General features: G+C 46.4%; 1 protein-coding gene and 1 long non-coding RNA gene across 17 annotated transcripts; one reads left to right on the forward strand and one right to left on the reverse strand.

The window, feature by feature from the left end:
- The first annotated feature begins 42,173 nt into the window (after positions 1 to 42,173).
- Positions 42,174 to 156,340, forward strand: LOC140909795 (uncharacterized). Of its 2 annotated transcripts, none has more exons than XR_012158353.2 (4): positions 42,174 to 42,251; positions 43,745 to 43,862; positions 98,160 to 98,624; positions 156,184 to 156,340. It is a non-coding gene; the product is annotated as an uncharacterized LOC140909795 (long non-coding RNA). The 2 variants fall into 2 exon arrangements; XR_012158354.2 differs by having other exon boundaries at positions 42,174 to 42,247.
- On the reverse strand, positions 117,063 to 160,092 carry BCL2L11 (BCL2 like 11). Of its 15 annotated transcripts, none has more exons than XM_073339916.2 (4): positions 159,990 to 160,092; positions 156,923 to 157,363; positions 136,422 to 136,534; positions 117,063 to 118,439 (listed from the first exon to the last, which is right to left on the reverse strand). In XM_073339916.2, the coding sequence occupies exons 2-4, from the start codon at positions 157,347 to 157,349 to the stop codon at positions 118,353 to 118,355; spliced, it is 627 nt and encodes a 208-aa protein (XP_073196017.1). In that variant the 5' UTR covers positions 157,350 to 157,363; positions 159,990 to 160,092; the 3' UTR covers positions 117,063 to 118,352. The 15 variants fall into 15 exon arrangements, 14 of the variants coding, with proteins under 14 accessions (XP_073196017.1, XP_073196019.1, XP_073196026.2 ...); XM_073339918.2 differs by lacking the exon at positions 159,990 to 160,092 and adding an exon at positions 158,017 to 158,168; XM_073339925.2 differs by lacking the exon at positions 159,990 to 160,092 and having other exon boundaries at positions 156,938 to 157,027; positions 157,217 to 158,168.
- Between the last annotated feature and the right edge of the window lie 77,253 nt (positions 160,093 to 237,345).

Raw genomic sequence — 237,345 nt, forward strand, 5'->3', positions numbered from 1 at the left:
CTGGCCTTTGTGCAGGAGGCACTGGATGAAATCCTATGGCCTGTGCTGTACAGGTCAGATTAGAGGGTCACAATGATCTTCTCTGCCTTAAAATCTATGATTCATACAATCTGCTGTTCCAGAAAGCAGACAGTCTACCCTGCCGGGCCTCCGCTAGCCGGAAGAGAAAGCATTAACTTGACTTCTTTCCCACCCCAGAAGCGTGTGATTGATAAACACATACTTCTTCAAGGGTTAGCTCTAACCAGAGCCTGAATATACAGGGAAGCTGACAGAATGAGGTTTCTCATCTCACTGCCTGGCCGAGCTCCCTTGTGAACGGAGAAGAGGATAAACCCCAGACAATCCATTAGTGGCACTGTTGTACACAATCTACTCCTAGATCACCTAGAAGTGCCCGAAACATCAGTAGAGAGGAACAAGCACTTAAAAAAAACAAACAAAAAACCAACTGAAACAGAGTGAGCAATGGCACCAAGAAAACATTAGCCTTTCTGATCTTCGTTTGAAGTTGCCATTAAGTGCCAAAGGAAAGTCACGTACAATACAGGGGCTAGAATCACAGTCACTTTTGGGTTCCACTGATGCTGTAGGGTTTTCTTTAGCCAGGCCCCACGATTGCCTCTGCTGTTATGTTTGTTTTCCTCAAGTGCTTTTGCATTATCAGCCTGCTCTTGATTTCAGGGGATTAGCCCTGGTACAAGTCCATGGTACCAAAACAATGTGGTGGTTCGGGGTTATATTTATACAGCTTTTGCTTTGATTCTCTTCCTGTGTAAACCATGTTATAAGCAATACAATTTTACATAGCAGTAACCATATGCAATTTGATTTGACCTTTACTTTTAAATCTTCATTAAAACTGAACATAAATACATGGGCAGTAAATTAAGGCAGCAATGATCGTTTTAGGCCCCAGTCTTGCAGTGTAATGCCTGGGGAAATGCCTGCACCTGCAAAAAGCCCCATGGGTCTCTCTCTCTGTGCAGGCAAAGGACTCTGGCTGCAGATATCAGGTTGCAGGATTGGTTGGTTGTAGAGTTGACTGACAAGCACTGAAGTTGATGGGCTAAGCACATATCAGCTGGTATTACTGACAGCAAGGAATTTTACAATATAATGAGGGTACAGAAAGAGTGTCATTGTTCAGGGGCATTTAATACATTGGTCGAGCTTACATCATATGATCCACTTTTTGGGGGGGTTGGCGGGGGGGGGGGGAGGAATACAGCCATGGGTTTCCGATTCACCACATTGTCTAGCGCAATTTTATTTTGCTGTGTTCAAAACAGAATCTACACAGCTCTTTGAAACAGCATTCAGAGAAATAATTGATTTAATGCATCAGTCCAAGTATTTGGTTGCCCTCCTCTCTGTTATTGTTTTACCTACAATTGTCTGAAGCAATGTCCTACTGTTTCACAGACATGTCTGTCCCAAAGACAGTTTAGTAATCTGCTGTCCAGCTGCATATTCTGTTGTCCTGTTCCATTTACATTAGCCTCAGGATTACTGACTTTCTAGCCTCCCATAATTTGTTCCCTATGGCTAATTCTATGTGATCCATCTTGTTGCAGAATTCCATTTGTCATCCATGTCTGTTTGCTTAAATGTTGTTTAGGTAGAGAGATGCAGAGGGAATGTAGAAAACCTTTCTAAATCAAGACAAGCCAAGCTGGTCTGATAAAGCCTTTTTTCAGTGGGGTTTCATCTGGAGATAAGTGTAGGTAATGTGTGAAGCTGACAAGCACAATAAGCCCTTTTAAATGTCAGCTGCATCACACACACCATAAATGACTTCTCTCATAATAACCCAAACTCTTTTTTTTAAATATATATTTTATGTAAATACATTTTGTAAAACCACAAGATGTTTCTCTCAGTTTTGTTTTCAGCTATCTTTGATGAAGAGATTGTTGGCTTAGGTGTAGGATGCCAGTTACAAATTGAGTTCAACGAAACATTTCTGTGTTGAAGGAAAGCTATAGTGTGACACACATAAAGGGGGCATAGTTGACATTCGGAACCATTGTTGACATCCTGAGATCAGAGGGGAAATTATTTGACTTGTGCTGCCAAAATCTTATATTATTATCCAGCACTTACGATCAGTTTTACTAGCGAGTGTGGGTGCATAAAAACACACACACACACCGCAGCATAATTTCAAGATTCTTATGAATTTTATCACTCATTTCATGACTAAATCACCAGAATGTATACAAACCTGTGTCCTATCGTTACTGTATTATTGTTTTAGATTAATTTTGTATAAGACAAAATTTTGAAAACTTTGTGAAACTCCTATTATGATTTTCCAGGTGGGTTTCATTTTCAGGACAGCTGTTCTATATTATTGGTTGCAGAATTAATCTGTCACGAGGTTACTTGTGTACGGACTATCAGAGCACTTGCATGTTTGCAGACAGGAATATGTCTCAACGCATCTCTAGAAACTGTTTATACTTGAAAGATGTATTCTCTGAAAAAGTGAAAGATCAAAGTTAGATAAGCACACATAAGGCAGTTTTCCCTTAAAATATTTTCTCTAATGTTAACACTCAAATACAGTTTATATAGGATTTTGCTGCTGTATATTTGCACATTTTAGACGTCCATTCTAGTGTGCTACAGAGTAACTTGTTGCCTCGTAATGATCTAAATTGGTGTATGTCTAAAAATGTCCAATATTCTAGTCTTTTCAAATGTGGTGAGATATGTGTTAAAAGTAAAGTGCTCTTTTATGTGTACCTTACTTTAAGTCAGTGTCATGTTTCACTGTTTCCACATGACTCAAATCAAAATGATTTCCTAAATCTTGCGAGTGGGCTTTTCAAGTAAGTGGCAAATATTAGTATCATATATAGTATGTGTAATCATGCACCGTATCAATGGATGAGTCAAAATTTGAGTTTAGAATAATTCTATACATTTCACTAGCTATTTAAAACTCTGGTCTTACAACAGTCACCTAAAGAGAATGTTAATTAGAGAGAAATATACAATGCAATGTTAGAGGAATTTAAAAATATCAAATAAGAATTAACTTTGATTTTAATATTGTTCAGCTCACTGTTTTCAGTGTTTTTAAACAACAACCTTTCCTGGTCAGTTTTTTCTTTTATTTGACTGTGTCCTGAGTTATTTTAGATTAACAAACTGAAACGTTGGTTCACTACTGCTCTAAATGAAATGACTTTACAAGAAGTATAAAAACAAACATACTGTGGTGGGTTTCATTGAACAGTAAATTTTGGTGGTTTTTTTTTTAACTGGTAGAGGGGAAAAATAAGTTTCAAATTAAACTGGTTTTTGTAGTCCACAGGAAGTGGAGAGGGTATTGGAAGAACTGATCTCTGAAAATTTTAGAAAACAAAACAAAACACTTGATAACTATTATACTGCTAGATTTCATTGGAGGAGCGGGTAGGGAAAAAGACAGTACCAAGCATTTCATACTAAGTTTTCTATGGGAAAAATACTGAAGAACAGTGTTAATTTTTAACTGTAGTGGTTAGGGATATAACCTAGTCCGTTCCAAATTCAAAAGTGAGCAACTGTGCCGAGTTCTGAATGAAAGAAAATTACCCTGAATGCTGTAAAACAGTCTTGGTTGTTTTTGGGTAACTGTCTGTCCATTTTTAGAAACCGTTTGAACTTTTCAGCAACATTTTAATTTGATTCACACTGCAACAGTATTGTCAGGAAAGGGAGCTTTACTGAATGGTTTCAGAATGTGTCATTGCTCCTTGATTCAATCTGAGACAAAGTGTGTGTGTGGGAGATATTAATATTTAAAAAGTCTGAGAAGACTTGTTACTATTTCAGATATCGCCTAGTCTGGAATTAAGCTTCTCTCTTTATTGCAGTGCTGAACGGACTTGTTATTTTCCAGCTGTAAAGCTTCTGGGTTCCAAATGGTTATTTGGTTTTATTTCAATCTGGGTGCATATATTAAGCTAGCAAAATGAAAAAATTGCACCATATCAGTTTCTGTGGGTTAACAACAATTTAATTTAGTTTCTACAGTTAAACTACATTGCAAACATACTGTAAAAGTTAATGTTTGACTTGAATTAGTTTCATTTTGTTCCTATATACCATGATTCTGTGGTATTAGCTTGCTATTTGGTTTCAATATTAATATTCAATATGCACTGTGTTAGTGTTATTTATTTTCAGTGGTAAATAACTGCTTAACTGATTTCATTCATGCGGCAAAATGATAGTATTGGTAATACAGTTTGAATAACAGCTAGTGAAAATCACGTGTAAGCATCCAAAAAATCCTATTTAGATAACAGCAGGTTTGACTTCTATCAGAATGAAAATGGGGAGATGCTGAAATAAAATCAATATGCTGAAGAAGATAATTGATAAACGCTAGAGTTTGAAGGCTCATCTGAATTTAGATTGACACTAGCCAATCTTCGCTCTGTTGTGTGTCCTTTTGTAAAGTTCAGTAAAGTGCTTCCATCCTGGATTAAATTTACAGTTTTTCTCACTGTAGTGGCTTTTCTCTCAAACTGTAACTGATACTGTTGCAAGCAGTTCTGGAACAAGATGTCTGCCTAAAGCATTGGCCACAATTGCAGATGATACTGATAACAAAAGCCAACAACGTGAAATATGAAGAAAAACAACATGTTCAAGGCTGCAAGACCACTAAATATCTTTTTTGTGTGTTTTTTCCTAGTTCTGTATTGATGGAATAAAAACACATGAAAAGAAAATGTCTATTTATCAGATGTTTTTTGATTAACCATTTCATTTTAGAAATGTTTTAGATTACCTCACTGAAAGCAAATGCTACTTATACCTACATGTTACAAAAATAATTAAAAGGCTCCATGTTTAATATAGTGGAATACTATGTTAAGACCAACAAGCTGTCCTTAAAACAAAATGCACCTTCCTACTCCTCCTAGTTTATGATTTCTGAAGCAGTAGTATTCAGGCAGCAAACATTTGGCTTTAGATTTTTTTATTACATTTACAAGAAATAATGTACTTGCAAAGTGTAGCATCTGTTCTGTATTAATGTGCCCATGACTACATTCTGCCTGCATGTGGGTCTTTGTTGAACCTGACAGTAAACAGTGGTTGAAAAACAAGCATTGTAAAAATCTTCATGTCACATTTAAATCAATGTTTCTATAGTAGAGAAGGTGTAGGGGAAAGCCTAACATGAATCATTATTAAGATTCAGGGCAATTTTTCTTCTAAGACATGCCAAGCAATGGGAGTACATTATTCCCAGCTAGGTATTCATTTAACTTATCTTCTGAGAGCAAAGAGGAGAAGAATATTTGCACCTGTTGGAATATGGGGCTCTTTGTTCCAATCAATCAGGTTTAGAACAGAAATTCGGATGAGGTTTTTGTTTTTGTTCTACTTATTTAATCTTTGTTTTTATAAATAAATACAAATAACTCAAACTGAAACTTGATGGCTTTGGTGATAATAAAAGAGCAGCCCCGGGGAAATTTTCTTCATTAACATGTTCTTTCACAACCCACACTCAGTTTCGGTAGGAAAATTTGTTTAACCTTTGCAGCAGAAGCAGCAAATACCCTTTGAAGTCCAAACTTATTAAAAACTTGGTTCACATTTTGAACATGATTCTGAATTGCAGGATTTGGTTCTATTTTAAGGTTTGTGTGCAGACAGGCAAACCCTATCACTTCTTTGTACAGAATAGAGCCATTTAAAATGCCAAATGGCCCTTAGATATATTAGCGATGTTGTAAGAGAATCAGTCTGCTGGTTTTTTTGTTTTTTTTTTTATAATGTAGTTGTTCAACATTTTATGAAGGACACACAGGTTGCTGGGGGTTGTTTGTAAGGAACCAAGGCTGCAGGGACAGGTACTGTCCAAAATTTGTCATATGGGAGCAAATTTGACTTAGTCTTAGATATTCACAACCTTATTTTGTTTAGCTTCTGGTTTATTAGGTTTTTGTTATTGTTGTTCCTTGTGTCTGGCTATAGCTAAACCTTCCTGCAGGAACTTAAGTCAAGCAACCAAATGCAATCAGCTAAAGCAGCTGAACTTGGGGAAGTCAAACAGAAGAGCTGTGTGAGACTCTAAAATATTACATTTGGTTCTGAAGTATTGTGGTGATGGGCACTCAAGTAATAGCTAAGCTGAATGGGCAGATGTTAGCACACTCCCTTGTATATCTTTGGGGACGGTGGAGGAGGAAAATACATGCACAACTGTGGTTTCTGTGGCAGTGGAGAGGGTAAATACCCGGCTGGCTCTTGTCTGGGCAGGTTCAGTGTTTGTTGACCGGTGTGTGTCTGTGGAGCACACCTGACCATTCTGGAAAAAACCCTTTCTTTCTTTCTTTCTTTCTTTCTTTCTTTCTTTCTTTCTTTCTTTCTTTCTTTCTTTCTTTCTTTCTTTCTTTCTTTCTTTCTTTCTTTCTTTCTTTCTTTCTTTCTTTCTTTCTTCTTTTTGTTTCCCATGTGACAGCCAGAGCTGTGTTCTCCTACCCAAAGGCTTTTTTTTAATTCTCAAGTGATTTCATAGCTGAATCATACACTTCCTTCTTAAATTGCTATCCACGGGCTCTAGGAAGGCAGAAAATAAAAAGAATAAGGGGAAAATACTCCTTTTTGTGCACAATGAATCTGTATGATCACAGGGTGAAGTACAATGTACTGGCTTTTAGTATTTGCAGCTTACTTCCTGTATGAGGTTAGTTTGTTTATCATAAAAAACCTATTTTTAAACCTATTTCTGCCAATAAGTAATTTGAATGTCAATGTAAGTTGCCTAATGATGTTTCACTGCGGACGAAGGTTCTGCAGATATTTCTACATGAAATATACATCCTGCATCATACTCGGGGGAGGGGGAACTGCAGCAATTGCCCTTGCTAATATCTGGCTGTTTTTTGTTCTGCTAATGTCAGCTTCTCTCAGGGATCACCTCTGCACAGGGGTCCAAGCAAAGGGGGCTCCTTAACCTTGAGCCTGACCACCCTCCACCACAGCCGTGAGCCAGAGCTCCCTGCAGATTGTCCTCTCAAGGGCCCTTTGGGGATCCTGAGGACACGGGGAGCAACAGGGCTTCCATGAGCACAGTGACAGGAACCATCCATAGGTGTGACTCTTGCTCCCTTTGATCCCTCCAGGTTCACCCTGGTGAATTGGCCTGCAGAGCCGTGGGGTTAGCGACTTCGCTTCTTCCCCTCGGCCTGCCCCGGCTCAGCCTCCAGCCCCCTGTGATGCCCCTTCCACACAGAACATCATGTGGGGTCCCGAGGCTGGGGCGGGGTGGGCAAGGGAGACCGCACACGCCCCGCCTTAGCCAGGCAGAGCTCTGGGGCTGTGTTTCTGCCTCTGGTGGGGGGAAGTTGGCAGCATCGTCTCCAAAAGAAAAGCCCCACCCACTCAGTGGCCTAGCCAGACCCTGGCGCCCTTCCTGAGTGTAACCCAGCCAGTTCTCACGGGTGTGACTCAGGGAAATGGTCGGCAAGGCCTTTCTGGTCCTCGCCCGCTGCCCCGGCATTGCTGCTGCGGCTGTTCTGGGTTCCCAAGGGGCCATGCAGCCCCTAGCACCCCGAGGAGGGATTTGCTCCTCCCAGCTTGAAGCAGCAGGGCAGAGGTGTGGCTGCAGGTGGGACAATTGGGCCTGCAGCATCTTTACAGCCGGGGCGTGAGGCTGAGCTGGCTGCTATAACCCCCTGCTGACATGATAGCAAGGTCCCTGGGGTGCTTGCCCACGTTGGCTTGTTGTGCCCTGACTTGCTGACCTCCCCTCTGCCATGGCCCTTGGCAGTTGGGGCTGTTCTCTGTGGGCCAGGCTTCCAGGCCGAAGCCTGGTTTGGGTTTGAGCCACGTGGGCCAGGCCATACGGGCCCCTCCTATTCCCACCCCACTGGCAGAGCTCACCAAGTGCCCTGCTGCTGATCCTCTGCCCCTCTTGGATAGGGCATCCCCAACCTCCAGTGCCAGCATCGGGATTTCCGGCTGTCTTTCCAACTGCTCCGGGCTCTTGAGGGATGGAGAGGCTTGTCTCTTCCCTCAGCTTGTCCCCTTGTCACCTGGGGGTCAGGGCCGGTCCCTTCACACCTGCCCCACATCCAGGTCTCCCTGCAGTGCTGGCCTCCCTCCTGAGCAGGGGGCGAGTGTGGCTGTGGGGGGCCATGCTGGGAAGGTGACAGGAGCCGGGGGGACGGGGAGAAGGGAATTATGGAGCCAAGCAGTGCCCTGATGGGCAAGATGCATGATAGAGACAGGCAGCTAGGGTGGGGCACGATGACCTGGCTGGCTACCTTCCCACAGCCAGGGATTGCAGAACAGGGCAGGCCCTGACTGCCCTGTGAACAGCCAGGAGTGGGCCCTGTAAAAATTTCTATGCACCCCCTGCACCCTTCTCCCACCTTCCTCCACACAAGCCTGGGCTCCAGGCAAATCAGTCTCACTTCCCAGTGGCCAGTGCAAGTTTCTTCCTGCGAAAACATTTCCATCCTGTCTGAGTCTCCCCAGCTGCACCCTGCAAGACGGCAACTGCATAGACTAGTCGAGCCCTCAAGCCTGGGGGCAGCTGCCCTGGTGCACAGATGCTCAGCAGCAAGGCATGACCGTGGTCATCTGACTGCTCTGGCTTGCCCTACAGCTCAGTGTCCTGTTAGGCAGCAGCGTGGCCTGTTGGGCTCTGCCATTGGCCGGCTGGGTGATTTGGGGCAAGTCACTTCACCACTTGGTGCCTCAGTTTCCCCATCTGGAAAATGGAGAATATGACACTTCCCTCTTTTTTGTAAAGTGCTCTGAGATCTGCTGATGCACCATGCTAGAGAGACCTAGGGATTATTATTTGACACATGCCATTGGAGCCTGGGATCAGGGACGTGTCACTTAAGAGGGGTACAGCAGCTCTGTGCCATACCAAACAACTCATACCTCACATCGAAAGAGGTAAGCCAAGGGATGAGACCACGGAGCCCCTGGGGTAGGTCAGCTCGGCCTCTGGCCCCGGGACTAGAAGGGCCACAGGCAGTGAGAAGAAGGGGAGAGATGCAGAGATCCTTGTCGCGGCTACAGTGAAAGGTAGAAATAAGTGTTAATGTGACCCTGCTGTTTCCCATTTCTGTTGGAAATGCCTCCACTGTGAGAGCCGCGCCAGGCCCCGGTTGAGCGTGTTTGTCTGTCCATCTTTGCAGCGGCCACACATCTGAGCAGGTTACTGCCAGGAGGTGCAAGAGCCTGAGACGATCTCTTGTTCAGACTGGGTCCCATGCAGTGGGTCTGGATATGTGGTGCAGTGGGTTAAATGCTGCTTTTTGCCCAGTCTCCTGCTGGAGTTGTGTTTGTCTCAGTAGGGGTGTGGTTGTGAGCCTAAGTGAAACTCTGCTTAGAGTAAGAAGCAGCTCGCAGAGTGGCACTTTCATATGGCAGCCAAAAGAATCCTTCATATGTGCCCTGTAACTATTCCCTCCTTGTCTGTCTTGTAAGATGATTCCAACAGGATATTCTGTACTCATGTGTTGTCATTACTGCTCACTCGGTGCAGCAAGAGTGATTCTCAAAGCTGATTGATGTCCAGTTTCATATCGCTGCTGTTCTGGGAATTGTCAGTCCCACATGGGAATTTTCTGTTGGCCATTTTTCCTCCTTCCCTCACCAAGAACTTGTTTTAATATATAGCTAACTGTGTGGTGTTAACTAAGTTGGATTCATTCCAGTAGCTGGATAGAAATCAGGCTTATAAAATGGGGTTGCTTCTCTCGGGTAGGTTAGACATATAGCTAAGATTTTTAAAATTTTTGTGTCTAAAGTTAAGACTCCACAATTCTTTCTTAGACTCCTAAATCTGTTTTCCTTTGTGTACCAGGCAGACTGGTTCATTGCTATCTCTCTAATACAGAGATGGTGGTCAGTATCTTTTATCTGTGTTCTTTGTTTCAGAGTTTCTGGAAGGTGAAACAGGAAGCTGAATGAAGTAGATGATCCAAAATAACTCCAGGGCCTCAATCCCATCTTGAGCTCCTGGTAATTTAAATCAGGAACATCTACACACTCAGATTGGAAAAGGGGGTTCCAGGGACTTGCGCTAACTATACAGTGGATATTTGCAGCACTGGGACATGAATGTGATACTTTGGACATTTCTTATCTTTATTGGCTCAAGTGCTCTGGTCAAAAATGTCCTATATCTCCTGCTAAATCACATGATTTAACTATGTACTGTACAAAAACACTGACAATCTTTGGTACAGAGGTGACCTAAATAATTTAAACACTTCTTGGAAAAAACTAGGGATTATTTAACAGGAATAGCAACAACATTGCAATGTGAATGGGGAGATGTGGTTACCATTAATAACCATAATACAGTTTAGAGGCTGTAATCTATGTAAATAACTTGGGTCATCTCTGGATACAATGCATCATCTTGGAAGGGACTGCAATGATATGTCACTGTGCGTAATGGACAAACTGGGCAAACGGGGGGAAGGGGGAAGCATTTAGAGACAGGTATTTGCAATGCGCTTCCAATGTAGGTACAGTAGAAATACTTTCCTGTGAAGAACCAGAATAAACATAGTAAACCCCAAATGAACTATCGTGCATACTTTCATTCCTTGTCATGTTGTTGTTGTTGTAACAGAGTGATAAGAATGGGGGTTAATGTGGATTGCAGACAGGGCATTACTGGAGAGAACTGTAACAAAGGTCTGTCAGAGAAAATGCCCTGAAAATATCTACACAGGCTTGCAATTCTCCTTCTGTACCAAGATAAGGGGACAAACAGAAATAAAAAGGACAGTGTTTTGCTGAAGCAACAACCCCAGTTGTGGTGTATTTTACTGTCCTGTGTATGACACCAGTTGGAATTTTTGAGTTGTAGAATTTAGATTGTCAGTTTATGTTGGTGTCTAACTTTTTTAAAGTCTAATGTGGAAGTTTTATTTTGCTGGTAAGCTGCTTGGAGCACATCTTGCTCTGGGTTCATCAAATCAGTGCTCAGTAAAGAGCAAGAAGTTAGGTGGAGGGGACGTATATGACCTCGAGCAATTATTGAAGTGCACAAGAAAGTCTTATTACCCAATGCTGTGTTTAAACTCAGGAAACACTAAAGATTTTCTTCCACGTTCTGAAAAGTGCACATCGTTACATAGAGAAGGGAGTGGTTCTGCCGGCAATGTCCTCTCCCTGTGATCTCAGCATCCTGATGGGCATCTGAGGCCTGGTCTACACTATAGAGACTTTTGGTGTGTGTGTGTGGGTATGTGTGTATGCATATAGACACATGCACAGATAGGCAGGGCTGGTAATGTGGCTTACTAAAGTTGCCCAACACTTCCAAATAGAAGACATTTTCACTTGCTTATAACTTTGCTGGATTTTAGCTGCTTGGATTGAAAGTTTCCATGCTAGGTGTCTGCTTGCAAGCTGAATATTTTTGGAAACGAGTTATCATGGAATCATAGAATATCAGGGTTGGAAGGGACCCCAGAAGGTCATCTAGTCCAACCCCCTGCTCGAAGCAGGACCAATTCCCAGTTAAATCATCCCAGCCAGGGCTTTGTCAAGCCTGCTTTAAAAACCTCCAAGGAAGGAGATTCTACCACCTCCCTAGGTAACGCATTCCAGTGTTTCACCACCCTCATAGTGAAAAAGTTTTTCCTAATATTCAATCTAAACCTCCCCCACTGCAACTTGAGACCATTACTCCTCGTTCTGTCATCTGCTACCATTGAGAACAGTCTAGAGCCATCCTCTCTGGAACCCCCTTTCAGGTAGTTGAAAGCAGCTATCAAATCCCCCCTCATTCTTCTCTTCTGCAGACTAAACAATCCCAGCTCCCTCAGCCTCTCCTCATAACTCATGTGTTCTAGACCCCTAATCATTTTTGTTGCCCTTCGCTGGACTCTCTCCAATTTATCCACATCCTTCTTGTAGCGTGGGGCCCAAAACTGGACACAGTACTCCAGATGAGGCCTCACCAATGTCGAATAGAGGGGAACGATCACGTCCCTCGATCTGCTCGCTATGCCCCTACTTATACATCCCAAAATGCCATTGGCCTTCTTGGCAACAAGGGCACACTGCTGACTCATATCCAGCTTCTCGTCCACTGTCACCCCTAGGTCCTTTTCTGCAGAACTGCTGCCTAGCCATTCGGCCCTTAGTCTGTAGCAGTGCATTGGATTCTTCCGTCCTAAGTGCAGGACCCTGCACTTATCCTTATTGAACCTCATCAGATTTCTTTTGGCCCAATCCTCCAGTTTGTCTAGGTCCTTCTGTATCTTATCCCTCCCCTCCAGCGTATCTACCACTCCTCCCAGTTTAGTATCATCCGCAAATTTGCTGAGAGTGCAATCCACACCATCCTCCAGATCATTTATGAAGATATTGAACAAAACCGGCCCCAGGACTGACCCCTGGGGCACTCCACTTGACACCGGCTGCCAACTAGACATGGAGCCATTGATCACTACCCGTTGAGCCCGACAATCTAGCCAGCTTTCTACCCACCTTATAGTGCATTCATCCAGCCCATACTTCCTTAACTTGCTGACAAGAATACGGTGGGAGACCGTGTCAAAAGCTTTGCTAAAGTCAAGAAACAATACATCCACTGCTTTCCCTTCATCCACAGAACCAGTAATCTCATCATAAAAGGCGATTAGATTAGTCAGGCATGACCTTCCCTTGGTGAATCCATGCTGGCTGTTCCTGATCACTTTCCTCTCATGCAAGTGCTTCAGGATTGATTCTTTGAGGACCTGCTCCATGATTTTTCCAGGGACTGAGGTGAGGCTGACTGGCCTGTAGTTCCCAGGATCCTCCTTCTTCCCTTTTTTAAAGATTGGCACTACATTAGCCTTTTTCCAGTCATCCGGGACTTCCCCCGTTCGCCACGAGTTTTCAAAGATAATGGCCAATGGCTCTGCAATCACAGCCGCCAATTCCTTCAGCACTCTCGGATGCAACTCGTCCGGCCCTATGGACTTGTGCACATCCAGCTTTTCTAAATAGTCCCTAACCACCTCTATCTCCACAGAGGGCTGGCCATCTCTTCCCCATTTTGTGATGCCCAGCGCAGCAGTCTGGGAGCTGACCTTGTTAGTGAAGACAGAGGCAAAAAAAGCATTGAGTACATTAGCTTTTTCCACATCCTCTGTCACTAGGTTGCCTCCCTCATTCAGTAAGGGGCCCACACTTTCCTTGGTTTTCTTCTTGTTGCCAACATACCTGAAGAAGCCCTTCTTGTTACTCTTGACATCTCTTGCTAGCTGCAGCTCCAGGTGCGATTTGGCCCTCCTGATAACATTCCTACATGCCCGAGCAATATTTTTATACTCTTCCCTGCCATTGCTGGGAATGAGGCTAGGGAAAAACAGTGTCTTGCTCATGTTAAAAAAAATTCTGGCCACCTTCTCTTGGAACAGCTCTGTCACCCCATGCTTCGGGGTAGGGACTTGAAATTTGGCAGGGGACGGGGTGGCCTTTTATGGCAGGGATGTGACCTTGGCCATTTCTGAAAATCTGCTCAAGCTTGGCCAAGTTGAAAGCTTTGGAAAAATCAGTCTGCCCACACTTGCTAGAGACTTGCTGGAGCATACCAGCTAAAATCTCCAAAGAGCCCATCCTCTCAGCGTGCTCCAGCCGCTCACAGCTCTGAATGCTGACCAAACTTGGAATGAATGCACCATCCCCACAGAAAACAGCCTCCTTCACTGCTCAAAACTGACTGCTCCCGAGAGCATCCTCTATGCTGTGCACCGAATAAGGCGGAGTCCTGTGGAGAAAATAGTCTGTGATCATATCATTAGAGGCTGTATCATGAGGCACATGCACAAGGGGGATTTAAGGCAACATTCACTCTGGTGTTTCCTAATTTGAGAGCTTGAATTTGTCACCTTAGTAACGTGTGGTGTGCATACGGACTCATGCAAACTTTTAAAAGAAAAATTAATACAGGGTGAGATTTTTCAAAGGCACTAAAGTGATTTAGGAGCAGAAATATCATTGAATTTCAGGGAGATTTATGGTCCTGAGTCACTTAGGCCCAGATCCTCAAAAGTATTTGGGTGCCTTTTAGATGCTTTTGCAAATGCTGGCTATCTCCCACCGGCCCATGAGCCACCATTACTTAGCTGATTTCTTATCCGCATCCTGCAAAGTTGGGGTTTTGTTTAGCTTTAGATCTCTCTTGGTGCCCAGTGGTAAAGACGTAAGAGTACAGGTTCCATCCTTTCTGGGGAAAGGGTCTTGGCTGTGGAAGCGTGTGTTGAAAGCGCAAGGACTGCATTGCAAGGGATGTGCGATGCAGGGGTGTGATAGGATTGTACTCTGTGGGCCACATCCTTGCACCTGGTCTCTGGGGGCTCTGGAGGGAGAGGGGGAAAAGGTGACTTTGGATTCCCATTCCTCTCCCTGGATCTTGGCCATTGAGGGCTGGTCAAGTCCATAGCATGAAGCAGAGCAGCTCCAGGCTTGGTCTACATTACGCTGGCTGCCCACAGCCCCCAAAGAAGGGATGGTGTAGACACCACTACAGTGACCCTGAGGCTTATTCCATGGCAGGAGATCCTCCACCAGTCATCGGAGCCGAGTTTATGGCTGCTTTGTGCTGCTGCAATGGCGCATCGTGGCGTTAGCAGGGCAGGGGCCTGACTAATCTCTTCACATTAATGCCATCCACGTATGCAGGAGGTCAGACTAGATGGTCACAAGAACCTGGAGGGAACTCTGTAGCTGGGGAGCGCTCCCACAGCACCCAAGCGGCAGGCTGAACAAGTGAGTGCAGGCATTGGAGCCAGGGCCCAGACATGTGCTGGAGGGGGCCAAGTTGTGCCTGGAGCTGGCGACCAGTGTCATGTGTCGATTGACTTTTTGCGAGCCGGAAGATTCTGGCCATATTTTCAACTCAGCTGATGGCATTCTGCACCCTTCTGTTCCTCCCTAACACTCCAGTTGGATGCAGCAGTCTTCCGTTCCTGCCCTAACCGGCTGGGTAGCTTTTGCTGTGTGCTGTGTTTCACCCCAGAGCTGGGTGCATTTCTGAGCTGAATTGAAGTGATCCCTGAAAACCAGTCTGCAAAGCTCTTTGAGATGAATGTCTTTTTATCAAAACGAGGTATTCTGTTGTTAGCTCATCCCAGCAGAGTAGTGGCCATGCTCTGATTGGCTTCAACAGAAATGTCAAACAGGTAGCTTCTGAGCCATCACATGTAAAAACTGGTGTGAGCAAGGTGAGAATGAGGCTATCCTGTGGTCTGCCACTTGACAGACAGGAATCATGGACTTGGCTCTGATATCTGTTGTTATTGGATGTGATTTCAAAGAGCTGCAACCCTGACATTTCTCAGAAGTGTGTAGGTACAGTTGATCAGCCTGTGGTGGCTTAATCCAGCCCCTAGAAAGGCTACAGATTGAGCTATCTTTCATTTTGAGTCACGAGCCTGCAAAGTGTCTGAAGCCCATGCTCTTGTCACTTGCTTATGTTTGTTGTTGTTGTGTATGTGGTTGTGGATTTCCCAGGGAGTGTTTGAATTGGGGTTAAAAAAATTTATCCTCCGATGGAGACATCAGATAGCAGGTTTCAGTCGAGAAAATAATGGTTATTGGCTATAAATTACAAACCCCAGTGTGGGATCAGTGACCGATTTACCACTGCAGTCCAGGGGCCCAGGAGGGAATAGACTAGGTCTCAGGTGAGCTGCGTTCTGTGTAGTTGTTTTTCTTATCCCTGAAATGTTCTGGGACATGAAATATTCGTTTAACCCTAACATTTTGTTGATAACATTACTCTGAAATGTTACATTAGAAGTGTTCTACTTGTTCCAAAATCTACTTGTACAGCCCCAAAAGACCACATGTGCACATACAAAATGACTGTAAATAGACAATAAAAAAAACTTTGGGTTTTTTTCTATTTCCTCAAAACTCACTTCTCAGAAGAGAGTTTCATTTACCATAAATTGTTTACCAGTAAAGTTAAAACCTCAGGAAAAGAATAACATCAAATATTTACAAAAGTTGATTTGATTGAACTGAACTTGCTGTTGAAGGTTTACAGGTACCGAGTCTGAAGAGCGTTAGTACATTATATTTATACAGTTAAATTATTAAATGTTTGTTCTCACCACAGGCTAAACTGTTGAAATTTTTTCCTATTTGCTGTTCCCCATTTTTCCATCCCATTCCCACTTCCCTTTAAAGAAAATGTTTGACTCATTAAGCCCAGTTAGAGCTGAGCTGGTTTCTAGGACACACCAACTGGCCATTGTGGTTAAAACATGTTGTTTACATATGGTTCCCACATGAGCTGTCCATGTCCAGGAACACCACAGGCGGTACTGCATTAGAAACAGGTTTCCCGGGACCTTTAAATTCCGTGCTTTTACATTGTGTGAGCTGTGATCTCGGTGAGGCCTTAGGTTTCTCTACTGAGGTGATATGTAACAGTGCCTCGAAACTCATTCAGGTGCCCTTTTGACATCCATCCCCGCATGGCACAGTTCTTGCTGCAGATAAGTGGCACGTTTAAAAGGCGGTGAGTGCCCCAAATGTCATCATGCTTTGAGAGCAGCTCATCCCCTGCATTTGTGTGTATACAGAAGACTTCATGGGTGAGGCTGCCTTGGGCACTGTGGAAAATTCTACCCCAAATAACTAACTGGGCAGAGCTCGGTGGTTTCCTAAGTTAATTTTTCACCTCCAAAGACTTGGTTGCAGTTGGATCGAGTTGGAGTGAGTTGACTGGAACCCTCTGCAGTTCCTGATCGATTCTTCCCATCAAACTCAGCCCCAACCTGTTTGGCATGATTAGCACAGTCTGCTTAAGAAAGGGCCAGGACTAAACATCAATCCCAGGGCTGTTTCTGAAGGCAGGTGTGTTATCAGAGCCGTGTGCACAGCTCAGGACTGCAGCATTGCCGGCTGTGCTCACGGATTCATTCACCACTCTCCAGAGTACCAAGCTGACGCAAAGGCCTTTGAATTCTGACTGCTGAGTGCAGGCATTGGGCTTCCTCTCTGAGCAGAAAGGAGGGCAAGACAGACTGCATGCTGCTGATGGACCCCATGTACCAGGTCTCCACCAGTGATCACTGGATACACACTTAATAGCAAGTCCCTTGTCCTGATCACTTAGTCGTTGCGCTGCGTTTGTCTGGACACAGGCACCGGTGTAAATCAGGAGTAGATTCGCTGCCACCACTCGAGTTACACCTTTTCTGCACAGGTGCAAGTCAGACCGGAGAGGCCAAGTGTGCAGGGGTGCTTGGCACTCAAAGCAGGCCTCGCTCTGCCCCTGCACTGTGGTTAGTCATTTATGCCAGGGCCAAGGAGATGTAAGCCTGGCAAATCAGAGCTGTTTACCAGGGCAAGGCATTTGTTCAGCCCGCTCGCTCTGTGCCTTTGTCCCTTCTCCTGCATCCTTGCTAGTCGTGGGGGCTCCGCAGCCCTCAGTCTGTGTCTGCACCCGAGCCCTGCACCATTGTCCAGTTGAGCCGGATTAAATACAAACCGTTCAGTGCATCCACGCTGGTTGTCGCCTGCTCTTATCTGGCCCCACATCCCCACCGTATCTGAGCACCCGACAGTCATTACTGTATTTACCCTCACATGGATAAGGGCACTGCCTTGCATCCCCATTGGACAGGTGGGGGACTGAGGCAGAGACAGTGACTGTCTGAAGGTCAGTGGTAGAGCAGGTGGAAGTGAACCCAGGTCTCCTGAATCCTAAGCCAGTGCTGTAGTCACTGGGCTACCCTTCCTGTCCAGCCCGACTCGGTTTAAGAACCTGCATGCACCGGAGTAGCGTTCTAAACCATTTCGGGAGCTGGCAGAAGCAGTGTGTTGTTGGAGGTTTTGCAACATCGTCATGCACCTTGGATAGTAGGGGGGAGAAGTTAGCTGAACCCTCACCCAAGGCACTAAACCAGTCCCCGCTGAAACTGCTTAGACTGAGCCACCTTTCAGACTTCCCGAAAGCCTCATCTGCTCCAGCCACTTCTTGAAGTTCTTGTCAGCTGGCTGTAGCACGTTGATGTGCAGAGAACTGGTTTACAAACGTTCTCGAGCGTTAAATCAGTCTGCAGAACCATACATGCATCCAACATAGGCCAGGCTTCCATGCAATCCCATCGCCTTCAGTGGCTGAGTGGAACCGAATTAACAATAACAGTGATGCACAAGGAGGAGCGGACGGTAGCTGCCTCTCTCTGAGCCATGTTGCCTCTGCTGTATGAATGGTGGGGGGGAAGCAATAAAAATGTTTCTTGCTTCACTGAAGTCAGTCGATAAGGCTGGAGCAGAGCTGTTAATCAGAAGGTGGCGTCTCTTTTCCAAATGGAACCGTCCTCTAGATCATGTTGGTCCAAGGTTTTAAATCAGATCGAGCAGTGGCTTTCAAACTTTTTAGGCCATGTACCCATTTCCAAATAATGTAGTCTACCACGTACCCCCATCTGAGATAGGATCACAATATACCTATGAAAACAGGGAAGCAGAAGGTCTGTAAGGGATAACATGATGCGTTTTCTGCCATTACAGGATTTTTCTTGTGTACCCCCTGATGAGAGCATGCATATCCATATTTAAAACCACTGAAAATACTCCAGGTGGTCGGCATTTCCTTTAATCCTGTTAGTGGGAGGGGAGAGCAGATAAGTATGAACTTACCAGCCAAGGAAACTGATTTTGGTGGTTTGTCCGCTATTTGCCGATGGGCACGTTCTTTTGAGGAGGAGGAAGAGAGTGCCTTCTTCCTCTGGAGCTCAGCAGTTGCGAGCACGAAGGCTTTACATGACATTGGCAAGTGGGATCAGATGAGCAGGCTGGTGCCGCAATGAAATTTGGGATTTCCACAAAGAGGGTGATAAATGACTGTGACGTTGCACTCCATATGTTTTATGGAAATATGCGAATGAGTGTGAATATGATGTAACTGGAATATGCTTCATGAAAAAGGTCTCTTGTAAGCTTATAAAAGCTTAAAATCTACTGAGTGTGTTCATCCTATTTATGTGTGTATCATTCTTGTATCTAAAACTAGAAATGTGAAGTATAACTCTAAAGTCCTATTTTAATTATGCAAAATGTGGGCCATTAATGATGGTTTAGAATCTTGATGGCTCCCACTGACTAGGACAACTGATTGTAAATGGCTGTGTTTACTTGTAAGCCTTCCTGTGTTTGTGTGACTCAGGCTGGGAAGAATGGAGGCTTGATGTCTCACAGGACATGTGACCATGTCACCTGGTACTGGACTCCGTCTTAAACCTGGTGCTTTTCCATTTAGAAGGCGGGGTGGGGACCCAGAGAGACAAAAGATTCCTGCCTTGTGCCAAAGCTAGAAAAGGGGGTGGAGCAGGACAAAGGGAGCTGCCAGTCATGAGAAATCCCCTAGTTACCACCTGAGCTGGAACTAACAAGGACTGTACTGGGGAAAGGATTGGGCCCAGATTAGGAAGGAGTCTAGTCTGTGAAAGAAGATTATTGGAACATCTATGAAGGCGAGATATTACCTGCAATCAGTTTCTTAATGTATTCAGCTTAGACTTGCGTGTTTTTGTTTTATTTTGCTTGGTAACTTACTTTGTTCTGTCTGTTATTACTTGAAACCACTTAGATCCTACTTTTTATACTTAATAAAATCACTTTTGTTTGTTAATTAACCCAGAGTAAGTGATTAATACCTGGGGGAGAACACAGCTGTGCATATCTCTCTATCAGTGTTATAGAGGGCGGACAATTTATGATTTTACTCTGCATAAGCTTTATACAGAATAAAACATTTATTTGGGGTTTGGATCCCATTGGGAGCTGGGCATCTGAGTGCTGAAGACAGGAGTACTTGCTGAGCTGTTTTCAGTTTGGTCTGCAGCTTTGGGGGCGTGGACCACACCTGGGTCTATGTTGCAGCAAGCTAGTGTGTCTGGCTCAACAAGGCAGGGTTCTGGAGTCCCAAGCTGGTAGGGAAAACTGGCTCTGAGGTAGTTTCAGCACGTCAGGTGACAGTCCCCAGGGTGTCTCTGTGACAGAGCCTGTCACAGCTGGGTTTGTCAGGAACTGTCCAGGACTGCTTTTTCTCATTCGGGGCCTGATTGTGAACCCCACTGGGGAGCAGACCCGTTGAAATCACTAAGACTAAGTACATGCTTAAGTGCTTTGCTGAATAGGGACGGGATTACTTACCCACTTAAAATTAAGCATGTGCTTATGTGCTTTGTTGAATCAGGACCTTGTTAACCCTCCTTTTATGGCTCTTAGAGCATGCTGATCAGTGACATGTCAATAATTGTGCTACAGACAGATCTGTGCCCATTTTGCATTTTTTTTTAACTGGCTTCAGTAAAAGTTTACAGTTATAGCTGACCATTAAAAATGGTTCACAAGAGAAAAATTAGCGGCTTTATCACTTTGGGTTGACATAGTGTTTTTGAAATGGGAAAATCTTTTTCCTCCTAAAAGCTCCCATCCACTGTTGAGTAAACAGCCATAAATCTATGACAGTCAGCCCAGCTATACTTACTCAAATTGCCGACTGCTGCAATTTCAGCTTCAAACTTTAATACCCTAGACACGACTTACTTGGTATGCAAGGCGTGGGTCTGATTAATGATGTCGACTTGCCAACCTCACTATTCAACAACTTTTATTTTTCTGGTTCTGTAAACACCTAAGCAAATTTCACCATTAAATATACAAGGCAACTGAGTAAAATGGAAAGGATGTTGCAGATACACCAGAGTCTGACTGGCCTAAGCTAGTCGGCTGCAAGCAAAGCAAACTATTGCTATTTGTTTAGTTTTGTGTAGCTCCAAAACATTCTACAGTTAATTCAGGCATAGGAGGGCCATGTGGTTATTTGGTTAACCATCTACAGTATTGTCTCTTTCACAGATGGAACGTTGCACTTAGATATATCTGTATTATTGGAAACTGTGGGCTTGGTTATTGCTGCATTTCATCACTCTCACTCAAGTGTACATCTCAACTGCTGACATGTCGTCATTTACTATCGCAGATCTCCCTCACCAGTCTGTCTCTGCCCAAGTCCCCATTTCAGCCCGTCTGTCTGACCTCACTTCCTGCATGAACAGTGGTCAAATCAAGACCAAAACAGGTCCTCTGGAATCTTCCCCACTTCCCTGTTCTGTTACTGTTCACAAACCCTCCATCTTCGCAGCCCCTCAGCCCCGTCACCTGGGATCAGCTTTGATTTCTCTCTCTCCTTTGTTGCTCATATGAAGCTACCTCCCAATCTTGCTGCATGTTCCTCAACAATATTTCCAAAAGTTTCCCTTTTCTTTGTGCTCAGACAGCTAGAGTACTCAGGAGGATCCTATTTAACCCTCAAGACATCATGTCTGAGCACCTCACAATCACACATGCTGGTTTATCCTCACAACACTTACACGAGGTATTATTCTCCTTTTGCAGATAGAGAAACTGAGGCAAAGGGAAGATGACGTGATTTGCCTAAGGCCGTATAGGAAGTCTGTGGCTGAGTTGGGAATTCAATGCAGGTTTCCTGCATCCTATTCCAATGTTCTAGCCACTAGACTATCCTTCCCATCAGGCCTTTTCTGAGTCCTAAGTAAATAGGACCCAGTAAGAATCATTCCAGGGGGGAGTGAATTTTACACCTTCCTGGAAGAGGCTTTTTTCCTCTAGGGAAAGTGTTCCTCGCTATTAGAGACATGCATTTTTCATGTGAATATTAGTAACCTAAAGGATCACAGATTTATAGTTGTTGCAAGAGGCATGTCCATAACAGGAACCAGCTTGTTTGTTTATTAGCTATACAGCAACTGTAAATTACCAACAACAATGCAATAACTGAACCGTAAGCATACTGCATACGAGTTATCTGGAAGCAGATATGGGTCAGAGAGTGAATTTGGTATGTGCTCTGTATTTTTATCTTTCTGCCATGCCAAACTAGTTTTGCTAATCTCCAGCATATGTTACAGTTGTAAAAGGCTCATCCACTGTGCACAGAGCTGTAATACAAGGTATTAAAACAGCACTAAATTTTGATCCGTCATCAATGGTGAAGCCAGATCTTAAACATGATTTGCAAAAGGCAGTTGCTGTGCACATCTGGTGATGTACGGCACCTTTGTTGGTCTTGTAACCCGCCAGCACAAAGATTTCCAGGCAGGATGAATGGGGATTTTTCCAACATGAAGTCGTGCTCACCAGGGACTCCAATGAGGCTAGTAAACTCATGATCACGTGGAACCTAAACAAGATTTGAACCCAACTGGCCAGCAGGGGAAAGAAACAACCCTAGTGTGCCACGTAGTCCCACCTTTTGCATTTACTCCCAAGATTTTCTTTCCATTCATTCATTGAAGCAGCTCATCTTAAAATATGAGCACAATTGCAATCTGAGCTCAGACAGTGATACGGACTGTACGGTAACACGTCCAAGCACTGCACACTCATAGCTAAGACTGAGCTCCACTTCCATGCTAACCCCCTTTCCAAGTTATTCTAATGTGCTCTACTGCATCTTTTTGGCTAAGGTTTTCCATGCTTTGTCCCCATCTAAAGGTGAATTTTTTTGTTCTAGAAAAGCTTGACCAAGTCACTCTTGGAGTCGCTGAGTGATTCAAGGCTGGTTTTCCTCGTGGGGTCGTGTCAGACAACTAGTGCTCAGATTAACTCAAAAGAAACGAAGACCATGGGTCAGAGTCTGCTGTGGCTGAGTTCCGCTCTACCGAGCAGGGCAGTTAGTGCTCCCCTCACACTCTCTGCCCAGCTATTCCTGGTCGTGTGTACGTTAGAGCCACCAAAGGGCTGATCTAAACTACGCCGGCTGGCAGATAGTGCCTCAGATCTCTCCCCTTCCTGGGATGGTCCCCTCAAAATGTGTGCTGTTTGAGTTTTATGAGGGTGTTTTTCCATTATAATAGTATCCTGTGTATAGATATCCACTTGTTCTATTCTTTTTATTCTCTACAGGATCTTAATCTGCCCTCATCATTGTAGTATCTGAGCACCTGCCGGTTGTGTAGTAAGCGACATGACTAACACCTATCATGTATGGTTTCTTCTCTCTCATAGCCTCTCCCCAGGGGAGAATTCTGTGTAGTGCTGTGTTTTGCTTGGGTAGGGCTTTGGCGTGTGTGTGTCTTTGAATGTCCAGGCTCTGCTGAGTCTGTCTTAGTGAAGGTCATCTTGCCCATGGAGCGGAAGGGGGTGAGATTTGGGATGGTCTGTCATTCCCATGGGAGATCATTCCACTCTCAGGGGCTGGCCCCCGCGGGCCGCGCTGCCTCCTGAACAGATGAACTTTACCCAAAGGGTAGAAAGTTCCATGGAGCCAGAGGAGTGGAGCTGTGAAGCCCGCTTCTCATCCCCAGGCTGCAGGCCAGGGGCGCATGCATGCGCTCTCAGTGGTAGTCCCTGTGCCTTTCAAAACTATGTGCGTGCTCCCTCCCAGACCCACAGGCTCCCCCTCTCCCGTCCCTTTGAGACTGTTGCCTGTGTTCAGAGCAGAACTCTCTGCATAGACAGTGGGTGCCATTAGGAGTGTTCACTGTTTGCTTTGGATGGCTAAATAACCATATTCCCTAGCTACTACTCCTGTATGTACTTTTACCTCCCAAGGGAATATTATTAAGTTCGGGAAGGCAGCAGAAAAGATTTTATGGGTGACTACTGGACAAGCACACCCAGAACGTTGGCTTTGCCAGAGCCCCGTTTGTGACATTTCTCCCCCACAGCTGGAAGGCCATCCCAAGTATCCACTGCAAGCATTCCCCTTTGCTTCAGAGTCTCTCCTCTCCCCCCGCCGCGCCCCCCCACTCCCCCCCGCATGGCCAGCATGAAGACAGTGACTGTTTGAACTGCCGAGGTTTGTGTGCGCGTGTGAATGCGTTTCATGGGATGAAGTGACTTCTGTAGGAAAGAATGAGTCAACGTTATGAAAATAAAAACCAGCAAGCCTTGCAGAAGCGAGTTCAGTGGTGTGCGTAACACTTTCACCTGCTGTCTTGCACGGTTCCAGACGCTCACTCTCTTCTGGGCTTTCTCCTGTGACGCGCTCGCTGCAGTATCAGTAGCTTGTGTGCTTCTAAGGGTCAGCAACTTGAGGTGGGACAGCTGGGCCGATCAGCAGCACGCAGGTTAGCTCTACGTGCTGCCATTGTTACTGTTTACTATTTGTATTGCCATAGCACCTGGGAACCCCAGGCCTGGATCAGCTGGGTGCTGTACAGACCCAGCACAAAGAGATGGCCCCAGGTAAGATGCTGCCGACTTCCGTTCCAGTCCTGATTTAACCAGGGACGGTGGAGTCGCAGAGCTGAGCGTGGCTTTGAGAAGGGGGAATGTCTGAGTAGTTCAGCAATAATCTGTCCATCAGCGGTCAGAGTCCTATGCAAATGGACAGTAAAGCCACAGCCAAGGCATCTTTATCCACAAAGCAGGCTGCAGACTTTACCGAAAATAAAAACTCAAGCCTTTTGCATGTCAGATGAAGTTGCAGCATCTGGGACTGTGGCATTTACTTAGTAAACCATAGTGACAGTTTCATATCACAGCTCGGGCGGGTCAAAAAGGGCCTCAGGGAAGCTCCCCACAACCCGGCTGACAAGAGCCGCAGAAAGTGCTGTGAGGAAAGGCCAGGAAGGATATTTTGAGGGATAGCTGCTGGGGAGCTACCTGGATGCACTACGCTCGCTGTGCCTGGGTCCAGAGAGAACCTGCCTCCCCTCAGTGTTCTGGGCTCATCTAATCCCAATGCAATAGGTTCACTTCTCACCTTTGGAAGCTGGGCAGCTTCAAATCCGCAGGCATTGGTACTTCCCTGGCTGCTCTCACCAGAAAACAGGTGGCCGCTGGGCGTTGCTCCCATAAAACCAAAAGCTCCCCCTCTGCTTTCTGGGCCGAGTGTCTCAGAGCCTGGAGAGGAATTCCTGTGTAGCTGCCCTGGGCCTGGATCCTGGCATAGCAGGTATGCTCTGACCCCATCAGTTCAAGAGGGATGCGATGCGAATGGACTCCCAACTAGGCAGCATGGAGTGTGGGATCCTCTCCCACGGTTCGGTGCAAGGTTTGACCGCTGACTTGGGTGCTGGAGTCACTGCTCTTCCCCTCACTGGGTTTAAACCTCCAGAGAAGTTCTTGAAGACACAACTGAGCAACCCAAAGCAATTCATGCTCCAGTTCCACACCCACCAGGCCTCTGAGCCAGGCTCCTTGTAGCTGAGAGGTTCTACTGAATTCGGAGTACCTGCTGGGCCCTCAGCAAGAGGTCTCAGCTAAGATCGCAAGACTTAGATATCATGGGGGCACCAGCTGTGCTCAAGAGGCTCAGGGCTGGCAGTGTGCACATTGGCACCTGATTGGCCTTCCCTGGGGTTATGCCAGCTCTGGCTCTACAAAAGAAGGTAGTTTTCCTTTTTCTGCTGCATTCTCTCTCTCTCTTCGCATACTGGAATTCTGGAGCTTCAAAGAGATTGGGAATTTACTCTCCACCCTGTACTCCAGAGTTCTCTACCCAGATAAAGCACCGCCATGCTATGGCAGGCAGGGTGCAACAGACGTGCAGCCTACAAGTCAGCAGGAACCCTAGAACAGGACAGCAGCAGAGTTTATAATCCGTCTTGGTGCTCATGCAAACATTAAGACATTACGGCCAACATTTTCAAGGGTCCCCTCATTTTGGATGCGCAGCTTGGAACACCCTGGCCTGAGTTCCGAGAGACCAAGCACCCACGGAGTGGGCTCCCAGACATCCAGGCACTGGGTTTCCATCCAGACTGTCCAGAAACCTCCCCATTATAGTCCCGACTCTCTCAAGTGGATCACTGGAAAACCAAACATTCTAGAAGAGAGTCGAAGGTAGAGATTCAAAAGACTGCTATCCTTGCCGTGGGTACCAACCATGATGACTGCACTTTGCCTTTCCCCTTCCCCTTCACCGGCTACTTGTCTTTTTTTAGATTGTGGGTCTTTCTGTCAGGGCCTGTCTTTTCCTGTTCATGGTAGATAGTACCTAGGGCACTGCAGGTGCTAACTACAAGACGAATAAATGCATAAAAGGCATGATTGGGTGACTTGGAGTTTGGGAGACTTAACAAAATAGCATGTGTGTTTCGTTTTGCTGCAATAAGTGTTCAGTCTGCTATCAAAGGTAAAGAAGACCTGCCGTGTTGTAAGGACCAGTGTGTGGTTTCTGGTTCATGGGCTTCTATTCTGCATTTATTTTAAACTTTTTTCCCCCCATGAAAACACAAATTATGTTTAAAAGTCACCTGAAGTGTAGATCAAAACAAGCTGTGAGCCCCACCCTCTCAGCAGAGCGTAGATTGCCTTTCAGTCTCAAACTCAAGTTTCTCTGCCTCCAATTTAACTTTTGAAAAGATCATCTTTTCCTGACTACATGTTGTTTTATGCCTTGGCAGGAAATCCTAATACTCATAGAAGGAGGACTTCATGGATTTAAAACCCTGGCGTTTCTCCACAGCGACGTGGGCTAGAATCCAAATTGGGTCAAAATGCCAAAAAACATTCCCCGTATTTGCCCGAGATTCACCGTCTTCTGGCCTGACTTCTTAAAATGGAGACACTCTGGAAAGAACACCGTTTGAATCAGTCATTCCTAACCCATTTGGCAGCTCCAGGAATCAAATTACAGTCCCTCGAGTTCAATGAGATTAACATGCCAGCCCACTAATTTTCCTCCAAAGAGCCGTGGAATGAATATAATACAGCACGACAATGCATCAGCACCGATGTTACGACTGAAGTGGATTAGCAGGGCTTTCAGAAACTACCTTGCTCAGTTCTGTCTGGGATCAGCAGAAATGATTAAAACACTCAGATTAATCATTTTTATTAACTGGAGTGGAGGTGCGGGGTATAGGAGAAGAAGTGTTTAAAACTTCATTTTGCAATGAGACAAATTGGAGTTCTGCTGGCGGAATTGTCCTTGGGGCAGCATGATGTCATTCAGTTCACAAAATAAAATGCTAAATGAATGGCCACAGGCTGCATGCACTTTATCATCACATCACATGCAATAGGCCTCGTTGTTCCAAACCTTTTAGTGATGTGGAGGTGACTGATACGGCAGATCATTATTTGGTGGGGCGAGTGGAGGGTTGTATTTTGGGGGAAGTGATCTCTCTTTTTTTTTTTCTGGCCTCCCAGCTGGAAAAGGATGCTGTTGGGTTCACTGAGCCTGAAGCAATGACCAAGCATGTGTGCGCTCCGGGGATTCCACTCTGCCACCACGGGCCTCGCTCTGGTTATGCTGCACTTCTATTTCCTCTCTTTGGTGTCAGCAAATCTGATCCACACTCGGATTAGCGCAGGTGAAAGGCACCAGAGGAACTGAATTGGAGACCATATCCTGCAAAGGATTGTGGGATAGGGTGGTGGCGAGAACTTGTGCTGGGTGGGGGAGTGCTGGGGCTGTTGTTTAGGGTGGTGGTGGCTGCTGGGTTAGGGGATGCTGATTGGGGGTGTGGGATGGTCTTGTGGTTGAAGCACTGTACTCGGGCTCAGGAAATCTCAATTGTTTTTAGCTGTGCCGTACATTTCTTGGGTGACCTTGGGCAAATCCCTTAGTCTCTCTGTGTCTCAGATCTGTGACCATCTGTACCCCCATATTTACCCTTTCACAAGATTATGATAAAATTTTGTACCAAGTGTGCCTTGTGAGGTATCATTTGAAAAGACACATTTTACAGGGACAATAATGATCAGCAATTTATATGTGTGGCAACATTGCATGTAAAGTTATAGGATTCCTCTGTTTGGTATTACTAGGCACCTTCCAAGTCTGGGGGGAGCAGCCACAAACAAGTTCCCCAGAGACAAAAGCCAATGCCTCAGCCAAGTGTCAGCAAAATCAAAGGGACCATCACCTGGCCACTTTTGGACAGGAAAGATGATGTGGGTGAAAATCTACATCTTGACAAAGAAATAGTGGGGGGTTCCCATTCACTCGGACTTTCTGTCTCCTGAACCTCAGCTGCAGATGATTCTCAAAGAAGCGAAAGAGCTATAAGAAAGGGGAGCAGCAGATGCCCCAGATTATTCTTCCTTCCTATGTACTCACGGCATTGACAGCACTTGAAGAACCAAGGGACCAGCTTTGGATCAGGGATCCTGACTGAAAGATTTGGCCAGTAAGAGAGCTGGTGAGAGAGAACTTTGCTTTGAATTCACTCTAGGCATTACTTGTGACTTACTTTCATTTTCTTGTAACCAGTTCTGACTTTTATGCCTCATTACTTGTAATCACTTTAAATCTATCGTTCTGTTGTTAATAAACTTGTTTTATCTAGACCCGTGTGTTTGGATTGAAGTATTTGGGAAGCTCCATTTGGGAACACAGAATTTGTACTTATCATTTTCTGTTAATAAAATGATGGACTTTATATGAGCTTGTGTTGTCCAGGAATGTGCTGGGCAGTACAAGGCACACGTGTCTGGGGGAAAGTCTGAGACTGGGAATTTGCTGGTGTTTCCCTGAAGTGTAATTCAGGGGTGGCTGACTGTTGCACCCCTGCAGTATAACTGGGAGTGATTTATGTGCTGGAGGCTGGGTGCAGGTGGGCCAGGAGTGGCTGCTCTCACAGGGAAGCAGTGGAAAAGGCACCCCAGGCTGGAGGAGTGAAGGGACATGGCTGTCCATCGGTCCAGATTGTGACATTACCCAGGATACAATCTTCCACCTGTAAAATGGGCATGATCATCCCTCCCGGCTTCAAACGAACCTGCAGTCTGGATCACAGGCGGTGACATGGGTGTGATCTTTGGTAACCCTGACCCGAGCCCTGCGTGGGCCAAGCTCTGCAGAAACACACTGCAGCCTCTGAGCCAGCGCCTCTGGGAGAGACCCCTTCATCACAGGGGCCAGAGATGGGCAGCATAACCCTGGAGGCATAAACAACTCCCTGGATTGGAGAGACGGGGGCTGGGGGCTGCTGCAGGGAGCATGGAGACCATGGAGCATGGAGGGGAGGGTGGGGGAGAAGGCCGTACTTTCCCTCCCCAGCCCTGGCACCTGCTGGATCCTGGAGACCATGCGTCTCGGCAGGAGTTTTTGGTTTTCCAGGCAGCAAAGTGATGCCCCCCTGCGCTAATGTCCCCTCTAGACGGGAGCAGCATGGGCAGTGCCGGGGAAAATTCTCACACATCTCGGTGCCCTGGTGGAGATGGGTCACCTCGAGGGGTGACAGGGACTCCTCTCAGCCTTTCCCTCTCTGCTTAGCCTGCTGCCAGGGGTGCCAATGGACTGGTGGGGGTGGGGAAGGACCCGGAAAGTGGTTAAAAGATGGGTTGAGGTCTTTCAGAGACCAGACGTGTTTCACCGGAGCCTGAGGGAGTGAAGTGAAATTCAGTTGGACTTGGGGGCTTATCTCCCTTAGGCTCCTGCGAGATCCCAGCCCCATCTACTGTCCATCTTCTCTGAGGCTGTAGGATCACAGACATTGTTCTACCTTTCTGTTCCAGCTGTGGTTTCAGACACCACAGACAGACTCAAATAGCCAAACAGCAGCATTTCCAAAGGACAGAACTTCTTTGTCTTGAGATCTTTGTTGTTGGTATGTGAGTCTGTGAAATTAGAAATCAAACAGGAAACAGACAGCTACGTTGATGTCCATGGCAAAATGCCCTTGCACTTCAGTGTGGCCAGGACTTTAGCCTGCTAGCCACTAGTGCCCAGCGAGGCCTTTGAGGACTTGTGATCAGCAAAGCCCTCCTTAGAACGAGATTAGATGTAAAGTGAGCTGAGAGCTTTGCAGTCATAATGTGTTACCTTGCGGGCTTTGTCAATCAGTGCGTGGAACAGAGGGTCTCCTTTTCATTTAGCTTCCTTCTCTGTACCTGATTGTTCCCTTGTCCCAATCTTCCCTGGGTCACGACCTCGCCACATTTTGGGTGAACTGGTGGACCTAGTGTAGAACCAAAATTTGAAGCCTGCCACAGTATTCCCCAGAATCAGGGCCAATAGTTCGAGGGATTTGGTTCTGTTCAGAAAGTCACAGATGAATCATCTGTGTGAATAAATTCATTTTCCCATTCAGTGATTCCGTATGTTTGAGCTAAAGACTGCTGAGTTGCCAGGCGTTACGTGAACAGGTAAATAATTTTTAAAAGGTACCAATCCTGAGAATAGGAGGACTTGTGGCACCTTGGAGACTAACCAATTTATTTGAGCATAAGCTTCAAATGCATCCGATGAAGTGAGCTGTAGCTCACGAAAGCTTATGCTCAAATAAATTTGTTAGTCTCTAAGGTGCCACAAGTCCTCCTGTTCTTTTTGCGGATACAGACTAACATGGCTGCTACTCTGAAACCAATCCTGAGAATGTTAAGCTTCCTGTAGAATGGCCTGTGAGAATGAGAAGGTGTTCCTGTTGCAAAAAAGGAGTGAAGAGAGGCTTTTTGAGGGGGGAGAACACTGCATCTGGTACGTTTTTTAATCACAGAGCTTTGATATTATGGGGTTGGAGTTTGGCGTGGCAGGAGACCAGCGGCAGACAAGAGCTGGCTCTTTGCTTCCCTCATCTTTTTGGATAGCCTTTTTGAGCCAATTTAAACTCCCCTCATCCTCTCCTTTGCCTGACCTGTCTTTGTCTTGATGTCTTTCCTAGTAACTTAGAGTCTAAACATGCAGTGGTGTTTTTGTGAGTTGTCAGGCTCCCACTACGCTGTGCGATTTCACTCTTTTGGGTTGGCTTAAATATTGCAGTTCTTACTGAACTTACAGTAAGTGTGTTGTAGCCCGAGATATTTATGATTGGCACTTTCATAGACACACAAGCATGCACCGTGCTTAGGACCAGTATGTGCAAAGAGCAAAGCAAATGCTTTTCAGAAATAGTGGATTTCAAGGTGCTGCAGGTTTTGGCATTCACACAGACGCTGTCAGGGCAAAGCTGGTGGTTTCTGGCAACTGGGCAGGGGGAAGTTGGGGTTTCTGGTACTGCTAGGAGACAGGGTTTGGCTTGGTGGGGATAGACATTAGCTAGAAGCTTCTGTTGAAATCCTCAGTGGTGCAGAAGTTAACAGTAGCAATGTTTAAAAGTGACTGTTAAATTGTCTGTTAAGTTACATGGGGCGCTCTGCATCTTACAGACTGTGTTAGGCTGTCGGTTGCACTGGGTTCAGGTTTCCAAGTTTTTCTTCACAGTCCTCTGGGACAGAGTGAGAGAGAGTTTTTTTCCTTGGCTTCAGGAGCACAATTCTGCTGTCTGGGGTGTGTTTGGAGACCAGTCCCCTGGCTGCAGAACTGAAGGGCTTTGGGTATAGCCTAGGTGGGTTTCTAGAGGAAATGTGTTATCTGCCAACAAGTGGCCAGGCACCGTATGTATTCAATTAGTTGGGACCCTATCCAAAAACTGGAACTGGACTGTGTGAGTGCTGCTGAGATCCAATATGGGACCCTTGTGGACCATAAATGGCAGTCCTAGGCAGATGGGCTAACACTTATTCCCTGCATGGACAGGCAAATTATATCGTCATGGCTCCTTCCCTGTTCAACTTCGAATGCTTCCTATGCAGCTGGCAGCAGGCCTGTTAGACAAGCCAAGAGGGAGCCCCCCCCCCCGCCCCCGAGCAGAGCTAGTAGGAGCTCTGTGAACTTTGGCCCAGATCCTCAGAGGTATTTAGGGGATCAGTGGGGGTGAGGTACCTAAATATAGGGTCTGGGCCTTTTCCTCCTTTGGAAAGTCTCCTTTAGCCTACTGAACACTGCATGGATGCCTTTAGAATAGCAATGATCATCTACTCTTAATACTTCTGTAACTTCTGTTCTATCATGTAAGATTTCTGCTCTGTATTTGGGGGAAAACAGATGATGCAGTCTCATCATATGGTGATAACACTCCTTCCATTCTGTTAGTACCTCCAGAGAATGTTAAAGGTCAGGGACCGAAGTCAGCTATTTTCAAATCAGCAGGTCTGGATACTGGCATCCAAAGAGTTTTTAAAGAGCTGGCCAAGGAGCTTGCTGGACCGTTAATGTTGCTTTTCAATAAGTCATGGTGCAATGGGGAAGTTCCAAAATACTGGGGAAAAGCCAATGCTGTGTCAATGTTTTACAAGGGTAAATGGGATGACTCGGGTAATTATAGGCCTTTCAGCCTGACATCAATCCCAGGCAAGATAATGGAGCAGCTAATACAGGACTTGATTAATAAAGAACTAAAGGAGAATAATGTAATTAATGCAGAGCATCATGGATTTATGAAAAACAGATCTTGTCAAATTAACTTGATTTTTTTGTGATGAGATTACAAGTTTGGTTGATAAAGATAACAGTATTGGCATAATATACTTAGACTTTTGTAAGGCATTTGACTTGATACAACATGACATTTTGATTAAAAAGACTAGAGCAATATAAAATTAATATGGCCCACTTTAAAGGACTAGAAACTGATTAACTGATAGGCCTCAAAACATAATATGCAGTGTTGTTGTAACCATGTTGGTCCCAGGTCTCAAAATGTAATTGTGTTGTTACTGAGTGGGCATGTTTCCAGTGGAGTCCTGCAAGCATTGGTTCTTGGTCCTATGCTACTTAACGTTTTTATCAATGCCCTGGAAGGAAACCTAAAATCATCTCTGATAAAGTTTCCAGAGGATACAAAAATTGGGGAGTGGTAAATAATGAAGAGGAGGACCGGTCACACATCACTGTGAATCAGGATTACTTGGGAAAGTGAGTGAAAGCAAACAATATGTGTTTTAATATAGCTAAATGTAAATGTACATATCTGGGAACAAAGAATGTAGCCATGCTTACAGGATGGAGGGGCTTTATCCTGGGAAGCAGTGACTCTGAAAAAAAATTTGGGGGTCATGGTAGATAATCAGCTGAACGTGAGCTCCCAATGTGATGCTGTGGCCAAACAGACTAATGCAATCCTGGGATGCATAAATGGGAATCTTGAATAGGAGTAAAGAAATTATTTTACCTCTGTATTTGGCACTGGTGTGACTGCTGCTGGGATCCTGTGTCCTGTTCTGGTGGGCACAATTCAAGAAGGGTGTTGATAAATTGGAGAGGGGTCAGAGAAGAGCCATGAGAACAATTAAAGAATTAGGAAACATGCTTTATTATAATGACAGACTCAAAAAGCTCAATCTATTTAGTTTGAGAAGGTTAAGGGGTGATTATAGTCTAGAAGTATCTATGTGGGGAACATATATTTAATAATGGGCTCTTCAGTGCAGTAGAGAAAGATCTAACACGATCCAATGGCTGGAAGCTGAAGCTGGACAAATTCAGACAGGAAACAGGTGAGAATAATTCACCATTGGAACAATTTACCAAGGGCCGCGGTGGATTCTCCATCACTGACCATCTTAAAATCAAGATTTAGATATTTCTCTAAAATACCTGCTCTCGGGATTGCTTTGGGGCAGGTCTCTGGCCTGTGCTGTACAGGAGGTCAGACTAGGTGATCACAATGGTCCCTTCTGGCCTGGGAATCTATGAATCTATTTGAATTTGTTTAGTTATGACCGTCCCCAACCTTTTCCATATATACCTTAGATTCAGAATAAAATGCAGCATTAAAGCCACTCTGTGATGCCTTGAACTCTAATGTTGAGTGGATGTTTCCTGCAGCCCATAGAGCTGGGTGTGGTATCCCAAAGTCATTCAGACGAATTCATTGGGCTAGAGTCTACCACTGTTACTCCTGGTGAATTGTACCTTATGGTGGGAGGAGTCTCACTGAAATCCACCGGCTGCTCGGAAATTCAGATGCTGCAGAGTGAGGGAGAGTGACCATAACTTTTATCATTATTAGGGCAGTCCTTACTGGACTATTGGATAGAATTTCTAGAGCTGACAGGAAGTGGTTTTCCCCCCAAAAATTGTTTTGACACTTTGTTTTGTTTTGTTTTGTTTTTTCCAAATTGTGGGCTTTTCCTGTCAAAATACTGAAAAATCCGCAAACCAAAAATGTTTTTCAGAAACTGAGAAGGGCAAAATTTCCGTCAAAAATGTTTGGGGAGTTTGGCCAAAAATCTTCAGTTTTCAGTGGCTGTGAACTGCAAAATTTTCTGTTGTTGACTTTTTTGAGGGAAAAACTATAAATTGAAAACTGACATTTCCTGCAGCAGTATTCATTTTGCCAAAATCCATGTTCCACTGGAACATGTTTTAATGGACAAATTTTGACCAGCACTAATCTCTTCCCACTTTTACAAGGCCTAGCATTGTTGGTAAGTTACATCCTAATTCCTGGTCATCAGCACCTAACTACAATAATTTTAAAACACACTAAAATGTGCACGTTATCTTGGAACCTGCAAGTCAAGCTGGAGACATCACACATTTTGTTGCAACATGAAAAGAAAACACAAAGTTGATGGGTATTTTTAAATTTTAATTGTTTAAGTACTCCATTCTCTTTTAAACATTAAAAGGACAAATCTGAGTCATGAAAAATGTCATAACAGCTTCACATCCAGCTGTAGCTTTGGGCAGTGTCTAAACAGCCTACTTCGCATGACAGCCTACTTCGCATGACCAGGATACTTTCTGCTGAGTAAGATCAAACTGTTTGTATTCTCTGAGAGTTGGAACTCTGAAGTGGCTAGATCTGCGTAAGCTGAATAAACTTAGAGTGCTCCTCCCCTTAGCCACGGGCTATCCTCTTGAGATGAACCATGTGTTCCGATGACTGAAAATAATAGGGATCCCATTTATATCCAGAGGAAAAACGTTGCGTTATACTATTTCAGTGACTGCAAGGTAGAGCCAGTTACAGGGTAGGCAGAAAACTTTTAATAGAGTACTAAGCTAGGTGTCTTCTGGCACATTGCCCAGGGAGTTCTGGTTAGCATCAGTAAGTCTGCTGTATCCTAACTTGACTTGTTTCACAACATTTTACAAGGTCGTGGGGTGTGTCAGCAGCAGTCTGGGTTCTCACGGCCGGGATCAGTCGGGGCCTGGAAATGGACTCTTGGGCCTGGTGTGTGAAAACGCAGGAGGAAGGGGAACTTTTCTGCTGTGTGTGGTCAGAGAAAAGGGCCACTTTGGGACTCTGTATAGGAGTGCCAAGTGGGCGGAAGGTGGCTAGAAGCCCCGTTAGCCCTGGCCCTGCTGATCAGCCCCAGCACGGTAGTGGAGCACCCTTATAGTCCCCTTGCTCTCCTGTGCTAGCCAGGTGCTCGGGGGAGACTTTGCTGCGCCCTTGCACATGGAGAAACTACTAATGAGCACAGCTAAGGGAGTTTGCTTTGGAGCAGCTAAACACGTTCCCTTGCTGCAGTGGCGAAGAACGGCACTTCCTGAAAGGGGCTGCCAAATCCGAACAAGCTGGGCCGTTCAGACCTTGTGTTCAGACAGCCCCTCGGGGCAGCAGTTTCTCTGGATTAGAACCTGCAGCCGAGCACTTGCTTTTGTTCCCTGGGTGTGCATTTGGCTGTGCTCTGCACAGGTGCAGCTCTGCCTGGAGTCCATGAATAGGAGGCCAGGGAATGAAGACAGACACCTGACTGTGAGCCCAGGTCTAGCCCATAGCTTTGGTCATCCAGGCTTTGGGAGATGCCCGTTTGCTGCGATTCATCCCAACAGAGAGATCTACCAGCGACGCAGGCTCTGAAACGCCAGGGACCCTCAAATCTTCAACCTGGTGCAGCCACTGACCCGCTGTTGTTGCTCCTGGCGTGCTCCAGTAGCAGCTGGGGGCCCCGAGTGGGACCAGGGCTGCATGGCGCCAGGCTCTGTACAAACAGAGGCCCTGAGTGTTATCCGCCTGTGTGGACCAGCAGGCTGTGTGCAAGGAGCCTCCCTGCCCTGGAGCAGCCTGCCCACGGGTGGATCACAGGAGCAGTCCCTTTACTTGCTCATCCGCGCAGGGCTTTGTGCGAGTCGCGCCGTCCCTGTGCAGAAGAGCCGACAAGCAGAGCCAACAACGAATGTGTGAGCAAGCCGGGGGAGGCACGCTGCTTGCCAGTACCCTTTGATGGAGGAGAGACTCGACCCCAGTTCAAGGATTCTCCGTTTGCCAGCCAGTCCCACTTGGGAAGAGAACTGTACAGGCCACTGCCTTGTTTCAGGGCAGCTGAATTATCTCAAGCTGGGGGTCTTGTCCGAGTACCTCTTCGGCTGGCTGAGAAGCAATTTCCTCAGCTTCCATTTCCTGGGCCTCAGATGCAGCTGTAACCCTGGCTTTTCTCTGTTCGGGGCCATGCCTCTTCCTGCGCTGGCCACGGGTTAGGCAGCCCACCCCCTGTGGAAAGGGACTGCTGTCTGGTAGGTGCTCCCCAGCCCTCCAGGAATGGGGCAGGCTGTGTCCATGGGGATCCTCTCCCCATTTCCCCGGATTCCAGCTGGCTTGACGCCCCTCTATGCACACTGCTGACCTAGGCTCTGTCTCCACAACTACAGAGTGTGGATTCATCCAGGCAGCCAGATCAAACCCTTGTTCAAAAAGATTTCTTGACCTATATTTATTCAACTTCCGGTCTGTCTCCCCCTGCTGGGAGGGAGATTAACCAACCATTGGGAGTTGGAAACAAAGGTCCGTTGCTAGAATTCAGTGCCAGCTTCCCCAGAGCCAATTATTAAATCAAGGCCAAACCAAAATCAGCATGATACTTTGTGAAACTCGATCTATTTTCTCCCTTTACTGTAGTGAATTATGCCAAATTCCACTCTGCTCTCATCTGTGGTCTGTTTATGTAGCTCTGTTTGTTTTGGTTTTTTGCTTGTTTTGCTTACTGTACGTTCAATATATCCTGCCATGGTGCTGGTCATAGCGTCTCTTATTAACCCCAGTGGAGGGTGGATGACAGGCAATGTAAACAGTACGCCGCACTGGCTATGTCCTGTACAGCCGTGGGAGTGGCAGTGTGGAAAATGCCAGTGTTGTAAGGGTTAAGGAATGAGGCACTGGCCATGAGAACGTGCTCAGACTGCAAATGGGCATGAAGCATTTGAAAACTGCCCTTCTTAATGACCTCAAACCTTTGTGTAAATATTTGGCCTGTTTAAAAAAAGGGAAGGAGTCGAATGTGTAAAGTCTGAGCTCTAGAGGAGGGAAATATCCATTCTTGGTGCCCATTTCACTGATTGCAGCGTCCCATAAATCTACCAAGGAGACGGCCAAGTCGAGGCTATTAATGGAATCAGCAGAAGTCCGGAGGGAAATGCAGCCCAGAACCAGCCCAAGAAACTGTCACGAAGGGAGGGAGATTGACATGGAGTGGATCAGAGTCCTCTCATTGCTTTGAAAGGAACTTAGAGGACCGCTGGGGGCAGGGAGCTGTAATCCTGGGGACTTTCCCTGGGCTTGCTGGGGAGTTTCAGATTGACCCTGACGGAGAGCAGAACATCACCGCTTGTTGTTCTACAGAGTGCTGGGTGGGGCTGATGCTGCCACAGAGTGAACCAAGTTAGCTAAGGCACGACCATCAAGTCAATAACCAGAAGAAAAGATTTACTGTATCAGATCAGGCCTTTGTCCTTCTGGACTCCCAATGCTGTGTGCCCCCCGAGAGGACCATGGGAAAAGAAACCTAATCTCTTCAGACACTATTGCAAGCTCTTCGGGGCAGGGGCTGTTTATCACATGTTTGTACAGCACCCTACACAATGGGGCTGGATCTGGTTTGAAGCTACCGCCCTTTTAATGGTAAATACTAATAATGCTGTAATTGTGGACATGATGGGGGAAGTGGAAGAGGGTGAGATGTTCCTTTTTGATTGAGAAGGAGATTTTGTTATCCTCCTTGTTGTCAGAGCTTGCACAGCTAGACCTGTCATTAGTGGGCATGAAGTAATGTGGTCCTTCTCTAATCCTGTCTGCAGCGTGTGTCCAGTCATCGCCAGCAGCAATGAATTCCACAGGGTTATTCTACTCTGGGTAAAGTGTTTCCTTTATACTGGCCTGATTTTTACTGCTCTTTAATTTCATCAAGTTGCATGTTTTTCATATTTAGGGACAGGACAAAAAGGGAATGAACTGATCAATTGTCATTCTACCCTTTATTGTTTGGAGTCCCTTCATCGTGTCTTTCTCCAGTTCTCCTTTTTATGTTAAATAATCCTAGCTTTTTTCATCTCTCCTCATATACGTAATTCCCAACACACTTCTGATGATCCTTGTTGCCCTTCACTAGGCTATTTCAGTGTCAGCAACAGCTTTCTTAACCTCAGATAATCAAATCTGGACCCAGATAAGTGAGAAGCCATCTTCAATGTACAATATGTCACTATCCTAGTTTATGTATTATATTTTACCTTTTTTCCCCTAATGCACTTGAGCATTGTGTTTGTGTTAGTAACTACTGAAATCTGTCCACAAGGACTCAAGTCTTTTTCCCAAAAAGCTCTCAATTTGCAGGATCCATCTGGAATAGGAAATCTTAGACTCTAGTATTTCAGCCAATATATTTCACCTTCTGTTTATCCAAGTTAAATGTCACCTGCTACTGTCCGTTCCCCTGGTGTCTCCAAATCCACTCATGATGGACAGCCAAAAATGGAGGCATTCCAAATTAGAAGTCATTTTAAAAGGTCTTTCTTTGTATTTGTTTTATTGGGAAGCACTGGGTCTATTTTTGCAGCTAGGCACAATATAAAGCAAATGCTTTAATGCAAGTTACGGATAATCATTAACAGTTATTACTACTCTGGTTGGCACTACTTAGACCTGGCCTGGAGACCCATTTGCAGGTCTGCAGTAGAGTCCAGAGATGGAGAAGTTCACCAAACCATGGAAGAAGTTGCAAAGCAAAAGTTGTGCAGAAAGATTGTGTGCTAGATGCTCCATCAGCCTGTGGCTTTCTGACAGGCTGGTGCAATCAGTCAGTCTTCTCCCCCAGGGAAGACCTCAGTGTGGGGAGTTTCCTGGATGATGCAGATTTGAGAGTGTTGGCTTTATGACACACCCTTGCCCCATGACAGCCCTAAGCAAGGGAGAGAACAGGTGGGTGAAGTCATATCTTTTCTTGCACCAATGTCTCGCCAACAGAAGTCGGTCCAATAAAAGGTATGACCTCACCCACCTTTTCTCTCTAATACTCTGGGACCATGACGGCTACAATGACTTAGCATTGGATGCATTTTTGGGGTGTGGCCAAGGGGGAAGGTGGCATGGAGATAGCCCTGCTGTGCTCTGGGTATTAGGGCCATTGGCAGTGGAACAAAAGGCTGCTCTAGCTTATCCAGTGGCTAGCAGCCCTGTCCCCACTCTCCAGGCCTGCAGTGAGCAATGAAAATGAGAACTGGGCCCTCAGAGCTCAACATGTTGAGTGCAGAAAAAGGAACACAGCAAGGAGACACCGTAACTGCCAATCAGTACAGAAGGGGCTGTTACCGAGAGAACAGGGACCAGGTAGTCTTATTAGTCAACAAAAGCAGAATCAGAAGGAAAAAAGGACCTAAAATTTCAGCATCAAACCTTTAGGATTAGAGATATGGGGGAAATCCTCCTAGTCATTAGATGAGTGAGTTGATGGAGGAGGCTGTGAAGTTGACGGGCACCATCTATCAGGGATGGCATCAGGATAAGGAAATCGATTGTGGCACGGGTGCTGGGCGATGGGAAAGGTGACCCGGCAGAGCTTCCTTTCAGCACTAAGGACTGCACGCCTGAAAGACTGTGTTTCCCTAACATGGTAGAACTCTGGCAAATGACCGCTCAGGAGCTTGGAGGCCAGAGTTCCCAAGACACCGAGTTACTTACTGCCTTTTCCAAACAGTGCCTGTGTGAGTGGGCTCTCCGGCATTTTATCTCTCAAAAGTTTTCCTACAAAGAAATTTAGGACATGGCATTTCATGTATTAATGAGAGTACTGGGGAGTGACTTAAAATTTGCTTGCATAGTTGGCTTGAAAACATACAATCACCTTAGCAAGTTAATGTAAAAAAAGGGGAATTAAAAATATCCCCGAATGAAAGTACAAGCTACACCATATTTGCTTTGATCCACAAATCCAGCTATAATGAAACTGTCATTTGCTATTGTTTTCTACTGTGCAGCTTGTTAAATTAGGGACATTTTTGATTTAATACAAAGGTGAATATCCCCAGAAGGGTGTAGTGGGAAATGAAAAACCGACTGACAATGTCAGATTTCCTAAGGGGGCTTGTCAATGCCAATTTTAGCTGATGCTCTCTGATGGCACATTTTTAATACTGCTGCTTCCTATTGTGCTGCCTTATTGTCCAGTGCCAAGTTCGGTGTGTGAATGCCAAAGCGAACGTTTGTGCATAATTGGGGGGAAATCAATGCACGCTGGAAGAGGAAAATCTTGGAACACGAACGCACACACACAGCTGATCCCAACCACATTGTGGTGGCAACACCAAACTGGGCTTCTTGGAACCTTTTCTTTGCTCATTCTTAATGGCTGGGGAGAGGTAGGTCTGGCTATTGCTTGTAATTACATAGTAATGCAGGAGTTAAATGCTGGGGGGAAGATGTTCGAACATCTTGAGTTTGTTTGCCACTAATCTTGCAATGCTGGGTTCTTTCTTAATCCTCAACAAATGTTGTCCCCTTGACGACATATGTGGTAAAAAGTTATGATTGTGTGTGGAAAGAGCATTTAGAAAGGGGCTTACTTTTTCCATAGCTAAACACATTGTTATCCTCCAAATTGTAATCTTATCATATTTAAGTTGTTCCACATAAGTAGACCTATGTATATTTTCAGTAGTTTCAGCTGAAACCTGTTAAGAACAGATGTGCATATGATTCCATGGCAATGATCCCTTACAATGTATTTTTCCATGAACAAACATATTATTTGCTCCTTAGGGGGAAAGAGAAGAAGAAAGGAATGGAGCCTTCATTAAGGGGAATATTAAATTGGGTGGCTGGGCTTGTTACAAGCAGTGTTTATAAATAATTTTCAAACCGCCCTTAAAGGACATGAAGCATTTTGAACACAAAAGGGCTCTCTGTAGTGGACCTAGATAAGGCAGGGACAGGATTTGGGATACTTGCTTCCGCCTCTAGAGTGGCGCGACATTCCGATTGGACGCTTCTGGATACGCCAGTCTAGAACTGTGGGGCCAGTTGTTCCAATCAGGTGATGAGCAGGCCGAAGCGTCAGTCGGATTGCACCAAGGCAGAAGGGCTCTTGGTCCCACCTCGGCTCTCCTGTTCTCCCCAGTTCTCGCTCACAATAGGTCACAGAGTTAGCCAGGATGGGAGCATTCCAAAGTGAACCACACTGAAAATAAACCCAAAGAGAGGGTGGAGAGAATCTGTCTCTAGCAGGAGGCTTCTTCAGCCCAGTGCTGGGCAGTTCTTGTCTCTCTGTCCCTCAGGACTCCAGACTTTGGAGTGAGGCCATCTCTGATGCCTCCCACTCCCTTCCCTTTGCTTAATTTGGACTCTCCCCTAATAGAGCAGCCCATAGTGCTGACAGACCAGCTCTGAGCTCAACCAAAACCCACAGGAGAGATGGGAGCCCAGATCTTCTAAGGTATTTAGGCAACTAACTCAGTGGTGTAGTGGGTTGGACTTAGGTGTAAAATTTTCAAAGGCTGCTAAGGCCCATTTTCACTTTTGAAAATAGGGTTAGGTCCTAGGGTCAAATTTACAAAGTTCTTTAGGCCCCTAAAAGATGCAGATAGGTGCCTAGTGGGAATTCCAAAAGCACCTGAGTGAGTTAGCTGCCCGGATCACCGCGGAGGTACTTGAGGCTGACCACGTGCAGTGTCTCCTCGCAATCGTGGGGATGACACATCCTTGGCAGTCTCTCAGGATTCTCTGGCCATTGTGACAAGCCTTAAACCCTTGTCGTGGATTGACTACTTTAGTCTCATTAGTGTTGGGGCACGTCTACCCTTGGGGTTCTGGGCCTTGTTTTGAGGGTCTGCTCTCAACGGCTGATGCTCCGCGGGGTTGGTATGTTCCTGTCGTGAGGGGTTTGTACTGAAGCCAATCAGCTACAACAATCTGGTCAATTCTCCTTGTAGCTGCAATGGCCAAACATTTCTCTTCCACTGAAAATAACCAATGAAACCTTGCAGAAGGACCATTCTGGAGTCCCCCTCTGTCATAAATATAAAGGGAAGGGTAACCCCACCTTTCCTGTATACAGAACTATAAAATCCCTCCTGGCCAGAGGCAAAACCCTTGCACCTGTAAAGGGTTAAGAAGCTAAGATAACCTCACTGGCACCTGACTAAAATGACCAATGAGGAGACAAGATACTTTCAAAGCTGGAGTGGGTGGGGGGGGGAACAAAGGGTCTGTCTGTCTGTGTGATGCTTTTGCCGGGAACAGATCAGGAATGCAGCTCAGAACTCCTGTAAAAAGTTAGTAAGTAATCTAGCTAGAAATGCATTAGATTTCTTTTGTTTAATGGCTGGTAAAATAGCTGTGCTGAATGGAATCTACATCCCTGTTTTTGTGTCTTTTTGTAACTTAAGGTTTTGCCTAGAGGGGTTCTCTATGTTTTGAATCTGATTACCCTGTAAGGTATTTACCATCTTGATTTTACAGAGGTGATTCTTTTACTTTTTCTTTAATTAAAAGTCTTCTTTTAAGAACCTGATTGCTTTTTCACTGTTCTTAAGATCCAAGTGTTTGGGTCTGTGTTCACCTATGCAAATTGGAGAGGATTTTTATCAAGCCTTCCCCAGGAAAGGGGGTGTAGGGCTTGGGGGGATATTTCGGGGGGGGAAGACCTCTCCAAGTGGGCTCTTTCCCTGTTCTTTGTTTAATACGCTTGGTGGTGGCAGCATAGGGTTCAAGGACAAGGCAAAGTTTGTACCTTGAGGAAGTTTTTAACCTAAGCTGGTAAGAATAAGCTTAGGGGGTCTTTCATGCAGGTCCCCACCTCTGTACCTTAGAGTTCAGAGTGGGGAAGGAACCTTGACACCCTTGAAGGCTACTGGAACCAGGAAATCTCCAGAAGGCCCTGAGGAAAATTATTGGGAAAAGCCTTTCTCAAAAGAAGCTGGCAGTCCACACTCCTGAGGGCTTAGTGGGCTTTTATTATGCACTTTTCTCTCCAGCCTTCGCTAGCGTGGCCCTTGAACTCTCCTTGATGGCTTTGCCTCAGAGGTCACCTTGGTTCTCAGATGACCTGCAGTAAATGAAGCTGGAGCTGTCAGACGGATTGGGTTGTCTGCATATTTAATGAATTTAAAAACTTCATTTTTAAAATGTAATGGAGCTGCTGCGTGGTCCCTGGGAAGAAGCCGAATCCAGGGTGTTTGCTGGAGAACTGACGTCTGGAATGGCAAGCAGTACATGGGCCCTTGTGCTCAGCCTGCCTAAAGTACAGATCTCTCTGCCATGCCACCTATCACAAGTGTTCTTAGGGCGCCAGTCTCACTCCAATTTCCTTTTTTACTGTGCTGGTTCATTGGGAGGAACGCGGCACAGCAGGTTGCCTCATCTTAAAATGGGAATAATGGTGCTCGCCCTCCTTTGCAGAGTGTAGCAATCCAAGTGTAGAAGTAGAGTCGTATTAGTCACCGTGACATTGGAGTCACCTGACCGGGACTCGAGCCCTGAGTTCTATTCCTGACTCTGCTCTGCTGGGTGGACTTGGGAAAGTCTCTTCCTCTCTCTCTGCTTCCCTTCGCATCCTGTGTCTGACTTGTCGATCTAGACTGTGAGCTCCTCAGGGGAGGGCTGATCTCTCCTTATGGGTTTGTATCTGGTCTCAGGTGAGACCTCTCAGCACTATTGAAGACTGATCGAACGTCTAGGTTCCACTGCACAGAGTTACAGCATCCAGCCCCTTTAAAAGTGAACACATGATTCAAAACCAGATTTTTCACTCCAGGCCTTTTCTTTTTCAGCTTGTCCAGATGAGAGACAGCCACATTGCGTTCTGTTGCATCATACAGTGCAAGCCGTGGGCTCACCAGCATAATGATTACTTTCCCACTGCCCAGACACTGCTGAGATTCAGAAGAGGTATGTGTCTAAAAATATCACAGTGTGATGAATGTACAAAGAGACCACCTTAGGTGTTTTCCTCTTTCAAAAACACAATTGAGCCAGATTCTCAGCTGCTGGAAGTCTGAGTACATCATATAACATGGGGAAAAAACGTTAATTTATCATATGGACACTCCTATATTCTGCAGACATGATTTTAAATTTGGAAACTGCTCAGAAAAATAGGATTTGGGTTTTATTTTGGGTGTATTCTGCCGAGCAAAGCCATTTTCCTTGCCCAGATTTACGAGAGGCCCAGAACCAGCTCCTGTCCTTCACCCCTGCATGTTTGCAGAGAAACCTGTCCAGTGCCTGCATGTGGAGGGAGAGTAGATCTAATGCTGTGTTTGCTATAATGTAGGTATGATGCTGACGAATAGCGCTTGAGCTCATAAACATACCTGGGGCTGATCTTAGGAATTTGTCCCCCCAAAAAGCTTATTGACTTCAACTCAAATGGAATTTTGGTTGCATGAGCAATACAGATGGTTTAAGCTGGGATGTGAGCTAGATCAAACTAGGGGAGCATATTGAGTCAGTCCAAAACTATTCATGACCACTGGGTGTTTTCCTTACTCTTAAGGAGAGCACAAGGCTGTCGGAGTGGCTGCACTGGGTCTGTGTATGTACAACGCAATCTCCTGGGCAAAGCCCTTCTAACATAGGGCAGAGGGAACTTGAATTTGGTCTCCAAGTCAGTCTAGGCACTGGAATGTCATAGTCTGGAAGTAGCTAGTTTAAGCTGGGGCTCACTGGAAAAGGCTAGTAGAAAATTGGTTTCACTGTACTTTGGAAAAAGAAATAAAGCAAACATTTGCATACAAATCAGCTGTAAAATTAGTTGGCGGGGAGGAGGGGGCTATAAAATGGATTGCAGTTATTAGATGAAACTCCTTTAATACCCCAAGGAGACAGGGATCCTCTATCGAGTTAGGCAAGGCATCAAAATCTATTTCTCCTTTTTAAACCCTTTTTGTTCCTGTGTGACCCTCCTATAACAAAGTACTTTCTATAGCAAAACATACTTGGGCAGCACATTTCCTAATAAATGCTGCAGTCACCAATTGGCTCATTCATTTCTGGGGTAGTCGATGCAGATCACTGCACAGTGACAAATGTTGCATCAAGCTGCTTGTGTCTAAATGTGTATTGCAATCAGAGGTAGGCACTTGGGTGCTTGAGAGGGTGAATCACTAAATGTTCTTCATAACATCCTTCCCTTCCCCACCCACCTGGTCGCCTTGCTCTCCACACAGACTTTAAAGTGGGGCTTCTTGAAGTGCATGTGATCGCCTCTTGAAAACTGATGTGCACTGACTGCTCGTTTACTTTTGAACTCGGAGGTGCCCGATGTTTTGATAAATTGGTGGTTTGTGTTTTACAATCTTATCCTGTGTGTGTGTGTGTTTTGATTCTCACAATAGAGAGGATGCCTGTGGCTTGATGCAAATGAGCATCAAAGTTCCTTTATCAGGACTGCTGCAGAGAAGAGCAAATTGACGAAGCTTGGTTGCAAAGAGAGGAATGGGGAGTTGGAGGAGGCCTGGAGCCTGGCCGGAGGCTTCAGACCCCATGCACTGAAATTTGACTTTCTGGTTTGTGGTGTTTGTGTTTTGTGATTTTTTTTTTCATTGTTTCTTTTAAAGCAAATGAGGGTTTTCCCCCTCCCCTGTAGAAATAAAAATTGTGTTGTTTTTTTTTAAAAAGTGGTTTTCCTTGAATTGTATTAAAAAAAATATTGCTCCCCTCTGATGCCTGATATCGTCAATAACGAATCCTTATAAATTCTGGGTAGGTTTATAGAATTTTATACAAACCAGTTGCCAGCTGGTTGCTTAGGTGGGCGTTTTAGCCAAAGGCTGAGACTCTCACTCCTGCCTAAAATGAATGGGACTCTGGCACCCAAAGCTCATAAGCAGCTTTGAAAATCCCAATTCAAAGCACAACAAATTAAAACTATGTCAAAAGGCTCCCAAATGCCAGGAAATTCAGCATTAGGGTTAGTGGGGTGGAATGTCACATGTCTGCTCCTTCCTAAGTGTGACTTAATTTTCTTTCAATGTCTGTCCATGAATGAATACAAATCAATATTTTAATACAAACTCCTGTTTTGAAATGCTCCTGCAGAGGCTTGCCAAAGGGGAGCAGAGGCCAGATGTGGCTCTTCATTTGCCTTGGACGTGGCTCAGCCATGTCGCTAAAATGTTTACATTCCATGGGCCTGTGCACAACAGCCAGCGTGCCCCACTGCAGCAGCTGTGTGCCGTGCCCAGCTTCTGTGTGCACCTGGTGTTTGTGGGAGTGAGGTCACTGAGCAGAGACCATGACCGAGTGCAATCCAGCGAGTGTTATGGGCCAGATCCTCAGCTAGTGGAAATCAGGATCAATCCCACGCTCTTCAATGGAGCTGTGTGGGTTCCCACCAGCTGGGGATACACTCAGTAAATGGGCTGTAGCTACCTCCCCGCCTCCCCTCTGTTCTTAGTGTAAGAGCTGTTAACGTCTCCCATTGCTGCTGACTTTCTGCCTTGACACTCCTTGCGCTGAAGGCGCCCTGCCAGAAGCTGGGCTCCCTTTCAGAGGCTGGCAGGTATCCTGCTTTCTTGGCCGTGTTTCCAGAGCTGTCTAGCTAAGGGCAGTGCTCTGTCAGCATCCCTGGGAAGCTGCTGGGCTGTGTGACACGGTGGGCGCCATCCAGTTTATCCACCACTTCCCTGGAGATGGTTGAGGGCCCTGCTGGGCAGCCACCAGCCTCTCCACAGAATGCCGCTCGGAATGGGCTCTGCGGAGGGAGGGTGGTCGTGGGGCTGGGACGCTGGGCTAGGAACCCTGGTGACTTTGGTCCAGTTCTCTGCTCTGGGTGGGCCTGGGGATGTCACTTAGGGCGAGATCCACAAAGGGAAAGACTAATAAGGGCGAGTCTGCACTGCAGACGCCTTGCTGGCACAGCCTGCTCGTGCAGGGGCAGTGGAAGCTGGCATGGCTACACCACCTCCCTGGGTGACATCAGCTGTGCCAAGAGGGGCGCTTGCATGGTTGTGTCTACACAGCAGATCTGCTGGCGTAGTTGTGTTGGCCGGGGCGTGGGTGAGGGGGGAGGGGAGGGGAGTCATGCTCCTAAGCAGCACAATGGAAGCTTTGTAGTGTGGACTGATCGTAGGCTCGGTGCTTCAATGCCTAACTTCTTAGGCACCTGGTGCCCACTGGAATCTGCAGCCGCAGGTTGGGCCCAGGCTCCCTGGATGATGCACGGGGAGCGGGATCCACAGAAGCCAGCCTGCTGAGCAGGGAGCTGCCTGAGTGAGGCAGTGGGGGAAGCTGAGGAGTGGGATGGGGTCTAATCCCTGACCCTCAAAGATGGGGGAGGTACTGGCCTCTGCTTGGGATTCACAGCCATGAGCCCTCTCCTGGAGTCAGGTCCCTCAGCCTGGGAGCCCCAGGTTCAAATCCCACCTGATGCTAAACAGGGACTTGAACCCAGGTCTCCCGCAACCTGCAGGAGTGCTCTAGCCCTGGAGCTGTTGGATGAAAGGGCACCGCCACCTCCTCTTGTGCAGGGCCCGACCCAGCAGGTGTGCTCTGAGACAGCCTCCTAAATTGGGCCCTGCACACAAGACAGGCAGGGAAAGCACTGAGTCTGAGCATCCCACCAGGGCTTAGGCATGAGCTGGGTGCTGGGCATCAGGATGGAGGCCACCAACAGACATTTAGGTGCCAAGGGGACTTTATCAGTGGGACTGTAAGCACGTAGGGCATTTGGGCACCTGCAGGGCCAGGTAGCAGCTGGGTGGGAGGTTAGGTGCATAAATCCCCTTGTGAATCTAGCCCTTTCTCTCTCTCTGCCTCAGTTACCCATCTGTAGGATGAGATAAGAGCAAGGTCTCTGAAGGTAAATACCCGGAGGAGTTGGGCGGTGCTCAGACACTGCCGTTGTTGGAGCCAGAGAAGTCAGTGGATGGTGGGCATGTGATGATTGCAGCTTCTTAGGCTGTGCTCTGGCTTTGTGCACGTAACGAGAACACCCTGGGAACTGCTCGGTCGGGGAAGGAGGCTTTATACAGACAGTGGAGCAGATGTGGTTGTAGACAGCATGGGGCAGCCCCCCTGGCCAGTAAGTCTGCTCCAGAAGCACAGCACAGTCCCAAAGCTGGCTGGAGCAGGACTGCTTGTGAGAGGAAACCTTGAGTGGCATACGCTGCTGCACCGGCTCCAACATCACTTCCCCAGTCCCCTAGCTACACTTTGGAAAAAGGCCCCCAGGGCCACTGGCAGCCAGCAGAACATAGAGCGTCCCTGAGGCTGCTCTAATTGACATTCAGGGACTGGCCCAGGAGTGTAGCAGGTTTGGGGAAGTGAGAGTGGATGTATTGGCATCTTCTATCTACCTTTGCACCCTTTTCCCCCCACTGCTGCTGAGCTGCCCCAAGCTTAGATTCCAAGGCCAGAAGGACCATTGTCATCTTCTAGTCTGACCTCCTGTATCGCACAGGCCAGAGACCTGTCCCCAAATAATTCCTGGTGCAGAGCTTATGGAAACACGTCCAATTTTGGTTTTAAAATGGTCAGTGATGGAGAATCCACAATGACCTTTGATAAACTGTTCCAATGGGTAATTACTCTCACTGTTAAAAATGTATGCCTCATTTCCAGTCTGGATTTGTCTAGCTTCAACTTCCAGCCATTGGATCTTTTTCTGCTAGACTGAAGAGCCAATTCTTAAATATTTCCCTCATGTATGTATTCTACACTGTAATCAAGCCACCTCTTAACTCTTCTCCTTCTGACACTAAATAAATGGAGTCTACCACTCTGAGGCAGGTTTTCCAGTCCTTTCATCATTCTCGCGGCTCTTCTCTGAACCCTCCCCTATTTATCAGCATCCTTCTTGAACTGGGAGCACCAGAATTGGACACTGTGTTCTAAGCAGTGGTCACAGCAATGCCAAATACAGAGGTCAAATAACCTCTCTCCTCCTACTTGAGTTCCCCCATTTATACATCCAAGGATCACATTACCCTTTTAGCCATGGCATCACACAGGGAGCTCATGTTCAGCTGATTACCCACCATGACCCCCACGTCTTTTCCAGAGTCACTGCTGCCCCCATCCTGTAAGAATGGCCTACGTTCTTAGTTCCCAGATGTATACATTTACATTTAACCATATTAAAACACACGTTGTTTGCTTGTGCTCTGTATTAGTGACTTGTCCTCTTCATCATTTACCATTCCCCTAATTTTTGTGTCCTCTGCAAACTTTATCAGTGATGATTTTTTTTTCCAAGTCATTGATAAAAATGTTAAACAGCATAGATCCAAGAACCAATCCTAGTGGGACACCACTGGAAACAGACCCATTCAATAACGATTCCCCATCTACAATTACATTTTGAGACCTATCCGTTAGTCAGCTTTTAATCCTTTTAATGCGTGCCATGTTCGTTTTATATTGTTCTAGTTTTTAAATCAAAGTATCATGAGGTATCAAGTCAAACTCCTTACAGAAGTCTCTATATATTACATCAACACTATTCTCTTTATCAACCAAATTTGTAATCTCATTTAAAAGAAATCACATTAGTTTGACAGGATGTATTTTCTATAAGCCCTTGTTGATTGGCATTAATTATACTACCCTCCTTTAATTCTTTATTAATTGAGTGTCATTTTAGCTGCTCCATTATCTTGCCTCAGATCAATATCAGACTGACAGGCCTATAATTACCCAGATCATCCCATTTACTCTTTTCAAAAACTGGTACAACGTTAGTTTTCCTCCAGACTTTTGGAATTTCCCCAGTGTTCTGAGGAAAATCAGCATTAACTAATGGTCCAGCGAACTCTCTTCAAACTCAGCCCCCGCTCAGGGTCTGGAGCAGCATGACTGTCTGTCTCTCTCTGCTTCCACATGTGTGTATGTAACACACGTGTATCTCTAGTATGCCATACACATGCGCACTCTCTCTCTCTCACACACACACACGTATAATAGAATAATACTCTGTGCTCTTCACTCAGCAGTTCGTTATTCAGCCAATAAAAAAGCTTCCAGTGTCATGTTGCTGCAGTCCTGGGTAGTTATAATAGAGTCTGTAGTGCCTGCCAAATTGTAGATCAGCCAGTATTTTCTTGACAGCTCATTAAGCGTAATTCTTGTTTGCTGGAGCCACAACTCAGGTTTATGTGTCTCCTTTCAGAAAAAAATAAAACCCTGCTGCCTATGCCCACACTTTAACAGTGTGTTTTGTATCAGTAATGTAACTCCTAACAATGTAAATTAAATCACATGCCAAAAAAAGTGTGAGTGGGGGGGGGGAGGGCGGGGGGAATAGTACGTACAAGCTGCAAAAGTTCTTGGGCTTCTAGTGTGTCATTTTCTTCCCTCCCCGCAGTCCCATCCCAAATGAGTGCCTTCTGGCTGTCCTGTCATTGGCCAATGTGCCAAGGGGATCAGTGTTCATCTGATCCCAGCAGTGAGTCCCAGCGTAACTGTGCTTCGCCTCCTGGAAGCCGTGTTCAGGAACCCAACGTCAAACACTTCCTCTCTTTTTTTCATTTGAATGAAACTAAATTCAGGATGTTTTGTTTTCCCAATGTTGATGCTGCAGGTTGTGGGTAAGAAGTGAGGCAGCTGGGACAAACGACATCCACTGAGATATGGCCTGATTTTTAAAGGAATTTAGGCACTGACAGGTGTAGATTGGTGCCCATCTACATCTTTAGGCTTCTAAATATCTTTAATAATCTGGCTCACAGACTAAAATGATTAAATACATTAATTCAGTGAAAAATATATTTTTCTATTGTTTCTGCTTTGCAGATTTGATAACAAAAATTAAAGTCACACTTTTAAATGAAGACTCCGTTTAAATTTCAGCTCTTCTAGATTAGATGGATTTTGCTGGCTTGTTTGCTAGCTTGTTTGCTAGCTCTTGCCTGGCAGTGACTCTGTTGGGGAAGGGTCTGTCTTCACTGCATGGTTAAACTGGGCTCTTACTCAGATGCTGTCCTTAACCCAGCTCCTGTCCCCACACACAACCCTCTGGCATGAGTTTGGTGGTGCAACCGGACCCAGCTAGGGCTACAGGCTAGAGCATCTGTGAAGCTTTCACTTGGGCTGGTAGCCTGCCCACTTTGCACTGAGGACGCAGGCTAAACCATTCCAGTGTCGATGGTCTGCTGGTGCCCAGAAGAACGGACAAGTCCTCCCACAATTCACTGGGAAAGAATCCTAGAACGGCTTGGCACAAAGAACCATGGGATGTGCCCCCAAGGAGTCTCAGTGACACGCACAGCTGAGCACAGCAGCCGTGAGGACACAGGAACTTGAATGTGGCTTTGTAGTGTGGCCATTTGCACCTGGGCTAGACTAACCCGGGTGCTCGGGCCTGCTCACCTGAATTAACTCTGCGGTGAAGTCAGAGCTTTGAAAGTGACTCTGTAACAGTGGTGTCATAGTGAGTTTCATTCCACCTGCTCTGGCAGCGTCAGGGAATCTCAGAGTGGGAGTCACTTACATTTAACGCCCTTGGTGGCCCCTTTGCACTGCTAGAGAAGTGGAAAGTGGATTCAGTGTAAATGAGAACCAGGCTCAATCTTCGCTGTTCAGTTATTTCCATTAGTGTAGTTGGATGGTGAGTAATGTGATATGCTACTGTACAAGTTGGAGGGGGACAGGAGACTGAGAGGTCAGTTAAAGTGGTGAATGTGGGGCTTCATGCATGTTAAACAAGGATCCCTTAACTGGACATTATCTTGCTTTTTGTGGGAAGGTTTTCCCCTGAACTAGAAACATAGGAACTGCCCAGGGTCTCAGACCCAAAGCCAACCTAGCTCAGCGACCTGTCTCTGACAGTGCCCAGTGCCACATGCACAGAGGAAGGTGCTTGAGTCCTGCAGTAGCAGACATGGGATAATCTACCCCTCATGAGGGTCTCCTCCTGATCTCTAGTAATTAGAGACTGGTTTAAACCCTGAAGCATGATGCTTAATCTCCCTTCCAGAATTGTTATCATTAATGAGAACTCTGGATATTCTTGCTATCTTTATCCATGTCCAATCCCTTTTTGAATCTTGCTCATTCTTGACTTCCTGTGACAGTGAGTTCCACAGTCTAATTACGTATTGTGTGAAACAGTATTTCCTTTTACCAGGTTAGAATTTGCCACCCTTTATCTACTTTTTAGTCACTATTTTTACCACATTGTTTGTGTGTGTGTGTGGAATTGTAACCTAGGACTGGGGGAAGATACAAGAAGAGCTGTAATGTGATGAACTAAATGTTTCCCTGTTAACAGAAACCAGGGGAAGGGTGCAGCTTCACACAAAATGATTGCACTTCAAAATCCAGGTAGACCCCAAGCCTACTTCCATCCAAGGCAATGGAAAAACTCCCATTCAATATCTCCTGAAGGATCAAGCCCGTAGCCCCAGACTAAGGCCCCATCTCGCCACTATGTCGGAGCCACTCAGCAGCCATGCCAGAGTTTATGCCACCAGAGTGGAGCCCAGCTCCATTGTGCCCCTCCCACCATGGTACCCTTGATGTGCCCCCACCCTGCCTAAACTAGACGCTAGAGCACCACACAAAGGGCCGAATATCGATTTTTCCAAGGAATGAACCTGCAAAGAGGCCACTAACTCCCCCGCCTGGCTGAGGAAGGGGAAAGCGCTGCACTGACATACATGGACTGTAAAGGACAGAGCCAGATGGAGTCAAACCATTCTGAATCTGGCCAAATTTCACTCCTCACGCCAGCTGGGCCCTTGGTGGGGATGGGGCGTAAAAGAAAGTCCATGCACAGAAACACGCGGGATCTTCATTTTCAAATTTGTGCTGCTTGGCTCTCCAGGTAGTTTCCTTCCAAAAGACAGAAAAGGCAGGTATGATACAGCTAGCTACTAAACCCATCCTTCCAAACGCCCGTCTGACATCTGCAGAGGCGTTGTGGGGTCAGAGGTAACTCTGTTAAACCAGGGAATTTACACTGACCGAGGTCTCTAAAGTCAGCAGCACAAGAGTGTGTTTTGCAGTTGCGAGTGAAGGAGCACGTTAATGGCAGACAGCCTGTGCAGAGGGGAATCTCTTTCTCAGGATACGTGACCACATTCTGTTTTATTACAATCCCATTCCTCACAGAGAGCGGTCTCTTTGCTGGATGGGCTGGAGCCCAATGCTTGTTGCTGTCGGCCATGTTCATCCAGTACTGTGGCTGACAAAGAACAGGAGAATCTCTGAGAGGACTCAGCAGAGAAATGTAACATCTTCTGTATGTGGCATTGCCTGCTTCAGACTTTTGATGGTTGCCCCTTCTCTCTGGGCTTCCTTTTGCATCACTTTGGGGTGATGTGGAGTGGCTGGGAAGGACGCTTGGGGTGTCTTGGTTTTGTGCTAGCAGCCTGCGCTGTATTCACACACTTGCAACGTGACTCCTCTGTCAGTCATCCAAAAACTGTGCTAAACTCTTCCTGGCTGTGGGAGGGGATTGTAGCTAGAATTTCTGAAGTGGGTGGAAACCTATGAGTAGGGGGAACCCCTCTGCATTAACCTGCTTTCGTTGCTCGGTACACATGAAACCTCCTGGCAAGAGGATGGAGAACCAATGGAATAGATCAGTGAATCTCTGAGCACCGTCCCTGCCCTTGGTGGCATCTGGTCACACAGAATCCTGCTGGGCCCTTTTTGGGTGAGCTTTTATAATACCATTTTCTGCTGGTGATGCAGAAAAGCTGCAGGTTCCCTCCATTCCACTTCGTACGTTATAGGTACAACAGGTGCTTACGACGCTTATTTTGTCTGTCTTTGAACGAAGACCAATTCCGTGTTCCCGAGGCAGGATTTAATATGTAACACAGGTAGCTTTTCGGTAGGGTTTCTGCAGCTTGTGAAGGGAGTGGAGAGCTGGCCTTGTCTGCCCAAGAAAAAAGGGACTGTTCGGTTCCGTTCCGTTCCAAAGGCAACTTTTCATGAGGCACCAGAAAGCTGCGGAAGGAGGCTGCTGGTGGGGCCACCAGGCAGCACTGCCGGCATGAGTACAGAAAATGGACTACATTTCCCCACTCTGTGCAGTGACCCAAGAGGAAATCCCGGCTCTACTGACGTCAGAGGCAAAATTTCCATTGACTTCAGAGCAACCACCATTTTCCACCCCCCCACACACACACTTCGTGAAAGGAGGGGCAGGTAAGGAACATGTCCTGCCACGTTTGGGCATTTTATATAAACTATTTACTCTTCTCTTCAGTCAAACAAAACTATAACTTTCCCGAAGAACCCCAGGAAGTTGCAGGACAGATGTAATACATTCTGATAGCTCCAGGAGTCTAAAGCAGACACAGCCGTGTGTTCTGCCTACTTTTTATATTCATTTTTATTTATTTATTATCCTTTCAATTCTTTTTATTGGATATTTCAAAAAAAATACCCATACTTCTTCAAAGAGAACAATATAAAGCAGCTATATATTCGGTACACTCCACGATATGTTTATCCTAGATCTCTTAGAGTAATAAGCATGATAAATGTGTCTGCATTCTCTTCTCCTGGATAGGTCTTCGCTTCAGTTTGGATTTAGGTTATTTTCAACTAGTAATGGATTGAACCTTGAAAGTTTCAGTTTAGATTCAGCTCCGAGAAGCAGTTAAAATTGAGAAGTTTGTCCACTTTATTCATCCTTTTGTGCTGCTTCCCCACAGAGTTGCATGACCCAGCCAATCTCGAGTGTGCAGAAATCATGATGCAGGCCTTGATAATCAAGAGATTTGGCTTAAAAATCATGAGATTAAAAAATAAATAAAAGTAAAATAGATCCCAGGACTTCCAAGCTCCCAGCTCTGCTGTAGTGAGCCGGGGAGCTCTGAGAGCCTTCCCCCACCCTGGATTTCCAGGTTTCGTGTTGCTGAGCCCAGCTAGAGGTCCAGAAAAAGGAAAATCAGGGCAGACCTATTGCTGGGCATGCCCAGAGACATGTCAAGAGATTTGGACTGAATATAGCAGTTCAAGGGTCACTTCTGAAAGACAAGGCATGCTCAGTCAGGAAGAGACAGGGCTATTTCCAGTTCTGGTGTCCACAGTTCAAGAAGGGTGTTGATAAATTGGAGAAGGTTCAGAGAAGAGCCACGAGAAAGATCAAAGGATTGAAAAACATGACTTAGGGTAACAGGCTCAAGAAGCTCACTCTCTTTAGTTAAACAAAGAGAAGGGTAAGGGGTGACTTGATCAGTCTATAAGTATCTACACAGGGAACTAATATTTGATAGGGCTCTTCAGTCTAGCAGACAAAGGTCTAACAAGATCCAATGGCTAGAAGTTGAAGCTAGACAAACTCAGACTGGAGATAAGGCATACATTTTTAACAGTGAGAGTAATTAACCATTACTAATGAGGGTCATGGTAGATTCTCCATCACTGACAACTTTTAAATCAAGATTGGATGTGTTTCTAAATGATCTGCTCTGGTTCACACTGGAATTATTTTGGGGAAGTCCTATGGCCTGTATTATTTAGGAAGTCAGACTAGATGACTACAGTGGTCCTTTCTGGCCTTAGAAACTATGACCTATCAATTTCTGCATTCAGAGGGAATTGAGGATGGAGGACAGACAGTTCCAACTGAGAAATTTTGAACACCAAAATGAATGCAGCATTTTCCCCAAGACCTGTCCCTGCAACGTTACAATGGTATAAACCCAGACCCTACTGCTTATCGGACTGTCCTCATCCTCCCGTGTCTTCACACCCATGCCCCAGGCGTTCCCCTGAGCTCCCCACTGTTGGAGGTTCTGACCAGATTTTCTGGATTTTCCCCCAACAATGTGGAGATCTAGAGCCTTCTGCCATTTACATCCTGGTTAATAAGAACACTGAGTGCTAAAAACAACTGGTTTTCCCGACTTCTCTCAGGGAACTCAGAGCGCACATTTCATGGCTCAGTTTCCTTACACGTTTCAGATGTCACCAAGCTCCATCCATTTGTTTGTATTCTGGAAGCACCTCCGGGGCTCAGCCAAGATCGGGGCCCCATTGTTCTGGGCATTGTGCCATCACATTCTGAGACAGTCCCTGCACCAAAGAGCTCCCAACCCGCAGAGATGGGAGAGAGCCAAGGGGGTACTTTTACCCCCCCTTTTACACATGAGGAGAAGAACAGAGTGAAACTGACTTTGGAGTCATAAAGAGAGTCAGTGGCAAAACCACGAATTGAACCTGCTCTCCTGGGGCCCAGTCCAGCGTCTTAGCTGCAAAGTCATCCTTGCTCCTTGGACCCTCTTTGCCTCGCTCGCTTCATGGATTCTCTGTGGCTTTTCAAATTTTAATCTGAAAAGATCTTTATTCTCCCTTATGGTCGCTTCGCTGCTCCCTCCCTCTGCTATTGGGTACCTCTGCAGCTCATGCATCCGACGAAGTGGGGATTCACCCACGAAAGCTCATGCTCCCATACGTCTGTTAGTCTAAAAGGTGCCACGGGACTCTTTGCCGCTTCTGCAGCTCTGTTATTTCTACAAAGTATTTGAGGGTATAATTTGTAGGAGAGACTGTGTGTGTGGGGGGAATACACTAGCATTTTGTAATTTTTAACAAGAATGCTGAGTCTGTGCATATGAGTCTAATACTCCTAGGGGACCCAGACCCAACAGCTGGTAATGGTACCAGCTGCGATTTGAGACTCCGACGCTGTGGTATCCCATGCTTGGCCAGCCTGAGAGCCAAATGGCTAGAGCTGGTCAACATTTTTGAATGTTGCTTTTTATTGGAAAATGGTCTTTTTTTATTTTTTTTCTAAAATGATACTTTGGGCAAAAATTTTTTTTCATTGACTAAAAATGTGTGCGCTTTTTTTTCCATTTTATTTCTGCAAAATTATTAGCGAAAGCGTTATTGGAGTACTTGATAAACAGATTTTGAGAGCTCTACTGATGATGCTTTTGATTTTAAAAAAAATGGGGAAAAATGAATAAATATAAAGAGCATTTTCAATAAAACTGAACCTGGATCTGCTGAACACCGTTTTTGCAAAAATCGGCTGTGGTTTTTCATCCTGCTCTGATTATTTCCCAAAGCTCAGAGAGCTCCCCAGTCAGCCCCTTGAGGCAGGTTCTCTGCCCTCTCCTACCCCCTTTGCCCTGCTGGAGTGGTACAAAGGGAGCAGAAAGCACCTGTAATTGCTTTGCGGGGGCTTTCCCCTTTGTGTGGGAGTCTCCAGCCCTCATAGATCCGGCCTGGCCACATCTCCCTTCCTGCCGGAGTGTCAGGGACAGGGACTGGAGTGCACTGTGCTCTAGCTATGCTCATGGAGACTCTTGCTGGCTGGTGCAAATTAGAGCAGCCCCTAGGCTGTTCTAGCCAGGGTTGGGGCAGAGAATCAGGGAGCTGTAAGTGGCTGTTGGTTCTCAGCTTCTCTTGGCCCCTTTTCCTGGGCTGCCCGGAGGTGGCAGTGTGGGGCAAGGTAACCATCCTTTGCTGGCAGAGGGAGTCGCGCTGGTCTCATGCAGCTCCCAGAGCCCAGTGGGGACACAAGGGAGCAATCAGAGCCATTCTCCTCCCTCATCTGTGTGGTAGCAGGCGGCCAGCACGGGTGCTGTTGAGTAGGGAAGGAGCAGCAGCATCTTAGGATGCTGACCGTGTCCAGCAGAGCTGGGGATGCTGGGGAGAGGGGCTGGATCCAAATGCTCCACTGCGGACTCCCAGGTCATGGCACCAAGAACACGTTTCCTATTCATAATCAAGCACACCGAAGGGCCACAGTTCATAGACTTGAGGATCACAACTGGCCCTAGGCTTGGGGTTGGATACCCTTGCTCTGGGGTGTTGCTTGCTGGGAGCAAGAGGCTGGCGAAGTGGAACACGTGTGGGGACAAGACACCCAGGAGAATCTTCAACAGCAATTTCAGGAGACCTCGCCGCTTCCTTTCAGCCAAGCTCAGATACTAGTTACATTAGGGGAACGAAATCCTCATTCTGAGACATTTCAAGGTGAAAGTCTGCCCCAGAGTCACTGAAAGCAAAGCCAGAGGTGCTCCTGTGATTTCCCCAGCCTAAATCTGGAGAAGGGAGAGTAGGATGGAACCAGGACTTCCTGATTACTGCTGAGGTTATTTGGTAGGGAAACCACAGTATGAAAACAATAGGGGTTCAAGGGAAATGAGCTTCGATTCCTTGGACTAGGCAGCCAAGGTCAAGAACCCTGTGTCAAGATGCTTGTGGCTAAGTCTCGAGGGACAAGGAGAGTGGTCATGAGGCTTGCTGGGGAGCAAGGGGTCCTGTACAGAAGGATGCTCCTGATGGGAGGGTAGGAGGGGTTTCAGTGCTGGAAACCTACTTTCATCTATGGTTTTGATCTTCTCTCCCAGAGTCTTGGGAAAGGATCACTGCTAGCCCCACCCCAGCCATGGGAGACAAGCAGTGATGTCAGCTTTCATGATATAATTGAGTCTTGCAATATTGGATATTTTTCTTAAAGCCCCAGCTCCTGGAGTCATGTTATTTAATGAGTAGGGCCCTACCAAATTCACCGTCCATTTTGGTCAATTTCACAGTCATAGGGTTTTAAAAATCGTGAATTTCATGATTTCAGATATTTAAATCTGAAATATCATGGTGGTGTAACTCTAGAGAGCCTGACCCAAAAGGGTATTGGGGGGCGTTTACACGGTTATTGTAGCGGTGTCCTGGTACTGCTACCCTTACTTCCGCGCTGCTGCTGGTTCCGTGCTGCTGCTGCTGCCTTCAGAGCTGGGCTGCCGGAGAGCGGCGGCTGCTGGCCAGGAGCCCAGCTCTGAAGGCAGAGCCCCCGCCAGCAGCAACGCAGAAGTAAGGATGGGATGGGCTGGTATTGCCACCCTTCCTTCTGCGCTGCCGCTGACGGGGAGCTGCCTTCAGAGCTGGGCACCTGGCCAGCAGCTGCTGCTCTCCGGCCGCCCAGCTCTGAAGGCAGCGCAGACGTGAGGGCGGTAATGCCACAGCCCCCCCTACAATAACCTTGTGACTCCTCTGCAGCCCCTTTTGGGTTGAGACCCCCAGTTTGAGAAACGCTGGGGTCTCCCCAAGGAAATCTGTAGAGTATAGGGTAAAGGCACACAAAAGATCAGATTTCACAGGGAGAGGCCAGATTTTACGGTCCGTGACATGTTTTTCACGGCAGTGAATTTGGTAGAGCCCTACTCATGAGCATCTCTTCTTTCATTTGAAGAAGAAGGAAAAAGGTACATTTCTAGCTCTTGTGCTTGTGGAGAAATTCTGGAAAATGGCCCCTGGAAGCTCAAAACCCAGCATGCAACTAGTGTGAGCCCAGTGTTTCTTCTGGATGGGGGCCAGGCCACCTGAGTGCCTCTCCCCCTCCAGCCCCTGCACCGTGTGTGTGGTGGGGTGCGGGCCGGAGTGGGGCAGGCGCTGTTTAGCCACGGGCTGGAGCAGAGTTTTATTAATCTGGGGGCTGGAGTGTTCCTATAAATAAAGGCCCTGGTGGGGAGGGTGCTGGGTGCAGGGGGAGTCCCCTTCATTCTGCACGGAGGCCGGGGCACATGGCTTAAGAGGGATGGGGACATTTCCTCCCTCTCCCTGGGCTGGTAGCAGTGGCCTTGGCAAGGGTTCATCTCTGCTCCCTCCTCCTGCTTGGGTTGGGGTACCCGGTGCTGACAGTGCCCCATGTACTGCTTTCACCAGCGAGGGAGACGAGGGGAAGAATATTTGGCTCTCCAACCAGCCCTGCTCTTTGTGCTACTCAGCAGATTTCACGTCCAGTTTGCCTCCGGAGTCCTCCCGTTAGCTCCACTGGGAGCGAGCTTATCTTACACCATGTTATGAATTTCTTAGCCCGGCCATTAATTAGTTTGGTTTCTTAGATAATGTATTGCAGTCTGGTAATCTGAGGATTTATGGGCAGGCATGTTGACAAGCTGATGTTCGATTAATATCTGCCTGGTGTGTTGAAGGCGGAAAGTGTGATATAAATGTTCAGCATCATGCTTCTCTTAAAAAAACTAAACGAAATCTCCCCCTTACCTAATTTTCATGCATCTGATCACTGTCCCCAGAGACAAAAGATCAGAAAGGCGGCCGGTAGCTAGAAGCTGTAAAGGAAATCTCTCCCTTATAAACCTCAGCTGCTGTCTGTCATCTGAAAGGTACAACTGCCAGGTTCCAAAATCAAACCCAGACTTGTCACTCTTATTTGGCTTCTAAACTTGGAGTACTCTAAAATGGAATAGAAGTTAATTAGGAAATTAATTTTAAGGAGGGACTTTTTCTTTCCCTTTACACTGATGCTTTTTCACTTTTTTGTTTGATGTGTCCAGGTGTTGTTTTATAAAAGCAGAGCCCCACATCATGTGGTTTCACCAGATCTCTGAACATCTCAGGAGGTTCAGGGCTTCCAGCCAGCACCCTCCTGGGCCTTGAAACTGCTAACAGCTGGGTGTGTACTTAGCGGTATACCTTGAGCCCCAGCCCCTGCTTAGCACCCAGCACGGGTGTCGTCCCATTGGAGTCACAGAATCATAGGGTTAGAAGGGACTGCCAGGGTCATCCAGTCTAGCCTAGCCCCCTGCCAAGGTGGTGGAGTTGTTGTGTCTAAACCATCCAAGACAGATGGCTCCAGCCTCCTTCTGAAAACCTCCAGGGATGGAGCTTCCACAATCTCCCTAGGCAGTCTGTTCTTACAGTTAGTGTTTCCTGAGATTTAATCTAAATCTGTTTGAACCCATTGCCTCTTGTCCTGCCCTCTGTGGCAAGAGAGAACAGCTTTTCTCCATATTTTTTATGGCAGCCTTTCAAGTATTTGAAGACCATGAGCATGTCCCCCCTTAATCGCCTCTTTTCCAAACTAAACATACCCAGTGCCTTCAGCCTTTGCTCAGATGGCTTGCATTCCATCCCTTTGATCATCTGTGTCTCTCACCTCTGGATCCTTTCCAGTTTCTCTGGATCCTTTCTATACCTAGTACGCCAGCTGAGGCCTAACCGGGGCCGAGTAGGGTGGCATTGTCCCCTCCCCTGCCTTGCATGCAGTGCCTCTGTTAATGCAACCTGAAATTGCATTTGCTTTTTTAGCATTGCTTTGCTGACTCATGTGGAGGTTGTGATCCACCACAACCCCCAGATCCTTCTCAGCCGTGCTGCTGCCAAGCCCGTGATCCCCCAGTCTGCAGCTGCACAGTTGGTTTTTCTTCCCTTCGTGTAGCACCGTACATTTGTCTTTGCTGAATTTCATTTGGTCATCTATAGCCCAGTTCTCCCATTTATCAAAATCTCTCTGAAGTTTAGCTCTATCTTCCAACGTGTTAGCCTCCCCCCCGCCGCTTTGTCTCATCTGCAGACTTGATCAGGGTGCTCTCTATTCCTACATCCAGGTCATTAGAAAAGATGTTAAACAACACCGGACCCGGAACAGACCCCTGTGGCACTCCACTGGAGAGCTCCCTCCAATCCGACACCATTCCATTAATAAGGACTCTTTGGTGGTGGTGGTTTCACCCATTATGTATCAACTTAATGGCAATTCTGCCGAGCCCATATTTCTCCAGCTTACTTACCGGAATGTCATGTGGGAGTGTGTGAAAAGCCGTGCTGAAGTCCAAGTATATTATGTCCACCACATCCCCCCCCCATTCACCAAACCAGTTACCCTGTCAAAGAAGGAAATCAAGCTGGCGTGGCATGATTTGTTCTGGGTAAATCCATGCTGGCTGCTGGTGATCACCCCTCCGTCCTCCAGGGATTTGCAAAGTGAATGTTTTATACATTGCTCTAGTAACTTCCCAGCTATTGAAGCCAGGCTGGTTGGTCTGTAGTTCCCCAGCTCCTCCTTTTTCTGTTTTTTCAAGGTGGGCACTACGTTAGCCCTTCTCCAGTCTTCGGGGACCTTTCCTGTCATGGAACAAAGTCAAAGCTAAGCACGTGCTTAGCATCCGCAGCGTTGTGGTTTTGCTGAGCTGGGAGTTGGAAGGCGGATGGTCTCATCGACATAGCACTGCAGTGGAAGTCGAGATCTCACCTCTGTTCCTGGCTTAGGCTCCCTGTGTGACCTTTCTCTAGCCTGTGACTCAGTTCCCCATTTGTAGAAAGTGGATTGTACCTGACAGGATGTAGGATAGAATCATTAATGGGTTTTATCTGTTACAAAGGCACTGAGTTAACACATGTTGTGAGGTGACAGAGCTGGTGGCCATACTAACCCACAAACCAACAATGCACTTACGTACATCACTCATCTTTAAGCATGTGACACATCCCGTTGACTTCAGTGTCTGCAAGATTGGGGCCGTATGCCCCGGTCCTGCCATTGGCTCAGGTCAGGTGGCCCCTTTGTGGAATTTAGAAGAAGCCGCTTCTTCTAACCCGCCCCAAAATATATATTAAAAAATCATGGAACTAACCTGCAGGTTTGCTGCTGTCCCATTGTTCACGCTGCGGGTGTGGGGTAGCCCTTCCCCTGCTCCGTGTCTGGTCTATTTGGGGTGTCCGCTCTTCAGGCAGGGACTGTCTGCTTCTCTCTGTTTGTGCAGCCCCTAGCACGCTGGGGCCCCACTCCTGGCTGGCCCTCAGGCACTGCAATAGTAAATGATTATAAGAAGCAGAAGCCGTGCATTTTCCCATCTCTCAGTGCAGACTGGCTGCGTTCACTAGAGTAGACAGCCCAGCGCTCTTCATTTTCACTGGGGTCGATAGTCTGGCTTTCAGGCGGTTTGGCCCCAGTCATGCAAAGTGATTCAGGCTGGCAGCCCCCCACCTGTCCCTATCAGCTGGCAATACCAGGGCCTTATTCAGTCGCGCAGTGCTTCAGCAGTGAAAACACTGCAGGGGAGAGCTAAAGGCAAGCAGAACCGTTAAAAAGTCATGACAGCTTTTCAACTTAATGTATTTTAACCCTTTGTTTAAGCACACACAACTAAATTTGTGACCTCCTCCCTGACCAGGCCTCAGAAGTGCATTGTCTCTTCCAAGACCAGAAAATACCTAACACAACTGCTGAAATATCCATTATAGGACGCTGGTAACCTGTAGACTATGATGATAGCTGCACTGGAAGTTTTCTGTACATAGTGGTGTTGTAGCCCCGTTGGTCCCACGATATGAGAGTGACCCAGTGGGTGAGGTAAATATCTTTTATTGGACCAGCTTCTGTCGGTGAGCGAGACAAGCTTCTGCAGGGGCCATCACCTGTACTGTGATGGAATTAGTACTGCAGGTGTGCAGTGTGACTACCTTTGGGCCGCAGAGAGCCCCACTGGGTGTGGTGGGATTGCTTGGCTGCGTATGTGTTTACGAGTTTGGGTCTGAGGTGCAGGGAATTTTCTGCTGACGGCTCACAGCACAGCTGTACGTATTCCTTTTCTCTGCTCAGAGTGCAGCTCGAAGAAGAGGGCATAACCAGTGCTTAGGGTGGGGCCTCTTCTCACCGTGGCGAAGGAATCCTGCTCCAGAAATAAAGTTGAAGTTGACTTGCTTTCAAAACTGACAAATTTGACTTGTCAGATGCAAGTTCAACTTGTGGACAATTCACTAAAGACAGATAATCGCTATAGTAACTGCTGCATCACGTTACTTACAGACAAGCACTTTCCACCACAGACGGGGAATTTCGCTGAAAACCTTTTGCTTGTTTTATTCCTTTCCTGATTGTTTAATTGAACAGAACATGATCTGGGGACCTTTCTGTTTTTCAGACTGATTGTTAGCTGTAAAAACTGCCACCATTTACATCTGCCAAAGGGTTTTGCAAACACTAAATCGGTTCTTTTTTTTTTTAAAGACACAGATTTCTTCCACTTGTGGAGAGAGACAGTGAGCGAGCAGTAAAATTGTGAGTCGGGAGTGGCTCAGATTTATCTGCTTTCTCTCTCCTCAGCTCCCCTCCTCCCCCTCCTTTTGGTTTTTCTTCCAAGAAACCAACAGAATTATGACTTCAGGTTTTTAGGACTTTTATTTATAGAGCACCAGAAAAGTGTGCTGGGCTTTTCAGAACATATTAAAAAGCAGGGTTACTCCTGCTGCACTTATGGACTAACTCAGAGAAACTAGGACTGTGGCAGGATTGTGCAAATGTAGCGTCTCCATGGGTGTGAGGGAGAACTGTCATTTTCTTTTCTTTTTTTCATACTTTTTTTTTTTTAATGTTTGGCTTGAACATTGCCCGGGGATACAGTGAAAAATTAGACATGACATAAGTGAAGAGAGTTAGAAACCCTTAGCCAGCTAAAATGTCTCAGCTCTACAGCAACTGAGCAGCTGTACAAGGGTTTATTACCCTCTGACTGGATTACGCCCAGGTAAATTCAGCAGACACTGAAATTTATAGCTGCCTTTCAGGAAAAGATAAACACACTTTCAACAATCTGGACATCAACGCTGTGGAAATTTTTGTCTCTGCTGCTTTCAGCCAGACGTAACTGTATGGCAACTTGATCTTGAATACTCTACATTACCTGGGACAGAGTTAATCTCATTGTCCCTAGTTTAATGCAATCCAAGGGCCTCAAATACCCGTCCTCTGGTTTCCCCCCTCACCTAACATAAGTAGGTAGCAGTGAGCACTTGTTCATTTTGAACGCAAGATGCAGAATCACCTCTTTGTCCTGTGTGCTAATTCATTGCATTTTGCTTTGCTAACCGACGGGCAATACAGTCTGGTGTCCCTTATCGTGCCCACCTCCTCGTATTTTGCTGCTTCGAATACTTCTTACAGAAACCTGGAAGAAAAACACCCAGCCATTTTTGCAAGTGTTGCTGGAGCACAGGGCCTGGTCCCCCTGCCCATTGACATCAGTGGGCCAGTCATGGATCAGGGCCCCCGTTGTGCTAGGCCCTGTAGGCTGGAGCCACAAAGGGGCATAGGCTCAGTGGTGCAATTCCTGCCGTCAAGCTCCCTGGTGCCGAAGGGACGCCACAGCCCCGAGTTAGGCCCAGGCCCCCATAGGGTGATTTAGGCACCTACATATGGGATCTGCAGAAGCCAGCAAGCTGAGGAAGGCGCTGCTGGAAATGATGAGGTGGAAACGATGAGGTGAGAGGTGTGGCCAAACTCCCACCCCTCCAAGGGACTTGGGCACCTCCCTCTGACCTGGATTTAGGTGCCTACGTCTGCTCAGGATTCACCTGCTCTTGGAGTCAGGCAGCGGAGCCCTTTCATGCAGTGGTGGTTCCTTTTGTAACCTTTATCCCAGGTTGGGGCGCTCGGCTGGGACGTGGGGGACCGGGGTTTGATGTGCAGCTAGGCTCAGAACCCGCAACTCCCACTTCTCAGGGCAGTGCCCTGCCCCAGAGCTGCGATGTTTCTGTATTGAAGCAGGTTCTCTTTGGGTATTTGGGTGGCCCACTCCGTGATGCGCTCTGCTTCTGTGGCAGATTGTCCTTGTTTGGTGAAGGCGATTTTGTGTGTGTTTAAAGTGTGTCTTTGGGACTTCTCCTCAGACCATGTTCTGTGGTATCTGCAGGCCAGGCTGTAGATAATTGATTTCTTGGTGTGTCTGGGGTGGTTACTGGATCTGTGAAGGTAGGTTTGGTGATCCGTGGGTTTCTTGTGTATAGTCGTCTGTCTGGGACCCACATGGTTACAACGACTGCCCGTCCATCCATCCATCCAACCAATGATGGTGATTTCTCGTGTGTGTGTGTGTAACATATATGAAATTAGTAATAGATCTTGTGGTCAGTTTCTGACCACCCCCACACCACTTTAGCCTCAGACCATTCAGCATTATTGCCTATTGCAGGGCCCTGTTTTCTGTGTATCACCATGACATTTTTCACCATCCTGACACATTCTCTTACAAAGTGGCAGGTTTCAGAGTAACAGCCGTGTTAGTCCGTATTTGCAAAAAGAAAAGGAGTACTTGTGGCACCTTAGAGACTAACCAATTTATTTGAGCATAAGCTTTCATGAGCTACAGCTCACTTCGTCGAATGCATACTGTGGAAAGTATAGAAGATCTTTTTATACACACAAAACATGAAAAATTGGGTGTTTACCAATACAAAAGGTTTTCTCTCCCCCCACCCCACTCTCCTGCTGGTAATAGCTTATCTAAAGTGATCACTCTCCTTACAATGTGTATGATAATCAAGGTGGGCCATTTCCAGCCCAAATCCAGGGTTCAACAAGAACGTCTGAGGGGAGGGAGGGGGGTAGGAAAAAACAAGGGGAAATAGGCTTGAATAGAGGCTGGGAGTGGCTAAGTCATTATGCAAGGTAACCTAAGTTAATTGTATCCAATTTGCAAATGAATTCCAGTTCAACAGTCTCTCGCTGGAGTCTGGTTTTGAACTTTTTTTGTTGTAATATCGCAACTTTCATGTCTGTAATCGCGTGACCAGAGAGATTGAAGTGTTCTCCGACTGGTTTATGAATGTTATAATTCTTGACATCTGATTTGTGTCCATTTATGCTTTTATGTAGAGACTGTCCAGTTTGACCAATGTAAATGGCAGAGGGGCATTGCTGGCACATGATGGCATATATCACATTGGTGGATGTGCAGGTGAACGAGCCTCTGATAGTGTGGCTGATGTGATTAGGCCCTGTGATGGTGTCCCCTGAATAGATATGTGGGCACAGTTGGCAACGGGCTTTGTTGCAAGGATAGGTTCCTGGGTTAGTGGTTCTGTTGTGTGGTATGTGGTTGTTGGTGAGTATTTGCTTCAGGTTGGGGGGCTGTATGTAGGCAAGGAGTGGCCTGTCTCCCAAGATTTGTGAGAGTGTTGGGTCATCCTTCAGGATAGGTTGTAGATCCTTAATAATGCATTGGAGGGGTTTTAGTTGGGGGCTGAAGGTGACGGCTGGTGGCGTTCTGTTATTTTCTTTGTTAGGACTGTCCTGTAGTCGGTGACTTCTGGGAACTCTTCTGGCTCTATCAATCCGTTTCTTCACTTCAGCAGGTGGGTATTTGTAGTTGTAAGAATGCTTGATAGAGATCTTGTAGGTGTTTGTCTCTGTCTGAGGGGTTGGAGCAAATGCGGTTGTATCGCAGAGCTTGGCTGTAGACGATGGATCGTGTGGTGTGGTCAGGGTGAAAGCTGGAGGCATGTAGGTAGGAATAGCGGTCAGTAGGTTTCCGGTATAGGGTGGTGTTTATGTGACCATCATTTATTAGCACTGTAGTGTCCAGGAAGTGGATCTCTTGTGTGGACTGGACCAGGCTGAGGTTGATGGTGGGATGGAAATTGTTGAAATCATGGTGGAATTCCTCAAGGGCTTCTTTTCCATGGGTCCAGATGATGAAGATGTCATCAATATAGCGCAAGTAGAGTAGGGGCGTTAGGGGACGAGAGCTGAGGAAGCGTTGTTCTAAGTCAGCCATAAAAATGTTGGCATACTGTGGGGCCATGCGGGTACCCATAGCAGTGCCGCTGATCTGAAGGTATACATTGTCCCCAAATGTGAAATAGTTATGGGTAAGGACAAAGTCACAAAGTTCAGCCACCAGGTTAGCTGTGACATTATCGGGGATAGTGTTCCTGACGGCTTGTAGTCCATCTTTGTGTGGAATGTTGGTGTAGAGGGCTTCTACATCCATAGTGGCCAGGATGGTGTTATCAGGAAGATCACCGATGGATTGTAGTTTCCTCAGGAGGTCAGTGGTGTCTCGAAGGTAGCTGGCAGTGCTGGTAGCGTAGGGCCTGAGGAGGGAGTCCACATAGCCAGACAATCCTGCTGTCAGGGTGCCAATGCCTGAGATGATGGGGCGCCCAGGATTTCCAGGTTTATGGATCTTGGGTAGTAGATAGAATATCCCAGGTCGGGGTTCCAGGGATGTGTCTGTGCGGATTTGATCTTGTGCTTTTTCAGGGAGTTTCTTGAGCAAATGCTGTAGTTTCTCAGTGGGATCAGAGGGTAATGGGATCAGAGGGTAATGGCTTGTAGAAAGTGGTGTTGGAGAGCTGCCGAGCAGCCTCTTGTTCATATTCCGACCTATTCATGATGACAACAGCACCTCCTTTGTCAGCCTTTTTGATTAAGATGTCAGAGTTGTTTCTGAGGCTGTGGATGGCATTGTGTTCTGCACGGCTGAGGTTATGGGGCAAGTGATGCTGCTTTTCCACAATTTCAGCCCGTGCACGTCGGCAGAAGCACTCTATGTAGAAGTCCAGTCTGCTGTCTCAACCTTCAGGAGGAGTCCACCTAGAATCCTTCTTTTTGTAGTGTTGGTAGGGAGGTCTCTGTGGATTAGTATGTTGTTCAGAGGTATGTTGGAAATATTCCTTGAGTCGGAGACGTCGAAAATAGGATTCTAGGTCACCACAGAACTGTCTCATGTTTGTGGGGGTGGAGGGGCAGAAGGAGAGGCCCCGAGATAGGACAGCTGCTTCTGCTGGGCTAAGAGTATAATTGGATAGGTCAACAATATTGCTGGGTGGGTTGAGGGAACCATTGCTGTGGCCCCTTGTGGCATGTAGTAGTTTAGAAAGTTTAGTGTCCTTTTTCTTTTGTAGAGAAGCAAAGTGTGTGTTGTAAATGGCTTGTCTATTTTTAGTAAAGTCCAGCCACGAGGAAGTTTGTGTGGAAGGTTGGTTTTTTATGAGAGTATCCAGTTTTGAGAGCTCATTCTTTATCTTTCCCTGTTTGCTGTAGAGGATGTTGATCAGGTGATTCCGCAGTTTCTTTGAGAGCGTGTGGCACACGCTGTCAGCATAGTCTGTGTGGTGTGTAGATTGTAATGGATTTTTTACCATCTTGATTATCATACACATTGTAAGGGGAGTGATCACTTTAGATAAGCTATTACCAGCAGGAGAGTGGGGTGGGGGGAGAGAAAACCTTTTGTAGTGGTAAACACCCATTTTTTCATGCTTTGTGTGTATAAAAAGATCTTCTACACTTTCCACAGTATGCATCCGATGAAGTGAGCTGTGGCTCACGAACGCTTATGCTCAAATAAATTGGTTAGTCTCTAAGGTGCCACAAGCACTCCTTTTCTTCTTACAAAGTGGTCTCTTTCCCAGTTCTCCAGAGTTACACAGCTGTTATCCCTACAGTTCCAGGGGCCAGGTCCACAACTAAACGTCTGGAGGGAGGGACCGTCTTTTAGTCCTGTTTCCACAGCACCTAGCGTACAATGAGCTCTGGGGCTGTGACCAAGCACTGCAGTTATAAAATAATACAAACGTATAAATCAGGAAATAACCAACTGATTTTGCGCCTCTTGCAATAGGGGAAACTGTTACATAATTCAAATTTGGTAGCAAACTTATCTGGATCACACTTGGAGCTTGGAAAATCGCTGTAGTAAAAGACCCGTGGCTGGCCTGGGTCAACTGACTTGAGCTTGCAGGGCTCGGGCTGGGGGGTATAAAATTGTAGTGTAAACATATGAGCTCCGGCTCTAAGACCCTGCATGGGGGGTGGGGGGGGGAGGTCCCAGATCCTGGGCTCCAGGCTGAACCCAAACATCTACACTGCAATTTTGTAGCCCTGAGAACCCAAGTCAGCTGACCTAGGCCAGCTGTGACTGTGCTGTGGGTCTCTTATTGCAGTGTAGACATACCCTCCGTTCCTGGTTTTATAGCATTAAGTTGTTACCAAGGTTGCTCAGGAGCCAGATCTTTGTTCTTCTGATGGAAATCCAGAGTGTCTCAACGGACACAATGGAGTTGCTCTGTTTACACACCAGTAGAAACAAATGCAGAACCTGTCTCAAGCTCTTGTGTTCAGCCACCATGAGACGGACCCTCTTATGTAGCACTGAGCAAAGTGTGAGGGGGAGCTTTGCCCAGCGGAGGTAAGAGCCCATCCCACTGAGATCCCATCCATTTCAACTCCCAGTTTAGCCTCCTGTTGCTGACGGGAAATCCTCCTGCAGGCCACATGAATTTTTGCTTGGTCCTGCTCTAGCCTGTGAAGATTGTGAGGATGGCTGGTGAGAAGCAGCAGCTAGGGGATTCCTGTCCCTGATAGCATTTCTGCCCATGCTGACAAGCTGTTATCCGGGTCTGAGCCACTCTGTGCTGGTGTGTTGGGACACACTAATGTGTGGCTAAAATGCCAGTGCCTGCAAGAAAGTCAAAGCAGAGGGCTCATTCCTCTTTGGCACGTGGACCCTTTAAACCTATTGCGATGGCTGGTTCATCAGTACGTAAATTCCAAGGCTTGAAGTGACCCTTATGATTAACTCATCTGACTGTAACTGGCCAAGTGCTCCTGGGGATTTGAACCCACGACCCCCAGCAGGTGCCAACAGCCTACCTCTAATCAGCTAGTCTGACCCCCTGCATAACACAGGCCATAGAACTGCTCTGTAATAATTCTTTTAGAACAAGGGCACATGTACGCCTTATGTCTGGTCTGAATTTGTCTAGTTTCAACCTCCAGCCCCGGGATGGTGTTAGACCTTTCGCTGCTAGACTGAAGAGAGATTTATTCCTCAGATAGGTATTTTTCCCCACATTATGCACAACTAAAAGGTCTCAGAGAGAAACCAAAAGCTTCCCTTTTGTCAGCTGAGATGAGTCCCATTTGGTGCTAACAAGTCATCTCAAAACTTCAGCCCCTTCCTCTTTTATAAGCAAAAAGAAAGTATTGCCTCGGAGCTCAAAATGCTGCATGCAGGAGGCTGGAATCTGCGATGGAATCTGTCTGATGTGACGCAACTCAGACATTGAAACCTGCAGGTCCTTTTACAGCAAGACCGCTTCAGGGAAAACAGACGGGCTGGTTCGCAGGTTTTAGTCAAATTCCAGTTAATTAGGCAATGAGAGGGGAGACATTTACAGGATGTTAGCCCGGTAGGCGGAAGATGCACAGACAACTTTAATTCGGTGTTTCTTAACCTTTGAGTCCTTGACTTTGCAACTTTAATGTTCTTTTAATGAAGGTTTTGTAATGTAATTTCCTATTTATTTTTTTTTAAAAAAAACAACAACCCAGAAACTCCGTCATGTAGAACTACATTGACTGCCAACTTGGTTCTTAGCAGGGCACAGACCTTTAGGCTGCATCTACGCTTGGCGCTCGGGATGTGATTCCCAGCTCCCCTAGACATACTCATGCCCAGCAGCGGCATGGACTAGCCGCCCTGAGTACAGACCCACGGGGTACGGGTGGGTTTTTGCTCGGCACAACCAGCTTTTGCTGCTCAGTGCTGTCCATGCTGCTGCAGCTACACTATTTTTTAGCATGGTAGTTTGATGAGAGTTTACACACGTGTGTCTGTACAAGCTGGGACTCACACCCCTATCTCCAGCTGTAGAGGTCCTTAGATCCACAGCACGGCTGTCTCCCACATGAGCTAAGGAGTGACTGGGAGCAATATGTGGGCCAGCTATTAGAGGAGAATGAGACGCATTTTGCCATTGGGTTTCACGGTGGTTTGCCAATCAAAGAGAAATGTAGAAACTCAGAACTGCAGGGTTCAATTCCAGGTTCTGGAGTGAGTGGATTCAGTGGTCATAGACCCTTCTTCCTATGTGTCCCCCAGCCTCTCTTCCCTTCTCATATTGACCCCTTGTTCCTCTCTTCCCATCCAGAGCTGGTCTTAGGGGTGGGTGATCAGGGCAGGTGCCGTGGGCATCAATGTTCAGTGGTGCAATGTCCCCATTTGTTTGGTTTTTCTACGTGACTGTTTTGCTTGAAGGCTTTTTCTCGCTTGTGCCTTTTGCACTGGGGGTGGGGGAGGCGGACTGGGTGCCAAAAACGCTTTCCCTTCGGCTGCCAAAACACTCCGGCCAGCTCTGCCCACATCATCACCATAACTCATTCCTTGGCATTCGACTTCTTTCTGGGCTCCGTTTTGATGCCCAGCAACACAGCAGCTGCCAAGAGCAGCAATTGCCAGGGCCGTACCGCTCAGCCCCTACTTTCTGGTGCATGCTTCACTCTGTGGGGATGGCGTGTGCCCAGTTGGGTCACGTATAGGAGTTGTGAGGGGCTGGAGCATGCTCAATGAAGACAGAATCCATGCACAAGTCACTGCTAGACTCTTAACACGTCTCTACTGAGAATGTGCCAGCTGAGATTTTTTAGAGGATTATAATTCAGATACATTGGGCATTTTCTTCCTTAGGGCGGGAAAAGGCACATCCCTGACACCAGGGCAATCCTCTGACCAAATGTCAAGTCCCTGCTCCAAAGCCAGGAGACTCTGGAGATTCTTAGTGCAACAGCTGTAAGAATTTTTTTGTTTTAATGGGCAAAACAATGCATTGCCTCTCAACCCCATTCTCCGCAATGGTGAGCTGTTTTAGCTCACACGTTCCACAGAGGTCAGCCTGGGCAGACACCCAGCAGGGAATATTTCAGCTCAAACCGTTAAAGTTTGGCAAAGTGAGAAGCCACTAACCCCAGGGGTGTATAATGGGATGGGTCGGGACAACTTCAAGGAAAAGCGGCGCTGCCAGCTTCACCTAGACTGCAATATATACTTTAAATGTCAGCGTTTAAAAATGTGAAAAGAATCCTCCTCCATCTCGGAGAGTGGTGAAACGTGCCGTGCCATGCCATTATAGGAGCTATTATCCCTTTGCTGAGCAGCACTCTTCGGGTGTTCAGCCAGGGAAGCGTTGAATGATTAATACTCGTCAGGGCTTTATAATTAAATGGCTCATTAGCACTAGCTCCTTTCCTCACAAGTGGCTCTACATTCACTGTTCTGTGATGCTCCAATTGGAAATTTAAAATTACAAACTAGCATTAACGTTGCTTTTGTTCAAATGGGGGGTTGCCTGAATTTTGAACAGCATCAGTTTCACTTAGGATGATGAATTTCCTCGCCTCTAAACTTGACTCATTAGAACAAGGAAGCAGAAAATACTGCCTAGAACAGGACTTTGATTCTAAATCGTTGCTTCATCGCTCCGCGTCCTGTGTTGTAGACTGAGTGGAAGATGGTGCAGAGAGATAAGACTGTATTTTGTGGGGGAAGGAAAACAGAGGCAAAGCGTGCAAGTTTGTTTTGGAAAACACAGGTGGTGAAAGTAAACAGAGACAGACTCCTGACTGCTGTCTAGACAGCATGTAGCAGTTGTAGGGAATTGCTGAGAGCCCAGCTAACTTCCTTGAATGGTACCTATTCATGAACTTAACATTCGCGACCAGCATTTATCTTGTAGCTGGGCTTAAAAGAGAACAAACTGGCTTGACTAGTATGGCCGTGACCTATTCTGAACACTTTACTGAAGGGTGTGTATCCAAGCAGATGAAATCAGTGATTCTTTTCATACAACATTATCTGGGATTAACTTTTATTTCCCACTTTAGCTTGGTACCAAAAGAATTCCTGTAACAACTGTTGAATTTTATGTAAAATGTTGACCATTCTACAGAGTTTACATATTTGCCATTAATGATTTTTTAAAAAATACTTGGGGTGCATGTCTCAGAATGAAATGAAAGACTAATGGCCGTGCAATGCATGGTGAGCGGTGGGCACTGCAGAGCTGGGCTGGGAAAACAGACCAGGACACACGGAATCAGCAGAAATGCCAAAGGTCATTCATAGATTGGGATCCCACTGCCCCACATGAGTTTTTAAAACTACAAAGAGAGTAAAAAGAAGCTAAAATAATAATCCAGCTCTGACTGAAAGTACCCCTGTTTTCACACCCTACACACCATTGTAATAATCTTTGTACAGAGTATGTCTGGTGAGGTGTCATTTGAAAACTAATCACTCGCCAGTCTGTCACATCATGGTGACATGTCTGTAGCAACATGATATGTAAAGTTAAGAAATCCCCCTGTAGGAGGGTGTTAGCACGTGTCCAAAACCACACAGCCCAGCCTAGGGCAAAGGCCGTTAAACTGGCCTGTCCCAAACAGAGGCATGTGTGCTCACCTCCGTTTACATATAAGTAGAAAACTAGGGTCCTGAGACAGCAACAAATGGCAATTTGCCTGTCAGCAAACACAAGTGAGGGGAGGGGGTGGAGGGAAGAGCATGGAGCCTCCTTTACACCCCCAGACTCAATGTCGCCTTCCTCATTTCTTGACTACACTTTACTTTGAAGGTTAGCACTCAGAAGAATCCACCTCAAGGGTTCACTCAAAGGGATGGAGAACTTCAAGCTGGTGCTGTCTCTCTCTCTCACCTAACTAGACAAAGGCACCAGCATGTTTGGGCCCCTGCAGAGGTCCTGAGCAGGGAGAGGTCAGCCGCCTCCTTGCTGGCAGACTGGGGGCGAGAAAGGCCAGCTTAAACAGAGCTGGAACCCAAACTTCCTAGATTAAGTTTAGACTTTTAGATGTGTTTTCACTTTTAGTTGCTTGTAACTATTTCTGACTTTATGTCTCATTCTTGAATTCACTTAAAATCCTACCTGCTTTTGTTAATAAACTTTATTTGTAATCTGAACCAATCCAGTGCCGTGTTTAAACCAAACTGTGTGGTAACGCCAGTTAGAGTAGCCCTTTAGAGGAGCAACAGACCTTGAATATCTGTGCTGCCGAGGAGAGGGCTGGACAGTGCAGAACACAGGTTTTTGGGGAAATCTGGAACTGGGAGTGTGTTGGGGTCACCCTGCATGTAGTAACCGAGGTCGGTGGAAGCTGGTGTGTTGCTTACAGGCTGCTGTGGTCAGAGCTGCTGGATCGGGGCTGCTGCTATACGCAGACACTCAGAGTGTGACTGGCAGGCTGGTTGTGAGTGGCCCAGGTTGGGAGCTAGAGCCGCGAAGCTTTGTGAGGCCTGCAGGGTGACAGGGCAGGTGGTGACCCAACCCTTCCCTGTCTTGGATTGCACCCCACAATGTGACAGTGGCATAGTCAAAGCAGGATTTACACAAAGCTTGTTATTTTAACTGAGATTTACATTTTCAACACTGGGTGCAAGAGTTTTAAGTGATTCTCGGGTGCGAAGGCTGGGAACAGCCTGAAGAAAGGATATAGTTTTATTATTTTCTGTTTGTTTGCGTTGGGTAAGGAAAATGGAACAAAAATAAAGCATAAACCTGAGTGACAGCAAAGCAAAAGGGAGAGCTGGCTGGGCTGGAGAATGAGCGGAAAGACAAAGAACATGAACACCAAAAGAGATGAGCCAAGGAGAGGGAGGCCAAAAGGCAGCAGCAAGAAGCAACACACTGGTGGGCTATGGAGCTGAAAGAGCTGGAAGCCCAAGGCAATTAAAAGGAAAGGCTTTCTGCCTGGAGCATAATGGACAGGCAAGGCAGATTCCACCATCCCCTGGTGCTCCCTCCATCCGAGGAACACCTGCTGGGATAAGTTGTGCCCTGCAAACAAGGAAACAGACTGTACTGAAGTATACCTCATCACTTTTGAAAGGCTAAGTGAAAGACACAAAGTTCCACAGGACAGGGAAGTCCCCACAATGATCGCAAAACTCTCGCGTAAAGCTTTAAATGTATTCAATGAAATGCCGATTGAACAAGCTTCGCTACGTGCTGGATTTAAAAAGCTGCCTTGCAAAGGTTTCAGATTAAGGTGTCCATGTTGAAATGTAGAACTCTTGGCAGAAGCACTGGCCTGGCCCATAATGAGTGTGCCTATAAAACGTGTGACCCTCTGGGCAAAGGGAAAGGGGCTAAGGACTGTGACCAACGGTTTGATCTGTTCGCTTAAGTATGTTTCCGATGCACGTGTTCTGAGGGAGGTCAGAGACGGAACACGGGGTAAATCTTTACTTTCTACACAGGAAGTTGCCATCCCGGGCAATTCTGTTGTGCAAGCCCCAGTGTCTAGTGAGCGCCAGAGAGAAAGAGAGAAGCCTGGTGTCAAGGGGGGCCTGTTTTAGCCCTGGGAAGGAGGAGGGTGGCTAGGAGCCCAGGCACTCACCTCCCCAGAATCATTCCCCTCCTGAAGCAGTTGCTCTAACTAATATAAAGGCTGATTCTGTGGCAAAATCCCTTCTCACAATTTTTAGCAGAGAGGGTTTCCCTAAAAAGATTTGATCTGACCATGGGTCAGATTTCATGTTTCTGCTATTCAGTGAATTATGGAAGTTGGGGGAGGGGGTGAAACAACTAAAGGCCACCCCCAATCACCAGGAGACAAATGGTCTGGTGGCGGGTTCAAAGGAAGTCTAAAATCTATGCTGGGAGTGTATGCATATAGGGGACCCCAACGCTGGAACAAAATGTTACCCTCTTTGCTATTCGTTTGTAGAGAAGTACCCCAACAGTTGATGCCCCATTTGATCTTCTGTATTAGTTGTTCTCAAACTAGGGCTGCTGCTTGTACAGGGAAAGCCCCTGGCGGGTTGGGCTGGTTTATTTACCTGCCATGACCGCAGGTTCGGCCAATCGCAGCTCCCACTGGCTGTGGTTCACTGCTCCAGGCCAAGGGGGGCTGCGGGAAGGGCGGCCAGCATGTCCCTCAGCCCACGCCGCTTCCAGCAGCCACCCTTGGCCCGGAGCGGCGAACCGCGGGCAGTGGGAGCTGTGGTCGGCCGAACCTGCGGACGTGGCAAGTAAATAAACTGGCCCAGCCTGGCAGGGGCTTTCCCTGCACAAGCGGCGGCCCTAATTTGAGAACAATTGTTCTATATGGAAGGAAAGTGAGGAGGACCCCCTGGATCTCAGAGACTCCTGGGAAGGGAATGCTGAGGCAGCATGAGAGCCAGTAAGTGAATACGTGCAGAGGTTCAGGCGAGAGTTAAAGGACATGATGGCAATGGTTCAGACTAACTTTGGGGACCGACATACTTGAAAACACACTTCTGGAATGAGGGACTTGATGTTAGTCATAAGCCCTGTGAAAACATCCAAAATGCAGAATTCTTGGGAAGGACCTCTCGAGGTGATAGAAGAGGTGAAGGAAGATGGATATCCTGTAAGGAGGCCTCATAGTAATGCTGTCCCACAGCTGGTATACGTAAATAGCCTGAAAGCCTATCACAGCAGGGAAGCCATAGTAAACATGATCTGCTGTGTAGGAGGGGAAACTGAGGCACACCACCTCATCGATCTGATGGCTGAATGCCAGACTGACTCCATCTCTGGAAAGCATTGATATCTGCGGTGCATTAACACCAGCTGGGAAGACGAAGGTGTTGTTGGTGCTGCAAGTGCCCAAACAAGGGTTTTCTAGCAAGCCAAGGAAGGCTTACTTGCTGACTTATAAGCTCATTACTGTAGGATCACAGCCACCTCTGGCGAGGTACAAGAGCAAATTTGTACAGAAATACAAAGCATGCTGGACCTAGGAGTGATTCAAGAGTCTGACCGCTCTTCGGCATCACCTGTGGTCTTGGTTCCTAAGAAAGACAACACTGTAAGGTTTTGTGTTGATTATAGGAAACTCAGTGCTGTCACAGTGCCAGATGCTTATCATGGAATCACAGGACTGGAAGGGACCTCACCTAGTCCAGTCCCCTGCACTCATGGCAGGACTAAGTATTATCTAGACCATCCTGACAGGTGTTGGTCTAAGCTGCTCTTTAAAATCTCCAATGATGGAGATTCCACCACCTCCATCCCAAGCCTAGATGATATGCTGGATATTTTAGGCAAAGCTAAATAGCTCGGCTCTTTTGAGTTAGTTAAGGAATATTGGCAAATTCCTTTAGATGATGAAGATGCACATAAAAATCTGCTTTTATTGCTGATATGGGACTTTATACATTCAGTATGTTGCCATTTGGATTGATTAATGCAGGAACCACTTTTCAGAGGCTGGTCAGCCAAGTGTTAAATGGATTCAGGACTTTGCAAGTGCCGCCGATGATATAGAGGTGTTCAGCAATTCTTGGTCTGATCACAAGAAACACGTGAAGATTGTGTTGTCAAAGCTCAGAGGCTGATCTAACTATAAACGCCTCTAAATATAAGATTGGAGCAGCCAGAGTTCCTTATTTGGGATCCTGGGCAGGGGTGGTCAAATCTCACCTGCTCCCTTAAAGACTGAAAGCCCGTTCTGGCCAGTCCAGACTTTGAGCTGTGTACAGATGCACTAGGCGTCAGTTCAGGGGCTGTTCTCATGCAGATGGGGGAAACAACAAGAAACTGACACCCACTGAATAGAATTCTACTGTTCTAGAGGGAAACTGAGGTGTCATTGTGTGAGTGGCCAAGCCGTTATGGCTCTTTCCATCTTTCTAACAGAAAGTTCAGGTAATAACTGACCCTTCTCCCCTAGTCTGGTCACATCAAACTAAAGGCTGCAATTCCACAGTATTGCAATGGATCAGCTTACTCCCAACATCGGACATGGGAACTACTCCTATAAAGCAAAAAGAAGACATGGTGGCAGATGCCCCGTTCAGGACTGAGGGCTCTCACCTGCTGCCCTGGGTCAGCCAGCCTCCTGCGGACTTGTAAGGGGGGAGGTGTGACCGACAGCACCCCTGTTTTCACACCCTACACACCAGAGTAAAAATCTTCGTACTAACTATGCCTGGTGAGATGTCATTTGAAAACTAGTCACTCGCCGGTCAATCACATCACGGTGACATGTCTGCAGCAACATTCTGCGTCAAGTTAGGAAATCCCCCTGTAGGATGTTGCTCACACGTGTTCAAAACCACACAGCCCAGCCTTGGGCAAAGGCTGTTAAACAGGCCTGTTCTAAACAAAGGCATGTGTGTTTGTCTCAATTTCCGTATAAGTGGTAAACAAGGTCCTAAGACAGCAGGAGACAAAGCAAATCTGCATTTCAAAAAACCCACATGGGAAGAAGGAGCATGGAGCCTCCTTCGCCACCAGACTCCATGTCACCTCCTTTACTGTTTGAATGGCCTTCGCTCGGAGGGAAAACCTTCTGAAGAATCCACCTCAAAGTTTCACTGAAAGGGGGTAGAGAACCCCAAGCTCAAGCTGTGTGTGTGTGTGTGTATCTCTCTCTCTCTCTCACCTAACTAGACAAAGGCACCAGCAAGTTTGGGCCCCTGGCAGAAGTCCTGAGCAGGGAGAGGTCAGCCCCCATCTTGCTGGCAGACGGGGATGAGAAAGGCCAGTTTAAACAGAGCCTGGAACCCAAATTTCCTAGATTAAGTTTTAGATTTTTAAATGTGTATTTTCACCTTTAGTTGCTTGTAGACTTTTGTAATGTTCTCTCTCATAGTTGAATTCACTTAAAATCCTATCTGCTTTTGTTAATAAACTTGTTTTATTTGTAATCTGAACCAATCCAGTGCTGTGTTTAAACTGAACTGTGTGGTAACTCCAGTTAGAGTAGCCCACTGTTGGTATTGACCCTTTAGAGGGGTAATGGACCCTGAATATCTGAACTGCCCAGGAGAAGGCAGGACAAGTGTTCTGGGTAAAATTCAGGACTGGCAGCATGTTGGGATCACCCTGCAAGTAGTAACCAAGGCTGATGGAAGCCAGAGTGTGCTGGTGTGTTGCTGACAGGCTGCTGGGGTCAGAGCTGCTGGACCAGGTCTGTAGCTACACACAGACCCTCAGGGTGTGACCTGCATGGTGGTAGACTGGTTGGGAGTGGCCCAGGATGGGAGCTACAGCAGCAAAAGCATTGAGAGGCCATCAGGGTCACAGGGCAGCTGGTAACACAACCCCTCACTGGTCTGGATGCACCCCAGCACATGACACCTCCTCCTTTCTTTCAATTGATTTTATTTTGTAAAATTAAACTTGCGCAGGGCAGGTATTCAGCTCGTGTTACGCACACAGCAATTACTCAGCCTTCACTATGGTGCAGCTGTGGCCATGGCCCATAAGAATAAGGCCCAGAGAAACATTTCCAAAAGCACCTATGTCCCATTTTCAAAAGTGAGCCAGGTGTCTCAGGGGGGCGGGATGGGGGGGGGTATATAATGGTATTTAGAAGCCTTAAGAAGCACATAGGTGCCTACGTAACTTTTAAAATCTGGCTGCTAAGAGCTAACGTCCCACTGACTTTCAATGAGATTTAGGATCCCAAGTATCTCTGTCACTTTGAAAATGGGTCTTCGGAGCCTAAGTCATTTAGGCACATTTGAAACATTTGGCCAAAAGCTAAAAATGGACCAGTTTTAAACAAGGGCCCCATCTGACAGGTCTCACCTTACAGCCAATAAGCCAACCTGCGGGTTTGGGTGAGACTGACGCCAATGGAAACAAATCCAAATGTCTGATTTTCTGTTCAACACACTAGGCACAAATCACCACACATGCTCTATTTCCTGCAAGAGTTTGAGTGTGTCACGATGGGGACAGAGCTCCAACGTTAACTCACAAGTTGATCCATTTGTTTCCTTTCTATTCCATCCAGCAGAAGGGGTCCTTTAAAATACATAAATACACTAAACGTAACTAGACACCTTTTGGTGAGAACTTCATCATGGCACTATTGTTCTTTTAATCATCCAGTTGTACCATCTCATCTCTGTTCCAGGTCTGCACTTTTGCTTAACTTAACAAATATTTACAATGGCCACTTATCACCCCATTATATTTTCAAAGTCATATTTTAGTGATTGCCAGAGAATATTGTTCCAAACCACAATTGATATGATCAGCTATCTGTCATGTATTATTTGTGGTGAAATAAAAGCAAAGGCAGTAAGTGGGTGGGTAGGAGACTACTATGACAAGCCATGTGCGCGGTTGGTTGATATGTTCTGTGAAATACAGCCGGCTGTAAAACACTGGGAATGGCTTTGAGTGCAGGGCACACAACAGCCAGGAACATGCATGCTGGAGAGGAAAGGCTTAACCTGCCAAGACGAAAATGAGGAACACAGGCAACTGAAACAACAGAAAAATGGCTCCTGTGAGAGACATCACCAACAGAGAGAGAGAGGAGGAAATCCTAGCGATGGACTCGTTCATCTTCTAGGGCAGTTTGCTAACCCCGGTTAGTTACGGGGGTTATTTTAGCAATGTGCTTTCCCCAGAGCCCGTCCCGTTTTAACAGGATGTGGATCGATTTCAAGGCCAAGAGAGCCCATTGTGATCATCCAGTCTAGCCTCCCGCATTACACAGGCCAGACACTCACCCCGTGATTCTGTAGAGTATCCAAGGTCCCTGCTAAAGGCCAAAGGGCAATCTCATGCCTTTCTCTGTACCATTAGCACCGAGACACATGCTGTGGTCCAGCTGGACTGTGCTCATTGCTTTACTGGAAGGCTGGCCAGCAAAGGTGATTTTTGAGCCCATTTTATACTCCCCTGGGCCCAGCTGGGGCTCAAGCCCATTTCTAGCATAAATGCATAGTGTCCAAGGTCCGAGGGGACCACTGTGATCATCCAGCTGCCCTCCTGTATAGTACGGACCAGAGAACTGCCCCACAATAATTCCTAGAGAAGAGCTTTTAGAAAAACATCCAATTGCCATTTAGAAATGGCCGGTGATGGACAATCCACCATGACTCTTGGTAAATTCTTCCAGTGGCTTATTACGCTCATGTGACAAAGCTCTGTCCTTGCCTCCATGGGTCCCATGTTTCCTGGTGGATTTTGCTAGCCTCAGAGGCTCACTGTGGCCTTCCACGTAACCCTTCTTTCTCTAGAGACAAGGGTCACAGTCTACCTAGCCATTTTCATCATAAGCCAGCGAGGGAGGTGAGGAGAAGTTATCCTTCCTTGCACAGTCTCTGTTGTCTCCCAGTCTCAGTGATTAATCAGGGGGCAAAGGTGGTGGTGGTGGGGAGCCCGGGCTCACTCTCTACTCGGGGCTCCAGCCCAGGGACCCTAATAGTATCAGCTATGGTAGCTGACCTTTTAGAAACATGACACGTACAATTCGCTGGGCTACTTCCCCCACAGCAGCCCTCACTTCCTCAAGCTCCACTTCACCGTTACCTCAGGGCCTCCTTCCTTGTGCCTGATATGGGGTGTACTACTCAGCCTCTCCAACAGCGCAACTTCCTCCCACAGCTCCTGACATGCGTGCCCACCTGACTGACTGGGAGGCTTTGAACTAGTTTCAGCCAGCCCCTGATTGGCTTCAGGTGTCCCAATCAACCTAGCAGTCTCCCTGCCTTTTGAAAAGTTCTTAATTGGCCCCAGGTGTCTTAATTGACCTGGAGCAGCTTCCATTTCACTTAACCTGGTACCAGGGATTTGTTTAGCCTGGAGCTAATATATCTATCTCCCACTACTTTTCTATAGCCATCTGGCCTTGCCCCGTCGCAGCTCACCATTAAAATGCACATTTTATTTCCAGGCTGAATTGGCCTAGTTTCAACTTCCAGCCACTGGATGGTGTTAGATCTTTCTCTGCTAGACTGAAGAGCCCATTATTAAATAGTTGTTCCCCAGGTAGATACCTAGAGATTGTGATCAAGTCACCCCTTAAACATCTTTGTTAAGCTAACTAGATTAGATTGTGCACCTTCGTTTTACCATAATAAGGGTATGTCGGCACAGCCGTAGCACTTCAGTGTAGACACTACATCTGCTGACAGGAGGGGTCCTCCCATCTGTGTAGGTAATCCACCTCCCTGAGAGGAGGTAGCTAGGTCAATGGAAGAATTCTTCTGTCGACCTAGCGCTGTCTACACAGCGGGTTACATTGGTATAGCTACATCTCTCCGGGCAGTGGAATTTTCACACCACTGAGAGATGCCATTCTACCCGTGTTGGGTCTAGTGTATACCAGGCCTAAGGCAGGTTTTCTAATCCTTTAATCATTCTTGTGGCTCTTCTCTGACCTCTCTCCAGTTTATCAACATCCTTCTTGAATTGTGGGCACCAGAACTGGACACCGGATTCCACCAGCGGCTGCACCAGTGCCAAATACAGAGGTGAAATAACCTCTCTGCTACTCCTCGAGATTCCCCTGTTTACACATCCCAGGATTGCAGTAGCCCCTTTGGGTGCAGATTCGCACTGGGAGTGCATGTTTAGCTGATTATCCACCATGACCCCCAAATCTTTCCAGAGTTAAAGCTTCCCAGGATAGAGCCCCCTATCGTGTCACCTATGTTCTTTGTTTGCATTTACATTCACTTGTATTAAACACACATTGTTTGCCTGCACCCAGCTCCAGAAGCGATCCAGAGCGCTCTGTATCAGTGACCTGTCCGCGTGGTTATTCACCTCTCCCCCAATTGGTGGGTCGTCTGGAGAATTTATCAGTGAGGATTTTATGTTTTCTTCTAGGTCATTGATAAAAATGTTATCAATGGCACTGGGCCAAGAGCCGATCCCTGTGAGACCCCACTGGAACACACCCGTTCAGTGATGATTCCCCATTTACACTTGCATTGTGAGACCTACATTTAGAGCAGCCTGAGGGCTGATCAAACTTACCTTCAACTTCCTAGAGCCCCCCAGGGCTGTTCTGACCAGCGGGGATGAGCCAGGCACAGGGACACCCCCACCATGTCCTCTTTTGCCTAGCCAGGAAGTGGCATAGGACCAGTGTAGTGCCCACCAGAGTGTAGGGGGAAGAGAGCACTGGCTTGAGGTACCACTGATCAGTCCATCTGCCCTTCCGTTCTCCCGCCTGACTGTTGTAACGGGGATTTCTCCAAAGGCCAAACTTTGCACCGTGCAGAGCAGCTGGAATGTGTCATTACAGCTACCTAAGGAGCCCTGAGGTCCCATATGGAAATGGTGTCTCGACCAGCGAGCCTCTATACTCCAGCAATTGCGGCTGTCAGAACTTTTGCAGCTGGTGCACTTTGGAGCAGCTCTGAGACTACTTTAAGTTGCACTGTGGGCGAGACTGGCTCCTGACCCGGCCCAGGAATGGATCTTCTCCAAAAGTTAGGGTCTGGCCTCCAGTCTAGACTAATGGGGATTACAGGGGAGACATAACCATGCCTACGTCCCTTCAAGGAATTAACATCAAAGGAGGAAGGAATTTATTCTCGGGGGTGTAAGAATAGTAATACAAAGAGTGATGGCTTAAAACTGGAACAATTCATACTAGATATTAGCAAAAATATTCACAATGCAAGCAGGAGGCTTTGGAGTAGACTTCCTAAGGGAAGGAGCTGAGGCATAGTCATTGGAGAGATTCAAGAATATAGCTGATAAATCTAGTGGGATTAATACAGGGACGTCTAACCCAATACAGAGGGTCAGACTGGATGGCCCAAGTGATTAGGGAATTGCTGTGCTCAGCTGGGAATATATGTCAGCACGTTCTGTACAAGTTAGTGGCCGGGAGACTGCTGGGTGAAACTCTCCCTGAACTTCAGTCATTAATTAGATGTAAATTGCTTCACCGCTCTTACTTTCTGGGCAATGTATCAAGAGAACAGCAGAGCAATTCCCATTTTACTAAAATCACCTTGAAGTCTTGGAAGTGCTTATGGGAGCACGGTGTTCTTTTGCTGTGCTCTAAACCTGGGTTAATGGGGGGGGGGGGTTGGTTTTTCTATGTAGACCCCACACACACTTTTCTGCTGTTTCAGAGGCAGCGTGAGACGACTTCTCAGCATGGGGCCTGCTCCTGCTCCCCCCAGTGAAGGCGGTGGGAGTCGTTCTGCTGGCGTGGGTTTACCAGACCGTGTCCCCCTGGCTCGGTGGCGCCGGGGTAGACGGCACCCTAATGCTCACCTGTATCACGGAGCTGGGCCAGGCCTGGCGGGGACTGTTCTGCTAGCGAGTCCTGCTGTGCGGCCTCCCCACCGCCTCATCCTGCAGCGGCAGGCGACTGTAGCCAAGGCTGCTGCAGGGTCTCTGTCCCGCCCTCCTGTGTTGTGTGAGGGGTGCGGTGCTTCCGCAAGGCCCAAACCACAGCTGCACCCCCCGCCCCCGTGGAGCCCCGCAGGAGCCCGGTCCAGATACAGCCCCCTGCTCTGGCCCAGGGCAATGCTGGCCTTAGGCCAGACACTGAAATAACCTCTCGGTGCTCTGCTCCCTTAGCTCCAGCTCGGTCCCCTGATTCTTCCAGCTGCATAAACTCCACTACCTCTGAAGCATCTTGTCTGAGCACCTTAGTGAGAGCGCTGTGGGCTCCTCTTTCCTGAAGGACACACTTCCTTTAGCAGCTCCGTTCTGGGCGTCCATTCATCATGCGGGTTTCCTTCCGCGTGAGCTGTTGCAGCTGATGCGTTTACAATAAGGTAATTAGAAATGTAGCCGTCTCACCAGCCATGACCTTGCTGCAGTGCTAGGCCATGTCTACGCGACGGAGTTCTGCTGGCAGAGCGGCGCTGATGAAGCCCTCAGTGTAGACGTATTTATGCTGGCCCAACTGCCCTTATACCGGGATAAGTGCTGACACGCAACGTTGCTGGCCTGAGACGCACGCTAGAAGCTCCATGTGCAGGCGAGGCCCTGGCCTCTCACTTATGTCGTGAGGAATTCCAAGTTTCATGTTTGTTTTTCTTAATTCCAATTTTTATTTTGAGCCATGTTTCCATTTTTTTAAAACTCTTTGGGAAAAGCTTGGCGCTTGTGTTTTGTTTTCCTGTGGGTCCCTTTGCTGCTGTTGAATGGTTTCTGTTGCTCCTTTTTTTCACTAGTAGCAGATTTAAAAACCAACCAACCAAACAGAAAACCTAGAGAGATCAACTTTGCAAAAGTAATCTGTTCAAAACTGCATTTTACAAAGAAACTGAATGCATTTCCCTTTGCTTCTCTGCTCCTCCTGGTCCTGCAGGCCAGCGCTGGCAGCCACGGGACATGCAGCCATTTCATGGCAAACTTCCTCCATAGCAAAGCACCGCTTCTGCTGCAGGGACAGAGTTGGGTGCCAAGCGGGGCAATGCACTGAAGAACAGGCTTGTACGCCCCCCTGCAGCTCCAAGCACCAGCTTTCAGTCCGCGGCAGACCAGACACAATAGAGGAAGTTGAGAACGAAGGCTCCACCCATGATGAAAACGCTCTTTAGGGGCCTGGTCTAGTGAAAAGCCTGGCTTCAGTGGGTGTTAGATCAGGCCCAATAGCAGCAAAGTTGCCTATTGGGGCAGTATAATGAAAGGTAGGCGCAGTGGGGATTGAGAGGCAGTGCTAGAAAGGCAGAGGGCAAGTCCAAAGAAAACAAGGATAAGCCACAACCAGCCAGCCTTCCCCGAGACAAGGACTGTCCAGGCCATGCAACAGGCTGAGCAGGGAACTCTGCTGGGCCTCATGTTATCAGCCTTGCTTACTAACTTTGGCCAGTGTCATTCCCCATTGCGTGCCTCAGTGCCCCCAGGCACACACAGAACCATTGTTCTGTTGGCATTGGAGTTGAGTCTCCGTGGGCTGTCTGGTTCTGCTGCAGAGCCTGTGCCTGCCACTAAGAGATGGGGCTGGGGGGAAGGATCAATACAATGGGATGGAGGCACGTGTTCTTCTCCTCCCCTTTCACTGCCCCGTTCATCCGTGCAAGCAGCCACCGGTGCATGTTCCTGGGCCAGCGTGGCTCAATCAAGACAGGTGTCGAGTGAGGGGCAATTCTATTCGCTGGCTCTTCAGGGTATTGAGCGCTGCTCATCACTGGACAGGATTTATGCTGACTGCAGGTGGCCGGAAGGGGGTGTGTGTGTGCATTCCTTTAATGGGAAATGTTTCTGAAAACAAACAAAAACGGTTGGATTTTCATGGACATTTTCAGTGGAAAATTTTGACTTTTCGTTGAAAAATTTTAAGAAGGCCAAAAACTTCAGAAAACGGGGGGGGGGGGGGGGGGGAATGGCTTCTGCGTTTTCTGGTTTTCCAGTGAAATGCTGCAAATATTCAAGAAACACTTTCCACTAACACTTTTCTTTGGTTGAAAATTCCAATTTTCTGCCCCAATAAAGTCTAGATGGAAAATGTTCAAGCCACCCCAGCCCTGAGCCCATGCTGAGTTCTACAACAGAAATGGGAAACTCTTACTCAGAGCCCTTTCCCGAAAGAGCATGTTTGGAAACATCACTGAGCGCCCATTGCCTTGCTCCAAGGGAGAGAGCCCACAACTAGCTGCTGGGGGTGAGCTCAGCAAATCATCTGCTGGTCCTGGATAGACGGAGGCCATTAAAATGGCTGTACCGGTGGGTTTTAGGAGAGAGTTCTGTACCCCTTTTCCATCTCGTTTCATTCTCAAGCCTCAGCATAATCCATTTTCACTGAGAAGTGAAGTGTTGTGGGTAGTTATTTGTGGGTCAGGTTTGAAGCAGGTCATTTTTCTGTACATCTCCAGCTCACCCTGACCTGTTCGAATGCTTGTTTCAATTGTGACAAGACCTCTTCAGTTCAGAACAAGCTCACAATGCCAGCACTGAGCGAGTTCTGAGAATATATTTTTCCGTGACTCCTTTGGAAGTCTTGTCTTCGTTATGTGGCTCTCACTGTGCTGTATGAACTCTGTGTAAAGTCCCTGTCTCTCATACATGCTTGGTGACCATGTTCTCCTCAGGCTTTGTCCACGTGGGGAAATTGACTGGCATAACTATAGCAGAATAATTGTCCCCCTCCACCTGTTCTGGAATAACACCCCAGTGGGCACTCGATTCTGGATGAAAGTGACTTTGTTATTGACCCAAAGCCAGTCAATTTCCCTGTATAGACAAGCGCTGAATCCTTTTGGGTTTTCTCCAAGGACAGTCATAATGCGATCAAATGCCAGGGCTTTTCCTGCGCAGTCATGGGGTTTGCAGGATTGCCTCGGCCTATTGCTTGCGATGGTGCTAAGCTGTCAGGTTATGTTGTAATGTTCTGGCCATGTTTAATAAAGCCTGTCTCGAAAAGGCACCTAGAAACACCCCACCCCTCCAGATTTGTTCTGAATCCCTTGCTTTGAGTATTATATCAAAGTCTGGGTTTCAGAGCCAGGGCTCAAACTCAGCTGCTGCAGAGAGGAACCTATAGATCACAGCCAAGAGAGAACATGTTGGTAAATATCTTTAGGAAAATCCCTCAGCAACCACTCTCCTTCACCCCCTGAAGAAAAATCACCAGGCCCTTCTCCCACTGCAGTGAAAACCTTCACTCCATCTCTAAATAACTTTGTATCATCTGCAAATTTTGCTACCTGACTGCTCATTCCCCCGCCCCCCCCCCCCCACTTTCCAGATCATTAATAATCATATTAAACAACACAGGACCTAGTATGGAGCCATAAGGCCCCACTATGCCATGATAAACCAGAATTTAGGGACCGGATGCAGGAATCACCAGCTGAGTTTCTATGGCTAGGTTATGCAGGAGGTCAGACAAGCTGACCACAATGAATTTCTGTGCTGGGAGGAGAATAGATTATTGGGGTTAAAGCTGATCAGGAAAGTGAAAGTACCAGAAAAGCTGCAATGGAAATATTCGTATCAGTAAATCCTTCACATTCCAAACAAAGCAGTGACCCCCAACAATTTAACAGTCCTAGGATCCATTTTTCACAAATCCCTTTTTTCTGTGCTGGCTTTCTGTTTATTAGCTTAGTGCAGAATAACACAATGACCCCTCAGACCTCATGGGAATGTTACTCCAGAACACAAGCTAAGGCTGTGGGGAGAAGAGCAAAGAAATGCATAAATTATCTTGATGCTAATAATCCTCCAGTTTGCCACACCAGACTTTCCAGGCAGCTGGCTCCCCCCGCCCATGAAGGGATGCCTAACTCTCTCTCCATGTACAACACAGATCCTGCTCCGACTCACTCTACTGGGGAACCAGCCTTAAAAAAAAAACCCTTTGCGCCCAGCCAGACAAGGCAGCTCAAGATGAGCGCTCACTGGGCCCTATCCAACACCCATACCAGTCAGTGGAAATTTCCCATCGACTGGAATGAACTTCAGATCCGGCCAGAGGCTCTAAAATACTGTGTGTGAAATCCTTTCCACATTTATGCCTGTATCTGTAATTTTCACTCCATGCATCTGAAGAAATGGGGTGTTTTACCCACAAAAGCTTATGCCCAAATAAATCTGTTGAGTCCAGTGGCACCTTAAAGACTCTCATTGTTTTTGTGGATACAGACGAACACGGCTACCCCTCCAATCCTTTGCCCATTGACGTCAGTGGGGCCAGGATTTCACCCCGTGCCTTCAATCCCAGTCGCTAACTCTTCGGGTGCGTCTACACTACGATAAAAGACCCGTGGCGTGGCCACGGCTGCCCCACGGGAACTGACTCGAGCTCACAGAGGGCTCAGGCTGTAACAGCACAGTGCGGCTATTCAGGCCCTGAGACTTGGTGCTGTGGGGTTTTATGGCAGTGTAGACATCCCCTTTGTGCCCAGAGACCACAAGGCCTGGGCACTGTAGTCCTGTCGGTTCAGTGAGCAGTACCGAGCCAGCCTCTCCCCGAGGCCAGCCAGCATCACTGCAGCAGGGAGTGCACCCCAACCCAGTCGGCTGCACCCCCCTGCTCTGCTCACTGACGCGGCTGCCCCACGGCCCTGCATTCTGGGCTCAGGCCACATGGGCTCATTGGCTGACACAGCCCTGCCAACAGAGGAATATACTGACTGCTCAATCCCTGCACATTCCTAGTCATTAGCTGCTTTCGGTTTATCCCCTGAAAAATACAAGCTGCATGTTGTATTCCAGCCTTCCTCGCACGGTCCAGTCCACTGTGGTGAGAGACGAGACTAACGTCTTCATTACCATCCCCGTGCATATATATGGCGGCGTTTGAGTCTGCTATTGCCTTCAAGCTCACAGAGGGGTTCCTTTTGTTCCATTAGTACAGACTTCTGCTTTGAGCTGGACAGGTCCTAAGGTCAGGCCCCGCTACGTCTGACCCGTCTGGAGGCGTTGCTGTGTGAGTGGAGGCTAGAATGACTGAAGAAATCATAAGTGCCTTTGAAAAATGAACATTCATTTTTCCTCCTTGTCTCTGCTGCTCTTTTCCTGGGGGGGCGTTTGTACTGTACCAGGAAGGAAGTGGGCAAGTTGTGAGTCCCTTGTGCCAGGACTGACTTGTCTCTATGCTACAGGGCTCCCTGACTGACAACAGGAGGATCCCTTGCGTCTTTTCAAACAATAATATTAGCCTTCTGTTGTTTTGAAAGGCCGGGTTGTTTTCACTCTTCTCGAGTGATTTGGAAGGGTTTCGCCAGAAGGCAGCGAACCTGCAGGGAGGGAAATGCAACACAATGGTAACTCAGGCACTCTGCGGCAGACACAATGGGCAGGCAGAAATGTGACACAGGTCATCAGCTCAGGGCTGTTTATCCGGGCACCCTTGGGAGTTAAGAAGCAGGAAGAGGAGGGGTTTTTCCCCCTTTGTTTTTGAGGAAAACAAAACCCAGATTTTTTTTTTGTCTATTTTTTTGTTTTATTTGTTTGCTTCCTATAGTCCCAGCTGCAGATAAGGACACTGTTTGGCTTCTAGGTTTCTGTGGTGAAACTAACAAGGCAACCTCATTCCCTTGCACGTTTGCAGCAAATTCCTGCCATTCTCAAACTGGCTGGTCATTGTTAACATACGACTAAAGGCACAGAAATATTGAGCGTCCCAATTATCTCCTGGCACAAGTATTAAACGAGAGCGTGACGGACACAATACCAGGGACGCCGGCGCAGCATGGACAGCATAGCTTCTGAGTTCCCGGAAGGATACGTGTTAATGTGAGAGGGATATCAGTGACTTTAAATCGGTTTATCCCATTCACCCATCTGCCTTGGGACAGCTCAGCCATTGATCGGATACCAGCATGGTCTTTTGTTATTGTCAGCTGCATTTCCAGCCGCCTGCTTTGCATGCCTGGGGGGCTAGTCTGTGAGGCTACAAGAAGTGTACATGAGAGTGGGTAGCCCTGGGAATTGCTGTGACTCAGAGACCCCTCCCCTGCGTCCGCCGTACTCCTGGGGTCCGAGGAGCTATTCACTGTTCGCTTAGCAGCTATAATTCCACCGGGCCTCAACCATTGGGCCCTGGGGTCTGGGCCTGGGGAGAGGACTGTGGTAGAAAGATCATGTTTGTTTTGCAGGGCTGGCGTGTGAAGATACTCTTCCCCATCTTCCCCGTGGGGTTCTCGCCATACGAGAGAGGAAACTTGTGCTGCTCATAGGCGTTAGCATTCTGGTCGTTCCCTTTCCCCAGCCTCGCCTCCCCTTGCCAATGTTGCCACAAATAGCTTGGTGGTGGTTGTGGCCCCAGAGCACAGGCTGGGGGCCCACAGCTTCCCTGGCGGGCTGCTCAGCATCACCACGCTGCAGGGTGGCAGAGGCCAGTCAGGAGTGTTGGTGATAAGCTGCCCCAAGTCCCATCTTGCCTTGGGCACACAGGAGCCCAGCTGGCAAAGGGTCCAGGGTCAGCCGGGTGAGAGCCAGCAGTAGGCAGCAAGGCTCTTCCTGCCAACACTGGGTCTGATGTCTGCATCTGCGCTGACCCTCGGCCGTGTCCCCCGAGACCAGCTCATGGGCCCTCGGGGAGCAAGCAACATGGGGACGCACATCACAGCCAGGGCCTGATGGCCAGTTGGGAATGGGCTTCCAGACGCATCCCGTCTGAGGCGCAAGGACCATGGATGGGCCAGCCTGGCGTATGTAAGGGAGGCAGCACCACGTGAGGGTCTAACATCTGCCATGGGCCCAATGAGAGACAGCAGCCCTGCCCCCCCTCCCCTTCCCGGCTGCCGGGTCAGGGGAAGCGCAGCACCAGGAGCCCCGTTAGCGAGGCTCAGTCATGCTCCAGCATCACCTCCCCTCACAGGAGCTCGGAGCCCTTTACAAATGGAGGTGAGGTGGGGCACTGTTAGTAGCTTCGAAGCCTGAAGTCTCATAGCGAGTCCACAGCAGAGCCAGGAACAGACCCAGGAGTCCTGGCTTCCAGGGCCCTGCTCAGCCAGTCAGCCACGTCTCCCGTGATGTTCTGTTCTGAAATCAGTGGGGGCTTCCAGCGGGAGGCGGGCGAGCAGGCCGGCCTCCTGTCCCTGGCATACCTCATCAAAAGAGTGGAGACGACAATGCCAGTCGAGGCTGGGGAAGCGGGATACGTTTGCTCAGGAGCCCAGCTGGAGTGCGCAGGGACCGGGATAGGGAGAGGGGAAGGCAAGAGAAGGAGCAATGAACTCCAGGGACAAAAGGGAAGAGCAAAGGGACCATGAAGGAATGTGCGAGGAGAAGGAGGAAGCATGTGAGGAGGAGGAGGAGGAGGGACGATGAGGAAAGTCCGGCAGAGTACAAAGAGGTTTCTGGGAGCATGATCCAAGCTGGGCTGGTTCTCGGCAGTCACTGCAACCCATGTGCCCGGGCTCCCCGCCCCGTTGTGTGTTACTCCCTTGTGGGCATTTCCTGGGGGCAGTGACTGGCTGTGTCTGCTGCCTCCCGCCAGGCAGTGTGTGGCACTCGGATCTCCAGGGAGGGGGAATGCGAGAGGCAGGTTCCAAACCTCCCTGTATGTCCAGGAGCCAGGGAGGATCTGAGGCAGGTTAAAATCCCAGCGGACTGAGACCTGGAGTGGAGGCTGCAAGGACTGAGATGGGGCGAGCGAAGGCCAGGGGAGCTGGAAGAGAGAAGTACAATGAAGGACAAGAAAAGGGCAGGTGCCAGCTGTCCATTGTACTTATCTGCTCCCGGTTACCATGGTACTGAGCACCTCCCAATTGTACCGACGGGGAACTGAGGCGCTGGGAGGCTGGGAGTGACGGGCCCAAGGGCTCAGAGGATACTTGTGGTGAACAGGTCCTACCCGCTGGGCAGTCCATCCTCTCCATGGCCGAGCCCGTGAGAGAGCAGCCCAGGGACTGGGTGTGCCTGGGAACAGCAGCAGTGTGCCGACAGCCTGGCACTGAGGAGCAGCATGCCCAGGCCCTGCGTCAGAGCTGGTTGGGAAATGCAGGGATTTTTTTCCCTGTGAAAATTTTTGACAAAAACAAAAATAATTCATTTTTGCCAACATTTTGCTGCCTTTTTTTCCACAGCTTTTGGCAACGGAAAGATTAAATCTTTTCAGTTTTTGACAGCTGACGGATTCGAGGCAAGGCTGCCACCACTGCCTGCCTCAGGGACGCTTCCATTACCCACATCTGCACAGCATCTGCATGCTCTGCCTGGTCTCCCCACGTTCACAAAGGGCTGTTGTTGGGTTCTGTCTGGTTTGGGACTTGCACTCCAGAACTTCGTTCCACGTCCTCTCGCCCCAGAGAAGTTTGGCTTCATTGTGGGTTGCCCTGATTTTCAACTGGCCCATTTTAGCAGTCGGAGAGCGAGCCCCAGGCCATGTCTGGCTGCCGACTGACCTGTTGTGCTCTATGTAACAGTGCTTTCTCCCTGTTCATGCTGTTTTCACTGGCCTTGGCATAGCTATTCAATGCCGTTTCCCTCCCATTCTGCTTTCAAGAGACCTCCTTTGAGATTCTTGCTGTTCAAGAAGGAGAGTCCTGCAGAGAGAGAATCCTTAGCGAAGAGGAAATTACTTACCCTGGATTTCTGCTTCTCTGGAGATAACAGGTGAAATCCTGGCCGCATTGAAATCAACCGCAAAATCCCCATTGCCTCGCCTGGGGACAGGGCTTCATCCATCATCTTGCAGGATTTTTGCCCACCCACCATCCTGCCTCTGCTCAGAATCTGAAGAGTTCCTTTTTGTGACTGTTTTTGCTTTGTGCCTGTCTCCAGGGTGTGCGCTAATCTTGTGTTGCTAATCTTGTGTTGATCGCCCTGAATTGGCTTTTGCCTGTGGGAGCTGCGCTTCCCCCGCAGTTGAAGGAGCTTACTGATGTCAGGGGCGTGTTCCTCAGTATCTGATCCTTAGTTTTTGCAATATTTGATATTTTTCTTAAAGCCCCAGCTCCTGGAGTCAGGTGATGATGTGAGGATCTAAGCTTTTATTTAAAAGAGGATGATCCTAACCAGTGGTTATGAAGAAAAGCCTGAACACGTGGCCCGGGGCACCTTAAAAGCTCAGATCCAGAAGACAAAGAAAAAAATACCCCAAAATGTGTTTTTGTTTGGCTTTAAACCCTGAGAGTTTTTAAAAAAGACCTCATGCTTTTGAGGGCCCAGTGAATGCATGGGGTTGACAACACTGACATGTGCTAAGGGGTTAATTAAGAACCAAGGGTATAGTAAATAATTTCCCCTTTTTTCTTCCATGCAACTCATGCAGGATGCTAGAAATGTACACCTCTGTGGTCTCACCTGTGTGGCTGAATGACACTGCACGGGGAAGCCCTCCAGTTTGCCATCCTCTGGGGACCCCTTGGGTAGGTCACATCTCAACACTCAGTGCTGGGTTAGGGAAATCCACGGTCAGAGGAGGGTTTGTTTTGGTTTTTTGGTTTTAATCGTCATTTAAATATTTCACAGGACCAGTTTTGTAATCAAATGGCAGCAGGCAACAGTGGCGTTCTTCCAGAGAGCTCACACTCCCCTGTTGCTCACGTGATTTTTCCTTTGGAAAATGCCACTGATATTAAAAACAGACACCAGAGCAGGGGCGGGAGCAGCTGCAATGATTCTCGATGGACTGCACAGTTCTAGACTGCCCTGTTTAGTTGCTTGCCCATGTCCTGTACGTAATGCATTTGCCATAGTAGAAGATAGGAGAAGGGTTACATCAGCTGACAGAGTTTACACTGAACAAAGGTCTGTTTAATTTGCAGCATGGGAGATTTAAGTTAGCTGTTAGGAGAAACTTCCTAACTCTCGGGGCAGTTAAGCTCTGGAACAGGCTACTGACGGAGGCTGTGGCATCTCCATTACTGGAAGGTTTTAAGAACTGGCTGGACAAACCCGGGGCAGGGCTGGTCTGGGTTTCCTTGGTCCTGCCGCAGCGCTGGAGACGAGATGACTCTGCAGGTCTTCCTGTGATCTGAAGATGTTGCCCAGTGTCTTCTCAGGAAGGGCCGTTACCCATGTTGAACACTACCTGCCTTGCACCACAACTAGTCCCACTGAACTTCGCTCCCCAGCTGGAGTCTGGATGGGCAGAATCCGGCCCTAAATGTCTATTTTGCTCTGCAGCATGTGACCTGGACGATAGGTGCTGTCATTGCTAACCATGCCGCCCTGTTGCCATTCAGAGTCATGGAGTGAGCCCGGCCTTTACCTGACAAAAGCCGAAGATCTCAACAGTCAGGTCAACACCGTGTTGCCAACTCTTGTGATGTTGCATGAGAGTCACAATGTTTGGTGTGTTTTTTCAAGCCCCAGTTCCTGAAATCAGAGGATTGCATCCGAATCTCAGCTTTCATGGTCTTTAAAAAAGCTTCCAGCCCTTATGGTTGGGGAGAAAAGCTGGAAAACATGACCCCCTAGAGACTTAAAAATCAGAAGGCAAATACATAGAAGCCCGAATGTTTTCTATTTTAAATCTGCTCCTCATTTTAAAGCTAATCTCATTATCTGTAGGGCCTGACTCCTGGAAATGCTAGGAGGGTGATACTGCCCGTATGAATTGGACATGTGGGAGATGCTGGCTGACGGCAGCAGAGAGAGGTCCGGTATAATTAATTCCCCCGTTAGTTATTCAGTTGTTTCGCTGCGCCATTACAGTTGCGCCCAGAAGCCCTGATCAAGATTGGGGCCCCATTGTGTTGGATACAAAGGTGCCGACTTTCCAATGTGCCGGGGGGTGCTCAACCCCCGCTCTGCCCCAGGCCCCACCTCTTCCTGCCCAACTCGCCTCTTCCTGCCCCGTTCCACCACCTCCCCCAAGCGCATCTCGCCCTTGCTCCTCCCCATCCCCCCAGGGCCTCCTGCATGCCACGGAACAGCTGATCGTGGCGGGCGGGAGGTGCTGGGAGGAAGGGAGAGGCGCTGACCGGGGGGGCCGCCAGTGGGTGGGAGGTGCTGGGGGGAGGGGAGGAGCTGACCCACAGAGTCGGTGCCTATGGTTGGATACGCCACAGACACAAGGGGAGACACGTTTCTTGGCCCAGTCTGGCCACGTTTCTCCGTTGCATCGTGAGCCTCCCAACGGTGGGTGTTTTTCTTGGGTCCGCAGCCTCTGGACTCATGTGAATACGTGAGAATCTCAGCTTTCCTTTAAAAAAATAAAGGCCTTTCTGGCCCTCCTGGGTTCAGAGAGAGGCTGGAAAACGTGCACCCGAAAGACTCAGAACCAGCTGTCAAAGAAATGGTTCTTTTTAAAATCTCATGATTTTTAAGCCAGTCTCGTGATTTCTGAAGCCTGACCCATGCTGACTGAGAGTTCGGGGATGGCACGCTGCTGCCCCAAACAGCTTGTACCAGACTTCCCTGTGCCTCCAGGGCAGAGATGCCTTATGAGACAAGGCAGCCTTCCGGATAGTAATTTGATCGATACTGATATTTTCCCTGAGTTCCTCTTTCACTAGTTGCACTTGGTGATTGAGAATTCGACAACCAACAGCTTATTCATTCTCAGGCCAAAACGTACAAAAGTGGCCTCAATTTTCAGGGCCCCAACTTGAGAGAGAAAGCACCGAAAATCGGTGAGCGCTTTGCGGAGACCTGAACGAGGGGACCCTCTCAGCAGCATGTCGGCAGGGCCTGTTCTTTGGGGAGCAGCTCTCTGGACAGCCCCAGGCTCAGCCAGATGCCCGGCCGCACTTTTATAGGAAGCTGTGCAGTCTAGGCCCCACTCTCCCCGTTTCTCAATGTCACGGGCTCCCCCCTCCCCGTCTGATGTTGTTCCAGAAACCTCTGCGGGCCAGCAGCCGGCTGGCCTGACCTCACCAAGACCTGAAATGATTGCAAAGCCACAGAGAGAGACAGCCCGGGCTCCATTGTGAAACATGACTCCTCTCTTGGTGTGAAATTCTCTTTGCTAAGGATTTGACACCCCGAGCCTTTCCGGTCACGGTGGAGGGAGGCGCTCCCAGAACAGTTCTGTGGCCCTCCAAGCAGCTCAGGGGGGAGGAGACAACTTGGTTTGCTTATTTTTTTCATTGATCCAAGGCCAGAACGGCCCATTGTGATCATCTAGTCTGGCCTCTTGCATAGCCTAGGCCAGAGACCTGCCCCGCAATAATTCCTAGAGCAGAGCTTTTAGAAAACCAGCTGATCCAGATTGAAAAATCTCAGTGATTGGCTCAGGCTCAAGCCCCGATTCTGTCTACACACACATCTATCTGACTTGGGTCAGTAAGCCCTCTGGACCCGGGCCATAGGACATGGCAAAGGGAGCAGGTCTGTGCCTGAGTCCCAATGGGACTTGGATCCAAAGGATACCATTTTTCAGTGTGGACGCAGCTCAGGCCTGGCTTCCCCAGATTCGTGTCCTGAGAGCTCACCACAATCCCATGGACAAGTGTTCCTATCCTTTCTATCCCAAGATTAGCCCACTGACCCCCAGAAATGGAAGCAACCTCCTGGTTAAAATACAGCTGCTTGGCGTCTAACCCTTCCACTGTGTTCTGACCGCTGAGCGGCAAACGGAGTGAACCATCGCCTGCGTTAGTTAGGACCAGCAACAAGAAGAAGCCCTTCACCGAGTGCAGTGCCCTCTGGTCCTGGGACCACAGCCAGATTCTGGTAAATGTGTGGTGTGAGGCGGGCAAGACGCTCGGCTTCAGGCCTCCATGTTTGTTGTTGTTAATATACGACTGGGAGGAATTTCTGATTTATGACCCAAAGCAATTTTATTACAAGCCGCGGGTAGCAGCGGGTATCTGCTGATTGTGGGATGCAGGCCAATGCCTTGGCCACCACCATTGCCACATGGAATTCCACATGGAGACTGGGAAGCTCAAGCAACAGGTAAATGAGCATTTAACATTCATATTTTCCTAGTTACTTACACACTCTTACAAAGATGTGCGTGGGGGGGGGGCGCGTTAAAAGTAAGAACCATATGTTACCTTCTCTTTTCACATGCCGCAGCATTGGGAGACAAAATCAAAATCCATGCCTTGGGAGACCAAATCAATATCCAGAATATGGCCAGGGGGTTATATGTAGCCCAGAAATGTGCTGGGGGCAAAGCGGGCTGGCTGTGCAGTTCTTTGAGAGGCCGTATTGCCGTGTGCGTTTGCATGTAGCCCTTGGGTAGATGTAGTCAAAGCAGGTTGTATCGTAAACTGTAGGGAGACCATAATCTGTGTGGATGCTCATGCACCATCCTGCTGGTCCACCATGCATCCTGACCCACTCCCAGGTGCTGCTATCTGCAAACTTTCCCCACAGTAGGAACTCCAGAGAGGTAGTCACGTCTCTGGGAAGGGTCTGTTTTCTGAGCCCTCTGTACGGGACACCAGCCCACTCCACTCGCAGATGTGTTTGTCAGCTTGGAAACCTCTGTGGCGTACACGCCCAGCCTGCCAACAGTAGCTTGGACTAGAATGTCCGTTCGCCGTTCAGCAATCTCCGGGATTGTTGTCTCCTCCAGAACATGCACTGCCGGGAGGGACCGATAAACCTTAGGCAGCAAAGCACGGCACGCCCCCTCCCCACACGTACACACACTTAAATGGTCTTCCATTCGTAAGCAGATAGCATTTGTAAATTGCAGCTTCCCCTTGGGAGTGCACCCTTTTCACTCTGCATCAGTCAGTTGTGTCCACAGAGCTGCTGGGAACTGAAGCGTTCCTCTCCCTGAAGACTCTACTGGAGCTGAGCTGAACAAAGTATAATTTTTTGGCCTTGAGATTCCACAGGCACTTTTCTCTGACCATGCACTTTGTGAAGTACTAAGACAATAATGCACCGGTTCATGTCTGCTTTCAGGCCCTTCCACACTCCAGCAGGAGCCTGGGATTTCGGACCGTCATGGACTGGTCAAAGAGGAAGCATTTCTGTGAGGAACTGAGGGTGGACATCCTGGAGACGGCCAACCAGCAGAGTAAAGGGTCTCAGCCCGTGGAGAGGTGGCAGGGCTGCAGCGTGGGAGGAGAGACTTTGCAGCACGGTTTCTGGAGCAGGACGGTCACTTCAGGGACAAAGAGAGCATGCAGCAAAAAGACCTGTTTGAGTGGCTGCTTGCACTAATGGCCACAGGGCTTCTGCCCCACGCCCTGAGTGCCCTCCATGGTGCCATGTCTTGCGGGCCAGGAATGCATTGGACAATATCATGGTTGGGGGCCCATGCAGCTTGGACAGGGCAAATGTGCTCCCGACAGTCCTCCACGTGCCTTCAGCAGCTCCACGTAGGTGGTAGAAAGGAGGAGAAAGGGAGCTCGGGGACATGCAAAGGTAGGCAATTTATCTGTTTGCACTGTTTATCGTTTGTGTAATGCAATTTCTGTCATTACTGGTTTGGGTGTTGGCTGATTACTGGTGTTTTGGTGTTGGGGTGGCAGCTGGCCTGCCTGACAGTGCTTCATATTGGGTGACATTACCATGGACTGTAGCTGCTAGGCAACATGGCCACTGACTCTCGCCATTGGGCGACATAGCCTGGAGTATCATCAGTAGGCAGTACTGCCGGCCTTAGACTCAAAAACTTTTTCGCCAGGAGGGTGGTGAAGCACTAGAATGCGTTACCTAGGGAGGTGGTGGAATCTTCTTCCTTAGAAGATTTTAAGGTCAGGCTTGACAAAGTCCTGGCTGGGATGATTTAGTTGGGGATTGGTCCTGCTTTGAGCAGGGGGTTGGACTAGATGACCTCCTGAGGTCCCTTCCAACCCTGATATTCTATGATTCTACGAAAACACCCTTTGACAGACCGGATCCAGAAATTCTAAACTAGGGTCACTTTTCAGTGTGGATGCACAAGCCTGGGTTTACAAACGTTACGCTGGCGGGCTCAAGTCCCACTGACACTGGGATTACATTGTGGGGCAGACATTCCCAAAGGCTCTGATCCTGCACATGCCTGCTTAATTTGACTCACATGATCCATCTCATTTAGGCCAAGGGAAGTCCATGCAGCCTTACAGTGAAGTCTCTGAGCAAGTGGCTTCAGGATCAGGGCATGAGACAGGCAGGGCTCCCACATTTCACAGCCAAGCCATCGGGGGAGAGATTTTTTTAAGATCAGGTACATGTTACTGTGAGACAACATAGTAGCTAATAAAGTACAAATATATGACAGACCATCTCTGTGTAGTTTAACTTGGCTCTGGGCGTGGATACAGACCCAGTCACGTGCTCTGTAATACGCCGAATGACTGCCCCAGATGGCGAGCAAAGCGGGGCTGGAATCGGGGCTCAGAACAGGACGGTGTTCTACCAGGGCAAAAGGACAGAACTGGGCCATGGGTTTGTCCCATTTCGGAGGGAGTCATTCTTTACAGAAGCCTCGGTTCAACCCCAACCAGCTGAGCGGTTTGCTGCGCCTCTAAACGCGTGCGCACGCATTTTTATAATCGCAGCTGGCCTGGTTACGGACGTGATGATGATGCAGCTGCTTCAGGCTTCTCGGGGGAGGAATGCTGCCAGAGCTGGGAGGTGCTGATTCAGCAAAGCCCAAGGAGGGCAAGTGAAATTCTATCACCCTGTTTTCTCCACCAAAATGCAGCTGCTCAGAAGAGCAAACCATTTATCAGCCCGTCCACATCTGGAAACTCCATGGCAGCACGTGGAGGGGTTTTTCCTCTTCAGGGTGAACAGAGTCTAATCCCACTCTCAGATGTTCAATGGAAACTGTTTTGATTACTGATAGGGCTGGTATAATTTGCCCGTAGATTATTTATTTTATTTTTTTCTTCTTATTTTTTCCAATACATCAACTGCTACCTCACCCCTCAGCTGGGAACCCTAAGTGACTCTGGAAAAGCATGAACTGTGAGAAGACATAACAGTCAAATTATGAAAGCCACATACACTTAGATTCACCTGTTGTTGATGTCCTGAGTCATAATCCCTAGCAATTGCCTCACATACAGCATTCCTCACAGAAATTAACGAGCGGGTTGGGGGCAGTGGCGCTGTGGAGGAAGAAAGTTGGCCTGGCGGTGGCAACTCTTTCTAGTTGCTATCTGCTGGGTAGGAGTCAAGTGAGCAGAACTGTCAAGTCACTGCAGAATTGATGAGGTCACGCTGGTAGTTTCAGGTCTGGGCTGTAATGTGTGCTTGGTTTGTTTTGTGGGTTTTGCCAAGGGAAGTAAGATATTTGTCTTTTCATTTTTATATATACCAAGAATAATGGGTTTCGCCTGATCTGGTTAACACTTTCAGTTCACTCTGTTAATTACAATACTAATTCCAAGCCATTCAGAGCCCTGCAATTCTCAGTGCCTTTGTGGTCCTAAAATGACTCCTCAATGTCTCTGACTCACCAGACCCTAGACACTCCATTCGGGTATTGTGGAGGTGCGCAGCTACTGTTCTCTGCCCTGCATTCTTCCAGTCCCTTTAAACAGCACAGTGGCAGGGCGGCTCCTAACTTTGGAGCTTGGTTCATTTTTCTATTGATGCTAAATATGGCTGTAAGGAAACTCCCTTACTTTTCTTCTTGTGCCATCACGGTTGGGTCTGGGTGAAATTGGTAAGAAAATGTTCACATATTCATTTGAAATTATGCACCAGTTCACTTCATACATCAGTCTATTTCTAAGTCCTGAAGCACTTGCATGAGAGGAAAGTGATCAGGAACAGCCAGCATGGATTCACCAAGGGAAGGTCATGCCTGACTAATCTAATCACCTTTTATGATGAGATTACTGGTTCTGTGGATGAAGGGAAAGCAGTGGATGTATTGTTTCTTGACTTTAGCAAAGCTTTTGACACGGTCTCCCATAGTATTCTTGTCACCAAGTTAAGGAAGTATGGGCTGGATGAATGCACTATAAGGTGGGTAGAAAGCTGGCTAGATTGTCGGGCTCAACGGGTAGTGATCAATGGCTCCATGTCTAGTTGGCAGCCGGTATCAAGTGGAGTGCCCCAAGGGTCGGTCCTGGGGCCGGTTTTATTCAATATCTTCATAAATGATCTGGAGGATGGTGTGGATTGCACTCTCAGCAAATTTGCAGATGATACTAAACTGGGAGGAGTGGTAGATACGCTGGAGGGGAGGGATAGGATACAGAAGGACCTAGACCAATTGGAAGATTGGGCCAAAAGGAATCTGATGAGGTTCAATAAGGATAAGTGCAGGGTCCTGCACTTAGGACGGAAGAACCCAATGCACAGCTACAGACTAGGGACCGAATGGCTAGGCAGCAGTTCTGCGGAAAAGGACCTAGGGGTGACAGTGGACGAGAAGCTGGATATGAGTCAGCAGTGTGCCCTTGTTGCCAAGAAGGCCAATGGCATTTTGGGATGTATAAGTAGGGGCATAGCGAGCAGATCGAGGGACGTGATCGTTCCCCTCTATTCGACATTGGTGAGGCCTCATCTGGAGTACTGTGTCCAGTTTTGGGCCCCACACTTCAAGAAGGATGTGGATAAATTGGAGAGAGTCCAGCGAAGGGCAACAAAAATGATTAGGGGACTGGAACACATGAGTTATGAGGAGAGGCTGAGGGAGCTGGGCTTGTTTAGCCTGCAGAAGAGAAGAATGAGGGGGGATTTGATAGCTGCTTTCAACTACCTGAAAGGGGGTTCCAAAGAGGATGGCTCTAGACTGTTCTCAATGGTAGCAGATGACAGAACGAGGAGTAATGGTCTCAAGTTGCAGTGGGGGAGGTTTAGATTGGATATTAGGAAAAACTTTTTCACTAAGAGGGTGGTGAAACACTGGAATGCGTTACCTAGGGAGGTGGTAGAATCTCCTTCCTTAGAGGTTTTTAAGGTCAGGCTTGACAAAGCCCTGGCTGGGATGATTTAACTGGGAATTGGTCCTGCTTTGAGCAGGGGGTTGGACTAGATGACCTTCTGGGGTCCCTTCCAACCCTGATATTCTATGATTCTATGATTCTATGATTCTAGCTTAACCTTTCTCATGTGTGCCATTTCCTGTAGGAGCATGGGGGTCGCCATGGGTTTGGCAACATAGCCTTGTTGAGAGAAGACAGGTGAGCGTGGAGACCTACAAAACAGTTCTGGGCATTTATAATATTGTATATAAACAGACACTCACCAGGTCAGAAGCAGCCGGAGGTGTCTGGAGTCTTGTTCTGCCTGTAGAAGTGGGCCAGGGACACCAGTGTTCTTGTGGGGTTAATTTAAATTCCTACTGTTTGTGATGTTGAGTGTGATGTTACTTCCCCTTCCAGCCAGTAACCAGCTATGACTAATGTGTGTGTTTGCTGAACGACAGTATCTTGTTATTTGCAGCTTTTTCCAGCATTGAGGCGTCATGGGCTGCACGTCGCTAGCCGCGTGAATGTATTGATTTCTGTTACACAGATCCCTCTGTCTTGTTTCTTACCCAAGCTGTGTACATTTTCTTATGGCATTCTGCAGAGGGAGGAGTTCAGGTTGTCTGTCTGGGACTTCAGCGCCCATGCTGGAGTAGAGCTGATTTGCTAGAGGAATGGAGGGGAACTGTTTGTAGGTTTCTGGGGTGGTGGACGTGTGAGAAGATCATGTGTGAGTAGTTAGGTGACTTCACACAGAGTTTTGAGTTTGGCAGCATCGTCTGACAGTAACTGGTTTTCACAAAGAAGTGGGGATTTTAGTGTTTGAGTTTCCTCTTTTTTTAGTGTATGAAGAAAACACAGACTGGAATGTTTGAGGAAGGCACATTTCAAATGAATGTGTTGTATCATAAGATTAGCTGATGTGTCACAGTGAGAGGTCATCCCATTTACCTCAGAGAGACTGTCCCTCATGAGCCATTTCCTGTGGAAATGAGATGGCTGCTAACAAAGATGTCCACTGTCTCCTAATGTTTCCAAAGGAATTGAAGCCACAGGCTGCCCTCACTTAAGATGGCTGCCCTTTTGTTACAGCTTTTGCAAGTGGAAGTAAGATGGCCCATAAATGATGGCGGTCTTCCATTTTTTGCAGTGGAAATTGGGCCAGACTGTCTTCAGGAACAGTGGCCCATTCCCTGTGCTCTAAAGCTAGGGAACTGGGCAGTAAACTCTGAGGAGACAGGAGAAAACCCAGGGGGGCAGGGTGGGAAATATTAGCAAAGTACTTCTTTCCATAACTGCCCGGTGTCCCAGCAATACCCCACACCTGGCAAGGGCTATGCCCAGGTTTGTGGGGCTGCTGGTCCCTTCCAGTAAGGGTGCATATGTTTCCAAGGAGTGGGCAAGTTCTTTTACACATTGAAAATGTTACACCTCGAAAATAGCCCATTTATCTGGTCATTTGAACCCAGCCTCACTCCCTAATTTTCAACAGGTAGAGGCCAAACACAGAGGCAAAGTAAATAGTCTTGGAACTGGAGAGCATTTTGTACCGGTTCGCACAGAAAACATTTTAAATGCAGATGCAAGGCTGCTTTTCTTTACAGCGTCTCGGGCGTTTGGTCCTGCCCATGGAAATAACAACATGGCTAAACTGAGTCTGTGTCCGAGAGAGAGAGAGATTTGAGCCCCACGCACATTGTACAATGCTCCTTCGTTCAGTGCCCACTGAAGTCAATAGGAAGACACTCTGGGGTGCTTTGGATTGAACTCTAGCGATGGGATTTCCGGACATGCTACGCACTGACTGTTTGTGCTCCCCACAAAATCGATTGTAAAACTGCCATTGATTTCAGTGGGGGCAGAGTCAAGGCAAAGCTGGGAGCCTCAGCCAGTCCAATCCCGATAGGTCCCATCACGCCAGTGTTGAGAAACTAGCTTGTCTCAGGGATACAGCATCCTATACAGTCATTCTTGCCAGCAGATCAGGTGAATGTTAGTCATATTAACAAGCTTGAATTATTAAATCATCAACATCCTTGTTACTAAATTGAGGGTGGTTCCGGTATGTACCACAGAACCATTGTATAAAACTTTACTGGAAGAGTATTGTTTTGGAGTAACATTTTTAAAAGCACCTAAGTTCTATTTTCTAAAGTGGCTTAGGCACTTAGGGGCAGATTTTCAAAGGTATTTAGGCACCTCGTGGAGTTTTCAAAAGACCCGAAGCAGGAGAGGCACCTGGGTCCCACTGAATTAAACACCCGCCCTGCTTAGGTGCTTCTGTTGCTCCCACTAGGTGTCTATCCACAGTTTTAGGGGCCTAAATACTACTGAGAACCTGCCCTTGGGAGGCTAAATCACTGTAATGATACTGAGGCTCCCAAGACACTCTGGTGCTTTTGAAGATGTTACCTGATCTATACCAGTATTTTAATACCATGAAAATAAGGAACAGAGTTATTGAAAAAGTGGCATGGACTTTACAAGATAGTTCTATAGGCCAGGGCACCGTACCGATTCTTGGACAGAACGGTGCGCTTGACAGAAGGGCTGGAGGTAACATGCGGCAGAGGGGCAGCAGCTCAGAAAGGGAAAGACGTGATTTACCCTCAAAACTGTGCAAACAGAGAAAGGGGAAATTCCAGACGGGAAGTAGCATTTTTTCCTCAAAAGAAGAGGGAAGGTCCCCTCATGGAACAGTGAGTGGTTGAAAGACAGGAAACAAAGGGCAGGAATAAATGGTCAGTTTTCAGACTGGAGAGAGGTGAATACTGGTGTCCCCCAGGGCTCTGTACTGGGACCAGTCCTATTCAACATATTCATAAATGATCTGGGGAAAGGGGTAAACAGTGAGGTGGCAAAATGTGCAGATGATATAAAATTATTCCAGATAGTTAAGTCCAAAGCTGACTGCGCAGAGTTACAAAAGGATCTCACTAACCTGGGTGGTTGACTTGCAGCTGTCATTTTGTTGCCCAGTGTTGATAGATGCAAAATAATGCACATTGGAAAATGTAATCCCAACTATACAAACAAAATGATGGGTCTAAATTAGCTGTTACTGCTCAAGAAAGAGATCTTGGAGTCATTGTGGGCAGTTCTCTGAAAACATCTGGTCAGTGTGCAGCAGCAGTCAAAAAAGCAAACAATGTTAGGAACCATTAGGACAGGGACAGATAAAACAGAAAATATCCTAATACCACTGTATAAATCCATGGTATGCTCACCCCTTGAATACTGTGTGCAGATCTGCTCACCCCATCTCAGTAAATATATATTAGAACTGGAAAAGGTAAAGAGAAGGGCAACGAAAATGATTAGGGGATGGAACAGCTTCCGTATGAGGACAGATTATGATAATGGGGACTGTTCAGCTTGGAGAAGAGACGACTACGGGGGGATATGATCGAGGTCTATAAACTCACGACTGGGGTGGAGAAAGCGAATAGGGAAGTGTTATTTACCCCTTCACATAACACAAGAACCAGGGATCACCCAATGGAATTAACAGGCAGCAGGTTTAAAACAAATATAAAGAAGTATTTCTTCACACAACGCACAGCCAACCTGGGCGCTCATTGTCAGGGCCAAAACTGTAACTGGGTTCAAAAAAGAACTAGGTAAGTTCATGGAGGATAAATCCAACAATGGCTATTCGCCAAGATGGCCAGGGATTCAACCCCATGCTCCGGGTGTCCTAAGTCTCTAACTGACAGATGCTGGGACTGGACAACAGGGGATGGATCACTCGATAATTGCCTTGTTCTGTTCATTCCCTCTGGGGCACCTGGTACTGGCCACTGTCGGAAGACAGGACACTGGGCTAGACACTGGGCTAGACACTGACCCAGTATGGCTGTTCTTATGTTCATAAATGGCTGTCTTCTTTATACTGTGTTGATGGTCTGTGTAAGCAAACAGAATCTCTGCTCATTGAGGCAGGCAAAGGAAAGTCCCTGAGGTCAGAGAAGCATCGGCACTTATATTGGCAACCAAATGTAAAGGGAGGCTCAGGTCAGACGCATCGGAAGCCTCACTTGCAGAGGAGGTCCAAGTCCCTCCCACGGTGGAGCAGAATCTTTTTGATCTGAGGCTGGAGTTTCCCTTGAGAGAAGACTCCAATGAATGACAGTTACAGAAACTCTTGGGTAGGCAGAAGGGCTGTGAAGGATTCAAAGGCAAGGAGGAGCTGGGGGTGGGAGCACAGACTGCAGGTGCTCAGAGCCGGGAACAAGGCAGGTATTTTTGGTGGCAGCATTTTGAACTGATGGAAAGGGGCGAGGTTCGTGCCAGGCAGCTGCAGTAGCTGGGAGAATGGAGAGGGATTTGGGCCGAGGGGGACAGCAACTCTTAGGAGACGGGGGAGGCTCCAACATTGACCCGGGCTCTGGCGAGAGTGGGGGACAAGGCGATGAAGAAATGCGGGCTGGAGACCGCGAGCGTAGCACGTGGGAAGCCAGCAGCAGGCAGGTTTCAGCACACTGGGCTGCAGCTAGGGTGGCCCTCCCGGGCTGAGGCATTGGAGGAGCAGTGGGCAGACTTGGCAACGCTCACCGGGACAGAGAGGCAAAGGGTGGTGCGGTCGGGCAGCGTGACTGTCATACAGGTTCGAGAGGAGCCCATGCCACTGGAGGGGCCGGCTGGAAGAGGGGGCCCACAGCAGCAGGCTGGAGAGGAGCCTGGTGGGAACGGCTGGGGGCCGTGGGATCTCTGAGCAGGGAGCCATCAGACAGCGGCGAGAAGGAGAAGGCGAGGAGTGTAGGGAAGGCAGCGGGACTTCGCCAGCGTTGTAACTCCTCTGTCCTGGTCCCGGGTGGTCGTACCCATGTGCTGAATGCCGCCACATGGTCCAGATTACGCCATGCAGCCCCAGCAGCATCAGGACGCGCCGATCAGCGTTGTCCCTAAGCAGGGAGAAGGGGTCAGGAAGGGGAGTGCAAGCACACACTGACACCGGTGCTTGCTTTGAGGTCTCCTGGAGCTGAGCCCTCTGGGGTGGGGTGAGAGACCCCCAGAGCCGGGTGTGACGACGCCCCCAGGGGCTGCTCCCTCTCAGCACCACAGCACACGCCTGGGCGGCTTCTGCAACGGGGTGACCTGCCTTGAAAAGGGAAGCGTCCGTTCCATGCTCACCTCCGTGGTGACTAAAGGAACTACAATGGTGACTGTGCTGTACAGACCCCGGCCAGCGACGGAACGGTGCCCACGCCCCGGGCATGGCTACTTAGAACAGCAAAGTTCCTCAAAGGATTGCCCCGCGTCCAGATCGCTGGGCATTTCTCTCTGCACCGCAGGGCTGGCCCACTCCTCGGCTTTCCGCCAGCGTGCCCACGGCAGGCAGGTTAGCGCTCGGCACTCCGGTGAGAGCGGCGCAGCCTGTGGCCGGGAACGCTCACGTTCGCGCGGATGTCGGGGTGGTCAGGAGGGGCAGCGGCTCAGGATGGTTTTGAACAGGGCAATAACAAAACAAACTGGAAGGTTAAAGTCTTCCCCAGGCTGCCACTTCGGAAGCCTTCCACCCGGTTGTGTAACATGGGCCCTTAGTTTTTACGGACTCCCAACTTCAGAATCCACGGCCTGCAGCTGGAGCGTTGGCTGACTTGCCCTGCAAGTGCACTTGGGAGCCTGGGGTACGGACAAGGTAATTGTGTGTTATGAATACGAGGAACCGCTGGATTTTATTTCACAATTATAAGAAAGGAGCCTACGGCTGCTGGATTTGAGTTGGCTGTTGGATTCTCCCTGATAGGAGGGGCAGTTTTTGTGTTAGCAAGCTCCAGGAAGTGCTGGAAAACATCTTGTCAATTAGCTCCATTTAATAGACACATTTTAACAGTCAAGGAACTTCAAAGCAGCTCTGACCAGAACTAAACCAATGACACATGCCTGAAGCAGCTTGTAACCGGAGCTTAAATCTCAAGCGGAATGGGATAAAATGGCTTTTTCCCCCCTTGTGAGTTAAATTCTACTGTGGGTACAACAGTACAATTTTGTAGCAGTTCTGAGATGAGCCATTCCCACAAGGTGGGGGAAAAAATCACAGAATCATTTTTTGGGGCAGCCTGGGGACAGTGGAGAGAGGAAGAGGGTCCCGAGGTTCAGGCACTGGCCTGAGCCAGGTCTACACTCACAACCTTAGGTTGACCTAGCTACATCACTCAGGGGTGTGAAAAATCCACCCCCCCATGTGGCAGAGGTAAGCTGGCCTCACCCCCACTGTAGACAGCGCTAGGTGGATGGAAGAATTCTTCCATTCACTAATGACAGGTTGCAGAGTAGCAGCCGTGCTAGTCTGCATCCGAGGAAGGGAGCTGTAGCTCAGGAAAGCTTACGCTCTAATACATTTGTTAGTCTCCAAGGTGCCACAAGTCCTCCTGTTCTTTTTCCATTTACCTAGTTACGGCTCTCAGGAGGTGGATTCCCTGTGGTGACAAGAGCACCCCTCCCATCGCTGTAGCAAGCAGCTACCCCGAAGCACGACAGCAGCACAACTAGATTGAAGTGTAGATGTCACCTGGGTTCAATTCCTGCTCTGCCACAGACTTTCCGTGTGACCCTGGGCAAGTTCCTTAGTTTCTTGGTGCCTCTGCTCCCCATGTGTGACGTGAGGATACCAGCCCTGCCCTGCCTCACAGGGGTGTCGTGAGGATAAATATATTTCAGACCGTGAGGTGTTCAAATTCTGCAGTGACGGGGCCCACTAACTCGGACAGGTAGCTAGATAAGCACTGTGCTGCTATCCTAGAACGTTAATTCAGTCCAATGTATTTTCTCTCTCTGTGGTACGTCGAGGGAACCAGTTGCTGTAGTCGCTAGGTTCTGAGCATGGGGAAATAAGGGGATGAGATGGGGCCCTGTCAGTGCAGCTTAGGAATTCTGGGTGATATGAAATTTGTTGTGACAGATCCTGCAACGGCATGCAATAGCAGGGGGGCTATATTGGCTTACGTTTACATATCACTATGGGACAGGGAGAGAATTACCACAGCTCCTCCAGGAACTAAACACAGGGGGCGAGGGGTGATATGCTAGCGAGGCATCACCTCCTGGTGTGGTTTGCAGATCCTGCTCCCGAGCTGGGTTTCCCTGAGACTAGGAGAAGAAAGGACTTTTGGTATGACAGGATGAACTTGAGTTGACACAGAGCCTTCTGATCCAGCAAATGGACAGGACTGTCTGTCTGCGGGTGGAGGTCCAACCCTTGTAGAAGGGTTGGAAAGACTTTGACCAACTAGGGCCCCATAAGGTAAGGTGAGCATTTAGCACGTGTACGGGAACTCTTACTGGTGTTTGTTTTCTCTGTAATGCTTTCCCCTGAAGAAGAAGTGTGCTTGCTTAGAAAACCCTGGGTGGTAACTTCTGGCCATACACGGACCCTCGCTCTTGGAGAAAAAGCAACACTCAGGCACTGGCCTTCAAGCAGCCTGACTTGCTGGGTGTATCGCAGTGGAAGACGATGCTGTGCAGCATGAAAACCCCCAGTCAGAAGGGGGACAGATGTGGGTCCCTGCCCAAGGGAGGTGATGGCTGAGTGTCAGGAACCTTAAGTGGGTGCCCTCAAGGGACCATGGAGGGGAAATAGGGGTGCAGTTACCCTGAAAGGGTGACAAATGTATCGTGAAATTACCGGGCCTTGGAAAGCCCGGAGATGCCCCAATGCTGACTGACAGGACTGCAGCAGGCGTACACCAGGGAAGGCTTAATGGTGATGACAGTGCTTTGACCATACAAAAGTTATGTGAAAAAGTGACGGAATTCTAGGGGGAAAGCAGTTTTATCCATCCTCGTTGAGGGGAGGGTTTTTTTGGAGCAGCGGAAAGTTACCAAAGAGACAGAACAAAGGAAGCCAAGTGTTGCAAGGGGAACATATAAAGAGAGCCCTACAGGGAGAGGAACTGTGGGGCAGGAGAGAAGAAGGGAGGAAGAAGACATCCAGCGATGTAACAGCCTGCATGTGGCAAGGAATCCCAAGGGAAGGGAGACCTAGAGAAGTGCAGTGCAGGTCGGAGGTTTGGTTTTTAAATGATCCGTCCTCTTGTGTTTTGTATGACGAGGTGAGAGAAGAATTGTTAGATTCTGGGAAAAGTGTCTCTATTTAAATGCTATGTTCCTCTGGTCACCCTGAGGCGGAGTTCCAGGGGAGGGTGTGTGAGAGGACAGGGCAATCTGAACAGTCAGGACTAGGCCCAGGGGCTGAGCAGCAGGATCCGCTCTCAGGAAGGAGCGTTTGACTGCAGGTCTGCACCCCAAGATGGGGACAGTGGCTGGATGCTGCTCAGACTCCAGAGGCTTGGCTTCTCCTCCCAGCACTCCAGGGAGCACCTCATCGGATCTGTGACAAACAGCACTGGTCTCTGCTCTTTGCTTTCTGGCAGCCTGTGCTTCCTTTTATGTAAGCCTTGTGGTTCCTTTCTTGTGGGCTGGCGCTGGCAAGAGGGTGCATGTCACACTGGACACTGCAGGAGGTCACACAGCAGAGCGTTCTGATCCGAGACGCAGCATTCCACAGCGCCGGGGTCTCGCGTGGTGTGTTTCTCTTGGCCATGCCCTCGGTTAGCACAGTATCTCCAATGTCAAAGCTACCCCTGCAGTAATCGGGCTCAGCCGCTGGTGGGATTTCACAGATTAATAGGTTTTGAGTCCAGAAGGGACCATTGTAATAACCCAACTTGACCGCATAACACAGGTCATAGACCATCCCTGGATTAATTTCTGCTTTAGGTTTTAAAATTGCCTGTGATTGAGAATTCACCGCCACCAGTGGAAGAATTTACCCAGGGGTTAAAAGCGTGTGCTTTGTTTCCAGGTTGAATTTGTCTAGCTTCCACTTCCAGCCTGGGGAACTTCTTGTACCTTTGTCTGCTAGACTGAAGAGCCATCTATTATCCTCGTGTAGACACTTAGAGACCGGTCAAGTCACCCCTGAACCTTCTCTTTGATGAGCTGAATAGTTGTGATAAGGCAGGTTTTCTAACCCTTCAGTCATCCTTGTGGCTCCCCTCCCATTTATCAAAATCCCTCTTAAATTGCGGACACCCGACCTGGGCACAGAATTGCAGCAGCGGTTGCATCTGTGCCAAACGCAGAGGTAAAATCACCTCTCGCCTCCTACTCAAGAGTCCCCTGTTTATGCCTCCCCGGATCCATTTACCCTGTTTAGCCCCAGCCTTGCACTGGGAGCTCACATTCAGCTGATTCTCCACTAAGACCTCGAAGTCCTGTTCCGAATCCCTGCTTCCCAGGCTAGTGTGTCCCCCACCCTGGGGGTGTAGCTGACATTCTTTGTTCCTACATAGTCAAACACTAAGGCCCAGATCCTCTGAGGCCTCATGCACCATTGGCAGGTGGAAGGTGGAGCTTCCTGCCTGAAAGCTGGCTAGGTGGGGCTTGAGTACTGCAGTCCAAAAATCACCCACCTAGTGCTCTTGGTTCTGACCCACCCACTGGCAGGGCACCGCTAGCCAAAAACCAGAGCCCCTCGCAGAACCAATTTAGTTCAGATCAAAGTTCCCCTTTCATGGTTTTTTGCTCTCCTCGTTCAGCTGTTTCTCCCATGACTTCACTGTCCATCTCCTCCCTTCATCGGTGTCCCTTTGCAGTCTATGCTTAGGCCCGCCCTCCAGTACCTCCTTGACACATTAGCGCTGGCTGATTGCCTCTGTACAAATGACTTCCAAACCTAGCAGCTCACTCCTGCCCTCAGCCCATCAGGGCATGCTTGCTGCTCTGTCCTCTCATCCTGGATGACCCCCCTACTAAATTCTCATTTTTCTGCCATACTCCACCCCAGCCCTTCCTGTCACCCACATGCTAGCTGTTGCCAAATCCTCAGTTCTTCCTGTGCACCATCTTCCACGTCTACCCCACGAGTCCTGTTGCTGGAACCCTTTGCCGCGCCTGCATCCTCTCTGCGCCAGGGCTTCCTCACTTTACTCCTCTCCTGCCTGTTACCTACCTCCAGCCTGCCACTCTCTGACACCTGTCACTGACCACTTCACATGCCCTAGCAAGGCCAAGCTCAGCATCATCCTGTCAAGATCTTCCCTCGCACGGTTGGCTCAGGAGACTCGCAGGACCCTTATGCCCTTCAAAGGCTCCCACATAACCACTGTTTCCCTCTCCCACTTTCACACCTGAAACCCCACAGGGCACCTTCTGACATTCCTATTCCTCCCTACAGTCCCCTGTTGAAAGCCGAACACTGACTCTTCCTTTGTTATATAAAATCCTTGTCATGGTCACTTGCAGTATAAATTCAAGAGACTCTAGTACTGCCGCTCTGCAGCATGCTGGGGCCCACAGTGTTGCATCCCCATCCTTTATTCACCTTCATCCAGTAGCTAGGATCTAGTATTGCTCCTGGAGCTAAATTCAGGCTTTGGCTTGGTCAGGAGACTCCCCTGGGTGGAGCTCTGAGTCCTCGCAGATCTCAGCAGGGATCTGGGCTGTGTCTAGCTTTGCTGTACAGGCCATGCCTACCTAGGCTGCATTTGATTGTTTCCCCCAATGTATTAACTTGCAGATTTCCAAGTCTAATCTAATTCTCATTTTCTGCCCATCTTGCTCCTCACAAGAGCCCATTTGTTTTAATTTTGTCCTCCATGGCATTTACAATGCCTGTAAAATGAGTGTCATGTAAAAAAATGTTTTGGATGTACTCTAGTCCTGCCACTAGCTCCTTATGGGCCTGGTCCAAACCCCCCTGAACGATCACCCTCCCAACCAGCTCTTTAATTCCCTGCCCGTCCACGTGACATAACGAGGGAGTTTGATACTCCGTGTGCATGGGTAGAAAAGCAACCCCGAACCTGACTTGGAGAGAGACAGCGCTACTCATTCCTCAGGTGAGGTGCTCGTCCACAGTAGCAGTCGGTGTACAGAGAAGCGTGGGGGAATTCACCATGGAAACGTTTCACAAAGACATTCCAAGGGTATGGTTGAAATGTGGTATGAAAGAAGTGCGCTCTTCCAAACTCCATCCTGAATAAGGACATGGAAGATGCTTAAATTAAGCAAGGTTAAAATGCCTGGAAAAGCGAGTGGCACTTGCACGTATCAGAGACAGATAATTAACGCTGATCTACAATTCCCTACATCTTATTTCAGAAGAGCATAAAATTTTGAATTTGAGAAAAATAATACTCATCACAAATAGATGGAAGTTTTATTTATATAAAATTCATTAAGAACATAAAAGATTGCATCTTAAAAAAAGATCTGTAGCTATGTACAGCAGTATTGCACAAGTAAAGTGGCAATTACCCTGTCAAAAATTCATCAGTGCAAACCACAAGTAAGCCAGGGAAATTGCAATAAAAATGCTACATATGCTGGGTCGTATGAAACAAGTTAGTGATTAATCAGTACATGATCAGTGCTGTGTTTGTTTGTACCTGATCAGGAGCTTTACTACAGTAATGAGTGGTCTTGAAACCAGGATGCAAAAGTTTACAAATCAAAGTAGAAAGTAGTTCTATAAATAACTTGCAGGGGCTTCTTGTTTAGGAGGTAACAGCCACTTCCTGCACTATGTAAACTGAGGATAAGGTGTTTAATATCCCAAAATAGGGTTATTATTAAGTTACCAGGAAGCACAATCAAGTTATCGAACTGAAATCTACAGCATAATTTTTAATTCTGGCAGCTGGATGAAGCAATGCAGCCAGATTCAGTAGGAGCACAGGGATGGTGAAATCTGAAGGCAGTGGAGAATGAGAAGGTGGGGAATTGGCACCTTGTATAGGTCTTGAAAAAGTGATTAACTGAGACTACTGCACTTCAGTTTAATAGTATGTTTGAATAAACTGCCCTTGGCCCCTTGGGATAATAATGTTTTGCTTAGACTGATGAAGTTATTTGTAACAAATTAATGCTTTGAACTACACAGAGATTCTGGATGTGGCTTTGGTGTTTGGCCTACTTTGCACCTCCATGTCACATTTTACTTCAAATCTCTGCCTTTATGTACTGTGCTGAATCACTGAGTCCAGAAAGTTAAGAAAAGTGGCCAAAATGGGGGATTTAAATTGTGGATACAATTTTCAAAAGAGACTTTAGGCACACAGAAACCCAAGTCCCCTGGACTTTGTGACACTCTGACTTAGGTACTTCACACCCTCTTTTGAAACTGGGACTTAGGAGCCTAAGTCACTTAGGCACTTTTGAACATTTTACTCAGTAACTAAACATTATTGATTGCACTGAATTAGAAGACAGTGCTCTAAACTGATCAATCACTAATTCCATATATACCAGTAAAAATTCATTAAAAACTTTACAGAAACTTAAATAAGCAGAAAATAAATATACAACATTTCTACAAGTTACAGCATTATGGAACAGTAGAGTGCATTAATTACACAGAAAAAAGAATCTACAGTATTTACCAAGTTCAATTCTAAAAAAGACTTAGAAAAACAGTAATTTACTTTATATGCTGTACAAAACTTTACATGACATAGTAAGAAAAGAAACAAAACATTGCACACAGACATTTGGCTCAGATTATAAGAATAATATGATGCCCTAATCTAATAAATACTCAAATATTTACAATTATTGAAGGAGAAAAAGCATAATACCATATCATACAAGTTTGGTAAGAAAAATTTGAATCTGGTTTCTCCACAACCAAAGAAAATTCTTCATAAAGTAGTTTTGGCAGGGTAGAGTATGGATTATATGGAATTAAGAAATTCCTCCACTAACAACGTAGCAAAAGTATTAACTGTTTTTAATGTCATGTTGAGATTGAAGAAAAACTCAATAACCACCCACAAATCTAACCTGGGCAGAGAGGCTGCCAAGGCACAAAATCAGTTTTAAATGGTCAAAAACAATGGGATTAGTTTTAGTTATTTTTTTAAAATACATACTGTAAAAACATCTGCAGGAAACTTCTTGATAAACAAGAGTGCAGAGAAGTCCAAGTCACATGGTGCCAATATCTTGTTCTTTAATGTTCATATAATTCACAGAATTGTTTTTTAAATCATTTATTACGCTTATAGTAAGCTAGTCTGAAGCCGTGGTGGCAAACCTGTTGCACTACCAGGCTAGAGGTAAGTGTACAAAGAAAGCACCCAAGTCTCCAGGCACCGGGCCAGCAGACCCTTATGAAGAGGTGGGATGGAGAGGGAGAAAATATGTAGTCCTGATGCCAACTCTCCCAAGGGCACTATTGAAAAGAACTGAAATAAAGTGCTCCACTTGTAGAAGCGCGAATGTGCGTGCACACGCGCCAATTGTAGAAGCGTGTGTGTGTGAGTGAGTGTGAGTGAGTGTGTGCATGGGGAATTGTAAACAGAAATGTCTTTGGTGTGTTCGGAAAGGTACATATAAGTCCAAATTTCAGAACCAGCTCTACTCTGTTCATCATGACAACTAGTGGACAACGTGGCCTTCTGAGGAGGTTTCAGGACTCTTTATACCTGAAAGCATCTGATCAACTCTAACATCGTTCCAATAAGTGGCTAGGGCCCAATTCCGTGCAAAAGAGGACTGCAACCTCTAGCGTTGGAAAATCTGATTTTTGTCTAATCTGTTTAGTGGCTGTGTAACTCTGATGGGTGAGGAATGTTCAAAATGGAACAGAAGTAATACTCTCAGCCCCCTTCCATCTTATTCTCACTTCTAGCACCTGGTAGCAGTGAGAACTCGTTACTGAACATACATTTATACCCGCTCCGTTCACTACATGTAGGACCTTATGAATTCCCCACTCCCCTTTACACCTAGTACTTTGGTATGAGCCAAAGCCATGCTGTTATGGAAGTGATTATCTGCCATCAGCACTAAATTTCTGCTTGAAACTCCAGATACAATTTCAGTCACCAATATTTCTCTTAAAAAGTTAAAAAAAAAAACAAAAAAACCCACAAACCACTGCTTTGATAATTGAGGCCAACTCCTAGGACAAAGGTTTAGCCTACAGAGCTAACATGTGCTTTTATCCTCTGGATTCACTGCTCACAGGGGTGGATTAATGCAACTGGGCAACAGAGCCATGTTTAGAGGAGCCCTTCCACCTGCCCCAGAGGCACCAGTGGTCAGTGCATAGAGTACATATTATACAAATTTACTTGTCAAAACTAAAAAAAAAAAAAAAAATACAATGGCACTCAGGATATGCTGATGAACATATTGCAACATTTTGAAAGTAGAGCTACCATATTTTTCTATGGTGCTGGTGAAACCAGAAATAAAATACGGCATTTTGAAGTAGACTGTAGCAAATAGAAACAAACTGAATCAAGCAAGCTCTCTGCATCACATACAAAAGGAAGCCAGATTCTGAAGACAATTCTGAAGCCAGATTGGGGTAAATTCTGCATTAATACACCGCACCATCTGAAGGAACTGTGCGCTCCCCAAAGCACCTGTCATGCAGTTTCCCATGGTGTAAAGGTACTATAAAACCAATATTAAAATTCAGTTTAAACCTAGATCTGTGGTTACAGTGCCCACGCAACAGGCTCGGGGGCAGCATTCAATATACACACTTAAAAGTTAAAAATAAAGTTTTTCTTTCTGTGAAGTCCTCTTGGCACTTCTTGGGTCAATGAAGTTGTTACAGAATGCATCACTTTGTTATGATCTAAATACCAGAAGTTTAGAAGTCATGCAATCCATGGTATTTGTGGTTTCACAGAATGATGCCTTCTGGAATAACTTCAGCGACCCAAGAAGTGGTAAAGGGAGTTCTGTAGAAGGAAGATCTAATTAAAGAAAAAGGTAAGTTAAAACTTTGGATGCCTCCCACAACCGAGTTAGTGAGTCACTCCTGTATAGCAATCTTGATTTAACTTCATTCTGTTTTTGGTTAATCTTTAAACAAGTCACAGAATGTCTGATTTATGAATACAGTTAGTGCCCTTATAATTTTATTATTTTAAATTATGTGGAAGTTTTGCTAGAACTTTCAAAATGGCCCAACTTTTGCTTCCAATGGATATTTATTCATTCACTTGTGGGATTTTTTGAACCACCACAACCAATTCAAATATTGTACTATTGCTCTCAAGATGGATGTAACTCAACTGTTAACGTTTGTTAGTTCCTTGCATCTCTCAGAATAGGTCTTAAGTACAAAGCCAGCTCTAGCAAAAATCCAACACATTAAAAAAACAGCAGTACCAACTGGGTTTATCAACAGTCACAGTAAAATATTAAGTGAAGTTTAAAATAGTTTCTAAAGTTATGCAACCCTCCAACTTTGGGTAAGACTGCAGTGTCTCAGGAACTGTTTTACCCCACAAATATTTTATTGTTCTATTATCCCCAACCTTCAACATTCTATATTATATAATACACAAATGTATCCAGACTCATTAGATATAAATTTTTAGAAAGGCAACTTGGTATGGTTTTTGAAGCATAACACTTTCACAGTTAAGCTGCAAATTTCAGGTCATCTTTGAGATTCCTGCTGGTAGGGTGGAAGAGGTGGAAGTTTCAGGGGGAGTGCGCCAGTTGCACTTGGCTGCAGTTTAAAATCAGTCAGCAGGAAGTATGCTGTTTGTGTGACACACACACAGTTACACACACAGTTGAATTTAGGGTGATAAGTAGAGATTTGCAGGGTAATTGAAGTTCTGATGCAAATCCTTCCACCCTTCTTCAACCAGCTTCAATTCATGATTTTGCCGTTTTTCCATGAAAGGGGCTAAGAATGGAGGGAAAGCATGAATCTGACCCCTCCTTGCAGGGTGGGAGATGGGGGGGGGTAGACGACATCTGTACACAGTTATAACAAACTAAGGCAGCTCTGCAAGTTAGCTGGCTCAGTTAACTCCATTGCAGAATATATCAGATATTAGTCTACAGGTTTCCAGAAAACGGAGTATGAAAATCATTCAATAATGTTTGATCATCTTCTTTCCAAATCAGTCTTTTAAAAGTTCAAGAAAAACCAGCGTAAACACCACTCTCACATAAAGTCCTGCTTCACAAAGCTTTTATATATCCGTTTCCAAAATCCATCATGACGTGTTCACAGTGAATTCCCATTTAAAAATCCTCTGTCTTCTCATAGCAGACAAAATGAGACAGTCTATGTGCATATTTTTCACAAACACGGAGTCCTACTGCTCCTCCCAATGTATCTGGTGTCCTTTAGGAAAAGGAGGATTTGTTAGTTGCATATACAAGGTATGGAAAGGATACTACTGCTGCTTGGTTTTGCTGGATTCTGGTGACAACTGGACAATCTCAGAATGTCTCTCTCTGTATGTCTCCATTACTGCAGTCTCCAAATGAGGCGGATGATATAACGTAACAAGCGCAAAACAATTTGATGGTTTACTGCTGGATTATCCAAGAAACCCTGTAACAGAAAAGATGTTTATTTTTTCATTCCTGAAGTCTCCTTTCCAGAAGTACCTATGACCAGCTTACACACTAACCAATTGCGATGGAACATTTTGAAATTAATAGAATGATGCTGGATAATACCAACAGCAAAGAGAATAGATTTTTTTATTATTATTATTTTTTTTTTTTAAGAGGAGCAAGGTAGTCATTTGATAGGTCATTGTTTCCTTTGGTAATTCAATAAATTCTTCCCAAACCATTGTAGGGATTTCAAAAGCAAGTTAATCATGGTTTAATAGAGAACTCAAAGAGGATACTGAGGTTAACAAGGTAACTGGGTCTTTTTGTTTGAAAACTGTGGTCAGATATAGCTTCCATTTTGCTAAGTGGGATACAGTGGAACATTAACTTTGCACCTGCAGTACCTATATCAGATGAAAGGGACTCCTCCTCCTCCTCACTATTTCAGGAACACGGTAAGAATGCATACATTAATTTAGAACAGTGGTCCCCAAACTGGGGAGCACAGAGGAACATTTGGGAGGGTGGGGTGCAGCAGGGTCTGGGTCAGCCCCCAGAGGGAGAGCAACCCAGCCCTAGCTCTCGGCCCCCAACCTCGCTCCCAGCCCTGTTCCTGGTGGGGCGCAGACAGATTTCATTAAGGGTAAGGGGAACGTGACATAAGAAGTTTGGGGACCACTGACTTTAGAACCACAGCAACGATCATTATATTTAAACTTGTTACATGTTTAATACACTGACACTGAATTGATTCTAAGATTGGCTACATATAAAAAAATAACATGTAATTTATGCGATTTGGTACAGATGAAACAAAAAAATTGGGAAAAACCAACAACAAGGTATTCTCAGAGTATAATTGTGCCACAGTCCAAATAGCTGACTCTGAAAAATGTTTCAGATTCCCAACGGGTAAAATCTAGTAGCTGTAATTTAAGAAAACCAGTGATTTGGTGTAATTCACGCAAAGAAGCTAAATAAAGCTAAGGGCAATCTGTGCCAGAACTAATGAACTAGTGAACCTCCAATTGTTCTCAAGTGACCACCTGTGTAAACACTGTTTGGTCAACACTCAGGTCTATGTAACATGTAGAGACATCTAAAAACAACTCTGCTCTTTTCAGCTGAAAGGGGAAAATGTAAAATAGGGGAAAAAAATTATAAACTGCACGTTTGTTATACAGTAGAACCTCAGAGTTACGAGGAACACCTCGGGAATGGAGGTTGTTTGTAACTCTGAAATGTCTAATTCTGAACAAAACATTCTGGTTGTTCTTTCAAAAGTTTACATTGACTTAATACAGCTGAACATTGACTCAAGGCAGCTTTGAAACTTAACTATGCAGAAGAAAAATGTTCCTTTTCACCATCTCAATTTAAACAAAACAAGCACAGAAACGGTTTTCTTACCTTGTCACATTTTTTTTTTAAACTCTCTCTTTGTTTCAGTAGTTTCTGTTTAACACAGTACCGTGCTGATTTTTTTTGCATCTCTGCTGCTGCCACCTGACTGCGTACTCCTGGTTCCGAATGAGCTGCGTGGTTGACTGGCCAGTTTGTAATTCTGAGGTTCTACTGGGTTACGTTTTGACGACATTGAACTATTGGCAAGTTTTACACGTGGCAAATCGGAAAAGCAAGCAGCTGATGTGATACGAATGAAATAGCTGGCATGGAACACGAACACAAAAACACACACGCTGCCAGATTGGTTGTCTCACTTCTGTTACGTATGACCACAATTTGGAAGACATTGTTCCAGGGTGACTAAACATATAGAAAAATACAACACACAAACCAACTCTCTCAATAAAATCAGATTAATTGCTTCATTGTTAGGAACTGAAAACTGTGCTAGTGATTTCCTTATTAATAACAATCATAATATCTGCACAGGAAGTCAAAAATGCTGTGAAAGGACACAGGCGTGGCCTTTTAAAATGAAAACTTCCCCCTCTCTCTGCCTGACAGGCAGGGTAAGTAACTGTTTGGCTGGAAGCCTCTGGCCAGTTACGATCAGCACTGGTTTGCGACAGGTTAACGGTAATTATTCACACAAGGCAGTCAGCATCTCCCCAGACAGAGAAGAAACTCTGCAGCAGCTGGTGCAGTTTTCTCCAAGCTGTTACCCTGGCTCTCGAGAACTTGCCTGACATAATGGAATTGCGATAAGGCCAGGGCATTTCCTCTCTGTATCTCCGTAACAAGATGGGAGGAAAGCATTTTTCTGTATGCAATGCCTGCAGAGACACTTAACCACAACATGCGTTCTTTTACACACAGAATTGATTTTGCTCCAGTTTCAATACTGACTTGTCATAAGTTTACTGAAATAAACTTAAGGTTTTATTTTCAATTGGGTCAATAAATACAAGTCAGTTTCTTAACATCTGCTCAAAAGAAAGAGTAAGTTTCCTAGAATACAGCCTAGTGAATTGACCCCCATGGAACAGGAAGTTGAATATCTGGACTGTTAACTAGAACTAGCAAATGCCAAACAGGGCTTGTGTTTGTCTGTTATTAACAGAGGATATGTTTGAAGTTTATCTGTAAAGGAAAAATGCTTAGATCTGTGTCCTATCTTCTTATGATTTATAAAGAAGGCCGTTGGTGAAACCTGCTTAATTTGGAGAGGAAATTAGTTTTGTTCAAACTGTCCAGTTTTGTTCTTTGAGTGAAACAGGTATCAAAACTTAACCAAAAGTTTAATCTAACTATCCCACCCCAATACCATGCCTCTTAAAGTAAGGGCTGAATAAGCTTTCAATCTATTTCTGGGTCCTCAAGACATGAGCAAGACAGAGAAGACAAAACCCAATTTTTGAAGTATTTCAAAGGCAAAACAAAACATTTGCATGAAATAAAACTTTTAAACAGGCACAGACCTATTTTATTTCCTTCTCATCAGGCCACCCGTAAGGACAAGATTACATAAAGCCATCGGGATCATTCAGCCCCGGTTGTGCTGCAACAGCGGTGTCTCAGCTATGGGAGAGACCGTAGGCCTCTCTGTAGACAAGCTGAGGTAACACATTCAGGTTCATTTGGTTAGTGGTGGAGGAAAAGTTTTAGATGTAGGGATCACCCAGCACTCCCTGCCAGAGGAATTACTGGTTTTAAAAGCCAGCGTGTGGGAAGACTTAAGGAGGAAAATAAAAGCATCAAGAAGTGGGAAGCAGGCACACAGGAGGAAATAGGACTGGGTGTCTGACAGGCAACTTTATCTTTACTACAGGGTTTTGTCACCGGGGATAACTGTACTGTTGGCCTCTTCTGCCAATCCCAGTGTAAGAAAGTAAGTTCCAACACCAACAGCAGAAACATGAGACACACCCAGAATATAAGTAAATTGTAGTGGACTGCAAAATAATTAAAGTGTATCAAGTAATAAGGCTGAGTAAGACGGAAATATTGTGAGTAAAGAAAGTTATAATTCAGCCAAGGGAAATGTGTGTAAACAAAGAAGAAACACCTGCTAGCTATGACCACATCCCACAGAGAGGAGAAACAGGTGACCCTCTTCTCTTTAACCAGTTTACTTTGGACAGATGTCAACTACGGAAGCCACTACCAGTGAACTGTTTTAGGACAGAACTCACTCCAATGGCTCTCTCAGTTGGCTGACGTTGCTATAGGGTAAGGTTTCTAACATTAAACCCAAGTACGAATGGCCAAAATGCAGACATTTTACCGAAAATCTTTATCAGGGTGGGGAGATCACCCAATGCAGTTCTAACTTGAAATGACACTGGGAGAGGGAGTTCCACAGACTTAAAAGTTAGTTGGGTGCAACGGAAGGGGGGAGGGGTGTTCTGCATCTTAATCCCAAAGAAGGTAGCAGGGGCTGGAGAAGGAAGGGACCCATAGGGGGTTGGCATGTTCAAGGGAACAAGAATGATGGAGAAGAGAGACTGGTAGCAAAGGGACTGTGATGGATGGGGTGAGAGGAGGTCAGAGGCAGTAACCCAGCAGTGAAAGGGTTCAATCCCACTTACATGCATATGCACCCTATCAGCATAACCAGAATAATAATAATCCTTAGAAAATGCAGTTTTCCAAGGAGTCAATCTACCTTAATCTAACTGACATGAAATAATTAGCCAGGCAAGAGTCTGGAATTTCATTCCACTTATGCCAAAATACCCAAATGAAAACAATCCACAGGAGTTCAATCCAGGGAAGCAGGTGTGTAGGAAACAAACACAGACCTTGACAGCAAGCTGCTCCTTCAAAGACATTGTTACAACGTTTAGCTATGCATTCTGCTCAGTTTCCAGGTATGAATGATGAGGTGAACCATCTCCACATCCACCACTGGAAACAGCATTCGCAGTCACTGCTAAGCTATGGCGCTCTCTCAGATGGTCTACAAGCAATGTCTGACCTTACAGACCACATGAGCAGCAATACCTAGGCACAGGAACAGTGGCTGCTGTAAGAGGATTCCTACAGAGAGGAGTGACCTGTCATTTTTTAAAAGTTATTATGCCAATGCCTTTCATTCCTTGTTCTGTTCTTTAACATGCAGTCATTTACAGCTGGTCAAATCACAATCTATTGCTCTCCTAGGCTAAGCAAAGTAACATGCTGGCAAACAGGACATCATGCTGAAGCCGACATCATTGCAGGATTCCCAACTTTTGTTCATGAGCTCATGCAATAGAACATTTAGGGTGGCAGATATCCAGCTACTGGGGGAGGGGCTGGGGGAGAAAAGTTAACGATATAGAAGGAAAAACATCAGGAGAATGGATAGTCAGAAATTTAAGCACAGGCCTGTAGCAAAGAGGAGGCATTGGGAGGGGTTTCCTTCCTACTGGGTCAAGCAATATTAACAGCAATGAACAAGTCATACTGAAGTGAACCTGCTGGCTCATCACTGGATACTTCCTCCCACCCCAAATGAGATGGTGGAAATGGAACTAACCAGCAGAGGCCACTGTGTTATCCAGTCTAACATCAGCTACTGCAGAACTCCAAAATCCCTACAGACCAGGAAAAAGGAAGTACAATCCTGATGTCAGAAGCAATCAGACTTGGGTGGGAAGCCCCAACTTACGCAAGAGCAGGAACAGCAGGCTGGAAGCAGTGGCAAGGCCAGACAGCCTGAGAGCTGGGAATGAAAAGCTGAGACACAGACAGGGAAGCAGCACGTTGCTGACTGAGGACACAGAGCAGCAAGTTGCAAGTAGAGGCATGGGACAAATGCTCATGTGGAGTGGACAGCATAGCTGGGTCCCAGTGAGATATGGACAGGAGGACAGAACTCTGGCTGAGGAATGGTATTTAGGCCTGAGGGCCCAATTACCTTTTATATCCTTCTGTTGGACTACCCTTACGGCTTGAGTCTGTTGGGTTGATCTTTTACAGAAACTGTTGATGTCACTGTCAAACTATTAGCATATTTCTAAGGTTAAAATAATCAGGCTAAATACAGTAAGAAAGGGCAGGGGGAGGGGGCATAAGACTACTTTTAAAAAGTCCAGTCCAAGACATCGTTAAGAGATTTGTAGGAAATGCATAGACTTGACTCAGCTATGCTCTATTTTGATCCTATTCTACACTGGATGCTCATATCTGCTTTTTACTGTCACTGACTTTCCAGTGGCACCCTAAGCTCATGTGACTCAGATTGTGGGAACCCTTATGTCTTTATATCATGAGCTGTACAGGACCTAACAAAGATGAACAAAAAATGTAAGTCATAACTATCTCTTTTGAAGCAACTAGGGTTTAGTACTATCCTCTTTCCACGGAATTCTGAATTGCTTCTATCGCAAGCCATGATATAGAAAAGAGTGAGCAACATACATGACTGTATTCACCAGATCTCATCTCAGCTATAGTAATGTGAAGGGAGCAGGGCAAGGGCTTGGGGAAAGAGGCGGGGCGGGGGGGTTTGTCCCAGAACCTGCACCCCCCTAGGTGCAGCCCTGGGTGCAACTCCCAGTTGCCTTATACCAGTGGCTCTCAACCTTTCCAGATTATTGTACCCATTTCAGGAATCTGATTTGTCTTCCCAATCCCCAAGTTACACTTCACTTAAGATCTACTTGCTTATAAAATCAGACATAAAAATACAAGTGTCACTGCACACTATTACTGAAAAATTGCTGTGTCTCATATTTTACCATGTAATTATAAAATAAATCAATTGGAATATAAATATCGTACTTACATTTCAGTGCACAGCAGTGTCGAGCAGTATAAACAAAGCAGCGTCTGTATGGAATTTTAGTTTGTACTGACTTAGATAATGCTTTTTATGTAGCTTGTTGTAAAACAGGCAAATCTCTAGATGAGTTGATGTGCCCCCTGGAAGACGTATGACTAACCTCAGAGGTATGCGTACCCCTGGTTGAGAACCACTGCCTTATAGAACATGCATTCTCTCTCTCTCTCTCTCCTGGAATCAGTACACAAGAAAAAATATCACACAAGATCCCTTCATATATTTTAGCCCCGTGAGGCTCCAGTCTGTGCCTAGGGCCCCAGGCAACAGAGTAAAAGAACAATAATTTGTATTAATTTACAGCAGTATAAAAGAAGGTGCCTCTTTAGCACAGAGTACCTGACAGCAATCACAAACACACACAACCACATTTCAGCTGAAACTAACAGAACCTAACCAACAGTGCCCCCCCCCCCAAAAAAACTTATGAGAGAACTCCCTACCCCCCGCTCCCCACCTCAGTCCCATTCAGTCGATGGAGAAGCTTCCCATAACACACTGAGGCTATGTCTACACTTGCAGAGTTTTTGTGCTGTCAGTTACACCAGCGATAGGGAACCGGTAAAAAAAAAAGTGCTGGTTTGTGTGCTCACTCACTTCCACAGGCCTCAGATTGTGATCACATTCGCAGCACTTCCATCGCTGAGCCCTGGGGGCAGCTATATCACAGTGCAGCTCTCTCCTTTTTGAGGATAGGTCTTGCGATCACCGCCCCCCCCACCCGCCTTCACGCGGGGTATCCTGGGTCCCTGCACAGCCCCCTCTGCCCAAACACTGATCAGCTCAAGGAGCTCAGCTTTGCTCCAAGCAGCAGATCATTTGTTCCATGGAGCACGCATCATCACCTAGCCGGATGATACGTGAGCACTTGCCAAGAAAACAGGAAGGGGAGTTTCAAAGTTCCTGGGGCTTTACAGGGAAGGAGCGGATGTCTGTTTACCTGGAATCAGAGCAGCAGAGTTGCTGGCCAGAGTGGTCACCAAGGCACTGTGGGATATACTCCAGAGGCTAAAAGTTCTGTAAACAGGAAGAACGTGTCTTCACTTGCACATCACCGCAAAAGGATCAGCGTTAAGAACTGTACGCCTCTTTTGGAGGTGGTTTTCTGTTTGCGGTGAAACTTCTGAATTTCACCGCAAAAAGTCGTTGGCAAGTTTAGATGCTCCCATGGTTTTTGTGCAAAAATGGGACTTTTTTGCACTTTAAATGGCAAGTGTAGACATGCCCTGAAGGTCAGCACATCCAGACTGTTCTCAGACAGGGATGGGGGATGAGGTTTGGGGAGAGCAAGTTCCAATGAGAACACAAAAACTGCTTGTTTTTCACTGCAGCACATCGAACTCAAAGAAACATGGACTAGGACTCTGAACACTCACCAGAGGACTAAAACTATTAGCTAGGAGCAAAATGCCAAACACATCCCACTTGAGCCCACCCAGAGAAGTCCATGGTTTCCCAGCAGGGTTCAGTCTTCCATATGATCTTGGGTAGCGGTTCTCTGGTTGTCCTCCCACCCCGCCAGCTATGAAGTATAAAAGAATAGCTTGAAACGAAGCTATGGACAGAGGGTAAGGAGGAAACAAATGGATCACATGGTACAGTTGAAGCTCCAGCCAAGTATAACTGGCATGGCATGAAGAGCTGCTCTTTCCTTTCCCCTACATGCCTATCTACTTAGAAGGGGAACTCCTCGCTTCTCTTCCTCCCCTCAACTCTCTCTCTCCTCACAGAAAGGGGCATTCACTCTTACTGCCATTCCCCATCCAAGTAAGGCAAGACAGTGATCTCACCCACACACCCAGCACGCAACAATATGTGTGTGTGTGTGTGGGGGGGGGGGGGCGGTGTCCTGCACTTTGCTTCTCCATGCTCTGCAGCATACTGGCAGATGGCAATCACAGAGTCAGTCCCTTTTGTCCACTATACATGAACGGGCAATGTGAACAGCATTTTGCCCAACAGAAAATGCAAGGAATAAAGTTCTGAGCCACTGTGCATTGCTGCACTCACCTGTCTGACCATTTACACTTGTCTGAGTGCTATTTTTGCACTAATAGTTCACTCAGTCCCCTCTTTCTAACCTCACTACACAGCTTCATACTTTTTTCACCCTTAAGAACGTTTAATATCCCTCAATTTGCTTCTCAATTTTATACAAAATAAAAACATTCGATCATCCCTCCAAAACCATTCAATGACAAATTAAACTGCAGTCAAAATCTGTGGTATTGCCATGTCTGGTGGTGGCATTTTATTCCTCCCCCCGAAGCAACAACAAAAAAACAAACTTTTTTTTATTTGAGAGCAATATTGCAATCAGCCCTGTTCAATGGTTATTGTCAATTTCAGACCCATTTGCTAGGTTATTAGAACATATATAAAACTTTTAAATCTATAAAACATACTATGCTGGCTTTCAGATGTCAACAGAGACTGAGTTGAGCACTCTATGCATAAAACTGCATGTTTAAGTTGTAATTTCCCAGACACTCCTCCTCAAAGAAAACAAAGGGCTTAATGACTCAACCACTGAAAAACAATTACATTTCTTCCTACAGTAACAAAAAAGGCTGCAACATGCAAAACAACAACTGTGGCAATATTTAGGAGGAGATAATCCACTGATGTCAGTGCCAATAAGTTTAGAGAACCATGAGCAGACACATTCATGTGCTCCTAAAGCCCTCAATTTGATGAGACACAGCACTAATGTTTATGCAGAGTGCCCCACACACCACCTCCAAGGCTCCTACAGACCACACTTTAAATAAAGCATTATAGAAATGAAAACATGAACCAATTTTACTCATCTCCATTTTAAAATGGACCAAGAAAAATTACTAGTGACTACACTCTCACAAACCTGAAGAGCTCTGTGTAGTTTGCAAGCTTGTCTCTTTCATCAACAAAAGCTGGTCCAATGAGAGATATTACCTCACCCTTGTCTCTAAAATCCAAGGACTAGTATGGATACAATGCTGCATACACCCACACATCACATAAAAGTTTACAACAAGTGTCTTAAATTTTCTTTAATTTGTATAAAGCATTAAAGTTGGCTACTGTAAGGAGCTGAAAAGGAGGAAAACAAAACAGAAGTTTTAAAAGAAGTATCTTAAGATAGAAGCAGTATCTAGGCCTTGAAACAAAAAAGTGCATGAGAATCGACAGCTGCAGAGTTCAAACAACTAGACTAGTCTCTTCTATGCTCTGAAGACTCCTGTTCAGTGGTGAGGGTTGTTAAAATGGGAATTTTGGCCTTGCCTATACATTTTCCTTCTAGAAAGGGTTACAACACTTTGGATTCTGGGTTGCTGCTCCTCCATCGCTATAGCTGATGTCTATATCTCTTCAGTTAGCAACCCATCTTTGCTAAACAGTCAACTTCCCTTGCAGGACGCAATCTTCTAATCACAATCTAAAATGAGAACAATGCAGAAAATAGGATTTCAGGCTGCTTACAGATAAGATCAGATTGTCCTTTATGACTGGAAGCCTCAAACTAGACACCATCTAGCAATACCTAATGCCAAGGCCTGGCTAACTGGAGGCCTGGACAGAGGATCCCTGCACGACAGCACTCAAGACCCTGTCCTTGAAAGTTGGATGTGAGGAAGTTCTGACATCCACACAAGAATGGCGTATGAAGATTTGTATGCATTACCAAAAGATCATTCTCTATGAGGCAGATTTTCTCTGTGCTCAGTTGGTGTTCTCGATACAAGGAGTGACCTCTAATGCCTATGGGGCATGGGAGACCCCCCTGCATATGATTCCTTAATACATATGGAAATCTATCTAGGATGGTGGCAAACTGCCTTTTTCTGTGACCCAAAAACTCCTTGATTCTATGTAGGTATAACTTAAATCACTAGGGGAACATCAAACCCTTTCCTTATCTGATGCCAGCTAAAGACTAAAGGAAAATACACTGATTAATAATGGGGAATCAAAAACTGAGAACCCGTCAGATACTTTATCACTGTGGAAACCAGAAAGAGGTAGTGGCAGGAGAGGGCTGCCAGCTCACCTGCTCTCCATGCACAGGTAACAGCCCCTAGAAAAGCCACTTGGCTGAGAACCAAAATGAAAACACAGAGGCTAGAGGTTCCAAGTGAAAAATACAGCACTGAGGTTCCAAGGAGGGACAACCTACACAGACTTTACCAAGTCAGTTCTGCTAACCTGAAAATTCTGGTCACTAAGGGTCTCTCTACACTGCAGTAAAATACCTGTGGCTGGCCCGCGTCAGCTGACTCGGGCTTAGGCTATAAAACTGCAGTGTACACGTCCACTGCTGGGCTCTAGCCTGGGCTCTGGGACCCCAGACATCTGCACTGCAGTTTTGCAGCCCAAGCCCAAGTTAGCTGAGAAAGGCCAGCTGCAGGTGTTTAACTGCAGTGTAGAGATACCCTAAGGGGCAGAATCCTGCAACATGAGCCCTAGTATCACAGATTGCTGAAATATGCCTTCTCTGCATGCTGGGACTTTTCAGCTTGCGATTCTGTTGACAGGCAAAGGAGATGCACTTCAATCCTCCCCCAGATTGAGCAACGTGAGAGGATGGCTGTCCTGTTCAGAGACTGCTCACTATAACAGATGCCTTGGTGACCCACCAGTCCACCCGTACATCTCCTGTACAGCCTGCTACCTGCATGGCTGCTAAGTTCTAACATGCTTCTCCACCCCTTCTAAGAGAACCCTCTCCTCTCTGGCTGAAGTTCTCCCCTTTAGTTACAGATCAGAAGCCACCACACCAGAGTCAGAGACCATGTCCTTGAACTGGAACAAGGCTAAGCTTGCTGCTCAGAAGCCAAGGATCTTGATGTGGTCCTGTCTGGACCACATTTCCTGGGCATTTCTGCATAGGAGACCTGCTCCCCACCTTGAGTCTGACATCGGTGGTGATGTGACTCTTGCAAGGGCATACCTTCCAATAAGTTCCCTGGAGAGCTGCCACCACCAGGAGGACTTCTGAGAAGAACAGACACATGAAGTTCTGCTGAGTGGGGGAGAACTGAGTCAGGGAAGTTCACAGGAGAGGACAGGAGAACCTCCTGGCTTATGGCAACAGTTCTGTGAGCCAGGTCATGACTTCTGATAACTGGGTGTGCATCTCCCTGAGCCTGATGATATCCAAAAGAGCCCCCCAGATGAGCTTGCTTTTGTTTTGGTTTATCAAGTCTGTCTTGTTGAGACAGAGGAAACACTACTGCTAGAACTGCTAACAAAGCTGACCCACTCCTTAAAAGCCACAAGCTGCCAATTATCCAGGTAAAGAAGAATGGAGAGATGGTGTAATGGATAGCTGCAGGCACCACCATCATGATCTTTGAACAACCTCTCAGTGCTAGTGTTAGGCCAAAGAGAAAAATGGAACACTGAAAATGCTGAGGATCTATTGCAAATTGCAGGAATCCTTGATGAGCACTGAAGAAGTCTCCTATGGTCAAACAGCAACTGTGATGGACTAAGTGCCTTCCTGTTTTGAGTGAATGTAGATGAATTGTGCCGCTTGCGATCTAACACTAATTGTGCCCCTACTGACCATGTAGAGCCTATATACAATAAAGGAGTAAATTCCTAAAAATGTAGCTGGCATTTTGGAATGAGCTGGATTGTTTGGATCTCCAGCAAGTTGCAAAGCCCTGGTCATGGCTTTCATCCTGTTGGAAAGAGAAGGTACAAATCTACTAATCAACAGGGAAGGAAGAGAACTCCACAGAGTACCTTGCAGATGACTGGCAACACCTATTTTATCCTCTGTAGTAAATGCTCCCACATAAAAAAAAAGAAAAGAAAAGGCAGGAAATTTACTACTTGCTCTTGGAATAAATGGTCAGTTTTAAGAATGTAGAGAGGTGAATAGTGGTGTCCCCCAGGGGTCTGTACCGGAACCAGTCCTATTCAACATATTCATAAATGATCTGGAAAAAGGAGTAAACAGTGAGGTAGCAAAATCTGTGGATGATACAAAACCACTCAAGACAGTTAAGTCCCAGGCAGACTGCGAAGAGCTACAAAACGATCTCTGAAAACTGGGTGACTGGGCATCAAAATGGCTGATGAAATTCAGTGTTGATAAATGCAAAGTAATGCACATGGGAAAACAATCTCAACTATACATATAAAATGATGAGGTCTAAATTAGCTGTTACCACTCAAGAAAGATGCTGGAGTCATTGTGGATAGTTCTCTGAAAACATCCACTCAATGTGTAGTAGCAGTCAAAAAAGCAAACAGAACGTTGGGAGTCCTTAAGAAAGGGATAGATAGATAAGACAGAAAATATATTGCCTATCTAGAAATCCATGGTACGCTCACAACCTGAATACTACCATTTAATAGATTTTGGGAGGGAATGCTTTATCAATTTTTCACTCCTTTACCTTAGGATTGGTAATTTTTACAAACCTTGGATAAAAGCACATCTTAAAACTTGTGATATGACCAAACATCTCAATCTCTAAAAGCAGAGTCATCACAGCCATCTCAGTTATCACTTGCAGGTGAATGAGGAAAACAGCAGCAGATTAATTTCAGTGTTAACAAACAGAAGGAATAATTTGAACTACAAGTACTAACTGTTAATTTAGAATTTAACTAACCATTCAGGAAAGAGGCCAGAGCATTACTGTGGTCAGCTTAAGGAAAAGACATGCCCATGGCACAGCAACAGTCAAAAGAGCAAACCGACTGTTAGGATGTATAAAAAGTGGGATTGAAAATTACATAAATTATATAAATTTCCAGTACCTGCCACAACCTTTTTACTTCAATTCTGATTTTCTCTTGAACAGACTGCCTATGGGTATTAAAATGTGCTCAAGTCTATTAAAATCTTGTGACTTTACACAGATTTGAACACAAGCCCCTATAGAAGAAAACCTTTTCCAATAACCCACACAATGTACTATTCTGTTCCTTCAAAATGCAGTTAGCACATGACTGAGAATGGGTCTAGTTGAAATACCACAGGATAATTATACTATCTTTACACAGACCAATAACATCCATTACCCTCTAGAAGCCCTATGGATTAAGGAGTGTTTTATCTTTGGTGTCAGGTGACTTGTCAAACTGTTACCACGTTCAACTTATTACACAAAAAGAGATTCAGCCAGGGTGGATAAAAAAAATTAAATAAAAACCCCACTTTTAAAATCAAATTTTAGTATATTTTTCTTTGTTTGCAAACCTATTTTAAATTAAATTAGCAATTATGACAACCTATATCTTAAAATAATTAACAATCAATTAGAACATTCAAACACTACATATTTGCCACCCTCGTTTTAAAGAAACCAGTGAGCAGGTTGGTGCTAAACCAGTGTTTGTCAGACTATTTTCGTCATTTCATTCTACTCTCCTAGTTCAGTTCAAGGACTTGTGCAAAGTTGAGAAACCAACTGGGGGTTGAAAAAGCAGGAAAGCTTATTTTCCTCTTCAAATCTCTGAATAAAAACCAAGGTTCGTGAGGATAAGATCTACTAGTTCTGAAACCTCGAAGGGCACAGTAACCAGAAACTATCAGTTCCATTCACTCCCCACAGATAATACGTAGTTTAATCAGCTCGTTTCAAATGCAAAACAGGGTTTGATGAACTCACTTCCCCCGCTTACCTATGCGGCACATTTGTATTAGTTGTAACTACGTTAGCAATTTTAGAATGCAGGGGTCTGCCCAGTGTTAATTTAATTCCAATTTCCATCCAACTGCAATTTGACACAGATTATGTGTAAAAATCTAGTAAATTTTTGAACATAAATGTAAAAATTAATAACCACAATAAATATATATTAAACTATACAATTGCTTAAATAAATGCATATAGCTGTAGTATATCTCCTGGTTAGCAAAAACAAACCAGATTTAGTGTAAAGGATATATTTAGTTGCAAATCAGCATGTTTTAATGGTTACCAACGAGCATGAATCAGCCTTTCTATAGGAAAACTAATAAAAAGCACAAATGAAAAATAAGATTAATTTTAATGTTTCCCGTTTGCCAACTGAAATCCTGATTAAAACTGGTGATTTAAAATCAATCCATCTGAATTAATCAGAGCAAGAGTTTAATATAACTTTTTTCATACATATTTCTCAAAGTGGTTTACAAACGAAGCTAAGTGTTATAGTCCCCATTCTACTGATGGCGAAACAGGAACAGTCATGAAGTGTTTTCAAGAGCAGTAGCAGAGAATGAAACCCATGCGTCCTATTTCCTAGTATAGGGACCAATCCACTAGATCACACTGCCCCAGGAAGTTTGCTTAGACTAAGGGCTTGTCTCCACTTACTGGGGGATAGACGCACGGCGATCAATCCACCAGGGGGTCGATCCCGCTAAATTGACCACTGATCGCTCTCCTGCTGACTCTGGCCCTCCACCACAACGAGAAGCATAAAGTAAGTCGACAGGAGAGTTCCTCCCGTCAAACCAGCGCAGTGTAGACACCGTAATAAGTCGGCCTAAGGTACGTTGATTCCAGTTATGTTATTGACGTAGCTGGAGTTGTGTAACTTAGGTCGACTGAGCCCTGTAGTGTAGACCTGCCCTAAGACAGACATTTGCACAGCATCATTTTTAATTTCAATATCTTAGTGAATTATATATATAAACCAGTTTCTAATGGTCACAACTGTCAAAATGGAGTTTTCGAGAGACCAGGTGGGTGAGGTAATACATTTTATTGGACCAACTTCTGTGGGTGAGAGACACAGGCTTTCAAGCTTACAGAGAGCTCTTCAGGTCCTCTGTAAGCTCAAAAGCTTGTCTTTCATCAACAGAAGTTGGTCCAATAAATGATATTCCCTCACCCATCTGGTCTCTCTAATATCCCAGAACCAATATGGCTAAAACAAAATTGCATATAAAAAGGAGTTTTACATTTTCATGGTATTCAATCATTACCCATGAATCCTTCAATGTCAAAATATCTATTTCAGATATTGTTTTCCCAAATATGAACTTTTAGCTCCAGCGCTAAGAACCTGTTTCATTTGAATCCATACAGCTGGACCACTAGAAGAATCATTTTTATGTTCATTTATATTAATGCCTTCACTGTCTGTGAAAAGTTTGGCATGTACAGGAAATACAGCTTTTCTAGTTTGCAAGTTAAAAAACTCTTTACTATGTGTTTTTAACCATGAGTTAAACTTGGAAGTCCGATTCTAGCTCATTGTACAGTACAGCTTATGTCATACCATAAAAATGAATATAATGTATTTACCATGCACAATTAGGACATCAGCCTTGAGTCAACTACCTTTGAACAATATTTCTATTTAATTGTTTTGGCTAAATTTTCAAAACAGTGTTGAATTCATACTGTGGGGACCAAACAATAAGTTTTATGGGAAGCCAGAAGATAGGATGACAAACAGTGTAGCATGAATGCATCCTGTGAATGTTCTTGTTCAAGATCTGATTCTAACAACAATCAAAGGAGAAGTATTATATAATGTAGCACTATATCCAGTGAGATGTAGGAAACCTATAGTGAAAAGAAGTCAACAGCAACGACTTCAAAACACATTCCACCAGTGCATAAATCTCAAAGAAAAATGAGAGCATCAGACAACACGTCACAGAATATCACATGTAACTTCCCTTGTGCCAGGTAGAATTCTCCAGTGGGTGGATCTAGGACTTCATTAGCTCTTTTATGTAAAAATGACTTAGGGAAAGGAGGAATCTCCCTTCCCCAACAGTGATAGGATCATCCAGGAAATAAGCAAGCAAGCAAGCCTTTTCTGTCAGCTTGTTCCATTAACAAAAATAAAAGAAAAACAAATTAAAATACTTAGGAAAAGATTTTTCTTCAGATGATGTTAATGCAGCTGTAGTATATGCTGCTAAACTCAGTACCTCACACAAAGTATTAGCAACATCAGGAGAGAAATAATAGGGTACAGAGAACTAGATGACACAGAAGAGATAACAGTGAAGAGGGCCGATGGGGTCAAGAAGCAGCTTGGGAGAAGAACAGGTTGCACTGAGATTGAGACAGTTGAAAGCCCCCAAAATGAAAGTCAAGGACAAGTACTGTATGGATTCTCTTTATTAAAAAAAAAAAAAAAAAAAAAAAGAATAATCTCGTGTCACTGACTTACCATTCATGGAAGTCAGTTAAAAATCCAAGCAGTTAACGTCTCATCTCTCACTTAATCGATAGGGACCTTGGGTACTGGTGCACCTGTCTCCGCTGTTCTCAGCCTGTGGCACACAGCAGGTTAGTCTGCTGAGGGCTGTAACACTTTGGTCTAATTATGCTTGTTGGGTTTAGCATGGGGGTTACTGGGCGGTGTTAGTGACCTGTGATATACAGGTCAGCTTAATGATCTGGTGGTCCCTGCTGGCCTTAAACTTTATGATTATGACCTAGCGACACTTGTGCTTGGTGTCGTTCTCCTCTCAAAAGAGAGGAAGGACAAGTTAATGGCTAGAAATTGCATGTATAAACATGCAAGCCGTTTAGAATAAATATTGTAAAGCTGAGTCAATCACTTTTTGACTTAATTCCGTCTAAAAAACAATTGTTAGCTTAGTTTTAGGATTAATTTGTAATTTCAATTCTATCCACTTTGCCTCATATACATAAAGGCAGAATTTTACAGCATTACAATTTTATATGCTATTTTAAAAATAGTACCAGTATATTTTAAGACTGAAAAATAAGATAAGAAAAGTTTCAAAACACACTGCAGAAGGGGAGCAGAGTTGTGTGCAGGGAAGCACATGTCTGTAGAGGGTGCCTAGGTCAGAGCAGGGCTGTGCTGGGGTGCCAAGGGAGCAGTGACGAAAGTCCAAGGACTGCCACCTCAGCACTGAGGTAACCGACTGACTCAGAACTGTTCCATCTCAGTCCCTACATCTCCACTCACCACCCATGTTCCCACACCCTGGCTGTTTGCCCCACAGGCATCCCACATATGGCTGCCCACCCCTCATAAGAGCAGAGGAGGAGCAAGAATGTGCCTGGGGAATGAGGAGCAGCATTTGGGGCGACCTTGGGGGCAACTGGCTGTGAGGGGGGACAAGCAGGAGAAGTAACAAGAGATATCTTTAAATTAAATATGATGGTGCTGGATCATCCATTCAGCATCTAAAATATTTCTCCAGCCACATCACAACACAGAAACAAAAACTGTTGCATTATTTTAAAAATATGAAAAGCAATCTGTCTGAGAGATTCTCAGCCTATGGGTATGTGCATAGTTTGGGGTTTGTGGGAGCAGTGGTGTTTTAGATAAATGAGTAAAAGTAAAGCAAGAGTCACCAGAGCAAGTTTCTTAAAATGCCCAGTTTTAACTCAAACTAAATTTGCAGATTCACCTGAAAAGCCTAAACGCCTCCCTCCCCACACACAATTTTAACTCCCAGATTATAGTCTTGATCCAGCAAAGCACTTACACATGTTTGAAAGCATTTTGATGGCTCTGGGTACTTTAAATTAGGGGAAGATACACTGTATACTTCACAGAGAAGAGGCTGAATCCTAGTTTTAAGTGAAAAATTCAAAATAACCTTCACTATGGAGTCAAGACTTACCTTAAGGTAAGTATTACCCGCATATACACAAACGTGTATGTTATGCACATCTCTGTACATTTGGGAACATGAAACATTTGCAACAAGACATATTTCCAGAAGTTATAAACCTTTCCCTTTCAAAGTTTGCATGTAAGGAAACAGAAAATTAAAAAATAAATAAATAAATAAAAAAATAAAGTTACCCTTCTTGGGCAATAGGAAGCATTAAACTCATCTCCAATACGCCGCAGTTCCTGTGCAATCCATATTTCTGGCTGCATGTCTTCACGTATTGAGGGAGACTCCCACCTGGAAGCTGCATCAGAACAAAAATGAAGAGTACTTTGAAATTTCCAAAGGTTACTTGTTGAAATTAACGTACAATAGGAAAAAAAAATCTATTAAACTTACTCTGTCCAAAATTTGTGGACTCAATTTTTGTGAATGCAGTTTTTTTAACAAAAAACCTAAGAGTACAATCACTGGAAGCTGCATAAGAGAGCAAGAGAAAATTATTTACCTGCAATTCTGCTTCTCTGAAAATACCAGGTAATCAGAGTCCTCACTCTTGGGTCTTAGTTTTCTAGTATGACACAGGTGGATCTGCCATAGCTCTTATAATTTTGATCTGAGGGCAGCGGGAGTAAGGTAAAGCATGAGCCAGACTCATACTAACCTTTGCATGCCACCCACAGAGGCATAACTACTGCCCTCTAAAGTCAGTTCCTTTCCTTGAACAGAAGGTGAAGCTCACAAAATAAGAGTTACAAGGGATCTCACAAAACTGGGTGACTGGGCAACAAAATGGCAGATGAAATTCAATGTTGATAAAGGCAGAGTACTGCATAATTCCAATTATACATACAAATGATGGGGGTCATTATGGATAGTTCTCTGAAAACATCTGCTCTGTATGCAGTGGTAGTCAAAAATGCTAACAGAATGTGAGGAACCATTAGGAAAGGGATAGATACTAAGACGGAAGATATCATAATATCATCGTATATATAGGTGATATTGAGACAGGCTCACAAGCCACAAGATGTTCTTTAATGTGTTTCCTGCGGCTATTTGCAGCACAATAGATAAAACACCGTGTGATTTAATTATTAACCTAAGTTATTAACTAATCAGGATGCTTTTACTATGTTATTAACCAATTGTAGTTGATAAAATACTTGGTCAGTCATTTTGCTGTGAGAAAAAAATATATACACACACTAAATATTTCCCCTCATACTGTTTAAATACAACTATATAGTACTATAGTAAGTGAAACAACGAATTCACAGTGCTGTGGCTCTTTTGGGTAATGCTGATCACAAATATGGCTTCTGAACCACTAAGGGTCTGAGTATCACTGGTATAAATCCATGGTGCCCCCACACCTTGAATACTGCATGCAGTTCTGGTCAACCCATCTCAAAAAAGATGCATTAGAAATGAGAAAAGTACAGAGGTGGTCAATGAAAATGTTTGGGGTTAAGAAACAGCTACCATCCAAGGAGAGATTAAAAAATCTGGGACTGATGAGCTTGGAAAAGAGACGACTGCTGGGGGGGGGGGGGGGGGGGAAGAATGATAAAAGTCTATAAAATCATGAATGGTTTAGAGAAAGTGAATAAGGAAGTATATTTACCCCCTTCCCAGAACACAAGAACCAGGAGTCACCCAATGAAACAAGCAGCAGGTTTAAAACAAACATAAGGAAGCACTTCTTAAAGAAATGCAGTTAACCAGTGGAACTCACTGCCAGGGGATGTTGTAAAGGCCAAAAGTATAACTGGGTTCAACAAAGAATTAGGTAACTTCATGGATGACAAGTCCATCAATCGCTAGTAGCCAAGATGATCAGGGATCAACTCGATGTTCTGAGGCTCCTTAAACTTCGGACTGCCAGAAGCTGAGACTGGACGACAGGGGATGGCTCACTGAATAACTGGCACGTTCTGTTTGTTCCCTCCGAAGCATCTGGCACCGAACACTGTCAGAAAACAGGCTATTAGGCTACAAAGGCCATTGATCTGACCCAGTATGGCCATTTTTATGTTCTTACAGTCTTCTAGCTTCTGGCCGGCCAAGCTATAAAAAGAAGTCAGACACTATTACAGCACTGCCCACACTGATTGGTGTGAAAAACAGCAAGAAGTTGAGTGGACTTCCTAAGGGCTTTAGTCTGCCCCAAATGAAACTTTGCGCCCCACAGACCTTTTGACACTGAGTACATGGAGAAGGGCCTCATGGGGAAGGGAAAAGAAGGCACGACAGAAATGTTGGCAGGATGACAAACTTAATGGAGTGGAACTCTCAGACCACTGTGGGGAGGATTCTTCAATGATTCCACAGCACCACCTTAAACCTGGTGTAAACTGGATCGGTCACGACAGCCTGAAGCTCACTTCCGCCTGTGAGCTGAAAGGACTCCCAGCAAGAAAGCAACCTTCCATGCGAGATAATTTAGCTCACAGGAACTGAATGGCTCGAAAGAAAATTTCATCAGCTTTGTCAGGGTGACGTCATTCTCCCCTAACACTGGGGGCTGTTTAACATGAGGTTTCAAATGTCAAACACTGCCTCAACCTGACAACAAGGATCTCCTAAGCCTCTAACTGGCTTATTTTGAGAGCCTCATCTCCCACATCACTAGGCACTGGTCTCTTTTGAATCAGTTCATGACAGGCTAAAATAGCTGCCAAATGTACGTGGATGGAGCTGGCCTTTACATCAGGAGGCAGGTAAGCAGTCTCTCCATGTGTGTGGAAGGGGAAGAATAAAAAACAGGAGCTGACTTGGGCCTGAATGCACCACAAACTTCCTGCGTTTCAAATTTCAGGGCCTTCTGACAGATGGCTTCCAAGACACAAGAAGGACCCGAGCTACTTGCCTAGATATCAATGCCTACCAGAGCTCTACCCTGTCAGAAGTGCAGCTGCCAGTTTGGGAGAGAGGTGCCCTAGTTGTGAGCGATAATCAGAGGTTCTCCCTTCCTGTAAATCATGCATTACACCATATGACAATGGCACGGTTTTAAAAGAGAAACTGGTTTCCTAAAAACATGGTTAGCAACAGCCTTTTGTTTTAAAACTCAAAATATATTTAAAAAAATCCTATTATTTTGAACAGCCCAAATGTGTAAGCAATGAAGGAAGTGCACTCTCCTCCCAAACTCTGGAAGTGTGGCTCAAATCTGACAAAGGGATACTGTGAAAACAGCATCCCGGGATTGTAATTTTTAGTATTTTAATGATTCCCAATTCAAATGTGCTTTGCTTACAAGGAAAAACAAACATTTTACTTACTGATGAGTCCTCCAAATTGAAATGGAATCTCAAAATCAAGCTGGCTTCTTTCTGGCTCAGCCATAAGATAATAGTAAAAGATGGCACAGGCCAAATTTTGTTTTCTGACAGACCTGTTCAACCCTGTTTTCTGGGAGCAGAATCAAGGTGTACCAGGGCAGAATTGGCTCTGCAGTTTGTTAGCTGTTCTCTGAGTGGCGTGTGAAACAGAACAAAAACTAACTCGCTTTCCCAGAGGCTTGTAGAAACAACACAGCTATCGGTAGTATGAAGCAGCATAAACATATAGCATCACTAAAGTGATCAGAAGGAACTCAATGCATACAGAGTGACGGTCTACTGATTACGGTGCCATTTTCCCCCGTTACTTTGCTGAGTAGAACCACATTTAATTAGTTTCTCTGCCTGTTGGAGGACACCTCTACAACTTTCTCTTTTAATCCATCAAGACAACAGTTTTAGGCTTTTAGGTCAAATAGTACCGAAATGTCCAAAAATGAAGAAAAATCTCATTTTTGTCAACCTAGAAGTTAAAGTACATTGTGAGGTTTTGGGGGAGGGATGTTTATTTATATCTGGGAATATATTATTATTGCACAATCTAAAGAACGATTCCCCTTAGTTACAGAGTTTTAATTTCTTCCTTTTATCAAGCATTATAACAGAAAAAACAGATGGGGGGGTGGCATTGGCTGCTAAAAGTGTGCCAATACATAACTTTCACATTTTAAAAAAAATATATAGTTGACAGCTTCGTTACTCATTTTAAGAAACAGAATTTAAAGTGAACATAAAATCGCAATTCTGAAACAGCGAGAGAAATGATCATCTTTTAACAGACAATTTGGTGCATGCCACGTTGGAAAGCAGATCTATGCTGATTGTCACAATCTGGGTCCAGGCACCCCGGGACAGAGAACAGGTGATCTGAACCCCGAAGAATAAGCAACTGAATTAACTCATTGTATACAATATTACTGTACTATAAAAGTGCATTGAGTAAGACAGTACAAAAACTGGTGAGACACTGGTCATGAATATCACTGAGTGATGCAGTAAGGGATGTGGATAAAGAGTTGTGTGTGCTGGAAATATGTTCTTAAAATATGTTTTGGAGGCAGAGGCTAGACAAGCCTGCCTTAGACAAAGGACTGAATTTACATATCTGGGACAAGTTTTGTAAGCCATACACAATGAAAGTACATTTACATATGAGGTAACCAAAGCAATCAAGCAGTGGAAGAAACAGCTTGGTGAGCTCACCAGAGTCTGAACCCCCAGATGGTTTTCTTGGCTCCTAAGACAAAGACAATGGACTCTGGGAAACATAAGGGGAGCAAAAAGAAATTCTGGTTATCCATCACATAGGGGACAAAGGGAACAGCAACCTTTGAGTCTGTGAACATTGGATCCTCTTGCCTCCTAGAGGGCTGGAGATGCTGGTAGCTTGATGTAAGTCAAACTATTTTAGGCAAAGATAACTTGGTAGAATTAAGTTTTAGAAAGCATGTTTTGTTTTGCTTTCAACTATTTTCTGTTATCTCTGCTTAGTATAACTTAAATCTATGTTCTTTATTAATAAACTTACTCTTAGTTTTACTATAAATCATCTCAGTGCTGTGTTTTAATGTAGAGTGTGTAGCCTCACGGAGCCAGGCGAGTGTGTACACTGCCTCTTTGCAGGCAGCAAACTTAATTTCTGAGAGTGTCCAGTGAGAGGGACTGGATGCTGCACAGAGAAGTCTCTGGGGAACTCTGGAACTGGAGGTTGCTGGTGAGGCAGACAGACTGGTGTAGCAGGGCCCTGACACTGTCTAACCTCCAGCACAGCTCTCCCGTGCTGAGGCAGAGAGAGTTCTGAGTGCCTCGGGTAGAGCATCACACTGACATAAGATATATTAACTGGAAGTATACACTCAGACTCTAAGAAGCATGACAACACTTTTTTAACAGAGTACTTCACAAACTTGGCTAAAAAAATAACTAAAAGGAATCACAAGGGAATGCACATAGCTTTCAATCTCAAAATATTCAAAGGATTAGTAAGGCAGTAAAAAAGTGGGAGGAGGAGGGACAATCACCTAAGTAAGTGTCTGGCTCCGGTCTTGCTGGAAAATTGATTTTTGAGCCAAACTATTATTTGCTTGCTCAGATATACATTTTGTTTTCAAGCTACAGTAGTGACAGACTAGTGCCAATCAACCTTCATTGTGAAGGTTTTATCAGGCACAATTTTACTGAATGAAATTCAGCAGCTAACAAAATGAATAAAGTCCTCATGATATTTGATGGGAACATTTTGGAACTGGGAAAACAACTCAAAGGAGGATGTGGAGGAGAATAAAAACCAACCTAAATGAGCCCAACTGACCTAGGCAATTGTCTTCCCCAGAAGAAGTTACAACTAAACTAATGTAAAGTTTCTCAATGCTACATACAGAAAATCAACTTTTCAGCCCACCATTAAAACAAGTAGTTCAGATACCCTCGTGTTACGACGTTTTTAACCAACTACAACCACATTAAAAGAAACTGGAGTGGGAGAAAGGGGTTGGGAGGTAAGGGAAACAAAAACCAAACACACTGTTTTAGTCTAGAACCACTTTAAAAAGGGGCATTAATGGAACAATAAAAAGTTAATGGGAGAAAGAACATACGTCCCTCTGTTCCAACGTTCTCCCCTAAGAGGATGTGTTATGAGCCTTTATATAGGCTTCAAATGATAAAAGCTCAGCAATTCAAGAAATTAGTATCATGGTTAGGTGGCTGAGAGTGAAATCAATCTGAGGTTTTCAGAAAGGACTTTCTGTGGTGCTGCCAAATCACAAAATCAGAAGTGTCAAGTCATAATTAGCCATGCAAGCAGGCAGAAATAAACTCTCAACATTAATTTAACACTTGCTAGCCACCGAATAACTTTCACCATCATCACACAGGAGCAGTACTAGTCATATCATGACACACTTCAGTACTCTAAATCACAGAGTGCATCCATTGTTGGTGGGGGGGGGGAGGGGAGAAAAAGTAACCTATTCCCCAAGAAACTGGCATCCGATCATCAAAAAACAAAAACCAAAAAACCCAGACTCATGAAAATATTGTCCCCAGCTACAATATTCAGAAATTGGACATTCATCTGATCACCCACCAACAGGTAACAAAATATTCCGTTTTCTGCAAAATAAATGTTTACCTATGCAACTTTCTGAAGCTGGTATTGAGCACTTCTACTCTAAGTGCTCATGTACACAGGGGATTTTTCCAGTTATACTGATATAACTCAATAGTGTGGGCACTCTTACTCCAGGACAAGAGAGGCTTTTTTGACTTAGCAGAAACCGCTTCCAAAGCGACATAAAAAAACCCCAAGGGCAGACATCATCATACTGGAATAACAGTGCCCGCAGGGGAATTAACCAGCGTAATTTTAATTGCCAGTGTAAATTTACATAATTTTAATTCACACCCTAACTCATGCTGCTTAGCTTACCTGCTTAGATAAGCCCTAGGGCCCATACCTGCAAAGCTATTGGGTGCCTTCCTGCCATGTAAGCACTGGCCCAGGATTTGGATAACAATTCTTGTTTTCCAACAGATCTAAAGCCAACAGAGACACTTGGAGGAACATTGTTCACACTTGTATGTCTGATCTTTTTAGTGCCCTTTTTAAAAAAGAACATTCAAACTTCATGTACACAAATGCAAACAAGACAATCATTTAAGAGCTCATATGCTCCTGCTTATTCTGCATATAATTGATTCCTGACATGAAAAATCATCGCTGTGATGAAAAAGGATCAGATCAGAAAATGCCTACGACTTCAGGTGAGGAATAAGCAACAGGAGCACACCACTTACAGAAGCAGAAATTTTGTTTATTACAAAGCGTCCCTATGCAAAAGCAGACAAAAAATACACACACTATGTCTCAGGTTTTCCATAAGGCACCAGCTTCTGTTAGAAAGCACAGAACAAATATCAACGTCACATCTGTTTACAGTTTACCTTACGTTCTCCCCACAATCTACACATGCCACGTTCAGGCTCTTCTTCCTCAATCTTGGTCTTTTTGTTTTGTTTTTACGTAACACTCAGTTTCACTGCAACAGATACAGGCTATTTTCAACTCAGGGGGACCTATTAGGTAACAAACTAACATTTTATAGATATTTATTTTTGCTGTTTTTAAATAAGCACTGAGGTTAAGAAGGAACCTTAGCTGAGTGAAGAAACCACATAGGGAGGGTTTTCTTCTAACAGCCCCTTCTTCACCCCCATTAATACAGGCCACTCGTCCAGTGATGTCCAACACGTGGTCCTCACAGCTTTAAGTTGTCGTGATGAATGTGGGAATGTTGGTATGTTTAGGATTCCTATGCATGCCTCTGTTTCCCTCGGGGCTTTGCATTACTATGTACTGAGGGCTGCTCTCCACAAGGAAATTATATTCGTATAGCTTGAAAAATTAACACCCCCGAGAGACGTAGCTACACTACTGACCTAACCGCAGTGTAGATGGTGCTAGGTCAACAGAAGAATTCATCCACTGACCTAGCGATCGCCTCTCAGGGCGATGGATTACCTTCACTGATGGGGGGAGAGGGATAGCTCAGTGGTTTGAGCATTGGCCTGCTAAACCCAGGGTTGTGAGTTCAATCCTTGAGGGGGGCCATTTGGGATCTGGGGCAAAAACTGGGGATTTGTCCTGCTTTGAGCAGGGGGTTGGACTAGATGATCTCCTGAGGTCCCTTCCAACCCTGGTATTCTAGGATTCTATGGGAGAACTCCCTGTCGGCGCATGTAGCGTCTACACTTAACACACTATAGCAGCGTGTAGACATACCTGGTGTGTATCAGGAAGAGATAAGGTGTCTGACTCACAGACTGTTAATAACTTGTTTTCAACCAAGCTGAATAAAGTTGACATATCTGATTGGAGGATCCGGAAGAGACAACAGAAACCCCGATGACCAAGACATTCACACTTAGCAAACAACAGCCAAAAGGACGATTTCCCTCTACCTCTCTGTGGAGAACCAGAGCAAGTCCTGAGCTGGAGAACAAAGGGGAAAGGTGTTACATGCTGTGGCTGTGTTAAGAATGGAACTCTCAGAGGAACAGGGGAGCTCTCACATGGGACTAACACAATGAAAGGGAGACCGAGAGGAATCAAAGATGGTTGCTACAGCAGCATGCCTCATAGCCAGTCTAACCTCTGGCTTCGCCTTTGCTTCTCTATGCTAGCCTCAGCATGGTCAGGTTCTGTATGCCAGGTGACTAATAAATTATCTTGTTTTGAGAAGGCTGTGATGCTGCTGCAAACACTTACTGCGAGCATTGTACCCTGAAGGGGCAGAACAAGTCCCATGCAGGAGTCTGGATCGGCTGGACAGGCTACAAGGAGAGAAACAGGGACAGCTTTTGCCCAAACGCCCAGTTTTGGAGTCAGGGAGGCCACAGGCCTGCCCTTGTGGAATTGTGTGGTTACTTGGGGTCCAGCACAATAAAGGGGCCACTCCTAAGGGACTGGTTCCCAGGAACAGCCCAGATCTTGTGGATCTGGGACAGCTGTGCTCTTGGAGGGGGACTGTGTTAAAAAGAAAGTTTCCATTTGACTATAATTGGAAACGTGTCCCAAGTCATGCCATTTTTAAGTTTGAGCAAGAGCGCTGATTTGAAACACTATGGAGATGCAGTTAAGGGTCCCACCACTTCACCAGGAGCACACTGAGCAGCTGGTTTCCCTTCTTTGCCACAACTACTCAACAGCTCACCTGCTGGCTGACTTCTACATCACAAGGGGAAGAAGAAAGTAGCTCTGGCTGCGCTTTTCCTTCCATTAAGCTCTGAGAATCCTGCTAACAGCTCAGCTGCCTCTGCCTGAGTCCCAGCTAAAGGGAGTGCACCTAGCAAAGGATGGCTCCCTTACCCCACACAGCCACCCAGGGCAGCCCAGAAGAGGAGAAACTAAGACCCAATGGCCAGTTACCGGTTCCCAATTTTCTTCTCCAGCCCAAAGTAGGGCTGCTTTAAGTAACGCCAACTCAGTGGTCTACTAAGGGATGTACACCAGCTATGTACAGGAAGCTAGACTGTAATGTGCTCCAACCAAGGGAGATGTAGCAACTGACTATGCCAGCTTTACATTCACTGGAGACTTCCCACATATGGAGATAATCCCAGCAGGGGAACTTGGAGGGGCATGAATAGTGAAGTCGGAGCAGAACAGGGAAGAAAACATGCCACAAAGTATTGACTGTGGCTCCCTGACCTTTCTGAAATAATGTGTTTGGCCCTCAGGCTGAAGAGGTTTGACACCACTGCTCTAGTGTCTGGGAAATTAAATGAAAGTTACCGAGGAAAGGAGAGAAAAGTTTTGCCATTAACATTTTGGAAAATCTATTAAGATTCCCTTTGCTTGATGCAACATGTGCATTACAATCCCAAGCAGTCACCTTAATTTAGGACAGTGTTTAAAAACAACTGGTATAATGTAACACTACAAACAATAAATCTTATGAAACACAGCCAGTGCCTGAATGCTTAAGCTCTCAGAGTTTGCTGTCCATTTGCATTTATCAGATCCCAGGCAACAAAGCTATAAAAGTACTTCTATCAACTTGCTAACTTAACCCTTTGAAATCTCTCAGCCAGATACATGAATACTTTAAAAACACATCTTCAGTCTTGGTGACATCAGTGTTCCTGCTCTTACCTTTTGTTTGTTTGTTTGTTTTTGGTCTTGTAGCTGTGTTTGCAAACAATGAATATCAATATGAAACTAGCCTTTGTTATACATGCAATGTACAGACGAGGAAGTTCTGTTGAACCTGTAAAGATATGTGCCCTTACTTTTTAACCAAAGTGTATTTATTTCAAATTTAATAAATGAGTCAATCTGAATAGCGAGGTGCATGTACAAATACATAAACCAAAAATAGAAACCACGTCCCTATTAAAGGCATTCAAAAACGCCTATATAAAAAACTCTTCCCATCCTCCTATCAGTCCCCTACTTGTGCATATGCAGTGAATTCAGAGTTAGCCCGACCTGTGGCTCATGAAAGCAGAATCTAAAAGGCTTTTTAATCTGCTAATAAGGAGTTACCTATCCTAAGTAAGTCCTGCTTCCCAAACACATTCCCTCCACATAACAGCAGTGTTGGAGTTGCGTTCTTAGCCATGCAGCATTGGAAATTTTTTTGAAGCAACAGTTGGCAGTTCGGGCTCACCCAAGTGTGCTCAGAGACATACATTTCACAGACTGAAGGTATAAATAATTCATCCTGCATTTAACTATCCTTCAGATCATTATCTTCAGAAGCCCAATATGCAACTAGGCTCCAAAGTAGTAGGGAGTCGGAAGTGTCAGTGTGGCTGAGGGATAAGTAAACCTATAATCGGATTCCTGAAGTCTCCACTGTAGAAGACTAGTTAACAATGAGGTCCTTGGTGAAGAACCCTGCTAAATAAATAGTAAGCAAAATGGTCTACTTTACCATAACTAGTAACTAAGAGCTCTTTTCACATACAAGGCACACAACTTGAGTTTCCCAGGGTAGCTATGGACAAAGAAACAGAGTAGGGGGCCATCTGAGATGAAAGGCCAAATTAATACTGGTCAAAAAAATGCGATGTTGCCAAAAAGCACCTTGTCTTCAGAAGGGTGGAAAAGGGGGTATAAGATGAGTTAACCATTACGGTCTGCAACTCCGAAATTCTCATCTCAAAGGGCAGGTCCATGGTTCTATCTCCCAACGAGAGACTACAGTTACACAAATAGGAATGTCTCCAAAATGACAAAGACCTTCTTAGGTCTTTGGCTATGAACCTGAGACAGCCAAGGATACCTAGGCATTCCAGTGGGGCATCTCTTGGATTTCTCTCTCTCTCACGTCTTTGGGAATGCAGTAAACCACGGGATACACTGAACTGCAGCTGGACGAACGAGCAAAAACACGGGCTGTTCTCTCAAAGGGATGGCATGTGACACTATCCACTTTGGAGAAGGAGCTCACTGGGAGGAAGTGTGACAAACTAATGCAACAAGAAGGTGCTGATCTTAACATATTTAATAATTCATACCTGCAACATTTCACAGGGTACCGGGCACTATTTTCTTGGTTTAAAAAAATAGCACATATTGAAACAATTGCCCTTTAAAGTGAACGGATGATCACTGTGGCTCTATATGTACAGATATTAAAGTAAATACTACAGAATAGCCCATGACAATTCTACTTCTGGAACTCACAGGAGAGTATTGCAGGCTCAGTTCTAAGGACTGGTGCTGAGTCTTTGGAGAGACCTTTTATGACGTCTAAGGGTGAGGAGCTGTCCAAGGATCTGCTGAAGAATATGGAGCTCACAAGAGGCTGTTACTACGGAAACAGATCACCTTGGTGGAGCTGTGAATCAGTCACCAGACTTATATATGGAGAGCTTCATCTGGCATCAAGGATTATGACCAACTGGCTGCCTCTATGGTCCTGAATAGCCAGTCAGCCCAATAGCCCATTCCAGTTCTTGACAAGTGAACTGACCACGTATGAGAAAAATTCACTTCTAACTTGCTTTCCCTCCGTAAGTTCTTCAGACACCCAAACACACCCACTCTCCCACCCACTCACAGACACCCTATAAAACTAATCAAGCTTCTGCTCCTACAGCTGGGAAGGAAAAAAATCTTGTTCCTAATTTTAAGTAGTTGGGAGGTGCTCAGACCACCGACAAAAGTTGGTGCCTGTGGCACTAGAGCACACCTTGCATTGCTCAGTATACCTCTGATCAATCCTGGAGCAGATATGGTAATACAGACCATATAAGTGGACAGATACACAAATCTACCCCACAGATCCTATAGTTCTGGAACTCAGTTAAGCACTCCGCACTCTAAATTTAAAGTGCTAACTGCTTAATAATTTAACATTTAATTGCTATGAAGCTGGAGGAAATCCAATCAGATAAAGATTGTTAATTTTTATTTCAAAACCAAAGTATGAATTTTAAATGCGAAAAGCAACCTACTGTGTGCCTGAATTTTGAGTTTACAGAGTATTCCACTTTGAAATTTGCAGTGAATAAAAAATTTAATTTTTTCTAATTTTTAGTAGGGCATTTTGAATGGCTTGCCAGGCAAGAAGTTTTATCCTATACTTCTGAAAAATCTAAATATATCTACAGACAGAAAAAGCTTCACAGCAATAACTCATTCCCACGAAACATTAGGTTCTGTGCAGCAAAACTATAAAGGGAACAATAACCCATCTGTAAACAGCACATCCATAATAGATTACTGGCAGCACCGGTAACAGTGCTGTTAGGTAAGGGTTGCCTCACACGTTCCATTATGGGACCCTGTTTTCAGTTGCTTACAGTTTTGCCCATCTTTAACTGCTCAGGTTGAAGTATTTCACCCTGCATGTGCTCAGGCAGATTTCTTTTTTTAAAATAAAGTTTCAGCTAATTGGATCTGCTGTTTCCCAGAATGAGAGATTAGGGAAATATTTGTTGTTTTGCTCATGTTAAAATAATTCTTACAACTGAGAAGCTCTAGCACTTTCACACTCTGTAGGAGGGAATTTAAATTTGGTATGGGGAGAGGCTGCCTGGTGTCAGGGACATGCCTTAGGCCATCCCCATGAAATACAATCCAAATTTGGCCCAAGTTATAAGCCTCTGAAAAATCTCATGTTTACCTGCCCAGTAGAGACTTGTTAGTTGGCAGCTAAATTCTCCAAAGATTCCACCTGCACTGAGCATGCTCCAACCCCTCCCAGCTCCTACATGCCAAATGGACAGCCCAAGTGCCATCCTCACAAAGCAAGCTCCATGCCAAGGATGTAAGGGCTGACCAGGACTTTCCTGGCTGCTGGAAGCCACAGTGGCACTAGAACTAAGAGCAAGTACACCCTCTTTGAACGCTCCCCTTGCTGGTACCCAAGCAGCAAAGAGGAAGCTGCATTCACAATAAGAGGAAAAACAAGTAGCTTAAAGCATATGCTTTAACAGGACGTGAAAACTCAGAGAGCAAAAGCTGGCTCTAAGGTTTAAAGTACAGACAGACAGGATTACCTGTACCACAGCCCTGTTGAGAGTAATCTGGTCTCTGATAGCATGTCAAGACCGTAGTATCCTTAAGGAATGCCATTTCTTCAAAGAAAGTACACGGAACCATAGAGAATATAGCCCCAAAATAGTGAACATGAGAACCACCATATTGGGTCAGACTAATGGTTCATCCAGCCCACTAGCCTGTCTGCCGACAGTGGCTAGTGCCAGATGCTTCAGAGGGAATGAACTGAACAGCTGGTGACTCCTTTCATCTGAATGTGTCATTTACAAAAAAAAGATTTAATTTCACATCTGTGAAGTCCAAATAAAACCTGATTTCCCTCCGGTTCCCCCATTACCTAAACACTTTATTAAGTTTATATAATCCAAGTATTCCTTTCCCCATCCACTCCAATCTTTTATCATCTTCACAGAATTCTTTCATTGTCCTCATACAGCTAGATAAAGTCATGGCTGTATCTTCATTATTCACTCTCTGAAATATACAACCTTTTTGCATAAAACCCTTATTAACTGTACTTGTGCCATGACTTGGTTAAAGCTTGTAACCTCAGCGTCTTTTACTGCCTAAAGACCATTATAGATCTCTCATTTTAGGAATACTTTTAAAAGTTTTAAATGAAAAATCGTGTCTTGGTCTTTGTCTTACAATTTTAAGGGTTCATATTACCCTTCACATAGGTCATAATGGCAATGCTAATCATCTTAAATTTAAGGTTGCAGACATAACCCTCATAATAATTTCTTCCCTGTGAGGGGTGGGGAGTTTGAGGTCCCCTCTGCATTCCTTGCCAAGCTTCTCCATTACACACATACCCTTTAGGTCCCATAATCTCAGTTGTACTTGAGTCACTAAAAATGAATAAAGCAATACTGAGATCACCAGTTAAAGAACTTGAAGGTCTGTCCATTTGGGATAACAGGCTATCTAATCTTCTTTGACCATTCACAGCAAATCAAGGTGTGGAACATTTTAGATTGCCCTACAATACTTCCAAACATTTCTTCAATCATAACAATAGAGTAATGTGGCAGAAAACAGGGATGACTGCTGTATTAATAAACTTCAGCCTGGATACAGGCATGTGTTATACCAAACTGCACTCTTTGCAGATATGAAAAAAAAAATCTGTTTAACACAAACTAAGGGGCCTGACCTTGCTGCTATTAGATGTAACTGCAATTTTCGACCGTGCATCATAAAATTTTGTTTCATTGCTTGGGCAGTTGGCTAGGTGTTGGACTCTCAAAATGTTGAGCCCGTTCTGGCTGTAACTGGTGGAGCAGACTCAGTCTATCACTGGAACACTGTCAGTCTGTATTAGACTTGTACTCAGTGTTTGCCAATACACAGAATGTTCAACAATGAAGAAAATGTAAAGCAATATTACTTATTGAGTTATCTTCTGAATTAGTTTGCTTTGTACATCACACCCTTGATTGTAAGTTTATTACCCCCCCCCCAACAAAGATATGAACAGAAAATATAAAAGGTATGAGACGGTATCTATTACTGTCAGACATGTCTCTTTCTTATAAAATTATTGACACATTGGACTTAAAATGAAGTGCCTAAAACCACCTGGGAAATGTAGGTATCTAGCATAACCATTCACTGTGTGTCACTCACTTATATGATGCTCTGTTAGCTACCCGCAAGAACATCGCAGGGGGAGAGGGGAGGAGGGGAAGAAATCAACAGAAAAAATAACTGAAACAATGGGATGTGAACCTCACCCCTGCTCTGGTCCCTGTACACCAGGTAAAGGGACTCTGCAGGTGCTCCAGAACTGGCTGGTGGAGAATTTCCCAGGTGCATGAACTGAGGAAGATAGAAGCTATAAATTGCTTTCGGAGGACCACCAGCAAGCTCTGGCGTAGGAGGGGTGTTGGGGACAGGAGGGGACATATTAGGGATGGGAGAAGAGCCTGCACCAAGTATGGGGATTTTCAGGTGACATGCTGTGGAGCAGAACATTAGTAGCCTGTGGTGGGTACACTGAAAATTAGAGCGACTCTCAGATCTGTCCCCCTGAAAGTCATTCCAGCCTCTGCAGCAGCCCAGAGTCTAGAAAGTGTAAAGTTGGCCTTAAACCCACCTTAGCCTCACACTCTGCCTGAGTTGCAAGTTCTGCATCATGGTGGCTCTAAGAGACACATGACAGAACCTCACCCTTAAAAATATTTGAAGTAAGCCAATGGCAGGAAAAGCTTACTTTCCCTCAACTCATCTACAAACTGGGTTGGCCTAAAAATTCCTAATTTGTTTTATTGGCCTTGCTGAGGAGTAGTACGTTCTAGTGTGATTTCTGTTGTTGTTGTTCTGAGTACTTTTGTCTTGGTGGAAGAATTACATGACAAACAGCTTTATAACATAAATCCCACATTGAAATATACAGGAAAAAGGCACATCTACCCTTAAAAGTGCCCCTGAAAAATATACAGAAACTTCCAAATAAACTGCTAGGAATTATAACCTTCTCTTTCCTATTCCAGGGATCAACTTCCAAAATGCCACTGACACCAACACATACACTATAACTCACTTAAGGACAATAATGTTGGTGCTAAACACTGCAGTGAAAAATATAATTTGGGGTCAGAGTCCTCCAAGAGTTATGCATATGCTTAATTTTACTCACAGTGCGTAATCCCACTGACTTCAATGGGACTATTTGTGTATTCAACATTAAAAACACATACTTATGTTTTTGCAGGATTTGTGCCTTACAAAGTCTATGAACACTTACATAAACCTGCACTATACAATCAGGACATTTTATAACACCAAAAAGATAATTCACACAAACATTTTTCACCAAGAATTCTGATACAATTTAGTGTACCCTAAAGAACCCTGGGTACTCCTTTCAAAACCCTTACTACATACAATATATAAAACCAACACCATACATCCAACAGCATATTGCCAAAGCAACAGAGCAAAGCTAAGGTTAGGTAGGTAGGTATTCGGGGATGGTCAGCAATGAAGAATTAGCTTCCTTTTACTGCTCAGTCATTCGAACATTGTGGGGGGCTTGAGTTTGTTTTCAAAAGGAGGGGAAGTGCTATAAAGAAAGTAGTAGTATTTTCAGGCACTAGCTGGGACTCCACTTTCACCCTTAATTTTTTTTGCTTGTGAATATATACCTACCATAAACTACCCAAGGGGTGACCCACACTGCTATGGCCATTCATTGGACCCTTAACCTGCATTTCATTTCCTCTATCATAAAATCAATTTTATAAATATTATAGAGATATGAAGTTACTTTATAAAAGAAACAGTTCATAAAATTTTACATTTATAAAGTATAGCTGATTCTGGCCACTGGCCTGATAGTCAAGAATATATTCAGTTAAATTTAAGAAGGATGTTGATAATTTGGAGAGAATTCCGAGAAGAGCAATCAGAATGATTAAAGAATTAGAAAATGTGCCTTACAGGCTAAAGACTCAAGGAGGTTAATCTATGTAGCTTAACAAAGAGAAGGTTAAGAGGTGACTTAATCACAGTCTATAAGTATCTACATAGGGAACAAAAATATTTAATAGTGGGCTCTTCAGTCTAGCAGAGAAAGAAACAACATGATCCAATGGTTGGACGTTCAAGTTACACAGATTTAGACTAGAAACAAGGTGTTCTATTTTTTAACACTGAGTAATTAACCATTAGAACAATTTAGCGAGCTTCACGGTGGATTCTCCACAACTAATTTTTTTTTTTTTTTTAAATCAAGACTGGATGGGTTTCTAAAAGATTTGCTCCAGGAATTATTTTGGGGAAATTCAATGGCCTGTATTATACAGGACAGATAATCGAAACAGTCCCTTCTGGTCTTGGAATCTATTAAACTATTTTCCCCTGGGTGGATAAAAATCAATGATTTGGGGGGGTGAATAAAAAAACAGGTTTTTTTAAAAAATGTTATATAAATTATTTTGAGCTTTTCTTTTTAAATGTAAGCTTGTTTAAAATGAAATCTGAACTTAATACAAAATGTGTTAAGGCCTAAACTGATTATAATGTCTTTAAAAATTAAATAAAAAATATACTGAACATGAGCCTCTTCCAAAAACGTTGAGTTAAAGGCTGCTTTTCTATATAAAAAAAATCATGTCAAAAACTTCCAACTTTTGAGGTCAAGCTTATAAATATGGCACAAAGTAATAGTAAATAAGCAATATAGCATTCATTATTCTCCTACGTACTAAAAATTTACAATTAATAAGAATCTGAAAATATTAAGCTATGTAATGGCTTAAATATATATAGTTATAGAGTACGTGCCTAGGAAACAAAACAATGTACCAAATCTAGTGTAAAGGTTCTATTCAGTTGTAAATCAACATGTTTTAATGGCTGTATCAACCAATGAAAGTGCACCTTTCTTTAAAAGATAACTGAAGTACAAATGGAAAAGTTGATTAAATTGATGAATTAAAGTGAGGCTTTCTACTTGACGATTTAAATCATGATTTCAATATCAGACTGAAATTGCTCTGATTTAAATCAATCCACCCCGTTTTCACCTGGATTCCACTGTATTAAGTTCATCTCATTTTCAAAGTTTCATAAAAGTCAGGCATTCAAAATGTTAAGGGCTCAATTCTACAGTCCCTATATGAGTAAAATTCCTATTGAGTCCAGGGGGATTTTTGTCTTTACAAGGACTGCAGGTTCAAGCCCTTATGGCCACATTTCAGAGATTATGATCTCTTCTCTCTACAAGAAGTCTCAATACGCATTGTAAAACCAATCAGTAAGTCCTTCCATGGAAAGCACAGTCCCTGGGGTAGAATAAAATGTCTTTACAACTTCACATTTTTATTCTAGTCGTGTTTGAAAATGTCCAGGGTTCCTATTTAAATTCCCTCAGCAGTTTCTACTCAATTTCTGACAATTTAATGTTTAGGATGGTGCCCATAGTAACAATAGTATAAGAAAGATTTCAGTACAATAATTATTTACAAAGTTTTTAAAGCACATTTTACATGGGTGAAAAAAAAATTACTCTTCTGAAATTAAAGACAGGACTTGAGTTTCGTTCGTGAACACAAAAAGAATGTTGTTCACTGCTAAACTATAGCTTTACATGCGCTATAAGCAATGTTTATTTCAAGAACTCTAGTTCCTTTTGTCTAGTAATACCATGTATGCTCTCTCAGTAAGATTGTGAAACTTGCATTAAGCTGCAATTACTGCAATAATGCCAGAAAATCTTTCCTAAGGGAATAGTATAGTAAGTACTTTGCAGCTGTAACCACAACTACCAAAATGTTTTGATCACGGAAAGCTTAAGTTGGCATTTGTTATTCACCAAAAACCATTATCAATAGGAATAATTAAACCATTCTCAGGACTAGATGTTCCCCATTTCCACTGAGATTTGAACATACAGACTTTAGGATTGGTTCCTTAGAAAACTGACTCTTTTTAGCTTACTTTAACCTCTCTACCCTCATCTGTAATATAAGGAAAGTGGGACAGATGTTACAAGTTGCTTACTACAATTGTCTTTTTTTCACCTCGGGAGGTGTGGATTCAGACGTTACCTAAAGTCACAAGAATTGTTTCGTAATCTCAAACTGGTCCTTAAGACACATTTTTAAAAAAAAACAGAAACCCAAACCCAACACTCTACAGGTAAGATTTTCAAAGCTGTCCAAGACACTTAGTTACAAAACCCCCATTAATTTTGATGGGAAGCAAGCAGCTGAGTCCTCTAGTTGGCTTTGGGGAAAAAGTCTCACCCCCACATGCCTTGTCATAAGTAACAGGCAGTCAAGACCAACCCCTGCAGTGGATTAAGGAGGAGTACCACAGGATCCAAAGTAGTCCTAACAATGAGCAGTCCTTGGGACATCTTAGAGACTAACAAATTTATTTGGGCATAACCTTTTGTGGGCTAAAACCCACTTCATCAGAGGCATGGAGTGGAAAATACACTAGCGGGCACATACACAGTACATGAAACAGCTACCACTCCAAAAGTAGTCCTAGCCCCTCTTTCCTAACTAGAAGGTGGACTCTAGAAAGAAACTTTGAAAGATGAGGGGGAAGAGAGATGGTCCTCTGGACTCCTACAAAGGGATGGAAAGCTCCTCACTTAGGAGTGGAGAGAAGACTACTAGATGTGTATTTTCCCAACTTAGATAACTCAGTCTCACACCCTACCCACCTGCCTTTTACAGACTCCTGTGGCAAACATCAAATTCACTATCTGCCAGGGAAATGTTGCAGAGTGTCTCAGAAGACTCACCCAAATGGGACCATGTTCAGACATCATATTGATGGGCACTTTCCAGACAGGCATACAAAGACCCTTTAAGCTTCCCATCTCATCCATGTACGTTACAACTAAAAATCTTAAATTTTAGTCAAGTATTTCATAATTACTATGCAAGTATACAAACTATGTTAGTCAAATACTGTGGTTCACCTTACATGTATTTTTGGAAATAATTGATGTAGTAAAGTATTGTCTAAGCATGAAGCTGCAAAGTATATCAAAATAACATTTCATAAACATGTTGGAAATCAGAAAATTTAAAATATATTTTCTTCCTATTATTTTTTAAATCTGTACAGATTCCCTGCATAACGTGTGTAAAAAAAAATGCTGGTTCAGTCCAGCAAATTTCAGCCCAAGATGGATATCTACAGACAACTTTAAAACTCCAGAAAACAAGAGACAATAGAAACTGAAGAGAGTTGGTTTGTAAACATCTCTTCCTCCCAGTATTCTGATTAGCCAGATCATCAGGAAACAGCTAAGAATTTGTAGTAATGGAAACATCTCTCCAATCTTAGTGCTATATTCCAGTGTTTGCTACCAAGATTATGTTTATTATACTAAGCAATGTGGCCTCTATATTTTAGCCCCTCTCTCCATTGCAACTTGCTTAGTTGGACAGACAAATCTCCATTGTAAGGTCACAAGTTATTTCAAATAAAAAGAACTAGCCCCTTATAGACTTTGTATCAGACAAACAATCCAAAATATTTAATTTACCATAATACATTCCATGTGCTGTGAAAAATCAAAGGCAGGAGGGATACTTGGACCACTTTCCAATTCATTAGGAAATGTTCACTGGATTTAAATCTGACCCAATCAGTTTGTAAAATATAAGGCAGTTTTCAATTTTACTTTTGTTGTTTAATAGCTCAGCCCGATGTCACTGTATAATATACAGTATTTTGTTCTTATTGAAAAATTTGCTGGCTGCCTCAATATTAACATTGAGTTGTTGAAAGTAATACAATGTCCACAGGGGTATTCAGAACCTATTGAAAAACATAAACCATGAGCTAAAAGGTTTCTTACCATGATCTTGCTTACCCATTGCACTTAGATAATGATTAAAGGCTTGACAAGGGGGACTTGGAGTCTGCGTGGACTTGTCGCAACTCATAGGCGCAGGACTCCTGTCTGTGTCGAAAGAGAAATACCCACTGGAGGATCTAGACAGCAGTGAGGATCTTCTTACAAAGATGAAAAGTGGGGATCTGGTAGCAAATGGACTGGGGCTACTGGGTGGTGCAAATGGTCCCTGAGGGCTGCTGGGCGAAGAGCTCCCTGAGGGCTGCTGGGCGAAGTCCCCCTCACCTGAATGATTACCTTGATACTGTGTTTGTATAGAGGTAGGGGCCCCAGGTCTAAGATGCTGAGGCTGACTTGGCCTTTCAGTTGACTGAAACTGTCCACCTTCTCTGTTGCACTCTGAATTTAGATCAGAAGGTTGCTTTGCCATTTGGTCTTTTTTTCCTGCAAAGGAAGAGGAAGACATTATGAGAAAGCGCTCTACGTTTTATTATAATACTATAATATCTAATAAGTTTTGCAATACTTTCTCAAAGTCCTTATTTATATTGTTAGAATTCTAGTAGTATGGCATATGCTTTTCAGCATACATTCTTCTAGCTTTTTAAGTACTCACTTCCCCCCCCCCAATACAATCAACTGCTATCAGATCTATGGGTAGTTTCCTGTCCACTGTTTCCGCCCCTCCTAGGATACCTGCATCAAAAGTATAACTTGTGAGAAGTCTTTGTCCAAACAAAAGGAATTGGGTTTTAAAGTGAAATTTATCAGCCAGGCCATTGTGTTCCAGTTATGCTCCAAATCTATATGAAGTTTTGAGTCTGTTAATTTTAAAAAAAGAGCAATAAGCTCTGATTTCCCCAAGTGATTAAATAAAAGAATCGGATACTGTGCTGAAATGCAAGAGTGAGGAGTATTTGCAGTGATTGTGCAGAGCCTCCTGGCCATGTTCCCTGTTCCAGCCCCATTGTTCTATCTAATGTGCTGATCACAGCAAGTCTGGAGGAGGTTTGGCAGCAGCAATCAGTTGTAGTAAGTGCGTCACAATAGAGTTTGTAGATTGCACAGGGCTGGCTCTCGTTCACCCCCCTGCTCACCCTTTTAATGCTAACTCAACAAATCCGCCTTCCGACTCCCAACTGCGAGGGAGAGGGGAGTAGTAAAACGTCAGCTCGAACAACACGGCCACTTCCCCACCCAAACAAAGCAATAGCGGGTAGTGACAAATACCCCCAGAGAGACAGCCCCCACTCCCTGCCGGCCCCCCCAGCCCAAACCCGCAACGACAGCCCCCACTCCCTGCCGGGCCCCCCAGCCCAAACCCGCAACGACAACCCCCACTCCCTGCCGGGCCCCCCCAGCCCAAACCCGCAACCAGAGCCCCCACTCCCTGCCGGGCCCCCCCAGCCCAAACCCGCAACGACAGCCCCCACTCCCTGCCGGCCCCCCCAGCCCAATCCCGCAACGACAACCCCCACTCCCTGCCGGGCCCCCCAGCCCAAACCCGCAACGACAGCCCCCACTCCCTGCCGGGCCCCCCAGCCCAAACCCGCAACCAGAGCCCCCACTCCCTGCCGGGCCCCCCAGCCCAAACCCGCAACGACAACCCCCACTCCCTGCCGGGCCCCCCCAGCCCAAACCCGCAACGACAGCCCCCACTCCCTGCCGGGCCCCCCCAGCCCAAACCCGCAACGACAGCCCCCACTCCCTGCCGGCCCCCCCAGCCCAATCCCGCAACGACAACCCCCACTCCCTGCCGGGCCCCCCAGCCCAAACCCGCAACGACAGCCCCCACTCCCTGCCGGGCCCCCCAGCCCAAACCCGCAACCAGAGCCCCCACTCCCTGCCGGGCCCCCCAGCCCAAACCCGCAACGACAGCCCCCACTCCCTGCCGGGCCCCCCAGCCCAAACCCGCAACCAGAGCCCCCACTCCCTGCCGGGCCCCCCCAGCCCAAACCCGCAACGACAGCCCCCACTCCCTGCCGGCCCCCCCAGCCCAATCCCGCAACGACAGCCCCCACTCCCTGCCGGGCCCCCCAGCCCAAACCCGCAACGACAGCCCCCACTCCCTGCCGGGCCCCCCAGCCCAAACCCGCAACGACAGCCCCCACTCCCTGCCGGGGCCCCCCCAGCCCAAACCCGCAACGACAGCCCCCACTCCCTGCCGGGGCCCCCCCAGCCCAAACCCGCAACGACAGCCCCCACTCCCTGCCGGGGCCCCCCCAGCCCAAACCCGCAACGACAGCCCCCACTCCCTGCCGGGGCCCCCCCAGCCCAAACCCGCAACGACAGCCCCCACTCCCTGCCGGGGCCCCCCCAGCCCAAACCCGCAACGACAGCCCCCACTCCCTGCCGGACCCCCAGCCCAAACCCGCAACGACAGCCCCCACTCCCTGCCGGCCCCCCCCAGCCCAAACCCGCAACCAGAGCCCCCACTCCCTGCCGGGCCCCCCAGCCCAAACCCGCAACGACAACCCCCACTCCCTGCCGGGGCCCCCAGCCCAATCCCGCAACGACAGCCCCCACTCCCTGCCGGGCCCCCCAGCCCAAACCCGCAACGACAGCCCCCACTCCCTGCCGGGCCCCCCCCAGCCCAAACCCGCAACGACAGCCCCCACTCCCTGCCGGGGCCCCCCCAGCCCAAACCCGCAACGACAACCCCCACTCCCTGCCGGCCCCCCCAGCCCAAACCCGCAACCAGAGCCCCAGGACACAAGGTCTGCGGGGATCCAGCGCCGCACTTCCTACACCGCCGCACTCCCGACTCAGCCGCGGGTTTGTTGTTGTTGGGGGGGCGGGGGGGCCTGTACATAAGGCTGCAGACTCGCCCGGGGACAAGGCTCCGGCCCCGCACCACTTCCTGCTGCCGCGCCGACCCCGAGCCGAGCCGAGCCGAGCCGGGGCAGCCGCAGCCCCCCCGCCGGCCCTGACCCCCCCCCAGTCCCGGCCGGCCCGCGCCGGGGGACCGAGGCGGGGCCCAACAAAGGGAGGCGGGCGAGCCGGCCGGGGACGGCGGCCACACAAAGGAGCCGCGGGGGCAGCGCCGAGACCCCGGCCCCGGCCCACTCACCGTTTCGGCGCCCGCCTCCTCGCCCGAGAAACAAAACCGGACCCCCCCTCCCCGCGCCGGGGGGCCGCCCCCCGCGCCCGCCGCCGCCTCACGCGCCCTGCCCCGCGGGACCCCGGCCCTGCGCCCGCTCGGCTGCGCTCGCTGACTGCCTCTGCCGCCCGCCGGGCAGGGCGCCCCCGCCCCGCACGCAGGGCCCCGCGCGCCGGGCCGCCAATCCCCGCGCGCCGGGGGCGGCCCCGCCCCGCCCCGCGCGAGGCCACTGTTGACAAACGGCAGCCGGGCGCGCACGGGCCCTGCAGCCCGCGCGCCTCTTCCCTCAGGGGCGGGCCCCGCCGCGCCCGCGCCCAGAGACCCCCCCTCTCCCGCCCGCCCGCGGCTAACCCGCTGTGTGCAGCCCCCCCCGCGTCCAGAGACACCCCCCGCCCGGGGCTAACCCGCTGTGTGCAGCCCCCCCCCGCGCCCAGAAACCCCCCCGCCCGCGGCTAACCCGCTGTGTGCAGCCCCCCCCGCGTCCAGAGACCCCCCCGCCCGCGGCTAACCCGCTGTGTGCAGCCCCCCCGCGCCCAGAAACCCCCCCCGCCCGGGGCTAACCCCCTGTGTGCAGCCCCCCCCGCGTCCAGAGACACCCCCCGCCCGGGGCTAACCCGCTGTGTGCAGCCCCCCCCCGCCCGCGGCTAACCCGCTGTGTGCAGCCCCCCCCGCGCCCAGAGACACCCCCCGCCCGCGGCTAACCCGCTGTGTGCAGCCCCCCCCCGCGCCCAGAGACACCCCCCCCGCCCGCGGCTAACCCCTGTGTGCAGCCCCCCCCCCCGCGTCCAGAGACACCCCCCGCCCGCGGCTAACCCGCTGTGTGCAGCCCCCCCCCCGCGCCCAGAGACACCCCCCCCGCCCGCGGCTAACCCCTGTGTGCAGCCCCCCCCCGCGTCCAGAGACACCCCCCGCCCGCGGCTAACCCGCTGTGTGCAGCCCCCCCGCGCCCAGAAACCCCCCCGCCCGCGGCTAACCCGCTGTGTGCAGACCCCCCGCGCCCAGAGACACCCCCCCTGCCCGCGGCTAACCCCCTGTGTGCAGCCCCCCCCCGCCCAGAGACACCCCCCGCCCGCGGCTAACCCGCTGTGTGCAGCCCCCCCGCGCCCAGAGACACCCCCCGCCCGCGGCTAACCCCCTGTGTGCAGCCCCCCCGCGCCCAGAGACCCCCCCGCCCGCGGCTAACCCGCTGTGTGCAGCCCCCCCCGCCCAGAGACACCCCCCCCGCCCGCGGCTAACCCGCTGTGTGCAGCCCCCCCCCAGCCCAGAGACACCCCCCCCGCCCGCGGCTAACCCCTGTGTGCAGCCCCCCCCCCCGCCCAGAGACACCCCCCGCCCGCGGCTAACCCGCTGTGTGCAGCCCCCCCCCGCGCCCAGAGACCCCCCCGCCCGCGGCTAACCCCTGTGTGCAGCCCCCCCGCGCCCAGAAACCCCCCCCGCCCGGGGCTAACCCGCTGTGTGCAGCCCCCCCCCGCGCCCAGAGACCCCCCCCGCCCGCGGCTAACCCGCTGTGTGCAGCCCCCCCCGCGTCCAGAGACCCCCCCCCGCCCGCGGCTAACCCGCTGTGTGCAGCCCCCCCCGCGCCCAGAGACCCCCCCGCCCGCGGCTAACCCGCTGTGTGCAGCCCCCCCCCGCCCAGAGACACCCCCCGCCCGCGGCTAACCCCTGTGTGCAGCCCCCCCCCGCCCAGAGATCCCCCCGCCCGCGGCTAACCCCCTGTGTGCAGCCCCCCCGCGCCCAGAAACCCCCCCCCGCCCGGGGCTAACCCGCTGTGTGCAGACCCCCCCGCGTCCAGAGACACCCCCCGCCCGCGGCTAACCCGCTGTGTGCAGCCCCCCCCCCGCGCCCAGAAACCCCCCCCGCCCGGGGCTAACCCGCTGTGTGCAGCCCCCCCCCCGCCCAGAGACACCCCCCCCGCCCGCGGCTAACCCGCTGTGTGCAGCCCCCCCCTGCCCGGGGACACCCCCCACCGAGCCCCTTTTAGCAGCCCCCCCCCCCCGCCCAGAGACACCTTCACAAACCCTATGGGCAGAGTCCCCCCCGCACCACAACTGCCCGGCGCCCCACCACACACAGGCCTCCCTGCCCGCCACTGCCCAGCGCCCCCCGCCAGCGGCTGGGAGAGGACCGTGTCCACAGGAGGCGGGGATCGCTCACAGCTCCTGGGGAGGTGAGCCCCCAGAGCCCGCCCGCTCCGCAGCCAGGAGCCCGGCTCAGCCCGCATGGCGGAGCCCGGCTCCTGGGCGGCGAGCCCCCTACAGGCCAGCGGGACCCGCTGGCGCAGGGAGGCCTGGGCGCTGGACTGCCGGGGCCAGACCCGGCGCTGTGGACAGGTCGAAGCCCTCTGTGTGGACAGGCCAGATCCGGCGTGGGCCGGTACCTGTGCAGGAGTCTGGGCCGGCCCTGTGGACACGCCAGACCCCGTTGTGTGGACAGGTTAGACCATCTGCGTGGACGGGTCTGTGCCTGCTGTGTGGACAGGCCAGAGCCAGACCCCGCCCTGTGGAGGCGTTAGACCGCCTGGTGCCAGCCCTGTGGGCGGGTCAGACTGGTACCTGGGGAGGGCTCTGTGCCGGCTGTCTGGGCAATCCAGACCGGGCTGTGTGGACGGGTCAAATCGGTACCTGGGGAGGGGTCAGATCGGCACCTGGGGAGGGCTCTGTGCCGGCTGTCTGGGCAATCCAGACCCCGCCGTGTGGACGGGTCAGATCGCTGCCTGGGGAGGGCTCTGTGCCGGCTGTCTGGGCAATCCAGACCCGGCCCTGTGGACGGGTCAGATCGGTGCCTGGGGAGGGCTCTGTGCCAGCTGTCTGGGCAATCCAGACCCGGCCGTGTGGACGGGTCAGATCGCTGCCTGGGGAGGGCTCTGTGCCGGCTGTCTGGGCAATCCAGACCCCGCCGTGTGGACGGGTCAGATCGGTACCTGGGGAGGGCTCTGTGCCGGCTGTCTGGGCAATCCAGACCCCGCCGTGTGGACGGGTCAGATCGCTGCCTGGGGAGGGCTCTGTGCCGGCTGAGTGGCCAGGTCAGACCGTCCAGACTGCGCGCGTGGCAGGACCAGAGCAGTGGCGGGGGGACGCAGTGATCACAGACAGCTCGCCGCAGCGCCCGGAGAGGGCCATGCACCCCTCGCTCCCTGCGGGCTCTCTGCTTCCTTGCGCCGGGACAATCCCTTCGCCCTCTAGACGCTACAGGGCCCGCGCACACGACGCGGAGAATGCGCGCCCCGAAGAGCAGCGGCAGCCGGGGATACACCGGGCTCAAACCCGTCTGAGCAAGGGGAGGAGAAATCCTGCGCGGGACAGAGAGCTCGGCGCTGAGATTCGGCCGGCGGCGGTGCATCTCCGCTCCGGCGCGGGGCCAGCCAGGCGCTGGTGGCGAGCTCGAAACAAACGTACCGGGATGAGCCCGCTCCAGCCCCGAGGCAGCCGTGCCCTGCCCGCTCTCCGTCCTGCGCCGAGCTCGCCTGCGCTGGAGTTTCCCGCAGGAAACCATCGCCGGCGTACCGCGGTGCGAAGGCTGCACGAAGCCGCCGGGGAGCCGCCAGCCCCGCGGACGAGCTTTGGACACGGGAAAACCCAGACTGCGCCGAGCTGGGCCATGAACGCTGCGCGCCCTCCGTGACTCCGGAGTGGGTGTCAGACAACCTGCCAGAAATCGCTGTGCGCCCGGCGGGTGCGAGACACCGGAGCCGGGAGAGGGGGCGTGGGAAGGGATCCTGCGCCCCGCTCCCCGAAGTCTGCCAGAGAACAAACGGAGGCGCCCCGCTCATGCGAATCGCCGCGGCGGGCCCCGCCGTGCGCCCTGGAGGGTGCAGCTGGGCTGGACGCGACCTCCACGGCGAACCGGCCTGAGCCCGCTGGGCGCCTCCGTCCGCCTCCCCCGAGCGCGGCCGCGCTCCGCCGGGGCAATCCGCCACTCACCTGCTCGCGGACCAGCGCCAGGTGCCCGTGAAACCCCCCCGGCGAGGGGAGAGTCTCGCCGCAGCCGGGCGCCGGGCTCTTCCTCCGGGCACTGTGGAGAGAAGCGACCCGACGCAGCAACCAAGCCGAGCTCCCGCCCCTGGCCAAACCCTCGCAACGCGTCTCGTTCATCCACTAGGCTTTGTGCCTTCGACAGACACAAGAAACGGCCCTGCCCCGTCGCGATCGCCCCCGGGCTTCTAACGTGGGTACCTGGCAGGCTCCGAAACCGAGTTTTCTCACCTCCGTGGAACTGAGGGTGCTCATGCCTCCTCCCGCACGGGCTCGTGAGAGGCAGGGGGCCAAGGGGGAGCCAGGAGAAGAGAGTCCGCGGGCCGTTCGAGCCCGTATTTCGGCATCAACCCGTCTGCGACAGCAGCTCGCCTTCTGGACAGGAGACTCGCGTGTGATTTCTGTAGCACAGCCGCGCTGCAGCCACTCCTAGTTATTGGCTCGCGTGATCTGTCTAGGTTTCCTGAGCTGACTTCGTGTCTGCTCTCGAGTTAAACTCCAGCTGCCTTTCGTCTTCACGGCGCTTCCCGAAAAGGGCTAGGAGCTGACCCCACGGGGCTGACTCATTTCAGGCACCCATCAGATGCAACAGACCGAGCGGCGATCCTCCTCTGCCGGGCCAGGATCCCCTTGCAGAAGCCTCATGTGCACTGCGGTCGACGATGAATCCTTCATGGGCAAGACGAGAGCAAAGGGTCGGACGATTACGGGCTGTCCTCTCCACGCTCCTTCTGCATCAAGGCGGAGATGCCCACGTGCCTCCCGGCTCTGGCAGCCGGGGGAAAGCGGTGCGACCTGTAAACAGCTGAACTCACGCTCAAAGCGCTCTCTGCTGCGAGTCCCAGGAGCCCCGCCATTGCGTGCGAGGTGCGGCTCGTTTCTACAAGCCGAGCTACCTCCAAGTCAGTATCCTTCCTTCCGCGGATCTGGTGCCTTACTAAACCAAACACGGAGTTCTGGAGGCTCCCAAGCCGGCACGAGATGCTGTGGAGACGTGTGTTCATGGACATTTTCGCTTTGCCCATGAAATTCGCTTCTTAAATAACGTCACTGTTTTAAACTAAAACATTCAGCAATCTATATTTATTTGAGGAAACTTATCTGGGACGGGGGAAAGGATGGTAAACTGCCTAATTTTACCTTCCTTGAATATTTTGCATAACGCAGTTCTAAAAATATACATTAAAAAAACTTCAAACACTTTTATAAACAAGCTCCAAAGATATTTCAGTTTAAAGGCAAAGGAAGATCAAATCGAAAGCTTGAATACAGACTTCTATCAGCTTTCAGTCGTTACCACAATCCCTTTGTGAGTTAAGTTTGGAGTAAGTCACAATTCACTCAAACGCTTCACTTTCTAACTAGTCAGAGAGAATGGAGAGAACGGGTTGGTGGTCAGAACACACATTTCAGTACTAGTTTTAAGGTCCTTGTGGTCAGGAATCCAGGGCTTCCTATTAACGCTGCTTTCTACCTTGACAATTTCTGCAGAAATTCCCTATTTCACTTCCCAGGGATTCTTAACTTCCCCTATACAAACCTTAACAAATGCATATTATATATTTGAAAACAATGAAATATGTATGCATCTTTTTTGGAGTTATTTTCCCACAATAATGTTTTCACCGTGGACTTGAATGAGACTTAATTTTGGAGTTAGTGTTTTATGTAACAGCTCTAATATTAATAAGCTGAAAAAAGGTTCATCTTGAGGCAGTTTTTATTTAACAAGGAAAATCTTAATTTACAATACGATTTGCATGTACAATCATAATGTTATTTTGTGGTAAGCATCTCAGAAGTGCACTTTTGCAGTTGAGGACTGAAGACCACAGCTTCCTTTACAGCATAGTCCAGCCAAACCTGTTTCATGCACTACTAGCATGCAGGTAAAGTTAAATCAAAACATTTAACTAGAAAAAAATAAATGTCTAATCAAAAAGAATATGAATATGTCTTATTTTTGATGCTGTATATCTTGCTCATTGTAAAGCTAAGGCATGCAGAGTGGTGAATGTGCAAATCATTATTAAAATCTCTTTGCTTATTATCTCTAGATTTATCGCATTCAACTTTTAAAATGCCAATCACTTAATAAATCAAATGTATTAAGTGTTCAGTATTATTGCTAACATTAATCTGCTAGGCAGAGGGATACAATATGCAGGAGTTACAGATGTTGACTCCTACATGTGATTATGTACATTTTAGAAAAAAATATTTTCATTGCTTTCTCTATTTTCCCATGATTATGCTATTCATAATCACAATAAATTGTTGGGGAAGAGGGGAGAAAAAGAAGGGAAGGCTGGTACTTTGGTTAAAGCCACAAGAATGATGGTCAGGACAATTGGATGAAATCCTGCCCCATAAAAGTCAGTGGCAAAATTCCCATTGACTTCCAAGTATTTCACCCCCAAATTTTGTTCTAGGCTCTGGCACATACTTCCTGTGTGACCTTTAGTAAGTCATCATGTTTCCATAGGGCAGTGTGCAGAACAGAGATGATAGGTACTACGTCCCTGTTAATAAAGAGTTACACTTTACTTAGGGGCTGTGAAGCTTAATTTATTAATATTCGTCAGCTCCTTGTTAGAAAATGCTAAACTGACACTTTTTCTCCCCTCTTTCAAGTGTACTGTGACATATTCAACATTTCTTATGCAATCAACCACTTACTTCAAGTAAGGAGGAGTTTTGCTTGAGTGAAAGGGATTTATAATCAAACCAATTGTATACTTGAGATCACATAGCTCATCTGCACTTAGTGCCACTTTAGTGGCGCTACAAGGGGGTAAAGAGAGCAATTGAGCCTTCCAAGCACATATTCGATACTGAGCCTTGTTCTTGGCTGCAAGAGTATAACCCCTCCCCTCTCACTTATATACATCTCTCTTCATCCTCCCTGCCTGCCTGAGCGGTACCTCATTTTAGACCCTAATTTACTCCTGTCTTACACAAACCTGGTATTATGACTTTTGTTATTATAAATAACTGAATCAGAACTGCTGGCTCATGACATGAGGGGTAGATTGCAGGGGCATCTACGGTACAAATGAAAAGAGTTCTGGTACAGCTCTCTGTTGCCCCATAAAAAAGTGTTGTGTGGGGGTACCTTAAACTAGGTCACATGACTAGGCTAAAGCCATAGACTAATTAAACCACAACCTAATCCCACAGATTTCAGTGCAAGGACCATCACTCTCAAAGTTAGTGGTAGCTAAGAGACAGGAAACAAAGAGTAGGAATAAATCTCCAATGTTCATCATAACCAAAGGTTAAAAGAGGGGGGTCTCAAGGCTTTGTATTAGATACAGTGTTGATTTGTACTTTTATTAACAATTTGGAAGGGGAGGGAGATCAGTGAAGCAGCAAAATTTGCATGTGACACATCCGATGAAGAGAGCTGTAGCTCATGAAAGCTTATGCTCAAATAAATTTGTTAGTCTCCAAGGTGCCACAAGTCCTCCTTTTCTTTTTGTGAATACAGACTAACAGGGCTGCACTCTGAAACAAGTTATTTAGGTTAGTCAAGTTCAAAGGAGTCAATGAGGGAGTTCAGAAGGACCTAGCCAACCTAGATGAAGGGACAACATGATAGCAGATTACGTTCAATATTGATAATGAGAACATGATGTTAGGATGTATAAGGAACAGGATGCAGAATAATATGGACATTTTTATAATGTCCTTATATAAATCAATGGCATGCCCTCGTCTGGAATATTATGTGCAATAGTGATCACCCCATATCAAACAGGATGTTGCAGAATTAAAGAAGTTCAGAAAAACACAATAACTTTTATCTGAGAAAGGCAACAAATAAGAGGGGACTTGATAACAGTATATAAAATAGTGGTTGGTCTAGAGAAGGCAGATCAGGAGCTTCTGTTTTCCCTGTGTTGTAATACAGGAACTAGGAGACATTCAATGAAATTAAAAGGTGTCTAATTAATAAAAATAAATGACTTTTTTACATAACGTGTAATTGGACTGCGGAACTCACTGTCACAGGATGTTGTTGAGGCCAATAATTTAGCAAGATTCAAAGCAACTTTACATGGATCAAAAGACTATCCAGAGTTATAGTTAATGCTAACATATTTTATAAGGGATGAGATCTCCATGGGAGGCAGACTACCCAACTTCTTCCTACCCCTGGGTTTCTTGCACCTTCCCGAAAAATATCTGGTGCTGGCCACTGTCAGAGACATGGTAGTGGACTAGGTGGACCCTGGGTCTGATCCAGTCTGAAAGTTCCTATGTGTTTCTTCACAAAAGTTTTGTGTTATTGACTATTGAGTGTTTATGAGCAGCTTCACAGTTTAGTAACAACACAGCTATAATGCAGTATAACCTAATTAATACTCTTCAATATTTGCTATACCTGTGCTCTCAAACACAAATGTTCCCCTTACAGCCACAACACTAGGGTTTCTCCCTCACACATAGCTGTCTTGAAACTCCCTTAAGACGTGCTGAATAATGTGAGCCTTCGGAAAGTTTCTGAGCTGAGCTGCTCTTCAGCTGTACTCCTAGCCCTGGGGGCCAATATGACACTGGCACCTTGGCCAGTGTTGCCCCTAGAGCATCAGCATATGTGATTACAGTCTGTTCCACTGTTACCCTGCAAACAGAGTGAAGGGCCCACATCATATGTGCAGTACATGGCATCTGCATAGCATGCCCACCTCTGGCTGGGCTTTGCTGAACAAGCCTGCTCTAGTTTTTCACAGGGCAATGATCGGGAAGCCAAATGCTTCCTCCACCCCGTGAGTATTGTTTTTCTTTGGGATGTCCCAGGTTTGCAATATGGCTTGGTGGTACAGAGCCCTGTCTGTGTGATCATTCTGGTCTTCTCAGCACGGACTGCTGCTTCTAGCTGGGACTTCCCTCTAACTACTTACCCTCCGGGAGGGGGCAGGCAGCCCAGGAGGATTCTTCAGGGACGGGGAAATCCCTTACCTGCATGCCTGTATCGCTGAAGAGATGGTGTCCGGTGATTCGTTTCTTCCTTTACCTGCCCCTTTTCCCTGGGAGTTACGGATTTGTTCCCTCTCTTCTCTTTTCCTTATTTCCTGTGTCGTTTCGGTAGAGCTTTGATAGGCATTTTTCATTGGTTTTGTTCTTAATCCTGTTTTTTAATCTGTGCTACCCCATCCTCTCCTCCTCTCCACATCATCCCTCTTCGCTTCCCTCCCCAATTTCTTCCACCTTCTTGCTCTCCCTTCTGTGGCTGTCCCTTCTGTCTTGCTCCTTCCCTCCTGTTCCCCCACTTTTCCTCTCCCATTTTCCCTTCCGTCCCTCCCAGGTGCTTCCCCTTCTCTGTCCCCTAGGCGGACTCACATTTGGTGGGGACACCTCACTGGATCCGCTGTGCTGCATGTGTGCAAAGGGCAGGCCCTCTGCATGAAGAGAAACTGGCAGCTTAAAAGGAGCCTGGGGCCACGCCACTTTCTGCCCTCCGGCATCAGCCCAAGGGAGCATGTCATGAGTGGGGGGGGGGGGCAGGAGGCTGGCAGTTTGCCCATCCCCACTATCCCTGGGCTAGAATTGCTGCGGCCTGTATTGTCCTACAGGCTGTGTGCCATTATTAGAAAGTGCCACACCACACCCATAACCCCATCGCAGGCTGGGAACCACCACATCATTGGTTCTCCCTCAGTGCTGGAGACCGTTTACCACCAAGCGGATGCTGCTACTGTGCCTCTTGCCCACTGTGCCAATCTCTGCAAACATTCTTGTCTCATGACTGATTGCAATGTGTAGTCAGCCAGGGCCAAATTCTGCTCCCAGTTACACTGCTGGAAATATGTTTTTGTTAATCTGGATTTACACCACTGTCACAAAGTGCAAAATTTGACTCATAAGGCCCAATTTCCTTGGCCAAGAAACTCTTCCACTGAAGTAAATGGGAATTGCCTTGAGCAAGGAGTACTAATGCAACACAGAGGCAGCTGTGTTTCAGGGCTGGGTGAGCAATCCCTGTGCAATGCTGCCATGTGGCTGTTAATCAGCTGTCCCACCCGCCAGGTGGTTGCATTTCAGCCATGGGTGAGAAATCCTTCTGCAGGATGATTTTTCCCATAGATTTAAAAGCCAGAGGGGACATCAGGTTCATCTAGCCTGACCCCTGTACACCACAGGTCAGAGAATTTCATCCAGTTCCTCTGCAGTGAGCGAATAATGTGTGTTTGACGAAGGCACATCCACCCAGCAGCTGGAAGTGTGTTTCCCAGTGCGGGGAGACAGCACGTGCTAGCTCTGATTTAGCTAGTGTGCCGAATGTAGCAGTGTGGCCATCGCAGCTCAGGCTAGTCACCAGAGTCCAATGCCACCTGACCCCCTGGGCACGTACTCAGGCATCCAGAACGAGCCGCCGCCTATGCCACCACAGCCACACTGCTATTTGTAGTGTGCAAGCTCGCGCATAGCTAGCCGCACATCTGTCAGGCTACGCTGGGAAACGCTCTCAGCTGCAGCGCCGACAGACCCTCACGCAGATCTTCCAGAAAGGCAGCCAGTCTCGATCTGAAGAATTCAGGAGATGGAGAATCCACCACTTCCCTGGGTAGTTTGTGCCAGTGGCTAATCACCTTCACTCCTAAAAGAATTAAGCCTTATTTGAAATTGGAATTTGTTTGGCGTCAGTTTCCAGCCCTTCGTTCTTGTTCTGCCTGTCTCTGTGTGATGATGGTTTACGGCTCTTTATACGTTTGGATTAACAACCGACCAGTATGTCTTGCTTCATTTTTGTTTTATTTTGTTTTCCGTGTGGTTTCGGATTGCTACTCTGGGGTGCATCAGAGCATAACACTCTGATAGATTAGAGAGTCCTCCAATACCTGGTACTTCCTCTCAGTGAAGGTATTTTACACCATAACCAAGTCACCTCTTGATCCTTTTATAAATTAATTAGACTGAGCTCCATAAATCTCACAGTAGGGCATTTTTCCAGCCCTTGAGTCATTTTTGAGGCTTTTCTCCATATCCTCTCCAATTGTTTAATATCCTTTTCTTTTTTGAAGAAAATGTGTGAAGATCTTAGTTCTTCTCCAAGTTTCATTTTATTACGAAGGGAAGCATACACCCGGCAGTGATAATTATACCACAAATAGGTATATAATGATTTTTCATTACAATATTTGACACTAGTAATTATTAAAATGTAGTGCCTCTGGAATTAAAAATTACTTCAACAAATAATGTTATGAATATCAATCAAATTAATCTGAAGATTACATTTACTTCATACCAAAGAACATTTAAAAAAAAACAAAACAGCAGTAGTTGTTGAAAAAAATCAAAAAATAAATTCACAGAAGGCAGTATGAAAAGACCATGTAATGTTCAAACTATTTATTTTTTGCCTTAATTTTCTTGAGGAAAGATGCACGTAAACACTCCGAGTGCACAAGAACGCGAGAGGGAGAAGAAACAAACAATAGACGGCCTGGCCCCCACATTGGCTTTATATTGACTCCAAAGGCGCTAACACGTTCGCAGACTTCACAAGTGTATTTTGGCCTTCTATTCATATTAATAATGAGATTAGGTATTCTTGAAATTAAAAAGCACGTATCAAAACAAGCCAGTTTCCAAGAGACTCAAAGCCATTAGGGTAAATTCACTCCTGATTTACATTTCTTTCATCTGCAAATTGAGCAACATTTTCCACCAGCCCTGATCCTAGAAGGTACGGAGCATCTCCAGAGCAATGAGGCTGAATTCTCTCAACAGAAATCCAGGGTGATTGGTACTTTGCAAGATTGAACCCTTAAAGATCAGAGCCACTGTGTTGCCTCTAAAAGCACTGCCATGACAGTGCTTTTGGGTTTAACCGGTGACTCATCCCCTCCCTTCTTGGTTCCCATGAAGTCAGAAGTCCTTTCTGGTGCTAATATTGACAACTGAAAAGAGAAATGGGCATTGAACAATGGAAATGTGACAGCAATGGACTCTAGGTACACTGAGAAAATTCACGCACAGATGCCTATTCTGCATGCTGCTTTGTTTTCATGAACCCCAAGAGAGCTGGGTATTTCTGAGAACAAGCCTCCAAGGTATCAGCTACATAAGCTCTGTTCAATTTGCAGATTCCTCTTCATGTCTCCTGGGACTGTACCACTATGTTCCAGCAAACAACCCTCAGGTCAGCAAGTTTGGAGAGTGAGCCAATGGATAAAGTCAGGTATTGTCAATGAGGCAACAATAGCAGACAAACTATTTAACGTAAGAATAAAGGAACTGATGCTTCTTATGCAAAATAGGGAGTGGGAAAAAATGAAAGCTCCCTGGAAATAGCTGACTTCTAGGTCAGTTACATCAATAGGCATTTAAAAGAGAGTCATGTAGAATATACATTATATGTTTTTCTGGTTTTGGATTTAAGAATGTTTGAGGAAAGTACAATAATATACAACATTGACATTCAAAAAAAGGTGTTTTAAAATGTTAACGAGTAGAATCATAGAAATGCAGGGCAGGAAGGGATCTTGAGAAATCATTAAGTCCAGTCCTCGGACCATGTAAACCTAGACCCTCCATACCAGGTGTTTGTCCAACCCGTTTTTAAAAAACTTCCAATGATGGGGATTCCACAGCCTCCCTGGGAGATCTATCCAAAACAGAGTTTGAAAGTTTTCCGAATATCCAACCTAAATCTTTTTTGCTGCGCATTGAGCCCCTTGCTTCTTGTCCCCCTTCCAGTGCACATGCAAACAACTGATCAGTATCCATCAGCACTTTACCACATTTAAAACGGTTATCGCCCCCCGTCCACTCCTCAGACTTTTTTCTCAAGACTCTCTCCAATTTGTCAGCATCTTTCCTAAAGTCTGGTGCTCAGTACTCCAGCTGAGTCTCACCAGTGCTGAGTGGTAGTTATCTCCTGCAGCTTACATATGACACTCCTGTTAATACACCCAGAATGATATTTGGCTTTTTTGCAGCTGCAGCAAACCAGGGAATTGTCCAACAGGCTCCTGGTCCGCAGGACATGGGCCAGAGCAGGAGCTCCACTCTCATGGCCATAGGTGCAAGCAGCCTCTCAAACAGGTCCTTCTATTTGCTCTGCCTTCCCCTGGAGTGATATTCCTGCTCCAGGAACTGCACTGCCAGGATTTCCTCAAGATTTGCAGCCTCCTTCTGCCTTTCAGCTTGAGATGTTCATCCTTCCCCTTCTGGTACTGCAGCTGCTGGCTGGCCCTGTCTATGATGTTCACCATACGGTCATCGTGGACATGTTTCCTTTTTTACCACATCGTGACAGTGCGACCCCTAGCTCCCCAGACTTCTGCTGGCCCGTGGCTGGTCTGCAGAGGTAGATGGGTCCGAAAACAGAAATGAAACAGGACAATATTGTCTCAGTAATTCAGAAAATCTTCACAACATCAGCAGCAGAAGTGCCTTTGGAATCTTAAAGCCAAAAAAAATTTTTTTTTTATACTTTATGTAAGTGCACATCTGGGTATTCAGAGACCAACATTTTAGTTCCCACACGTTGCTTGGCCACCACTGAGAGTTAAGTGGTGCATAAAGCCTTCACACATGACGGTAAGGTGAAATTCACAAAATTTATTTAATGATGTATCTTTAAAAATTGCAGACCATTTTAGCCTTGTGGGGGAGCAGGAGGAGGGGAGAGGAAACTGGTTCTTGTTGTTGGGGTTTACTACTTATAGGTTCGCAACCCTTGTGGGCATTCAGCATTCTGGAGGTTCCTGAATGGCAACGGGATATTCCATTCCAAGCTACTGGAGGCAAGCCAGCCAGGTATGCTAACAAGGTTTTCAGTGACTGAGCTGCTGATGTACAAATGCAATGAGCTGGTGACCTACAGAGGACGACCCAGAAAGTACCCCCTGCCCCGAAAGGTGAGTACCCATCTGGAGTTCCTACTAGGGGAAAAGTTTATAGCTATCAGCACCTGAGACTGGGTGAAAAATCATGGGGAAATCAACAGGATGCTGTGCTAGCTTCCACATGGATTACTGCCTCCTTGTAAGCTGCTGAAAGCTGTCTGCATTCATTCAGTTACCCAGATGCAGCTCTGGCTTACTATCCAGCCTGCATAGACTACATCTGTCTATGGACTCTACACAGGCAACCCCCAGACAATATGGATTCTTACTATGGCTCACGTGGACTGCACACATAACAAATACCCTCTTGTGTCCCTCTCCCCGTCCAAGGCATCTTGCTGTAACAAACAATGGCCAAGCACCCCCCACACCCATGGTACTTTTCTGGACTGCATATAACTTCCTGGTGTATTCTGGACAATAAATGCATCACCCACACACTACATTTCCTGCCCTGCCCTGGCACAGTGTACTCTTTAAAGGTGGTTCAGTGTGCCCTGGCAGGGCCGAGTTGTATGGTGCAGCATACTGTCAGGGAAAGCAATGCCAAGCTCTTCCAAAGATGTTGAGGGGTGTTAAAAGTAACAGTGTGTTAGTATCTACTAAAAAATTAATGATAACTTCTTGTTTAACTGTTATTTGCGCTTCCCAGTCTCCCTTTTGAATTTCACATGAGGGTGGGAGACGCTGAGGCATTGGCATGATTTCCACTATTAGCAGATATACGCCACTGCCTGCAGCTTGTAATAATAATCACACTGGGTCATGAGCTGGAATTCCCTCCCATTCCTATATTAATAACAACATACATGGAGGCAGAAACTTACCAGGCTATGGAGCTAATTCTGCCTCTTCTGCTTCTGCTGGCAGTTGTCTGGCAAGCTACTCCTCCGGGGGTAGGGGGATGTCATCAAACAGCTCCTCCCAGTATGGACTAGGACATGTTCTAGATGACCTCCTGAGATCCCTTCCAACCCTGATATTCTATGATTTCTATGTTCTAGCTGTTCCGGCCCCAAAGTCTCCTCGGGGAGCAGCATGCACACCAGAGTCTCTTCACGAGCCTGACCTGGCGCCTGCTGGCTCCCCTTCAGCGCTATCTTCGATTTGGGGGTCAGAAGGTCCAGAGGAGCCGCCTTTCTAACATGCTGGGGTGGGATGCTCCCCCAGGCTCTGCCCCAGACCCTGCCCCCACTCCACCCCTTCCCCCAAGGCCCTGCTCCTGCCCTGTCTCTTCCCACCCCATTCCGCCCTCTCCCCCGAGCACGCTCCAACCTTGCTCCTGCCCCCTCCCCCTGCCCCACAGAGCCTCCTGCATGCTGTGGAACAGCTGATCCGCGGTGGGCAGGAGGCACTGAGGGGAGGAGGAGGCGCTGATCGTGGGGGCTGCTGGTGGGCGCTAAGCACTCACCATTTTTTCCGTAGGTGCTCCAGGGCTGGAACCCACACGGAGTCAGTGCCTATGAGAAGGTTGCCATCCCAGCTGACCAGACAGTCATGAACCACTGGGAGCTCCCCTATTTCTTGGTAGACATGGTCATTTCTTGCTCACCTCAACACAGATCTGCCAGAATCTGACTGCGGTCCTGTGTCCGGGTTGCAGTGCTCGGTGAAGGACTTCTGCATTAGCTATGACCACCAAGGAGGAGACGGCTCACTTTGTTTCCAGTTCAGTGGTCAGAAGAAAATGGAAGAGTTAAACGGCAAACAGCTGTTCTGAAACCAGGAGGGTTACTTCCGTTTCCTTGGAATCGATTGGCTAGTCTTGGGATAGAAAGCTACAATGGTCCAGGGAATTGTGGGATAGCATTAGTGGACTCTCAGGACCCGAGTCTGGGGACCTGAGCCTGAGCTGGGTCCACGCTGCAAAATGATAGAGTTTGGAGCCAAGTCCCAGTGGACTCAGGCTTGAACATACACCCCTGGTGGGTCCTAGGGAATGCGTCCAGAGGGCTTACTGGCTCGAGTCAAAGAGAAGGTGGGTTTGGGCTTGAACCTGAGTCTGAGGCTGGGCTTACACTGTAATGTAGACAGACCTTCCGAAACCCTGGGCCTGACCCTCTGTTGCCCTGTACCTTGTGCAGTTATTTACCCCACTGCAACGTGGGAGTCAGATGCTCCCATGCTGATCTGGTGTTGTGCTACACCCACTTTGCACTGATGTGAACGACTGCACATGGGACAAGGTAATGGAGAATCAGTCCCCTATAGCCAGTCACCCTGGCTAGAGCGGAAGTGCCGAAGGAGCTACGATAAAAAGGAAGTGAACTTAAGGAGCAACTGAAAAGAAAAGCAGGTCCCAGAATATATAAGTGATTAATCACACTTGTCTGGAGTTATACATTACATGGATTTAGTGACCAGTAAATCTTTAGCATTTACAATGCTCGATGCAGTGTTTATTTCTACAACTGATCTGTATGAATTTCCACTTAAATAATACACTGCCTTTAATTCTGAGTCAGACTTTAAAATATGATGCAACCCTCTGTTGCAAGCCATCTCCGCAGCACATTGAATAGATTATAGGTAGTAGTGAAACACAGTAATGTAAATAGGAAGAAAAGATATACAGTGTGGAAGTACTGCATTGGTATTCACTGTTAAGAACAAGAAAGGTTAATATCTTGGTTAAAAATCAAGTTGTAATCTCATCCATTCTTTTTATCTATTACCTTTATTAAAAATGGAAATAAATCAGTATGCTTTGAAGCTTTTGTTCCCCTCAGTCACAATCAAGATGAAAGTTTTCATTAGAACAAAATGGAATGCAAAGAAAGATGTCCAATGTTTAACAAACCTACAAATCCTGAATTCTTATCACCAGTTAACTACTTGCGTTTCAACACCTAACTGTGGTCTACTGTGCAAATGTTGACTTGTGCATGAAACTTGAGGACAGCACTGGCCTGTTCCCCATTTCTTGGTCTGCCATTATATCCAATTCTTACATAAGTAAATAAACATTCTTATAAAAACACAGATGTTAAACACTTTTGTCCATACCAGTAGCTTAATATGGCATATCAGAAAGGCCTGCCTAGCTAGAAAGTCAAAACACTAACTTACAGGTCTCGCTAAGCCGAGGAATTTTATATGTGTAACAAACCACGAAATAATACAAGGTGACTCCTACAACAAAGGCTTTGCTTTTGGAGAGTGATTTTGCTGGATGCTAGTTCCTGTGTGGATTACTTGCATTTGCTGTTTAGAAAAGTAAAAAAAAAAGATGATAAAAGTGGCTCACTTATAGCGAAGTTGGAAAATCATCATTCTTGTCCCTGATTTAGCAAAGCACTTAAGTACATGCTTATCTTTCTGGCACTTCCAAGCCCAGTGCGGGGCCTTTCAAACACTGGGGCCCAAGCCAGCTCAGGGGCTCAGAGCCTTTACGGAGAATGATGGTTGGAGCAAGCAGCCTACCAGTGACAACTCTTATGCCCCTGACCCATTACAACCAATAGAATTGCAGCATGCAAATTAGCTGTACAGGAAGGATGATCATCAGTTGAGGTAACTTTGACGGCCCTAGAATGGTGACAATGGCCCCAGTTAAGAATGACCTGGGCTGCTGACCTGGCCTTGCTTATATAATCATAACAGTTATATACAATTGCTGAAAACTTAGGCCTCGTCTACACTACAAAGCTAGGTCAACATAAGCCGCCTTGCATCAACCTCATTGTGCATGTGACTACGCTTAATTTTGTCTCCCACCATTATGCCAACATTGTAACACCGCCTCCCCACACAGCGTTGAGCCGTGGTTGATGTACGGAGGTTGACGCACGGTGAGTGCAGACACTGCGTTACCTGACGTGACCATAACAGTCCTCCAGCAGCTGTCTCACAATGCCCAGAACTGACTGCTCTGAGATGTCGACCTCTACAAGCAGATTGCCCAGGGGATGCAGGAGAAGGGGTACGACAGGGACCAGCAGCAGTGCCGTGTGAAAGTCAAGGAGCTGTGACAGGCATATTAGAAGTCCAGGGAGGCCAACAGGCGATCCGGTGCCGAGCCACAGACCAGCCGCTTTTACCATGAGCTGCATGCCATACTTGGTGGAGACCCCACCAGCTCCCCCCACACCAGTGAGGAGCCTGAGTCACAGGCCCCTGGCGTGAACAGTGAGGATGAGGAGCTGGTGGAGGAGGAATATAGGGGAGATGTGACCGGGGGGGGGGGTCTAGCTATGGTGTGAGCCTGGATTTGTTTGAGATTCTGCTGCAGTCCACTCAGTCAAGCACAGGCAAGCCCACTGCAGGAGAAGGAACCTCGGGTAAATGCGTAAATGTATTTCCCATTATCGGGATGTACTAATGGCTTCCACAACCAAACAGGACACAGCTATCGACTTTTCCTTAATTCCCTCGTCTGAAAAGAGGTAGCCGTAGTACAAAGAAAGGTAGCTGATTTTCATTCTCCAGTAGCTAGGCAGGGGGCCATGCAGAGAAGGTTATTTACATGCACAGGAATGTCTCCTGAGAGATCTCAATGAAACTTTCCTGGAGGCACTCTGCAATCCTCTCCCCAAGGTCTGCCTAAGGATGGTTGCCTTATTTCTTCCTCCACGATAGGACGTTTCCCCAGTCCGGTCAGTAATAGCTTCAGCAGGCACCACTGCAGTAAACAGGCTAGTGGTCCAGGTAGCTTTGGGATGCCAGCAGCAGCTGTGCTCTCTCTGCCTTTGCTACCTGCAGAAGTGAGATATCAGCTACGCTCACCACCGCCGGTGGAAAATGGTGCCAGAATTCAGTGCTGTTGCCCTATACTCATAGTTTCATACATACAACCAATATCCTCCTCATTTCTGTCACCTCTGCTAGGCCATGCTTACCATGGTTGGTGCTGTGGCTGGTGCCATGCACAAGCACTCCAGAGCTGAAGTATCAATAAGCATGTCTTGTTTAACACTTTAGGGGAGCAAGGGGAGTTCTGAATCTTAAGTTTTGCTTTCTGTTGTGACTATTCTAACAATGGTACCTTTGCATGTTTTATCTGCAGCTGCTGTCGTTGTGGCTTTGAGGGGTTCCCCCTCCACACCCGCAGAACACCTGAGCCAGATAAGGAAGAGAAAGAGAGGATTCGGAATGACGTGTTCAGTGAGATCCAGCAAGCCAATGTTGCATCGGACAGTGAGCACAGAGCCTGGAGGATGAACATTGAGGGCAGCCTGGAGAAGGAAAGAGTGGAGAAGAGAAAGGCCCGGGAGTCCCAGCAGGAAAAGGAGAGGGAGATTCACCAGGATGTAATGGGTCTTGTCAGGAAGAAAACACAGATGCTGCAGAGTCTGGTGGAACTGCAGGTTCAACCGTCCTGGGCTCGCCTCCTTCTGCAGCCCATTGAGAACTCAGTATCTGGACCTTCCTGTACCTCCCTCAACATTCTACATGGCATCAGGGGTCACTGCACTATCCGTGCCACTCGACCCCGTGGGACGTTAAAGACAATCACAGCTTCACATACACCAACCGTGACTTTCACAGGTCAGCGTATGTGTAGCTTGGACATACACCCCTGGTGGGTCCTAGGGAATGTGTCCAGAGGGCTTACTGACCCGAGTCAAACAGAAGGTGGGTTTGGGCTTGAACTGGAGTCTTGAACCTGAAATCGACATGAATGTTCTTTCCACTTGATAATACATTTAATAGAACAGAAATTAAGTTTTTAATGTATTTGCTTTTAAATTGCACAGCATTTTCTTTTCACTGATTTTGTTACAGAACAAAATTCTATTATTTGGAACAAAAAGAACAGGAGGACTTGTGGCACCTTTGAGACTAACAAATTTATTTGAGCATGAGCTTTCGTGAGCTACAGCTCACTTCATCGGATGCATGTAGATGTAGCTCATGAAAGCTCATGCTCAAATAAATTTGATAGTCTCTAAGGTGCCACACGTCCTCCTGTTCTTTTTGCGGATACAGACTAACACGGCTGCTGCTCTGAAACCTGTCATTATTTGGAACATAATTCATCTTTATTAGTTCACAGCATATGCTGCAGAGACCTAGAGTTACTGAAAGTACCCACTTATTTGTTACTGTACAGTGCGACAACTCCTAGGACCAGTGACACACACCGTGTAATAGCCATCAATGTACAGAAAGCACTGCAATATTAATAGGCACATACATCCCCAAAACAGCAGGGCCAGGTAGAGCACAGTCCACCACAACACATTTCTGTGGCTCACTGTTAAAGGGCACTCTCTGAGCCATACAGCTCTGTGCTGAGCTCTTCCAATAGCCCGTACGTCTGGATGTTCAGACTCAGCAGACAGTGCTCTGCCCCGGCAGCAAGTTTTCCCCGTTGCTTCACAGATATTATGCAGGACACAACAGGCAGCTATAACCACTGGGATGTTTTTCTCATTGAGATCCAATCTGGTGAGCAAATGGTGCCAGTGTCCCTTCAATCTACCAAAAGCACATCCAACTGTCATTCTGCACCTGCTTAGCCAGTAGCTGAATCTTTCCTTGGTGCTGTGGAGGTGACTGGCGTATAGCTTCACAAGCCAAGGGAGCAAGGGGTAGGCTTGGTCCCCGAAGATCACTCTTAACAATACAACATCACCCATGATAACCTGCCAGTGGGGAAAGAAAGTCCTGTTTGCAGCTTTCTGAACAGCCCTATGGTTCCTAAAGACGTGAGCATCATGCATCTTCCCTGACCAGCCCACACTGATGTCAGTGAAGCGTCTCTGGTGATCCACCAATGCTTTCATCACCATAGACAGCAGCCTTTTCTGATGATGTACCCTGCGGCAAGCTGGGCTGGGGCCAAAACAGGGATGTGCGTGCCATCTATTGCTCTACCGCAGTTTGGGAATCCCATAGCAGTAAATCCATCCAGTATGTGCAGCGCATTGCCAAGAGCCACAGGAGGCAATTAATGACCCTGCAGACTTGCATGACAATGGCTCCCACAGTGGATTTTCCAACTACAAAATGATTTCTGACTGACCAGAAGTATTCGAGATTTCGCCAGAGCCGGGGGAGGTGGTGGTGGCATCTGGCTCCCTCTCTCTGGCCTGGCCTGGCCAGGGAATCTCTCAGGATTAGGATGAAGAAGGTCCGGGATCCCAGGGGACAGTGGAGGTGGCAGCCGTGATGGTGAATCTCACTCATAGATTCATAAATTCTAAGCCCATAATGAACCATTGTGACCATCCAGTCTGATCTCCTGTAGAACACAGGCCAGAGACCTGCCCCCAAATAACACCAAGAGCAGAGAATTTATGAAAAGCATCCAATCTTGATTTAAAAATGGTAGGGGATGGAGAATCCACCATCACCACTGGCAAATTATTCCAATGGTTAATTAATCTCACTGTTAAATGTATGCCTTATTTCCAGTCTGAATTTGTCTAGCTTCAACTTCCAGCCATTGGATCATGTTAGACCTTTCTCTGTTCGATTAAAGAGACCCTTATTAAATATTTGTTTCCCAAGTAGGTACTTACAGACTGTAATCAAGTCATCCCTTAACCTTCTCTTTATTAAGCTAAATAGATTGAGCTCTTTGGGTCTATCACTATAAGGCAGGTTTTCTAATCCTCTGATAATTCTTGTGGCTCTTCTCTGTTCCCTCTCCAATTTATCAACATCCTTCCTGAATTGTGAACATCAGAACTGGATACAGTATTCCAGAAGTGGTCACACCAGTGCCAAATATAGAGGTAAAATGGCTTCTATTTGGGCATCTAGTGAGGTGTTCTTAAATGATTCCCAATTATCATTCACATTTTTCTGATTAAATTCTTCCTTGATGCGTGGTGTGGTTTCTATTCCAACTCTGCTTTTGACCCGGCATGACTCTGACTCCAGTTTGACGCTGGGTGTGGCTTCTGCCTCCAACTCCGGCTGTGACCTTTGGCGTGAGTCCTGACCATGACCCCAACTCTAGTCTGGGCTTTGACCATTTGGTCAGACTGTTCACCATCACTGTGGAAAGTATCCTCACTTTCCTCTGCATCTCTTGTTGGGAATGGTTCCAGGTCCTTCAGAGGAATTTTTGGCGTTCCCTTGGTGCACTTTTGCCCAGTTTATAACTATGCATTAGGGCTGCTCAGAAATGTTCCACAAATCTGTTTTTTGGGTTTGTGTCAGAGCAAAATTTAGATTTTTTTTCATCAAATAACAATGTCCAAAACCTGAAATATTTCTATTCAGATATCCACTGCAGTGCCGCATGTGATTTGTAGTTCAGTTTCATCACCCTCAGTCTTCTGTAGGTGCTAGGCTCCCAAACCAGGCTATCTATCCTAAGAACCAACTGGCTTCCCTACTATAAGAGAAGGCCGTGTTGCCTAATGGCAGATATAGTCTAGCTGGGGACCCCAGTCTACAAAGGAGACTAGGAGCGTGAGGCTTTCACAGTAGAATTCCCATGAGGCATTGCAGCAGCATTTCTACATTGAAATATTTTGGTTTTAACTGAAATCTTTCAGTTTTTTTTTTTTGCCCCAAAGTCAAACTTTTCCATGAAAAACTTTGTTTAAACACTATTTCCCCCCATTTTCATTGAAATGTAGCATGTTAAAAAAAAAAGCCCATTTTCTGACCAGCCCTACTATGTCTGAAGCTTACAATCCCTGGGTAAAGGTGGATCGACAGCACTTGGCTTTGTGACACCTCTGAAATCCATGCCTGGGTCCTGTCAAACCTTTTATGCTTCAGGAAGACACTGCTCTTCCTTGTTATCTATCTTGAGCCCAAAGATCCTGTGAAGGGTTGCTCCCCCTGTGGGGTGCCAGCTGATATACTGGGGTCTCACTGGGCCCACACATTTCACCAGCCTGGGCTCCCTCACCCTGTCCTGCTGTGCCAGGCACTCAAGCCTCCTCTATCACACACACATAGGTAGGGCTACACCCAGCTACAAAATGACACAGACACTGAGATCAGCTCTGTGTGGGAAGATTCAGTTTGGGGATTGCCCAGCACTCAAGTGCACACCCCCTCTGGAGTGTAAACCCCAAATTGTCTTGTCCTGCACAGAAAGCTGTACAGCGTAAGCTCATGAAAATCGCCCCCTCCCTCAATGTGGAGGAAGATATGCACAGCTTTTCACCCCCCAGTTATGAATTGTACAAACTGGTTTATAGAAAACAAAAACAACTTTATTAACTACAAAGAATAGATTTTAAGTGACTATAAGTGATAGATCAAAGCAGATTACCTTAGTAAATAAACAAAAATCGCAAACTGAACTTAATACATTAGATAGGTAGGATATAAATTAGCAATTTCTCACCCTGAGTGATAAACTGGCTGGCAGATTCTTAAGGCACAAGTTGCCTTGGCTTTCCCAGCTTTTCATACACAGGCTAAAGATCCTTCTAGTCTGGGGCCATAACTTCCCACAGTTCAGCCCTTGCCCCTCAGGTGTTTCCAGTTGTGTTGTTGCAGGGAGAGTGAGGTCCCCCCCCATGATGTCATTTCCCCCTTTTTATATCTTCTTCCCACTTGCTGGAAAGCTCTTTTGCTGTGACCTGGGTCAAACAGTTCCCATTGTGCAGTGCTATCTCAGAAAGGTTTGTCTTGTACACAGTTCCTAGGGTAATCCTTGTGCTTGTGTGCATCTCCTCAATAAGCCATTAACATTGTTTGGCCTTTTTACTGTTGTACCTGAAAGGCTGCTTGTGGGTGCTTTCAACCTCACATGTTTCAGTAACACATTCATAGCCAAACTTCATAACTTCACATACGCCAATAACACATACAATTCAATGAGTTATTAATGTCTATCAGATCAAGACTTTTAGAATGATACCTCACAAGACATACTTTGTATAAAACATATCCTAATTACATGACAGTGGTGAATACTGGGGTGTCAGGGTGTCACAGACCCCCCATTCAGGATTGGAGTGCCACTGTCGTGCAGGGGAAAGAAGGGCACAATTCGCAATTCCAAGAAGTCTCAAAGCTTCCCCTTGGAAAAAACCCATAAGCATTGCTCGGCATTAGCAGCTAAATCATGGTGAGCAGAGGGAAGATATGGATCTGCTGTTGGCACATCTGTAAATAAAACCTCTGCAGCATTACATGTCATATTGCAAAGGGCAAGGACACATGACAAATTCTAAAATATGTCATCAAACAACATGTCTGGCCTCATGGGTAGGCAGTTACTGTGCTGAGTGGTTTTAGCAGTGCAATCTTGGCTAGTATGACTTCTTTGCAATATAGCAGAACAGTCATGAAGTGGTGCAGAAGAAAGATTTTTAACTTGCAAGGAAAAATGTTGCATGCAGCTTAATGACAAACTTTTGACTCCATCCCTTTAAGGAAAAGTATGTGTGAGAAAGGGGCTTGCCACTAACTTGCACTGAGAGAATTAGCAATAAACCGTGCACACTTTGCAGACAAAGATGTGTCCATGGAGGTATAATTTATGTTTGGACTATGCTCGGATTCTTACTATTATTATTATTGTTTGGTTTGTGGTCGTCTCTAGAGGCCTTTGCCCCATTGTGCTAGGTGCTGTATAACACACAACAGATAGACAGTCTCTGCCCCAAACAGCTTACATTCTATGTCTGATGATTTAGCTGGAATGAGAGGCTAATGGAAAAGAGTCCTGGATTGTAAGGACATTAATTTTTCATTGATCACAGAAGTGTTTCACATAGCTTCACTGATAATATGCTTAATTGCCACTTAATCAAATATGTAAATGATATATACTGATTTATAATTCAGATGAAGCTTTCAATATACACATGTTGGGGGCCAGGAACCTTGGCCAGCCCATACATCTGCTAGAAAACCAAGACACTCTCAGAGAAGTTTAAATAAAACTCATTGTGATCTCTTGAGAATTCAATAAATTCCCTGCTAGTACTTGACACCCACTTTCCTGTCATACTCAAGCTCTAGAGGCAGCTGTTGTGCTCATTAACCAAAAACCCTCCTACTCATCGATGACAGGCTTATCGAGGCAGAGTGTACAAATTCACAGCTGATAAATGTGCTCTCTTGCTGCAAATGTAATTCTACCCTAACAGCAATGTCAGTGATATAGGCCCTAAAGGAGTCATTTCATGTGGTTACATAACTTGATTAACAACATTTGGTTCTCTGAAGCGGGGCAGCCTCACTGCCAACAAGAACTCTTCAAAAGTAACACACAGAGAATTCTTATTATTATTTTTGATGATTGCAATAGTTCCTGGGAGCCCATGTTACAGATCAGGACCTCTGGGTGCTAGGCACTGAACAGACAAGGAACAAAGACAGTTCCTGCCTCAAAAGAACTTACAATCTAGCTGTAAAATATTGTACTTAAAAAAAATTCTTATTCTTCTCCTTCATCTTTGCAGACAAGGGGAGCAGTACAGCACTCTCATTCATTTGACTTGTTCCTCCATTAAGCCCAGCCTGGTCATGTGTCTGCATATGAGGTCCCATCTCTTAGATGGTTGGCCCCTTGGTTGGACTGACCTTGATTTTCTTTGGCATCCTGTCATCTGCTTGTCTTCTGCAGTGTCCTCACCACTGTAATCTTTTTGATTGTAGCCAGTCGCATACCCTGATTTCACTTCCTACTCTCTTTCTAACTTCCTCATTTGTCTTAAAATCATCCCACTTCACACCTTCTGAAGAACTCTTATCTCGGCAGCCTCCAGTCATCTAACATCTGTTTCATGCAATGCACCTGCTTCGAGACCATAGAGTAATACAATTAGTACAAGTGTTTGATACATTTTCTGGTACCAAACAACGTTTTTATCATTTTGTCAATTTTGTCAATTTCTGTGCAACATTTGGGGTTAAGGCACATCTCATTTTAAGCTCATGCTTGATGGAACTGTCGGCACTGATCAAGCTTCCTAGGTACAAATGAGACTCTACTTGTCCCATGACTTCACTGCTTGGCATTTCAACACTTTATCTATTGTCCCTTTTCCAAGATGCAACCACTTCATCTTCTTGGCAGTTACTGTAAATCCAAGTCAAATACACCAATTTTCAAAAGTAGCAAAGAGCATGATCATTAATTTAAACGTGCCTGCCAATGGTATGATGTCATCTGCATAAGCTAAAGAGTTTAACTCAAGATTGTCCAGTGTCTCACCCTCAGGCTCATCTAGCATTCTTTAATATCTCATTTAAGAACACGATGAAAAGTGATGGTTATTCCATGCCCCCTTGTCTTACACCAAACTTTGACTGGAACCAATTGCTTAATTTTCCACCAATTCTTACAGCGCTACAGGAATCTCCATACTCAATTTTTATAATTGCAATTATCTTGTGTGGAGCTCCATATGATTTTGCTACTTTCTCCAAACCGAAGAAACAGGCTTGCTCCCAGACATGAGGAAAGGAATCCCCATTTACATAGATAGTCAGCAGGGAGATGGGAAGTCAACAACAGCAAAAAGCCTTTCTGCCTCTTGTAATAGGGTCAGTGAACTTTCGGCGGTAGAAGCAGACACGGAAGTGATTTTGGTATCCATTACTTGGGGTATTAAAGGCTCCAGAGTTCTTGAAACTGCAGAATGTTGGATCCTTCAACCATGGAGGGTTGAAGTCTCTGGGAACTGAGTTTAGGTCAGAAACCTGCCTAAGCAAAGATTATAATGTGCAGAAATTAAGTTTCAGTCTTAGAAGCATATTTTTACTTTTCTTTGCTTGTCACCCTTTCTATCTTTATTCCTTACATGTGGTATCACTTAATCCTGTCCTTTTGTCAAATAAACTTGTTTTACTTTTACTACAGACCTGTTCAGTGCTATTATTGAAATCAGAGTGTTTGTCCAATCCCAGTGAAGTGAATGAGCTGCAGTGTACTGTCTCTTTAAAGGAGCAGTGAACGTAATAATTTCTGTCAGTGTTCAGTGAGAGGGTTGGATACTGCTGCGGGACAGTTTGGGGGAAATTCAGGACCAGGAAGGTGTTGGGGTCACTTTGCAAAAAGTAAGTGGGTGGTGGAAGCCTGGGTGTGACCTGCATGCATGTCTGCTGACTGTTGGAGTCAGGGCTGGGAGATCCAGAAGCATAGCACTGAAGTCACCTAGCAGGGCAGGCAGTGACATAACCCCTTATTGGTCTGGTCTGAACTCAAAGCTCACACCAGTATGGGTTGGTGTCCATTCGGGCTCTTTTCGAGCAGTCCAATCAAATCCATGCCAATGCTCTCAAAGGCGTGTCTGCTGCTGGCTTCAGTATCAGGGGAGCCCTTGGAGTGCTCTTGGGTCCTGCCAACTGACACTCTGGGCAGGAGATGCAGTAATCCCTCACCTCTGCATAGCTGCCTGGCCAACAGAACCAGAAGGTAAGTCTCGTCAGGGGGGTTTCCCTCCCCAGGTGACCGGCACATGGAACCAAATGGCTGAGAGTTGTACCTGGACCCCATCTCTCCAATATGGGGTTTAGCCACTCTATTACAGTAAGACAGACACTCAAAACCCCTGGCAAACATCACCAAGTCTCTACCGACATTTCCCTGTGCATTTAAAATGTTCTGGATGCAGATTAAAAGCCCATGGCCTCATCCTGCTGTCTTTACTCCCATCAAAGCCAGTAGGAATTTAGCCAGAGTAAGCACTGCAGGAGAAGGTCCTACATTTCCTTCCTGTTTATTCACTTTTACCCTCTTTCCGGTGGAAACGGTAAGTGCTTGGATGAATGGACTAAAAGGTTTTCTGTGGCTGTGTGGAGCCCACGGAAGTCCCTGTGGCTCTGCCCACTGCACTAGAACAGCTAGCAGGATTGGGGCCATGTATAACTAAACTGCAATCTCCATATGTTGTGGGCAGTGTTTTCAAATGACTGTGTGAAGGTCAGCTGGGCCAGGCCTGAGGTGCGTTTGTTTCAGAGAGTCATGCTGAGGTTAGAACCGAGGGTATCAGTGCAGAAGAGGCTCTCTGACTGCTGGATGAGAATGGACTGCTGGCAGAAAAGGAAAAGGAATTCTCTCCATGGCGCTGTGGGATGCAGGGAGGATATTTGTGGACACTGCAGGGTAGCATTGTCATAAGGAGTTAACAAAAGTATTTCAGCAAAGTCTACAGAGGAATTTAAAGTTCTGATGTTTATTTGTGTCCCAGCCAAGATCAGGACCCCATTGTGCTAGATGCTGTGCACATCCAGAGGAAGAGACAGCCCCAAAATTTAAAGCAGCAACAGTTACACTATATGGGTATTTCTCAGGCTGCAGGGTGCTGCCCACATGTAGGGAATGGAGGGGTGCACAGCAGGCAGCCACATGCCTGATGGGCACTTGGCCCCAGGGGTAGGGGACAGAAGAAGAAACTGCTCACACCCTCACTGCTCCTGCTGCACCCACAAATCAGTGCTGGTCCAGCTCTTCGTCTGTCCCTGTCTCCCCTCCACATCACCACAGGGATCTATCTGTCCACACCGAACCGTGTGCAGGCTCAGGGCCTATATTGCTACATCCTGGAAATCACAGGAACGTGGATTTGTGGAAGATAGCCACTGATGGACCTATTAGACAGGATGGGCAGGAATGGTGTCCCTAGCCTCTGTTTGCCAGAAGCTGGGATTGGGTGACAGGGCATGGATCACTTGAGGATCACCTGTTCTGTTCATTCCCTTTTTTGGTACCTGCCATTGGCCACTGTCAGAGGACAGGATACTGGGCTTGATGGACCTTTGGTCTGACCTAGTATGGCTGTTCTTATGTGAAAGGGAAATGCTCCTGGATCACAGTGGGCTGAAATCAGATCGGTTTCTTTACAAAATTTGCACCATTATTTAGTTGCTTTCCCCCAGTCCTGGCAAACAATGTTGTAATGACTTTAAAATAAGCAGCACTACAGACTGAAACCTTGCAACAAATGAGTGTGAAGGGAAATCATTCACGTACACAAAACAATTTCATTTTGAAGCTTCCTGCAGTTTATAACTACCAATCTTTTCTTTAAATTATGGAATATTCCTTCAAAGTGCCTCGGTAAATTATATATTAGATTATTTTAAATTTCTTTATGATGTATTTGCTTCCATGCAGGGAACAACTTCCTATTTCCTGCTACCAGTTTTGTCTTTGTTTGCGGGGTGGAAGGGAGGGAAAGGAGAGGGGGCAGGACGGGTTGTGCGTGTGGTAACTGGAAATGTTCATTTAAATTGATTTAGAAATGGTGAGATTACATAACATGGCATGCAACATTTTCTCAAATACGACAAAAACTGCACATTTAAATATATTTACATTTTCCATTAAAAATAAAAAGGTAAGATAACCTACATCCCTCACCAGGTGTGCCTACTCTGGTATTTGTATTGCAGCAACATCTAGCAGCCCATCATGGATCAGGCCCGTTTTGAGCTAGGTGCTGTACAAACACAGAACAAAAAGACAGCCCCTTCCCCAAGGAGTTTTTAGTTCGAACTACCTTGTCTGCATAAACTTACTGTGGGTGTTTGCTGCTTACCTTGTGCTGTCTTCTCTGCATGATCTGCACATTGGATTGCAGCTATCCTGTGTTCCCCACACTCTGCTATAAACTTTATCAACTGTATGTCAGCATCAACTCTTTCCTCCTGGCTGGTAGTGTTTATTCTGCGGAGAATAGAGGAGAGAACCTGCTGTAGAGAACAGAGCTGACAAACTCAGAATGTTCAGTTTGTGGAAAATGTCTACATTTCAAAATTTGGCTTCAGTCTGATTCAGAACTAAACCGATTTTTTTCCAGATTTCCCAGGTTTGCAGGTTGCCAGCTAAAGCTGGCTCTCCCTGGCTTTTGTGACTCCTGGCTATGTGGCAGGGAGCCTGGAAGCCCCAGCATGGCTGGGCTGCCCCAGAGCCTTGGGCCCCTGACTCTCAAGCAGTCTGTATTACAGGGAGCAGGCCAGGGACTGGGCCCCAAACAGGCCTGAGAGCCAGTAGAACCCTGGGACCCTCCTTCCAGCCTGAAGCTGGCTCTCCACCCTGAGTCTCAATACCTCCCCTTGCTCCCCCTCCTATCACTCCACCTTGCAGTCGCTGAGAGCTTCTGCCCTTCTGCTTTGTGAGTGGTCACTCCAGGTGTTCTCTTGCACCTGGTGTCTGTGAACAGCTGCATCCAATAATCCTGACAGCCAGTAGCCCTCTTGTTCTGTTGTAGCAGCGTCTGCCTCTCCAGGTCTGTGAAGTCCCCCACCCACCCACTCTGCCCCAACACAACGAAGACAAGCAATTGGCTTCTAACAATAATTTCAGTTTTGTTCTTCAAATCCACTCATGGGGAAACCCAAACTGAATGCTGTGCAACAGACCAAACATGTTTTGTTTGCTTTACAATCTAAAATCCAGTGCTCTCATTTAACAAGGTTTATCACCTGAGTAAGTGTTAGCATGCTGTGGGGTCACATGGGGCCAGATTCTGCTGCCCTTACTCATACGGAGCGGCTCCTCACCCTGCGAGGCTCTCCACTGAAAATGCAGTGCCCTGAAAATGATTTCCAGCCTCCCCTGTACTAAGACAGCAATGGTCAGGTCACTAAGCAAGAAAAGTTGGTCCATGGATAAACTCTTGATTGGCTCCAGGCAATCAAAGCTTTTATTTAAATGAGGTGAGAGTGTTAATGTCCACGACCTGTCCAGGGACTGGAATCCTCTCTCCAGGAAGAGAGGCAGCCCAAAAGCAGCCATGCAACCTTCCCTATGCTGCTCCTTCCTATGGGCAAAAGGATATATTGGTCTCCATGTCCATTAGGTCGACAGAAAGGAGCCACTTTTGATGATTTTTGCCTTTTCTTGTACCTGGCAAAAGCAGCTCTACCCTGTCTGGATGGAATTTGCAAAAGCACTCAGCATTGGCCCAACTCTGCCTCCACTGATATCAACGGTACAACTACCATTCACTTCAATTGGGGTCAGTTAGCCTAGCGCTGATCGCTTTTGGAAATTCCACTCTGCTTTCTTTCAGTTCACGCTGTGCCACAATGCCTCAGTGGCGATGAGACCACAGCTGGAGTACTGTGCCCACTTCTGGTGTCCGCACTTTGAAAAGGATGTTGGAATTGGGAGAGGTTCAGAAAAGAGCTACAGGAGTGATTTAAGCTCTAGAAAGCACCTTTTATAGTGAGAGGCTAAAGTAGCTCAAGCTACATAGCTAACTGAAGGGACATTTAAGAGGTGAACTTGAACATGGTCTACAGGTTCCTACATGGGGAGAAGACAGTTGGTAACAGATGGCTCTTTAGTCTAGGTGACAAAGGAGAAAAAGATGCAATGGCTGGAGGTTTGGACTAGAAAAATTCAAGCTGTCCCATTTTTAACACTGAGGTAATTAATCATTGGAACTACTTATCTAGGGACTTGGTAAATTCTTTGTCATTGGGAGACTTTAAATCAAGATTTAAGTCTGAAAGATATTTTAGCCAACCACAAGTTATGGGTTTTATACAAGCCTCACTGGGTGAAATTCTCTAACCTGTGTTACACAGGAGGTTTATAATGGCCCCATCTGCCCCTAACATCTAAGAACATTTGTCAGTCTGTGTCACGTTTTAGTTGACTATTTAACATCCCTGATGTGGTCAGAATGGAAAAAATGTGGCTTTGGCTTGAGGCTATTGAATAAGCTCCACCCACAATGTCAAACTGTGCTCACAGTTCTGAAGGCCTTTCTGATAAAATGATCAGCAGTAAAATAGTCATACTGGCTTCTATATTATTTGGGATCAGAAGTAAGACCCCGCTGAGATGGATGGTGGTATTTTACACCTGTATTAGGCCAGGTCCAACTAAGTGCTTAAGCACAATGGGATTGCACATGTGCCTAACATTAGGCATATGCTTTGGTGTTTTGCTGGATTGGGGCCTTATCCCTCTGGTTTGTTTGTATCTACATACCAGGGAGCATTGCATCAGGTTACACTTACAAGAGGTTATCTATGCATCTGTCAGGGCGAGAAACTTCACTTGTTTTTGTAAATGAGTATTCACATTTCCCAGGGCCCAGCAAAGTAGTGGATGGTGTACCACTGATAACCAGGATAACCCTACCCCTGCTTCTACCAACAGCACATTTCGACTTGCCGGCATTAACAAAAACCCAACGACTCCCTGCCCTGGCCTTCCCAGTGTCTCCTGTCTATTCTCTGTCTCTCTTGGATTGTAAGGAATTTGGGGATGGAACTATCTGCAATGTGTCTTGTACAGCATCAGGTGCCCTAGAACTTTAAATAATAATCAGTGTCAATTACAGTACCTACTTTTCGCCATCCTTCTGCTTTGCCAATGGGTGCTCATCTGTATAACAGGTAGGGTACTTAAACGTAGGAGATTCCTGCTCAGACAGTACTACTACCACTGTCAATTTCAATATCCTGTTTGTTCATGAGAATGCAGCAGGCAGGCCGTGGGGGTGGAGGGTGGGGAAATGTGCCTTTGTCTGTGAAGAAATATAGCACCTACGCTGGTTACTGAAAGCGGTAGAAGATGTGAATGATGATTTCCCCCCTCCAATATTGCAGCCCTTGAGTTGAATCAGTAGACATGCCCAGACTATAAGGGCAGTTAAAAAAAAAGTGTTCTTTTAAAGAAAGGCCTAGTTGTCCTTGTAAGTGTCCTTTTAATAATACAAAATAGGAGCAGGGAACTGTAACCAGGTTATTTGACATTAGGACAACTTCCTGTGGCACTGGGATTCAGAGTCAACAAGAGGCTCTTTGACACAGTTACATCATCTGAATTCTCATTATGCGGTTCTCTTGTTAGTATGGCAACATCCCCATTGGACAATATTTAATATTAGTATGCATATCTGTGCAAGCGCTGGTATTCAAACAATTTCTGACTAGACAGAACTGACTAGACAAAAACACAACCCCATCGAATTCATAGACATATTTTACCAAATTCTAGCAAAATCATCTCCACAGTGATTTCCCCTTTCCTTCTTCCCTGCTTGCTTTTCTACACTCCCCCAGGCATGGGAGAGAAATGGCTGGAACAGGCATATCTTCAGGGGCTTTTCCACAGCAGGGTTTGCTATTACTCAGAGAAACGGTTCTCGACCCCCCAGAGCTGAACATGGTGCTCTCTGCAGCACACAACCACAGAGGGGAATGCCTGATCCATCAAGTGGCCACAGCATTCCTGGGTGATATTTCACATGCTCTCATTCTAGGGTGCACACAGTGATTTTAATGATATTTGGGCAAAACCAAAGAAACCTCAACACAGCTTAAGCTTAGAACTGTGTGCGAGATTTCTAGAGAGTTAAGGCAGAGGAAGGTAAGATCTTTTATCGGACCAACTTCTGTTGGTGAGAGAAACCAGCTTTAGAGCTACAGAGAGCTCTCCTTCAGGGCTGGGAAATGGACTCCGAGTGTCACAGTTAAATGCAAGATGGAACAGATTGTTTAGCATAAGTCATTTGCACATATTTTAAGGGACCATTCTAGGTGAAGTGGCCTGTTATAGGGCAAAAAAGGGGAGTCAGTGGGTTACAAATTGCTATAATAATCCATAAATCCAGTGTCTTTATTAAAACCACGATTTTTAGTGTCTATCAAAGTTATGAATTTAAGGTCCCAGGCTCGTCTTTTGAAGGTGTTGAGCAGGTTTCCTTTGAGGACAAGGCCTGAGAGGTCAGATAGAGGGTGATCGATTTGTGAAAAGTGTTCGCCCACGAGTGACAGGGTGTTTTTGTCTTTTATCACTTTCCTGTGTGAGTTCATTGGAGAGTGCAGTGATTGTCTAGTTTCACTCACACCATTGTTATTGGGAGCATTTAGTACACTGGATGAGGTACACTGCATGTTGTGATAGGCTTGTGTGGGACCCATGGATTTGAAAGGTGTGTTGTGTGGGGTGTTGATCATTGTAGCAGTGAAAATATGTCTACAGGGTTTTCATCTGTTTTTCTGGCAGGGTCTGGTGCTGCTTTAAGTTGCTGTGTCCTGGTCTTTGGGGAGCTTGCTTCTGATGATGAGCTTAGTAAGGGGTTGTTTGAAGGCCAGATTTTTGTCTGAAGAAAGTATGTACATCTGAGCTGCAAAGGCCTAAAAAAGGCCTACAAAGGAACATAATGGAAAGGTCATAATTACATTTACATTACCACGTGGGTCTGGTCCGGCTTTCAAGTGGAGCCTAAAGGCTGAGAACACAGGAGGCAAATTATAAAGCACTCCAAATGTATTATTTTTTTGAAAATCTCATGATTTTAAGGCAATCTCATGATTTTGGTGGCCCTGACTTGTGATTTTTGTACAGCTAGGGTGGTGATACTGTTAACTTTACATACAGGAGTGATCAGAAAGGGACAATTCACATGAATAAAACTGAACTTAAAGATGGTGCTGAAAATTATACTTTCACATCCTTTTCCAAGCATGAAGTTTAAATATATAAAAATGCTCTATAGAAATCATACACTTTACTATTTCGCTTTTATAACAATTTCATTCCAAGAGCAATACACTCAAAAGCTGCCTAAACTTCTTGAACTTTTTACAACTGTTAATGTTCACTTTGAAATATTGCCATGTATATAAAAACATGCAATTAAACATTTTTAAATATTCAAATCTTTGCAGAACTGTGAGGAAGGAATTATTAAAAAAAAGACTGAAATAAGATCTGGTTGTCAACAGCCAGATGCTTTTTCTATTTTCTTCTTGTAGCTCATTTTGGTTTCTGTGTGGGTGGCTCATGTGAACAGAAAGGTTATTGGGTAAATGTTTTGAGACTAAAGCAGGTTGTCCTTTAAAAACCTAAATTTAAGGCTGCATCTTACATGTATTGTCAAGGGTAAAACTTGTCTGTTTCTTACGATTGCTAGATAGTACCTGACCACGTTTTGCCTTGAAATAGCAGCAAGGAGATATTTAAGGCCCCGTTCTTAACTAAAGAGGTTATTCCCATGCAAGGGAATGAAAACTCTGCAATCTGAAGTTCTCCTGGGCGGTTGGTTTGCCGTGCCTCGCCCTCTCCCACAGTGAATGCCAAAGTCCCTCCCTTATTAGGACCTCCCAAGATTTGCAGTGTACTCAGGGGGATCTGCTGGAGGAAAGACCCCCACTGCCTCTTCACTGCCTCCCGGCCCCCAGCTCCCTGCAGTCACTGGCCCCTATCGGAATCATCATGCTCCCCCCAGCCGTGGCTGCCCCTGGAGTATTCTCAAGGGAAGGGTGGAGAGGACACCTGCAAATTGCTGAAGACTCTACCTACAGCAGTTTTCTCCTACTGGCCCCTTGGATTTTGGTGGGGAGAATATTAAGGAACATATCCAGGCCCCAACCCGTCCCGCACCCAACAAATCTGGTTTCTTGCAGTGCTTTGGTGGAAGGGCTTCTGTGGGGCCAGGACTTGGGGACATAGGGGAACATGTAACTGAGCCTAATCTTCCCACTTCCCTCCTCTCCCAGCCGTTTGCAGTACTGGAGAGGAGCCCGGAGGGTGAAAATCACTCCTGTGCAGAGGGCCAGCACAATGACTATGTCCCACTAAGCGCTGAGCGGGACGTAGGGCTTGTGCGGTCCCCCTGCAAAGGGGAGAATTTCACTCCAGCCAAAGTTTAAAAAGCACAAACTGTCAGACAGTTTCAGTGACATTTTTCTCACATCTGCAGCCTGTTTGTAATGAGTTCAGATAATCATCTGTTTAAACTTCCCATTCTCAAATCACATTCTTCCTTGGTGAATCACAGTAACTGTTCTCTTGGAACAAATCTGTTTCGACTTTGTCCTCATCTCCATTGTTGTAAACTATTTCAGCTATTAAGTTATATTTATTTTGAAGCTGCATTTCAAAGGTCATATGACTTACACCATTGAGTTTGGACCAATCCAGCACACTGCTTGTCAATAAGCAAAAAAAAAGAAGCCCTCACTGACTCTGCGGTGGATCTGAAAGCACGAGTCTCTGCTGGCTGAGTGAAAGGAACAGTCCCATTAGGATGGAGACAGTGTGTGTTTAACTTCCATTGACATTAATCTTTCATGTGCATCGAAGGCTGAACACATCCCACATGACAGCACGTCTTTATCACTATCAGCACTATAATTCTGAACTTGGTATTCCCCTGTTTATGAGTCAAAGGACCGCACTAGCTCTGTTAGCTACAGCATAGGGCATTGGGAGCTTATGTTTAGCTAGTTATCAACCATGACCCCAAGTCCTTTTCAGTCACTGCGTTCCAGGGCACAATCCCATCTGGAAAGCATGGGCTATATTCTTTGATCCTAGATGGATAACCTTGTAATTGGCTATCCTAAATGTATATTGTATAGTTGTGTCCATCTTACCAAGTGATCCAGATCTCTCAGTGACCTGTCTTCATCATTATTTGCCAGCTCACCAACCTTTCTTTCATCTGCAAACTTTATCAGCAATGATTTTATATTTTCTTTAAGGTCTTTGATATAATATTAAATAGTGATGAGCCAGAAACCAACCTGTATAAGAACCCGTTAGAAACACCCCAACTAGGTGCTAATTCAACATTAGCTAGCACATTTTGAGGCCTAACAGGTAGCCAGCTTTTAATCCATTTAAGTGGCGCTATATTGACTTTGTATAGTGCTAATATTTTGATTAGAATGTTTTGGGGAATTGTGACAGGCTGTCCACCCCACACAGAACTGAGCAAGGTGAAGGTGGCTGGGTAGGCCAATTAACTCCACAGGCTGCACCGGGAGCAGGAGACAGGGAGCAGGAGATTGATTAGGAACAGGCTCACCTGTGCAGGAACAGGCGGGGTCTATAAAGCCAAGTAGCGGGCTACAGACTGGGCTGCAGGAAGGCAAGCAGCAGTCACTCCCTGGGAAGAGGGAGAAGGGTTCTGGGAACCGGTATACCCAGAGAGAGAAGGGGAACCAGGGAGTAGGAAGCAGTCCAGGGAAGGAGCAGGGCAAGCAGAAAGAGGAAGCCCAGAACTGCTGAGCTGAGTGTCCCTGGAGTAGAGGGTTCCCACACCAGTGACTGAGGGAGTGGCACTAGGGCAGTGAATGGGCAGGCTGCCTAGGACAGCTGATGGACTGTATCCCAGAAGGGGGAATGCTGGAGGGCTATGTCATGAAGAGGACATGGTGGATCCCAGAGTGAGAGGTGCTGCAAACCAGAATCACAGTGATGGTGTGTGAACTGCAGATGGGGGCATCGGCCTCAAGAGCTAATCCCCAGAATGACCAGGAGGAGGCACTAGACCAGTGGTGAGTGGTGCAGCCCCTGACAGGTTGTGCCTTATCCAAAGCCCACTGAAGTAAACGAAGGACTCCCACTGACTTCAATAGCCTTTGCATCCAGCTGCTCCCTTGGACAACATGAGTCACAAGGATTTCTGCTTATCCTCCTTGCCATGTGGGGTGGGCTCAGCCAATGAGGGAACCAGAACAATACCATGTGACTCTTGCCCAACCTTAACCAACCAACCCAAGCAATGTGACGCCTCAAACCAAGTGAGAAGGCAGCAGATGGAGAGAGCACAGGGTAGGTTGGTCTGCCTGGGAGTGGCACTGAGTTAGGCTCTAAATTTAACTGTGAAGCATGTGGTAGACTGAGGAATTATAACCTCTATAATCATAAAACCTTTCTCCTGAACAGTTAATAGACCACAGAAAGAGTTAAACCCATCGCGACTCAGAGTTAAAACCCAGTCTGTCTATGCACGTTGGAGACCAGCTGCAGACCAACCTGGGTGGATGCTACCCAGTTGATTGCACACAGTGCAGAATGTCTGACACCAGACCTCACAGGCACATGATACACGCCTCCCCCCTGTGCCAGCAGCATATGGCCCTCAGAGCCCATGGGCAGCATCTTGAGGCCAGAGCTGCTGAACTGGAGGAGCAAAGAGGCAGAATTGTTTATAAACACAGCACATAAAGGATATTGTGGAGCAGGCCCTACCTTAAAACAGACTTCCCTGATTCTTGCATTGAGGAAGCCAGTCTCCTGCTAGATGGGGATGTAGGGGGCCTGGAGGGAACACCGTCTCAGATGGGACTCTCCTTCTAACTGCGGGGGTCAAGACTGACAATTCATCCACCACTGAGGAGGCAGTGGCTCCGGGAGATGGAATTACAGTAGGGAGGAAGAGACAGGCTGTGGTGACAGCGGATTTGATCATCAGGAGTGAGAAGAGTTGGAGAGAACCGCCTGGTGCCTTGCCTGCCAGGTGCCTAGGGGGCAGATATCACAAGCCTGCTAGACAGACTTCTGGGGAGTGCTGGAGAGGAGCCCATGGTCGTGGTACACATTGATACCAATGATGTAAGGCGATGTAGGAGAGAGGTCCTGGAAGTTAAATTCAGATGGCGAGGCAGAAGGCTTTGGTCCAGGGCCTCACTGGTCACATTCTCTGAAATGCTTCCAGTTCTGCACATATGTGCAGCGAGACAGAAGAAACTTCAGGGTCTCAATGCATGGGTGAGAAGATGGTATGAAGAAGAGTTTATTAGGCATCAGGCAACATGTGGGGGAAAGAGAAGCCCCCACAGAGGTGACAGGCTTCTCCTTAATCAAAATGGAACCAGCATGCTGGCTTGTAACTTGAAGAAGATGTTGGAGGAATATTTAACCTAAGCCCAAGGGAAAGGCAGCAGAAGCAATGGAGGAGCACACAACTCAGACAGACACCTGTTAACAATGTTGGTGATACAACAGAATCTGTGTATCCAGCTATGTATAAGATGCAAATTACAACAGAACTAGAACAAGGACATGGTAAGAGCACAGAGATAAATTCTGTTAAAAAACAAAAAACAAAACAAAAAGGATGTCAGATGAAGGAGTTAAATAAAAACAGACACTTGGTCAAGAATAAAAGTGATCAATGTCCATGTGCAAATGCAAAAAAAGTTGTTTTTTACCACAGGGGGCAGGACAAATGGCAGTGGGTTCAAACTCTAGCATAGCAGATTTAGATTAAACCTCAGGAAACACTTCCTAACTGTAAGAACAGTAGGACAGTGGAACAGACGCCTTGGGAGGTTGTGGAAGCTCCTTCCCTGGAGGTTTTCAAAAGAAGGCTGAGTCGCCATCTGTCTTGGATGGTTTAGACACAACAAATCCTGCATCTTGGCAGGGCGTTAGACTAGATGACCCTGGCGGTCCCTCCTAACCCTATGGTTCTGTGATTCTAACATACTTAGCCTTCCATAAGGCGTTTGACAATCACACAACATTTTGATTAAAAAAACTAGAATGATATAAAATTACCATGGAACACATTAAATGGATTAGAAGTTGATTAACTAATAGGTCTCAAAAAGTAATCGTAAATGGAGAATTGTCATTGAGCAGGTCTTTTTCCAGTGAGGTCCTGCAAAGATAAATTCTTGGACATATGCTATTTAACATTTTTATCAATGACCTGGAAGAAAAATAAAATCATCACTGATAAAGTTTGCAAATGACACAAAAATTGGAAGTCGTAAATAACAAAGAGAACAGGTCATTGACTAGATCCCGCGGTAAACTGGGTGCAAGTGAATAATGTACATTTTAATATGGCTAAATGTAAATGTATGCATCTAGGAGCAAAGAACCCAAGCCATACTTACAGGATGAGGGACTCTATCCTGGGAAGCAGTGACTCTGAAAAACATTTGGGGGTCATGGTGAATAATCAGCTGAACATGAGCTCCCCGTGTGACACTGTAGCCGTAAGAACTAATGTGATCTTGGAATACATAAACCGAAGAATCTCGAGTAGGAGCAGAGAGGTTATTTTACCTTTATATTTGGCACAGGTGCGACTGCTCCTGGAATACTACGTCTAGGTCTGGTGCCCACAATACAACAAGGGTGTTGATAATCTGGAGAGGGGTCAGAGAAGAGTCACGACAACGATTAAAGGATTAGAAAACCTGCTTTAGAGTGAGACTATTTATCTTAACAAAGAGAAGGTTAAGGAATGAATTGATTATAGTCCATATGTACCTACCTGGGGAACAAATATTTAACATTGGGCTCTTCAGTCTAGCAGGCAAAGGTCTAATGTGATCCAATGGCTGGAAGTTGATGCTGGACAAATTCAGACTGGAAATAAGGTGTAAATTTTTTACTGTGAGGGGTAATTAACCACTGGAACAATTTACCAGGAGGCCTGGTGGATTCTTTATCCCTGACCATTTTTAAATAAAGATTACGTGTTTTCCTAAAAGCTCTGCTCTAGGACTTATTTTGGAGAAAGTCTCTGGCCTATGCTGTACAGGATGTCAGTCTAGATGATCACAGTGGTTCTTTCTGGCCTTGGAATCTATAAACCTATGACTCTAGGATTGCACTCCCAGCCTCTGGATCAAGAAAAGAAAATTGAGTGCAAAATGTTGAGACGGGTCAAAGCAGCAGCAAAAGTCAACAAAAGGGTAATAATGGGGGACTTTAGCTACCCACCTAGAAAATGGACTAATGGCCCAACGGGGCAGAGCTGAGAGAAACAATTGCTCAAGACTTTCAATGCGTGGTTCTTGGTATGCTAGTTCTAGAACACGCAGGAGGAGAAGCTGTTCTGGACGTAGGCCACATCTACATTCGAAGCACCGTAGTGCTTCTTTTGAAGTCACTCGAAGCCGATGGGAGAGAGTTTTCATGTCTGCTTAATTACTCTACCTCCCATGAGAGGTGGTAGGTATGTCAGGGAGAGAAGTGCTCCTGCCAACATACCGTTTTGTACACCGGCGCTTAGGTCAGTGTAACGTACTTCACGCAGGGGGGTGGGTTATTCACACCCCATGGCGATGTAAGTAAGTTCTACTGTCAACAAGGTTTGAGTCTTTGGAAGTGCACAGGCACTAATTCAAGAAGTGACAGTAGTTGAGCCAGTAAGTAATAGTGACCTCAGTATAATTAGGTTCAACATCCAAAAATCAGGTAGGGTACCAAAAAGTGACACAGTGACACTAAATGTTAGAAAAGGAGAGTTAAATAAAATAAGAGATTTAATAAAAAAGGCCCAAAGTTAAAGTAAAGGAAGCTAACCACCTAGAGTAAGAAAGTCACTCTCCCTGTGCCTCAGTGCTCCCATTTGTGAAATGGGGATAAGGATACTGATTCCTTTGTAAGACATTTTGTGATCTACTGATAAAAACTGTTATGTCAGAGCTAGGTATTATTAGAAGTGACTTGGATGCTTCTTGATAAAGCATTGATAAAACAATAGACTCTCAGAAGACATGTGTACCACTTAACAAAAAGGGAACCAGGCAGGCAACGAGTAAACCAATAGAGCTAAATGACAAAGTTCAAGAGTCTATTGAGCCAAACAGAAATCCTTCAATATCTGGAAATCTGACCCTAATGAAACCAATAAACAGGGGTTTAAATAACAGCAGGCAGCAAGTAAGTGGGAATTTAGAAAGGCCAAAATGGAGTTTGAAGTGCAGCTAGCTAAAGGGTATAAAAACAAACAATAGATTCTTTAGTATGTCAGAAGCAGAACAACTGAAAAAGAATTCTTGTGTCCACTGGATCACCAGGGGTTAAAGGGAGCGAAGGACTTTGCTGAGAAGCTAAGTGATTTCTTTGCATTAGTCCTCACTGCAGAGGATGTTTGAGTTTCCTAACCCAGACCTGTTCTTTCCTGGTAACACAGACAAGGTGCTCTGAGAGACTGAAGTGACAGGAGAAGAGATGCTGGAAGAAACTGATTATCTAAAATGCAGTAAGTCACCAGGTCCAGACGGGGCATTCAAGTGTTCTGAAGAAACTCAAGTATGAAGGAGCTCAGTTGTTAGTAAAGACGCGCACACTCATTGGAAACAACCGCTGTTCCGGATGATTGCATGCTACAGATGTTGCACCTAGGGGTTACCCAGGGAATTATAGACCTGTGAGTCTTACATCTATACCTAGCAAGTGCTTGAAATGATCATTAAAATTAGAACAACACACCTGGAAGATTGTGATATCATAGGGTCTTACCAGCATGGATTCTACAAAGGAAAACTGCATCTCACTAATCACCAAGTTCTTTGAATGTGTCAATGAAGTAATGGATAAGGGAGAATGGGATGTTGTAGTTTGTTTAGACTTGCTAAAGGCCTTTGACAAGGTCCTGCACAAGAGGCTACTGAAGAAGCAAAGCAGAGAGAGGGTGGGAGGCAAAGTATTGTCCTGGGTCCAAACCTGGCTCGGAGACAGAAAGCAAAGAGTAGGATTAAATGGTCAATTGACATCATGGGAAAAGGTGATCAGCAGGGCCTCAAGGAACCACACTAGGTCCCATGTTGTTTGATATGGTTTTTTATTAATGATCTGGAAAGGGGAGGGAGCAGTGAGGTACCAAAATTTGCAGATGAGACAAAGTTATTTAGGTTAGTCAGGACCAGAGAGAACTGTGAGGAATTTCAAAAAGACCTAAAGAAGCTAGGAGAATGGGCAACATAGTGGCAAATGAAATCCAACGTTGATAAATGTGAAGTAATGCACACTGGAGCGGAAAATGTAAATCACTCACACACCATACAGTGTTCTAAGTTAACTGTATCAACTCCAGAAAGGGACCTGCATGTCATTATGGATAGCTCCATTGAGAGTTCTGTTCAACGTGTAGCTACAATCAAAAAAACAGACAAGATGTTGAGATGCATAAGAAATGAGATGGTGAATACTACAGAGATTATTCTAGTACCTTATATAAATCAATGCGGCAGCCTTACTGGTATAAAGTGTGCAGCATGGATCACCTCATCTCAAAAAGGATATTGCAGAACCAGAGGGAGCTCAGAGAAGAGCGACAAGAACGATTAGGGGTCCAGTAAACTCTCAGATGGAGAGAGATTGAAAAGATTGTTACCTGTGAAAAGAGATGAATAAGAGGGGATGTGATAAAACTGTATAACACAATGAATTCTCTAGAAAAGGTAGATGAGAAACTTCTGTTTTCCCTTTCTCATTACATAAGAACAAGGGGACATTCAATGGCGTTGAAAGGTGAGAAATTCAAACCCAATAAAAGGAAACACTTTTTCACATAACATGTAATTAGACTGTGGAACTTACTGCCACAGGAAGTCACTGGGGCCAAGAATTTAACAAGATACAAAAAGAGATTGGATGATTATATGGAAAACAAGAATATCCAGAGTTATAATGAATGATGACAAATTCTGGACGGGATAGTAAACCTCATGCTTCAGGGTTAAGCCAATCTCCAGCTATTAGAGATCAGGATGAGACCTTACTAGGGGCAAATGATCTACATCTGCTACTGCAGGGTTCTTACACCTTCCTCTGAAGCACCTGGCTCTGGTCACTATCAGAGACAGGATACGGGGCTAGATGGATCTTGGGTCTGTTCCAGTTTGGCAATTTGTATGTTCCCAACCCAACAAAAAAATAAAACCTAGTGCTGAAAACTGACCACAAACTGTCTGTAGACAGCTCTTCTAGGATGTCAGCCTTCTCCTGTTAGCCATAACATCAGCATAACCCCGGTGACAGCAGAAGGGGGAGCGGATCATTTCTGTCATGGTTAGCTGAAGTTCTGGGACCTACCATGTCATCAGTTAAAAATGACTAGGGAAGGAGGAAAGTGCTGGGCACCTGAGGGACGGCCCTGAAATACGCACAGACGGCAGTTTGTCAAGAACTCCATTCTGCAGCTTTCTGTACATCATCTGCTGGGACTGACCTGAGCCTGGCCACCACAGCTGCTCCAGAGCTTTGCCTGAGTGAGCCTTGACATGGCCATCACACTCTGAGGCCTACGTCTCTATTTCTTGTGCTAACAGCCAATTAGAAGTGTTGCCTTTGGCCACAGACTTACCTGAGTTCTTGTCAAATGAAATATAACAAGCTCGGGTTGTTCTCTAAGGGTTTTCTTCTCTCTGAACAGAGACTTACGGACCTTTTCATGTTCAGTTTGTCGAGTCAGGTTTGGCTGGGAGGCTGGAAGGAAATTACGGCTGAGCTGACTGAATGGGGAGGACAGAACTCCAGCTTTTAGAAGGGAACTTCAGAGAAGTGCATAAAGGACACCACTGTAACACTAGCAAAGGAAGGCGCTATCGCTAGAAGTCCTTGATCTCACACACACAAACACGTACACATTAAAAGCGACGGCCTGCTAAAATCTGTGGTCAGTCTGAATTTATGAGCGTCTCCCGTACACACACCCGTTTTATGTATGTAACTCAGCCATTATTTGGTTTACCACATGCCTTCTGCATAACAACTAGATCAACTGTTACATCACACTTGCAACTTTCTAATGTTTTTCCTTCTGTTGTCCCATTGAAGCTGTGAGCTTGGTTTCTCTGACCAGGGTGAATTCTCTTCCAGGGTAAGAATGCTGGCTTGAGTCTGTCACAGGGGACTGCACGTGACATTGAGCATAAGGATCTGTGTTCTAAGTCAGTAAGGGAGATATCATTAAGGGCAGGCAGCTCTGTGTGTCCACATGGCTCATTAGAATCTCAGAACCAGGTAGGAGGCAGGAGAGGGCCTGCAGGGAATATGCCTTCCAGAAAGTTTTGTGGCAGGAGAGAATAAGAAACTGTCAATTAGTGGGGAGCCTTGAGACCACGTTGCAGGGGTAAGGAAGCAGATGCCTAGCGCTCTAAGGAAAGGGTTTCATGTGTGTGTCATCGTGATACCAGCAGTGCCAGAGGGCATACAGGCATTGACTGATCAGTGTCCCGGCCATCAGACTAGCAGTCAGTTGTCCCAACCAGCACTGTTGTGGTGTATGTGTGTGTATTTACAAGCGTACCTCCACTAAGGAAAACTGTTCTAGATAGCCAGGCCGAATCAATCTAACTTCCTCAGGATTTGTGGGCCATTGCTCACATACTGTGTGGGCACAGATGGTGTCATTATGTGATGCTGACATTATGCAATGTTGAAGTATTAGATTGGGGCCTGTAACAGGGTCTGCTACTTGCTACTCAGCAGCACCTCCTCATGGCACATCTGGCGAGTTAGCTCATCACTGTCTGTTGCCTCAGTCACACGCTCTGCAGCCCCTCTTTCGCTCGTGTCCTTCGTGGCTTAGCCCTCCGGCCAAGACACATTTATCCTCCCCTGCCGGGGCCCCATCAGTGTCTCTTTCCATAAAGTCTTAGGCAGTCTCCATCTCCACTGCACTGACTGCACCACTCCCACAGTGTCTGGTCGGGGAACCTGGGCCCACCCTCTTCTGCAGGTTCCAGTCCAGGGTCCCTCACACCAGCAGTTCAGGTCTATGCTCCCTTAGACTTTACTGCTCCGACCCTGCCGTTTTTCAGTCTCCTGCGCTCTCCCTTGGATCAGGGAGTGTGACTGCAGGCTCATCTCACTGCCACCTCTTCTAGCCGCACTCCTTGGTTTTACAGAAGCTCCTGCGTGGGTGAGTGTCATTCTCAATTCGTATCATCGTCCCTTAACTGCCCAGCAGGTGCAGCCTATGGCTAATCGGCCTCTCCGGCTACTTTAACCCCATCATAGGGCCAACGACAGATAATCCTGTTCGGCTCCTCAGTCAGATATGGGTGTTGTGGCGGAGAAATCCTGCAAGCCTCAAGACGACCCATGCTGATGTCCACACAAGTCAGGCTTGTTCATTCTGAAGGCACTGACGGAGCTGAGTTACGCACTTAAAGCGAGGATTATTAGAGAAACACCTGTCAGGGAAGGTCTAGATAATACTTAGTCCTGCCTTGAGTGCAGGTGACTGGACTAGGCGACCTCTCAAGGGCCCTTCCAGTCCGACGAGTCTATGATTAAAAGTCTCTTGTACATGAATAATACAGTGGAGCCTCCAGACACATTGTTCCACCACAGGAGTAAATTCTAAGTAATCAACCTGTTAGTTTAAGAGTCTAAAAACAGCAACAGGCCCTTTCCTGCCTCGCTGTTCTTCCCCCACCCCCGCCCCGCCCCAGCAAAGGAATGGCATGTTCTTAACCCTTCAGACTCTGCCTTGGAGTTAAAACTGATCGAAAACTATTGGACGAGCTACATGGGGGTGGGGGGAATTGTAATTAAGCTAAGTTCTTGAAGACTGTATCTAATTCTAAATAGTTGCAAAGTCCTTTTGCTGGGTAACAAAAACCCAGGCACAAGTGGCCTGGTGGTCTCCGTTCTGTCCCTATCCCCCCCAATCCGCCCCCAGCCTCATTCCATCTCCATAGCCTGTCTCTGAATCCCCTCCCCAGCAGCCTGTGGCTAGCACACTTCTGCACCCCCCCCCCAGCTTCTCTCTGCCCCTAGTCCCCTCCCGTTTCCCCACAGCCTGTCTCCCTCATGCACCCCCACTCCTCATCACTCTGCTTGGCAGTCAGGCCACTCCCTCTCCTCCCTGCAACCTTGGTGCTAGCAGGAGAACACAGAGACCTTTCTCAATTCCCACGCCCAGCTCTGCTGCAGCCAGTGGCAGCCAGGAGCAGCAATAGCTGAGGAAGTCCCGCTAATGCCCTGCAGTCCTGGGCTGCCGTACGCTCAGTTGCTCGGTCAGGATGGCATGCACACGGTCTGGTTACCCGTAGGAACTGGGAGGGGCTGGAGCATGCTCCATGCAGATGGACTCTTTGGAGAATTTAGCTGCCAAACTAAAATCTCTCGACTGAGCATGTGCCAACGGAGATTTTTCAGGGGCTTATGATTTGGCTCAGTTTGGGCAGATTTTCAATGAGATGCCAAAAAGTATCTCCCTGGCACCCGAGTGACTCCAGCGTCAAATTGCAAGTCCCTGCTCCAAAGTGTGGAGGTGCTTGAGCTTCTCAGTGAAACTGTTGTCAGGGGTTTTTAAGGTGGGCAAAACAATGGATTTTCCTTAACCTCCTTAATGTCTGTGAGGGGAGGGCTCCTGCCTCATACTGGGAATGAGGGACGATCAACAGGTTATCTCAAGTGCTTATATACGAATGCACAAAGCCTTGGAAACAAGCAGGGAGAACTAGAGGTCCTGGTGATGTCAAGGAACTATGACGTGATCGGAATAACAGAGACTTGGTGGGATAACTCACATGACTGGAGTACTGTCATGGATGGTTATAAACTGTTCAGGAAGGACAGGCAGGGCAGAAAAGGTGGGGGAGTAGCACTGTATGTAAGGGAGCAGTATGACTGCTCAGAGCTCCGGTACAAAACTGCAGAAAAACCGGAGTGTCTCTGGATTAAGTTTAGAAGTGTGAGCAACAAGAGTGATGTAGTGGTGGGAGTCTGCTATAGACCACCGGACCAGGGGGATGAGGTGGATGAGGCTTTCTTCCGGCAGCTCACGGAAGCTACTAGATCGCATGCCCTGATTCTCATGGGTGACTTTAATTTTCCTGATATCTGCTGGGGGAGCAATACAGCGGTGCATAGACAATCCAGGAAGTTTTTGGAAAGCGTAGGGGACAATTTCCTGGCGCAAGTGCTAGAGGAGCCAACTAGGGGGGGCGCTTTTCTTGACCTGCTGCTCACAAACTGGGTAGAATTAGTGGGGGAAGCAAAAGTGGATGGGAATCTGGGAGGCAGTGACCATGAGTTGGTTGAGTTCAGGATCCTGACGCAGGGAAGAAAGGTAAGCAGCAGGATACGGACCCTGGACTTCAGAAAAGCAGACTTCGACTCCCTCAGGGAACGGATGGCCAGGATCCCCTGGGGGACTAACTTGAAGGGGAAAGCAGTCCAGGAGAGCTGGCTGTATTTCAAGGAATCCCTGTTGAGGTTACAGGGACAAACCATCCCAATGAGTCGAAAGAATAGTAAATATGGCAGGCGACCAGCTTGGCTTAATGGTGAAATGCTAGCGGATCTTAAACATAAAAAAGAAGCTTACAAGAAGTGGAAGGTTGGACATATGACCAGGGAAGAGTATAAAAATATTGCTCGGGCATGTAGGAATGATATCAGGAGGGCCAAATCGCACCTGGAGCTGCAGCTAGCAAGAGATGTTAAGAGTAACAAGAAGGGTTTCTTCAGGTATGTTGGCAACAAGAAGAAAGCCAAGGAAAGTGTGGGCCCCTTACTGAATGAGGGAGGCAACCTAGTGACAGAGGATGTGGAAAAAGCTAATGTACTCAATGCTTTTTTTGCCTCTGTTTTCACTAACAAGTTCAGCTCCCAGACTGCTGCGCTGGGCATCACAAAATGGGGAAGAGATGGCCAGTCCTCTGTGGAGAAAGAGGTGGTCAGGGACTATTTAGAAAAGCTGGACGTGCACAAGTCCATGGGGCCGGACGAGTTGCATCCGAGAGTGCTGAAGGAATTGGCGGCTGTGATTGCAGAGCCATTGGCCATTATCTTTGAAAACTCGTGGCAAACGGGGGAAGTCCCGGATGACTGGAAAAAGGCTAATGTAGGGCCAATCTTTAAAAAAGGGAAGAAGGAGGATCCTGGGAACTACAGGCCAGTCAGCCTCACCTCAGTCCCTGGAAAAATCATGGAGCAGGTCCTCAAAGAATCAATTCTGAAGCACTTGCATGAGAGGAAAGTGATCAGGAACAGCCAGCATGGATTCACCAAGGGAAGGTCATGCCTGACTAATCTAATCGCCTTTTATGATGAGATTACTGGTTCTGTGGATGAAGGGAAAGCAGTGAATGTATTGTTTCTTGACTTTAGCAAAGCTTTTGACATGGTCTCCCACAGTATTCTTGTCAGCAAGTTAAGGAAGTATGGGCTGGATGAATGCACTATAAGGTGGGTAGAAAGCTGGCTAGATTGTCGGGCTCAACGGGTAGTGATCAATGGCTCCATGTCTAGTTGGCAGCCGGTGTCAAGTGGAGTGCCCCAGGGGTCGGTCCTGGGGCCGGTTTTGTTCAATATCTTCATAAATGATCTGGAGGATGGTGTAGATTGCACTCTCAGCAAATTTGCAGATGATACTAAACTGGGAGGAGTGGTAGATACGCTGGAGGGGAGGGATAGGATACAGAAGGACCTAGACAAATTGGAGGATTGGGCCAAAAGAAATCTGATGAGGTTCAATAAGGATAAGTGCAGGGTCCTGAACTTAGGACGGAAGAACCCAATGCACAGCTACAGACTAGGGACCGAATGGCTAGGCAGCAGTTCTGCGGAAAAGGACCTAGGGGTGACAGTGAACGAGAAGCTGGATATGAGTCAGCAGTGTGCCCTTGTTGCCAAGAAGGCCAATGGCATTTTGGGATGTATAAGTAGGGGCATAGCGAGCAGATCGAGGGACATGATCGTTCCCCTCTATTCGACATTGGTGAGGCCTCATCTGGAGTACTGTGTCCAGTTTTGGGCCCCACGCTACAAGAAGGATGTGGATAAATTGGAGAGAGTCCAGCGAAGGGCAACAAAAATGATTAGGGGTCTAGAACACATGACTTATGAGGAGAGGCTGAGGGAGCTGGGATTGTTTAGCCTGCAGAAGAGAAGAATGAGGGGGGATTTGATAGCTGCTTTCAACTACCTGAAAGGGGGTTCCAAAGAGGATGGCTCTAGACTGTCCTCAATGGTAGCAGATGACAGAACGAGGAGTAATGGTCTCAAGTTGCAGTGGGGGAGGTTTAGATTGGATATTAGGAAAAACTTTTTCACTAAGAGGGTGGTGAAACACTGGAATGCGTTACCTAGGGAGGTGGTAGAATCTCCTTCCTTAGAGGTTTTTAAGGTCAGGCTTGACAAAGCCCTGGCTGGGATGATTTAACTGGGAATTGGTCCTGCTTCAAGCAGGGGGTTGGACTAGATGACCTTCTGGGGTCCCTTCCAACCCTGATGTTCTATGATTCTATGATATTCTATGATTCTCACTCTTAGAAACGGCTGAGCCATTTTTTTTGCTGAAACTTTCAGTAAAATTCACCCTGCGGCAGACACCCAAAATGGGAAATTTCAGCCTAAATAGTTCAAGTTTGGTGCAGGTTCATAGATTCCCAGGCCAGAAGGGACCACTGTCATCTTCTAGCCTGACCTCCTGCATAGCACAGGCCAGAGAACTGCCCCAGAGCAATTCCTGTTTGAACTACAGCAGATCTTGATTTTAAAATTGCCAGAGATGGAGAATCTACCACAACTCTTGGCAAAGGGTTCCAACGGTTAATTACATTCACTGTTTAAAATTACACCTTATTTCCAGTCTGAATTTATCTAGCTTCAACTTCCAACCATCGGATCATTTTATATCATTCTCTGGTAGACTGGAGAGACCATTGTTAAATATATGTTCCCCTGAAGGTACTTATAGACTGTGATCAAGTCACCCCTTAACCTTCTCTTTGTTAAGCTAAATTGAGCTCCTTGTGTCTATTGCTATAAGGCATGTTTTCTAATCCTTTAGTCATTCTTGTGGTTCTTCTCTGAATCCTCTCCAGTGTTTCAACATTCTTCTTGACTATGTGGACACTAGAACTGGACGCAGTATTCCAGCAACGGTCGTACAGGTGCCAAATAGGTAAAATAACTTCTGTTCCTACTTGAGATTCCCCTGCTTCTGAAACCTAGGATTGCATTAGACCTTTTGGCCACAGTATCACTCTGGGAACTCATGTTCACAACCCCTAAATCGTTTTCACAAGCCAGGCTTCCCAGGCTCATGTCCTCTGTCCTGTAAAAACACCCTTCGTGACCTTAACAGCCCCTCAGTGCAAACTGGTGAAGGGCTCACTATTCTGTAACACAAACTCCTTTCTGACAGGCCTAGCAAACTCATTATACTCAACACAATGCTTTCATTGTATTTATCTAAAGAGGGTCAAGTGAGGTATCTCATAAAAGCTTATGTCATACTGGTCCTCAGTCATTGTGAGATGTATCTACAGATATTTAAAGAGTTGTATATATGTACTGAAAAGATGTTTTAAAATCTGTACCCCAGGCAGGGTGAACAAACAGGTTCTGCTAGACAAAGGGATGTCAATTCACCTGTCTGCCTTGGGTTATATGTAAATTAGGCATTGCAAACCAACACTATGGAAGACCCATTTTTAACACGGAGTCAGCACAAGGATGTGTAGCAACCTGGAGCCAGCACACCAGGAAGGGACCCTTGGGGGTCACCCTGACTCTGGGAACACAAACAATGAGTTTGGGGCATATAAGGAGAAGCAAGGAGACATTTTGTTACCCTTCACCAATGGAGCAAAAAGGAAAACACGTTTTGCATTCATGGAAGGTGGATCCCAGCCAGGGTTGGTAACGCTGGGCATTTGCTTTAGGTGAAACACTACTTCAGACCAGGAGGTTAGCCAGTTAAAGCTAAGTTTAGAGCAGGGGTTCTCAAACTGGGGGTTGGGATGCCTCAGGGAGTCACAAGCTTATTACGTGGGGGGTCACGAGCTGTCAGCCTCCACCCCAAACCCCGCTTTGCCTCCAGCATTTACAATGGTGTTAAATAAAAAAGTGTTTTTAATTTATAAGGGGGGGTTGCATTCAGAGGATTGCTATGTGAAAGGGGTCACCGGTACAAAAGTTTGAGAATCACTGGTTTAGATTCTAAAGCCTTGTCTACACTTACCGTGGGTTCAACATGCGGCAATCGATGCATCGGTGGTCGGTTTAGTGGGTCTACAGAAGACCCACTAAATTGACTGCCGATCTCTCTCCCCTCGACTCCTGTACTCCACCTGAACGAGAAGCACAAGGGAAGTCGACGCGAGAGCATCTCTTGTTGACATAGTGTAGTGTGGACCGAGCGATAAGTATGTTGACTTCAGCTATATTATTCACGTAGCTGAAGTTGTGTAACTTAGATTGATCTCCCCCTGTAGTGTAGACAAGGCCTAAGAAATGTGTTACAGTTTTGTTTCATATGTAACTGTTTCAGTTTCCATTAGCTGAATTCACTCTCTCTTAAACCTCAGCCTTTGATAATAAACATTGGATTATTTTCACTATATTTCAGTGATGAGATGTTATAAAGGACCTGATCCTAAGTCAAGCGGTGTGTATGCTGTTCCCTTGGGGACAGCAAACCTAGTATGTTCTGTGAGTGTTCAGGGGCAGGGGCTGGATATGACAGGGGATGCTTTCAGAGGGGTTGGCTTTCACCGACTGTTAATCTGCACGGCAAATAAAGGCTAGAGCCCAGAAGAGACAGTTTGGATGACTGAGAGACTGGTGGTGTCAGGAAACTGACATCCAGGTAAGCACAAGCAAATCTTCCTCTAGCTGGAGGCAGGGGGTAACAAGGTGACTCATCATTCTGGGCACCCCATGAAAGTACCACAACCTACACCCTTTGTTCCTAGATGTACATGTTTACCTTTAGCTGTATTAGAACGCATATTGTTTGCCTGCGCCTAGCTTACAGAGCAATCTGGATATCAGTGACCTGTTCTCTTCATTATTTACCACTCCAGGTTGTGTGTCATCTGCAAACTTTATCTATAATGATTTCATGTTTTCTTCCAGGTCCTTGATAACAACCACTCCAGGTTGTGTGTCATCTGCAAACTTAATCTATAATGATTTCATGTTTTCTTCCAGGTCCTTGATAACAATGTTTAAACAAAAAGAAAAGGAGTACTTGTGGCACCTTAGAGACTAACCAATTTATTTGAGCATGAGCTTTCGTGAGCTACAGCTCACTTCATCAGATGTTTACCGTGGAAACTGCAGCAGACTTTATATACACACAGAAATCATGAAACAATACCTCCTCCCACCCCACTGTCCTGCTGGTAATAGCTTATCTAAAGTGATCAACAGGTGGGCCATTTCCAGCCCACCTGTTGATCACTTTAGATAAGCTATTACCAGCAGGACAGTGGGGTGGGAGGAGGTATTGTTTCATGATTTCTGTGTGTATATAAAGTCTGCTGCAGTTTCCACGGTAAACATCTGATGAAGTGAGCTGTAGCTCACGAAAGCTCATGCTCAAATAAATTGGTTAGTCTCTAAGGTGCCACAAGTACTCCTTTTCTTTTTGCGAATACAGACTAACACGGCTGTTCCTCTGAAACCTGTCAATGTTTAAACAGTGTAGTGTCAAGAGCCGATCCCTGCAGGACCCCACTGGAAACACACCAGCTCAATGACGACTTCCTGTTTACAATTACATTTTGATGCCTGTCAGTTACCCGGTTTTTAATCCATTTATGTGTGCCCTGTGAGTTTTGAATTGTTCTAGTTTTTTAATTAAAATATCATGTACCACCAAGTCAAATGCCTGATAGAATCCTAAACGTATTTCATCAACACTCTCACCTTCATCAGCCAAATCTGTAATCTCATCAAAAAAAGCTATCAAGTTAGTTGGACAGGGTCTATTTTCCATAATCCCGTGTTGATTGGCATGAATTGTGTTACGCGCCTTTAATTCTTTATGGAGTCCCATATCATCTCAGCTGCTCCATGATCCTGCCTGAAATCAATGATTGCCTGGGTCATCTCATTTACCCTTTTTAAATGTTGACACATCAGTTTACTTCTAGGCTTCTGGAATATGCCCAGTGTTCCAAGATTTACTGAAAATCAACATCAATGATCCAGTGAGCTCCTCAGCCAGATCTTGTAAAACCTTTTATATGCAACTGAAAACAGGCTCTTAATCATAGGAAGTGTCAGGCAACCATAACCAGAGGCATTGCTACCAGCCCTGTCTATATAACAAAGTCACAGTTCCACACTCAATGTAAAAAGCTATGTTGATGAGGATTAAAGAACTTTATCAAACCCTGTGTTGCTGGAGTTGGCCCATCACCACCTTAATCAATGACTCTCCCTAAGATGTAGGAGAGGATTATTTTCCTCAAAAATCACTAAATATATCCCAAACTTCATTTCGTGTATATGGGGGGAGAATGAGCATGACCGGGAGGCTGTGGACTCTATTGAGCTTGCTAACTTTTTGGCCCCCACTTTGCCCTGGGCCGAGCTGTGCTTGTTCCTGGAGGCTGTACGCAGCCCTGGGAGAAAAGTGCAGCTTGCTCCCGATCAGTGGTGGGATTATGATCTTATCCTCAACTCTGTGAAGGCCTTTCTTGGGGAGGGCAACGTAAGCACTGCCAGCGGGCTTGCACCTTCCTTAGTGCTCTACTCAAATACAGGGTGGAGGGGGGCTGTTGCATGGCATTGCTGATGCGGGGGATGCCACCGTCTGTTAGGATCCTCAACCTCCTCTCTAACGAAGGGAACCGTCTTTGCCTCATTGAACATCCACAGCTGTAAAGTGAGTCACTGCAGGTGCCAGATCCTCTCCTACCTTTGTTCTGTGATTTCCTGCAGGATACTCACATGGACCTGATGCTAAAGCCAGCTGGCGGCTAGCATGGGGTAACAGTGTATTTCAGTCATCTCATGACGTCATTGGGTGGGGTGCGACCCTGTTATCCCCTGACCTACTGTCAGTACCAGTATATAAACCAGGAAGCCATGATGGGGAGCTGTCTGAGCCATACCACGGACTGCCTGCTTGTCTCTGCTCCAGACCCAGCTGGTTTGTCCTTATCTTCACTATTCGATTGCTGTCTGCAACCTGGCACCCAACCCCAATCTCCTTGTAACCTGACCCTGCCTGCCTCCTCACACCCGGCTCTCAGTTGCCCTATCCTGTCTTGGACTCTCTTCTCCTGGTACCTCCCTGGGCCTGACACCCAACTCCTGCTCCAATCACTAGGTCCAATCGCCCATGTCCTGATTGTGACAGAAAGACACAGCTATGGAGCAGCTGAAGTGGGAGGTTATGGAGGTGGAGAGGTGTCAAGAATCCATCCCTCTGCAGAAAGTGTCGGGAAAAGCGGGATGAGCTCTGGGCCCTTTACAACCATCAGGCCTGGGGCACATTTCTTAGGTCACATATCCAACTCCTTCAGGGGATGGATTCTGGCTCCTGCTTCTCATAGGCTGTGGAGAAGAGGAGGAATGCCAAAAGAAATATCACCTACCTCCTGGTGGAGGATGGCAACCCCCTTGCGGATCCGGAGCACATGTGAGAAAGGGTGAGGGCTTTCTACACTGACCTCTTCTCTCAGATCCCACTGATGCCAATGCTTGTGAGGCCCTGTGGGATGGACTCCTGATGGTCAGTGCTAGCAACCAGGACCAGCTGGAGTTCCTCTCACTCTGGCTGAGTGCTTGGAAGCCCTCCATCTGATGCCCTCTAACAAATCTCCAAGCATCGACAGGCTGGCCATGGAGTTCTACTGCAAGTCCTGGGGCATCCTCGGCCCAGACCTCGCCATTTCTCTGGGCTGAGTCCCCGGGAGCAGGGTGCTCCCTTGCCATGCAGGCAGGCTGTGCTTGCTCTGCTGCCAAAAAAGGGGAGGATGGGGCTTTCACGGTGCCTTTCCCTTCAGGGGAGGGTGCTGGTTGTTAAACAGCTGGTTCTGTCCATATTCAGGCACCTGTTCAACACCCTTAATTCACCCCCAGGCACCCTGGCCAAGCTCCAGAGGAAGGTCCTGGAGTTCTTCTGGCCAGGGAAGCACTGGGTCTCTGCAGGTGTCCTGAGCCTCTCTGGAAGAAGAGCGCAGGGCCTGGTATGCATTCATAGCCTGGTCCATACTTTGTCTTCAGGCTCTGTGTAGTTTAGTGTAGACAAGACCTAGAAGAAGCTGAAGATTCATTAACTACTTTCTCAATATTACTTTCTATATAAGCAATTCCTGTTTACAACCCTGATGAGAGAATGAGCCCCACCTGAGGGGAATCGGGCAATATCCTATAAAGAGCAGAAGATGGCTGCAGGAAAGGGGAAAGGCAGGAGGCTGTAGTGAGACTGCAGAGAGTGAGAGAGGGTCCTGCAGGGAAGACTCTGCAAGCAGGGTAGGTGTTCCAGCTAGGAAGGGCTGGGAGTAGCCTGACCAAATTCGGGGAGTGGAGGCTGTACCCAGAAGTGGAGAAGTGGAGGCTGTACCCAGCGGAAGGCTGGAGGGAAGACGTTTGTGTTTAGTTCTGAACTTTAAGTTAACCAATGAAAGCTGTTGTGATTGGACTGGAAAAACCCTGTGTGGAGTTTAGGTGGGAAACAGAGGCAAGGGGCTGCATATAAGGGCACCCATTAGGCAGCCACTCCTCTACCCTGTTGTTGCCGCAGGGATGTTCTGTGATTTCCCTCTTCAGTTTCCATGCTGTGAAAATGTTTGAGAACTCCTGCCACAGGGACCAGAGGACAGAAAACAATTCTGAGCACTGCTGCTCAAAACAAAAATCACCACCTACAAGTCACGTTCACTGACTGTGACAAGGCCCTCAAACTCCAGTCACTAATAAGGCTCATATGTATGCACAACACAGAATGCTTCTCTCCCCTCACTCCACCCTCTTCTGGGTTTCTCTCCCAAAGGAGATAAACTCCTGAAAAGATGAGCACATAGCATGCTTCCTGTCTGAGGACATGACTGTACCAGTCTACCTTGGAGGAATCATAGAGTCAGACCACTAGGACTGGAAGGGACCTCGAGAGGTCACCTAGTCCAGTCCCCTGCACTGAGGCAGGACTATTATCTAGACCATCCTTAACAGGTGTTTGTCTAACCTGCTCTTAAAAAATCTCCAATAATGGAGATTCCACAACCTCCTGAGGTAATTTATTTCAGTGCTTAACCACCCTGACAGTTAGGAAATTTTTCTTAATGTCCAACCTAAGCCGTCCTTGCTGCAATTGAAGCCTATTGTTTCTTGTTCTGTCCTCAATGGTCAAGGAGAACCATTTATTTCCCTCCTCTTTATAACAACGTCTTACATACTTGAAGACTGTTGTCATGTTCCCCCTCACTCTTCTCTTCTCCAGACTGAACAAAACCATTTTTTTCCAATCTTTCCTTACATGTCAGGTTTTCTAGACCTTTAATAATTTTTGTTGCTCTCCTCTGGACTTTCTCCAATTTGTCCACATCTTTCCCAAAGCATGGTGCCCAGAAACTGGACACAATACTCCAGTTGAGGTCTTATCAGTGCTGAGTAAACTGGAAGAATTACTCCTCCTGTTTTGTTTACAACGTTCCTGCTAATACATCCCAGAATGAGGTTTGCTTTTTTTTGCAACAGTGTTACACCGTTGACTCATATTTCGTTTATGACCCACTAAACCCCCCAGAATATTAAGTTAGCTTCTGAGGATGAAGACAGCAGCTCAGTGGTAGAAGCACTAACCTTTTGTCATCTCTTGCCATCCTCACTGAGGCATGGTTCATTGTTTAAGCTGAGTTTCTACTGGCAACTTGGTCTAGCATAACTATGCCTGTTACTAAAGTCAGATGACCTGGATAGCATGCAGGCAAAATTTATCTTCCTTTACCAAAACTTTTCAGGCAAGAAGTCAGCTGTCTGCCAAGGGAGTACAATATGAGGAAATTTCATTTCAACCATCTATATCATTATCCAGTCAGTAGTTAGATAAGAAACAGATGAATATAGTTTACAAAGCTACTTAACCATTACCTTCCACAACCTATTCCCCCCCACCCCCCGAATAAACCCTGTGACAACATACTATCGTATCTCAGACTGTGGCCACTGAATCTCTCTGACAGCCACTAAATATTCAATTGTCCTAAACAACTGGGTGGTTTGCCTGTATGGCACAACTAGCCCCTGAAGCAGCACCTTCTCCACCAGGGCATATGCCAGTTGTGCATATCTGCAAGTTTCCCTTCCAGTGGGATCATCTGGCATGCAATCTCCTTCATTTCCATAGACAAAGCACCTGGTTATGGAGGGGACCTATATGCAGGAGCCTCCACAGAAGTTCATTTCCTTTACAGGAAAGGATAACTTCTACATGGCTAACTCAGACAGAGTGTTTGTGATTCTTCCCCTCAAGCTCTCACTTGCAGAGGTGTTCCATTCTAAACATGCAGGGAGAAATCTTGATCCCATTATAGTCAATAGCAGGTTTGCCATTTAAATCAACGGGGCCAGGATTTCCCCCATGTAGCCCCAAAACTGACGTTCCATTAAACTATTAAAAATTAATTGTAATATACAATTCATTGCACCAACCTACACATTCTCACAACCAACACTTCCTTTATGCTAAATCAACCCACAAAAAGCCATACTATCTGTACTTTGACTAACAAAAAGCAAGTGTTTCCCTCCTTTTAAAACCTCAAAGTCTTGGCTTCAGCTCTGTTATCTGTCACAAGATATAACATTTGATAAATATCAAAGACACTGCATATGTTCTAAAGTGTGTGTCTGCCTTCAAATTTGGCAAGATTTCTACCAACATGCACACATAAGGCATTTCAAAAACTCCAGGCTCAACGTCTATTGCCAGTAATTCTCCCCAAATGAAATATAATGTTATCATTGCAATAGAATATTAGGGGAAATATATATGTGACCTTTTACATTAAAGATAACAACTGAAAAGTCTGACAGCCAGTTAAATTTTTTACCAGAAATCAAGGGTGTGTCAGGAAATTAATGTATGTTTATCTGTCTGGCCCAGATTCTACTTTTAAATACTGGAATCCTTTGCTTTGTTTTTTGGAATGCACTCAGTTTGGAAATACATAAACTTGAAAATCAAACCCAAGTCCCATACAATACACAGGAGTTACCATATAATGCAATTGTGCCTCTGTGAAACTGGCTGCACGATTTACCCATTTTGCCAAAAGGTTCAACCGCTCGACACTTCCAGATTTTACAGGACCCCAGTCTCTGCTGTTGGAGTGCCAGAAGATACTGCCTGGATGATTCGAGCTGATGACTCTGGAGTTGAAAGTTCTAGCTCATCACAGAGTGGCCACTGGATTCCCTTGATGGAGAGCACACAGCAGTCATAGACTTTCAGTGTAATGCCAAGGGATGCTCTCTCCAGCAAGCCTCATCACAGTGCTGCCAAGAAAGCAGATGGAGCTGAAGGCACAGTGCTGCCCTCTAGAATCCTAGGGTTGTGGACAAATAGGTGTTTGAGACGTACACATCCCCCTTCGCCCCCCATCTGGCAGACTAGCAGAGCGTTCAGGGATGCTTAACTGCATTGGCCAGCTCGCGGGTGCAAGGAGCATTCCTTAGCTTGATCCATGGCTCCAGTGCTGTCCTGTCTTTCTTTGGTGGCCACAGATACTTCTCCTCCGCCCAGCCAAGGCACAGCCTCTGCAGAGGAGCTGGCCCACCCAGTCCACTTGCTAGTATACGGCACCCTCTCTGGCGCTGCTGACCACAGTCCTTAACCATCAAAGGAGACTGCCATGCAGTGGGGCTGCAGCACCATCCTCTCCAAATCACTCCACCGGCTGGATCTGCCAGGGAGGGGAAGAACAGCTAGAGAAACAAGACATAAAGACCATCTGCCTACCAGGACTGGAAAGCCGTATGCCTCCCAGAGGCTCTGAGAGTACAACGCAAGCTAGGCACACAGGCAGAGGATACTGTCACTGGACTTAGCTAGGGAGAAGTAGGGTCCCCCAAAACTCTTCACCTCTGTGAGCCCAGCTGGCCATGACCAGCCCAACACAGTGTTCCACACTCACAGTGGGACTGCACAGAAGAACAATGCTCTGTGTGAAGAAAAGCATTTGCATTCACCCCAACCAGCAGAAAAAGCACGGAAGCCCCTGCAAGGCTGTTTAGATGACTTCTGGGAGGTGACTCCTGCTTAGATTTAGCAGCTGGGACAGACCCAGTGATCCCCTTCTTAAGCCATGGAGGGGCTCATTCAATGCCTTGTCTCCTGGGAGCACTGAGGAACCTATTCCTCACAGCCAGACTTGGGAAGAGCCTGATCCCCACCCATGCGCTTCTCTCCCCTTCACACCAGCTGGGCTGGCTGGTTTTGCCTCTCAACTCCAGAGGCTGCTACAGATCCTGCCTTGCTCTGCTGCTGCTGCTTTGGCAAGAGCCTCTGCCACTGAGGGTGAGCTGCTCTCCCCAGCAGGGGAGCTGAAGGGACTGGCTGGCTTTGCTGGCCATGGCTCTAGAAATCGCCTCACCTACTGTCTTGCTCCACTGAAGCAGTGAAGTCGTCTCTCGGCCCCCCCTTAGCCTGTCGTGGCCAGGGGCCTTGTGTGTTACTCTGACCAAGGCAGTATTGAACTAGAGAAGCACTGCAAAGTGGGAAAATCCTGGATGGTGACTGGTCCTCATCCCGCCTGTCAGAGTGCTGGCACAGATCCAGCCCCAGACACAAAGTTTTATAAACTCACAACACTTGAAAAACACCTCCCTTAAAAATCACCTTTATGTAGATCTCATTCTTAGCTACCTAAATTCAGGTCTGGAAAAAAGGTTCTGCTTCTCAAACCCATTGTGACAACACCAACATTTCACTAGAGTCTATCTGCGCAGATAAAATCAGTTTAAGCCACACGTCTTAAACAGGAGGTTTTAACTGATTCACTTTTGAAACTTGACCTTTATTGTAGTGCAGCAGAGCAACACAGTTTAAGACAAATACTGTACCTTTTAACATGCAAGGGTATAAAGAAATACACAAATCTTCATGAATCATCTGAAATGCCTTAAGGATATCGCAGGAGCAAATACGAGTGTAAAAAAAAAGAAAGGAGATTGTTATCTGAAAGGAGGGCATTTTTCTGACAAGTTTAAAGATGGGAGTGCTTTAGAAACTGAGAAAACTAAACGTGTGTGTGTGTGTACACACTTCCCACAGCAGCAGTCTGATGCAACAGTACTTTTACTATACTCCATAACCAAACAAAGTCAGCTGAAATCATAGGAAAAGCACACGTTTAAAATGTCTACTTGCTGCTTTTGGATGTTCTCGTTAAAAACACCCTCCACCTAAACTTTCTGGTTAATATCCTCTTCACAGTTGAGTACAGATGTGGCTAACAGCACCTTGTGAAATACATGTTCAGCTGCAGGCCTCCACCACAAAGCACAGACACCTGCAGATGACATCACCCATTATCTAGCTGACACCAGAGGTTGATTAACATGCTGGAACAGGTGCCACAAACCCCAAAACTCTTAGAAAGCGTACGCTACCTCTCCTTAATAAAATGATTTAGACAGTTGATATTGATTCTGCAGGCCACTGTCTCCTTGACAGAATTTTAACTGTCACTATTATATTAGCAAAAAATTTAGAAAATCTCCTTACTGAGCCCTCTGGGGGTTATTTCTATGTAAAATGTGTGTGCAAATTTATATGTACATGTATGTACACAGGTGGGCCTGAGTCTTACCCACTGCTCTGGAAGTAAATTCCATTTACACCCATTTTGAGGCCCCCTTTACATTGCCAGAACTGTGTAAATGGGAACCAGACCCATAGGTGTACAGCAGAGGTAAAGATGGAGGTAGTATCTGCCTTTCTGATTCTTCTTAGCGTATGCACAAAGTGTCTCAGGTGGCACGGGACCAGGATTCTTCACTGAATTTGGTCTGCTAGTTGGATCACTAGCTTCCCCGGCCCAGGCCGGTACTGATGGGGAGTGTGATATGAATGCTGATCCATGCCCCCAGCCTCTCTGATTGAGGTGGGTGTCTGTCTTTGGTATCAGCGTACCACAACTTAGGGGTGATTTTAAAACACACACACACACACACAGAGCCACTGTTAGACTCTAGGATCTGCGCTGGCTTATTGGTCTCCAGGTGGCATTTACGGTGTTGGTTATGACCTAGAAATCCCTAAATGGCCTGGGATGGGCGTACCTGCAGGATCACCTGTTTCTCTGGGCCACAGCTATGGTCAGCAGAGGGATGTGGGCTAGATCCCCTTTCTTATCAAAGAGAAGGGATAGAAGGTCTCTGTGAGGGCTCCAGGACTCTGGGGCTTGCTGCCACCTTTGGTCTGAAATAGCCTGATTTTGATAGGTTTCAGAGTAACAGCCGTGTTAGTCTGTATTCGCAAAAAGAAAAGGAGTACTTGTGGCACCTTAGAGACTAACCAATTTATTTGAGCATGAGCTTTCGTGAGCTACAGCTCACTTCATCGGATGCATCGGATGATTTTGATGAATTTCCAGGCACGGCACTATCTATTTGATATGGTTTTAGGGGAAGGGACTATATGTTCCACATGGGGTGGAGCGTGATAAGAGTTTCTCTGTTGCTTTGATTTACTGAGGGGTTCAATTAATTTGTCACTGTTTCAGGCTGCAGGCTGGGTAAGATTTATTTATCTCTATATGATTATGTAATGCTGCTGTTGTCTATGTTAATGTGTTACCTGTAAAGAAGAATTCAGTGCTGATAAGTGCTCATTGCTATGTTGTTGTAAGTCTAATAAATTGTTAGGGTGCGTACGGCTTTTAGAATAGGCATTTTGTATTATTGCTTATCTCTAAATAATTCATACATATGGAATCCATTAGGGTGAGGAAGAAAGAGTTGATTGGCTAGCAAGACTTCGGGATGTGTAAATTTTTCACTAGTGGCGAAGCTACAAATGAGTTACACAAATGAGTTCAACTATACCTTACTTATCACAGTATACTACTATACAGACACAGTGTTACAGCAAACTACTAAAAAATGTGTAAACTTTGGCTTTGTGAAAAAAAGAGACACCTACGCACCAGGAAATCTCTCCTCACTGTGTAGGTGGTGGAGGCCCCGAGATAAGTTATCTCTAAAGGGCGACTCTGGGGATACCTAGATATCTTCACCAATGTGGATTCAGCTCACACAGAGAGATGGAAATTTTATTCTCTGCCAATTTATTTTAAAATTATTTAACAAAAAGAAATAAATATGAGACAAAAAGAATGGCCTCTCTGTTGTTCTGTTCCCAAAAAGTAGCAATTCTATCAAGCCCCACACATACTGGGACATGCAATATGCAGTTGATTTTACCCACAAGTCACTCTTGCTTCTCCAAGAACCATATTTATTGTTTTTAAAGAACAACAAACTCACATGACCCCTGCTTACCACTTAACTGTTCACGATCACCTGACTATTACTGTGCGCTCCCCCAACCCACCTGTTGTCTCTCCTTCATACTTAGACTGTATCTGTGGCAGGGGCTGTCTTTGTGTTCTGTATTTGTACGGGGCTTAGCACAACAGGGCCCTGACCCCTGATTGGGTCCTTCAGTGCAGTCATCACACACACAAACACACACACACACCCCCCCCACAGCATTAGGTTACAGCCAAATACACAAAACCAATTAGTTAAATTAAACTCCACTCTAGGCAAACCAGATAATTAGCAAATACATAATCCACACACTGGGCCAGAGTTTTAAAACATAGATGCTAAAATTGCCTCCCGCCTCCACAGTGAATAATAGGCCACAATAATGCACAGTTACTCTAAACTGCTACAATTCACTGCTGACCACCAATTAGAATTTTCTTCTACCCTTTCACTCCATTATATTGCCATTAAGAACTTCCCCATCCAACTATCTCCCATCCCTGCATCCATGCCTGAGGAAAGTGTTAGTTTCTCGATGTGTGTGGAAGGTTAACCTCTCCAGGCTCTGGCCCATCCCATGGTCAGGGCCTCATGGAGAAGGCCCTGCCTGCAAAACTCACCAGAGCTCAAGCTTGGGCTTCTCTGCTCACTTTAACCCAAGGAGTAAGGAATGAGGTGTGGGTCAATCTCTCAACTGACCTGAACCCAGTCCTTTTAGGGCCTGATCCAAAGCCAACGGAAGTCAATGAGAGTTTTTCCATTGATATGATTAGGCTTTGGATCAAGCCCTCAGGGCTTCGAAACATCACCTTGGATTCTCTTTGGAAACCAACAAGACAAGCACAGTTGCTCATAAAACACTAGTGCTCAAAACAAGAAGTTACACCTAAAAGATGCGCTGACTTTAACATGCCGTTTTGTCCAAATATTGTAGCATATAAAATTGCCCAATTTTTCCAGTGAACTTTGCATAGGGTGACCAGACAGCAAGTGTTAAAAATCAGGACTGGGGTGAGGGGTTAATAGGTGCCTATATAAGAAAAAGCCCCCAAAATTGGGACTGTCCCTATAAAATTGGGACATCTGGTCCCCCTAACTTTGCATCACAGGCACAAAACAGGCCTGTTCTCATCATTATTTACCATTGTATTCAATCTTTGTGACCTGCAAAGCTGTAAAGTTCATTAGCAATGCATGTGTATTTTCTACTAGGTCACCAATAACCAATGCCTGTGGGACCCACTTTAAACAGCCCCACTTGATGGTGACTTCCCATTAACAAAACCATTTTGAAATCTATCCATTATCTGTGCACCTTTGAAAAATGCTTTAAGATATAAAGGCAAAGTATGATTTATTAGTAGTATGATTATTAAAGTGGCATGAAAGCCTGAATTCCCCTCTCACTCCTAGGCTATGCTTTCACTTCACAGTTAACCCTGGTGACTGGCACTCAGGTCTGAGCACCGAGGTTAGCCTAGAGGGGGTGTGAACATCTCCACTGCAAAGCCCAACTGGTGTTACTGTGTCCTCACCATTTTTGCCCTGGCCCATGTGTGTTTGGGGGCATAGTCAATGGTTCCTTAGGCTGAGACATCCTAGGATTATTTCCCAGTCAATTGCAGGAGAACTTGTCTATCCTTGGGGGGAACTGTGGGAAGGCACTGGAGGACTATCAGCACATGAGTGATTTAGTCTGTGTCCTTATTGCAAAGCAGTTGGGTTCCAGTCTAATTTTAAATGGCGCCGGGGCTCTAACCCACATCCCCAGCTGGGTAAGCTAGTCCAGAGTTAAAGCACCTCCAAACTCATGTCAAAGGTTTTTCTGTAAGGACAGAAGGGCGGGTGGGCGTGAGCAAGAAAGGATTGGGCTAAAAGCTGGGGAAAAACCCAGGTTAATTGTCAGTGAAGACACCCCCCCAGATGCAGTCCCTACCAGGTAAGGATTGGTGCAGCAGTGTGTGGAAGCTTGTACTGCCACTATCTGCTCTACCTGATCTGTGTATAACAAATACAGGATCAGCATTTGGGATTGTCAAGTTGGCACCAGTTAAAAGACTTAGACCTGGATCCTGTGTGTGCTTAACATCATGCAACGTGAGCAGTCCCATTGACATCAACACTTACAACAAGATGACTATTCGCAGTGCGTAAAGTTAAGCATGTTTGTAAGTCTTGGCAGGACTGGGGTCTTTCTCAGTATTTTTACTTTTTCTTACTCAGTGGGTATATGAAGTTGTGTTATGATTGAGGCAGTATGTGCTGAGTAACCAGTATGGCAAATATACTCTGCCTGGCAGACATTTTTGGCTGGATGAGGCACAGCTGGCTTTAGCTCAATTCATATGAGAAAACTGAACTAAGAAAGAGAAAAACACTGAAGTTAATGTTTGCATTTCCACCAGCTACAAAAAGGTTTCTCCGGCTGATCTACCTCACAGTGCAACTTGGTGCAGCTGACTTGTTAACCAGATGTTTTACATCAAGTCTGAAGGCTTTCCATATGACACAGAAAGCTTAGACAACAGGCAAACCTGACTGCATTAAAGAGTAATCTGAGAGTAATTTGTCATAAAAACATCCAGAAGAGCCCCAGCTGCAGTTAGATGCTTCCTACAAATCACAGCATAGGCTTCATGGTTCTTTAAAAAAAAAAAAAAAATACTGCCTTAAGTTATCCTAAAAGTAAGGCAATAGTAATACACTGCTACTTTGTTTATAGTAGGCTGAGAACGTGTTGGCTGGATTTCCTGCACTACCAGCCAGGCCTACATTCAAATGCAAAGCCAAAACATATCACACCGCTTCCTATTGGAGGAGATTCATCTTTGTCAAGGTTTGCTATCAAGAAGCGAGTGGACATAAGTGGAGAGAGCAAACATCTTGGAAGTGGCAGAGTCTTAGTTTTAATTTCATGGAATCATAGCAACTGATAGTAAAGTAACGGTATTTCACTTCGATCCGAGAAGCAATGTGCCAAGCCAAATGATAACAACTTGCCATTCCCATTTAGATTCCATGCATTTTTCCTCTGCCTCCAAAATCTTACCTATAAAGCATTATTTGAATAAAATAACTCTGAAAGTGGCATAGGCACAAACAAGTGGTTTAAGGATGAAGTTTACCTCAAATCTTAACTCTGTTGCTTTTAAGGTGTTAAAGCTACATCCTTCATATTATTTTAGAATCCTGTGGATTTCAAAGTGAAGGTTTATTTGGCTTCTTAACAACAATTATACAGTGAAGTTTTCAAAATAAGGACATATTGATCTGAGAAATCGTTCTGGGAATCTGAATGTCAGGGTGATGAAGAGACCAGTCTTGATCATTGTATTTGCTGTTAGATAGACTGAGAGCGAGGGGGCCCAACTTACACACTCCTCCTTTTCTTCCCTTTTGAGGAATAAGATTTTTGCTACTGCCACATTGCTCATCCTATCATTCGCCGTAGGGGTGGTATTGGGTGTCTGAAGATAAATGCTTCCGGCTAAGATTTTCAAAAACGCGTAGCTATAGCTAGGCTCCCAAACACCTGTACAAATATTAGCACATGAGACTGAGGGCTGTACATGATAAATATACTAGGCTAGCCGGAAAGTCCAGAGAATAATACATGCTCCTCCATCAAGCACAACACAAAAGCTCCATACACCTCTGCTGTACAATCTGTATCTAAACTAGACACAAACATTTCCATAGCTGACAAAACTGACAACACCCTGCATGACCTTTCTTCTAAACACAAAAAGAACAGTAGCAGGCACAGAGGTGCTTTGAAAATCTGTTGTTTGCTACCCTCTTGTGGATAAATGCACAATTCAACTTTCCGTATTGGGAGATCTGTTGGCTCAGGAGACTGGTAGAGGGATGAGGCCCAGGGTCCTAGATGAAGCTTATGGTAATAGTGATTGATAGGCTTTGCCATCCCTTGGGTATTTGGTAGCCATGTGAAAGGAGCTGATGAGGCTGTCCTTGGGGAAAGCATAGAGAAAATGCCTATGCTCTATTTTATATAGAGGAATTAATTCTCCAGGATTGTCAATTTGAATTGAATGATTTCATGAGCACTAAAAGAAAAGGAGTACTTGTGGCACCTTAGAGACTAACCAATTTATTTGAGCATAAGCTTTCATGAGCTACAGCTCACTTCATCGGATTCATCTGTGTGGCATGGATTTACAGGATCTGTGCTACTCCTGGCCTTGAAACAGCCTCAATACCTGTCTCCTAGCACCCGTTTCTCACATTGAGCTCTGCCCCGAGAGTCCCACTAAAGTGGGGAGGAATAGCTTAGTGGTTTGAGCATTGGCCTGCTAAACCCAGGATTGTGAGTTCAATCCCTGAGGGGGCCATTTAGGGATCTGGGGCAAAAATTGGGGATTGGCCTTGCTTTGAGCAGGGGGTTGGACTAGATGACCTCCTGAGGTCCCTTCCAACCCTGATATCCTATGATTAAAGGAGACTCCTGCTTAGAGACTTTTATTCCCTTCAGGGATCAATTTTCAGAGTAGCAGCCGTGTTAGTCTGTATTCGCAAAAAGAAAAGGAATACTTGAGGCACCTTAGAGACTAACCAATTTATCTGAGCATAAGCTTTCGTGAGCTCCAACTCACTTCATCGGATGCATCCTTTTCTTTTCAGGGATCAATGCACTTCAGCAAGTATCTACAGCAACTCCATGCAGCCTTTTCAAAACAGAGCAGGGTTTATTAGTCAGCTGGATCACAGAGTTGGGAAAACCTCAGGTTAACATAGAGAAGCAATACACACAGGTCTTTCCCTTCCTCTGTTGTTTCCAACTGATGAGACTCAGCTTATAGCAAAAATTAGTCCCTATGTGCATAACACTACATTTTATAGCATTACATTTCATCTCATTTCTATACTCCAGTTCTTACTGCATAATATTGATCCTCCACTGTATTGACAATGCCCCCCAACTGAGTCATCAGCAGATTTCATTAGCACTCTCCTAATTTGTGCCAAGGTAATTAACGAAAATATTAAATAAGATTGGTCCAAGCCATATCCTTGAGGAACTCCACTAGTAACCTCCATCCAGTCCAGTAGTTCTCCTTTCAGAACAACCCACTGTTATCTCCCTTTTAGCCAGTTCCTTATGAGTCTTACAATTCTTGTACAAATCCCCATCTTCCCCAGTTTAACTAATAATTTCCCATGTGGTACAATGTCAAATGTCTTACTGAAGTCTAGATATATTAGATTTACTGCATTTCCTTTGCCACAGTGCAGATGCAGGGACTTCCAAACCATCACCACATTGTGAAGAAGGGCCTCATTTTATTCCCAGGAGGTATAGCAAAGCTACACTCTGCACGTCTTGAAGCCCTCAAATGGATTTCAAACCTTTTGATTAACTTGTGAATGTTGATATTTCCACACAACAGAAAGCAGGCACAATCTACCTGTGGTAAATTCAGGTTGCCTTTTCTCCCATTTGCTGTTTACCTCCACGTCATTTATAATGCTTTCCTTGAGACCTTGTTCTAAACCCTTGGATGTTATTGAGGTCTTTGTAGTCTGGTGGCCCTGTCTACCAGCCTGGGGACAAAACAGTCAGCCACATCCAATCTCTGTTTTAGCCTTCAGGCCAGACTCTTTTAGTCTTCAGCCACACAAAGGCAAGAAATAAAAGGGATAGTCCTGACGTGGGCTGGTACTGCAGTGGCCTCTGCCCCCCAGGGGCTCAAGGGTCCCTTAGCCTCACGGGGACCATAGGGCCTACAGGCCCTGTTGCAGCCTTCTACCATTGCTCAGAAAAGTATTTGTCTCTCCCAGCCTCCCCACCATTATAGCAGTGGGTCCTTACTTGTATCTTCCAGCTTGGAATCAGAGCCAAACATTAGCTGCTGCTTAGCTGGACCAGCTGGTTCCCTACACACGCCTGCTGGGCTTCTCCTCAGGCCAGGACTTGCTGCTCCCTGGCTCTGTGGGACTTTAAAGGGTCTGACCGCCCTAATCCAAGGTCAAATTAACAGGTCTATAGTTGCCAAGATCACTTGTTTCCCCTTTCTCACAGATAGGTACTATGCTTGCTATTCTCCAGTCACACAGGACTCCCCAATTTGATAGATTTAGTAAAAATCCTTGCTAGTAGACTTGCAATGCCATACAGCACTTCTTTCAGAATTCCGGAATAGAGATTATCCCGCTCTCTCTGATCTGAGCACATTAAACTCTAAGTTTTGCTTCCACCATGGATGTGGTCACTTAGATTTCTAGATACTCATTTCTATCAGCCATCCTGCCTTCATTCCCCTCATTGAAAACTGAGGCAAAGTATTCATTTAGGTTTTGGGTCACACATCGATTATCCTTAATTCTCTACCCCATTCTCACTGCATAGGAGCCCTACTTCTTTTCTTCTTCATGCGACTATTTGTTCTAATTTCCTTTGCAAAGTCTAACTCAATTCTCAGCTCCAAGAGGTAGCATTCTTTGTTGATCAGTCCCTTTTTCCATTCCTTGTAGGCTCTCTGCTTGCTCCAGACATCCTTTCTGAGGTAGTTATTAACCAAATTAGGTCTGGAGCACCTTCTCTACAAGTATTTTTCCCCCTTGCTTGGATGTGAATTTCAGATCATTGTTTTCCTCCTCTGACTTAAAGAGCTTCCAAGTCTTCTCCACATTTAAGACCTTGAACTCTTCAGTCCAGTTGACTTCACTAACTAGTTCCCTTAATTTCTCAAAGTCTGCCCTTTCGAAATCAAAAACTTTAGTTGATGACCGGGTTTTGTTTATCATTCCATTTAATTTAAACTCAATTCATGATCACTTGATCCAAGGTTATTTCCTATGACTAGCTCTTTTATAATGTCCTCATAATTTACCAAAAACAAGTGTAAAACAGCATCACCTCTTGTTGGTTCAGTGACTCTCTGATGCAGAACTCTGTCAGTTATTACATCCAAGAATAATTTATCCCTACCCTTATTAGTGTCATCTGTTCTCCAATCTATACCTGGAAAGTTAAAGTTTCCCATAATGACACAATTCTGATAGAATTTCTCTTTCTAATATAATCCACAGACCTCTTGGGGATTTTAAAGACAGTGTAACTCTGGAATGGGAGTGGGGGATGGGAACTCTAGATGATCAGGCTGGAAGGCAGGTCCCTAACACATAACCACGTCTGTGGGATGGGTTTGCCATAAGGGAGCCCTTTGGTACACTCCAGTACTGCCTCCCCATGGTCTTCATTGTCTTGTCAGTCCTCCAGCCCACTCCTCTAGCAACAGAAGAATTCCACCAAGATCACCTGATCTATTCTTTGAGCATCTTCCCCACCCAGTGCAGTTGTCCAGTCTGTTCCAGTGGGAATCTGACAGCGTCATCTGTCCCAACATGAAGGATAATCAGTGGATTTTTCACTCTCCCTATGAGGATTCTTTTCAGTCTCAGGTCAACATCTCGTATCCTCATTCATGGTAGACAGTGCACCCCCTGTCCTCTCAATTCTTAGCGTGGAGTCCCCAGTCACACAGACCTGCCTCTTTCTGATGTTGATGTGAACCTCAGGTTCCCCCTCTCTGTTCTTCCTTCTTGTCTGCAGACCATTCTCTCACAGTCCCCTGTATATTATCCTCCTTCCTAGGGCTCCAGGTCCATCGTCTCTTCCTCTTTTCTGCAAGGACTGGCTTTCCTTTTCTTTTTTCTTGCCACCCCATCTTCTACCTACTTTTCCTCCCTGTTCTCCAGTGCAGCACACCCATTCCTCAACTCTGTTCCTTCTCCATTAGCTGATCTCTTCCTCTGCCTTGCCCTTATGGTCATGTTCTTCCATGGTTCCCCTCCTTGTCTAACCGTCTGCCGCCCAGGTCCTCTTTGTTGGCAGGTGTCTGCAAATTGTGAGTTGTCTGTGCAGCCTCTTCTCTCTTCTCCTGCATCAGACTGTCAAATCCCTGACTGAACTCCGCCATTGACACCAGCTAGTCCTTGGATCTTCTCTGCCAGAAACTCTACCAGGAAATATTTCATTCATAAGTGTGCTGACCCTCACTACGTGCAGCTGGCACAGTCCAGCCCATAGTCTTGGGTTGACAGGAACAAACATCACAGCTGAAGCTGGGTGGCCTGGTTTACTAAGTAGCTCATGTTTTTAAAGGGAGTTAAAGTTCTGCTGGGGTTTTTTGGTTTGGGGGCAGGCCAAAAAGCAAGATCAGTAAGGGGTTAAGTGAAGCTGGCACATTCAGTCTACAGAAAAGGGAGATGTAAGCAGTTGCACTCGCTGCCATAGCACCCTCTGGTGTGGGAGTACGGCACTGCGGGGACCTTCGCCTCTAGGACCCTCCATTGACTGCCACTTTGGCCCAGCAATTACCTGGTTCTCTCCACCACTTAGTCAAAGGCTAAGTCACATATTGCTCAGGACCCCTTCCAGGGTAGCAATGGTCCAATTAGAAGCCCAAACACGCAAAGCTTCTGCCTCTCAGGGGCTACTCTCCAACCCCATCCTCTAAGCTCAGTCCTGAGTCCAACAATGGGCTCAATAGTCCTTGTGTTGGGGCTTTAGGCCCCTTCCTTGGGGCTAGTAAGGGAACCCTGACCCACCCTCTGATCAGGGGTCCTCTGACCCTTTAGCTGTGCTGTTGTTTCCCAAGGCCATTTCCTACCTCCAAGCCCCTTGTGCTGTTTCCCATAAGCCTGTGGTTAGTACAGCCTCTCCTCTGGATCCCAGACTCCTCCCTTGGCCCTCCCAGCTCCTTGCTCCAGCCCTGGGTCACTGAGCCACAGGACTGCCTTTTCCAGTTCAATGTGAAGTGGCCCTTGAAATACGTGTTAACTTCTTATGCTAAAGAATTTGTTCCACACTGTATTTAGCTGTGACACTCTGAGTAACATTTCCAAGATATGAAGAAGAGCACCACATAGCCCAAGAGCTTGTCTCTCTCACCAGTAGAAGTTGGTCCAATAAAAGATATTACTTCACCCACCTTGTGTCTCTAATATTACGTATTAGTATGTACGGCTACAACAACGCTATTTATTAAAATAAAATTTTTGCCAGAAATGGAGTTTGTGGGGAAGTTGGTGGCTGCCTTGTGCTACAGAAGCCTTCTCTCCCATTTCAGGCATTGCAGATTTTGGAGGCCACATCCGTTCTTGTGGTGCCGGATTGGCAAAGAGAGATGTCATTCCAAGCTGCCGATGGGAAACCAGGCATGTATGTCACAGAAGTTTCTGAATGTATGGTGACTAAACAGTACATCTTACAAGTGGAGTGGTTTGGTGAGCTAACAAGGTGGACCTGAAATAGATGCCCTTCCCCGAAACGTGACAAATAAATCTGGAGTTCCTGCTACAGAAAAAGTTTGCAGTAATTGGCATCTGGGATTGGGTCAGAATAAATAAGGGAATCAACAGGATGTTGCGTTAGCGTCCACATGGGTTAGTGCTTCTGCATGGCTTCCAACAGAGCCTGCATGCAAACATGAATAACCCCACTGCCAGCCCCCTTCTCCCTCTGGCAAATTTCTGGGCTGAATTCAAATTCCCAGTCATAGTTGTGACTGATTTTGTCACCCATGGAATGCATGGATGACATTTAACAGAAATGAACTACATTTGAGTCTCTTCCCCCTCCCCACCCCATATTGTTCAGTCTTTTCAGGCAGCTCCTTACCCAGGGGATTTGTACCATATGTAACGGGACTGTTGCCCCTTACTAACATTCAGTGGGGGTGTTTTGGTTAGCTAGCTCCCGGTACTAAAAGGGGAAGGGTCTATGGGAAACCAGGACCCTGAGACTGATAGTCCCCAGGAACAATGGGGACAGGCCAATGCTTCAGGTCAGCCTGAATGACAGGGTGGGCAGGCTAATCAGAGAGTCAGGAGGTCAGGGAGGTCCCGTCCTCCGTGTGAGCTGGATTTGCCTGGGTCAGACAGAGTGGGGTTGAGCTAAGGAGAAAGCAGGGGACCAACCTAAGCTGGGAAGCAGAGCTGTGCCAGATCCAGAGGGACCAGAAAAGCAGCCCAGAGAGAGCAGACCCTGTCCTGGGAGCAGAGCTGTAGCCCCAAAGCTAGAGGCACAGCCCAGAGAGAGCAGACTTGCCCTGGGAGCAGAGCTGCAGCAACCAGAGCCAGAGGGGCCAGAAAAGTGGCTGGGTGCGATGAGCAGCTGGGGAGACCGAGGGGGACCCTGGGCAGCAGGCCTAGCACAGGGAGACACCTCAATGAAGAGGCTCTGCAGGCCAGGCTTGGATCATAACTCCTACCACTTAGAGCCTGAGAGCGTGTGGCCACCACCAGAGCGAGTGTCCAACCCGCAGCATCCCTGCAGCACAGCCAGGGCCTGAGCAGGAGGCCTGGGACTTTACAAGGAGCAGACTGTGAACTGCCCGGATGTTCCAGAGACACTGTTTGTGATGTTCCCTGCCACAGAACGGGGTGATGTGTTTCCTTTAACCTTTCCCATTTTTCCTTATTCTGTTTAAAATTAATTATTGATTAAATAACTTGCCTTTGCTTTAACTTGTATGTAATGGTCAGTGGGTCAGAGACGTGCCCAGTGCAGAGAGAGTACCCTGGAGTGGGGACACCCTAGCCCCTGTCCTAGGTGACCACAGCAGGGGTGGGGGTCGAGCCCCCCAGGAATCCTGGGCCCAGCCTTGTTGGGGTTATGAGGACTCTGCCAGACAGGAGAGTGGAAGGGGAGTCCTCAAGGGCAGGGAGGTCACTGGGTAAAGGAAGTGGGAGCGAGGACTCAGATCCTTTCGCTAGCCCACTTCACCAGGGTAGTGCAGAAGCCAGGAAAGTTCCCCACAATAGCGGGACTATTCGCCTGCTTACACATACATACAGGGAAGATAATATAAGGTTCTGATTTTAACAAACTGGTCTGTACTAGCAAAATGTAAGCCTTCCCAGGCTTGTAGATGCCTGTTTACCTATTGCATTTCCTTGTCTCCATTTTGAAATCCACATTGCGGTGGGAGGTGACATGAAGGCACTGGGATTCACTCCACCATTACTGGATACACGCTGCTAGCCGGGACTTGTAATAACTTTTGCATTGCTTCATAGAGCAGAAATCCCTCCCATTCTTATATGAATAAACATAAAAATTGAGCCAGAAACTTACCAGGTTCTGGGACAGCTTCTTCCTCTTTTGTCTCCGCTGCCAGTTCCGTAGTGGGCTGTTCCCCCGGGGGATGGGACATCCAAAAGCTCCTCCTGAGTATGGCCCCAGGATGTGCTGCAGCTGCTCCTGTGGCAAAGCCTCCTCTAGGACCAGTTTCAGCGGCAGAGTCACTTCATTTGCCTCATTCGGCACCTGCTGCTGGCTCCCATCGATTCCCATGCTGTCTTCTGGGGCCAGCAGGGCATCAGCCGAGCTGACCAGGTCATCATGTACCACTGGTGGCTTCATGCTTGGTGCATTCCCCAGCACTCAGTCGAACTCATCATAAAATAAGCATGATGTTGGCGAGTTGCCAGAGGTGTGGTGGTGGTCACTGGTTGTCCAGTACTTGGTCTTGAGCCTCTTAATCTGTTCCCTGCACTGGTCACCGGGCTGCTACATTTCATAACACCACTAGCTTCTTCGCTATTTGCTGATATGCGTGGTCATGCCTGGTACTCTTACTAAAATCAGTTGTTTTGCTGGCCTTGCACCTGAGATTAACCAAAAGCTGGCTGTGCCCCCATGACCATGGTGCAGTGCGCTTTGTAAAGGACTTCTGGTCGATATCTAGTGCAAATGCCAAAGGTTCTCCTCAGATGTGTTTGCAGCTCTGCAGTCAGAATAAAATGGAAGGGTTAAACACCAAGCTGCTGTAGCAGAACAAGGTGAAGGGGGGTGCGTCAGTTTCCTGAAAATTGTTTGGAGAGTCTTGGGAGAGAGAGGACAAAGGAAGTCAACCTGTAGCACTGCGGGATACTTTTAGTGGACTCCAAGTACCCAAGTCTGGGGGCGGGAGGGATTGCTTCTACACTGTAAAACGATAGGGCTTAAACCCTGGGTCCTGGCTTGACTCGGGCTCTGATCCTCCACTATCTGAGCCCAAGTCCAAAAATATTTTGTATAGATGGAAACCAGGTTAGGGCTTAAGCCTGAGTCTCAGCTTGGGTTTACAATGCAATGCAGATATAACCTGAGGCTCATCTGATTGGTATAAGAACTGCTAGTCCGGCACTAAATATGGCACATTTCCTTGTCATGGGTGAATGATACTGTTCATCTGGAGCAACAGAGCCAAAAGTGAAAGGAAAAAAATAAAGATCAATTTTATTGGTCAACGCAATGCAAGTTGGTTGGTTGGTTTTTATTTTTTGGTTATAGTTGCTTAGACCCTAGGTCTGCTCAGCTGCTAAAACTGATCTATGTTAGTAGACCCACCGCAGCATTACAGAAGACCAATTTAAAAAATCTTGTTATTTCTTGTAGTGGGCAAAACTGAGAATTCCCAGCAGATAAAAGGTCAATGAGCCTAGTCATAAACCTAAAGTTAAACACACGCATAAGTCTACAGAACAGAGCCTTGATCTGGAATGTTTACACCCAATTTCAGAGTGCATATTCCTATAAAAATAAAATACATGGATTATTTTCATTTATGAAGAAATCCTATTTTTGTATTATGAGTAGATTGAGTTGGCTAGATCTGACCACTTTTGTTATGTGTTGGGTTGGAGTGTTTATAACTTTGCGAACTATGTTAATAAGCTATTACAGAAGGTTTTTCCTAAATGTGAATGTTGCAGCCATGCACACTGGGGTTTCCAATCACAGTAATTTTAATAATACTGGTTCTGATCTTTGGACAAGACCCTACCAAATCTCAGAGAGCTAACTGGAAACGCTTTAAAAAGTTGAAATTCCACTAAATTGTATGTATTTTTTTAAATAAAAGATTAAATGATAGTAGGAACTTTGGAGTAGGAACCAAGTATTTTGTGGGGGGAATCATTATGTATTGAGCATGATCAACAGATGTGCACAAACAACCTGATCAACAAAAAAGCAAGCACATATCATCCACCTGGCTTGCACCTGGAGCCAGGCAGGCAAGCCAGCAACATCTACCAGTACAATTCTCAGCAACAAGCTAAGTGTTATTGTTACTTAAAAAGTCTCTGATATCATATCTTATGTTGTAATAGCAAGTTGGCAACAGCTATTACAAATTCTTTATCTCTAAAACACTTCTCACTCTTTAATGTTTCAAGGAATAAGAGCGCACTTTGTCTCAAGGCACTCTTAGGAATATGGTCCCTACTATTTCCAGTGTTTGATTTGACTGAGACTAGTTGAAAACATCAAAAGCAATTGCTTAAAGTTATTGTTTGAGGCTCTCTTACATCAATTCACTTGGACTTACCTGGTCGTACAAAAGAGAAGTATGCTGTGATGGGTGTACCAGGCCTTCCTGGCCTCCTGCTAAAGGTCCTGCAGTCCTACTAAACCCTCCCCAGGAAAGGAAGTTGGGTCCTCCAGGACTGCCTAGAGAGGCCTTGTGGAAGCAGCCCATCAGAGACCAGCAGTCTTAGCTAAAAGGAGCTGCTGGGACTGGGTTCCTCTTCCTGCATCACAGGAGCTCAAGGACTAACCAGAGTTTGGCTCTGGCTGCAATTACTTAAGCTGGCGGAGAGAGGATCTGAGAACTGTAACCCTGAGCTAAGGGGTGAAGATAAAGGGGCCAGGTGGCAAGAGACCCAGGGAAGTAGCAGTAGGGAATTGATGTGAGCAGTAGGTGACTGCTGTTTTCGGGTCCCTGGGTTGGAACCTGGAGCAGTGGGCAGGTCCAGGTTCCCCCCCAGGCAAAGTGGTGTAAACCCTGAGAAGGTGACAAGGTCCATTTGGAAGCCTAAGAGAAGGACTGAATTTAAAGGACCCAGAACTGGGGCTGTCGACTGATGAGGGCAGATAAACAGTTTGGTGGGATTCCTGTTACTTTGGAAGGGGTTTGTTTTGAGTGTGTGACTTGGCTGAAGGGGCAAGCTATTGAAAACCCACCAAGTGAAGCTGACACCCTATGGCATGCCAGGAGGGGGAAAAGGCCTGCAGTACTGCAAATAGCAGCAGGGGGTGCTCAAGAGATGAGTTCCCCCATCATATGCTTATACCATTATTTAATTGACAATATGGTTCCTTGAAGTCTCACTAGGTAACTTACCGTTACGGATTATAGAGAACAAAGAGAAAAACAATCCTTGAGATGAAATCTCACCACTTCTTTTCAGCCCTGATAACCTTGGGATAAGGGTGAGCTGTCCAAGAATGTGATAGCTCTTCTAGATTCCACAGGTTCCCTCGCATGCTCAGCAAACTCTGAGGTCTCATGTGAAGACTTCAGGCCTCATACACTGTTTTCAGTGATCACTGGAAGGCGACACTTAGGGCTTGTCTACACTGGCACTTTACAACGCTCCAACTTTCTCGCTCAGGGGTGTGAAAAAACACTCCCCTGAGCGCTGCAAGCTTCAGCGCTGTAAAGTGCCCGCGTAGACAGTGCAGCAGCGCTGGGCGCCGCACTCCCCGCCCTGGTAGCTACGCCCCTCGTGGAGGTGGGTTTTTCAGAGTGCCGGGACAAGAGCTCTCTCCCGGCGCTGTGCCGCGGCTACACAAGAGGCAGCATCAGTGGTTTGAGCATTGGCCTACTAAACCCAGGGTTGAGAGTTCAATCCTTGAGGGGGCCATTTAGGGATCTGGGGAAAAATTGGGGTTTGGTCCTGCTTTGAGCAGGGGGTTGGACTAGATGACCTCCTGAGGTCCCTTCCAACCCTATGATTCTATGATCTCTTGGAAGACTTTAATGTTGCCAATGAAGACGCGCCCTTAGATGCTTGCCAAGGGGATCTCAGATTCTTTGCTGCTTCTGTCACTATCCAGTAGGTGGAAGTAGTGTATAGCAAATGTTGTTGATCCGTAGAAGCAGAAGCTTTTTGTATTT

Source organism: Lepidochelys kempii, chromosome 3 (assembly GCF_965140285.1).
Source record: "Lepidochelys kempii isolate rLepKem1 chromosome 3, rLepKem1.hap1, whole genome shotgun sequence".
Classification (NCBI taxonomy): domain Eukaryota; kingdom Metazoa; phylum Chordata; order Testudines; family Cheloniidae; genus Lepidochelys; species Lepidochelys kempii.

Coding starts and splice junctions, on each gene's coding strand:
- BCL2L11 (XM_073339914.2), bottom strand. CDS start 157,385: ATGTCTTCCTCTTCCTTTGCAGGAAAAAAAGACCAAATGGCAAAGCAA. Junction 136,535..156,922: donor AATGGGTAAGCAAGATCATG/GTAAGAAACCTT, acceptor GTTCTGATGCAG/CTTCCAGGTGGGAGTCTCCC. Junction 118,440..136,421: donor CTTCCTATTGCCCAAGAAGG/GTAACTTTATTT, acceptor TTTCTGTTACAG/GGTTTCTTGGATAATCCAGC.